The sequence below is a fragment of the Acomys minous genome (genome assembly GCF_964271855.1).
Source record: "Acomys minous genome assembly, chromosome: 10".
Taxonomy (NCBI): Eukaryota; Metazoa; Chordata; class Mammalia; order Rodentia; family Muridae; genus Acomys; species Acomys minous.
Window position 1 is genome coordinate 67662959 of NC_140491.1, and position 251044 is coordinate 67914002.

The 251044-nt window shown below is 50.2% G+C and overlaps 12 protein-coding genes across 32 annotated transcripts in view; 7 read left to right on the forward strand and 5 right to left on the reverse strand.

Annotated features, from left to right (window-relative positions):
* Window positions 1-618: 618 nt before the first annotated feature.
* On the reverse strand, window positions 619-49325 carry ZER1 (zyg-11 related cell cycle regulator). 6 transcript variants are annotated; one of them, XM_084799343.1, is made up of 16 exons: window positions 49239-49325; window positions 18139-18355; window positions 16219-16369; window positions 15700-16136; window positions 15263-15439; window positions 12955-13069; window positions 12700-12846; window positions 12187-12360; window positions 8442-8657; window positions 7249-7290; window positions 7026-7145; window positions 6402-6517; window positions 5375-5578; window positions 4533-4630; window positions 3717-3819; window positions 619-2111 (listed from the first exon to the last, which is right to left on the reverse strand). In XM_084799343.1, exons 2-16 carry the CDS (start codon window positions 18294-18296, stop codon window positions 2054-2056), a joined length of 2316 nt encoding a protein of 771 aa, XP_084655469.1. In that variant the 5' UTR covers window positions 18297-18355; window positions 49239-49325; the 3' UTR covers window positions 619-2053. The 6 variants fall into 6 exon arrangements, with proteins under 6 accessions (XP_084655469.1, XP_084655471.1, XP_084655473.1 ...); XM_084799345.1 differs by lacking the exon at window positions 49239-49325 and adding an exon at window positions 30271-30580 and having other exon boundaries at window positions 12193-12360; XM_084799347.1 differs by lacking the exon at window positions 49239-49325 and adding an exon at window positions 30271-30579 and having other exon boundaries at window positions 5390-5578; window positions 12193-12360.
* Window positions 49326-49367: 42 nt separating this feature from the next.
* Window positions 49368-74110, forward strand: TBC1D13 (TBC1 domain family member 13). Of its 2 annotated transcripts, XM_084799356.1 has the most exons (12): window positions 49368-49509; window positions 50422-50495; window positions 52888-52928; window positions 53373-53434; window positions 53541-53640; window positions 55996-56078; window positions 58069-58228; window positions 62647-62857; window positions 63274-63437; window positions 70613-70773; window positions 70969-71026; window positions 71794-74110. In XM_084799356.1, the coding sequence occupies exons 1-12, from the start codon at window positions 49487-49489 to the stop codon at window positions 71857-71859; spliced, it is 1203 nt and encodes a 400-aa protein (XP_084655482.1). In that variant the 5' UTR covers window positions 49368-49486; the 3' UTR covers window positions 71860-74110. The 2 variants fall into 2 exon arrangements, with proteins under 2 accessions (XP_084655482.1, XP_084655483.1); XM_084799357.1 differs by lacking the exon at window positions 52888-52928 and having other exon boundaries at window positions 49459-49509.
* Window positions 74111-78127: 4017 nt separating this feature from the next.
* On the forward strand, window positions 78128-80461 carry ENDOG (endonuclease G). Its single transcript, XM_084799361.1, has 3 exons — window positions 78128-78758; window positions 79485-79594; window positions 80123-80461. Exons 1-3 carry the CDS (start codon window positions 78267-78269, stop codon window positions 80409-80411), a joined length of 891 nt encoding a protein of 296 aa, XP_084655487.1. The 5' UTR covers window positions 78128-78266; the 3' UTR covers window positions 80412-80461.
* Window positions 80462-80468: 7 nt separating this feature from the next.
* On the reverse strand, window positions 80469-89513 carry SPOUT1 (SPOUT domain containing methyltransferase 1). The gene is made up of 12 exons (XM_084799360.1): window positions 89376-89513; window positions 87846-87891; window positions 87312-87443; window positions 84784-84943; window positions 84033-84122; window positions 83895-83944; window positions 83623-83753; window positions 82356-82428; window positions 82164-82262; window positions 81618-81720; window positions 81351-81498; window positions 80469-80607 (listed from the first exon to the last, which is right to left on the reverse strand). Exons 1-12 carry the CDS (start codon window positions 89409-89411, stop codon window positions 80539-80541), a joined length of 1137 nt encoding a protein of 378 aa, XP_084655486.1. The 5' UTR covers window positions 89412-89513; the 3' UTR covers window positions 80469-80538.
* A 3774-nt stretch (window positions 89514-93287) lies between these two features.
* KYAT1 (kynurenine aminotransferase 1) lies at window positions 93288-126021 on the reverse strand. Of its 3 annotated transcripts, XM_084799353.1 has the most exons (14): window positions 125882-125992; window positions 105107-105292; window positions 102092-102150; window positions 99460-99607; window positions 96699-96848; window positions 96531-96617; window positions 96095-96223; window positions 95531-95651; window positions 95194-95270; window positions 95012-95101; window positions 94725-94911; window positions 94560-94639; window positions 93766-93852; window positions 93288-93685 (listed from the first exon to the last, which is right to left on the reverse strand). In XM_084799353.1, exons 2-14 carry the CDS (start codon window positions 105200-105202, stop codon window positions 93626-93628), a joined length of 1371 nt encoding a protein of 456 aa, XP_084655479.1. In that variant the 5' UTR covers window positions 105203-105292; window positions 125882-125992; the 3' UTR covers window positions 93288-93625. The 3 variants fall into 3 exon arrangements, with proteins under 3 accessions (XP_084655479.1, XP_084655480.1, XP_084655481.1); XM_084799354.1 differs by lacking the exon at window positions 105107-105292 and having other exon boundaries at window positions 125882-126021; XM_084799355.1 differs by lacking the exons at window positions 102092-102150; window positions 105107-105292; window positions 125882-125992 and adding an exon at window positions 100099-100227.
* Window positions 126022-152045: 26024 nt separating this feature from the next.
* Window positions 152046-180236, forward strand: LRRC8A (leucine rich repeat containing 8 VRAC subunit A). Of its 3 annotated transcripts, none has more exons than XM_084799341.1 (4): window positions 152046-152222; window positions 155390-155498; window positions 170551-172712; window positions 178312-180236. In XM_084799341.1, exons 3-4 carry the CDS (start codon window positions 170559-170561, stop codon window positions 178585-178587), a joined length of 2430 nt encoding a protein of 809 aa, XP_084655467.1. In that variant the 5' UTR covers window positions 152046-152222; window positions 155390-155498; window positions 170551-170558; the 3' UTR covers window positions 178588-180236. The 3 variants fall into 3 exon arrangements, with proteins under 3 accessions (XP_084655467.1, XP_084655465.1, XP_084655466.1); XM_084799339.1 differs by lacking the exon at window positions 152046-152222 and adding an exon at window positions 152454-152604; XM_084799340.1 differs by lacking the exon at window positions 152046-152222 and adding an exon at window positions 152461-152604 and having other exon boundaries at window positions 155373-155498.
* Window positions 180237-183073: 2837 nt separating this feature from the next.
* On the forward strand, window positions 183074-195980 carry PHYHD1 (phytanoyl-CoA dioxygenase domain containing 1). Its single transcript, XM_084799778.1, has 11 exons — window positions 183074-183269; window positions 186206-186364; window positions 188845-188920; window positions 189099-189146; window positions 189726-189781; window positions 189871-189933; window positions 190459-190480; window positions 194192-194320; window positions 194410-194526; window positions 195367-195496; window positions 195596-195980. Exons 1-11 carry the CDS (start codon window positions 183237-183239, stop codon window positions 195639-195641), a joined length of 879 nt encoding a protein of 292 aa, XP_084655904.1. The 5' UTR covers window positions 183074-183236; the 3' UTR covers window positions 195642-195980.
* A 9328-nt stretch (window positions 195981-205308) lies between these two features.
* On the forward strand, window positions 205309-211859 carry LOC311606424 (endophilin-B2-like). The gene is made up of 4 exons (XM_084797740.1): window positions 205309-205472; window positions 206064-206192; window positions 211055-211188; window positions 211386-211859. The coding sequence occupies exons 2-4, from the start codon at window positions 206150-206152 to the stop codon at window positions 211500-211502; spliced, it is 294 nt and encodes a 97-aa protein (XP_084653866.1). The 5' UTR covers window positions 205309-205472; window positions 206064-206149; the 3' UTR covers window positions 211503-211859.
* Window positions 211860-212483: 624 nt separating this feature from the next.
* LOC311606974 (cip1-interacting zinc finger protein-like) lies at window positions 212484-229573 on the forward strand. 11 transcript variants are annotated; one of them, XM_084798432.1, is made up of 18 exons: window positions 212485-212733; window positions 213379-213517; window positions 213740-213855; window positions 215236-215307; window positions 216774-216994; window positions 221639-221732; window positions 221846-221942; window positions 222352-222703; window positions 222803-222974; window positions 223264-223385; window positions 223889-224086; window positions 225252-225376; window positions 226781-226868; window positions 227279-227392; window positions 227524-227682; window positions 228627-228696; window positions 228837-228958; window positions 229244-229573. In XM_084798432.1, the coding sequence occupies exons 2-18, from the start codon at window positions 213384-213386 to the stop codon at window positions 229460-229462; spliced, it is 2475 nt and encodes an 824-aa protein (XP_084654558.1). In that variant the 5' UTR covers window positions 212485-212733; window positions 213379-213383; the 3' UTR covers window positions 229463-229573. The 11 variants fall into 11 exon arrangements, with proteins under 11 accessions (XP_084654555.1, XP_084654558.1, XP_084654552.1 ...); XM_084798431.1 differs by having other exon boundaries at window positions 212486-212733; window positions 222352-222712; window positions 222812-222974; XM_084798433.1 differs by having other exon boundaries at window positions 212486-212733; window positions 222815-222974.
* Window positions 229574-230555: 982 nt separating this feature from the next.
* LOC311606977 (bublin coiled-coil protein) lies at window positions 230556-233906 on the reverse strand. Its single transcript, XM_084798438.1, has 2 exons — window positions 233688-233906; window positions 230556-230994 (listed from the first exon to the last, which is right to left on the reverse strand). Exons 1-2 carry the CDS (start codon window positions 233764-233766, stop codon window positions 230822-230824), a joined length of 252 nt encoding a protein of 83 aa, XP_084654564.1. The 5' UTR covers window positions 233767-233906; the 3' UTR covers window positions 230556-230821.
* Window positions 233907-235745: 1839 nt separating this feature from the next.
* Window positions 235746-237784, reverse strand: DOLK (dolichol kinase; the record flags this gene model as incomplete). The annotated part of the gene is made up of 1 exon (XM_084798437.1): window positions 235746-237784. One exon carries the CDS (start codon window positions 237782-237784, stop codon window positions 236174-236176), a length of 1611 nt encoding a protein of 536 aa, XP_084654563.1. The 3' UTR covers window positions 235746-236173.
* Window positions 237785-238155: 371 nt separating this feature from the next.
* The window catches only part of NUP188 (nucleoporin 188), a 54123-nt gene continuing 41234 nt past the window's right edge, over window positions 238156-251044 (forward strand). Inside the window, exons 1-3 of the mRNA XM_084798425.1 lie at window positions 238156-238247; window positions 249845-249899; window positions 250434-250507. Coding sequence (XP_084654551.1) covers window positions 238216-238247; window positions 249845-249899; window positions 250434-250507 — 161 coding nt within the window. The 5' untranslated portion in view covers window positions 238156-238215. The remainder of the gene's footprint in view (window positions 238248-249844; window positions 249900-250433; window positions 250508-251044) is intronic.

A 251044-nucleotide genomic window follows, 5' to 3' on the forward strand; every position in this document is an offset into this window, starting at 1 on the left:
ACTTGACGACGTGGTCACTGTCAATTTAGGGACCTGTAAGAGCAAGGGCTGCCCAGTCACACTAGGACCCAGAGGGAAAGCAGGGCTGCCTGGCAAAGCCCGACCTGGTCACTTCAGCTTTGTTAGCAGCTGCTTAGCTCTGCCCTCCCACCCACCCCTTCATGCCCCTCAGTCCTGCATCTCCCTGTTCCCCTGGCATGGCCCTCTGGCCGAGAAGCTATCCCTGACAGGTTCCACCTATCCAGTGAGCTCAGCCCCGTGGCCCCATGTGGAGGACGTTCAGGCTCTTCCCTCTTCCTCTACAGGGAGCTGTATGACGCTGCCTAGCAGCCATCAGACCTTCTCAGCCACGTCCACCGTGCCCAGGAGTGCGGGTGGCACCTTTCCTATCTTGGCTTCATGGTGAGTTGATGTTTACCATGTGCCTTTCCTGGCAAGCTGTGCCATCCCATGCCAGTCTGGAGGCCAGCCATGACCACGACCCCAGCGTCTAGGCACAGGGATGTGGACAGAATGGCAGACACTCTCCACACTCCAGGATCCTCCTGGGAGCTCCTGGCCCCCTGCACCCCAGACCAGCATCCCCCAATCTCCTCTGCAAGAAAAGAGACACCACTCTTCTGCACTTTGCACAAAAATGTATTTCTGTGACATCCCAAAGTACAGACATTTCCCCAGACCCCAGGTAGTGAAGCGATGGGATGGGAGCTGCTGCCGGAAGGAGGGGCTGAGGTGCCCAAGTGCTGCCCAGCGGGGCACGTGGCTAAGCCCTCTATAACCTGGCCGGGGAGGGTTTCCTCGAAAGGTCAGTTCTGTGACCAGCTGGGGCCCTTCTGCCTGTAGGCAGACGTGCCTGGAAAAATCAAACAAGCCCAGGGGGAAAAGAGGGCAGAGAAAGCCACACCCAAGGGCTGCCTCCAGGGTCAGCTTTGCTCCCCACACCTGCTGGGTGCACAGGTCTCTGAAGAAAGCTGTCTCAATGAGAAGCAACGCTGAGATAGAGGGGGGGTGGGGTGGTGCACGAAACGCCTGGGGAGTTGCCTGTCACTGTGCCTACACAGTACAGCAGCTTCTCAGGGACAGCCTGACTGGGCTGGAGGGACAGTGTCCAAGTGCTGGTCTGGGGATGGCTTCCCGCTGCCACTGTGAGGCTGGAGTTGGGGGTTCCTGCCTTGGAGGGAGCTTTAGTATCTTCTGGGCAGTGGGTGGGCTCAGCTCGGCTGCTGGTGGGAGGGCCTGGGCACTGAGGGGCTGTTGGCAGGGCTACAGAACGAGGGGCAAGACCCTGGTCCTGGAAGCTGCCAGCTGCCAGAGCTGGGGCGGTTTGGGTATGTTTGGCGGAAGGGGCAGTGGAATTGCCCCCGAGTTCTGACCGTCTCTGGGCTGGAGCCTTCAAAAGCCTGGGGCCTGGAGGGAGACTCGAGGCAGCCTCCATAGCAGCATGGCCACAGGATGCAGACCTGACCAGACAGCAGGGGCCAGCGGAGCCCTGCTTCTCCAGGATCCTCTGGACAGGAGCTGCTTGGCCTGAGGCCTGGGAATAGCTTACTCTCTGGCCCCAGATGCTCACAGCCTGGAGCACCGAGGCTTTTGGGAGACCCAAACCTCATCGGCCTTACCTGGGAGCCCGCACAGAGCACTCAGGCAAGGAAGGATCAGGGATGCTGAACAGCCCGGGAAGGCCGGCTCCTCCCACAACAGGCAGAAGCCAGGCCTGTGATCCCTGGGAAGGGACTGGACACTCACAGCATTAGAGGCAAGCCTGGCTGGGGCAGGAGTGAACATGGCGGCAATGAAAGCTTGGAGGCGGACTGAGAGAGGCAAGGAGCTGCAAAGACTCAGGAGAAATCATACACACAAAACTTCACACTTCCTAACCAAAAAAATAAAAAATAAAATAATAATAATATATATATATCTCACTAACATTAAGGAAAAGCATCGGCTGTGCAAAAGTCCTCACTGTCTCTTCATCCTGCGGGAGGCTCCGGAAGGGAGCTGCCCACTGGACTCCAGTGCTTCCTCCCGGCCTGCGGTCCAAGCTGTGTGGCCTCTATCTGGACGTGTCCATGTTCTCCTCTCTAAAGTTACTGCAGTGCTCAATCACCTTGCTGGATAAAATGGGGGAGAGCATCGGAGGGTGGCCAAGGAGAGCCGAGCCTCCTGGGGGCCCACAGCTCCTAACAAGCCTCAAGAGTCCCCTGATGCTGGGCATGCTGGCACACGTCTAAAGGCCCAACACTTGGGAGGCAGAGGCAGGCGGATCACTGTGAGTTCAAGACCAGCCTGGTCTACAAAGAGAGTCCAGGACAGCCAAGGCTACACAGAGAGACCCTGTCTCAAAAAACCAAAACCAAAACAAGAGTCCCCTGACATAGACTCACTGTGTCAGCGGCTGGCACAACACCTGGGAGATAAGGCCTGTGGTTGTGAACACGGCCACTGCCCTCCCAAACCTATGGATGCTCTCTTCAGCATTTTCCCTGCACACCAGCCCATCCTTTCTGCAGGAGTCCACAGGGGGGTCCCAGATGGACTGGAGATCTGCACAGGCAGCTATGCTGGCTCCAGCCCTTAGGGGGTCTCTGAGGAAACTGCCACCCACTGCTGGTGTTGCTGCCTTTGGCCTTGTGCTGCTTGTCTGCTCAACAGGGAGCCTCTGGGTTTGGGGGTTCACTGCACCCTCCATTTGCTAAAAGGCTGTATCAGGGCTTTGTGAGAAGGAAATTCCCAGGACAGTTCATTCCTCGATGGCAGAAGGAAATTCTGGCTCAGGTGTATCTTAGACCTCAGGGTACCAAGAGGGCTCACTGACAATTCCTACCTGATGACTGGAAAGTTCTAGGATCCTTGTTTGACCTGGATAGCCCCAAGCCCACTGTAAAGAGTGCAGGCAAGGCCTGCTCACTTCTAACACTTTCTAGGGGGGACTCCCAAGGGAGACTCAGTTCGATTGAGGACCAGTTTGTTAATTAATACCAAAATAGCATCTTCATGAACGGCAGAGCCAGCTGATGCCTCCAGCCCAGAAGGGCAGATTCTGGTGGTGGGGATGGGGGGAGCTGTCTGAGCCTCAGGCTACACTGTGCTCAGAATTATGACAAAGGACTCTTTTCCCACTGAGAATGGATCCGGAGGAGAGGACGGCCAACCCAACTGATTCTAACATGTGGTGTGTGCACTCTTTTGCACACACTGGAGGGGCAATCAGAGTTGATGCTTAACCCTCAACAGTGAGTCCTAGAGACACAGAAGGAGGACTCTGGCACACCCCAACCTTCACACTGACAGTGTCTGGGTGTGTGTGCGCACCCGCATATGCTAGGTTGCAGCCCATCGAGGGCATTTTCCCTGGTGCCCTCCGCCTGCACACTTGCATCCAGACAGCCTAGCACTGTGTACAGGTGGCCTCACCACATCAAGTCCTTTTTCACTGGACTAACTATGGTGAAAACCAGTGCAGAGTTCTTGCTAGCTCAGCGACGAGGAGGGTTCACAGGGATCAGAAGAAGCAACTGAGCAGGTGAGAGCAGACAAGCTAAGCGACATCTGGGCCGGGCTGTCAGGTCTGTCATCCACGGGTGACCGACACAGCCCACACACTGTCTGTTCCACATTCTACCCTGAGGAACTCTGGAGGACTTCAGCCATTCCCACTGTGCCCCTTGCCCTCCACACCAAGGTACCCAGCCAGGAACGCACTGTTTATCTCTTACCGGGCCATCTCCTTGGTTTCCTGCCGGGCAGTGGCCATCTTGATCAAGTCCGTCAGCAGGGGCATGCCGCCTTCTTTAATCAGCAGAGGGCAGTACTTGTCAGCTACAAGGGAGGAGGAGCAGGTAGCTGAGGGTGGGTGGCCTTCTACCAGCCTGTGCCCCAGACACCCGCCCTGCTTCCAGAATTGCTACAGCTGCTGCCCGGGGGAAGGACACTGCTGGAAGGGCGCAGGGACAGGCCAGTCTGCCCAGTCTCCTGGGTCCACCTGGAGAGGAAAAAAGGTCAAGTCCTTGGGAAAGACACTTCCCTTTGGTGGCCCAAAGTTTCCCCAGAAATCGTGCTTACAATTTCCCTAGAATCTGTGCTGTAGAAAATACCATCCCAGCACAGGCCCAGAGCATGACACCCCTGAGAGGTTTTGTCTCCTGACAAAGGTTCGCAGGAGTTCTGGAACTGCAGTCCCCAGGCAGCAGCTTGCATTTATGATATTGTTAGTAAGACACCCCCAGGTGACTGTAGTGACCACCCAGGCTGGAACCACAGGTGCCCTTCTGCCCTGGCAGTGGCAAAAAGACTTGAAAGTTCACTCACAAGTAGGGTAGGAAGTGTGAGGAAAGACACATGGTGCAGGCTGGGTCGCTTCTGATGGTGCAGGCTAGCCCTCACCCTGGCATCCCACTAATGCCACACTACAGAGGGCTTAGCTGAGGGACAAGGCCAACAGTAACTCTGTGTTCCCTCTTGCGTGCCTGCTCCCTGTGGACACGCTGTGCCCAGCTGAGTGGTTATCTGAGGCAGGGGAGGGAGGCACTCACGGTAGACGGACACCAGGTTGTACAGGGCCCAGGTGGCCCAGTGCTGGCTGACTGGAGAGATGCCCTGAGGAAGGAGGCGCAGAATCGGCTCAAAGGACCTGCAGGGAGAGAGAGCCATTAGCTCCAGGCAGGAGAGGCAGAGTCTTCTCCTTTGAGCCCTCCTCCCTGCAGGGTCCTGAGGGGTCCTGAGGGCAGCATGGGCAAGCCCGTGGATGCCAGGGGTCCTGTGCAGACTCCACCCAGGAGCTCGCTCTGGAGAAGACCATGACCAGTGTAGAGGGAGAGGGGCAGGAAAGCTGGGGGTCTCAGCACCCAAGAGAGCAAACTGTGGTGAGGAAGGGAGAAGCCCTGGGAATAACCTACAGTGACTCTAGGTCAGGCTGGCATTCCAGCGCCCAAACTGAAGGACCAGATCAGCAAAGCCTCAGAGGGGCCCTGAGAGGCAGCTTCCTGTCTTCCAGGGACCTGAGCAAGCCACACATCTTGGCCCAGCCTTTCAGTGACTGCTTCACTTGAAGGGCCAGCTGCATGGGCAGCGTGGCACAAGGGAAGGGACTGACCTGGTGACTGCAGCCCACCCACAGTTCAGTAAGGACCGAGGCCAGCCTGACGGGGGCGGATCACAGGTGACTTGTGTTTTGCTACGTATTTAGTTCTGTATCAAGCATGCATAAAGTACAGGCCTTGGATACACACAGGTGTTAATGAGTGGGAAATGTGCCCGTCACACACTGGATCTTACAGTGAGTGAGAGCAAACGCCTTTGGAGAACAGGACCAGGGTGGAAAGCTCTGGCCACACCATGTTGGAACAAGCAGCTTCTGACTCTCCATGCTGTGTACCTTCCCATCTCTGACCTGTAGTTGATATTCCTTCGGGAGTTGATATCCCAGCTCTGGATGGCCGCCCACATACGCTCCTCCACCTCTGCCCGCTGGGGTTCACAGACACCCCAGGCCTCAGGCCCATCGAACATGATGTGGGATAGGACACCACAGGCATTGTAAGAAACCTCAATGCCGTCAGCCTTGCTTTCCAGCAGGTTGCTACCAGGAGGGAGAAAGAAAAGCCCATCACCCACCTATGGCACAATGTTGACCCCTGACGCCAGCCTTGAGCACCAGGACGGCAGGTCTGTGTCACTGGGCTCAGCTGTGAATTACTTGGGTCTTTTTTGTTTGCTTTTGAGTCAGGATCTCATGTAGTTCAGACAGGCCTGCAACTTGCAATGTAGTCAAGATTCCTGCTCCGCCCCCCAAATGCTAGGATTACAAATTCCTGTCACATCATCCACCCACCTGTTATTCAGAGGCCTTCAAAAAAGGATGTGGCATTACTGCCATCTGAGGCAGGTTGAAAGAATAAAACACACAGGGTCTCGAGAAAGCACCCAGTGGTTACGAGCATACACTGCTCTCTCAGAGGCTGGCGTTAGGTTCCCAGCAGCCAACGTGGCCTGCAGCTGCTTGCACCCTTGGGCTCCAGGAAGGCCCAAAGCCTCTGGGCTGTGTGGGCAGGTGCTCTCATGGGCTCATACCTATCCCTCACCTACACATAGTTTAAAACAAAATCAGCTGAAAGCAAAAATCGTTACAGATAGAAAGCACCATCAGGCCCAGAAACCCAGACTGAGCGCAGTGCGGCCACAGTCCACACAGCTGCTCTGAGCGTGGCGCAGCCACAGTCCACACAGCTGCTCTGAGCGTGGCGCAGCCACAGTCCACACAGCTGCTCTGAGCGTGGCCCAGCCACAGTCCACACAGCTGCTCTGAGCGTGGCGCAGCCACAGTCCACACAGCTGCTCTGAGCGTGGCGCAGCCACAGTCCACACAGCTGCTCTGAGCGCTCTGTCAGCCCTGAAGCACCAACCTGAAGACGCTGATGAACTGGGAGGTCATCAGCTGAGGCCGCAGCTCCTTCACCTCCGCCACGTTCCCCAAGAGCCCGAGCATGTTGCGGTGCAGCTCCTGCTTCTCTGGGAACTCCTGGGGAACGAGAGCCACCAAGGCCTTCGTACTCGGTCACTTGATGTCTGACACTGCTACTCTGCAGGGTTTGGGGCACCTATCTGGGTGGCTCTTCTAGACAAAGGAGAGGGGCAGTAGGCTGACCCTAACTTCCCAGTGCTCCTGTGACTGGAGAAGAGGTAGAGAGCTTACCTTGGGACAAGTGTGGCTCCACTTGCCACAGCTTAGAAGAATCTTTTTGGGGAGCCCCTCAAAAGCTACAGCAAAAAAGCATAGACCTACTTTCTGAGCAGAACTGTATCTAGTGGGCAGTCAGAACAGACTGCTGTGAGCACAGGCTGGGGGTTCCCTGGCAGAAGGGATCTCAGGAGGCCCAGCTGGGTGGCATGCCCAAGGGGAGGTCCCTGACACTTTTCTTAGCAGCAAACACTGTGTGGGTGTCCTGTGTGCCCATGGGAAGCTTGTGTGGGATGGCATCTGTGGGGCAGCAGTCTGTGGGGCGGGTGGCAGCCCGGGCAGTGCCCACCTTCAGGCAGTCGAGAAAGAGCTTCATGCCATTGAAGTTGAGAAACATCTCGCAGTTGTCGGGTGTCTCGTCTGTGATGTTCCACAGGGCGCTCCAGGAGAACTCCATGACCTGGTCACACTGTGGGGGAGGCGCAGCTCAGCTGTGTCCTCCTGAGGACACATGGCCAACCTTGGCACAGAAGCGTCTGGCGTGAGGGCAGAGTGTGTGAGGCCCTACGTACCGTCTTGTCCAGCAGCTTCTTCTGGATCAGCTTCAACATGGTCTGTGGGCAGAGGAGAGAGGCTGCCTGAAGCCAGCCTGGCAGCCAGGCACACAGGGAGCCGCTGACTGTGCGGGTGCTGCAGGCCAGCCACGCCCAACTCTACAGGGACTTTGGGAGGCTGTCTGAAGCTGGTGAGGAACATACCCTTGGTACGTAGCACGGTGCTCCCCTGCTCTGGGCTGCACTTCCCCAGGGATAAAGTAAGGGTGGTAATTATACATCTAATCCCCAAATCTTGCTTTCCTTCCATATTTATCCTGTCCCATGTGTTAGGCTAAGAATTTACTCATACCAGGCCAGAAGGGGTTACTGTTGGAAGGACCAGCCCTGGGTCTTTTGTCACAGGGCATACTGCATGGAACTGAGTGGAAGTAGTTAAAAGACAGAAAAGGCCACACAGTCATAAGCAACAGTCACATTAAGCAATTCTGAAAGCCAGGCACAATGGTACAACCTTTAATCCCAGCACTCAGGAAGCAGACACAGGTGGATCTCTGAGCTCCGGGCCAGCCTGGTCTACAGAGCGAGTTCCAGGACAGCCAGGACTACACAGAGAAACCCTGTCTGTAAAAACAAAACAAAACAAAACAAAACAAAAGCAACTCTGAGGTGGGCATGGTGGTGCACACCTTAAATACCAGCACTCAGGAGGAGGTAGAGGCAGCTGATCTTTCTGAGTCTGAGACCAGCCTGGTCTACACAGCAAGTTCTAGGCTAACAAGGCGGGGCTACACAGAAAGACCTTGTCTCAAACAACAACCAGCTCTTCTGGGGGACTGTAGAGACGGTTCCGTGGTTAGGTTCCAAGGTCAGTTCTCGGCACCCATGTGAGAGCTCATGGCCACCTGTAACAACAGCTCCAGGTGGATCAAACAACTGTGGCCTGCACTGCCACTCGTTGACACATAATTAAAAACAAGAAAGGGGAAGAAAGAAAGTCTTCAAAGTATGAGTGTGAAGCTCAGCGCTGGGGCTTGCCTTGCATTCAGTCCTTAGCCGTCCCCTCCCCCACCACACCTCCAAATAAAGAAAGGACATGAACTTCCTTGCGTCTACCCTAAAGCCTTCTGCCCACTCCTACCCCGCAGCCCAGGTCCTCCTGAAGCCTCACTGACAGAGGACAGGGTGACAAGGGCAGCAAGTTCACATACCACGACGAAGCCCATCTTGCCCACAGCCTCCTTGTGGTCATTGTCCACCTGGCAGACCAGGGCATTGCACAAGTGCACGGCAATCCTCTGGATAGACTCGTCCTGCCGCGTGGGGCTCAGGATGCTCAGCAGCAGCTCATTCACCCGGCGGTACTGGAACTCCAGTTCCTCTGGGATGCTGAAGTTGCAGAGGGTCAGACAGCAGTTCCGCTGCACCTGGGCCAGGTTGGGAGACAAGTGGAGCATGTTCAGGGACAGGTTTGGGACAGGGCTCCAGGCCAGAGGCCACCCAGGGCTGGGAAGGTGCTCTGGAAGAGGAGGCTACCAGGTTTTTTGGATTGTTTGGTTTGAAGGTTTTTGAGTTGGAATGGAGGGTCTCATATAGTCCAGGCTGATTTCAAGGTCACCATATAGGCAGGGCTAGCTTTCCATTTTCATCCTTCCTGCCTCGGCCCCAAGACCTGGAACTGCAAGGATGCACAACCATGCTCAACTAAGGCTTGTCTTGCTTTTCATTTTTATCAAGGTTATAATTATTAAAAAGAAGACTCCATGTAACCACTACTTTTGCCAAGACACTACCCTGCCGACATTCAAAGTCCCTTCATGACCATAAGACCCTGTTACGGGCAGGAGAGGTGGCTCAGAGGTCAAGAGCACCAACTGCTCTTCCAGAGGTCCTGAATTCAATTCCCAGCAACCACATGGATGACTCACAACCATCTATAATGTGATCAGATGCCCTTTTCTGGCCTGCAAGTGTACATGTAGGCAGAGCACTGTATATGTAATAATAAACAAACAGATCTAAAAAAAAAAAAAGACCCTGTTAGCCTTCCCAGCAAGCCACACTCACTGCTCAGGATGCTCACAAGGGCAAAAGCTGTTACATGCAGCTGAAACGCACTCACTCTCATTGCAGAGCAGTGTTCTCTCACGGCACCTCAGTCTATCCACCAAGTCTCCTGCTGATGGACTTTGGCCACTGCCCATGAAGTTACACATGCTCTCCAGCGTCCATAACACAGCGGCACTAAGGTACACATACTTGGGGGGGGGGGGAGTTTCTGGGTTTTGTTTTATTGAGCAGGGCTCATGTAGTGTAGGCTGGCTCCTAACACAGTGGAGGATGACACTAACCTTCTTCTCTTTCCTCCACCAAGCCTGGCTTCCTTGAGGGCTTGCTGGATCAGGAGGTGGCTGCGCTGGTCTGTCCTCCCGTTGGCAGTGCACAGGGGTCTAGCCACACCCTCTCAGCTAATCTTTCCGAGCCCACACATTTATGACGTGTGTGCACTACACTGATCATTTATGGCGTGTGTGCACTACACTGATCATTTATGACGTGTGTGCACTACACTGATCACTTACGTCCTTCTCTTCATTATTAAACATTTATTTTATGATTTTAAACTTACTTTATGTGAATGAGTGTTTGCCTGCATGCATATACACCATGTCTCTCTTTCTCTCTCTCTCTCTCTCTCTCTCTCTCTCTCTCTCTCTCTCTCTCTCTCTCTCTCTCACACACACACACACACACACACACACACCTGGAGGAGGTCAGAAGCTGCTAGATCCCTTGGAACTGGAGTTACAGCCCCTGTGAGGCACACACGGGCGCTGGCAACTAAACCCATGCCCTCTGCAAGGGTAACAAGTGCTTTTTGTTTGGTTGGAGGTTTTTTTGTTTGTTTGTTTTCAAGACAGGGCTTCTCTGTGTAGCCATGGAACTCAATCAGTAGACCAGGCTGGCCCTGAACTTACAGAGATCCACCTGATCCCACCTCCTGGGGTCAGGTGCTGGGATTAAAGGCATGCATACCACTTCCCTGCTTTTAACAAGGGCTTTTAATAACTGAGCCATCTATTTAGCCCTATTTCCTTACTAAATATTGACATTTACCATGCTTTGTTGATCACACTAGAGGGTATGGTCCCTTAGGCAACATCTTATTTTCCCCTTTATCATACAACACCCATGCACACACATATTTTGCAATGCTGGGAACTGAACCCTGAACCTCATGCCATGTACATGCTGGGCCAGTGCTCCATCACTGAGCTACACCCCTGGCCCAAAGTTCATTTTAAAGTTTATTTTCTTTCTAGTTTGAAACAGAGCTTATCTGTGTAGCTCTGGCACTTACTCTATAGACAAGGCCAGTGGAACCCACTCTGTAGATGAGGCTGGCCTCGAACTCAGGGAGTCCTTCTGCCTTAAAGTTTAAAGGTAACCCTCTACAATGTTTGTATGCTATTGCTTGCACAGAAAGCTAGTGTCCTAGCTCCTTGTTTGTTTGTTGTTTTCTGGTTTTTCAAGAAAGGGTTTCTCTGTGTAGCCTTGGCTGTCCTGAACTTGCTTTGTAGACCAGGCTGGCCTTGAATTCAGCGATCCACCTGCCTCTGCCTCCCGTGTGTTGGGACTAAGGGCGTGCGCCACCGCTGCCTAACAACTCCTTTGTTTTCTTGATTTTTATTTCTTCCGTGGCTATGTGGGTGTTTTGCTAGCGTATTATGTCTGTGTATCACATGCATGCAGTGCCCTCAGAGGCCAGAAGATGGTGCTGTATCCCTTGGGACTGGCATTACATATGGGTGTGAGGTGCGGGATTTGAACCTGGGTTCTCTGCAATAGCAGATGGTGCTTTTAATTGCTGAACCATCCACCTCTCCTCGCCCCATTTTCTTTTTGAGACAGGGTTTTATTCTAAAGCCCAGACCTCAAGCCCGCCTCAGCCTCCCCAGGTTAGGATCACAGGTAAGGGCCAGCATGGCTGATTTCCATGTTTTCTTTTTCCCTTTTGCCTGAGACAAGTTTTCTTTTTTCCCTTCTAATATATTTTATTAATTTATTCATATTACATCTCAATTGTTATCCCATCCCTTGTATCCTCCCATTCCTCCCTCCCTCCCATTCTCCCCTTACTCCCCTCCCCTATGACTGTGATTGAGGGGACCTCCTCCCCCTGTATATGCTCATAATATATCAAGTCTCTTCTTGGGAGACAAGTTTTCAAAGGCGAGCTCAAACACACTGATATGCACCATGCCTTTAACGCTAGCACTGACGAGTACTGGCCTTAAAGGACCAGTGTGTGCACATCTTTCATCAGTCCTGGAGGCAGAGACAGGCTGTGAGTCTGAGGCCAGCTTAGTTTATGTAAGAGTGCCAGGAGGGAACTACAGAGTAAGACCCTGTCTCAAAAGAAGAGAAAACAAACAATAAAAGAGGTCAAAGAAGAAAACTGACTCCCCAAAAGTTGTTCTCCGACCCATGTCATAGCATGTGTGTCACACCCAAAACCAAACCAAACAAACAAACAAAATTGCTTGCACATTCACACCTGATAGAGGCAAACATCCACATCACATACAGAGCACCCAGAGCGGCGCCAATGACCATCTACAGAATTGTCATGCGCAGACTAAACGTCAGAACAGGGGTGTCAGTGCAAGGCTACCTTTACATCTCTAACTGTTCTATGGTAAATGTTCTCATTACTTTATAATTAAAAGGAGGGGCTAGAACCCACCCCCAACAGTGATAGGGATAGAGGGGCAGGGGGGGTGGCACATCTGGCGCTCAGAGGGCAGAGATGGGGGGGGGCTATGGGCCTCTACCTGGCAAAGGCAGGTTTCTGTGCAGGGGAAACTGGCAAAGGCCAAAGGCCACTTAAGCCTGGGAGGCATGCGTGTCTGGAGCCTGGGCAAAGCATGCAGGTCGCAGCAGGCAGGGGCTCACCGTCACCTCCTGGTAGGACTCCATGCCATTCAGCACCACCTGGATGACCTGCCGGCGCAGCTTGACGCTCTGCTCCGAGCGGTACTCAGAATTGGTCAGGTAGAAGAGGGCTGCACTGCCGGTCACTTGAATGTTCTTGTCATACTTGTGGCACTTGAGGGCTGTGATGACCAGCTGTGTGAAGACAGGGTGGGGGCTGGGGCTGGAAGTGCGGTCACCACAGCTCCTCTGGGGAAAGACTGGCCCTAGCCCTGCACTCCTGGATAGGTGTGAGGAGAGCGGGCACTCGGGCAGGGCCTGAACAAGTTGGCAGGGAAGCCAGGCCCTGCCAAAGGGGTGGAAGTTTAGAAGTCAAAGCTGCCTATTACCCTGAAATCAAGAGAGGGCGCACAAAAAAAAAAAAAGAAAAGAAAGAAAGAAAGAAAAAGAGAAAAAAAAAAAAAAGGGCGCAGAAGGACACAGAAGAGGGGCAGGGATGTCCGTGACCCTGAGGGCCTTGGGGTCTGAGCTGACCTTCAGGGCCCGCAGAAGCTGGTTGCAGCGTTCAATGCGCGCAATGTCAAACAGCAGGTTGATGGCCCTGGAAGTGATCTCAGGCCGGTGTTCTGTGTAGGCCTCAATGGCGTTGAGCACCTGCTCTTCATTTTTGTCACCACTTACCTAGTGACGGAACACATTCAGGACAACCCAGAAGGGCAGGCAGTGGTGGCTGCACCCAGGCTGGGCAGTGCACTCAGCGGCCACTTCTTCCCACACCCCGCCTCTTACTTTGTAGGCTGGAATGTGTGTGAGGCGACACAAGGAGGTCTCAAAGAGCCCGAGGAACTGCAGTGGCCTCTTCAGAGCCCGGAAAGGCATGATGCTGCTCTTGGAAGGCTCGGTGCTGGGAAGAGAGCATGCTGGAGCTGGCAACCTGGCTGCACCTAGCCTCGCCTCCCCTGTGGACCACATTTCATCCCCCGAGAAACAGGGCTTGTGGCTTTATCCTGGCCCTGCCCGACTCACCGTGTCGCTAGGACCAGCCTTGAACCCTTGATCCTCCTACCCCACCTCCCAAGCTGGGATTACAGGCACAGGCTTCCTTCCGCGCTGGCTTAGGCTGTGCTGGGGGTCAACCCAGGGCTTTGTACACGTTGGCAAACACTCTACAACCTTAGCTGCATTCGCAGCCCTCACAGCTCTGATGGAAGGGCGGAAGGCAGAGTAGAAGAGCATGGGCTAGGAGCTGCTACCCCTGTCTCCCTTGAAAGGTATCACGTGCGGTCCTAACAAGCCAGGATAAGGTCCTCTGCCATCCACATGAACTATGGCTGAGGAGGGGCTGTGGCCAGCTACAGTGGCAGGCCTGGGATTAGCTCTCACCACCAGGCCACAGAGGCACAGATTGGCTACGGTGACACCTGAGGAACCCCTAGGAGCAATACCACTGCCTGCTGCTTCCCACCAGACCACCATGCCTGCTGTTGTTTGTTCCTTGGGCATTCCACCTATGGCCCCCAAGTCTTCGTGCATGTTGACCCCATGCTGCGACGTGATATCTTTATCAAATTCAGAAGGGCTTATGGCAGCCCTGAGCATGCCCTTCTGGGCCAGTACGCAGATAACTTCCTTCTTCCTTCCTTTGTTAATTTATTCAATGTTTATGTATGTGTGCTTGTGTATGCTTGAATGTAAGCACTGTAGTGGAAGTTTTGGTTTCTTTGCAAACTCAGTTAGTACATTTTTGATTTTTTTATGAGACAGGGTTTCTCTGTATAGCCTTGGCTATCCTGGACTCGCTTTGTAGACTAAGGCTGTCTGGAACTCACATCGATCTGCCTGCCTCTGCCTCCTGAGTACTGGGATTAAAGGCGTGCGCTATCATGCCTGACAATGTTTTTGTTTTAATCCAAGTGTGGGATCTTGGTTTGGGCTTGAGTTTGTCAACAGCTTATAACTGTCTCATGGGGGAGAGCGTGGTCTTTGCCAGCTGGTAAGAGCCAAGGCAAGGAGAGGGGCGTGGTCTAGGACTCAGAAGACAAACAAGAGAGCTTGGAAGCACAGCTTGAAGTGGTGGCCTGAGGTCCGTAGTAGAGACCAATGGAGTGCCTCAGAGGCTGCTGTTGGCTGCTGATGGAGATTGGTTTTGCCCCCAAAGAGCCCAATTGACCCTAAACAGCTGGGAGAAGTAAAGGGGTCTGTGCCCCCTCTCCCCACTAACATTCTTTCTCATACCCAGGGTTAGGGGTTGGTGGAAGGGAAGTAAAGGCGTCAATACCCCAAATAAAATAGAGTTTAAAAACAAAGCCAGGAGTGGTGGCACACACCTTTAATCATAGCACTTGGAAGGCAGAGGCAGGTGGACCTGAGTTTGAGGCTAGCCGGGACTACAAAGTGAGTCCAGGACAGCCAAGCCTACCCAGAGAAACCTTGTCTCGAAAAACCAAAATAAGGGGGATGGAGAGATGGCTCAGAGGTTAAGAGCACTGGTTGCCCTTCCAGAGGTCCTGAGTCCAATTCCCAGCACCCACATGGTGACTCACAACATCTATAATGAGATATGCTGCCCCCTTCTGGCTGGCAGGTGTACATGCAGGCAGAGCACTCATATACATAAAATAAATAAATATTAAAAAAAGAAAGAAAAGCCAAAATAAATAAATGATTGATTATTTTAACTTTGTGGGGTTGGGTGTTTTGTGTGTATATATGTTGTACTTTCTGTGCATGCCTAGTGCCTGCAGAAGCCAGAGGAAGATGCTAGGTCTCCTGAACTAGACTTATGGACAGGTTCTGAGTCCTCTTGTGGGTGTTGGGACTCAAGCCCAGGCCCTCTAGAAAACCCCGTGCTTTGAATTGAGGGGCCAGCTCTCTAGCCCCACCCCCTTTTTTAAAACCATGCAGCCCCGGCTGGCCTCGAATTCACAGAGATGGGCATGCGCTGTCCCTGGAGTACTGGGTTAAAGGAGTGCATCCCCACACTGGCCTCGCCGGCTTGCTTCTCATCTCTAGTGCCCAGCACAGGACTTGGCACAGGGCGCTTGGTTCAGGCTCTGTAAACAGCATCCTCCCAGCAGCCACAGAGCTGGGTACTCACCTGGTCTGTCCTGCTTCCTCGTCCATCTTAGAGATGCTGCAGTTCTCTAGGATCATGTGGCCAGAGATGTCCAGGGACATCAGGTTCCCCAGCTTCTGCACCAGGAGGCTGAGCACCTTCCGGGTCAGCTTGAACTTGTAGTAGCTGGAGAGGCGGTCTCGGGAGATGTCCAGGTGGCTGGAGGGCGGGGCCACAGACCGAGATCTTATTCCTTCAGGCCACAGCAGGGGAGGCCCACACCTCTCACAGCTTCCCCAGAGAACTCTGGGGGAAGCCCTGCTTGGGATTAGGGTGCCCTCACTCGCAGGAGTGGGCTCCCTCCCTCTGTTCCACACAAGGCTTTCCCTGCTGTGGCCGATGAACCCAGGACTGACAATGCCTTTCCTCCACCCTCTGCCCTCCCGCCCCTGTGCCGGATGCCTGAGTGGGCAGCTCACCGCAGCTTGTGCAGCTGGACGATGACACGGATGTGGTCATCTGAAAGGTCCATGTTGTAGAGCACAAGGGACATCAGACTGTCCTTCCACTGTGTTAGGAAGGTGGCATCACTTGTCTGGATGCCCGAGAGGTCCAAGGCAGCCAATGAGTTGAGTGGCCGAAGCAGTGACTCCACGGGGACACCGTCGATCATGCGGCCCAGGTTGAGGAAGCGTAGGCGGCTGAAGCCCTCGAAAGTGAAGTCCTTGACCAGCACCTGGCAGGTAGGGTTGACGAGGCACTCGTCCTCACAGCCCCCCGGGTTGTCCTCCTCATAGAAGATGTTGGCACAGCCGAAGAGGCTCAAGGACACCAGACTGTGACTGAAGCTCCGCAGTGTCTGCAGGCTCTTGGCGGACAGCTTCTCGCAGTTGGTCAGGTAGAGCTCCACCAGGTCCTGGAACAGCAGAGCAGCCTCAGCTCCTCTGCCCGCCCTGTGCCACCCCAGGTCTGGCTTCTGGGCATGGGCGGGGTCTCACCTGCTTGCGGATGGCTTCCAGGTCCTGGTCCTGCACCAGGTCCTCACGGAGGTGGATCCTAGTGAGGCGAGTGCTGCGGGGGTCTGAGAAGAGGCTGAAGAAAGTCTCATGTGGCTCAAAGGTGCAGGCCGCACTGACCAGCTCCACGTATCTGTGAGGGAGGCAAGCCTGGCTCAGGGAGTGCCTAGGAGCCTGGGCTGCCTTCTGAACCCACGTCACGTGCCTGAGGACTCATGAGATCACTGAAGCAACGGCCACCTCTGCTTCTCTCTTAACTACATCTGCTTAGATTCTGACTACATTAGATGTCTGGGGGACAGGAGTCAAAAGGTGATGCTCAGGGTGACCACCTGTGGTACATGGACCTCTTAGGAACAGGAAGTTCCAAGCACTTCCTTTCAGCAGCCTAAACATGCCCCTGCCACACACAACACGCGTGCTCCTCTTCACAGGCACAACACATCACGCCAGGCCCGCACCGCCCTGCCACAGCCACACCACAGTCCAGACTCATCTTTTCTTAGTAGCCTTCTGGCACCTTAGGGCAGGCAAATTAGGTAGAAGGCTTTGAGCTTCCAGCCGGGTGCTGGGGCAGAGGTGGAGCTGTCAGGGAACCCTACCTAGCTAAGGGTCCTGGGCTGTCCTGGAGAGACAGTCTAGCCATTAAGAGTGCTTGTTCTTGCAGAGGACTGCTATGCAGTTCCTAGCACCTACATGGTGGCTCTTAAAAAGAAAAAAAGCCAGCTGGGTGTGTGTGTGGGGGGGGTGCATGCCTGTAACCTCAGCATCCAGGAGGCAGAGGCAGGCAGATCTTTGTGAGTTTGAGGCCAGCCTTGTCTACGTTGTGAGTTTTAGGACAGCCAAGGCCACACAGAGAGAGCCTGTCTTGAAAAAAAGAAACAAAAACTAAAGAAAAGAAAAGAATCTGGCAAAAAAAAAAAAAAAAAAGAAAAAGAAAAAAAAAGAAAAAGAAAAAGAAAAGAACCTGGCATGGTATTGGACATCTTGAATGCCAGCATTTGGCACAGCTAGGCGGATTTCTGAGTTTAAGGATAGCCTGGCTGCCTGGTCTATAAAGTGAGTTCCAGGCCAGCCAAGGCTATATAGTAAGACCCTGTTTGTTTAAAAAAACAAAAATTAAACCAACCAGCCAAAAATCCAAAACAACACCAAAAAGGAAGGACAGGAAATGTCTGGAAGCTCTCATTCCTATGGAGCCAGCTCATGGCGAGGCTGCTCCCTCCGGGGAACGTTCCCTTGGTGAGGTGCTCTCAGCTCTGGTGCCAGTGTCCAACCCCGTGCCTGGCCCACATCAAATGCTGAGAATAGCATCAGAAGCTCAGTCCTTCATTCCCATGTGGCTGTGCAACTCTCTGATGCAATATGGCTTCTTGCTGGGAGAGCTGGTATACAGCTAAGCGTCCAGAGAGCATACCCACACTGTGCTGTAGGCACCCAAGGCAAGGGGCCCACCAGGAGGCTGCAGAGAGACCACTGAGGAGCCAGGCTCTGATCACAGGCCTGCTGGTCTGGTCTTGGCACACATGTAAACACGTGTGTACGTAGTGCAGATGTGTAGACAGAGGTGTGTGTGAGCCACACACAGGGTGACCCATAATGCCCCAATTTACACGCAGGATTTTATACTAACTCATCCCTAAACACACGCATGCTGCTTCACACCCAAGTTCTGTGGTGCATAACCCTACATGTATATACACACACATTCCTTCATGTGTGCACAACACACCCATGCCATCTCTCTACGGTAACACACACCACACCATTATTATCCCTAACGGTCACACTCACAGCCATGGCCCCCTTGTGGTGATTTGAACACACCATCTTAATCGCCACCTCACGTTTTACTCCTACATTTGCCCCCAACCCCCCAGCCCTGGGGAGTCCCTTGCTCACTCGTTGACTAGCTGGTCACAGACTTCACTGGGCAGGAAGATGTCTGGATGCAGCCGCAGGGTCTCCTTGTCCAGCAGGTAGCCCAGGGTGCCATCAAGATTCCGGAGGCAGAAGTCAGTACAGAGGGCCGTCAGGGACTCAGGTGTGTCGCATGCCATGCTGGGAGAAGGCAGCTATGAATTCCCAGCAATCACAATACCATGGGCAGGGCCACAGCCTGGGCAGGAGAAAAGAAGCCAAATGAGCTGCAGATAAGAGTACATGTCTAGGGGCTGGAGAGGTGGCTCAGAGGCTAAGAGCACTGGCTGCTCTTCCAGAGGTCCTGAGTTCAATTCCCAGCAACCGCATGGTGGCTCACAGCCATCTGTAATATGATCTAGTGCCCTCTTCTGGCCTGCTGGCTCACATGTGGGCAGAGCACTGTATAAATAAATAAATCTTAAAAAAAGAAGAAAGAGTGCACATCAGTTGGGCATGGTGGCACACACCTTTAATCCCAGGGCTCCCAGAGAGAAACCCTGTCTCGAAAAAACAAAACAAAAAAAGCACACATCTACTTTTTTGAGTGTGGAAAGAGAAGCCCCATCTGTCCATCACATTTAAATTAGCATCTTTTTTTCTCTGTGTAGCCCTGGCTGTCCTAGACTCAATTTGTAGACCAGGATGTCCTAGAACTCACATCATCCTCCTGCCTCTGCCCTGCCCCCCAGTGCTGGGATTAAAGGCGCGCACCACCATGCTGGGCTCAAATTAGCATCTTGTTTTTGTTTTTCAAGACAGGGTTTCTCCATGTAGCCTTGGCTGTCCTAGAACTGGCTTTGTAGACCAGCCTGCCCTCCACTCGCAGTGATCAGCCTGCCTCTGCCTCTCCAGTGCTGGGATTAAAGGCGTGCACCACCACGCCTGTCCTCAAATTAGTATTTCTCCCTGAGACAGGGTTTCTCTGTGTAGCCTTGGCTGTTCTAGACTGACTTTGTAGACCAGGCTGGCCTCAAACTCACAGAGATCCGCCTGCCTCTGCCTCCCGAGTGCTGGGTATAGGAGTGTGTCACCACACCCGGCTTCAAATTAGTATTTTGAAAGGCTGTGCGAACCTGTAATCCCAGTACTTTGGAGATAGAAGCAGGAGGGTCAGGGGTCCCAGACCAGCTGAGTGAGTCCCTGACTCAAATAAAAAGTTGAATATTATCCAGTCACAAAAGTACTCATAGAACACTGGGCCATGCTAACTGAAGAAACCAATTATGAGGGCTGGCTGTGGTGGCACACGCCGATAATCCCAGCACTCAGGAGACAGAGGCAGGCGGATCTATGTGAATTAAAACCCAGCCTGGTCTACATATTGAGCCTAGGACAGTCAGGGTTGTTACACAGAGAAATCCTGTTTCAAAAAACCTTTAAAAGAAAGAAAGAATGAATGAATGAATGAAAGAAATCAATTATGAAGGTTACAACATAGTCCATGGAATGTGCGGCCACAAAAGGCAAATCTACACAGACAGAAGGAAACTAGTGTCAGAGGAAGCCGGGTGGCTGCTCCTGAAGATGGGGTTTCCTTTGGGAGTGATGACAGTCATGGGTGCATACGGGGTGCACACTAAAACCACAGAACTGGATACTTTAAATGTCTGGAATGCATGGTCTGTGAATTATGCTCAAATTGTTACTTTATAAGTAAAGTCTTTTTTTTTTAAAGATTTATTTATTATGGGTAGAGGGTTGTACCTGCATGTACCCCTGCATACCAGAAGAGGGCGCCAGATCTCATTATAGATGGTTGAGAGCCACCCTGTGGTTGCTGGGAATTGAACTCTGGAAGAGGAGCCAGTGAGTACTCTTACCCTCTGAGCCATCTCTCCAGCCCCTCATCTACTGTTCTTGCAGGGGCCCAGGGCTCAATTTCCAGCACCTACATGGTAGCTCACAATTGACCAGAATTCTAGTTCTGGGGGCATGCAGTACCCACAGAGCTCAAAAAAGAAATCAAGTGTCCTAAAACTGGAGTTAGATTGTTGTGAGCCTCCATGTGGGCGCTGGAAACCAAACCCAGGGCCTCTGCAAGAGCAGCAAGTGTTCTTACGACTGAGCCAGCTTCCCTGCCACTCCCCCAAGATTTCTTAACATGCCTCAAAAATGCCAACCATAAGGGAGAAAAGGTTAAACTGGTATGCACTGGAGTGAAGAAATGTCTGTTAATGCCAAATCACTGCAGGCCCAAAGGAAAGGGTGCACCTTGCCGGAACAGTAGGCAACGGTTTCACAAAAAGACACCAGCAGCCTGGCCTGGCCATGCACCTGCAACCCCAGCTCTTGGAGGAGGCTAAGGAGCAGGATCGCGAAACCCAGTTCAAGCTTAGGCAGCATAATGGAGACTCTGGGGAGGTAGAGGAGGAAGGAGGAGGAAGAGGAGGAGCCACAGACTACAAATGCATATCTGGTCATCCCTCTGAGTGGACACACAGGTGTCTTCACTGTCAACATTCACATGTATACTACAATTCAATAAAGAGATTAAAAATGGTTGGCACCAGCCAGGCATGGTGGTACATGCCCTTGGGCCCATAGATTATAAAGATATAGACAATATTTATAGACCAGTAAGGAGAGAAGCATCGCACGCATCAGTGCCAAGGTGGGCAGACGGTCCCCAGGCACCTCCTGAAGGACGACGCCTCCGAAGGGCACTCATCATGTTCCCTTGGTATCAGGGAAGTGCACACCAACCCACAATGAGATGCCACTTCCCACTGCAGCCAGCTCAACTGCAAACAGCACGCACTGGTGAAGACACGGAGCTGCAGGGGGAGTGTAGTGCTGTGAACTGGGAGGTAACTGGAGACAGCGGATGCTGAGCAGGAATGTACCTTCAAGGTTTGGCATGAATATACCCAGTAGAGATGCACATGTAAACGTGCAAACAGGGCCAGTGAGATGGCTTGTGGGCAAAGGTGCTGCCACGCAAGCCTGAGGACCTGGGTTCAAGCCCTAGAAGCCACAGTGGAAGACAACAGACTCCCAGAAGTTGCCCTCTGACTTCCACACAGGGACTATGGCAGGTGCACACCCACATTCTCACACACATACCTAATAGTAATAAATTTAAAACGCTCAAAGCAGTATTCTGTGTGATAGCCCCTAAGAGAAGAGAACCTTGACTGCTTGCTCACTGACATTGCAATGGATAATTAAAGCATATTTTGCTTAATTACCACACTGCAATGAGAATACAGTCAACAACTTGAATGACCCTCACAGTGTGACAAGGAGTCAGAACCAGGAGGACAGCTTGTTTGCTTTAGCTGCATTCCTTTCCGCTAAAACAGAAGGAAGTCTTATTGGGATGGGACTGTCTCCTTGACAGGGGTGTGTGTGTGTGTGTGTGTGTGTGTGTGTGTCCCTGAAAGGATGGTTCTGAGTGTGGATGGGCTGTGGATCTTTCCTCTGACTGGACTCACAGGTGACTTCACTGTCAACATTCACATATATAGTAAAATTCAATAAAGAGGTTAAAATGCTTGACACCAGCCAGGCATGGTAACGCACACCTATAATCCCAGAACTTGGGGAGAGAGAGGCAGCTGGAGCACTGTGAGTTCAAGGCAAGCCTGGTCTAACAAAGGGAGTCTAGGACAGCCATGGCTATATAGAGAAACCCTGTTTTGAAAAACCAAAAACCAACAAAAACAAGATTGAAAGCCAGGCATGGTGGTGCACACCTTTAACCCCAGCACTTGGAAGGCAGACAGAGGCAGGCAGATCTCTGGGAATTCCAGGCCAGCTTGGTCTACAAAGAGAGTTCTAGGACAGCCAGGGCTGTATCGAAAAACCAAAAAGTAAAAAAAGAAAAGAAAAAAGAAAAGGATTGACGTCAACCAAAGGGATCCACCCTTGAAAAAGACCTGGGTGCATTCCAGTGAAACGTTAGTTAATATGCATCAACACTGGCTACAGAAACTGCAGACTGAGCCTTCATATTCTACTTCCGTGACCAAGGAACAGTCCCTGGGGCTGGAGAGACGGCGCAGAGGTTTAGAGTGTGTACTCGCTTCACTGTGTAGGTGTGCAGGCTCTGTGCAAGCACTACACTATGAATATAAACAATGGGAATTTTGGTACCCATCCCAGCCTTCAAATCAATGTGGACACTAAATGTCAGGAAAGTTCTAGTGTTCTGGAGATGAAGTGCAGTGGGAGAGACCATGCTCACCATGTATAAGACTTTGGGCTCAATCCCCAACATCTCTCCCTAAAGTACAGGTTCTGTGGTCAGACGATCTCTATTCTGACTCCATTCCATAATTCGCTGGTAAACAATGTCACCTGTAAGATCACAGGGTCCTCATCTGGAAAAGTGAGGACGATGATTCTCCTGCCAGAGCTGGAGGAGCTATGGAGACAGTGCTGGGAAAATGCTCCCACAGCACACAACGGCCACGTCTGACAGATAAGGACACTAAAGCTCAGAGGCTCCAGGCCACTCTGAACAAACTGGTCTCTGGCTCCATCACACCGTCCTTAGAGCGGTGGTTCTCACCCTGTGGGTACTGACACCTTCGGGAGTCAAATGACCCTTTCACAGAGATCACTTAAGACCATCAGAAAACACAGACATTAGCCGGGTGGTAGTGGCACAGCTTTAATCCCAGCACTCAGGAGGCAGAGGCAGGTGGATCCCTGTGAGTTCGAGGCCAGCCTGGTCTACAATGCGAATCCAGGACAGCCAAAGCTACACAGAGAAATTCTATCTCAAAAAAAACAAAAACAAACAAACAAACCAAAAATCAAGACAAAGTGTCTCAGTGTAGCCTTGGCTGTCCTGGAGCTCACTCTGTCACTCTGTAGACCAAGTTGGCTTTGAACTCACAGAGATCCACCAGAGTGCTAGGATTAAAGGCATGTGCAACCATTGCCCAGCAGTGAAAATAATTTTAAGGTTGGGGTCAGCACACCATGAAGAACTGTATGAAAGGGCTGCAGCATTAGGAAGGTTAGAACCAGCTGGGTATGGTAGCACACACCCTAAATCTCAGTAGAAGCAGGCAGAGCTCTGTGAGTCCAGCCTGGTCTACAAAGCTAGTTCCAGGACAGCCAGGGACACACAAAGAAACCCTGTCTCAAAAAACCAAACCGAACAAATAACCAAACCCACCCCGCAAAAAACATAGTTAATTTTTTTCTTAGATTTATATGTGTGTGTGTGTGTGTGTGTGTGTGTGTTTTGCCTGCATGTATGTTCATGTACCACATGCATGTGGCTGGTGCCCTTGAAGGTCAGAAGAGGGCACTGGGTTCCCTGGACCTGGAGTTGTGGATGTTTGTGAACCACCGTGTGGGTGCCAGGACTCAAGCAAGTGTGCTCTTCCCTACTGAGCCATCTCTGAGGCCCTGTTGTTTTGATTTTCTTTATTCTTTAAGCAGCTATTATGAGTCTCACTGCCACCTTCTACCACGCTGCCCTCACTTCTCTGTCAAGCGGGATCTGGCCTCCCTAGGCCCAGGCCTCCCACAAGGCCTATGTCTCAGCTGTCCCAGCGCCAATGTAGCAGTCTCTGGGGATGGCACAAACGGTGGTGTTGCCTGGGCTTTGGCATGACCTTCCTCACGACCTCAGCCTTCTGTGTGCTAGGACCAGAAGAAGCAGCACAGCGAGGCCAGTCCTGCTGGTGACCAGCTTTCTGGCCTCCACAGATCCATTTAACCTACTTCCTATACGGCATGGCAAGAGCCCCAGGCCTAGTCACCTGCAGCCCCATGCTTGGTTCCTTCTCTGTCTACTAGGACTGACCAAATTCAACCAGTGAGTGTCCTGCCTCTACAGAGCACTGAGTTCTCTCCCTGAGGCCATCCTACCATCCAGTGTCCAGGGAGGCATCCCTGCCCTTAGGATGCTCAGCCGAGCACCTCCACAGCCCTAATCCAGGTGCAAGTTCCTGCCTCCTATTTTCTTGATAAACGGAGGACAGCTGCCAGGCTGTTTTGTTTTTGTTTTTCAACAGTGTTTCTCTACGTAGCCCTGGCTGTCCTCAAACTCAAGAGCTCTGCCTGTCTCTCGCATGCTGAAATTAAAGGAGTGCGCCATCATTACCCACCAACCTACTGTTTCTGCAGTGCGTTCCTGTAACTATGGACCTAGCCATGGGTTATGAGGACACAGGTCCTATATTGAGCAAGCCAGACAAGGTCCTACCTCTATGAAACATTCTGCCATTAGGAGACAACCAGCCACCTAAAACAAAACACAAAAACCAAAACCCAGATGCAGTTACATCAGGGACAGGGAAGAGCCATGTCACTCTGAGCTGGAGTGTCAGGGAAGGCTTGACACTCTAGCTAGGACTCCAGAGATAAGCCCTAGCTGGCTCAGAAGACAGGAGGAAGGAAAATACCGCAATGATGGAAAGGATCGGGTGCAGAGGCTATGGCTCCACCAGCCCAAAGCCATGGCCTCTGTGTAATGGGCACGGGTGGTACTGAATAGTAAGCACAGGGCTTGGGGGAGGGACAGTTTAACAAATGCCCACAGCAGGAGCCACAAAGGTCCTGCACTACGTGAGTCTCATGAGGCTGAGCATGAGTTCACTGTCCCCAGAACACTGCTGAATCCCTAGGGCCACAGCAGAACCCTGTGACTGGCTGAGACAGAGCCCCAGTTAGCCTCCCTGCCCTAGCTGGGCTGCACACATGGAAGGCACACAATATCAGCTACCAAGTCACCAAAGACCTCCAGAGGACACACTGGTGAATGATGCCACCTGTGGCCACCTCCTGGAGGAGCTGACCCTGCCGCTGGGGTGGGAGGAAGTGTCTCCTGGGTGAGCCTAGACCGCCCACAGCGCTCTACCACTCACCCCCCTTGGAGCCCTAGGGTGCTCCACTCTCTAGGCAGGTTCCCACCGGCTGGAATTCTGGCAGCTGGGGACAGTTTGGACTCTGATATTGATAGACAAGCGGAGGGTAAGAACCCCGATCTCTTTTCTTGCAGGCTCTTTAGGGAATGCAGGGGGAAGGGCAGTGGAGAGAAGAGCAAGAAAAACAACAGCAGCCCAGGCAGCCGCCCCCGCAGCACCACCTCCATGCTGGGTGCTCCCAGACGGATACGCAGCTCCTTCCAGAATTTATTTCCTACAGTTTCTTATTTAACCAGCCAAACATCACAGCCCAGTACTCTGTACCGAGAGAGAGCTATTCATTTGCATAACAATTTGTCTATAGCCCTCCCCCCAGCTGCCAGCTCCAGAGGACAGACTGGCGGCCTGCACCCACGCCCACATCCTTCGTGCCTACTAGTGCCTGGCATTTAGGCAGAACAAAGGTTTGCTGTTGCCAGGATTACCTCACGATGGGACTCTGAGGTAGAGACCGCTGGTCATTTGCTGATGAAGACCCTGAGGCCCACAGCTGACACTAACGGAGCCTGTGATAGCAACACTGACTTCGGGTAAGGGTGTAAATCTAAACTGCTCACTAGTCAAACTATTCCACCCATCCGTCCAACCAGCTAAAGGAAGAGTCGGCCGAATGTGGTGGCACACACCTTTAATCCCAGCACTTAGGAGGCAGAGGTGGGTCCTTGTGAGTTCAAGGCCAGCCTGGTCTACAGAGAAAGTTCCAGGACATCCAGGGCTGTTACACAGAGGAAACCCTGTCTCAAACAACCAGACCAAACTAACAACAACAAAAGAAAAAATATATAAAAATCAAAGAGTGTCACCAATATTCAGAGGGAGCAAGGGACCCCAGCAACATCCTGACCTCTAAGGGACAGAGTCTGGGAGCCAGCGGAGCAGTGCCCACCCTGTGAAATGGTAACCCATGAGCTCGGGGAACCCAGACAAATGCCCTCTTTACAGGGGTTGAATGTCTTCCTGGAGGGAATGGGTCCTGGGCTGGAGATTAGGGGTGGAAAGGTGCTGTGGAGATTGTCCAGACAAGTGCCAGGGGACTCTCGGGGACAGAGGGCAGGTCATTATGCTGGGAAGACACAGCACGAGGGAGGGACGCACGTGCCCACTGGGCTGCTGTATCCCTCTTGATAAAGACACAATGAACAGACACTGGGGATAGGAGGAGCACTGGGGCAGGCTGAGAATCACACTACGTGGGTTCTGTCTGTGCCGTCAAACTTGCTAATGTCCATACTGCTGAGCACTAGCTATGCACCAGCTCCCTTCATCCTCACAGAAGGCAGAGTTCTATCTACAGCCTGCAGGCGTGGCGGCTGCGGCTGTGTGCCAAGCCCTCTGCACAGTCTCTGTGGCTACAGATATGTGCTCTCCACTCAACAGGTCAGGACCTAGGGCTTCAAGCTTTCCAGGTATGATCTCAGTGGCGCCACGCCTTAGGCAACCTTCACTTTCCCTTCTGTGCTGTCACTACCTCCTTTCAACTCCACGCATCCTTGAGTACTGACAGCAGATGGTCTGGCTTTGTGGCCCTAATTCTATGGGTACCATGGCCCAGGGCTAGAAGCTTCCTAAAAGCAGGGACCTTACACGAGCCACGGGACCTCCTGTACAATAAGCGGATGACAGGCTAGCTGGGATGCTCCTCTCTGTCTCTCCATCTTTGGAATTACAAGTGCACAACACTGTACCACTTTTATATGTGGGTGCTGGGGATTGAACTCAGGTCCTCAAGGCAAACATTTTTACTGTCTGACCCATATCTCTAGCTTTTTGCTTACTTCCAAAGCCAGAAAACCAGCTCCAGTTAATGAACCGGGTTGGTTTTGTTTGTTTGTTTTAAGATTAATTTATTAAATATACAGTGCTCTGCCTGCGTGTACACCTGCATGCCAGAAGAAGGCACCAGATCTCATCATAGATCGTCATAAGCCACCATGTGGCTGCTGGGAATTGTACCCGGGACCTCTAGAAGAGCAGCCAGCGCTCTTAACATCTAAGGCCTCTCTCCAGCCCCAATGAACCAGGTTTGATGTTGGTCCCCAAACAGCTTGAGTCCACAGGAGTCTCTGAACTCACATTTCTAGAGTCAAGAACAGCTGAAGCACCAGATGTAGTTGTGCACGCCTTTAATCCCAGTACTCGGGGAGCAGAGGCAGGAGGATCACTGTGAGTTCGAGGCCAGCGCCTGGTCTACTAAGTGACTCCAGGACAGCCAAGGCTACACAGAGAGACCCTGTCTCAAAAACAAAACAAAACAAAAACAAAAATAAATAAATAAATAAATAAATAAAATAAAAAGCAAATAAACAAACAAAAGACCAGCTAAAGCACTGAGGCTGAACAAGGAACACTGAAGGCAGAGGCCAGTGAGATGGCCCCAGAGCCAATGGTACAGCTGTCAAGGCTGAAAACCTGAGTTTGAGGCCCAGGCCTCTCATGGTGAAAAGAGAGAACCGACTCCCATAAGTTGTCCTCTGACCTCCATGCATGTGCTGTGGCAACTTCAATAAGTAAATATTAAAAACAAACAAATACCAGGAGGCAAAGAGCAGTCCTGTGCTAGGTGGGCCCTAGATGCGCCTGCAGAAACAACTGGCACCAGCTACAACTGGAAGTGCTCTCACCATTGCAGAGCACTAGTGAAGGCCTGACTCTTCTCCATCCTGTAGCTCATGTCATCCCCCCACACTCTCCAGAGTCAGCAGGGGCAAGCGGACACCATCGAGGTCCAGAGAGAACCGTGTATACAATAAGCAGGCAGCAGAGCTGTGCCACACCCTGGCTCCGCAGAGAGGGGTTCTGGTCATAGGGGCTTCCTCTGTCATGTAGGCTCCTGTCTTCTAACTATTCTAATTTTACACGTTTATATTTACTTTATTTCCATGGAGCACGGGATGGACACCAGTGGCTTATGCATGCTAAGCCAAGCATCCTATCCCTAAGCCACATCCCCTGCTCCCTGCCCTTGCATTTTCAAGTCCTCTGGCCCTGCTCAGCCTATGACCCAGGCCTGATGACACAGTCAGGCTCAAAAGGTGAGGGGAAAGATCTGTGGTTGTTCCCCTCGAAGGCTGCATATTTTCAGCCTGTGTCAGGTACCTGGATCCATACAGCCTCTGCCCGAAATCTGACCACACTTGTTGCCACAACACTGCCCTTCCCGATCTGACTGCAAGTCAGCAGACATCACCAGCACTGTGCTTACAGGTCTTTTTTTTTCTTCCCAAGACAGGGTTTCTCTGTGTAGCCTTGGCTGTCTTGGACTCACTTTGTAGACCAGGCTGGCCTCAAACCCACAGAGATCCACCTGCCTCTGCCTCCCTAGTGCTGGGATTAAAGGCGTGCGCCACCATGCCGGGCATGTTGTTATGTTATGTGACTGAATGGGGAATATAAGAGGTCCCCATTGGGCTGGGCATGGTGGCACACACATATAATCCTAGCACTCAGGGGGCAGTGGCAGGTGAATCTCCGAGCTCAAGACCAGCCTGGTGTACCCAGTGAGTATGAAGGGAGCCTTGTCTACACGACACTGATACAAAACAAACAAACAAATGAAGGTAAAGACCACCAACTGGAGTTAGTGGTTCATGCTTGATATCCCAGCACTTGGGATGTTGAGGAGGGCTGCTGTGAGTTCTAGGTCAGCCTGGGCTACAAGCATGTTGTCAGCCTAGCTACAGAATGAGACCTTGGCTAAGAAAACATAACAAAACAAAACAAAACCAAGGCCAATTTCCCAGACACCCTGGAGGACAGGCCATTACTTTTACTAGTGAAGAGTGTCATAGAATTCTACGTAGCCTTCTTCCGTATTTCCACAAATCCCACGAGCCGGAGGAGTCAGACACAGCTCCTGATACCACCAGCTGATGCTAGAAAGAAAAGCTGGGGGTGGCCAGGTCCTCACTGTCACGAACCCCAGCACCCTGCCACACACGCACTGTAACTTAGCAGTCCTAGTCTACAGACAGAAACACTGAGGCAGAAGGTCGATTGCTCGGTTGCTCACATTCTGACAAGGAGGAAACAGTAGTGTGACTTGCCTTGCCTGTGGTGCTGCTTTAAGATTTCTGTCATTGATGGTCAGTACAGACAGAAAAGGGTACTTAGAACGCAAGGCCAAAGCACAATGGTCATTTGTCACCCAGACGATTTTGCATCTTTCTCTACCATTTCAACAATTACAAACCAGTCCCGCGTCATGAGACCACCCCTAACATGCTCCCTGTTGTTCCCAACTGGCTTCCTTGCCGCCCACTGTGCCTCCTCCACTCTGACCCTAGCGGGGTGCCGTAGGCCTTCGCACCTGCTGCTGGACGCTGCGCCCCCGGAAGCCTGTAGCATCTTTCTACTTCACCCATGTCTGCTCAGATAGCAAATGATTAGAGACCTTTCCGACCACCTTCTACACAAAGGTCCTAGTTCTGTCGCTCTGCCTTACCTTTCTCCGTGACACCTAGTACTATCTAACATGTGGCACATTTATCTGCTGAATAAAGCAAAGCACAGCGCCCCTTCTCATCTGACAGGCACCTCTTGGTCTAAGCGTGATCCCTTTCAATGCTATCTCCCATGCTCACTCAAACTTGAAGCCTCAAGAGCAGCATTTTGCCAGAAACATCACTGAGCCAGCTTTTCGCAGGCATTAGGCATCCGCCCCCCCCCATCTCCTCCTGACAAACACATACCTTAATATTCTCTCACAAGGCGCAAGCAAACAGGGGAACTTTTGACTCTGGTTAAAGAGCAGCCAAATCAAGTTCCACCCAGAGCTAGCCAGACCGGTCAGTTACACTTTCACTTCACCTATGGGCGCCCTTCGTCTAAAGCTTGCAAGCCCACCGGTCCTCGCTCGACCCCGTTGCACCCTCTTGCACCCTGTCATCCCATTTTGGGAGCCAATCCTGAAGCTTACGCTTTTAAGTAGCAAGGCTTGGAGGTTGGGAGGGGCACCTAAACTCATCCAACAGGTAGGAGGGGCAGAGGCCGGCCTTCTAAGCCCTACGTTTATGCCCCATTTTGCAGGGGTAAGCGTCGTTCTCCTGGAGGAGACAGCTCAGTTTTCAAGGCAGGTTTCTCACACCTGGGCGGCAGGCGACGAACGCCATCCCACCGCTGGCCGAGGTGGATGGACCAAGGGGTCTCAGCGTCAATGCTTGGGCCCTGAAGCAGGGGGTTAGAGGAGGATGCAAGTACGTCTCTGGCCTCGGCATTTAGGACATACCCTGGGAGGGGGCGGCCCTCGGCGGGCAGACGGGATGCTTCGCAGGCTTACAAGCCGAGGCTGCGGCCCCCGGGTAATTCGCGGCCAGAGCGCCGCAGGAGGTCGGATCCGGTCCGAGTCTCGGTCGGTTGGGCGGGGAAAATGCTGCGGACGGAGCCTCGGACGGAGGCCGTTCCCTTGCCCTCGGGCGGCCGGCTGAGCTCTGGGCCGCCGGCTGCTGGCTCCGGGCCCAGCCCCTCCCCCCCGATCCTGCTCCGACGGCTAGGAGAGCCTGTGGCTGCCGGTGTGCTGTCAACAAAGCGTCACTTCCGGGCCGCCCCTTAGCAACAGAGGAGGGGTTCTCCCCTCGCGTCCCGCCGCGAACGCGGGCGGCGGCGGCCGAAGGTTCCGGCCCCCGCGCTGCTCCTGCCGGTGCTGAGGCCGGAGTCCCCAGGTTATCCGTCCGGCGAGGGGCTGGCCCACAGTAACAGGTTCAGAGCAGGATTGACTCCACCTTAGCTAGTTGGCGCTGACTCATCCGCTGCCCAATCTAACGTCTTTTGGCTGTCTCTACGCTGCCACCACATTGCCCCTCGGTGCACCTCCTCCTCTCCGTCATGAGAAGGGCCTCTCCCCCGACGCTGTCAAATAGCAACTGGAGGTTGTCCTTGGCCCCAGCATTTTCTCCTAATCACCAAAGAGCTCTCTAACAGTTGTTTCTCTTTTCCTCCAATGGTGCCCTACCTCAGCCCTTCATCGTCTTATCTTCCAAAAAAATTTTTTTTATTATTATTTTGGGCTGAAGAAATGGCTCAGCGGCCAGGCACGGTGGCGCACGCCTTTAATCCCAGCACTCCTGAGGCACAGGCAGAGGCACAGGCAGGCGGATCTCTGTGAATTCAAGGCCAGCCTGGTCTACAAAGCTCCAGGACAGCCACGGCTACATAGAGAAACCCTGTATCGAAAAAACAACAAAACAAACAAACAAACAAACGAAATGGCTCACTGGTTAAGACCACTGGCTACTCTTCCAGAAGCCTGGTTCAATTCCCAGCATCCACATGGCAGCTCATAACTGACTGTTAACTCCAGTTCAATGGGATCTGATGCCCTCATATCAATGCACATAAAATTAAATAAATTTAAAAATTATCTTTAATTATGTGTGAGTGGAAGTACATGCATGTGACTGAAGCTGCCTGCAGAGACCAAGAAGCATCAGATCCCCTGAAGCTTAAATTACAGGTGGTTCACTGGGCACGGTGGTGCACACCTTTAATCCCAGCACTCTGGAGGCAGAGGCAGGTGGATCGCTGTGAGTTTGAGGCCAGCCTGGTCTACAAAGTGAGTCCAAGACAGCCAAGGCTATTGCATAGAGAAACCCTATCTCAAAAAACCAAAGAAGAAAAAAGGGGGGCAGGTTTATTTGGGACTGGGGCTCCTGTTCGAGCTCACCAGCCTCGGGATGAGATCGGTGGATGGTGCACCCAGACTACGGCTGCGAAGTCTTTTTAAGGATTGTCAGTGAAGGAAGATGACGGGTCTGCCACTGCCACACACTGGACTTGTGACCAGATATGGCCATCTGGGGTGGGGCACAGGTGGGGTAGGTGTCTTGCCTGTCTGGCACTTTCTAGTGACAGCTACCAGGAATGTGAGAAATGCAGAACTGGCCCTCAGAGCCTTTCCCAGGGGCATAGTTGGACACACACACACACACACACACACACACAGAGAGAGAGAGAGAGAGAGAGAGAGAGAGAGGGAGAGAATGAATGAATATGTAGATTAGTATTTTTTTTAAAAAACAAATAAGTCATAATATATATATAAAAAAAAAAAAACCCTGTTGTATTCCAATGGATATATAGGTTGAAGCCCTATCAGCCCCAATTTGCAAAGCCACCTCCAAGACTGGACAGCAGATATGACTGCTAGTTGGAGGCCACCCTGGTCTACAAAGCCAAGGCTACACATGGAAACCTTGTCTTGAAAAACAAATGAAAATTGACATTGGAGTTGGTTACAGTCCAAAGTAGCTTATAAGAAAGACAGATGTCTTTCACCTGCTCAACCAAAGAGCAAAGAGCCATTGTTAACAGACCTGTGCCCCTTGCACATTCCATACATATGTAGTTGCAGAACTGTGTATTACTTATGAGAATTTATATGTTCCCAGAACAAAAGGACCGAACACCAATGGAATGGAGATGGCCTTGACAAGACTCATCTGCTGGGATGCTGAGATGCTGAGGCACGTTTACTCCAGCGTGTACTTGATCTAGCCTCTGACTACTTCAGTTGCTGTTTCATCAAAACTTGCTTCCGGGGCTGGAAAGGTGGCTCAGTGGTTAAGAGCACTGGCTGCTCTTCCAGAGGTCCTGAGTTCAATTCCCAGCAACCACATGGTGGCTCACAGCCATCTATAATGTGATCTGGCGCCTTCTTCTGGTGTGCAAGTATACATGCAAGGAGAGCACTGTGTACACAATAAATAAATACATCTTTAAAAAAAAAGCTTCCTTCTAGGACAACTTCAGAGCAGGTAGCTCAAACTGTCCAGCATCACAGCCTGTTCCAAACAGTATTTTATTTAAGCCTGCATTTTCATGGCATTTAGAGACTGGACAGCAGATGTTACTGCTTTCTTAACCATTTTACCCTGTTTTATTTGGGCCCCCCAAAAGATGCCTTTGCCCCCAAACAACAAAAAGCTAAATTAAGAGAGCAACATCCTATTTCCTTAAGGAAGGAGAGGTAGGTTTTGTTCTTTCTATTGGGTGATAGATGCTTATCATTAATAAGGGTTGGTTATACCTTTAATCCCAGCACTTGGGAGGCAGATAGATCTCTTTGAGGCCAGCCTATTCTACAGAACAAGTAAAGGACAGCCAGAGCTACATAGAAAAACTGTGTCTCAAAAAAAAGGGGGGGAGGGGTGTGGTGGTTATAAGATATTAAAATGATCCTGATCAGAGGTTAAAACAAGGTATAAAGCTTAGATTCAGGAATTTGTTTCTCTCTCTTTTTTTTCCTCTATCCTTCTTTCTTGCTTAAGGAAAGGGAAAGGAGTTGAGAAGAAAAGGGGAGAAAGAGAGGATAACAAGAAAAACAGCACTTGGGAGGCAGAGGCAGGCGGATCACTGTGAGTTCAAGGCCAACCTGGTCTACAAAGTCAGTCCAGGGCAGTCAAGGCTATACAGAGAAAGAAATCCTGTTTTGAAAAACAGGAGAGAAGAGAGAGAGAGAGAGAGAGAGAGAGAGAGAGAGAGAGAGAGAGAGAGAGAGAGAGAGAGAGAGGAAAACAGAGGGAAAAAAGAAAAGGGGGAAATGCAGATAGGAAAAAAGGTAGAGTATTGAATCTATTTTTTTTTAATTTATGTATTATATATACAGTACTCTGCCTGCATGTACACCTGCAGGCCAGAAGAGAGAGACAGATAACATTATAGGTGGTTGTGAGCCACCATGTGGTTGCTGGGAATTGAACTCAGGACCTCTGGAAGAGTAGCCAGTGCTCTTAACGTCTGAGCCATCTCTCCAGCCCATTGAATCTACTCTTAAACTAAAGAACAGTTTAGCCAGGCGGTGGTGGCACACACCTTTAATCCCAGCACGTGGAAGGCAGAAGCAGACAGGTCTCTGTGAGTTCCAGGACAGCCTGGTCTACAGAGTGAGTTCCAGGACAGCCTGGTCTACAGAGTGAGTTCCAGGACAGCAAGGCTACACAGAGAAACCTTGTCTTGAAACCAAACCAAACCACCACCAACAACAACAAAAGCGAACCGGGCAGTGGTGGTTCACACCTTTAATGCTAGCACTTGGGAGGCAGAGGCAGGCAAACTCTACGAGTTTGAGGCCAGCCTGGTCTACAAAGTGAGCTCAGGACAGCCAGGGCTACACAGAGAGACCTTGTTTTGAAAAACAAAAACAAAAACCCAACATTTATAAGTCGATAATCTAACATTGGTATAGGTTTTGTATATTGATACAAAAGTAGGTTATTTTTGCTTACATTGGTATATATTATATATATTGATATAAATGTAAAGTTTTGATATACATAATACATATATGTTTCAACACTTGTATAAGGTATTGGACCTATGCAAATTATTTAAAAATACAAAATTAGTTCCAGTCCATTTATTTATTTATTTATTTATTTTTTATTTTTTATTTTTTATTTATTGTATATGAGTGCTTTATCTGCAGAAGAGGGCATCAGGTCACATTATAGATGGTTGTGAGCCACCATGTGGTTGCTGGGAACTGAACTCAGGACCTCTGGAAGAGCAGGCGGTGCTCTTAACCACTGAGCCATCTCTCCAGCCCCCTATTGTTTTTTTTTTAAGACAGGGTTTATCTATGTCACCCTGGCTGTCCGGGACTCACTCTGTATACCAGGCTGGCCTCCAATTTACAGTGATCCACATGCCGCTGCCTCCCAGTGCTGGGATTAAAGGCAAGTGGTAACACGCCTGGCCACTCCTTTTTATTTTGTTTGTTTTGTTTTTCTTTCTTTCTTTGTTGTTGTTGTTGTTGTTTTTGAGACAGGGTTTCTCTGTGTAGCCTTGGCTGTCCTGGACTTGCTTTCTAGACCAGGCTGGCCTCAAATTCACAGCAATCTGCCTGCCTCTGCCTTCCAAGTGCTGGGATTAAAGGCGTGTGCCACCATGCCCAGCTCTGTTTTTTTATTTTTCAAGACAGGGTTTCTCTGTATCATCCTGGCTGTCCTAGACTCACTTTGTAGACCAGGTTGGCCTTGAACTCACAGAGAATTCCCAAATGGGCAAGAGGAAGTCCAATTATGAGCCTGCCCTGTCCTGGGAAGGCTCACTGTTGCCATGGGCCTGAGGCATTGAGCTTATGCCCCTGTCAACAATACCCACTCACTCAGGTCTCCAGCTCCCCAGGATAGCCCAAAAGGAAAAAGAAGCAATTAAACATTTTACTCTGTGCATGTATGTGCGTGCGTGCGTGTGTGTGTGTGTGTGTGTGTGTGTGTGTGTGTGTGTGTGTGTGCGCGTGCGCGCTCGTGCATATGCCACAGTTCACTTGTGGAGATCAGAGGACAACTTTCAGGAGTGAATTCTGTTCTTCCATAGATCCATAGATAGAATCCAGGTTATAAGGTTTGTGTGGCAAATGCTTTACCTACCCAGCCACCTCAGCAGATCCCCAAAGAGAAAAAAGTTCATGTACAGCAGCACTGAAAAGAAGGAAACATAGGGGCTGGAGCGATGGCTTAGTGGGTAAGAGCACTGGCTGCAACTTCCAGAGGTCCTGAGTTAAAGTCCCAGAACCCACATGGCAGCTAACCACTGTCTGTAACTCCTGTTCCAAGGGACCTGACACCCGCACACAGACATACATGCAGTCAAAACACTAGTGTACATACATAAAAAATAACAAAACATTTGGTGGGCATGGTGGTGCATGCCTCTAATCCTAGCACTCAGGGAGGCAGAGGCAGGTGGATCTCTGTAAGTTTGAGGCCAGCCTGGTCTATAAAGTGAGCCCAGGACAGTCAAGGCTACACAGAGAACCCCCGTTTTGTGTAAAAAAAAAAAAAAAAAGAAAAGAAAAGAAAAGAAAGAAAGAAGAAAGAAAAGAAAAGAAAAAAGAAAAAAATGAATGAAACATTTAAGAACAAATTTAAGGGCCAGAGAGATGGCCTAACAGCTAAAAACACCTGTTCTTACTGGGGGCCAGGGCTGGTTCAGGTCCATCACCCACATGGCAGTTCACAACCATCACTCTAGTTCCAAGGGACCCAGTGCTCTTTTCTGACTTCCTTGGGCATCAGGCATAAATGTGGTGCACATACATATATGAAGGAAAACACTCACACAAACAAACAAAATAAATATAAATAAATATAAAAGTATCCAAACATACAGAACAAAGAAAGAATATTAAAAGCTGCAAGAGAAAAAGGCCAAGTCATATATAAAGGCAAACCTATCAGAATTATACCTGACTTTTCAACAGAGACTATGAAAGCCAGCAGGGCCTGGGCTGATGCCATGCCGACACTAAGAGACCACAGATGCCAACCCAGACTACTATACCCAGCAAAGCTTTCAATCACCATAGATGGAGAAAACAAGATATCCCATGACAAAACCAAGTTCAAACAGTACCTGGCCACAAATTCAGCTCTACAGAAAATACTAGAAGGAAAACTCCAACCCAAGGAGTGTAATTTTACACAAGAAAACAAAAAAAGGAAACAAATAATCCCACATCCACAAAAACAAAAGAAACACACACACGCACACACTACCAATATCAAAATAATAGGAACCATTAATCACTGGTCATTAATATCACTCAACATCAATGGCCTCAACTCCCCAATGAAGAGACACAGGCTAACAGAATGGATGCAAAAACAGGACCCATCAATCTGCTGCATACAAGAAACACACCTCAGCAATAAAGATAAACATTACCTTAGAGTATAGGGCTGGAAAAAGGTTTCCCAAGCAAAGGGACCCAAGAAACAAGCTTCAGTAGCCATTTTAGTATCTAATAAAATAGACTTTTAACCAAAACTAATCAATAGAGATGGGAAAGACACTTCATACTCATCAAAACAAACAAACAAAACCAACAAGAAGATGTTTTAATTCTGAACATCTATGCCCCAAATTCAGGAGCACCCACATTCATAAAAGAAACATTACTGGGGCTGGAGAGATGGCTCAGAGGTTAGGAGCAATTGCTGTTCTTCCAAAGGTCCTGGGTTCAGTTCCCAGCACCCACATGGCAGCTCACAACTGTCTGTAACTCCAGTTCCAGGGGATCTGACACCTTCACACAGACATACATGCAGGCAGACCATCAACGTATAAAATAAAGATAAATAAACATTAAAAAAAGAAACATTATTAAATCTATAATGAGAGCTGGTGTCTTCTTCCGGTGGGCAGGTGTACATAATAAATAAATATTTTTTAAAAAGCTTAAATTGCACATCGAATCCCACATGTTAATAGTAGGAGACTTCAACGTCCCACTCTCACCAATAGATAAATCATCACAGCGGAAACTTTTCACCCAAACATGAAAGAATTCACCTTCTCAGCACTTCACGGAACCTTCTCCAAAATTGACCATATACTTGGCCACAAAGCAAACCTCAACAAATACAAAAAGATCAAAATAATTTCTTTTTTTTTTCAAAATAATTTCTTGCATCTTGTCAGACCACCATGGATTAAAGCTGGAACTCAATAATAGCAGAAATAACAGAAAGCCTACAAACTCATGGAAAGTGAACAACTCCCTACTCAGTGATATCTGGGTATGGAATGAAATAAAAAAAGAAGTTAAAAACTTCCTAGAATTCAGTGAATCCGAAGGCACAACATACCTAAACTTGTGAGACACAATGACAGCAGTGCTAAGAGGAAGTGCTAAGAGGTGCCTTTATAAGGAAATTGGAAAGCCAGGTGTGGTGGTGCACGCCTTTAATCCCAGCACTCGGGAGGCAGAGGCAGGCAGATCTCCGTGAGTTCAAGCCCAGCCTGGTCTACAGAGTGAGTCCAAGGCTACACAGAGAAACCCTGTCTTGAAACAAACAAACAAAACAAAACAAAATAAGGAAATCTGGAGAGATCCCATACTACCAACTTAACAACACACCTGAAAGCTCTAGAACAAAAAGAAAAAGACTCACTAAAGAGGAGTAGATGGCTGGAAATCATCAAACTCAGGGCTGAAATCAATAAAACGGGAACAAAGAGAACAATTCAAAGAACCCACAAAATCAAGAGCTTTTTTTTTTTTAATCAACAGGATAGACAAATCCTTATCCAAACTAACCAAAATGCAAAGGGAGAGTAATCAAATCAACAATATCAGAAATGAAAACGGAGAAATAACAACACACAGTGAGGAAATTCAAATAATTATTAGGTCGTACTTCAAAGGCTTTTATGACACAAAATTTGAAAACCTAAATGAAATGGACAATTTTCTTGATAGATACTAACTACCAAAAGTAAATCAAGATCAGGCAAACAAATTAAATAGTCCTATATCTCCTAAGGTAATTGAGACAGTCATCAAAAGTCTTCCAACCAAAAAAAGCCCAGGGCCTGGTGGATTTAGTGCAGAATTCTACCAGACCTTCAAAGAAGAGCTAATACCAATTCTCTTTAAACTATTCCACAAAATAGAAACAGAAGGAACATTACCAAACTCATTCTATGAGGCCAGTCACCTAATACCTAAACCACAGAAAAACTCTACAAAGAAAGAGAATGTCAGATCAATTTCTCTTATGATCACTGATGCAAAAATACTAAACAAACAAACAAACAAAAACAACTTGCAAACCAAATCCAAGATCACATCAAAGCTATCATTCACCATGACCAAGTAGGCATCATCCCCAGCATGCAGGGGTGGTTCAACATATGGAAATCCATCAATGTAATCCATCATATAAGTAAACTGAAAGGAAAAAGCCATACGATCATTTCCTTAAATACCAAAAAAGCATTTGACAAAATCTAATACCCATTCATGTTGAAAGTCTTGGAGAGAGCAGGGATACAAGGCACATACCTCAACATAATAAAGGCAACATACAGCAAGCCTATAGCCAACATCAAACTAAAGAGAGAGAGAAGTAAATCAATTATGCTGAAATCAGGGTCAAGACAAGGCTGTCTACTCTCTCCATAGCTCTTCAATATAGTACTTGAAGTTCCAGCTAGAGCAATAAGACAACTAAAAGAGACCAAGGGGATAAAAATAGGAAAGGAAGAAGTCAAGCTATTACTATTTGCGGATGGCATAATAGTACACATAAGTGACCCTAAAAAATCTACCAAGGAACTTCAGCAGCTGATAAACACCCTCAGCAAAGTGGCTGAATACAAAATCAACTCAAAGAAATCAGTAGTCCTGCTGTACACAAATGACAAATGGGCTGAGAAAGAAATTAGGGAAACTACACCCTTTACAATAGCCATAAATGATATGAAGTATCTTGGTGTAACTCTAACAAAGCAAGTAAAAGACTATATATATATATATATATATATATATATATATATATATATATATATATATATATATATATATAAACTTCGAGTCTCTAAAGAAGGAAATTGAAGAAAATATCAAAAGATGGAAAGATCTCCCATGTTCATGGATTGGGAGAATCAACATAGTAAAAATGGCCATCTTACCAAAGGCAATTTATAGATTCAATGCAATTCCCATAAAAATTCCAAGCCAATTTTTTGGGGGGGGGGTTGAGACAGGATTTGTCTGTGCAGCCTTGGCTGTCTTGGACTGGCTTTGTAGACCAGACTGGCCTCAAACTCACAGCAATCAGCCTGCCTCTGCCTTCCAAGTGCTGGGATTAAAGGTGTGCACCACCATGCCCTGCCCAAGACAATTCTTTACAGACCTTGAAAGATCAGTTCTCAACTTCATATGGAACAGAAAAAAACCCAGATTAGCTAAAACAATCCTGTACAATAAAAGATCTTCTGGAGGAATCTTCATCCCGGATCTCAAGCTGTACTATAGAGCGACAGTAACAAAAACAGCATAGTACTGGCATGGAAATAGGCTGGTTGATCAGTGGAATCAAAGACCCAGAAATAAACCCACACATCCATGGGCATTTGAATTTTGATAAAGAAGCCAAGTTCATACAATGGAAAAAGGATAGCATCTTCAACAAATAGTGCTGGTCTAACTGGATGGCTACATGTAGAAAAATGCAAATAGATCCATATTTATCACTGTGCAAAAAACTAAAGTCCAAGTCGATTAAAGACCTCAACTTAAAACTGAACACCCTAAATCTGTTAAGAAGAAAAAGTGGGGAAGAGTCTTGAACTCATTGGCACAGAAGACAACTTCCTGAGCAGAACATCAACAGCTCAGGCTCTAAGATCAACAATTAATAAATGGGACCTCATGAAACTGAAAAGTTTCTGTAAGGCAAAGGAAACTGTCATCAGAACAAAACAACAGTTTACAGACTGGAAGAAGATCTTCACCAACCCTACATCGGACAAAGGGATAATATCCAAAATATATAAAGAACTCAAGAAATTAAACACCACCAAGCTAAATATACCAATTAAAAAATGGGGCTCAGACTCTATTGTATATATGTGTAATAATACAAATGTATATGTACAAAATAAAATAATTATAAAAAACAAAACAAAAGAACATAAACACAATAAATGTAATAAACATAATAAATAAATATTTTAAACAAGTAAAAAACAATGGGGCTCAGAATTAAACAGAGAATTCTCAACAGAGGAATACTGAATGGCTGAGAAACACTTAAATAAATGCTCAACATCAGGGAAATGCAAATCAAAACGCTCTGAGTTTCCATCTTACACCCATCAGAATGGCTAAGATAAAAAAACTCAAGTGACAGCACATGCTGGCAAGGATGTGGAGAAAGGAGAACACTCCTCCATTGCTGGTGGTGGGAGTGCAAACTTGTACAACCACTTTGGAAATCAATCTGGTGCTATCTCAGGAAATTGGGAATAGTGCTACCTCAAGACCCAGCCATACCACTCCTGGGCATATACCCTAAAGATGCTCCACCACACAACAAGGACACTTGCTCAACTATGTTCATAGCAGCTTTATTCATAATAGCCAGAATCGGGAAACAACCTAGATGTCCCTCAACTGAAGAATGGATAAAGAAACTATGGTACATTTATACAATGGAGTATTATTCAGCTATCAAAACCCAAGAAATCTTGAAATTTGCAGGCAAATGGATGGAATCCTAGAGAGGTAACCCAGACCCAGAAAGACACCGTGGCATATATTCACTCATAAGCGGATGTTAGTCACTTAATTCAGGTTAACCACATTACAATACAGAGACTGATGTGCCAACCAAGGTCCGTGTAGGATGTGAACCTAGACCCTCTGCTCAGATGTAGTAGACAGGCAGCACAGTCTCCTTGTGGGTCCCACAATATGGGGAGTAGGGACTACTTCTGACATGGACTCCTAATGTTGATCACTTCCCCCCTGGCAGGGTGGCCTTGCCAGACCACAGAGGAAGCAGTCACAGGAAGTAGATGGTCACATGTTAGGAGAGGAGGGATCCCTTTTCTGAGGGGGAAGATGTTAGGAGAGGGAGGAAGAGGGGATGAGGAAGGAGTTGGGACCAGGAGGTGACAAGGGAGGGGGCTGCCATCGGGATGTAAAGAGTTCAAAGTGCAGAACCAGCAGGTAACTTGTATTGCTGATCCCACTACATGGGAACAGCCCTGAGACTGGCTGAGACACGAATGTCTACGCACAGACAAGGCTTTGTGTTGGTCACAGAATCCCTGAGAATTATTATTAGAAACCGTTCTTCATATGGCATGAATGAAGGTTTGCAGATGTCTTACTTCTGCTCATACAAAGAGCAGAGAACCAGCCCTAATTGTTCTGTGCATCCCGCACACCTCATACAATTATAATTTTAGAACTGTATAATGCTTGTGAGAAATTATGTTTTTAGAACAAAAGAACCGGACACTGATGGTGGATCAGACCTGACAGGATTCATTCCTCTCAGCATGCTGGATGCCGCTGACATCCTGCATCCTTCATGGCCAACCCCAGGCGTTTCGGCTGCTGTTCCTCATCAGAGCAGGACAGCTTCCAGGACAACTTCGTAGAAAGCTTCTGATCCCAATTGGTCCAGCATTTCAGACTGTCCTACACAGGATTCCTACTAAGCCTGGAATTTCTCAACATTTAGAAACTGGGCCACAAATGCTACCCCTGGCTTGTTTAACCATTTCCCCCAATTTTATCTGGGCCCTTTCAAAGGTATTATTTGCCCCAAATCAGCCTGAAGAAACCTTAAGAGAACAATGCCCCATTTCCCCTAAGGGGGTTGGGTAGGTTTCTGTTTGCTGTTTTGGGTTACAGATGCTTTCTTTCTTTCTTTCTTTCTTTCTTTCTTTCTTTCTTTCTTTCTTTCTTTCGTTTTTCAAGACAGGGTTTCTCTTTATAGCCTTGGCTGTCCTGGACTCACTCTGTAGACCAGGGTGGCCTCGAACTCACAGAGATCCACCTGCCTCTGCCTCCCACGTGCTGGGATTAAAGGCGTGTGCCACTACCGCTCTGCTTTATTATTGGTCTTATACAGACAGAAAACTAGGTTGGACTCAGGGATGTCTCCCTTTTCCTTTATCATTCTTTTGTAGATAAGGATATAGGAGCTGAAAAGAAAGAAAGGGAGATATAGAAATATAAAGGGATTATAGAACAAAAAAAAAGTACATTATTGAATCTACTCCTCAACTTAAGGCCTTAATTGTTTCTCACAAATGATGTTATTTTTAATTCATTGGTATAGAATTTTGTATATTGATGCAAAATAAGTTTAACTTTGATACATTAGTATAGAATTCAAATTTAATATTTTTTTCACACGCGTTATATATATTCAGCCGGGAGTGGTGGCGCACACCTTTAATCCCAGCACTCGGGAGGCAGAGGCAGGTGGATCACTGTGAGTTCCAGGCCAGCCTAGTCTACAAAGCGAATCCAGGACTGCCAAGGCTACACAGAGAGACCTCGTCTCGAAAAAGAAGAAAGACAGAAAACAAAAACAAATATATATTCATACTCTAATATGAGGTATTGTACCCATCCAACTCAATTATAATACAAAGTTTACTTATAATACCTTGAGAGTGTATTACAGGCTGTTTAGGATAACTAACTAATACAAGCTAATTGTTAGTTGATCAAATCATGGCTATGTCAATTTTAGTCTATTTTTTATCACAAGAATATATATCCTAGGTCTAACAAATAGATATTAGTCTACAGATATATAAGATAAAATAGATAAGGTCTTCAAAAGCCTCAGAGACCCACAGAATATGGCGTTTAAAGCTGTTTTTATTATTCTAAAGATTCTTTGACAACAAGACAGACTAACTCCTGGCAACACCCAGCCTGCCTCAGAGAAGATGCTGAGCATTGAAGAACCTCCTTATGGAGATGGCTTCAAAAATGGCAAACAAGCCCCTGGGCAAAAGGTCCTCATTTCTACCACAGACAGAATTCTGCCTAAAAGTGGGCAAGCTTGGATGCAGGCAGAGTCGATGGCCAAACTCTGGCAAGACAGGGTAAGCAAGTCCTCAATACTCAATAGTTCCTGCCTCACAAATATATCTGCCAGATCTATTGAGCCAGAAGGCTGAAGATGATGCTCCAGTGTTATAGAGAATTTTAGGTGACTGTTCAGGGAGTAAACTGTCTCTGTCATTTTTTCATTTTGGAAGCTGCTAACCTGCACTTCCGGTTCACTCAGGTAATTAAGCTTTATTCCTTCTCAAGTATTTGATGGGGTTGAAGACCAGATAGCTTAATCTTACAATTAAGCTTAGTTGTTTAGGGGTTAAGATGTTTTTAGATCTAGATAGATTTTCTTAAGTTAATAGAGATGAGATATGATAGATACTGATTTTCATTCAGAATTTTAGACTCAATGAGATAGGAAAGATGTTTTCTTCAAATTTGCCAAATACAAATAGCCAAATCACTATGAATGTAACATTTATATAATTACTGATATTTCGTGGTTCTTTCTGCTGTATGTAGTTTATTTTATTCCTGTGTAATAATATAAATGTATATGTTAAAAGAAATATAATAAAAAATTAGCATACAAAAATTAGCCAAAGAAGTGGAAAAAAACCATATATGCTGAAAACTAAAAAATGTTGTCAAATGAAATTAAATACAGGGGACTGGAGAGATGGCTCAGAGGTTAAGAGCACTGACTACTCTTCCAGAGGTCCTGAGTTCAATTCCCAGCAACCACATGGTGGCTCACAACCATCTGTAATGTGATCTGATGTCCTCTTCTGGCCTGCAGGTGTACATGCAGGTAGAGCATTGTACACATAATAAATAAATCTTTAAAAAAGAAAGAAAGAAAAAATACAAATAAATGGAAAGACACCCCATGTCCTCAGGCTGGAACATTTAGTACTGTTAAGATGACAAAGTACAAACTTTTTGAACTCCAAATAGCAGTTTTAAAAGATAGCAAAACCCTAAGCCAGGAGTGGTGACACACGCCTTTAATCCCAGCACTCAGGAAGCAGAGGCAGGTGGGTCTCTGGGTTTGAGGCCAGCCTGATCTATGACCTAGTTCCAGGATAGCTGAGGCTGCACAGAGAAGCCCTGTTTCAACAAACAAACAAATGAATATCATATGGAATATCAAGGTTCACAGAAAAAACAAACTTCGAAGATGAACAAAGTTGGTAAAAGTCAAAACCACATGAGAGCAGGGCAATCAGGCCAGACGGTTCAGCGGTTATGGGCACTGGCTGCTCTTGCAAACGACCTGGGTTCAACTCCCAGCACCCACGTTGCAGCTCACAATGGTCTGTAACTCCAGTTCCAAAGGATCAGATGCTGTCTTCTGGTCTCTTTAGGCACCGTACATGTGTGTCACACAGACACAAATGTAGGCAAAGTACCCATACATATGATAAACGAAACCTCACCGTGAGATGATACTCTTCACCTTTGAGAGTGAGCGTGATTTCTTCTTCCCACAGAAGTGGTGGTAAGTGTGGAGTGGACTCAGCTACTGCGAGCAGACATGCAGGATGGCACAACGGTGCTGAGAAGCCACGTCTCTCATCACACAGAATTAACGCATAATCCCACCGTTCTGCTCCGGAAAGCAGGGACAAATAACTGTCTGGGGCTGTTCATTGCAAAAGCCAGGAGGTAGGAGTGGCTGTCCTTCCTGGTGTGGTTGTGTCTGCTAGACAGGCTTCTGGCAGCCTCCGCTGCCTCCTGTACTGTCAGCAGCCACGGTCTTCTAACGCTTACCTCAGTCCACCAATATCCACGCAGTGGCACGTCATCACTCAGCCACAAAATAATGCAATTCTTTTGCATGCTGTAACAAGTGTGAGCTTTCAGTCACGACACTAAGCAACATAGCCAGTAACAGACAGAAGGTCTCAGGATGACCCCATTGAACAACGGAGGAAGATGAATACAGCTTTTGGAGGCGGCAAGATGGCTCAGTGATTAAGACCACATGTTTCTCTTCCAGAGGACCTCGGTTCCGTTCCCAGCACCCACGTCAGGCAGCTCACAGCCACTTCAGCTCCAGGGCTCCCGTGCCTGTGTTCTCCTAGGGGAACTGCACCCATGCGCACATCCCACACGCAGACACGCACACCTAATTAAAGTAATAATAAAAAAACAACTTAAAAGGAGGGCTGGAGAGATGGCTCAGCAGTTAAGAGCTCTGGCTGCCTTAAATGAGAACCAGGGTCTGGTTTCCAGCACCTACACGGTGGCTCATAACCATCTGTAATTCCAGCTCCAAGAGACCTGAAAACCCTCTTCTGGTTTCACCAGGCACTGGGTACGCACATGGTGTACAGACACATACATGGAGGCAGACCGTCATATATGTAAACAAATAATAAGATTAAATAAAAATAATAAAAGTTGTATGTTTGGGCACCAAATGACAAAAGATGGCTGTTTGTGGTTGGAGTAGGTATGGTCCCCCCCCCCCCCCACGGACTCGTGTGCGAGTGCTTGGCCCAGGGAGAAAAGGCACTATTATAAGGCGTGGCCTTGTTGGAGGAAGAGTGTCACTGTGGGGGCGGGCTTTGTGGTTTTATATGCCCAGCGGGTCTCAGTCTCCTGCTGCCTGCGGATCCAGACGTAGAACTCTCAGCTCTTTCTCCCGCACTGTGTCTGCCTGCGTGCTGCCATGCTTCTCGCCATGATAACAGACTAAATGTCTGAAGTGTGAGCCAGCCTCAATTAAATGTTTTATTTATAAGAGTTGCCATGGTCATGTTGTCTCTTCATAGCAATAAAAACCCTAAGACAGTGGTCTTTTCTTTTTTTCTCTCTCTCTCCTTTTTTTTTTTTTCCTCCCCCAAGACAGGGGTTCTCTGTGTAGCCTTGGCTGTCCTGGACTCGCTTTGTAGACCAGGCTGGCCTCGAACTCACAGCGATCCGCCTGCCACTGCCTCCGGAGTGCTGGGATTAAAGGCATGTGCCACCACGGCCTGGCAAGACAGTGATCTTATGATAGTTCATTTTGATTATCTAATGGATTAGCGTAAGAAACTCCAGGGGCCCAGGCTGTGGTGGTGCACATCTTAAATCCCAGCACTCAGGAGGCAGAGGCAGGTGGATCTCTGTGAGTTCGAGGCCAGCCTGGTCTACAAAGGGAGTCCAGGACAGCCAAGGGCTACACAGAGAGACCCCAAGGCGGGTATAGCAAGGTGGTTCAGTGGCTACGAGCACTTGTTGCTCTAGCAGGGGATTCCATCTTGGTTCCCACCACTGATGCTGGGCAGCTCATAACCACCTATAACTACAGTTCTAGGGGATCCCAACCAGCTGGCCACACACACACACACACACACACACACACACACACACACACACAAAGTAAAAATAAATCTTAAAAAACCCAAAGCAACTCACAGGTGTTTCTAAGGCACACCTCTGGGTGCCTCTGTGAAGATGTTTCTAGAATTGTTAACTGACAAGGGGAAGACTCACCCTGACTTTGGGCAGCAGCATCCTATGGGCTGGAGTCTCAGAGCGAAAGGGGAAACAGCATTACCTGAGCCCCATCATCCCCCTACGTCCTAGTCGGCCATGACGTGAGCTCCTTGCTCTGAGCTCCCTGCCAGGATGGACAGAGCCTCTGCACCCCTGGGCTGAACTCAACCTTCCCTAAGTTGTCTATGAGGGAGAGACCTGACTGCAGAGCTGGAGAGCTGGCTGAGGAAGGACACCTGCTCTGAGGATAGCCTGTGTTCAAGTCCCCGGCACCCATGTTAAAAAAAAACAACCCAGGCATGGCTGCATGTGCCTGCCACTCTAGCGATGTAGAGACAGGGTGGGTGATGGAGCAGGGTCCTGGTTAAGGGCGACAGCTGCCTTGAGGCAATAAGACCCACAGTGACTGTGGCGGTTTGAGTGAGAATTATCTCCCAAAGGCTCACGTATTTGAAGACTTGGTTTCCAGTCCATGATGCTCTTTGGGGAGGCTTAGAAGGCGTGGCACTGCTCCTGGAAGGAAGTCCTTAGAGGCAGGTACTGAGAGTTTAAAGATTCAAGCCAGCCGGGTGTGGTGGCGCACGCTTTTAATCCCAGCACTCGGGAGGCAGAGGCAGGTGGATCACTGTGAGTTCAAGGCTAGCCTGGTCTACAAAGCGAGTCCAGGACAGCCAAGGCTACACAGAGAAACTGTGTCTCGAAAAACCAAAATAAATAAATAAATAAATAAATAAATAAATAAAATAAAGATTCAAGCCATTCCTAGTTTGCGCCTTCTCTCTCTTTTTGTAGGTTTATTTATTTTATCGTTTTATGCGTTTGAGTGCGTGTATGCATACTATGTGTATGCCTGGTACCCTCCAAGATGGTGCCAGGAGAGGGCTTCAGATCCCCGGGAAATGGAGCTACAGACGGTTACAAGCTGCCATGTGGGAGCCAGGAACTGAATTCAGGTTTTGTGCAAGAGCAGCAACAAGTGCTCTTAACCACTGAGCCATCGCTCCAGCCTTGCTATCGCTTTTTGTACTTCTGAGCTCTCAGCCTGCTATTCTTGCTGCCAGTGCCTGCCGGCCACCATGCCTGCCCGCTGTGGTGGACTATTCTCTCCCTCTCTCTCTCTCTCTCTCTCTCTCTCTCTCTCTCTGTTTTTCAAGACAGGGTCTCTCTGTGTAGCCTTGGCTGTGCTGGACTCACTTTGTAGACCAGGCTGGCCTGGAACTCACAGAGATCCACCTGCCTCTGCCTCCCGAGTACTGGGATTAAAGGCATGCGCGATCATGATCAGTTCAATTACTTTTTTAAATTAAAAAATATTGTGTGGTGTTACACAGAGAAACCCAGTCTCAGAAAGCAAAACAAAACATGCAAACATTATGTGAGGGGCCGGAGAGATAACTCGGCAGGTAAGAGCTCTGGCTGTTCTTACAAAGGGCCTAGTCCAAGTCCCAGAACCAGGATGATGGCTCTCAACTATCTACAGCTCTGGTTCCTGTGGCTCCAACACTCTCTTCTGACCTCCAGACAGGTAAAGGATACACGGAGACACTGGCAGGCAAAGTATCCATACACATAATTTTGTCTTTTAAAAAATATGTGCAAGCACGGGTGGTGGTGGTGGGGTGCTGACCTAAAGGTCAGTCGTCTTCCTTGATGGCTGTTCACTTTATTCACTGAGGCTAGTCTGGAGAGCCAGTTTGCCACCTCTACTTTGCCCATCCCCTGCCTCTCTCCTTAGCTCTTTCATGAGTTCTGTGTATCCAAACTCCATTGCTCACGCTGGCCCGGCAAGCGCTTTATTCCCTGAGGCATCGACACTGTACTCACTTGGAGCAGGAGATGACCTTGAACTTGTGATCTTCACCTCCCACATGCTAGGATTACTGGCATGCACCACCAAATCCAACTACAAGTGGTCCTGGACAAGCACTTTACCAACTGAGCTCCTGTTTTTCTTTTTCTATCGCTTTGAAATTGCAAACTCACAGAAATTCTACTGGCTTGGGGTGGGGTGGAGTGGGGTGGGGTGGCGGTGAGACAGGGTTTCTCTGGCTGTCCTGTAACTCGCTCTGTAGACAAGGCTGGCCTCGAACCCAGGCAACTAAGAGAGCTGCCTGCCTCTGCCTCTCCGAGTTCTGAGATTAAAGGCCTACGCACCTCCGCCCGACTTGCCAGACGTTCTACTATTTATGAATTCCCAAAGTCGAGGACAAACACCTAGCTGTACTCCGGTTCCTCCAAGCCCTACTTACTGAGCAACACGGACTCGATATTAAACGAGACCTCGCTCGGGGACTGAGTTCAAGCAAACAACGGCGCCGCAGTTAATGACCGGGAGCGAGAGAAAAACTGACAAGTGTATTGCGTATTACAGAAACTGGGGGCGGGAGACTCACAGCCAGCGGGGTCACGGGCCGTCCTGACGCTCAGCTCAGGGCTTTGCCTGGCCTTAAGGAAGCCCCGCGTCACGTGATCCCTGGGCGGAACCAGCGCGGCGGGGCTCCCGCGGAACCCGCAGGCTCGCTGCCTCGCTTCCCGCCGGAAGCTTTTGCTCAGCGCACCGTGTCCCCGGAGGGAGGGAGGGGGGGCGCGGTGGCGGCAGCTGGGGCTGCAAAAGCAGCTCGGGGGTCCGGAAGTCAACACCATGTCGAGTCTGCACAAGAGCCGGTAAGGAGACCCGAGGGCTGGACTGCACCCAGACTGCCCCCGCAGGCCGCGCCTGCTGTAGCCAGAGCTGCTCAGCGCATGTGCGGCCAAGAATAGCCCCCATTCCCCGGCGGCGGGCCCCCGGCTCCCACTTTCCAGTTTCATTGCCCGTGTGCTGTGTGGCAGAGGGGGAGGAGCAGCTCTCTTACCTTGGTGTTCCCTCTCTCTCTCTCTCTCTCTCTCTCTCTCTCTCTCTCTCTGTCCCTCTCCTCCGCCCCCCTCCCGTTTCCCTGGGGGTCTCCCTTGTCCAGCCCCCTATTGCCTTCCCCGCTCCTGGCTCCAGGATCCTCTCCTCCGCCCCCCAAATGTCCCTGCTCCTGTGCTCCTTGCTCAGGGGAAACATTAGAGAACTCGGATTCTCCCGTCTGGCTTCTTATCCTCCATCTCACACCTCCCCCCCCCCCCCAAACCAGGCAACATTGTGGTCACTCCTGGAGTAATTTTCTAGTCTTTTGTCCTTGCCTGAGGGCAGGCCCGAGAAGTCTGCGCCCCCTCCCCCCTCTAGCCCAGAGCTGCGGGAGTGGTGAGGGAGAGTGTATAGGTCCGTTGTCCGTGGATCAAATTTCTGCGAAGCTTGGTTGTGAGAATTCAGCTAGTGTGTGCTGTGGGCTGGACTTGGCCGTCGCAAGTGCCCAGGAAATGCCAGTTCACCAAACGCTGGAAGGTGCTTGATGCTAAGTTCTCATTTCAAACCCCTTTGACTGGAAGGACAGCCCTCGTTGCCCTTCGGCATTGCAGATTTTAGAGGAAGAAGCTTGCGTTGCCCACTTCCCCAAGCTGGTGGTTGGAGACTGTTGGGGGTAAGGGATCCGTGGGCTGCAAGAGTAGTCATTAAGCCTGTTACCTCTGTGGTTTCCTTTCCTGCCTTTGAAGGATTGCAGATTTCCAGGATGTCCTGAAGGAGCCCTCCATTGTGTTGGGAAAGCTTCGAGAACTCAGTTTTAGTGGTAAGACACAATTTCACTCAGGGTTTCCCTGGAAACCTGCCAGTTTGCATCGAGCTGCCTGGATGTCACCCTTAGGCGCTTAGAAAGGGAGCCACGTGAGTCCCCAGAGTCCCTCGGGTGGCCTGAAGATCGAAATGGTGGTAACTTTTTGAGCCTAGGTGAGGCCTTTTGTCACTTTCAGCTAGTTTCCCCTGTTAAGGAAGTGACAGGGTGGTTCCCAGTTTTTCCACCTGGCTTTGGATCAGAGCTGAGAGTGTGACCTCTGGTTAATAATGTTAAAACCTAAGCCTTAGAACACCGACTTTAAGGAATTGAACATCGGCCATGTTTGACTTTGCCCTTCCTCATGGTTAAAGTTCCAGCCTAGAGCCGGCTGGGTTTTTATCCTGACTGTGACGACATCCCAGGGTGTTCACATAGGTCGTTGTTGCAGTGTTCTGTCCGGTGGCTGTGCAGGGCACACTAAGTTGCCTGGGTCATGAGGTGGGGCAGGTGCCAGGGAAACTTCCTCAGAGCGGTTCTGCAAACCCTGGCAGCGTTGCAGACGTTGGCCTGCTCATTCTGCAGTGGGGGAAGGCCCCAGAGGGTGGGCTGTCTGTGGTGATGGTGCTGAGCTCATGCACACTACGCCCATGTCTTCATCCTTGGTTGCTCTGCGTCTACAGAGAAGTTTCTTTATCTGCAAATGAGGGTGACAGATCTAACCTTCCATACTTACTGGAGCTAAAATGGGAATTAGTGAACTAATAGCTCCCCCCACCCCACCCCGACAGGGTTTCTCTGTGTAACCTTGGCTGTTCTGGAGTCGCTTTGTAGACCAGGCTGGCCTTGAACTCACAGAGATCCGCCTGCCTCTGCCTGTGCCTCACAAGTGCTGGGATTAAAGGTGTGCCCCCACCACCTGGCTTTGGCACAGAGCTCTTAACCTGGCAGTTGGGTTTGAATTTCACAAATGTGGAATGGGGTTTGTATTCTGTGTCCTGGGCCGGCCATAGGGGCATAACAACAAAAAAGTATACTCTTGTTTGTCTGAGGCCTGCCCATTTGTAGGAGTTACACACACTAAGTTCATACTCACATGTTTATATAATTCCAGTTTTGATGGGTGTTTGCAGAAGCCGTTGTGTATAAGCAGAGACACTGATGCCTGGCATCAGGATAAAGGTTCACACCTGTAGTCCTGGAACAGGAGGCAGAGGCAGGTGAATCTCTGTGAGTTTCAGCACAGCCAGGACTATCTAGTGAGACCTTATCTCAAAAAAATAAAATAAAAATTAGAGAGCAGCCAGGCAGTGGTGACGCATGCCTGTAATCCCAGCACCTGGGAGGCAGAGGCAGACGAATTGCTGTGAGTTCAAGGCCAGCCTGGTCTACAAAGTGACTCCAGGACAGCCAAGGCTACACAGAGAAACCCTGTCTCGAAAAACCAAAAATAAATAAATAAATAAGAATTAGAGAGCAGGGCATTGTTGGGGGTTGGTCTGATGTATTTTCATGCTAATTAATAAAAAGCCTTCACACCTGGGCAGGGCAAATGAGTTAGGTGTGGCTAAGGTTCCCTGGCTCAGAGGGACAGAATCTTGGGAGGAAAAAGAATGCTGCTATGGGTTAGGTGGAGGAAAAGCACATGACTGGCATGGATGGAGGATTTGGCCCAGATGAAGAACGTTAGCAAGTATTTGGGACTATGGCTGGGAGGTAGCGTGATAGAAATATTAGAAGCAGATGCCATGGGATTGGGACAGGGATCCCACACCTGCCCCGCTATGGGAAGAGTTTAAAGGATTAATGTCTGCCCTGCCCCAGGTTAACTAAGGCTATTTTAAAATACAACAGGTGTCTGTGTCTTGATTGATTGCTAGTGGGTTATACTGTCATAATAATAATTATAAGCCAGATAATAAATATTGTTAGGCCCTATTGGTAATTTAACAACAACAGGGCATATAGTTCAGTGCTCGCCTACCGTGAATAGAGCCTCACACCTCAGCACCCCATAAACACCTGTATTCCTGTCACTGAGGAGATTTGAGCAAGAGGATCAGAAGTTCCTCCCTGGTTCCATAGTGAATTTGAGGCCAGCCTGGGCTCTATGAAACTCTGTGCGCTCCCCCTGAAGGAAGAGCCTGACTTTGAGTAGAGTTGGTAGTTGACAGTGGCCCCTTTGAAGAAATACCAACGATGAGAAGGTTCCAGACTTGTGAGGCTCTGGGCTGGGGGGTCAGGGCTGTAGACAGAAAGTATGAGCATCCAGCTTAGACACTCCTTTGGCGGAGAATGGTTCCTGAGGTGCTTCTTGCCCGCTCCACTCCCTGCCGAATGGCTCCAAGGTGCAGGGCTGGGGGATTCTGGAACTCTGGCTTGGCGTGACCTTTGCCTGCTGTGTCCACAGGCATCCCCTTTGAGGGCGGACTGCGGTGCCTCTGCTGGAAGGTGGGTGTGCCTGGGGTGGGGCTTCTTGGTTCTGAGTCCTGGGGGTCTTGCGTGGGCCTCCTCCTGGCCCTTCCTCTCTGCTCCTTTCCTGGCTTGTCTGAGGAAGTCTTCCTGGAAGCTGTGGGGGTTTCTGTTCTCTTGGCTTCCCCTCCAGGGTTCCTTTGGGGATGGAACAGTAAATGCCAGGAAAGATTTCACTTCCTGGTGCATGTTCGCAGTGGAAGTGATGCTGACTAGACCAAAGCAGAGGCCAAGGCTGAGGCCCCTGGCTGAGGTGATGGCAGCCTCTGCTCCTGGTTCCCAGCCCCTCACCACCAAGTTCTCCCCTCACTTAGAGCAGTGTGAGGAAAGCGGAGGAAGGGCTGAGCTGGGCGTGGAGGAGGGAGGCCACTGTTCAGCATGGGGCAGGGATGTCACCAGAGCTGTGTGGTATTGTCTGTGTAGATCCTCTTGAACTACCTCCCTTTGGAGAGAGCCTCGTGGACTTCCATCCTGGCCAAGCAGAGGTGAGACCTGCAAGCATGGGGCGTCCCGAGGGCTTTGACCTCATGGGGAGCCTGTTGCCTCCTGTGGGTCTCTGGACTCATCCTTCTCCGCCCTGCTCTCCTGCAGGGGGCTCTATTCTCAGTTCCTGAGGGAGATGATTATCCAGCCCGGCATTGCCAAGGCCAACATGGGCGTATCCAGGGAGGACGTGACCTTTGAGGACCATGTAAGTAGGGTTGTTGTGGGCTGCGAGTGCACATGGGACAGGGAGAGGCTTGGACCAGCAAGGGCCCCTGGCCTGCATTGCTGTCAGTGCTCCCTTCTGTGGTCGCTTGCCTGTCTCCTGCTTATTCCAGGCACACAGCAACCACAGGAGCCTTAGGCTACTGTTCTGAGGGTCTCTGGAACCCTCACCAGGGCATTTACTTATTTATGGGTTTTTTTTTTTTTTGGTTTTTCGAGACAGGGTCTCTGTGTAGCCCTGGCTGTCCTGGACTCGCTTTGTAGACCAGGCCAGCCTTGAACTCACAGTTATCCACCTGCCTCTGCCTCCCTAGTGCTGGGATTAAAAGCGTGCGCCACCATGACTAGCTTATTTATGTAGTTTTTTAGTTGGTTGGTTTTTATGAAAGGGTTTCTCTGTGTAGCCATGGCTGTCTTGAAACTTGCTCTGTAGCCCAGGCTGGCCTTGAACTCAAAGAAGTCTGCCTGCCTCTGCCTCTGGAGTGCTGGGATTAAAGGCACACACCACCATTGCCCAGCTCAGATTTTTGTTTTGTTTTTTTGTTTGTTTGTTTGTTTGTTTTTTTGAGACAAGGTCTCTCTGTGTAGCCTTGGCTGTCCTAGGTCACTTTGTAGACCAGGCTGGCCTCAAACTCACAGTGATCCTCCTGCTTCTGCCTCCCGAGTGCTGGGATTACAGGTGTGCACCACCACTTCCGGCTTGCTTTTTTTTTTAAATTAATAAATAAATAAAATTTTTTATGTGCATTGGCATTTTGCCTGCATGTATGTCTATGTGAGGGCATCAGATCCACTAGAGCTGTAGTTACAGACAGTTGTGAGGTGCCATGTGGGTGCTGGGAATTGAACCCAGGTCCTCTGGAAGACCTGTCGGTGCTCTCAACTGCTGAGCCATCTCTCCAGCCCTCTCTTTTAATAAAATAAAGCTAATAAAAGATGAATTAAACTTTTTAGCTTCATTTGTTTTATATGTATAAGCATTTTGCTTACATGTATGTACGTGTTCTGTGTGCATGCTTGGCCAGAAGAGGGTATCAGATCCCCTGGAACTGGAGGCACCGATGCCTGTGAGCCGCTGTGTGATGCTGGGAACTGAGGTCCTTTTTAAGAGTAGTTCATGCAGGGCTGGAGAGATGGCTCAGAGGTTAAAAGCACTGGCTGTTCTTCCAGAGGTCCTGAGTTCAATTCCCAGCAACCACATGGTGGCTCACAACCATCTATAATGGTGATCTAGTGCCCTCCTCTGGTGTGCGGGTGTGCAGGCAGAGCACTGTATACCTAATAAAAAATAAAATAAAAAATAAAAAGTAATTCATGCTCCACGCTGGAACTCACGTCATATCCAAAGGTGACCCTGATTTCAAAGCAAGTCCAGGATAGCCAAGGCTAACACAGAGAGACCCTGTCTCTAAAAACCAAAACCCAAAACCAAACAAACCAAACTTAAGACAGGGTTTCTCTGTGTAGCCCTGGCTTTCCTGGACTCACTTTGTAGACCAGGCTGGCCTCGAACTCAAAGACACCCACCTGTCTCTGCCTCCGAGTGCTGGGATTAAAGGCGTGCGCCACTACACTCGGCCCTGAACTTAGGTCTTTATGCTTGTGCACCCTGTTGTATGCCCAAAATGGAGTTTTTTTGTTTGGTTTTTGAGCAGGGTCTTGCTAGGTAGCCCAGGCTTCCTTCAGACTGGCAGCCTTCCTGCTTCCAGCCTCCGAAGGGCCGGGATTCCCCCTGACTAAATGCTCCGTTTGTTGCCTCTTACGATGTTGGCGACTGAGCAGGGGACCTCAGATGTGGGAGGCAATCATTCTGCCACTGAACGCCATTCCTTGCTCATCCTGGGCCCTCGGGGAAGGGGCTGGATTGTATAGTTGTAGAAGGAGCTGGGCAGAAGGAAGGATGAAGTGCCCATCCGAGGCCTGGAGAAAGTCCTGTTTCCTCTTCCTCCACCCAGCTGCTGGCTCCGTGGATGCTTCACGGGAGGTGGAGCTGGGCTGGCCTCAAACCCATCCTCCCAGATTGGTGTCGAGCACTCAAAGCTAGAAAGGGTAGGTGAGATGGTGTTCATCCACTCATCACCCTTTCAACACACTGGGCAGCCATTACCTCACGCACACTTGTGGCTGGGGCACTGCCGAGAACGCTGTCTGCCATATAGCATGTGCTGCAAGGCCCACTGCTGCTGTGTGGTGTGGAGGCGTCTCCTCAGTACCTGGAGGCAGGGGCAAGCTGTGAGCCTGTCTAGACCAGAGCCAGGTCTATGGGCATTCGGTGTGAGGCTGCTGAGCTGCAGCCCTGGCTGGTTCTTGCACTCAGCAGCTGCTTCTCTCTTGACAGCCCCTCAACCCAAACCCTGACAGCAGGTGGAACACGTATTTTAAGGACAACGAGGTGCTACTGCAGATTGACAAAGATGTCCGGTAAGAGGCTCACCGCTGGGGCCCTGTGCGGGGTTTGTACTGTGGCGGAGTGCCAAAGAGCACTGCAGCCTATTTGTCTGCTTTCGGCTGCAGCGTCACCAGTTGGCTGTTTGACCCTGTGCAGGTGGCCGAGGCCCTCTGGGGATGACTTACCTGGGCAGCAGGGGTACGATGAGTCAGGCTAAGGGCATGTGCAGCATGGGCCTTCACAGGTGACTGGGAGTGTTGTGCTGGCGTTAGCAGACTACAGAGGCCTTTGAGATAACCAGTTGCCTTTGAAGAAACGCCCTGGAAGCAGTTTCCCCCTCCACTTGGAGCAGCGTGCCTGTCTTCTCTGGCACCCGCTCCTTGTTTAGACAGGAAAGTCATGCAGAGTGACTCAGTGGCATTTCCAAGGAATTGCTCACAGGCCCAATTCTGCGTACAGCAGCAGCAGGCCAGCTGCACCCATGTGCGGAGGGCTGGAGTTTACCTGAGGAGTCAGACTCAACCTGGCAACACGCATGGAAGTGCAAAGGTCACAAGTGCCGTGAGGGAAGAAAAGCTGGTGCTCTGAGAGATAGGTGCCTCATTTTAGAGGCGGTGACTCAGCAGATGGAAGCCAGAGGAGGATGGGAGGCACGGGGCTGTGTGGAAGAGCTTCCTAGCCCAAGGAGCTGAGGCAGAGTGCCCAGAGGCTTGGGATAAAGTCTACAGAAAGATCCTCCCCTCAGTCCCCTGAGTGCTCCTCATCCTGTGGTAGTTTTGAAGAGCGGTTAGGGGCTCAGGTTCTGTCTCTCACTGGTGATGGCACTGGCTTGTTAGTGTTTTCAGAGGGCCAGTGTACAGTGTCTACGTATACCTGAAGCGATGGCCTGTCGTGCTCCAGAACCATCCCCACCCATGCCCCAACGAGCTTGCTGTTCCTTGCTGTGTCAGCAGATGGTGATCTGTGTCACCAAACCATGGCAAATGACCATGGTTAATCCTTGTGCAGATACGTGCATCTACATGTAAATAGATATGTGCATGCATGTACAGTGTTTTTGCTGGGGATGGATCTCAGGACTTGACATACTTAAAGTACATGCTACGCAAGTGCTCTACCCCTGAGCTTATTCCTAGCTCCTGGACAAGTGCTTTTGTCATGGAAAGCTGTTTGTGGTCTATGAGAATTAGGCTGTATGACCATAAAAACACTTACAATATTTATGCATGTGTTCCTCTTCACAAACACATATGAAATGAGCATGTATATGTAATTTCTACTGCCTTTCAAAAAACTGTGTCTTGGGGCTAGAGAGATGGCTGGGTGCTTAGGAGCACTGACTGCTCTTCCAGAGGTCATGAGTTCAATTTCCAGCAACCACATGGTGGCTCACAACCATCTATAATGTGATCTGATGCCCTCCTCTGGCCTGCAGATGTACATGCAGGCAGAGCACTGTATACATAATAATAAATAAGTAAATCCTTTTAAAAAACTGTCTTTTGGGATTATATATATATATATATTTATTTTAAAGATTTATTTATTATGTATATAATATCTGCCTGAACACTTGTAGGCCAGAAGAGGGCATCAGATCACATTATAGATGGGTGTCAGCCACCATGTGATTGCTGGGAATTGAACTCAGGATCTCTGGAAGAGGTCTGAGCCATCTCTCCAGCTCAATATTTTATTTTTTTGAGACAAAATCACACACTAATCAAGGCTGGTCTAGAGCTCACTTTGTAGCTGAAGCTGGCCTTGAACTCAGGGCAGTCCTCTTGCCTTAGGCCTCCCCAGTACTTGATGGCAGGGGTGAGCCACCATACCCAGCTGAGATGTTACAGACAAGCAAACAGTGGAAGGGGTAGCTCAGTGGCAGAGGACTTGTCTGGCATGGACCTAGGGTAGACACCAGTACTGTGAAGTGAATAAATAAAACCAGCCCCTTCTTAGCATGCTTGGGGCTGCTGGCTGGAACCTGCACCCTGAGAGACAGCGTTCCTTCCATTCCAACAGGAGGCTGTGCCCAGACATCTCCTTCTTCCAGAGGGCCACCGAGTACCCTTGTCTCCTCATCCTGGACCCACAGAACGAGTTTGAGACCCTCCGTAAGAGGGTGGAGCAGACAACCCTGAAATCTCAGACTGTGGCCCGGAACCGGAGCGGGGTCACAAATGTAAGTGCCAGTTGGGGACCTGGGATTTTTGTTGTTGTTGTTTTTAAGATTTACTTTATTTGAGTGTTTGCCTGCATGTGTGTGTGTATGTGTGCACCGTGTATATGTCTGGTGCCTGTGGAGGTCAAAAAGCACTGGATCCCTAGAGCTGGAGTCATGGATGATTATGGGAGCTGGGACTCGAACTCTGGACTTCTACAAGAACAAGTGTTCTGAACGCTGAGCCATCTCTTCAGCTTCCTGAGGTCTGGTCTTGTCTCCTCTGCCTCCTCCTCTTCTTCTCCTCCTCCTTCCTTTCTCTCTCCCTTTCTTTCTTTCTTTCTTTCTTTCTTTCTTTCTTGGTTTTTTGAGACAGGGTTTCTCTGTGTAGCCTTGACTGTCCTGGACTCACTCTGTAGACCAGGCTGGCCTTGAACTCATAGACTGGGTTCATGGCCATGTGCCACCATGCCCGGCTTGTCTTTTCTTTCTTTCTTTTTCTTTTTTTATGTTCATTGATGTTTTACCTGATTGTGTGTCTGTGTGGGGGTATCAAATCATGGAGTTATAGACAGGTGTGAGCTGCAATGTGGGTGCTAGGATTTGAACCCGGATCCTCTGGAAGAGCAGTCAGTGCTCTTAACTGCTGAGCCATCTTTCCAGCCCTTTCTTTTTTTAAAAAAGTAGATTTATTTACTTATTCATATGAGCGCTGTATTTGCATGTATGCCTGCATGACAGATGAGAGCATCATTTCTCATTATAGATGGCTGGGCGCAACTATGTGGTTGTTTGGAGTTGAACTCGGGACCTCTGGAAGAGCGGCCAGTGCTTTTAACCACTTCAGCGCCCCCCTCCCCACCCTGAGGCTTTTCTTTTTTTTTTTTTTTTTTTGGTTTTTCAAAACAGGCTTTCTCTGTGTAGTCTTGGATGTCCTGGACTCACTTTGTAGACCAGGCTGGCCTTAAACTCATAGCGATCCGCCTGCCTCTGCCTCCCGAGTGCTAGGATTAAAGGCATGCACCACCATGCCTGGCTTGAGGCTTTTCTTTTTTTGTTTTTTCAAGACAGGGTTCCTCTTTGTAGCCTTAGCTGCCCTGGACTTACTTTGTAGACCAGGCTGGCCTCGAACTCACAGTGATCCACCTGCCTTTGCCTCCCAAGTGCTGGGATTACAGGCGTGCGCCACCACGCCCGGCTTGAGGCTTTTCTTAACAGCCTGCCCCTTCATGTCTTTTCTGGCCCACTGGCAACAGGGCATTAGGTGCTTTCTGAAGGTTGGTGTCAGGCCTTTTTGATGTCACTCCAGCAATGTGTCGCACTGTCTCAGGCTCAGGCTGCACTGCTAGAGGTGAGATGGAGATGGTTCTGCGTGAGTCCCAGTGTGATGGGAGCAGCAGTGCAGCAGCTCCATCCAGGTCTGGGTACCACAGGCTCCTGCTGACTCTACGGCACGATGGGAAGGTGGAAGAAAAATGGTACTCCAGGTTTTGTGCCAAAGTCCTCAGATAGGAGAGAGTGCCAAATGTTCAAGCCGTGTGGCACAGCCAGAGATTCTGCTACAGAAGACGGGAGCCCTTTTACCTGAGTCCCCAATAGCCACTGGGCCTCCTCTTCCCACAGGCCATCCAGCAGAAGTCCCTGTAACCCACTGCACATATCATGAAGCCACTGCCATGTGTGTTGTATATGTGCCACCATGTTCTTCCTGAACACCCTGGAGGAAGTTGCCAGCTGTTCTCAGTCCCAGGCTGGTGACTGGTTTTGGATTTGTATTGATTGTTGATACTTACATAGTTTCTTCTATCTTTCTTTTTCTCTTTTTCTTTCTTTTTTTTTTTTTTAAGAAGAAAAACTTTGAACCAATAAATAAATACATTTAGAAGCCTGGGCTATGGTGGGGCATTCATTTAGTCCCAGCATTTGGGAATCAGGCAGATGGATCTGTGAGTTCAAAGGTAGCTGGCTTTGTCTCCTCCTCCTCCTCCTCCTCCTCCTCTTCTTCCTCTTCTTCCTCCTCTTCCTCCTCCTGCTCTTACTTATTTATGTATTTATTGGTTTTTCGAGAGTTCAAGAGTGGCCAGGGCTACCCAGAGAAACCCTGTCTTAAAAAAACAAAAAACCGCTTTATTATTGCACAAGGATTGAAATGGATGGGAAAGTATAGATGTAGCAGGCAGGCAGTGCCCTGATTAGCATCCTGTGCCCACTCTGATGGCCACGGTTGTGTTGAAGGTGCCATCACTCTATGCAGAACAGCACCCTGACCACCTTGCCCACAGCACAGCCCATGACAGAGCCGGTCTTCACATGGTGGGAGCAGCTGGGCTGGGAAGCCCGCAGGGACCGTGAGCCACTACCATGGTCGCACAGCTCTCTGTCTCACACCAAAAGCTTAAATTATCATTTGTATTGTGTTAAACAAAATGCGGCCCCAATGACGAGAAGCAGTGAGATAGCAGAGGGAGGTGCTGGAAGGTACCAGAGGAGTTCATAGTGGGGAGGTCAGAAGGGGCCTTTGTCCAGAGCGCTGGCGGGCCCTTGGAGTACTCTGAGCAGGGCAGCAACTTTTGGTCCAGGTCACCTCACACTTGAGAAGGATATCAAACAGATGGCTGCATTTGTCTAGGTCAGAGTAGGGGCAGATCTGGGACACGCGGAAGTGAGCCTGTGCTGTGTCAGCCTTGAGGGTTGTTAAGCGCCAGGATCTGGCAGACCCTGCCACTTGCGCTTTGGGACCTGTAGTAGTGACTCATTCCCACAAGTCACTGGCTTTCGTCAGTGGGGGGCCCTGCTGTGAAGCCTCCCGAGCAGGGAGTGGAGGGCTGCACAGATGTCTTTTCCCTGAGTTGCTGACTAGTCAAGATTCTGATGGGGCAGCAGGAACAATGCAGTCATCCTGCTCCCGCGTGCCTACCACAGGGTCAGGGTCCACCAGAGTTGGGCCGAGCCCAGGCTCGGTGAAGGAGCCATGGCTCAATTTTTGTGTATCTGTCTTGCATGGATGCTGGTTGCTTGGATGAAGGCCCAGCCTTACTGATCTTTTCACTGTAGTGTTGCTCATGAGGATCAGGCTCTACCCATTTTACCGTAGACCTATCCTGACTGTCCAGGTTCCAGCAAGGCCTCATCCCTAAGACTGGACCTGTGGTAGGGTGGTTAAGTTCTGGCAGGCTTCTGTGTGACTTAGGGCGAAGGATATAAGCTGATCTGTGTGCGCTTTTCCCTCCACACCATGGCCATGGTTACTTCTTGGGAACTGCAGGAGGAAATGCGGTCGTGGAAAGAGATTCCTAGAAAGCTGGAGGCTCTGGGCCTTCCTGGAGACAGCCTGTTCCAGCGGCTTGGCTTACATGGCTGGGCTAGCCAGGCCAAGTTCAAGTCTGCATGAGCCTCAGTTTCCGCATCTTGAAATGTTCAAAGGTGGTGGTGTGGCTCAAAGCCTGTAATCTGAGGCAGGAGGATCAGCTCAGGGCCAGCCTCAGCTATCAATGAGTTTGAAGTCCAGCCAGGGTTGTGTGGGGCTCTGTTGACGAGAGAAGAGTGTAGGATTGTTTGGAGGAGTGTGGTCTCCTGATGTGCATGTGTTTCCACCTGTGTGACGTATGCAGCCAGCCCGGACTCCCTGTTCTCCTAAGATAGCCTCATGCAGCCTCTGCCAGGGCTTCACCTGCACGTCCCCCAGCTCTGCAGCTGCTGCTGGAGCAGGCCAAGGGCAGAGCCGAGGCACCAAAGTCTTCCTGAGATCAGCCAAGCCTTTATTTTCAACTGATGTTGAAAAAAAGCAAAAAACCCACATCTTAAATATATAGCTAGGTTTATTTTTCTTATGGGTACACCAGACAAGATTAAGATTTCTCACTGTGCAGGAAGTTCTTTCTTTCCCTTTCCCCATTATTTCCTTATCTCAGAAGTAACCTCTGTCCCATCCCGTCCCACCCCCCCGTCTCTGCCCCCTCCCCCAAGGACAGGTGTCTCTGTGTGGCCCTTGCTGTCATAGAACTCACTCTGTAGACCAGGTTGGCCTCAAACTCAGACAGCTCCCTGTCCCTGCTTACCAAATGCTGGGATTACAGGACTGTGCCACCTCCACCTGGTGTAACCTATGTTTTGTTGTTGGTTGGTTGGTTGGTTGGTTTGGTTTGATTTGGTTGTAAGACAGGGTCTCACTATATAGCCTTGGCTGGCCTCAAACTCACAGAGATCTGCCTGCCTCTGCCTCTTAAGTACAGGGACAGACGAGTTGTGTGCCATCATTCCTGTTGTGACCTCTGTTTTTAGCCTAGTTGTCACTTGAAATGTCTTCCTACTCATCAGCCTGCCTCTTCCTTGGGCCTGCTGTGTTCTTCCTGCACTGTCCTGCCCATACGCTAGGTCCTTAAGTGAAGCTGGGCTCCACGGGAACGTTTGTGCTGCTAACAGGCTCTCCTCTTCCCCAGATGAGCTCCCCGCACAAGCACAACACACCGCCAGCGCTGAATGAGTATGAGGTCCTGCCCAACGGCTGTGAAGCCCACTGGGAGGTGGTGGAGCGCATCCTGTTCATCTATGCCAAGCTCAACCCTGGCATCGCCTATGTGCAGGGCATGAATGAGATCGTAGGCCCCCTCTACTACACTTTTGCCACTGATCCCAACAGCGAGTGGAAAGGTGAGTAGGCTCTTAGCTGCCCGACTCTCCCATTGCTGGCTCCCTAGAGAAAGAGAATGGGCCTAGCCAGGCTGATGGGCCACGCGTCAGAGCAGGTGCCGGCTGGATTGAATCTGAGGCCCTGTCCATTCCAGCTCTGCCTTCTAGAGTACTGTGCTCACTGATCTGGCGATGCTTGTAGCTTCCGGTAGAATAGAGATCACCATTTGCAGAGGGCTTAACAGAGGGCTGAGTGGACCATGTGCCTAGTAGACATGCTGATGGCGGTAGGGGTGGATGGTGGCCAAGGTCCAGCCTCCAGAGGCAGTTTGGTGACACTCAGGAGTGGGGCACAAGACGCATGGGCGAGAGGTGAGGTGGGACTCAAGAGCGCTTCACTTTCCTGTGTTTCCCCACACTCCCCATGTCTGCCCCAGAGCACGCTGAAGCAGACACCTTTTTCTGCTTCACCAACCTCATGGCTGAGATCCGGGACAACTTCATCAAGAGCCTAGATGACTCCCAGTGCGGCATCACCTACAAGATGGAAAAGGTGTACTCCACCTTGAAGGATAAGGATGTAGAACTCTACCTGAAACTGGTGAGGACCTGACGCATGCGCAGGACACACTGACAGAGCTCACAGGCAGAACACACTGACAGAGCTCACAGGCAGAACACACTCACAGAGCTCACAGGCAGGACACACTGACAGAGCTCACAGGCGGAACACACTGACAGAGCTCACAGGCAGGACACACTGACAGAGCTCACAGGCAGGACACACTGACAGAGCTCACAGGCAGGACACACTGACAGAGCTCACAGGCGGGACACACTGACAGAGCTCACAGGCAGAACACACTGACAGAGCTCACAGGCGGAACACACTGACAGAGCTCACAGGCGGAACACACTGACAGAGCTCACAGGCAGGACACACTGACAGAGCTCACAGGCAGGACACACTGACAGAGCTCACAGGCAGGACACACTGACAGAGCTCACAGGCAGGACACACTGACAGAGCTCACAGGTGGGACACACTGACAGAGCTCACAGGCAGAACACACTGACAGAGCTCACAGGCAGGACACACTGACTGACAGAGCTCACAGGCAGGACACACTGACAGAGCTCACAGGCAGGACACATTGATAGAGCTCGCAGGCAGGACACACTGACAGAGCTCACAGGCAGGACACACTGACAGAGCTCACAGGCAGGACACACTGACAGAGCTCACAGGCAGGACGCATTGATAGAGCTCACAGGCAGGATGCACTGACAGAGCTCACAGGCAGGACACATTGACAGAGCTCACAGGCAGGACACACTGACAGAGCTCACAGGCAGGACACATTGACAGAGCTCACAGGCAGGACACACTGACTGACAGAGCTCACAGGCAGGACACACTGACAGAGCTCACAGGCAGGACACACTGACAGAGCTCACAGGCAGGACACACTGACAGAGCTCACAGGCAGGACACACTGACAGAGCTCACCGGCAGGACACACTGACAGAGCTCACAGGCAGGACACACTGACAGAGCTCACAGGCAGGACACACTGACAGAGCTCACAGGCAGGACACACTGACAGAGCTCACAGGCAGGACACACTGACAGAGCTCACAGGCAGGACACACTGACTGACAGAGCTCACAGGCAGGACACACTGACTGACAGAGCTCACAGGCAGGACACACTGACAGAGCTCACAGGCGGGACACACTGACAGAGCTCACAGGCAGGACACACTGACAGAGCTCACAGGCGGGACACACTGACAGAGCTCACAGGCGGGACACACTGACAGAGCTCACAGGCAGAACACACTGACAGAGCTCACAGGCAGGACACATTGATAGAGCTCACAGGCAGGATGCACTGACAGAGCTCACAGGCAGGACACACTGACAGAGCTCACAGGCAGGACACACTGACAGAGCTCACAGGCAGGACACATTGACAGAGCTCACAGGCAGGACACACTGACTGACAGAGCTCACAGGCAGGACACACTGACAGAGCTCACAGGCAGGACACACTGACAGAGCTCACAGGCAGGACACACTGACAGAGCTCACAGGCAGGACACACTGACAGAGCTCACAGGCAGGACACACTGACAGAGCTCACAGGCAGGACACATTGACAGAGCTCACAGGCAGGACACACTGACTGACAGAGCTCACAGGCAGGACACACTGACAGAGCTCACAGGCAGGACACACTGACAGAGCTCACAGGCAGGACACACTGACAGAGCTCACAGGCAGGACACACTGACAGAGCTCACAGGCAGGACACATTGATAGAGCTCACAGGCAGGACACACTGACAGAGCTCACAGGCAGGACACATTGATAGAGCTCACAGGCAGGACACACTGACAGAGCTCACAGGCAGGACACACTGACAGAGCTCACAGGCAGGACACACTGACAGAGCTCACAGGCAGGACACACTGACAGAGCTCACAGGCAGGACACACTGACAGAGCTCACAGGCAGGACACATTGACAGAGCTCACAGGCAGGACACACTGACTGACAGAGCTCACAGGCAGGACACACTGACAGAGCTCACAGGCAGGACACACTGACAGAGCTCACAGGCAGGACACACTGACAGAGCTCACAGGCAGGACACACTGACAGAGCTCACAGGCAGGACACACTGACAGAGCTCACCGGCAGGACACACTGACAGAGCTCACAGGCAGGACACATTGATAGAGCTCACAGGCAGGACACACTGACAGAGCTCACAGGCAGGACACACTGACAGAGCTCACAGGCAGGACACACTGACAGAGCTCACAGGCAGGACACACTGACTGACAGAGCTCACAGGCAGGACACACTGACTGACAGAGCTCACAGGCAGGACACACTGACAGAGCTCACAGGCGGGACACACTGACAGAGCTCACAGGCAGGACACACTGACAGAGCTCACAGGCGGGACACACTGACAGAGCTCACAGGCGGGACACACTGACAGAGCTCACAGGCGGGACACACTGACAGAGCTCACAGGCAGGACACATTGATAGAGCTCACAGGCAGGACACACTGACAGAGCTCACAGGCAGGACACACTGACAGAGCTCACAGGCAGGACACACTGACTGACAGAGCTCACAGGCAGGACACACTGACTGACAGAGCTCACAGGCAGGACACACTGACAGAGCTCACAGGCGGGACACACTGACAGAGCTCACAGGCAGGACACACTGACAGAGCTCACAGGCGGGACACACTGACAGAGCTCACAGGCAGGACACATTGATAGAGCTCACAGGCAGGACACACTGACAGAGCTCACAGGCAGGACACACTGACAGAGCTCACAGGCAGGACACACTGACTGACAGAGCTCACAGGCAGGACACACTGACTGACAGAGCTCACAGGCAGGACACACTGACAGAGCTCACAGGCGGGACACACTGACAGAGCTCACAGGCAGGACACACTGACAGAGCTCACAGGCGGGACACACTGACAGAGCTCACAGGCGGGACACACTGACAGAGCTCACAGGCAGGACACACTGACAGAGCTCACAGGCGGGACACACTGACAGAGCTCACAGGCGGGACACATTGACAGAGCTCACAGGCAGGACACACTGACTGACAGAGCTCACAGGCAGGACACACTGACAGAGCTCACAGGCAGGACACACTGACAGAGCTCACAGGCAGGATGCACTGACAGAGCTCACAGGCAGGACACACTGACAGAGCTCACAGGCAGGACACACTGACAGAGCTCACAGGCAGGACACACTGACAGAGCTCACAGGCAGGACACATTGACAGAGCTCACAGGCAGGACACACTGACTGACAGAGCTCACAGGCAGGACACACTGACAGAGCTCACAGGCAGGACACACTGACAGAGCTCACAGGCAGGACACACTGACAGAGCTCACAGGCAGGACACACTGACAGAGCTCACAGGCAGGACACACTGACAGAGCTCACAGGCAGGACACATTGACAGAGCTCACAGGCAGGACACACTGACTGACAGAGCTCACAGGCAGGACACACTGACAGAGCTCACAGGCAGGACACACTGACAGAGCTCACAGGCAGGACACACTGACAGAGCTCACAGGCAGGACACACTGACAGAGCTCACAGGCAGGACACACTGACAGAGCTCACAGGCAGGACACATTGATAGAGCTCACAGGCAGGACACACTGACAGAGCTCACAGGCAGGACACACTGACAGAGCTCACAGGCAGGACACACTGACAGAGCTCACAGGCAGGACACACTGACTGACAGAGCTCACAGGCAGGACACACTGACTGACAGAGCTCACAGGCAGGACACACTGACAGAACTCACAGGCGGGACACACTGACAGAGCTCACAGGCAGGACACACTGACAGAGCTCACAGGCGGGACACACTGACAGAGCTCACAGGCGGGACACACTGACAGAGCTCACAGGCAGGACACACTGACAGAGCTCACAGGCAGGACACATTGATAGAGCTCACAGGCAGGATGCACTGACAGAGCTCACAGGCAGGACGCACTGACAGAGCTCACAGGCAGGACACATTGACAGAGCTCACAGGCAGGACACACTGACTGACAGAGCTCACAGGCAGGACACACTGACAGAGCTCACAGGCAGGACACACTGACAGAGCTCACAGGCAGGACACACTGACAGAGCTCACAGGCAGGACACACTGACAGAGCTCACAGGCAGGACACACTGACAGAGCTCACAGGCAGGACACACTGACAGAGCTCACAGGCAGGACACACTGACAGAGCTCACAGGCAGGACACACTGACAGAGCTCACAGGCAGGACACACTGACAGAGCTCACAGGCAGAACACACTGACAGAGCTCACAGGCAGGACACACTGACAGAGCTCACAGGCAGGACACACTGACAGAGCTCACAGGCAGGACACATTGACAGAGCTCACAGGCAGGACACACTGACTGACAGAGCTCACAGGCAGGACACACTGACAGAGCTCACAGGCAGGACACATTGATAGAGCTCACAGGCAGGACACACTGACAGAGCTCACAGGCAGGACACACTGACAGAGCTCACAGGCAGGACACACTGACAGAGCTCACAGGCAGGACACATTGATAGAGCTCACAGGCAGGATGCACTGACAGAGCTCACAGGCAGGACACACTAACAGAGCTCACAGGCAGGACACACTGACAGAGCTCACAGGCAGGACACATTGACAGAGCTCACAGGCAGGACACACTGACTGACAGAGCTCACAGGCAGGACACACTGACAGAGCTCACAGGCTGGACACACTGACAGAGCTCACAGGCAGGACACACTGACAGAGCTCACCGGCAGGACACACTGACAGAGCTCACCGGCAGGACACACTGACAGAGCTCACAGGCAGGACACATTGATAGAGCTCACAGGCAGGACACACTGACAGAGCTCACAGGCAGGACACACTGACAGAGCTCACAGGCAGGACACACTGACTGACAGAGCTCACAGGCAGGACACACTGACTGACAGAGCTCACAGGCAGGACACACTGACAGAGCTCACAGGCGGGACACACTGACAGAGCTCACAGGCAGGACACACTGACAGAGCTCACAGGCGGGACACACTGACAGAGCTCACAGGCGGGACACACTGACAGAGCTCACAGGCAGGACACACTGACAGAGCTCACAGGCAGGACACACTGACAGAGCTCACAGGCAGGACACACTGACAGAGCTCACAGGCAGGACACACTGACAGAGCTCACCGGCAGGACACACTGACAGAGCTCACAGGCAGGACACACTGACAGCACACAGGCAGGATGCATCACAGCACTCAGGCAGGACACACTGACAGCATACAGACAGGACGCACTGACAGCACACAGGCAGGACTCACAGGCTAGTTCTACCTTTAACATGTGAGGCTGAAAGTGGCTGCAGTTGAGCAGTATTGGGCAGGCTGAACATGATGGTGCATGCTTTAATCCTAACCAGCCAGATACTCCTAGGGAGACCTTGTCTCAAAAAAACAAAAAAAGGCCTGGAGAGATGGCTCAGCAGTTAAGAGGACGAGCTGTTCTTCCAGAGGTCCTGAGTTAAATTCTTATCAACTGCATGGTGGTTCACAACCATCTACAATGGGATCTGATGCCCTCTTGTGGCATGCACAGAACACTAAAAAAAAAAATCCGTATTTTCCGGCATATAAAATGACTTTTTAACCCTGAAAAATCTGTGCCAAAGTCAGGGGTCGTCTTATATGCCGGGTATTTACCTACAGCTTGCTTCCCCTTGCTTCATATGTCTGGCGCATATAGTGGGGGTGCTGTGGCCGATTCCCACTCTGTGCAGGGAGTATTAAGCAGGGAGGAGTGCACACATCTTCCTGTATCTCGAGGAGGAGAACGTGAGCTTGGATTGGCTATCACCAGAACCCACCCATTCGACTCATTGGGTTGAGTGCAGCACGCCTTAAAGGGGCAGTGTAGGCTAGTACTGGCTGTCTGCGGGCATTTAATAAAGCACCTGACTGTCTGTGCCCTGCCTGCAAATAGTCACATGGCGGAGTCTGCTACACAGGGTGTGCGTTGAAAGAAGGGTAGTCTTATACTGCAAGTATATTCCAAACTATATTTTAACTGTAAAAATTGGGGGCCGTCTTATATGCCCAATAGTCTTACACACTAGAGACAGGCTTTGTTTTTGTTTTTTTTTTTTGTTTAGTGGATCATTCGCCAGGCGTGGTGGTGCACACCTTTAATCCTAGTATTTGGGAGGCAGAGGCGGGCGGATTGCTGTGAGTTCGAGGCCAGCCTGGTCTACAAAGCGAGTCCAGAACAGCCAGGGCTAACAGAAACCTTGTCTCAAAAAAAGCAGAAACAAAACAAAACAATTAAAATGGGCCATGGTGGCATTAATCCCAGTACTCACGAGGCAGAGGCAGGCGGATATCTGAGTTCAAGGCTAGCCTGGTCTACAGAGTGAGTTCTAGGACAGCCAAGGTTACACAGAGAAACCTTGTCTTGAAAATCAAGAAGAAAAAAAAAATGGAAAAAGGAAAAAGAATGGTGATAGTAAGATGGCTGCGCAGTTAAGGGCCAACGCTGAGCCCTGGGCTTTAGTAGGAGACCCGCCTGCCTCCGCCTCCCGAGTGCGAGGACTGAAGGTTTGTGCCACCATTCCTGCCTGAAGCTTATGGTTTTTTCCTTTTTGTTTTTGAGACACAGTTTCTCTGTGTTGCCCTGGTTGCCCTGGATTCCCTCTATAGACCAGGCTGGCCTCAAACTCAGAGATCTGCCTGTCCTCTGCCTCCCAAGTGCTGGGATTACAGGCGTGCGCCACCACGCCTGGCTTTGAAGCTTATGTTTTTAAACATAGATGGGTTTCTGGTTTTCACTGTGTGGTGCATGCTTTCTTTAACACCCTCTGTGGCTCACCAAAGTGCCCCGCCCTTGGGGATTTGTGCCTTACGGGGTTGTTTTCACGGGCTCTGTAAGCTGAGCACAGGTACTGTGCCTGCGGCTGGTCCACAGATCCAGGAGGAGGAAGTGGATGAGTTGAGCCATCATTTCCAAATCTAAAGGGCTGATGTAAAATTCAGGGTTCCCAGTGTGTCTTAAAGAAATGAAAAGGCCCCAGGCTGTGTGCGGCCCTTTGAGGCTCCTGAACAGGGCTTGCTCTAGACTGCACCGCGTTGATGCCGCTGACCCCCCCCCCCCCACTGTCTCCCCAGCAAGAGCAGAATATCAAGCCTCAGTTCTTCGCCTTCCGGTGGCTGACGCTGCTGCTGTCCCAGGAGTTCCTCCTGCCTGATGTCATCCGGATCTGGGACTCCCTCTTTGCTGATGACAACCGCTTTGACTTCCTCCTCCTGGTCTGCTGTGCCATGCTTATGTGAGTGGGGCTGCCATCTGTCCAGTCCTTAGGCGAGCTGGGGGAAGGGTGCCCAGGCCTGAAAGGTGAGCAGGGCCTAGAGAAGCCTGTGACACTTTGACCCCGAGCGGACTGGCCAAAGGAGAAGGGTAAGCAGCGGGCTGCAGGGCTGCTCCTGGCGCCCAGCCCAGCGCCGCGCCCCTTGTTTCCCTACAGATTGATCCGGGAGCAGTTGCTGGAGGGGGATTTCACCGTCAACATGCGGCTTCTACAGGTAACAGTCTCTGGAGGGGAGGCCAGCCTCAGGCACCGGGTGGCTGCTCTCCACCCCACCCTGCACTGGCAGACGCTGGCAGCTGGGGCCGGCTGGCAACAGCAGCATGTATTGTGGGTTCACAGTCCAGACTCCTGGAGCACATCTGGCTTGGATCTGAGTTGAATCCGGTCTTCACAGACCTTGATTAGTATATATGTCCTCGGCCCTCCAGGACTCTGGGCCGTAAGATCAAGGCAGTAGATGTTGCTGACTTTTCTCAGGCCAGGGAGGTGTGTGTCAGGTGGGTCTGTTCAGCTCTGCTTGCCATATGTGACTTGAGCCAGTGACATTGTCTCTAGGCCTCATTGTCCTCACCCACACCTGGCATGGTTGGTTTTCAGTATCCTCACTAGCTAGGTCGGTAAGATGGCTGTGACCGCAGCACCCCTTCTTGGGGGACTGGAAGACTAAGGGCCACACTGTTTGAGCTAGCACCATGCTCCTCATGGGTGTGGCTCCAGGTTCCATGTCACAGGATGAGAGGGCTGAGACCTTTGGTACCCTGGTTCTAATACAGGCTAGGAGCCCCTTTGGACCTTGGGAGGCGTGACCATAGTGGCACCCAGGGCTTGGGGTGGGGTAGATACTCTGGGTGTCTGATGCCCCATGGGCGCTGCCCCTGGTGCCATACCATGGTGACCAGTCTCTGTGGGAAGGTGTGGGTGTGGCAAGCAGGGCAAAGCAGGGCTGCTCCAAAAGCACATTGTGGTTTTCCCGGTGTCCAGGATTACCCCATTACAGACGTCTGCCAGATCCTACAGAAAGCCAAGGAGCTCCAAGACTCGAAGTAACCTGACAGTGAGCCCGGGTTTGGAAGAACGGCCACCTGCGCTCCACACCCTGGTTTTTGGGACACAAGGGAGCCAGTGAGAAAGCCAGCCTGAGGGCAAGCGGCAGTCTTGGCCAGCTCCAGGTCTTCCCCACCTGGTCCCCTCAGTCCAGGCGGCTCCTGGAGCACATGGGCTGTGCTGCTCCCCAGTGCTTGGCCCGCCACCCTCCCTGCACTGCAGCCCTGCCAAGTAGGGCTGGAGCTCCTGAACCGGTTTCCTGGGGGCGTGGGAGGCCGGCAAGGGTCCTGCCATGCCTCTGCCCGGTAGCTCCTCATCCTTTGTGCTTTCATCTCCCCTGGGTCCTGGTCAGGGGAGGTAATTGGCTAATGGGCCAGAAACCACTTCTGAGTGTCGGTGCTCAAGCTGCTTGAGGAAGTGACCCCAGAAGATCTGAGTGACTGCCAGTCCTAGGCCCACCTTTTTTCTCTCCGGCCAGGTGTGTGTGCTCATGGCTGGTGGGAGAGTGTCTGCGTGTGTGTGTGTGTGTGTGTGTGTGTGTGTGTGTGTGTGTGTGTGTGTGTGTGTGTGTGTTTTCACACATGCCCTGGAAGTGGACTGAGGGTCTGTTGGAGTCCCTCTAAGGCCTGCCTCCCTTCTCTGTCTCTACCTCTGCCTGTCTCTTCCTTGGCCAGAGGTGTGTGCGGCTCCTCTTTCCATTTCTCCTTACCCTTCTCTTGGAGCACACCACCCCGAACCTCGTCCCCCTTTCCTTCCCTCTGCTCCCTAAAGCCAGCAGGCAGAATGAGGAGTGTGGCGTAGTAAGAGCCCGGAGGCCTACCTTGGCTTGGACATCTGCTCTCCTCCAAGCCCGAGGCTTCCAGGTCCCCCCGTCAGAGAGGGCTCTGACCCGCTCTGCTCGCAGAGACCAAGTGCTGCTGACAATGGTGGCCTCTGAAGCTTTGAGCCTCTTGCCCATTGTCTGCCCGAGAATGGAGAAAGGAGGGAGGGGGAGAGGCTCCCTGAAGACTCACTCATCTCAGAGATCAAGACATCCGGTTGTGATGCGCCTGTGAGTTGGATTCCATGCATTTCCATAGAGCTGTCATCACTCTGGCTGCCGTGTTCCCACCCTGGGTGTGCAGGGGCAAGAGAACAGAGGATGCCTCTCTGGGTCCAGGATTGGATAAACTCAAAGGCCTAGAGCCTCTCAGTGCAGGAGGGCCACATCTGCCCTCTACTCCTGGGAGCTGCAGAGGCGCTGGCCTTCCTGGCCATGTGCTCGGCTGTTTCCTGGCTTTGGGGCTGCGTTCCCTGAGTCCCTGTTCAGCAAGTAGACTTGTCCCTTCCCACCTTTCATGTGGAGGTCAGGTGGTTTGGGTCCCAAAGGCAGGATGACAGCAAGGTTCTCACTCTACTCAGACTAGCCAGCGGGAGCAAGGCTGCAGCAGCTGCCACCTGAAGCCTTCCTAAGACCACTGGGCGCCCTCCCAGGCTGTTGCAGCAAGCTTGGGTTAGGTGCTGCTGGGACACTACTTGCCTTTTTGCTACCTTCTCCCCCAAACACACAATATTTGGGAGATTTTTTTTGTTACTATTTATTGAGATATGGGCTAGCTATTTATTGCAGATTGGCTAGTGGCATGGGACTGTGGGTAGGTGGGAGTGGCTGGGAGGGTGGAGCAGCTGGAGGTATGGAGCAGCTGGAGGTATGGATTGTCTTGTTTCCTGAGGTCAACATCCCGCCCCTGACCTGCCTGAAGGCCAGCTCTCCACAGTCTAGTGTGAGTGAGTATAAGGGAGGCCAGAGCTGGTGCCTTTGACATACTCAAAGACACAGACCACATGCACTCCCACCGCCCTGGTCACCCCTGAACCTAGGACTTACTAGCTGGTGGTTCAGCCCCAGCACTGACTCCTTCTTGCCTGGGACCCCTGATACACTCCATCTTGCCTGTTCTCCCTTCCCCCCCTCCCCTCCCTTCCTGGGACCATGCTACTGGAATCACTGCATCTGATCTGTTTCTATGGGAGACCTGCATCCGGTGCCCATTACTTACTTGGTCCTTGAGATGAAGGCCAAGGACACGGGACTTTGTCTTGGGTAGGGTGGCTCCCCTGGTGGATGCTGCCTGAGAGAAGGATCTGCCCTGGTTGATTCTTAAGGGGGAACCAGAGCTGATGTACCTGCAGCTCACTTGGGAGTGGCCCCAGGAGCTCAGCAGGCTAGCGCTGTTGACAGCTTTCGTTAATAAACCGTGTGTTCTTTACCGTGTACTGGTACTGTGCTGGCTGGGCCTGAGACTTGGAGGGGGAGACACCCGTGGGAGCAAGGACAGAGCCCAAGTCGCTTAAACTGATCTAAGAGAAAGGCCAGGAAATGCTTGCAGGAGGCTCCTCCAAATCACCCTGCCCCAGTCAGCAGGAGACAGGCTTAAGAAGCAGGGGCGAGCCTGCACACAGCACGTTATTGATCCTTTTACATTGTGTTTGTGTGCAGCCTGTGGGTGACGGAGCCCTGCTCGATTCAGTTCTCTCCAGTCCTGTGGGCCCACAACTCAAAGTCCTCAGGATTGGTGGTGAGCGCCTCTACCCACCTGCTGCTGGCATCGCACTGTTTAGGTTATTTTCTACCTAGTTTTAGAGACAAGAGCTTTGCTATGTAGTCCAGGCTAGCCCCAAACTCTTTGTTCATCCTGTTTTTGCCTCTGAGGCCAAGGCCTCTGCCTCGAGTGTTGGGATTAGTGGTGTGTACCCCCATACCGGGCTAAAAATCATGAGTATTTCTATATGCTAACTGTAAAGTCTGGAAATAATAAAATGCCACTTGCAATACTTAGAAGAAATGAAAGTACTTAGGAGTTTTGTGCTGGTCATAGAGCCCAGGCCCTCACACATTGAGCACGCCCTGGGTCACTGAGCAGAACCACAGTCCTAAGAATACTGGACATTGTAAAGGCTTGGAAGACAGTGACAGATGCAAAGAAAGGAAGATGCTCTGTGTTTCCAGGTTGGAAGGACCATTAAGTGTCACAGACTTAATATAGAGTGAATGTAGTCCCTATCAAAATGCCAGTGTGGGAGTTTGAGACCAGCCCGGTCTACAAAGCCAGTCTAGGACAGCCAAGATAACAGAGAAACCCTGTCTCGAAAAAACAAAACCAGTGTGGCCAAGTGTGGTGGCACACACCTGTGATCCCAGCACCCCGTGAAGAGGATCCTGGCAAATATGAGAGCAGTCTGGTCTGTAGTGAGTTCCAGTCTTTCTGGGACTACATAGTGAGTAGGGACTGAAATAAAATTACCCTTTCATGGAGGTGTAGCTCAGTGGCAAAGTATTTGCTTAACCTGCCTGAGATTGTGGGTTAGGTTCCTAACACACATGCACACACAATTCCGATGTTATTTTTCACAGAAAAAGGAAAAAATGTTAGGGAACCATAAAACATCCCAGGTACCCAACATAATTGTGACCTAAAAGGACAAAGCTAGAGGCCACCATAGTAGCTTGTGCTAATCAAAACAGCTTGACGCTGAGAGAAACACGTGACACCAACCACAGGGCAGACAGCCCAAGACAGGCATAGTTCGTGTGCTTGATTTTAAATTTTTGTTGTGTTTGGTTTGGTTTTGAGACAGTGTTTCTCCGTGAAACCCAGGAATTCACTCTGTTCCCTACTTATTGTTCATCAGGGTATAGTTTTTAAATGGGTTTTAAGATTTATTTATTTATTTATTATATATACAGTGTTTTGCCTGCATGGACACCTGCATGGCAGAAGAGGGCACCAGATCTCATTACAGATGTTTATGAGCCAGGATGGTATTGAACTCAGGACCTTCAGAAGAGCACGCAGTGCTCTTAACCTCAGCCATCTCTCCAGGCCCCAGGAATTCACTCTGAAGACCAGGCTGGCCTCGAACTCACAGAGATCCACCTGCTTCTGCCTCCCAAGTGCTGGGATTAAAAGCGTGCTCCACCACCCAGCAAAAGATTTATTTTAAAAACTTAAGTGCCTGTGTAATAATATAAGTGTACATGCCAAAACATGAAATCTTCAGAAAAAACATGAATGTCACACACACACACACACACACACACACACACAGATATGTCATATGTATACATGTTTAAATATATCCTTAACAACAAAAAAAACAAGCGCCAAACAACAACAAAAAGCTGGGCAGTGGTGGCACACATCTTTAATCCTAGCACTCAGGTGGCAGAGGCAGGCGGATCTCTGTGAGTTCGAGGACAGCCAGGGCTACACAGAGAAATCCTGTCTCAGGAAAAAACAAAACAACCCCACAACAAACAAACAAACAGTGTGTATGAGTGCTTACCTGCCTGTTCTATATGTGACTGGTGCCCATGGAGGCCTGAGGAAGGCACCAGATCCAGTGGGACTGGACTTGACAGTTGTGAACTGCTTTGTGGATACTGGGAACTGAACCTAGGTCTGCATAACAGCCAGTGCCCTTAACCGCTGAGCCATCTCTCCAGCCCCTGCAGCCAGTTGGTGTTTGACAAAGGAACCAACACACGCGGGAGAAATGAGATCTCTACACCTTGTAGAGAAATCAACTCACACTGAATTGCAGGCATAGTCAGGGCCCCGGGACTGTGACTATCAGAAGAGAGGCTTAATTCTAAAGATTTTTTGTTGTTTGTTTGTTTGTTTAGGTTTTTCGAGACAGGGTTTCTCTATGTATCCTTGGCTGTCCTGGACTCGCTTTGTAGACCAGGCTGGCCTCAAACTCAGACCGATTCACCTGCCTCTACCTCCTGAGTGCTGGGATTAAAGGTGTGCACCACCACCACCTGCTGTTTTGTTTTTTTTAAGAGATAGTTTCCCTGTGTAGCTCTGAACTCACTCTGTAGACCAGGCTGGCCTCAAAGCCAGAGTGCCTCTGTTGAATGCTGCGACTATAGGTGTGCACCACCACTACCTTGTGACCTTGACATTTCAATCTTCTGCCTCTCCACTTCGGCTCACACTGTCACACTGGATGTATGTAGTGCTGCAGATCAGCCCAGGGCTTTGTGAACACTAGGCAAGCACTTGGTTGGCTGAACTGAATCCCTCACCCTAGACTGCAGGGGGTCCCCCGGAACTGAAGTTACAGGGCATTGTGAGCTGCCTGTAACTGAACTTGGGTTCTCTGCCAGAGCAGTATGTCCTCTTTAAGTAACAAAGTTATGTGCTGGAGAGATGGCTCAGAGGTTAAGAGCACTGACTGTTCTTCCAGAGGTCCTCAGTTCGATTCCCAGCAACCACATGGTGGCTCACAACCATCTACAATGTGATCTGGTGCCGCCTTCTGGCATACAGATGTACATGCAGGCAGAGCACTGTATGCATAAATATTTTTAAAAAATTGTTGCCTGTAAAGGTGTTTTGCCTGTGGGCATGTGTGTCTGTGGAATATGTATATATACACATACATACATTCACACACACACACACACACACACACACACACACACACACACATTTGGGGTGTGTGGGAGGCCAGAAGAGGCCATTAGATTCTTGGAAGTTACAGATGATTGTCAGCTACCATGTAGGTTCTGGGAACTGAATCTAGGTCCATTGTAAAAGCAACTGGTGCTCTAAACTGCTGAACCATATCTCCAACCCACAACTTTGTCGGGTTTTTTTTTTCTTTATTATTATTTTTTTTGGGGGGGCAGTTGGGCATGGTGGTTGGTGTACACCTGTAATCCCAGCAGTCAGAGAGGCAGAGGCAGATCTCTGTGAGTTCAAGGCCAGCCTGGGCTACAAAGCCAGTCCAGGACATCCACGGCTACACAGAGAAGCCCTCTCTCTCGAAAAAGATCAGGCAATGGTGGCACACACCTTTAATCCCAAGCACTCAGAAGGCAGAAGTGGGTGAATCTCTGTAAATTCAAGGCCAACCTGGTTTACAGAGCAAGTCCTAGGACAGCCAAACTCTGTCTCGAAGAACCAAAAAGCAAACACAAATAGTTTAACTATAACACTTTCATATGTGTATTTTTATGATTTCCTTCCATTACCCTGTTTTGTTTTTCTTTTTTCTATAACCTTACTCGAAAGCTTTGGTTTCAGGCGGCTGTCAGCAGCTACAGCCTGCACCTGCGTCCTTCTGCCAGTCAATTAGAGGAATCCTTGGCTCGTTTGGTGGCCCGATGTTGGGTGCACTGGAGGGGCCTGACAGATCTGGGGTTAAGTCCTGTTCAAGTAACTAGATTCCCCAGGGCAGAGGCGGAGTCAGACATGACAGCAACCAATGGCAAGCGGGTACGGCGGCTCTACGCCCCAGGCCGCGTCTTAAGAGGGCACCCGAAGGGCACAAGGACACGCACCTAGGGTGCTGGGGGAACCCTAGCTTTTGGCAATAGCCGGTACCGTGCTCCAGGCCGCGCTCAGCGTACCCCGTAGGCCATGCGCGCGCTGCAGATCGGGCTGACCCTGGCGCTGGGCGCGGGGCTGGGCGCGGCGGCAGAGCAGTGGCGGCGACGGGCGGGGAGTGCGCCCGGGCTGCTGGGCCGAGTGCCGGTGTTGCCCGTGGTCGCCGCAGAGCTGCCCGCGCTGCCGGGGGGACCGGCGGGCGGCACTGGGGAGCTGGCCAAGTACGGGCTGCCCGGTGTGGCGCAGCTCCGCAGCCGCGAGTCCTACGTGCTCAGCTACGACCCGCGCACGCGCGGTGCGCTCTGGGTATTGGAGCAGCTGCGGCCGGACCGGCTCCACGGCGACGGCGACCGCCGGGCCTGCGACTTCCACGAGGACGATTCTGTGCACGCGTACCACCGCGCCACCAATGAGGACTACCGCGGCAGCGGCTTTGACCGCGGCCACCTGGCCGCCGCCGCCAACCACCGCTGGAGCCAGAAGGCCATGGATGACACCTTCTACCTGAGCAACGTGGCGCCGCAGGTAGCCGCGGGCCCCGGCCACCTGTCTGCAGCGCCTAGGTCTGGCTTTACAGGTGCACGGTGGCGGGAGGGAGGAACCGTTCGATCGGACAGGTTTGAACTTATTCGGAGTCCTGGGCGCATACCTCTCTTCAGCCTCCTGTGGGAAGCAGCGCACCCACCTCCCTCTGCCTGACGTAACGCCAGCCAATAAGCTACTCACCCAGGAGGTGGCCTACTTACTGTCTACCCAGCTGGCACGAAGTTGGGCTGTTGGTGCCAATCACGTTGTCACCCTGGATACGTTAGCTGCACCTGCTCCCAGCAGGGTGTTGATATGGAAACAGGGTTTTTCTGTGTAGCTATAGCTGTCCTGAACTGGCTCTGTAGGCCAGGCTGGCCTCGAACTCGGACATCTGCCTGCTTCTGCCTCCTGAGTGCTGGTATTAAAGGTGAGTGCCACCACTACCCGACCCCATTCCCTCTTTTTAGAGCTTGTCCTGAGGTCTGGGAGGCTCAGGGGATCTTGGGGTCTCTGAATGACTAATGCTCCCTCCTCCTTTGAGGTGGGGAAAGCAGAGATTTAGAGCGCCTAAAAATGGGGCGTGGCTAGCACTGGTCAGCCCTACAACAAGGAATGACCCACTCTGAGCCTTTTTCCTTCACGTGCTTGGCCATCTTACGTCCTGGGGCATTCCTAATGGCGGAAGGTGCCAGGTGAGGTCCTGAGCCTTGCTTCTCCCCCCAGGTGCCACACCTCAATCGGACTGCCTGGAACAACCTGGAAAAGTACAGCCGCAGCTTGACTCGCACTTACCAAAATGTCTACGTCTGCACAGGGCCTCTTTTCCTGCCCAGGTGAGCCTGTGGCCTGTGGCTGCCGGGGCCCCAACTCCTGTGCTCCGACCACTGTAGCCCACAGGTGCTAGGCCCCGAATCTGCCTCACCACCCCTCTGACCCATGTTGCTCAGCTTCAAGCATTGCTTCCCCAACCTCAATTGGGCCAGAGGACTGAGATGAGCCCCTGGGGACAGCGTCAGAGCCGCCGGCGGATCAGCTACTCGGCTGCTGAGCACCAGGCCCTGGGCTGGGGTTTCCACTGCCATGGCCCTGGCACCGGCGCTTGTCTGGGGCACTGCCAGTGGGGACAGGTGGTAGGCACATGTGTGCATGGCTGAATGTCAGTGTCTAGAGGACTCATTCCTCTAGCAGCATTTATTGCCAGCCATTCGGCAGAAAAGCAGGGTGAGTGTCCTTCCATAGTTCCCAGACCCAAGGAGGCAACCAGGCGGAGCACACAAACTGCTTGGTGGAAGTGAGGTCAGGGAGGGCTTCCGGGAAGAGGTGGCCTTGTATCTGACTGGGCCTCCTGTCCACGCCCACAGGACGGAGGCTGACGGCAAGGCCTATGTGAAGTACCAGGTGATTGGGAAGAACTGCGTGGCAGTGCCCACTCACTTCTTCAAGGTGCTGATCCTGGAGGCCACCAGTGGGCAGATCGAGCTGCGGTCCTACGTGATGCCCAATGCCTTTGTGGACCAGACTCTCCCTCTGGAGCGCTTCCTGGTGCCCATCGAGAGCATCGAGCGGGCCTCGGGGTTGCTCTTCGTGCCCAATATTCTGGCTCGAACTGGAAACGTCAAGGCCATCACTGATGGCAGCAAGTGCCAGTAAAGGATTGAAGACGCTGGGGCAGGCTCATATTAAAGCTGGTGATTTCCAGAGATGTCTTGACCATCTCTACTCCTCGTGAGCCTCCCTTTCCTGCTGCTTCCTCTAAATCCTGGACCCATAAACGCTCTCAGGTGGTCCGTGAACCAGCCTGGGTGAGACAAGGCTGCAGAGCAGCCAGGGAGATGAGCATGGCTTCCTGGAAGAGAAGAAGTTGGCTGGGACCCTGGTACCCAGGCTGCTGTCCCAGCTTCTGTCTTCACAGCCCCATGCAGGGCCGACCTCAAGAACCAGGAAGGATAAGATGGCAGGCAGTAATTAGTGACATGGGCAGGGCCTCAGAGACAGGTAGACTGGGGACCTGCATAGGCACCACCCATCCCTGAGGCTGATGGAGCAACAGAGCTCCCCCAGAGTACCCATGGGGACGGCATCTCATGCTAGCCTCAGGGACTGATGTACCCATCAGATGCCCGGGCCTTGTGGGGTACTCCCCCGCCCCCAGTATGGAAATGTTGGAGACACCTGGAGGGACCTAGGATCCTGAATAGGAACAGGCAGGTCACCTGAGCCCCTCAACCTAAGACCCAAGGACTACAAGTTGCCCAGGACTACAACCCTATGGCTGGTGTATCCAGCCAGTCCCTGCCACTATGCTGTGGTAAAGATCTTCAGACAAGCTATATAGGCTGGGGCTAAAGAGATGGCTCTGTGGTTAAGAGCACTGGCTACTCTTCCCAGAGGTCCTGGGTTCAATTCCCAGCAACCACATGGTGGTTCCAAACTGTCTATACCTGCAGTCTCATGGGATCTGATGCCCTCTTCTGATGTGCAGATGTATATGCAGACAAAACACCCATAGATAAAAAATACAGAAGTAAATCTTTAGAATAGGGACCTAGGGTGGGTTACAAAAACTGGGTGCCTGTAGCTGTGGCTCACCTCAGTGCGGATGGTACGGCTGCCTTGGCTGGGGCACGTGTTGACATAAAAGTCGAAGAGGACACTGGGTTCAGCCACTTCAAGGTTGGGGTCAGCATCCACTGCAGCTTCTAGCCCTTGGAGACCCCCAAACACCACAAGCGCATGCCTGGTACCCAGGGGAAGGGAGTCACTGACTTTAAGGTTCCATTGGAGGCGGTCCCCAGAGCATCAGGTACCCAGTCCCCTGCAGAGCAGGGCCCAGTTCCTGCCCTACACAGCACTCACCTGAAGCTTGGCAGCTGGGCAGAGGCCACACTGGAGCCACGTTCTGATGTCCCAATGGTCAGATCGTACCCATCCTGGAAGGGAGCCTCAGCAAACACAGCACCTGGGGGTGGGGCGGGCTCAGTGGGGTCCTGCTTTTGGCTGTTATGTCCAGCATGGTGCAGGGTCATGTGGGGTGAGAGGTCACGTAAAGGAGACATCTACTGCTCTTGGCAAGTTGAGCTTGGCCGGGGAGCATGCAGGGTGGGCAGGAAGGAGCTCCCAGGTCCCAGACAATGTTCAGTAGCCATGATACTTGTCCTGAGAGGACAAGGTCTCAACTCTTAGGTATCCAAAGCTGGTCTCAGATTGACAGTGAGGTTGCTGTGCTGGCCTCTGTAGTGATGCATGGGAGCCAAGCCCATCCTGTTCTTAGCATTCACATAGATGTCGGGGAGACCAGGCTACCAGAGATGAGACCAAGGACTAGAGAAGGGAGCCTGCTTTGACTTGTGGTTCTTACAAGACAGACAGATGGACATTCGGGGGAGGAACGTCTGTTCTTACTGAGGCAGGAGGCCAGTCGGACGGTGTAGCCCCAGTAGAGGCCAGCTTTGGTGCGAGGGTCCTGTGACGACACGACTGTTCCCTTGTACGTCTTGCATTCTGGGGAATAAACCAGGTTAAGAAGACCACAGAGACAGGGAGGCGAGGAGGCTCCGAGCGAGGCCACCGGAAGGGCAGGAAGCGTCCAGATACCTGGGAGCTGCTGCTGGCTCAGCCGCACAGTCACCCGAAGTCCCGGTTCCAGTTTCTTGTCAATCTTCACCTCCTGCAGAGAAGCTGGAGAGAGTGAGTGCCACACCTCCAACGGGCCCGTGTTCCCAGATCCCATGGAGAACGCCGGTACCCGCTCAACCCACCACCCCGTTCCTGGCACCAGGTGGGACCTGCAAAGCAGGACCGTTCATGCAGTGCAGTGATCACAGGGCACAGGTCAGAAACGGGAGCTCTGTGGAGAGTCAGTGCCTACGCAGAGATGAAGCCCTGGCTTCCTGCATGCGGCAGGGGTCTGAGGCGGGCAGCTAACTGCCGTGAGCCTCGCTGTCCTCATCTGTTGAATGGCAGACTATATACGAGCTACTCTTGGGTCTGGTGAGGGTCACCAGGTAAAGGCACTTGCCACCAAGCCCCATGACCTGAGTTCAATCCACGCACAGTGGGAGGAGAAACTGACACCTGCCAAGGTGTCCTTTGACCTCACACTCATCCCTTGGCATGTGTACACTTACCCACCCATCCCCCCCCCCCCCCCCCGCATTCCTTTCTGATTTTGTGTAGCCCAGGCTGTCCTGGACTCAATTTGTAGACCAGGCTGGCCTTGAACTCACAGCGATCTGCCTGCCTCTGAGTGCTAGGATTAAAGGTGTGTGCCCCCACTGCCCAAAACCTACACATTTACACACACACACACACACACACACACACACACACACACACTCAAAATGTCACCTAACTTCACATCCAGCAAAGCTGAGAACACACTTCAATGACAGCATGATTAAATCTCAGTAGCAAAAATTAAATAATAAACAAACACACCACTACTGACAAAAGAGTCAGTGAGTTTGGCTCTGCTTTCATCTCCTATTTTTACTTTATGTGTGTGGGTATTTTGCCTGCACACATTGGTTGTGCATCGTGTTCGTGCTGGGACACATACAGGCCACAAGAGAGCACCAGATACCCTGGAGCTGGAGTTAGCGCGGGGTTAGACCTGCCCTACGGGTTCTGGGCACTTAACGGGTCCTTCGCGAGGGCAGCCAGTGCCCCCAGCCTCTAGCCACCTCTCCAGCCCCTCTGCGTTCATCTCTTGAGCCCTGTGAGCACTTCTCATGTCCAGTTAGTATTAAGTGGTGTTTCCCAGCAGGCCTAGCGTCTAGGTCTCCCCATTCGTATGACCTTCCTGTCTTTCATAGCTAGCCAGTGTCCTCAAGGAGTAGCACAGCCACCTTCTTGTCCCTACCTTCTTCATGCCACAGTTGACCAGAGAGCCATGGCCTGCCTTGGTGGGCCGGTCCACCACGACGCCTTCTCGGAACTCAGACTCCTCGTCCTGCCGCATGTGGTGAGGACTATCCAAGGGGTTGAGGATCCCTGAGCAGGGGGGAGGAGGGTGATGTCAGGCCCGAGGCCTCCACTCCCAGGCCTGCCTCCCCCTCCAGGACGAGTGGGTCTGGATGACCTCTCAGTGCTGAGAATGAGCCCTGAGCAACAGGCCAGGCGCAGCAGCCATACCTGCAAACTGCAGATCCTGGTGTTTGGGGAAGAACGCCTTTCTCAGGTACCTGGGGAAGAACACAGCTGTCAGGACCTGCCTGGGGAGGGCGCCTTCCAGCCACATCCAAGGTGAGGCCACCCGCATGTCACACTCACTGTGGGCACTCCAGGTACTGCAGGATGCGGGCCAGCTGCACGCACGCCTGCCCCTTCTTGCCAACTCCTTTGAATTCCCCTTCCACAGTCCTGGAAAGACAGACAGGGCTCCCGGTTCCAGTGCTGGGCTGGCGAGATGGTTTATCCCACTAAGGGCTCCTGCTCGCAGTCCTGAAAACTTTAAGTTCCATGTGTAGAAACCCCACGAAGAAAGAGAACTGACCTGCCTCCTGTAAGCTGTCTGTTTTCTTTTGTTTGTTTTTCGAGACAAGGTTTCTCAGTGTAGCCCTGGCTGTCCTGGAACGTGCTCTGTAGACCAGGCTGGCCTCGAACTCACAATGATCAGCTTGCCTCTGCCTTGTGAGTGCTGGGATTAAAGGTGTGCGCCACCACTGCCTGGCCTAAGTTCTCTTTCGGTTCTCTACAACCATGCCGGTGTGTATACAAACACCATAAATAAATGCTAACCAAAACCAAAACCAGATCTAAGTATGGAGTGGCTCATAGCTTCAGAGGTACAAAATGCCCAAACCCTGCCTACGCTGAGGTAACTTTTAGCACCAAAGGAGAAAAAGAGGCACTGCAGCTGCCTGAGCTCCTCCCACCCGCCTGAGAGTCCTCTGTATGCATGCACAACCCTACAAAAAATAAGGGTTAGGCAGGGCACTTTGAAAGAGCCAGGCAGGGGACAAGGAGCAGGACAAAGACACTGCCAACCCTGGTGGCCCGCCCCTCTCCCCAGGGCTCTCACTTGGTATCTTGGCCTTCCTCATCGAATACCACGATCTCATCCACACAGAAGATGGCGCAGGCTCTGGCGATCTGGCCAGCCAGGTAGGTGCGAAGCTCAGGTGACTGTGCGTTGTCCAGGATGGAGCCTGGCAGGGCCACGCTCACGGTATAAGGCCGTCCTAGCAGGGGCAGGGGGTGTCCCTTAGTCAGCCTGACAGGTGGTGCATGTCCCTTGCATGTTTCTATGGCTCAGAGTAAAAGAGCTGTCTGACTGGGAGGAATTTTTAGATTAGCAAGCGAGGGCCAGCTCCCTTCTCTTGGCCTGAGCCTCTTCAGGAAATGGACTAACGCCATCGAGGCTTCTCAGAGGAAGACAACCCAGAGAGCAGGCCAGGTGGTGGTTGGCAGCCTTGGCCTGCACCCATATCCTGGCTCAGCTCTAAGATACCTCAGTTTACCTACTGTGAAATGTGGATGAGAACAGCTAAAATCTAGCTGTTCTTCCACAGGTCCTGAGATCAATTCCAGCACCCACATGGTGGCTCACAACCATCTATAGCTAGAGTTGCGTGGTATCTGAGGCCTTCTTCTGTTTTTCAGATGTACATGCAGACAATGCATCCATATATGTAAAATATAGAAATAAATATTTTATTTTTCTTTTTGGTTTTCCTGAGACAAGGTTTCTTCTCCGGGTAGCCTTGGCTGTCCTGGACTCATTCCTGGAGTCTAGGTTGGCCTTGAACTCACAGGGATCCACCTGCCTCTGCCTCCCAAGTGCTGGGATTACAGATGTACACCACCACCGCCCGGCCATAAATAAATCTTAAAGAGAAAAACCAGTGTAAATATAATAGGCATTTGATATTATAAAAGCTCCAGGAAGCATCAAGTCTACCATCTCCCTGTAGGTTCCACACCTGTGGATTTAATCAAGGCAGCTTAGAGACAGATATTTAAATGTACTTATGCACGCACATACACAAGTGTAAATTGCCGTGTGGTGGCTCGGGTTTTGTTTTCTTGTGAGATGGGGGGGTCTTACTGTAGGCCTCAGGCTACTCTCAAACCTATGACCTTCCTGCATCCGCCTCCCGAGTGAGAGAACTACAGACGTAAGGCACCATGCTGAACTCATTTGAAAATATTTAGAAAACAAACGAACAAAAGAAACAAAACTCCCTTTACCTGTGTTGACCATGCGGGAGTCGTGGCCTTGTTATTAGCACAGTAACAAGTGCTCACGTGGCATTGCACTGTATTAGATGTTACGGGGGTCTACACGTGGCTTTTAGTGTGGGGGGGGGATGTGTATGTGAAACTTCACCAACTAAAGGACATGAACGTCCACAGACCATGGAAGGCCGACAAGTAGCAGGGCCCTAGGGCCATCACTCGTGCCGCTCACAAGACTACGGTGTCCACCCAGCAGCGTCGTGCATGTGCTCTGCCTGTAGCCGCACAGGTGCGGGGACAGCGAGGTAAGAGATCGGTTGCCTGCTTGTAGAGGGCCTGCCACATCCTCTCCCTCCTGCGGTTTCTTTATCAGAAGAAGGTGACCCTTGGACAACATTACCAGGGTCCCTGGCTGGATGCTTCAAGTGCCTCCGTGGGCAGCACACTCCCAGTGGCTACTGGGCTCTACAAGGGTACAATGACATCACTCGCACCCATCTGCCAATGAAAAGAAGATACTTCTGTTTTGTTTAAGACAGGGCGTCACTACTTGGCCTGGACTACCCGTGAACTCTCTGTCCTCCTCCTTCCTCAGCCTCCTGGGTGCTGAGATGACAGCTGTGTGTGGCAGCACGGGGTAAATGTGCTGCCACAGAACACTCAGGCCGTGACGTGAGGCCAGGAATGCCAGGCCCAGAAGCACATGACCAGGACTCAGTGCTGTCGCCCCGTACATACGCAGCTCTCATATGACCAGGACTCACTCTCCCACTGGTCACAATGTTAGAACAAGCCACAGTCACAGCCTGCTCAGTTTTTCTTCATCGTTTTCTGTACCATTTCCAGCATGTATTTGACATAATGGGAAAATAAGGACTTTTTTTTCCATTATGAAAGTAAGTGGGCAGCGGGTGTGGTGGCGCACGCCTTTAATCCCAGCACTTGGGAGGCAGAGGCAGGGGGATCACTGTGAATTTGAGGCCAGCCTGGTTTACACAGTGAGTCCAGGACAGAGAAGGCTACAGAGAGAAACCCTGTCTCGAAAAACCAAAAAAAAAAAAAAAAAAAAAAAAAGTAAGTGAAAACAAAACTGGAGCACTCTGAAAGTGCTCAAAGAGGTCTGGGCTGAGGGTAGCTTGGTGAGAGAATGTTTGCCTACTGTGTGTACAGCCCTGGGTTTCATCTTTAGCCCCTCACTGGAAAGCAAGAAACAAAAAGGGAGAGAGAAACAGAGACAGAGACAGAGAGGGAGGGAGGGGGAAAAAGGCAGAAAAAGGGAGGCAGAGAAATCAAAGAAAAAGAGGAGTGCGGCAAGTTAGCTGGGAGGGTCTGCTGCAGGCCACGACTGTGTCCTCCCTGGGTGCTGCTTACCTAGGTCGCTCCTCTGGGCAGTGGCCTCCTCCTCTTCCTTCCGCTGGTGCTTAGCCTGTTCCTCCTGGGCACGCTGCCGCTCCAGTTTTTTCATTGTCTTGAGGTCCTTCCACTTCTTTTTCTCCTCTTTCTCTGGAAAAGAATTGATGGAGGGGGCTGGAGAGATGGCTCAGTGGTTCTGTCTGCTCTCTTCCAGAGGTCGTGAGTTCAATTCCCGGCAACCACATGATGGCTCACAAACCATCTGTAATGAGATCTGGCGCCCTCTGGCGTTCAGGCAGTCAGGCAGAACACTATATAAAAAAAAATAAATCTTTAAAACTAAAAAAAAAAAAAAAAAAAAAAAGGATTGATGGAGGGAGAGGGCCTTGGCATAGTGAGGAGAGTACCTTCTCATTGGGCCAGCCTGGGCTCAGGATGGGCTGTTAAGGCAGCTCCACTGAGGCTGGGAGAGGGTTTGGCGGAGCGTTAGGTGGTCTGTGGGGAAGGGAGGGTTCAGGACTCTTTCCCAGCCCAGCACCAGCTCTTACTTACTCTGCTGTTTCCATTTTCGCCATTCAACCCTTTGGCCATGTTCACCCTGGAAGAGTAGGAAGAAGACTCAGAGGCTTAACGGCCACACCTAGGAGGAGAGCATCGCTGCTGGGCTGCTGCGCCAGAAGACTCTCCCAAAGCAGGCAGGGAGAAAGTGCACGGGGACTTTCTGTGTCCAAAGCCTGATAATCAGGTCGGCACCACGAGCAACTGGGAAGTTAGGGAGTGAATTCTCAAGGGGCAAAAGGAGAAACCGAGGCAAGAAGAGGACAGGTCTATCCACAAAGTCGCCCTAGGAGTCAAAAATCAAGCCAGTGTAAGACTGAGACCTTAGAGAGATCTCTAGTCTATTCCCAGAGTTCCCCACTAAGAGACGGAGCCCGTTGTCGATGCAAACGCACAGTAATTTATTGAGTCGCCGCGTCGAGTTCTGTCCAGCTCTTTTGAGCTGCAGGCCCGGAGAAGCAGAGGCATGGGCCTTTTATAGGTTTTAGACAAAGAAATGAGTTTTACAGTATGTGGTTGGTTGGCATTTGGGCAGAAAAGCTGTAAGTGCTATAGACATAAGCAGGGAGTTACAAGCCTTGGCGTTTCGTGGTTGGGTAATGGGAGGGACAAGTTGACCTACGGAGAAGATTGGCTGAATCAGTGGCAGGGGGCGTTAGGGACTTACTTAGTTGGGAGGGGTAAGTACATTCCTGGGAAAGTGGAAATTTTTTTTTCTTTCTGGCTTTTTTTTCCCTTTATTAATTTATTCTTGTTATATCTCAATGGTTATCCCATCCCTTGTATCCTCCCATTCTTCCCTCCCTCCCATTTTCCTCTTATTCCCCTCCCCTATGACTGTTCCTGAGGGGGATTACCTCCCTCTGTATATGCTCATAGGGTATCAAGTCTCTTCTTGGTAACCTGCTGTCCTTCCTCTGAGTGCCACCAAAAGTGGAAATTTTAAACACAAGTTGTAACACAAACTTGCTGTTCTTGAGTTAAACTGGACTCTCAGCACAGGCGGGCTGTCCTTGGGACAAAGTGGATTCTTTAAGCAGGTAAGATTTACAGCCGGGCGTCGTGGCGCACGCCTTTAATCCCAGCACTCGGGAGGCAGAGGCAGGCGGATCACCGTGAGTTTGAGGCCAGCCTGGTCTACAAAGCGAGTCCAAGACAGCCAAGGCTACACAGAGAAACCCTGTCTCGAAAAACCAAAAAAAAGAAAAAAGAAAAAAAAAAGATTTACAGACTTTGGCCTTAATGGGGGTCCTAAGGGGAGGACTGGGTAGGGCAGCCTTTACATTTCCCCAGACTTTGGCCTTAATGCTTACTGGGGGTCCTTAAGGAGGCTGGTTCCTTCACCAGGAGAGGGTTCAGGAGCGTGCGCACCATCGCCCTGAGGGATGCAGCTCCGGCCAAGCTAACCTCGCGAGCTGAAGCCTCGGGCGAGCAGCGAGGAGGGAGCAGAAGACCCGGGCTGACACCACGATGACCCACCGGACCTCCCCAGCCTAGCCCGGAATCCCACCTGCCGTCACCTACCGGGCCACACGGACGCTTCTTCGGTCGTTCCGCCATGTTTCCCGGGACACCACGCGCCTGCCAATCAGCCTTGCCTCTTCCGGCCACACCTCCCCGGAGTTGGCCAATCGGAAGCCCAGCCGTACGTGAGGGCGTGGCCTAGGAGCCAGGCTGCAGTGGAGCACTGAAAACTCCAGGTGCGGATGCTCAGGCTACAGTGATGGTACTCTGTCTCCAGGACAACGAGTTAGCTACAGGTGCTGTCCGGAACCCTGTAAGGCCCTTCCGATGGGTACCCTGGCTTCCATGTAAGGAGACCCCGCTGGAATTAACTTTAGGAGTAGTTTAATCCAGTGCTTCAATTAGTTTATTTGCACTTTTTTAAAAAAACTTTTTTTTTTTTTTACATAATCAATGTTCTGTCTACAAGTATGCCTGTACACCAGAAGAGGGCAGCAGATCTCTTTATAGATGGTCCTGAGCCACCATCTATAAATTGAACTCAGGACCTCTGGAAAAGCCTTTACACTGAGCCATCTAAGGGCCTGAAACAAGCTAAATTAAGCACTCTACGAGTGAGCTACATTCCCAACCCTGCTCAATTTAGTTGTTTGTGTGTGGCTCTCTAAATTTAATATATATACTATGTAGCTTGGGCTGACCTCAAACTCAAGACTGTTGTCCATCTACCTCCTGAGTGCTATGATTACTTTTTGGCAGTTCTGAGGATCAAATCCAAGGTCTCCAGCATGCAAGCCCTCTACCATCCACCAACATTCTCTGCCCACTTTAAAGTAATTTCACGTTTAAGACAAAAATGGGAAGGAAGGACTGAAGTGCTCACTGTAGCAGAATTTTAGCAGAGCCATTGTATCTGGCATGAATTCCAGAGTGACGCCACCTAGGCTTTGAAGTGACTTTTGCAAACAGTCAGTGATTTTTTTTTCAATTTTTTTTTTAAATATCCGTCAGGTGTTTTGCTTGTACGTCTGTCTGTGTGTGTGTGTGAGGCTGTCAAATCCTCAGGGAATGGAGTTACAGGTGGTTGTGAGCTGCCATGTGGGTGCTGGGAATTGAAGCTGGATCCTTTGGAAGAGCAGCTGGTGCTCTTAACCTCTGAGCCGTCTTTCCAGCCCTAATTTTGTTTTTTTGAGACAGGTTTTTTTTTTTTCTTTTTTGGTTTTTCGAGACAGGGTTTCTATGTGTAGCCTTGGCTGTCCTGGACTCACTTTGTAGACCAGGCTGGCCTCGAACTCACAGCGCTGCCTCTGCCTCCTGAGTGCTGGGATTAAAGGCGTGCGCCACCACTCCGGGCCCCTTGTTGTTTTTGAAACAGGACCTTAATATATAGCTCAGACTATCCTGAAACTTACTATGGTAGACCAGGAAGGCCTGAAACGCACAGAGCTCTACCTGCCTCTGCTGAGATGAAGGGCGTGTGCCACCACACCCCCTTGTATTACTGCTACACAGTAATCACTGTCACTTTGTCACAGTTGAGGAACAATACCGGCCCGTTATCAACCAAACCCAGTCACATCAGGGTTCTCTCTTTCCAGTTATACTGTCTCTTTGTTTTGCTTGCTTTGCTTTTGTTTGTTGAGTTAGTATCAGTCCTCTTGCCTCATCCTCCCAAGTGCTGAAATCACAGGCCTGCTGCCACACCATGCTCTCGGGGTTTTGTTTGCACATATGTCTCTGCACCGTAGTCTTGCCTGGTGCCTGAGGGGCCACTGGATCCCCCTGGGACTGAGGTAACAGTAGATTGTTACAGCCACTAGGTGTGTGCTGGGATTTGAACCCAGGTCCTCTGGAAGAACAGCGAGTTTGCTTAACCATAGAATCCCAAGTTTCTTTGAGGTGGGGGTGGTGAGGAGGCACGGACTCAGAGGCTCACACAGCCTTGACTCAGGATCCTCCTGCCTCAGCCTCGTGAGGACTGGGATAACAAATATGCACCATAAACTGGGTTTAGCAATTCATGCATTTAATTCCAGCACTCCAGAGGCAGGAGGAGCTCCTTGAGTTCAAGGCCAGCCTGGTCTATACAGTGAGTTCCAGAGCTACATAGAGAAACCCTGTCTCAAAACAAAACCAAGTGTGCACCATGCAGCCAGCTTCACCGTCGCATTTCTACTGTGATTAAACTCATGCTGAGGCTCATGGCTGCTGCCTAGGCTGAAAGCCACCAAGATGCTCTGTCTCCAGCACACTCCCAGCTGGGGTTAAAGGCATATGTGGGATATCCGCTCATAACATCAGTGCTGGGCTCTCAGTGGTGGCACATGCCTTTAATCCCAGCACTTGGGAGGCAGAGGCAGGCAGATCACTGTGAGTTTGAGGCCATCTTGGTCTAAAAAGTGAGGCCAAAGCAGCCAAGGTTACACAGAGAAACCCTGTCTGAAAAACAAACAAAACAACAGCAACAACAAAAAAGGCGTGTGCCACCACTCCCAGCCAAAGCCTAATGTTTTATGAATTTTGTACCAGGGGAAACATTTCTAAAAGTTCTCATACCTTATGTCCCCATGGTTTCTCTAGGTTCAAGAAAAGACATGAGTGAAACTCTCAAGTGTTGTTGTTAATATACCAGTATGATCTAATAGTGTGTATTATTAGGCCTATAATTATTATTTTTTTAAAAAAATATTTTATTTAGTTTTAATCTATGTGTGTCGGTGTGAAAGTGTCAGATCTTGGAGTTACAGGCAGTTGTGAGCTGCCATGTGGGTGCTGGGAAATTGAACCCGGGTCCTTTGGAAGAGCAGGCAGTGCTCTTAACCATGGAGCCATCTGTCCAGCCCCCTATAATTATTATTACGACAGTATTTTCTAACCCGCTAGCAATCAATCAAGACACAGACACCTGCTGTATTTTAAAACAGCCTTAGTTAACCTGGGGCAGGGCAGATATTAATCCCCTAAACTACTTCCCATAGTGGGGCAGGTGTACCTGTCCCAATCCCATGCCATATGGTTCTAATAATTTCTATCAAGTTACCTCCCATCCATAATCCCATATACTTGCTAATGTTCTTCATCTGGGCCAAATCCTCCATTCACGATGGCCATGTGCTTCTCCTCCATCTAACCCGTGGCCGCCTTCTTCTCCTCTCTTCTCCTCTGGTCTCTCTTCTTCCCAAGATTCTCTCTGTCTCTCCAAGCCCGGAAACCTTAGCCACGCCTATCCCATTCGCCCTGCCCAGGTGTGAAGGCCTCTTATTAATTAGCATCAAATTACATCAGACCAACCCGCAACACCCAAGTTTGCTCCGCGTATGAACCTGGCTCCTCGCATGGCCTCCTGTAGGCATTTGGGGGCTACAGTGGCTTTAATGGGACACATAACTAGGGATCAAATCCCACTTCTAAGGCAGGTGTGGAGCATGCTGTAATTTCAGTACTCCGGAAGCCGAGGCAGGAAGAGCACAAATTTGAGGCAGTGTGGTCTACACATTGAGTTTCAGGCCTGTCTAAAACCTGCGCAAATCAAACCTCACTTTACATGGCCACTGTGCAGCAGGACAGGCAGGTGCACTCCAGCCAGGATGGCTACCCCAGGGCCGCCCTTCCCACACTTCCTTCCCATGTTGGAGCTGCTACATGGGAGTAAGGACCAGTGGGGCCGATGGCAGATGCCTCCTACTGCTGTGCACATACCAGGCTGTTCTTGAACCCCTGTGCCTTCAAGACGAACATCCTAACCCAGCCTGGAGCTTGCATCTTCTGAGGATGAGGAACATAGCAGACAGCTCAGGTCTGAATCTGAGTTGCCATGCTATGCCAAGCCTGCGACTTCAGATGACTCCCAAGTTTCCAGGCCTCCCTCCCCGCTTAAGTAAGGTGTAGGGTCTGAGGTTCTCTGGGCTCTCTTCTAACTATTGCAAGCCCTGTGCAGCAGAGGGCAAAGGAAGAGAGCGGTGGCCTTGAGGGTTCCAATAACTTAAAACTTTATTAGGAACAGAGCAGTCAAACCAGAAGCAACATTCTGAGGTCACACGAGAAGGGGAGAAACCTTTGAGCCTCAACTCGGCTGAGGCAGGGAGGGCTGGGGCAGGCCTTCAGGCCTGAAACCCAAGGCCACCAACGTGTAGAATGTGGCTCAGACAGCCGTGCAGACACTGCGGGAAAAGTTTGTCCAAACCCCCAAATAAACGGCCTCTTTCCTGCAAGCACGCCCAGTCATCCAGCTGGCCATCCGACAACCATCCCTGTGATGAGGAGCAGCTGAGGCCTCCATGTGTGAGGCAGGGCTGAAGGTAGCCTCACGGCTAGGCCTCTCCTTTCCACTTCTGCAGTCTCCTATCCATGGCCTGGAGCGTGGCCTCATCCTGCAAGACACCCATTGAGCCTTCTTTTGTTCTGCCCGGTGGCTAGCCAGGCCCCTCCAAGTTCCCCAGCCTTCTCTCACCTTCACAAAACAGAATCGGACGTAGTGGTCAAAGCCGTTCTTATGGGGTTGACTGAGGAAGATGGAGACGGGGACGGCCGCCAGGCCCTGGGGAGGAGGAAGCCCATGACTGCATTGCCTTGAGACTCAAGACATGCGCTCAGGGGACAGAGAGTAAGGGCTCGAGGCGTCTCCGGCATCTGTGATGGTCAGGAGGGAAGTCCCAGAGCATCCTACTAGGTCAGGAGGGAAGTCCCAGAGCATCCTACTAGGTCAGGAGGGAAGTCCCAGAGCATCCTACTAGGTCAGGAGGGAAGTCCCAGAGCATCCTACTAGGTCAGGAGGGAAGAAGTCCCAGAGCATCCTACCAGGTTTCTCCTCCCAGGGTGCAGAGAGCGCTAGAATAGGGGAGGGATGTGCCACATGCCAGGGCAGAGCTGGGGAAGAACAAAGTTTGGACCTGGGGGTGGGGGTTGAGAGCAAAGGGGCTAGAGTCTCGCTGTACAGGAGAGAGGAAGGGCAGGGACCCCTGGAGCCAGCATGGTTTCTTAGTGCAAGTGAGACAGATGCTCCGCAGTCAGCCTCGTCCCAGGGGCCGCGGAGAAGGTTTGGCTGCTGGCCCTTGACACCCGTGAACAGTACGCAGCCTGTGCAGCTATGTCTATTGGCCCTGGCAAGAGGCCCAGCCTATTGTTTTTGGCTTTGTTTTTGTTTTTGTTTTCAGAGCTGAGGACTGAACCCAGGGCCTTGCGCTTGCTAGGCAAGTGCTCTACCACTGAGCTAAGACCCACCCCCCACCCCGCAACCCCGCCTACCTTGTTTTTGATCATCCACTTGACAAAGCGACTATCATAGGGCTCCCCCACAGCTCCAGGAAGGTCTGGCATCTTGCTCTCTGAGGTAACAGAAGAGGTCATGCTGAGTCCCAGTCAACTTTGACACCTCCCCAAATCCTGAGTGACATGGCCAGTCCCACTCACTGAAGTCTGAGATGTCTGCAATGAGGAAGTAGCTGCCTTGGGGGATTAAAGGCTTGAGGCCCACTGACTGTAGGCTGCGGATCATGTGGTCTCGGTTTAACTGCATTGCCCGGGGAAACTGCAAAAAGTAGCTGCTGGGTTGTCCAAAGTGTTGCTGTTCCCGCTCAAAGCACTGGGCCACTGCAGCCTGGACAGGGCAGACAGACAGATGGACAAACAGGTCTTTCTTTGAGTGCCTCCTTCTCTGTGGCCTTCCCCCGACCATGGGGTTTCCCCGCCCTTCTCACCTGGGCCTGGGTGGGGCAGTGGAAGATAGAGTTCTGGTGTACAGTCCGCAGGTGCTTCATGATGCTATCTGGGCCCACGACCCAGCCCACCTGGAGCAGGACACAGTCAGTGGGGTCCCGGGGCCAGAGGAGCCCTTGCTCAGTCCTCCCACTGCTGCCACCTGCCAAGTAGCCGCACTTACCTTCCAGCCCGTAGCACTGAAGCTTTTGCCTGCGCTGCCGATGGTCAGGGTCCGTTCCCACATGCCGGGGAGGCAGGCTGCGGGAGGCCAAGAAGAGCAAATGCTAAAATAGGCGAGGTAGAGGGAGGGGACCCAGTGCCAAGGACTGGTGCCCGCTGAGCTGCTGGCTGGACCCAGGACCCATTCCACTTCCTGCTCCTGACAGGAAGCAGGTGCTACTGCACTCCTCAGACCTTAGGGAAGGAAACTGGGTCCTGATCACCAAGTCTAGGCTGCTCCCAGCTTGGACTCAAGCCCTGCTCAAGTGTTCAGGGGAAGCTGCGCAGGCCCCGCTCACCGATGCTGACGTGCTGGTGCCCATCGTAGACCAGCCACTGGTAGACCTCGTCAGAGATGCACAGGACATCGTGCTGCTGGCACAGCTCAGCCACCAGCTCCAGCTCCAGCCTGGAGAACACCTGTGGGAGCCAAGGTCACGTGTGCACCAGGGACTGTCCCCAAGTGCAGAGCCTGCTCAGAGTACAAGAGGAGGCCTTAGGGCTTCTCTGGACCATCTCTTTGCAATATTGGTCAGCATGGCTTCCAGCTCTGTAATTCTGACCCTGTGAGACTGGCTGTGTCTGGATCCCACTGTACAGAGATCCCACTGTTCCAAAGCTCCCAGGAAGCGGTGAGGCCCTTGGCCCATGTGCCTAAGCCTTCACAACTCTGGGAGGGTTGGCCCTCAGAGTTGAAGGCATACAGCCCTCCCACTTCCCACAGGGAAACAGGCCTGAGAGAGAGAGAGAGAGAGAGAGAGAGAGAGAGAGAGAGAGAGAGACAGAGAGAGAGAGAGACAGAGAATGCTCCAGATGAGAAGAGAGCTCAGCCTGCAGAGGTCTGTGAATGGACCCCCAAGTACCTTTCCCAAGGGGTTGTTGGGTGTGTTGAGGACCAGGGCCTTGGTGCGAGGTGTGAACTTGCTGGCCAGTTCTGTGGGGTCCAGTTGCCAGTCACTGCTGGATTCCAGCTGCCCCTTTGGACCAGGTCTCTGCAAGAGGAGGTGTGTGTGTGTGTGTGGGGGGGTGCAGCAGTGTTTACCTTCCTGACAGCAACTCATCTCCTTATGCGTCTCTTTCCATCTCCTCTGCCCCAGTCTCCTCTCATCTCAGGACGCTACCCTCCCAGTTCAGAGGACTGTTCCTTGTCCCGTGTCACAAGATCTAGCCCAGCTCACACCTCTGGTCTCTCAACCCATCCATAGCACCGAGCATCCCTTTACTGGCCTTGGCCTACCCATGACCACCCAATATCTCTTACCAGCCTCGGCCCACCCATAACCAGCCAGCATCCCTTACCTGCCGCAGGGACACAGACACAGGGCGACCTCCAGCCATCAGAGTCATGGGTTCATAACAATCAAAAGCAGGTTCTATGATGATGACCTGGGTCAAAGGTCAGATAGCTAGGGTCAGCACTCCCCTGAGCTCCGGCTCATCCCACCCTGGTCAGGCTTTACCTCTCACCTCGTCTCCTTCATCCACCAGGGCCTGAAAGGCTGTGAACAAGGCCCCATAGGCACCCACTGTCACCAGCACATTCTTGAGTGGGTCCAACTCCTGCCCCAGCAGCTTGCCAAAGAAACTTGCCAGGATCTTTGACAGTGGTGGGTGACCCTGCCAGGAGAGCAAGGTCAGGCACCCAGGGTCAGCCTAGACTCCTCCAGCTTGGCTGACTCCAGGACATCTAGCATTTTCTAGCAAAGTCAGCTTTCTTGGGCTGAACTGTCCCATCTTCCAGCAGCCTTGGCCATGGGGTCTGACCCGGAGCTGGGGTGTCAGGAGAACCTGACACAGATCGGGCAGCAGAAACCTCACACGTCCCCCTGTGCTTAAAGTTTGTGCTGATCTGACATCCCCCCCAAGCCCTGGAACCAAGAATTATTTGTTGGGGTGCACTACAAAATAGAATCTCCGAGAAATTGTCTTGTTCAAGGTCACAGAATGAGGTCCAAGAATAGCATTTTTCTTTTTTCTTTTCTTTTTTTTTTTCATGACAGGTTTCTCTGTATAACAATCCTGGCTATCCTGGCCTCGAACTCACAGAGATCCGCCTGCCTCTGCCTCCCAAGTGCTGGGATCAAAGGCGTGCGCCAACTCCCTGTTGGACTAATAAAGTAAGCCATTACTCGGGGCAGGGCTGGAGGAAGGTAGGTGTGGCAAAAGTTGGCAGGCTTTTGGGGCAGAAGTTCTTGAGAGGATCTTGGGAAGGGGAAAAGAGAGGAAGAGGAGAAGGAAGGAAGCTGCCATGGGTTAAGTGCAGGAGAAGCACGTGGCTGGTGTGGATGGAGGATCTGGCCCAGATGAAGAACATTAGCGAGTATTTGGGACTGTGAATGGGAGGAAGCTCAGTAGAAATTATCAGAAGCAGATGGCATGGGATTGGGGTAGGGAGATAGGGAAGGTAGTTTAGGGGATTAATATCTGCCCTGCCCCAGGTGAACCAAGGGTATTTTAAAATGCAACAGGTGTCTGTATTTTCATTGATTGATAGTGGGTTAGAAAATACCACCTAGGGCTGGAGAGATGGCTCAGCAGTTAAGAGCTGCTCTTTCGGAGTTCCTGGGTTCAATTCCCATCACCCACATAAGACAGCTCACAACCACCTGTAACTCCAGCTCCAGGGCCACCTGCCACCTCTTGCCTTCCAGGGCACCTGTACTAATGTGAACATACCCATATAGAGGCACACACATAATTAAAAATAACAAACGTATATATTAAAAAGAAAACACCAAAGAAATACACGCTTTTAAAGATAAGCTAGCAATGTCCATAACAGATGTGGGAGGCAGCCCACTAATGTGGGTGGGTAATTAAAACATGGCCCATCCAGGTGATGGAAGAGAACTAAGTAGTCATTAAAAAGTATGACAAAGCCAGGACCAGGATGTCTGCTGAGAGATAATGTCTTCTCTACACGACAGGGAAGCCACACCATGGGGGTTCAACAATATGGCTATCTAAACAAAACCTGCACAGTGACAAAACCAAAACCAGGTGGCTTGACAGTACGGATGTGGAAAATCTCACAAGGCCCCGCCCCAAGATGAATGAAGAGCCAATCACTGGCTGCTGAGAGGGGGAGACTCAGTCTTCTCCACCCTGATAGGTTATCTAATCTCAAGTGGTTAGTCCTAACCACTGTGCATACAAGCAGCACTAAATGGACCCAGCAGGGTCTATACACTTATTTATTTTATTTTATTCTATCTGCATTGGTATGAGGGTGACAGGACCCCTGGAACTGGAGTTACAGACAGTTGTGAGCTGCCATGTGGGTGCTGGGAACTGAACCCTGGTCCTTTGGAAGAACAGACAGTGCTCTTAACCACTGAGCCAGCTCTCCAGCCCCTATTTATACATAATCTAACTATAATGATTAAAGAAGAAGAAGAGATCATGAATTTGAGAGGGAGTGCTGGGGCACAGGAGTTGAAAGAGGCAGAGGGAGGAGGGGGAAACGATGTCAATACAGCACTGAGGTATGAAATTCTAAAGAAGTGAGGAGCTGCATTGTAGCTCAGTGGGAGAGTAAGTGCTTGGCATCCCTAGGGCCCTGGGCTGGGGGATTTAAAATGATAAAAAGGACTGAGGCTGTGACTGGAAGGAAGTCCAGGATACTTTCTATCGTGACATAATCAAGTTACATTACATTCCATACAGGATGAGTCTGTTCAGGCTAAAGAATAGTAAGCATTGCAAAGAATGTTGGGAAATTCCCTCCAGGGAATGAGACTGTAAAGTTTAGGAAGTGCCGCTCAGCTGGGCAAGGTGGCACACACCTTTGGTCCCAGCACTTAGGAGGCAGAGACAGGTGGATCTCTGTGAGTTTGAGGCCAGCCTGGTCTACAGTGTGAGCCCCAGGACAACTACACAGATAAACCCTGTCTCGAAAGACCAACAAAATAAAAAAGCACTGTTCTAGTCTGGTGTTGGCATCTGCTGTGTGGCCCTCACAGAGCAGCGGGGATTTAGTCTGATGCACATCTTTCCGGGGTTGGCTGAGACACCATCTCCTCCTGGAAGCTTCCTTCCCAATACCACGTGCCACTTCCTACTTCCTCACAGTCTGGGTCAGGTGCTTTGGTCATGAAGGTACCAGACCTGCCTTCTGCACTGGGATCTGAGGTGCTGAACCCAACCCTTTGGGCTCTGCTCCATCAGCCCTGACCCTCGGGTGTCAGTGTCTGTTCCCCAGGACCATGGGGAGAGGCAGGAGACTCACAAATGCCATGGTGTACTGGTTAAGCATGAAGTCCCCGCTGGTGGCCTGCTGAAAAGCTTGCACAGCGAAGTCTGGAGGGGAGAAGTCGGGGAAGCCCTGGCCCAAGTTCACGACGTCATACTCTTTGGCCAGTCTGGTAATCTCCACCCTGGCAACAAATCGAAAGTCAGCCCCAGGGAGGTCACCTGTTTTCTCCCAGGGATACATCTGCCTGTGTGTAGGGCAGGGTAAGCATGCATGAGGCCACTCCAGAAAGATAACACACCCCTGCCCCAACATGTCCCACATTTTAAGGTGTCCGGGCCCTACACTAATTATATGGCTCATCCCAGGAGACTTCAAACTTTGACCGTGACCCGTGGTAAGAAACATCTATAGGGCTGGAGAGATGGCTCAGAGGTTAAGAGCACTGATTGCTCTCCCAGAGGTCCTGAGTTCAATTCCCAGCAACCACATGGTGGCTCACAGCCATCTATAATGTGACCTAATGCCCTCTTCTGGCCTGCAGTTGTACATGCAGGCAAGGTGCTGTATACATAGTAATAAATAAATTAAAAAAAAAAAAAGAAACATCTATATCCAAAACTAGTTGGCAAGCAGGAGACCGGGTGTCACACCCAATAGCCTGTCCTCTCTTACCCTTAGTCTTGCTGTCATTCCTTCCCTATTGGCACTAGAGGGCAAGCCAGGCAAGGTTCCACCCCAAGCCATGGCCCCTGGCTGCCCTTATACTTTAGAGACACACCTGCTGAATGGGGTGTGGTGATGCATCACTTGGTGATGCCAAAAGTATTGCCTAACCTATTATGACTGTCCCCAGCACAGTGTGAAACACTCCATCACCTCCCGGTGGCCTGGGCCACTGTGAGGGCACAGAGCTGAGTGCTAGGCTATCCCCTCATATCTTGGTGGGTCCTGTGCATTGCGTGGTGAATTAAACAACTCCAGGAGGAGGTTGTGGGAATCAGGGTGTGTGTGTGTGTGTGTGTGTGTGTGTGTGTGTGTGTGTGTGTTTATATGTGGGTGCTGGTGTGCAAGGGAAAGTCAGAGGATAACCTCGGGTGTCCTTTCTCTTCACGCCCCTTCCGTCTTTTGGTTTAAGGCACGGTGTCTCATGGGTCTGGAATTCCGACAAGTAAACTAGACTAGCTGGATGCAGTGCGTCCAGGGATCCAGCTGACTCTAGGAATTACATGTGAGTGCTTCCACAACTAGCCACTCCAAACTCCGGCCCTCACGCTTGGGAGGCCACCATGTTTCTAAGTATGCCATCCTTCCAGGCCCCAGACTAATAGGCAAATAGTTGCAAGCACAGACAACGGCATGTGTCTGGGACTGGCTCTGTGTGGTGAACAGTGCTGTGGGTCTAAGCTCTGATAGTGTGGGCATGGCAGGGCCATGGACAGAGCACATCAGGCGCACTGCAGAGGGGATCTAACGGGTGTCTATGGGAGAAACAGCTACAGCACTGCTTGATGCATGTCTCCCACAAGTGTGTGTGTGTGTGTGTGTGTGTGTGTGTGTGTGTGTGTGTGTGTGAGAATCAGCTATGTCACTACTTAGTGTGTGTCCCCCACAGATGAGAGGACAGTGGCTCTGTGACTCTTCTGTGGCCTTACAAAGGAGGACTTCACTTTAACTACAGCTGTGTACCTGCCCAGCCACTTCTAGCATGACTGCAGAGGACAGGCAGACTTGGCGGGGGCCCCCAGGCATGGCTCCCTAGTTCCCAGCCACAGGGCATCTGAGGAACTTTGTAAAATACAAATGCTGCTCATAGGGAAGCCTGAAAGAAAGGTGGTGGCACAGGCCTTTAATCCCAGCACTCCAGAGGCAGAAGCAGTCGGATCTCTGAGTTCTAGGCCAGCCTGGTCAACAGAGTGAGTTTAAGGCCGGCCAGAGCTATACAGAGAAACCTTGTCTGGAAACAGCAACAACAACAACAACAAAAAGGTGCTGCCATTTTTTCTAAACCTAAAAACTGAAATCACTACCCCCGCCCCAGATGATGTCTCTCTGCAACCCAGGCTGGCCCAGAACTCACTATGAAGCCCAGGCTGGCATCAAACTCACCACCCTCCTGCCTCTTTTTTCTTTTCTTTCTTTTTGTCTGTTTGTTTTTCAAGACACAATTTCTCTGTGTAACCTTGCCTGTCCTGGAACTCGCTCTGTTGACCAGGCTGGCCTGGAATTCACAGAGATCCACCCCTCCAAGTGCTGTGATTAAAGGCCCGTGCCACCACACCTGGTGGGAAGACCCACTTTTAATGTAGGTCATTTGAGGCGGGACGATCCACCTTTAATCTGGGTCACTGTTTTTAGTGGCGGTCCCCAGATATGTGGAAGCCATAAGTATGGAGTGGAGGATCGGTTATCATCCGTGGGAGCCATCGCCTGCTGCTTGATCTATTGCTAGTCCATAAGGTCCTTCGAGGATGTAAAACCACCTCCATTTTGTACCAGTGTCTCCTGCCCAGCCAAGTGGGGGACACTGAGATTTGAGGTTAGCCCACTACTACCTTGTGTCCTCTGCTGTGGCTGTCACTACCCATCCTGGGTACACTGAGTCACATGTCAGGGATGGTTAGCCCATGGGAAAAGGGACACCCAGCCCCCCAGCCAGTTAGCTCACCAGGGGTTGTGATCGATCCCATCCAGCCTTCGAGCCGGCAGCTGTTTGGCCATGGTGAGCTGGTTACAGAGAAGGGAAGTCCAATGTGAGAATCTTCCTGGAGTGGTGTGTGGGCAACCCCAGGCAGTGGCTTTAACATCACAGCCCCACCCTCTGCTTTCCTGAAATGGAAATCCAGGCTCGGGGAGCCAGGCTGGCTGGTGCCTGCTCTCCAAGCCTACTCTTGCTGACTTCCTGCGGCGCCCCATCACCAGTCCAACCTCTACCACCCACTTGAGGGAGAGGCTGTGAGGGCGGAGTCCAGCAGTCCTGACCCTGGGTGTCCTGAGCCCTGATGGCCAGGTTACAGATGACCCCAAAAGGCCTGAGAAATAGGAGTGTGAGGATGGCAGAATAACGGTGCCGGAAACAACGGTCACTAGCGTGGGCGAAGGGCTTCCTAGGCTTGTCCATACACTTGGGATAATCTGTCTGGGTTCCTTTTACAGATGAGAGCTTGGAGGGCCGTAGAGGTAATGTATTCAAGGTCACGCAACAAACCAACTAAGGCTCAGGACCGCTGACTTCAGGCCCAGGAGGGGGCATTGCTAGACTCCCATGCTTGGAGGCCACCTACCGTGGCCAGTAAAAAATCATGACTGTGGGTCAAGATCTGCTAAGTCATAGCAGCCAGCAGAGGTCATATGCACCCAGCACGTGAGGACACAAGGCACACAGAGGCTGAGAGGAGAGACTGCTAAGCATCCTGTCACAGTGCCTGTGGCGACAACCTTGGCACCAGGCCCTGCCCCTACAGAAACTTCGAGTCATTCATGTGTGATGTGTGAGGCTTCTCAGCAGTCTCACATTCCTAGGGATGGGAACAGTTGGGGCCTGGCACACAGCATCTTTGCCAGCTCTGTGCCCTGCCCTTCTACTGAATCCTGGATGGTGTCATAAGTTATGCCTCACAGTGTAGACCACAGAGTTCATAAGAGGAGGTGCTGAGACTGCCTCACTATAACCACAATGTCAGGGCTGATTTTCTTTGGTATGTTGGTTAGCAGATATTTTAGTTTTTCTTCTTTATAATTACTGTTTTTCTATTTATCTGTTTATTTTAATGCATTGGTGTGTGGGTAGTGGATCCTCTGGAACTGGAGTTATAGACAGTTGTGAGCTGCTGTGTAGTTGCTGGGAATTGAACCCAGGTCCTCTGGAAGAGCAGCCAGTGCTCTTAACCACTGAGCCATCTCTCCAGGTCCTATATTTGATTTGTCTTATTTTTATTTTTATTTTTTTCAAGATAGGGTTTCTTTGTGTATCCCTAGCTGTCCTGGAACTAGCTAGGTAGAAAGGCTGGCCTCGAACTCACAGAGATCCACCTGCCTCTGCTTCCTGAGTGCTGGGATTAAAGGCGTGTGCCAGCAGCACCACCACTGGCTACAAGTATTTTTTCTTAAATACGCTAGGGCTGGGGCTGTAGCTCCCTGGGTAGAGTGCTTGCCTCCTGTGAGGCCTGGGTTCAATGCCCAGCGCTGCATAACCAGGCATGATGGCATATTACCAGTCACCTCAGCATTTAAAAGGGAGAGGCAGGAGGAGCACAAAGGCACGCACAGCTACGCAGTGAGCTCGAGGCCAGCCTTGCCACATGCCACCATATCTTTAAAAAAAATAATACAGAAAGAAAGGTCCCCTGATATGTATATCTATGCATGCACAAGAGTAGGGATGAAGCCATGAAAAAGGAGCCGTCCAGGTGCTCCCAGGGCCTCTTTCTTGTTTTCCTTTTCTTCTTCTCAGTTTTTGTTTGGCTTTCTGTTTGGTAATGTGTACAGACATCGCATTACTTGATTTGTTGGATTTTAGACTCTCTAAAATTGTAGTTTATTTATGTGGAGGGTACAGATGTTACAGCATGCGTGTGCAGGTAGAGGACAACTTGCAGGAGTTGATTTTTTTTTGTTTGTTTTTGTTTTTTGAGACAGGGTTTCTCTGTGTAGCCTTGGCTGTCCTGGACTCACTTTGTAGACCAGGCTGGCCTCGAACTCACAGCTATCCGCCTGCCTCTGCCTCCCAAGTGCTGGGATTAAAGGCGTGCGCCACCACCACTGGCCAGGAGTTGATTCTTACTTAGCTCCCACATGTGAGGCCCAGGCATCCTGTCATCAGTGTTGGTGGCAGGCACTTTCAGCTGATGGGCCATCTCCCAGGCCTGATTGCTTTATTTCTGGCTCTTTTTTGGTTTCTGATAGCTTCTGACAAGTGCGTGCTTTACACTTCACCTTTTCTGTCTCAACTACGGCCTCCCTGGCATGTCCCCAGTTCATCCACACAGCAGCAGAACCGCTCCCTGATGACGTCAGCGTGACGTCATGGCATGGAATAATTACTCAACTGGAGATGTAGCAGAAACAGACAGCCGAGGGTGGAGGTAGGGTTGGGGCTGGGGGGGGGGGCGGGAGGGGGGAGGGAGGGAATATGAAGGAGATCAATGACTGAGTGACTGAACGAATGAGGTCTGACAGTGGCAGTGTTGGCGACAGAGGCTGGCAAAAGGGACGTTAGGTTGGGGTGGGGAGGGTGCAGGGCACAAGGGCACAAGCTCACAGACGAACAGAAACGAGTGGAGTGGGACAGGTTTGAGGAAAGAGAGAGATCATTGGAATTCCACAAATTTGGGGTACTCAAGTGGGTGGCCTTCGCAAATGGCAGCCAGTATGTGGATAAATCGGGGGACAGTGTTGTTCTTGAGCTGTGCATAACATGGCCAGCCAACCAAGCTGTGCTGCGCATCCACTGCCTACTACAAGCGAGGCTGGGCACTAGGATAATGCGCAGGCAGCAGCCGACACACACAAGTAGCCATGCAGAGCTACGGTCCAGGTGAGACAAGCAGGAGCAAGGGAGGTGCCGAGACAGCCGTAGTCTGGAAAGGCTTCTGGAAGAGCAGGCTCATGCACAGCTTTAGAGACAGGATCAAGCCAGATCCCAGGACCGTGAACGTGGTAGAGTGCTATGCAGGACACTTACAGACTGGTGCAAACACCGGGTGAGTGAGGCTCCAGCCTTCCTTCCCCAGAGTGGCCACACCAGGTGCACTGAGATGGATGCTGTACTCCTGAACATGTCTCCCAGGTCCACAGGCACTGGAGACTTCCCCTCCAGGGGTAGAGAAGGGCAGACAGCCTAGGCCAGAAAAGGGCTCCAAGCCGGGGACTGGAGTGTCACAGTAAATTGTATTGGTTTGGCCTAGGATGGCTAGTAACTGACACAGGGAGACTGAAACGTACTTTAAAGCTGCCAGCACTACGCTGGACAGAATCTAAACTGATACAAATCTACTTATAAACTAACATGAACTACTCTAAACCTCATAACATACATACATACATACATACATACATACATACATATATATATCCCAAGCACTTGCCACTATGATCCTGTCCTTCCCTGTCAACTGTAAACCTGTCTTTTCTCCCTCTTAACTGTCAAACTTGGCTCTACCCCCTCTCCAGGAAGTCCCATCTTCCACTTCCTGTCCTTCTGGCCACTTGATTGGCTAAACAGCACTTTTTTTTTTTTGAGACAAGGTTTCTCTGTGTAGCCTTGGCTGTCCTAGACTTTCTTTGTAGACCAGGCTGGCCTGGAACTCACAGCGATCTCCCTGCCTCTGTCTCCAGAGTGCTGAGATTAAAGGCATGCACCACCACGCCCTGCTGGCTAAACAGCACTTTATTGACAGCGGTTACATCCACTCAAGACATTCCTCCACAATTCCCCTTTTTAGTCTAATCATCATCATCATCATCATATCATCATCATCATCATCATCATCATCATCATCATCATCATCATCATCATCTTTTACCCAGACATTATATCATTACACCAATATACAATATACACACACAGAACCACAAAACAATCATTATATTCATGTTATATTCATAATGTTTTGCTGTCTTCAACCTCATCAGAGACTTGAGAAGGAATAAAATTAATTAGCTGAGTAAATAGGAAGTGCAGGTTAGCAGCTTCCAAAATGAAAAAAAAAAAAAAAAAGACAGGGACAGTTTGCTACGTTAATAGTCACCCAAAACTCTCTATAACATTGGCACCATCATCTTCAGCCTTCTGGCCCAATATATCTGACAGGCATATTTGTGAAGTAGGGACTATTAAGGACTTGCCCACCCTGTCTTGGCAGAGTTTGGCCATCAACTCTACCTGCATCCAAGCTTGCCCATTTCAGGCAGAATTCTGTCTGTGGCAGAAAACAAGGAATTTTTGCCCAGGGGTGGGTTTGCCACATCTGAAGCCATCTCCTTAAGGAGGTTCCTCGATGCTTATTACCTTCTTTGGGGGCAGGCTGGGTGTTGCCAGGAGTCAACCTGTCTCATTTTTTCAAAGAATCCTCAAAACAATAAAAAAAATTCTTCAAGTGCCATATTCTGTAGGTCTCTGAGGTTTTTGAAGACCTTATCTGAATATTTTACCTTATCTATCTATTGAACCTACAATGAATATTCTTGTGATAAAATTGAATGGTACAATGAATTAAAAATAAACTTATTTTACAACAATATATAATATTCTATGCCAATGAATCAAAAATAACCTTGTGAGTAACAATTAAGGCCTTAAGTTGAAGAGTAGATTCAATAATCGACCTTTTGTTCTATTATTCCTATATATTTCTATATTCTCAGAGAAAAATCTGTGAGTCCAACCTCGTTCTCTCTCTGAATAAAACAGATAATAACACAACCAATTCTCAAGGAAAATAAACATCCATAGCCCAAAACCTTACCCAACCCCCCCTAAAGGGAAATGGGATGGCATTCTCTTTTTAAGGCTTCTTCAGGCTGATTTGGGACAAATAATATCTATACAGGAACCCAAATAAAACTAGGAAAATGGTTAAACAAGCTAGAGATAGCATTTCTGGTCCAGTCTCTAAAAGTTGAGAAATTCAGGCTTAATAAAAGTCCTGTGTGGGACAGTCTGAAATGTTGGACCAATTGGAATCAGGAGTTTTCTTCTAAGCTATCCTGGTAGATATTCTGTTCTGATGACAAACAGCAACCGAAGCACTTGTGGATGGAACACAAAGAATGCTGGATGTCAGCATCTCAGCATGCTGGAGGATGAATCCTGTTGGGTCTGATCCAGCATCAGTGTCTGATACATTGGTTCTGAAAATATATAATTTCTCACAAGCATTATACAGTTCTAAAACTATAAATGCATGAGGTGTGCAGAAGTCAAACTTCACCGGGCATGGTGGCACAGGCCTTTAGTCCCAGCACTTGGGAGGCAGAGGTAGGTGGATCGTTGTGAGTTTGAGGTCAGCCTGGTCTACAAAGTGAGTCCAGGACAACAAATGCTACACAGAGAAACCCTGTCTTGAAAAACGAAGAAGAAGAAGAAGAAGAAGAAGAAGAAGAAGAAGAAGAAGAAGAAGAAGAAGAAGTCGTCAAACCTCATCAGACATTGGAGAACTCACACTAGAGAGAAGCCCTTCATATGTAAGTAGTGTGGGAAAACCTTTAGCCCCAAATCAAGCCGTACTGAGCATGAGAAAATTCATATTGGTAAGAAGCCCTTTATTTTATTTTATTTTTTAAAGATTTATTTATTTATTATTATGTACACAGTATTCTGTCTGTGTGTACTCCTGTAGGCCAGAAGAGGGCATCAGATCACATTACAGATGGTTGTGAGCCACCATGTGGTTGCTGGGAATTGAACTCAGGACCTTTGGAAGAGCAGGCGGCACTCTTAACCACTGAGCCATCTCTCCAGCCCCGAGAAACACTTTAAACGTAGTGAATGTTGAACAGCTTTTAGCCAGAAAAAGTACCTCATAAAGCATGAAAACATTCACTCTGGAGAGAAACCCTATGAGTGCAATGAATGTGGGAAAGCCTTCTCTCAGCAAACGTCACTTATTGTGCATGTGAGGATTCATTCAGGTGACAAATACAATCTGTCGGAGAAAGCCTTCTCTCAGAGCTCATTCCTCACCGTGCATGTGAGGAGCCACACAGGTGAGAGACCCTGTGGCTGTAACGAATGTGGGAAGGCCTTTCCTCCCTTCTCAACCCTGACCCTGCACTTGAGAATACACACAGGAAAAAGCCTTATCAGTGTAGTGAGTGTGGAAAGGCTTTCAGCCAGAAGTCTCATCACATTCGACACCAGAAAACCCACATTCACTAAACACTCTGTGAGTGCCTTCAATATGGACAAGTGTTCATTAAGGGTTCCCAGGTCATGGTACATCATGTGGCCATTCTGAGGCTAAGCACCATAAGTCAGCCAAATAGTTAATGTAAAATGTCACGAGCACCGGAGAATTCATACTGAAGGGAAGGAAGTTTATAAGATTAGAAGCCTGCACATAACCGAAAAGAAAACCAACACTGAAACTTGAACACAGCTATCTACAATATGAGAATGGAAAACAGGCCTGTTACTGCTATTAGTGTGGATCTGGAGGACTTCACCAGTCTAAAAAAGTAAGCTGGGTTAGAAGAAACAAAAATAAGTTGTATGATCATACAGTAATATGCAATGTGATCTCAAGAGTACAGAATTTTGGGGCTGGAGAGATGGCTCAGTGGTTAGGATCACCACCTGCTCTCCCAGAGGTCGTGAGTTCAATTCCCATCAACCACATGGTGGCTCACAGCCATCTATAATGTAATCTGATGCCCTCTTCTGCAGATAAAGTACTCACATAAATAAATAAATAAACTAAAAATAAGAAAATGTTAAAAAAAAAAAAAAGAGTACAGAATGTCTAGAACGAGGATTATGCATTTAACAGGACTTGGAATGTGAAAAGCATTGCTTCAGCTGAACACCAAGACTATGTTTGGAGGAAACTTACACAACACAAACTATAAACAACAGTAAAAGTAAAATATATGGATACTGAAAGCAGAAATACACAAACGCTGGATGTTACACAGGCTGACTTTGGGAGTGGGAAAACGTTGCTTGTAACAGTTGGAAATACTGGCTGGGCGGTGGTGGCACACATCTTTAATCCCTGTTCTTGGAAGGCAGAGGCAGGAGGATCAATGTGAGTTCGAGGCCAGCCTGGTCTACAAAACGAGTCCAGGACAGCCAAGGCTACACAGAGAAACCCTGTCTCAAAAAAAAAATTGGAAATACTTAGAAGTTCTCATGAGCATTCATGCTCAGGAGCTTAGGTAGGAGGAAATTTACCATGAATCAGAGTAGCCAAATATAGGAAATGAATTTCCTGGTAGGAGTGGAATGAGACATTTTTAGGTGGACTATTGTGCAGACACCTGGCAGACGCAGCAAATGAGGTGTGTGTGTAACTGGAAGGATTCTGGAAGTCATGTGGGTGAAACTCAAGTTGCAGAATGATGCACACACTACAAGGACTTTCTGTCAAGTTAAATTTCCCTTCTTGGAACCCAGCTTATGATGGTATAAACACACATGTGCGTAAATGTCTGACAGGCATCAGAATGATGCAGACCAACACCTGAGTCACAGTGGGAAGGGAAGAGTGGGTGTGGGAGGGGTGGGGATGCTTCAACTTCTTATATAAGGATTCATTCTCTTAAAGACTGCAAGTGGGTATATGATTAACTCCCAATCAAATGCTAAGCTTTTATAGAAGATATTTCTAAGACTTTAACAATGAGTGGATAGACTTGGCACTCTATGTAATAAGATTATCTATTTTATTAACGTTTAAATGGTAGCATAAAAGAAGAAAACTGCCTTAATGATTACTGTGTTGCTGGGTGGTGGTGGCGCACACCTTTAATCCCAGCACTTGGGAGGCAGAGACAGGTGGAGGTCTGTAATTTTGAGGCTAGCCTGGTCTACAAAGTGAGTCCAGGACAGCAAGGACTATAAAATAAACCCTGTCTCAAAAAACAAAACAAAAATTTACTGTGTTAATTAATGTAGGAAAAATAAACTTTATTTCAACATATTGATGCCCAATGAATTTAATGTATCCACACCCTTGAAAACCATATGTTATCATAGTTTGGCAGAGAGAATAAGCTCCTGAAGAGATAACCCAAACCTAGAACCCACCACGGGCAGGCAGGAGACAAATGGAGCAGACTTAGCAAAGCCGAGCTGACTGCCTCTAATTGATCCTGTCACACCTGCTGGGGAAACAAGCAAAGCTCTGGAAAGGTAAAATTTCTGTTTTTATGTTATAAAGGGATAAAACTGGATTTAAATTTTCACAGAGAGATACAAATAGTTTTAAAGTTGATAGGTTTTTTAAAAAATAGGCATATAGCTGGGTGTGGTGGCACACACCTTTAACCGCAGCACTCGGGAGGCAGAGGTAGGTGGATCTCTGTGAGTTCAAGAGAGTCCAGACTAACCAAGACTACACAGAGAAACCCTGCCTCGGAAAAAAAAAAGCAAAAAAGAATAGGCATATAAAGATGAAAGACAATAATGCAGAGTTTTTGGAGTTTGTTAAATGAGAGAGAGAGAAAGAGAGAGAGAGAGAGATCATGTTACTGATTGTGACTACTATTTTTACTTTAGTAATCATTCTTGCTTTCTAAACTTCTTCAAAGGAAAAGGCTTTAGAGAAAAAAATTACAAAAATGTATAGATTGGACTGAGGAAAATGCTAGGCTATCAGAGACAAAGCAAAATGAAAAATTATGAAATTTGGAAACAAATTCTAGAAGAGAAGTTAGAAAGGCTTATAACTAAGAATAATGATACGGAGACAGAACCAGAAGAAAAAGGGCCAGAACATGCAGTACCACTTTGTAACAAGACTACAGGGTGGTCTATATCTGTTAAAAAAAATAAAAAACCTAAAATGATTTCCCCAACTTTGATAAGGTAACTACCAGGAGATGAGGAAAATCCACAAGGTTATCAGGTTTTTTATTGGCAACCTGTAGATGCACAAGATTTAAATGGGTTTAAGGAGGCAATAAACAGTTATGCCTTACACTCACCATATGTAAAGCAGATACTTAATAATTGGGCCACACAGAACTGCATAATTCCAAAAGACTGGAGAGATTTGACGACTGCCATCTTAGAGCCAGGTCCCCAGTTACAATGGCTGGCATGGTGGAAAGATGAGGCCTCACTTATGGAGCAGCGCAATAGGACTAGAGGCATCGATATTGTCAAGGACCAGTTACTAGGTGAAGGCCCATATTCTGAATTAAGAGTACAGATTATCCTTGATGATGCTGTCTTAGAACAATGCCAAACAATGGCCACAAGCGCTTGGGACAAGGTTGAACAACAGGGACAAATGGAATCATTTACAAAAACAACCCAAGGTTCAAATGAATCTTTTAATGACTTTTTACAGAGAACAACTAAAGCTCCAAATAGAATGATAGCAGACCCAAATGCTAGGGAAATTCTACTTTCAGCTCTAGATTTTCAAAATTCTAATGCTGGATGCAGAAAGGCTATTAGACCCCTGAGGGCAAGATTGGCACCTCTTCATGGATGGATTAAAACTTCTGAAGACATAAAAATAAGTGCTCATGATTCAGTTATAGTTGCACAAACAACTACAGGAGACATCAAAACACAAAACACCCGCTGCTGTGGCTGTGAAAATTCAGCTCATTCCCTAAAGGATGGTGAACAAACTGTTCCTAAAGATAAATTATTCCATAATGGTCACAACTCAGGGAAAAGATTTCCTATGAAATGTAAAAGAAGTGGAAGGAATGGTCCTGTGGTTCATGAGTGTAGGTCATTCAAAGATAGCCAAGGCAATTCCTTAATTTCAGAAAACTGTCAAAGGGGCTATGTTCAAGGCCTGGCAAAAAACAATGTGAGCCATTTGTTTCCTGTTCACCAAGAAAGGATTATTCTTAAGGACAAGAAAATTCAAGGTCCAATAAGACAAATAGGGTTACTGAAGATTTAGAAAACTCATTTAATAGAGATAAAGATGCTCCTAGAGATAAAATAAAAAGTGCCAAAGATGGAAAAAACAAACAAACAAAAACACAAAAAAACCCAAAACTCTACTATAAATGATAAAGAGGCCAAAATTACAGTTAGATGGCATTGAGATCAAGGAGTTTACTGGATACTGAAGCAGATGTAACAATAATTTCCTAAGATTCCTGGCATTCAGTTGGGCTACTTCAAAAGGTATCTATACAGTTCCTAGAGATTGGAACATTGTCTCAAATAAAGCAAAATGTCAGATGGCTTAAATGTACAGGGCCAGAAGGTCAAATAGGAAAATCAAAGTCATACATGGCTGATATAGCCATAAACTTATGAGGAAGAGATCTGTTATAACAATGAAAAACCCAGATTAGCATCCTTCCAACTTCAGAGCCAAGCCAGGAAACAGGCAATACTCCTGACAAAAAAATTAAGATTATGAAAAAGGGTTATCAAAGACAGTTACAGTCTGTCCAGGCTGTCCATAAACAAGATACAGAAGGGGCCGACTGTTCTACTTTATATTGGGGAACTACTGTGGATAAAGCACCTACAGCCTTACCGCTAAAGTGGTTGATTGACCAACATATTTGGATTTAACAATGGTCTAAAGGAAAGTTACAGGCACCAGAACAGCCAGTTCAAGAACACCTGGAGGCTCAACACATCGAGAAGTCCAACAGCCCTTGGAATGCTCCTGTATTTCTCATCAAAAAGACATCTGGAAGCTGGCCATGGTGGTACACACCTTTAATCCCAGCAGAGGCAGGTAGATTGCTGTGAATTTGAGGCCAGCCTAGTTTACAAAGGGAGTCTAGCACAGCCAAGACGACACAGAGAACCCTTTCTTGAAAAATGGAAAATAAATAAAATAAAATTGAAAATCAACCAATTAAAAAAAATGCCTGACATGGTGACACACACCTTTGATCCCAGCACTTAGGAGGCAGAGGCAGGCAGATTGCTATGAGTTTGAGGCCAGCCTGGTCTACACTGTGAGTCCAGGACAGCCAAGGTTAAACAGAGAAAGAAATCTGGCAATTAATAAAAGTATTCAGCCAGTGGGAACTTTACCGTCTGGAATCCCATTGCTTTCCTTGTTACCTAAGGAATGGCCTATTATAGTGATTGATCTAAAGGATTGTTTTTTCATGATTCCTTTACATGAACATGATAGAGAGAGGTTTTCTGTCTCCGTACCTACTTTTAATAGAAGCTGCACAGTAAAGAGATATCATTGGGATATTTTTTAAAAGATTTATTTATTTATTATTATATATACAGTGCTCTGCCTGTGTGTGCACCTGCAGGCCAGAAGAGGGAATCAGATCGCATTATAGATGGTTGTGGGCCATGATGTGGTTGCTGGGACTTGAACTCAGAACCTCCAGAAGGCAGGCAGTGCTCTTAACCTCTGAGCCATCTCTCCAGCCCCCTTGGAATGTTTTACCACAAGGAATGTTAAACAGTCCTACTTTGTGTCAATATTTTGTACAACAGTCATTGGAGATAATTTGTAAGAAATTTCCTCAACCCATAATTTACCATTATATGGATGATCTCTTATTGGCTGATTCAGATGCAAGTATATTAGAAAAGATTTTTGATGAAATAAATAGAACTTTGTCTTGTTGGGGACTGCAGATTGCTCCCCGCCCCCCAAAAAATTAAATAAAAAGAGGAGATTCTGTTAATTATCTAGAATACAAAATAGGCCAATGGGAAATTAGACCACAGAAAGTAACCATATTTTCTGGCATATAAGACAACTTTTTAGCCCTGAAAAATCTGTACCAAAGTTGGGGGTCATCTTATATGCTGGGTACTTGCCTGCAGCTTGCTTTCCCTTACTTCCTATGTCTGGTGCATACAGCGGGGGTAGGGGGTGCTGTGGCCAGTTCCTCACTCTGAGGCAGCGAGGAGCAAGCTGCACACATCTTCCTCTACTTCGAGGAGGAGAACGTGAGCATGGATTGGCTCTCCACCAGAACCTGCCCATTTGTCCAGTTGAGTGTGGAGCGAGCATTAAAGGGGGCAGTGTAGGCTGGCACTGTCTGTCTGCTGGCATTTAATAAAGTGCCTGGCTGTCTGTCCCCTGCCTGCAAATAGACACATGTCCAAATCCACTGCATAGGTGTGCGTTAGATGAAGGGTAGTCTTTTGTTTTGTTTTGTTTTGTTTTGTTTTGTTTGTTTTTCAAGACAGGGTTCCTCCATGTTATCTTGGTTGTCCTGGACTCACTTTGTAGACCAGGCTGGCCTCCAGAGTGCTGAGATTAAAGGTGTGCACCATGCCCGGCAAAGGGGGTAGTCTTATACAGTGAGTATATTCCAAACTATTTTAACTGGACAAGTTGTGGGTCATCTTATATACTGGAAAATATGGTACAAATCAGTAGAGACCAATTAAGGACTTTTAATGACTTTCAAAAATTACTGGGAGAGGGCTGGAGAGATGCCTCAGAGGTTAAGAACACTGACTGCTCTTCCAGAGGTCCTGAGTTCAATTCCCAGTAACCACATGGTGGCTCACAACCATCTATAATGTGATCTAATTCCCTGTTCTGGCCTGCAGGTGTGCCTATAGGCAAAGCACTATATACATAATAATAAAATCTTTTTTAAAAAATTACTGGGAGATATTAACTGCTTGTGGCCTACAATTGGTTTGACTACCCAAGAGCTAAGTAATTTATTTCAAAATTTACAAGGTGATAAGGTGCTCAAGAAAATTATCAGCTGAAGCTGAAAAGGAATTGGCTCTGGTAGAAAGGAAATTACAACATTTATATATAGACCGCTTTGATCCAAAGGCCTATATGTTGGTTATCTTGCCTTCTACTCATTCTCCCATAGGAATTCTTATGCAGAGGGAAGATTGTATCTTAGAATGGATATTTTTACTACACAAACAAACTAAAAAATTTAAATCTTACATAAAAAAGTGTTGGCTCAGTTTATTAACAATTAAACTTTATTATACAACCCAACTAGCATATACAAGAAGGAAAAAAAGGTTAAAGGGACAGAAGATTAAAACCTCCTGGAATCCGTTCGGCAGGACGGGTCCTTAGGTGTCTCAGTCCCACGAGCTGGTCCGGTCTTTTTCTCTCTCTCCGCGCCTCCTCCTTCTCTCCTTCTACCTCTTGTTTTTCTCTCCCCTACCTTCCCAGTCATATGCAAAGGGAGGTCCCTTCTCCCTTCGAGGGTCAATTAGGAAAACAATAGCCACGGTGGAGTTCCTAGGTAGGCTTCCTGAATTCCAAGCCCAGGAAGGCTCCAAACAGTCTCTCACAAGGTATTCATGGTGTGCCCCAAGGGTAAAGCCCGCCAAGACTGCTTCCACCTGAGACAAAGCTTAATCTTTCCTACAAAAAAGGTTTCTAGCCAGGCGTGGTGGTTTATGGAGGAATGCTGAGTGAATGTATCAACCATCAATACAGCGCTGTTTAGCCAATCAGCTGGGCAGAATGACAGGAAGTGGAAGGCGGGACTTCCTGGAGGGGAGGAGAAAGTTGGACGGTTGGGGAAGGGAGAGGAGTTTGATGGGTGGAGGAGGACGGTGGGGATTTGACAAGGACTGGCCCAGGGGTCATAGTGGCAAGTGCCTGGAATATATGTGTGTCATAAGGTTTAGGGTAGTTTGTTTAGTTTACGAGTAGATTAGAATCAGTTTAGACTCTGCCCGGTGAAGTGCTGGCAGCTTTAAAGTATGTTTCAGTCTCCCTGTGTCAGTTGTTTGCTTTGTAGGCCAAACGGTTATGAATAACTGTAACAGTGGCACAGGCCTTCAATCCCAGCACTCCGGAGGCAGAGGCAGGTGGATCGCTGTGAGTTTGAGGCCAACTTGGTCTACAGAGGGAGTCCAGGACAGCCAAGGCTACACAGAGAAACCTTGTCTCGAAGGGGGAAAAAAGGTTTCTGAATTGATCGTAAAGGGAAAAATGAGACTTTGCCAATTAGGTGGAATAGATGGAGCTGAGATTGTGGTACCTTTTACTAATGCTGGGATTGCCTCCTGACGGACAGACAATGAATACTGGCAGAGAGCGTGCAGGCATTTTTTTTTTTTTAGGAGAGATTAACAACAGATACCCAAAGGCCAGTATCTTCAATTCATAGAAAGAACATTTGGATTCTTCTTCATATAGTAAAGAAGATTCCAATTTCTAATGCTCCTACATTTTACACTGATGCCAATAAATCAAAAAGGGCAAGTTACAAGTCAGAAAATAGAAGTAAGGCTGTTGAGAGTCCTTATGATTCAGTTCAAATATCAGAATTATAAGCAATTCTGCTGGTATTACCAGTTTCAAGAATCTCTTAATATATTAACTATCAATATGCTGAAAGAGTTGTTTTGCATATAGAAACTGCTGATCTAACTCAGGATGATAACAATTTAACTTCACTATTTATTTAATTACAACAGGTGATCAGAAATAGAAGCCATCCATCATAATAACACATATAATATCTCATACGGGTCTACCAGGCCCTCTAGCACAAGGTAATGATGAACTTGATCAACTATTGATAGAATGTGTGTTAGAAACTTCAGGGTTTCATTAAAAACATCAGGTTAATAGCAAAGGGGTTTTTTGTTTTTGTTTTTGTTTTTTTTAAGATTTTGTTAGTTAGCTGACAGTGCTCTGGCCTGCACACCAGAAGAGGGCACCAGATCTCATGGATGGTCTTGGCCAACATATGGTTGCTGGGAATTGAACTCATGACCTTCAGAAGAGCAGTCAGTGCTCTTAACCTCTGAGCCATCTCTCCAGCCCCCAACAGCAAAGGTTTAAAGAAGGAAATTTCTACCACTTGGCAACAAGCCAAGGAGACTGTGAGAAACTATCCTACTTGCTGTTTATCTGACCAAACCCCATGAACTGCAGGAAGTAAGTAACCCTAAGGCAGTCAGAGAAATGAAATTTGGCAAATGGATGTATTTCATTTTACAGAGTTTGGTAAACTGAGGTATGTGCACCATACTACAGACACATAGTCAGGATTTCAGTGGGCAACGGCTTTGAGTTCTAAAAAGTCTCATTCTGTTATTATGCACTTATTGGATGTTATGGCAATTATGGGCATACCTAAACAAATTAAGACTTGACAATGTTCCATCATATGTCTCTAATAAAATGAAGCTTTTGTTTACGTCTTATGACATAGAACATGTTACAGGTATACCACATAATCCTACAGGACAGGCAGTCATTGAAAGATCCAATTGTACTTTAAAAGAAATGCTTGTCAAGCAAAGAGGAGTATCAAAGACCCCAGAGACCGATTACATAATGCCTTATTGACTTTAAATTTCTTTTTTTTTTTTCCGTGACAGGCTTTCTCTGTGTAGCCTTGGCTGTCCTGGACTCACTTTGTAGACCAGGCTGGCCTGGAACTCACAGCGATCCGCCTGCCTCTGCTTCCCGAGTGCTGGGATTAAAGGCGTGGTGGCTCCTGCCAGTAATCCCAACACAGCGGAGATGGAGAGAGGCAAATCTCCCTGAGTTCTAAACCAGCCTGGTCTACACAGTAAGTCAGGGCCTGACCCCCTGTGATAAAATAAGCTACTTACAAAGACAGTGTAGGGTTCAAAACAACAAATTTTTCCTTTAAATTAATATGTAAGTTCCTTTTTCTTAATAATGGATTATATATCCTTACTGATCTAAAAGATGGATATACATGAATTTTAGGTTTATGTAAGAAGAAACAATGTCACACTGCTCCAAAAAGGCCAGCCAATCTCTTTGTAAGTGGGGTTTCCACGGGAGAACTGGTGCCAAAGGATAAGTTGGCCTAAGAGATATGTTCTATTGGTCAATGTAAGGACCCAAGGTTGGCGGGGAGATAAACATGCAAGCTGCATGCCTCCTACATGGAAAAGCTTTTTATGTTTGCTGACTGAGTTGAGTTGTCATTGCTCTGGCAGCCGGCTTATCCCCCAAAACTGTGAGGCATTTTCACAAGGGACAAGTGGCGGTCATCCCTAATGCAAAGAGACACAGAGGATTGTATACCGGTGGCAAGTACACCTCAGCCTCGTTAGGTCCCAGAAACGCAAAGGCTACAATTCATGTGCTTAAAAGGTGAAAGTGTCCATCCCCTATGGAGAGAAGAGGTGAGACAAAACCACCAACAACACATGTGAAAACCCTAGTACAAGATGCCTATGGCATGCATACACTCTAAAACTCAATGGGAGTTTATATAAAGTTTTTATTTATTTATTTATTTATTTGGTTTTTCAAGACAGGGTTTCTCTATGTAGCCCTGGCTGTCCTACACTTACTTTGTAGACCAGGCTGGCCTCGAACTCACAGTGATCCACCTGCCTCTGCCTCCTGAGCGCTGGGATTAAAGGCATGCGGTGGCACGTCCAGCTTTATACAATATTTATTTAAAGCTTAATGCCTTTTCTTTTGCTCAGGTCAACCAACCTGTCTCCAAAACCAGGAAGCTTTCTCTTGGAAAACATGTAGCAGCCTGTCTTATCCATCAGGTGCCACAGAGCCTAGAGAAGGACGTTTAGAACTACACAATCTTGTTTTGATTTCAATTAGATAATGATTGTGCATTCTTTAGTAATGGTAATATTATACTTACTCTTTGAAATAGGTCAAAATGAAAGAGACCTAGATAAAAGAGAGACTGCTAACTTAAGTCAGTCTATACTTATGTGGATTCAAACTACAGAGCAAACAAGAAGCTTATATTGTTACGCCCCACCACTGGCTGAGACATGAATGCCTATGCGTAGCCACTGCTTCTTGTTGGTCACAGAATCCCTGTGACTTATTATTACATGCCGTTCTTCATATGGCATGAATTTACAAATGTCTTTCTTCTGCTCATACAAACAGCAGAGAACCAGCCTTAGTTGATCTGTGCATCCTGCTCACCTCATACATTTATAATTTAAGGATTGTATAGTGCTTGTGAGGAATTAATGTTTTCAGAACAAAAGAATCTGACACTGATGGTGGATCAGACCTGACGGGATTCATTCTCCAGAGTGCTGAGATGCTGACATCCTGCATCCTTCATGTTCCATCGCCAAGTGCTTCACTTGCTGTTCCTCATCAGAACAGGACAGCTTCAAAGAAAACTGTTGATCCCAATTGGTCCAGCATTTCAGACTGTCCCACACAGGACTTCTATTAAGCTTGGAATTTCTCATCATGTAGAGACTGGACCACAAATGCCATTCCTAGCTTGTTTAACCATTTTCCCCAATTTTATTTGGGCCCCTACAAAGGTATTACTCTTCCCAAATCTGCCAGAAGAAGCCTCAAAAAGAGGATGCCCCATTTCTCTTAAGGGGGGTGGGTTGGGTAGGGTTTTGGTTGTTTTCTTGGGCTAGGAATGTTTATTTGTCATTGGGAGTTGGTTATAAATTATTATTGGTCTTATTTAGAGAGAACATGATGTTGGCCTCAGGGGTGTCTCTCTTTTCCTTTATCTTTTTTCCTTAGGTGTGGAGATAGAGGTTGAAAAGAAAGAAAGGGGAATATAGAGACGATAGGATAAAGTAGATGATTGAATCTACTCCTCAACTTAAGGCCTTAATTGTTACTCACAAATAAGCTTATTCATTGACATAGAATTTTGTATATGGATGCAAAATAAGTTTAATTTTGATACACTAGTATAGAAATCAACTTTAAGATTATTCTTTGAGTCAGGTGTGGTGGCGCACGCCTTTAATCACAGCACTTGGGAGGCAGAGGCAGGTGGATCGCTGTGAGTTCAAGGCCAGCCTGGTCTACAAAGTGAGTCCAGGAGAGCCAGGGCTACACAGAGAAACCCTGTCACACACAAAAAAGAAGAAGACTGCTATTCACACACACACACACACACACACACACACACACACACACACACATTCTAATATGAGGTATTGTACCATACAATTCAATTATAATACAAGCTTTACTTCCAATACTTTGAAAGTGCTATTGCAGGGCTGGGCGTGGTGGCGCACGCCTTTAATCCCAGCACTCGGGAGGCAGAGGCAGGCGGATCACTGTGAGTTCGAGGCCAGCCTGGTCTACAAAGTGAGTCCAGGACAGCCAAGATTATACAGAGAAACCCTGTCTCGAAAAACCAAAAAAAAAAAAAAAAAAAAAAAAAAAAAAAAAGAAAGAAAGAAAGAAAGAAAGTGCTACTGCAGACTGTTTAGGATAATTAAGTAATACAAGTTAATTGTTAATTGATCAACTCATTCTCATGTCAATTACTAGTCTACTTTTATCACAAGAATATACATCTTAGGTTTAACAGATAGATATGATTCTATAGATAGGTAAGGTAAAATAGTTAGATGAGGTCTTCAAAAACCTCAGAGACCTACAGAATATGGCATTTAAAGATGTTTTTATTATTTTAAGGATTCTTTGACAATAAGACAGGTTAGCTCCTGGCAACATCCAGCCTGCATCAAAGAAGATGAGGAGCATTGAAGAACCTTCTTATGGAGATGGCTTCAAATCTGGCAAACCAGACACTAGGCAAAAATGTCCTCACTTATGTCACAGACAGAATTCTGCCTAAAATGGGCAAGCTTGGATGCAGGCAGAGTTGCCGGCCAAACTCTGCCAAGACAGGGTAGGCAATTCCTCAATAGTTCCTGCCTCACAAATATCTGTCAGGTATACTGGGCTAGAAGGCTGAAGATGATCCTCCAATATTATAGAGAGTTTTGGGCGACTATTAACGCAGCAAACTGTCCCTGTCATTTTTTTTCAATTTGGAAGCTGCTAACCTGCACTTTCTGTTCACTCAAATAATTAATTTTATTCCTCCTCCAGTCTGATGGGGTTGAAGACCAGATAGTTTAGTTTTACAATAAAGCTCAGTTCCTTAGGGGTTAAGATGTTTTTAGGTTGATAGATATGAGATATTATAGAAATTGATTTACATTCTGAATTTTAGACCAAGATAAGAAAGATTTTTTTAAAAAAAGAAAGATGTTTTCTTCAAAGTTGCCAAATACGAGTAGCCAAAACACTATGAATGTAACATTTACATAATTCCTAGTTGTTTTCATAGTTCTTCTTGCTGCATATAGTTTATCGTATGTATGTGTAATAATATAAGTGTATATGTAAAGGGGGGCCTTTTATTAGACTAAAAGGGGGAATTGTGTAGGAATGCCTTGAGTGGATGTAGCAGTTGTCAAGAAGGAGCCGTTTGGCCAATCAGTTGGGCAGAAGGACAGGAAGTGGGAGGCGGGACTTCCGGGGAGGAGAAGGGGAACATGAGGAGGATGCTGGAGCAGGTGGCTGGACAAAAGGACTGGTGGAATAGAAGCCACCCCAGGAAGTCACCAGATTGGCAAGTTATTGGTTTATATGTGGGTTTTAAGGGCATTAGGATTAGAGTAGCTCAGATTCTGCCCAGCATAGTACTTGCAACTTAAAAATAAACTATCATCTCTCTGTGTCATTGGAGAACTAGATGGTTAAAGAAAACTACTGCCTTAATAATTTACTGTATTAATTAATATAAGAAGAATAGAACTAGCTGGTTAAAGAAAACTACTGCCTTAATAATTTACTGTTAATTAATATAAGAAGAATACATCTTATTTCAACAGATGGTGTTGCCTGCTCGGCCATCTTGGCATCCCCAGAATCATAAGCATTTTGATGCAACCCATACATAGTACAAGGTACATGGTAAGACTTTGTCTAAAAAATAAAAAAAAAAAGTAAGGGCTGGGCTTGCAGCTCAGCAGCAGTGCTCTTGATTGGCAAGTCTCCAAGCAGCAACACAGGAGTAAATAAATCTTCTCTGGGCCTCACTAGCTTGAGAACAGCTTTCCCACTGGTGTCAGGCAGTGTGCACTCATGAGGTTTCTCACATTGTATGTGGAAGTTTCCCCAACAAGGCCAGCTACAGTGCTCCCGTTCCCTGCAAGGGGAACACACACACACACACACACACACACACACACACACACACCTATTACAAGACCTCCCCCACCTTGCAAAGTCTCTTGTTCAGTGATGAATCCAGGCCTGCTCTTTTTTTTTTTTAAGATTTTATTTATTATTATGTATACAGTGCTCTGCCTGCATGTACACCTGCACTCCAGAAGAGGGCACCAGATCACATTATAGATGGTTGTGAGCCACCATGTGGGTGCTGGGAATTGAACTCAGGGCCTTTGGAAGAACAGACAGTGCTCTTAACCTCTGAGTCATCTCTCCAGCCCCAGGTCTGCTCTTTTAAAACAACATCTTAGTCCCATGCAAGTGTGACTTCCCATGTCCAGGTCCCTTGCTTACGTGAGTCTCTGCTGGCTAACTCTCCTAACAATCCACTTTGTGAGATGCTACATGGGTCACCGGGTTTTATCATGTAGTAACAGCATGCTTTGCTGCCCAGCCCTGAACAAACACAGTGATTAATCAGAACCTGACACAGGAGGAAGGGGAATGACACAACTGGTTGCCACTCATATACAACCTGTCATTGCCAAACTTGTCACTCCTCAAGATCTGTGGGGAAGCAACTAACTACAAAGTTCATGTTATGCAGCTATTAATGACTAACTTTATATGGTCACTGACATTTGACCAGTGTTATTATTTACCTAAGCCTGATCACAATGGTGCAGTGAGGACTGCTTATTATGAATAAATGGTTATGCTGAAGAAGGCTTAAAGAGATGCTACTGACTTATAAACACTGCCTTTTCTGGGTTGGGTTTAGGAACTTATATAGATTTGCATATACTTTGGTTTGTGAGTGTGTGTGTGTGTGTGTGTGTGTGTATGTGTGTGTGTGTGTGTGTGTGTGTGTGTGTGCAGAGTGTGCAGAGTGAGTTCCAGGACAGCCAGGGCTACATAGAGAAACCCTGTCTCAAAAAAACAAAAAGCAAAAAACAGTGAGGCTTGGTCTTAGGTGAAAAGACCCCAGCTCCACTGCTGCGCTAGCTATGGGACATAGGTGGCCAGGGCACGGCCTGTGGGCTCAGTTTATCCATCTGTAGGGTGAGAGAGAATCAGCATAACAAATGTAAGAGTTTGGACTGGGTCCCCAGCACCACACAGAAACTGATCGTCTAGTCCAGGTCATGCTGTGCCCCTTGTATACACTCGGCAATTTGCAGCTCACAAGAAACTAACCAATTACCACGGAAACCCACACCCATGTTCCACAAAAGCTTATGTCACAGGGCTAGGGAAATGGCTAAGAGTGGTTAGCCAGCAGTGGTTAAGAGCTGTACTGCTGCCAGGCGGTGGTGACACATGCCTTTAATCCCAGCACTCAGGAGGCAGAGGCAGGCAGATTGCTGTGAGTTCGAGGCCAGCCTGGTCTACAAAGCAAGTCTAGGACAGCCAAGGCTACACAGTGAAACCCTGTCTTAGGGGAAAAAAAAAAGAGCCGTATTGCTTTTGCAGAGGACTTAAATTTGATTCCCAGCACCCATACCAGGGAGCTCACAACTGCCTGTAACTCCTGCCTTCAGAAAGATTTCATTTCTCTGGCCTCCACAGGTATCTGTACTCATGTGCGCACGTGTGCGCACACGCACACACACACACAACTATTACAAGACCTCCACCACCTTGCAAAGTCTCTTGTTCAGTGATGAATCCAGCCCTGCTCTTTTCAACAGTAAAAAAGAGGTCCCTTAGTGTAAATATCTCCAAGAGAAAAGACAGCCTAACAGCTAAGCAACACTGGAGGGAGACCCAGGCCCCATGAGCTTGGAATGGGTGAGGCTCTGACTGAGGGTTCCCAGCCCTCAGGAACGGGTGACAGCCCCAAGTGTGACAAGGAGCAGGTAGCTTGTTCCTTGTGCCCTTTATAAGGATGCAGATCCACAATTGAAATCTCACTGCCAGGCAGTTTTGAAGGACGGGGAGGTAGGGAGCCCAGCAGGGACCTGAGAGACCAGGTAGAGCAGCTAACCCAGCTCAGCACAGGAAGTCCCTGCCCTGAGCCGCACCTCAAGCTCTCTCCCACCCCACTCCCTGAGGGGTTAAGGAGGTAGGGCTCTTTCAGGAGCTGCCTGTGTCCTCGGGGAGTCCGTGGGGCCCAGTGTCTGCTGGGACAGGACTAATGGACCCCTGTCCCACTAAGCTGAAGTGATTTGGACTGTTAACCACAGAGGCAGCATCAGGACGTTAATAGCTACACATCTCTGTTCCTTGGCAATTCGAGAACTCAGCTGGGCGGAAAAACAGCCAGGAAGACAAGAGCCTCTTGCAACATCTTTATTTGCGTCACCAGGTCCACTGCTCTGGGGACAGACTGCAAAGTCCCTGCAGGTGCTGTAGTCTTCTGTGGCCCCTATTTGGTTAGCAGTCAGGAGGCAGGTCTGAGGTAACTGAGGGAGGTTACTGAGGTAGAGTGGAGACCAAGGAGAGGTAGAGGTGCAAGGAACCAGCCTGGAGGTCTCCAGTGGGCACAAGCTCTCATGATACACATTTAATCAGCCACTTAGGGCCTTCAGGGAAGGCTGGGCTGGCATTCTATACACTTCCATGTCACAGCTGAAAGAGCACACTCTGGGAGAATTCCCCTCTGACCCCACCCATGGTCCTATGCAAAAGTTTTCAACATGGAAGCTGACTGTTGAGTCTCATAGAATCATGGGATGGGAACCCTACATGTCCTGTTCGCTGGGAGATTCTCAGCTGCTAGCAGTTCAACTGCACAGTGGGTCCAAGAAATTAATGCTGATGCTCCCAGGAAGCAGGGGGACAGATGTAGTGGCCTCAAAGCGTCCTGTGGGTGGGAGAGCAGTGAGAGGCCTGTGGGAATCCTTTTCCAAACTCTGTGCCTCACCCATCGGTAAATAAAACTGATGTGTATCAAAAGGTGAACGCGTGGAGTTAGGTCTACCAACTCCAGGTTGGTAAAGGACAGTGAGCCTTGGGCGTCATCTTGGGCTGTCACTGTTCCGGGCTGTCCACTCTCTCCCTAAGCTAGTCTTACTGGTCCACCCGGTGTTTCCCTACAGTTCATACGGAATTTCTGTGCTACGCCTGGTGTGGAACATGAGTTTTGCACATCTGACCAAAGCAGACTAAAACTCCCTGTACTCAACTTTCCAGCTTCTTTCCATACTGCGTGGGAAACCCTAACTAAATCCTCTAACTGCCCCCACCGCCTCGCCCCTCTTTTTTTTAATTAAAAGGAAGCAACAAGACCTTTAGAAGGAGACTCGAATTTACGCATTGGCTCAGCAGATTTTTTTTTTTTTAAATCCTTTTCGATTGAAGAATCAACCCGTGCACCCAGAAGTTAAATCCCTCGCCTTGTCAGGTACTGGGAACCTCCACTTCCTTGGCCAGTCAACCACTTGATGTGTGCAAGTTAGCAGAAAGCGGGAGCGAACGTGAACACTGAACGCAGGAGGGCTGAAGGCGCCTCTTTCTGTCCCGTTACGGTTTTTTGTTTGTTTGTTTGTTTGACCTAAGTTATTCTGGAAGTAGTCCCACAGTACTTTAACCCAATTGCCATGATTACTGTCAGCCGGGAACGACAGAATCCGGAAGAACCCACGGAGACTATTGGCGCCAGCTCTGCGGGGAATTCTCCGTTAGCGCAGTCTTCATCTTCTTGGCCAGGACTACCTTGGGAGAGTTGGCTGTGGTGCAGAGAGAGCTAGCCTGACTGGTCCCAAGGCTGAGTGCAGAGATGCCAAAACCTTGCGCGCAAGTTTTTCCTCAGTGCACGGCTCCTTCTTTCAGCGAAGCTACACATCACACAAACAGCAGACATGCACCGAGAGCTACAGCATTCAGAAACCTATGGAGGACCTGCCGGCTTCAACACACGATCCCAGGGAAACCGCGCACCGTAACCAGGTACTGACCTGCTTCAGGGAACGATTGCGCCGCTTCCTCAAAGAGCCGGCGACCCCAGTTCTTGTCCCAAGGTTATACACACCTCTGTTCCTTTAAAGGGGCCGAGCCCTAGATGGGCTACTTCCGCCCAGAAGCAACATGGCGCCAAGAGCGCTGTCAGAAGCCGTGCAAAGCCCCTTGGTCCCCTTAAAAACATGGCAACCTCTAGTGGGCCCCGTTTGCGCCCGGTGACATCACTTCCGGGGCGGAGACCTATGACGTGGCACAGTAACAAAAAACAAAACGAGGCGCCAAGACGTTTGGCGCGGTTAGTTACGGGAAGCCTGATCGGGAGCTAGGGCTTCCCTTCCTGGCTGCCGGGGACAGCGGACCCAGATGAGTGAGTCCGGCAAGGAAAGGGACGCGCGCGCTGTCACCTCCCTGAACCCAATCTCGTGCGCCCGCCCTCCGCGCGCGCCTTCCACCCAACTTTCCGCCGTGCTGCCTAGGCCGACTTGCCGCGCTGGTCCTCGCAGATCCGCGCCCCTCCGCTCCCGCGCCCCCTTCCCAGAGGTTCCACCTAGGCGGTCCCTGGACAGCTCCCCGATGCGCTCGGCCTCTGGCTTCCCGGTGCGGACCTCCTTCCTTGGACCCCTCCCTCTACCCGATCTGCTGGACTGTTCCCTGCCGTGGGGCGTGGGAGAACTGGTCTTTGGGATCAGGCTGGGGTACCCCGAAAGACCGATTCTTGATGTGAAATTCGAGTTGGTTCTGCCCCTGTCCCGAGAAACGTTTGCGAGCCCTCTCCTCCCCAGTGGTTTTTGCTGAGGACACCTGTTAGAAAGCAGTTTCCTTACCCCTCGGTGGCCTTTGAAGAGAGCGGGCAATTCCCGGAAGCTCCCACTCTCTTCATGGCTAAATCCTGTCAGTACTTTGGCCTTCTCTGTGTCTGGGCCACACTCCCAACTCCAGCCTGTTTTTGCTGCCCTGCCAAGTCTACAGTGGCATCTACACTTGGCTTTGGGCGACGTGCAGAGTAGAGTGCCCCCTATGCGGCCCATGCTCCCTAGGGACTTGCTCACCGTGGAGAGTGTGCCCTTGGTTGTAAATGGAAGTCTTGGTCCACCCCTGTTACTTCTCCTGTGTCACTTCCCTCCTCCAGGGCTAGCATTCTCTGGATGCCACCTCTGCCTCCTGCCTGGATCACTTTTGCCACTGTTCTCACCCCAGGGACACTTAATCATGGGCACTTACTCCTCTAGAAGCCTCCACTGGCCCCTCTGATCTGGGTCCCTGGATCCCCAGAAAGGTCTGGCTTTGAGACAGCAAAGGTTATCCTGGGGACTCCCCATTACAGCCGAGGTCGACAGGGCAAGCGTCATGTCCATGTAACTTTGCCCTGTGCAGGCCAAACACCACTCCCCTGAGCACCGGGTGGATGCTGGTACCTCAGAGTCCCACATGTACCCGCTGATGGCAGCCCTTGCTGCTTTCTAGGGTCGCAGCATCCACGGAGTTGAGGAAGATGTCAGGACCCTGGACAGGAGGCCAGGGTCAGCCTCAGCCTGCAGGGCTGCCAACTTGCAACTAAAGAGCAGAGTCACCTAGGGGTAAGACTTGTTCCACCTTACTCAAGAGGAGCAAAGGCCAGAACCCCCACCTTCACTGTCCCTTGGGTCCTGACTGCACTGACAGTGCAGCAGGCTGCGGAGTGGCCTCTTCTGGCTGTACTCTTTCAGTCGAGGGTTGTTACTTGGAAACTGTTTGGTTTTCCTCCTCTCAGATCCTATCAGTGCCTGATGCTGACACACAGGTAAGCAGTCTCTCGTCATGCTTGTCAGAAAATTCTGGCAACGTGTTTTTTGTTGTTGTTGTTCCTTTCCATTTGGGAGACAGGTTCTCCCTGTGAAGCTCAGGCTGCTCTGCATCCAGCTTCCCACCCAGACAGGCGCATGCGCTGACTGCCGCTGGCTTCTTGGGCTGCAGGACTTCCCAGAGCTTTGGATGGATGCACCAGTGTGAGAAAAAGCTGACAAGGCAAGAAGCCTCATAGCACGGGATCATGTGCACACATCAGGTCCATGGTCCTTTGGGAGGGAGACCCATGTCAGGATAACAGTTTAAGGTTTTGTTTTGTTTTGTTTTGTTTTTAATGTGTAGTCCAGGCTGGCCTCGAACTTGTGATCCTCCTGCCTCTGCCTCCTTCAGCAAATCCTACTGGTGTGCACAACCACAACCGGCAACAATCTAAGTTTTTAGTGTCTCTTCAGACATGGGCTAGAGTCATAGTTGCCACATGCTCAGGTACCAACACTGGACTTCTCTGAAATTCAGATTATTCATCTTTTGTTTTTCCAGAAAGAATTTTTTTAGGTTGTCATTTCTATTTATTTACTTATTGGGCTGGTCCCACCATGCAGCCCTGGCTGACCCTGAACTCACAGAGATCCACTTGGCTTTAGTGTAGAGGAATTAAAAAAAAAAAGATTTATTTTATGCATATGAGTACGCTGTCTTCATGCACACCAGAAGAGGGCATCACTCCCAGGATAGAGGAATTTTAATCCAGAAACATGGCCGCTGTGGCAAGGGATCACATCAGAAGAACAATGTGATCTGGCAGGAATGCACACATGCCACACACTTTTAATCCCTCTGGTTAGAATACAAACACACCCTTAGGACACATCTTTATGTAATCCCAAACAATGATGTTAGTTTGAAGAAGGAAGCATTGATGTCTTCTTAAAAGTGATGTCCAGGGGTTGAGGATTTAGTCAGTGGTAGGGCGCTTGCAGAAGGCCCTGAGTTTAGTCCTCAGCTCTGAAAAAAAAAAAAAGTGATGTCTAATTGAGAAGCAAAGTGATGAATCAGAGAAATATTTGACAGGACAGAATATCAACTCTCATGGGGAGAGGGAAGAGATACGACTTAGTTGGGCATGGTGGCACACACCTTCAATCCCAGCACTCACAGAGGCAGGTGGATCTCTGAGTTCGAGGCCAACCTGGTCTACAAGAGAGACCCTGTCTCAAAAAACTAAAAAGAGAGAGAGAGAGAGAAAGAATGTAAGAGAGCAGGGCAGAGGGAGACAGGGAGGAGGCAGTTTTACCAGGACAGCTATATAGACATAGTTTGGCAGGGAGAGAGAGAACAAGCTAGACACGGGTGAAGACAGAATGAACCAGAATGGGAAGGAGCCAGAAGATTAGAACAGGTTGCTAGAGTTAGTGTAAGGCCAAGCAGAGCAGTTTAGTCAGAGGCCGAGGGAAGGAAGCCACTTTCAATCAGTCAGCTTGGAGAGGAGTTTTGAGCCAGGGAGCTGAGTTGAGCCAGCCAGCCAGAGTTCAGAAAGAACTAGAAAGGATGAGCTTATTCAGCAGTAATCTCAGAGACTGAGAGATTCTAGGCCTAGGTTAACTGACAGAGGCAGTAGGCCTCCAAGAGAACAATGAAATCAGGTGAGTAAAAGTTACTTCAACACTTCAGCCTCCCAACACTGGGATTAAAGGCTTATGTCATCACCACCCAGCAGTATTTCCTTATCTTTTTAGAGGTTAAGCTTAGCACCTTACTCCCTGGAGGATGTTTAAGAACACATTCCTGTGTGGTAGGCACTTAGAGTCCTTGTCCAGGCTCCAAACCCAAAGCTGACCTTTCTAGAGACTGCCACATAATCTGCAAAACAAACCTGTACGATTCCAGGAGGCCTGAGCTCAGCCATCATAACAGTAACATTGTTAGCTAAGCAGTGTGAGATTCCAGGCGGCTTGGCTCTGCCATCACAACAATAGCGTTGTTAAAGGCCAGGCAGTGGTGGCACATGCCTTTAACCCCAGTACTCGGGAGGCAGAGGCAGGCAGATCACTGTGAGTCCCAAGCCAGCCTGGTCTACAAAGTGAGCCCAGGACAGCTAAGGCTACAGAGAAACCCTGTCTCGAAAAACAAAAACCAAAACAAACAAAACGCATTGTTAAGCAAGTTAAGAATTACAGACCGAAGTTAAAATTTTTCCCCTAGCCTCCTTCTCCTCCCTGCCCTCGGGATTTACTGCCCCCATCTCACCCTACTTGGAATTTACTACCTCAGACCCCCATTCACCTAAAAGGTCACCTAGTGTCAGCCTATCACTTGTTAACTAACCATTGTCGCTAAGTTCTCCTTCTGTATATGGTATATTAATGCCCAACTGTTGCAGAACGGGGTCCTCCATCGTCTCGGAGCTCCATGGACCCCAGCGTGTCAGCTCAATAAAATTCCTTTGCTTTTGCACAGACTCTGGACTCTGGCTCTCAATCGGGCTTCCAGGAATAGACTCTGAATCCAGTGATCCGAGCCTAGCAAACCCAAGGCCTCATGTTGGCAGTGGCCTTTGTCCCTGTTAATAAATGTGCAGGAAGGTTCAGAGTAAGCAATGTGTTGTAACCAACACCTCAGGAAAGGTGAGGCTGTGGATTTGAGCATATTTACTGCAGTCCTGGGACTAGGGCCTTTGTTCCTTTCTGAGCCTTCCCACCTCCACCTCTCTCCTCAGTTCCCCACAATAGCAGGCAGGAGACTCTGCAGCCAACCTTTGTACACATTGTTATTTTGGGGATTTTTATTCTCTGTTTCATTTTGGGTTTTTTGTTTGTTTGTTTGTTTTTGGTTTTTGAGACAGGGCTTTACTGTGTAGCCCTAGCTGTCCCGGAATTCACTCTATAGACCAGGCTTGAACTCACACAGATCCATCCGCCTCTGCCTCCTGAGTGCTGGGATTAAAGGCATGCGCCACCACCACCCAGTGGCTTTTACTTTAATACACAAGGAAATGCATGTTTGTTATTGGCTTCATACTGTTTAGAATCCTGATATTAAAGTAAATCCCATGAGTGGAGTGGGGGGGGGGGGTAACCCTCTGCTGTGGGATGCTATCCTCCAGGCACGACTTGGAGTGACGTTCTTAAAATCAGAGCAGCTGTGAGCACCCACAGGGGTCCCTCACAAAACTGAATCTACATTGGGGGGTGGTGGTAGAAGTGTGAGGCGGTGATTGGCCCATCACCTGGGAGTCCAGCCACTCTCTCCTTCCCCACCCACTCCATGTAGTCTGCCCCAGCTGTATGTGATCTCAGTAGACGCAGCATTTTACAGGATGTGGAAAGTTAACTGCAGGGACACTCCCCAGCTTTCACAGCCGGCAGCCGGCCTGTGGTGAAGAGATGGGTCATTGCTGTGTGGGGTGGCCAGTGCCTATAATCCCAGCACTCAGAGAGGCAGAGGCAGGAGGATCTCTGTGAGTTCAAGGCCAGCCAGGTCTACAAAGTAAGTCCAGGACAGCCAGGGCTACGCAGGGAAACGCTGTCACAAAACCAACACAAAACCAAAGTCTCTCTAGAAGAGTCACACATTACTTTCCTCATCTACTCCCTCTCTCTGCCCGTGCCTGCTTCACAAACACCTGGAGCCACCCGCTGCTGCCACCACCCTACACCCAGAGTGGGCCCACCCCAGCCCTCTGGGCTTTGTGGAGAGTAGCCAGCTGAGAGGGAAGTGGGAGATGCCTGGTTTGTGGCACTGTCATACTCTTGTTCATTACAAGGTGTCGCGAGCAGAGAGTTTACACTCAGAATCCGGAACAAAAGAGTCAGGCCAAGAGCAAGTGGTACGATTTAGCAAGAGAGGTTTATTAGCAATACAAAGGCAACTACAACAAAAGGCAGCGGCTAAGGCTCCAAGGCCAAGCCACCAATACCATTTCATTACACTCTTAAGACTATCTTAATTCTAATAGGAGTAGCATTTAGCATCTTATAATATCAATGTTCTGGGAACTTATGCCATTAGGGTATACGACCTGATATCGCGAAGATCTGTCGAACAGGTTCGCTGCTGCGACTTGAATCGGTTCTCGGGTTGTTTTCTGACAGCATGTCTGTCTGCTCTGTCCTGGGAGAGCGCCCGTCGGCTGGTAGCATTTTAGGTAATCATGGTGACAGCGAGAGAGAGAGCGAGCGAGAGAGCGAAGAGAAGAGAGCTGGCTGCTTCTTCTCAGGGTTTTTATACTTACTTTAACCTTACCCTCTCTAATTCACACATCTAGCTTTCTGCGGCACTCTTATCACCAACTTGCAGTCCTGGCTGCTCCTAGGTCAGAACTTACTACTAAGGTTTTATCTATCACTCACACATCTGGTCAGACGTCAGCTTTTTGGGCTGTCAGCTATTTTCTACGCTGGGCTTTGAAACAAGCCCTGACATGTAGCTGCTTCCTGCACTGGGCTTTGAAACAAGCCCTGACATGTTTATTACACAAGGTCAGCAGGTCCGCCCTCCCTGTGGGAATTTCCTGTTGATCTTGAGGAACTGTTCCTGGGCAGAGGAAGCTGGAGCCTGTCGTGCTGGGTGGGGAGGAAGAGGAAGCAGTGGTGAAGGGAATTCCACCTCTGTGTGGGGACTGTATACAGGGCTACCATGTGCTGCCCTGAGGCACAGCCTGGTGGTTGCTACAGGGACAGAAACCAGTTAGGTGACAAGTGGGTGATTCCATGTGTCTAAGTGTGACCGTCCTTGATTTTTTTTTGTTTTGTTTTTTGTTTTTGTTTTGGTCTTTTGAGACGGGGTTTCTCTGTGTAGACTTGGCTGTCCTGGACTCACTTTGTAGACCAGGCTGGCCTTGAACTCACAGTGATCCCCCTGCCTCCACCGCCCCCACCCCAGTGCTGGGATTAAAGGTGTGTGCCCCCATGCCTGGCTTGTTTGGGGGGTTTTGTTTGTTTGTTTGTTTGTTTTTGTTTTTAATGTGCATTGGTGTTTTACTTGTCATGGACCAAAGTAACTTCATTTTGTTTACCATTTTCATTTCTGTATTTGGGCGACCTACTCTTGAACTCTGGATCTAGAAAAAACCACAAAGATACACTTGGCACAAAGATATAGAACTGCCAATTAGATGGAAAATAAGAAAGTACTAAAAGATCAGATGCTGCCCTGGACTTCTCAAGCGTTACTCCTTAGAAGTTAATCATTAGTGGGTTGATACCAGACTGGTACTGGAAATAATCAGTAGGATGCTTGCCAAACTAGAACCCCACTTACCTGCTTTCTCGCTCACTACAATCTATACAAAGTTCTCTTCTGCCTTGCGTAGTGGTGCACGCCTTCAATCCCAGCACCCGGGAGGCAGAGGCAGGCAGATCTCTGTGAGTTCGAGGCCAGCCTGGTCTACAAAGTGAGTCTAGGACAGCCAAGGCTACACAGAGGAACCCTGTCTTGAAAAAAAAAAGAAAAAAGTTCTTGTGCTCGGGACTCACACCTGATCCGCTGCATCAATGATAGTGTGGGTCCAGCTTAAGCTGAATAATCAATAAACAAGACCGTTGTGTGTTTGCATCCGAATCGGCTCCTAGTGTTGATTGGGGTTTCATTTAAGCCCGGCACAGCACTGCATTTGTGTCTTTGAGGGTGTTGGATCCCCTGGAACTGGAGTTACAGACAGCTGTGAGCTGCCGTGTGGATGCTGGGAATTGAACACAGGTCCTCTGGAAGAGCAGCTATGCTCTTAACCACTGAGCCAGCTCTCCAGCCCTTGGTCCCTCTTCTTCTTCTTCTTCTTCTTCTTCTTCTTCTTCTTCTTCTTCTTCTTCTTCTTCTTCTTCTCCTCCTCCTCCTCCTCCTCCTTCTCCTTCTCCTTCTCCTTCTTCTTTTCTTTTTTCTCTTTTATAAGCTTGGTTCGTGGTCCCTGTTCTTTTGGAATGTTTCTGCTTTGAGTTTTGAAACTGAGGAGGCAATAATGCAGATGTCTCCTCCCCCAAACGGTGCATACCTAATCTGGCAGTGTTAGGAGAACTCACAGGCTCTACTAACCCATGGCTGACAATGGTGGAGTCCAGAGAGATGTCCCTCCCCTGTACCTTCCTGTCTCTGCAAGTAGGTGGGGCTGCTTATAGGGCTGTACTGTGCTCCCTGGACCTGATCCACTGTCAGTGCCTGAGTGTTCCAGCATGAAGTAAAGATGCACAGATGCTTCTCCCTCTGAGCCTCAAGGTGAGTGTATGAACTGGGTACACTGTACTGACTGGCCTTAAGAAGCAGGCTAACAAGACAGGCGTGGTGGCACACACCTTTAATCACAGCAGAGGCAGGTGGATTGCTGTGAGTTTGAGGCCAACCTGGTCTACAAAGTGAGTCCAAGACAGCCAAGGCTACACAGAGAAACCCTGTCTTGAAAAACCAAAAAAAAAAAAAAAAAAAAAAAAAGAAGAAGAAGAAAGAAGAAGAAGAAGGCTAACTTCTGAAATACACTACAAATATGACTCGACGACTAAAGGCAAAGGAAGCAGTGACATCTCAAAAGGACAGCTCATTCCAACACAGAGTGGCACTTGGGATTGTGAGATTGTTGGAGAGAGAAAAAAAAAGAAGAAATGGTGAGTGCCAGGGCCAGGGACACAAGGCCAGAGGTCTCCTCCGACCAGAGGGTATCTAACTGAATAGATAAAGGGGTTACATTGGTGCTACACAGTGGGACAGACCTGTCATCCCAGCTCCTCAGGAGGCTGGGGCAGGGGTATCACAGCTTCAAACCCAGCCTAGGTGACAGTGAGTGAGGCTGTCTCAAAAACTAAAAGCAGGGTTTGGGATAGAGCTTAGTGTCAGTGTTTGCTCGGCAAGCCCAAGGCTCCAGGCTAAAGGAAAACAAGGGCTCTGAGGTGCCTCTGGAGATCTGGGCACTGTAGTGTGAGATCTTTAACTCACCCGAGGGCAAAGCCAACCTCAGCCTCAGCGTCTCCTCTCTGGCCTGGGATGTGCATCTGTCCTACACCATACGCATTAGTTCTCCCGTGTGCACCTCTCAGGCCAGTGTCACCTTCGTAAAACAGATACAGTCCTTCTGATGGTACCAGCTAAAGATGGAGTCAGGAATAGCCACCAGGCCTTGGGGACACAGAAACTCGTGTCTGTACCTGGCCAGGCCTCAGCTCACGTGACAGATCAAATCCCACAGGGTGAAGGTACAGGAATCAGCGCATCATGTGACCAGAGTGCCCAGAAACAACTTAGGAGAAGAGTTGTGATCCAGCAAGTGGGGGAGGCACTGCTTGGCTGTGGTGGAGGAGGAGGAAGAGGAGGAAAAGGAGGAGAAGAAGGAGGAGGAGGAGGAGGAGGAGGAGGAGAAGGCCGTTCACACCCTGGCTAGTCAAGAAGCCCTGAGCTGGCTCTGACTTTAAGGTCAGCCTGGTCTACATGGTGAGTTCTAGGACAGCCAGGGCTATGTAGAGAGTCTCAAAATACAAAACAAAACATAAAAAACATTGAGCTGGGCTGGAGAGAAATGGCTCAGCAGGTAAGTGCCCTTGCTGCTCTTGAAGGGAGGCCAGGTTTGCTTCCCAGCACCCAAGTTCTGAGACAGCCAAGGCTACACAGAGAAACCTTGTGTGTTTGGGGAAGGACACAAGCAAAAAAACCAAAACCAAACCAAAAGAACAAGCAAATAATAAGTAAATCAATTTTCGGGCTGGGCGTGGTGGTACATCTATTTAAAGCCAGCACTACCTTATTTTCTTTCTTCAAAGTATACAGTTTTCAAATCCCATGGTGCTTCACCTTCCAACTGTGACCATAACCCTGACTACAGCCAGAGCCATCCAGTCTGAAGCACTGTTGTCCTGAGCTTCCCTCTGCTGAACAGAATTAGTCTAAACTTCTAATCTAGCCTCAGGCCAACCCAATTGTCAGGACATGGGCAGAATGTTAACAAATCCTTTGTCAAAACATAAACCAAGGTGGCCTCTAGTGCGCCTCCCAATAAGTGGCCGGCTGTTAGGGTTTTCTTGTGTGTGTGTGTGTGTGTGTGTATGTGTGTGTTTGAGACAGGGTCTCTATGTGTTAGTCTTGGCTCTCCTGGACTTGCTTTGTACACCAGGTTGGCCTTGAACTCACATCGATCCACCTGCCTCTGCCTTCCAAGTGCTGGGATTAAAGGCATGTGCCACCACGCCCAGCGGTGTTAGTTATTTTTATAAAACTATGTTTATTAGTTTCTCTCTTAACCCTGCTATCACACAAATAATTGGGGTGTTTTATGTTTGTTTAATAATAAGCCTCACAACACAGTCTTGAGCAGTTTAAGTCTGTTCTTAACCCTGTAAGCTAGTTTGGTTTCCTTCCCTGTGAACATCCCAGTGACATTTGCACTTTGTAGCTTTCCTGTCCCAGCTTTCTCCCTTCGTGCTCTCCTACCTCTGGTCTGTCGGTCGGAAGAGAAGTAGAAGCTTTGAGAACCCTAAGGTAGCTTTTTTGTTTGTTTGTTTTTTGTTTCTAGTCTAAGCCTACAGCTGTGTTTCTAGAAGCATTCTGCATGCCCACCAGCTTGCACACTAGGTGGCACTCATGCCTTCCTAAGGCTTCCTTGAGCCTCCAGCTTCAAACTGGTCCACACTCCTCCCTTAGGCCAGTTCCAAAGGCCCAAGGAGCACGCGGGGCAGTTAATCACGGCAACAATCCTGCATACAGTCCCGTTTGTTTTTGTGTTGTTGTGATTGAAATACCAAACAGAAACAATCTAGGGGAGGAAAAGGTTATTGTGGGTCAAGATTTCAGTCCTTGCTACCAGGAAAAGCCTAGTGGCGTAGTAGGAACTCTGAGGCAAAGACAGTTCACACGGTGACAGATGAGGAAGCAGAAGAGGTGTGTGTGTGTGTGTGTGTGTGTGTGCGCTCACATGGGACACATGGGTGGGGGGATAGTGGGGGATGGACACAACCAGAACCCAAAATTAGAAAATAGTTTGCAAAGGTCCATCCCTAGGGTTTGCTTTCCATATGCTAGGACCCACCTCTTACACTTTCATAACAGCCAGTCATGGTGGCACATGGCTTTAATCCTAGCACTTGGAAGACAGAGGCTGTGACCGAAGGCTCTCCGTGAGTTTCAGGAAGCCTATATAGAGAGACCCTGACTCAAACAAACTACACAGCCCAAACTTCCCAAATGACCCATCCAGCTGCGGCCTGAGTCTGTGGGGGACATTTCAGACTCCAACAGTGACAGGAGCAGGAACGCTGGCTTCATCATATGCCCTCTGCTGTGTCAGGATGGTTATACCAGGACATGCTATCATGCCGAGCCCTGCCAGTGTGCACAGAGACTGGAAGGAGGGAATGAGAGGACAGACCACGCAGGATGCCAGCGCAGAGCCAGAGAGAACTAAACCACAAAGTCAAAGACCTACAAGGTGGGAATGGGCCAGTCTCACATTGTATGGATAGGAAACTAAGGCCTAGAGAGGACTTGAATTCCTGTCAGCTAGCACAGCATCTGTTAGCAAATTAGAAATGGGCTCCTCCCACCTAAAGCCCAACTGTCTCAAAAAAGAAAAAAGAAAAAAGAAAGAAACCAAAAGAGTAATGCAAAGGCTGGAGAGATGGCTCAGCAGTTAAGAGCACTGGCTGCTTTTCCAGAGGACCTGGGTTCAATTCCCAGCACCCATGTGGTGGCTCATTGCCATCTGTAGCTCCAGTTCCAGGGGATCTGACACCCTTTTCTGACCTACACAGGTGACTGGGCATACAGACATAAACTCAGGCAAAATACACACACACACACACACACACACACACACACACACACACACACACACCAAACCATGGCACATCTGGGAACTGGAACGCAAAGAGTCATTAAAAGGAGTGAGGGGCTGCTGTGTGGCTCAGTGGTGGAGCAAGTACTTGACATGCCTGAAGCCCTGGACTGAATCCCTAGCACTGAGAGTAGAATACCCAGGCCACGCTGTTTAGTAATCAAGTCACACGTTACGTACAGTATGAATGGGTTTAGGGTGCATAATGGTACATGTTGCAGTGAATGGTGGCAAACTCGGTTTAGGCAATGCTTCTGCTAGGCAAGGGTTTTTGTTTTTTGTCTTTTGTTTGATTGGTTTTTATTTATTTTTAATTTATTTATTATCATGTATACAGTGCTCTGCCTGCATGTACACCCGCAGGCCAGAAGAGGGCATCAGATCACATTATAGATGGCCCTGAGCCCCAATGTGGTTGCTGGGAATTGAACTCAGGACCTCTGGAGGAGCAGACAGTGCTCTTAACCACTGAGCCATCTCTCCAGCCCTAGTTGGGTTTCTTTGAGACAGGGTTTCTCTGTGTATACTTGGCTGTCCTGGCCTTGCTTTGTAGATCGGGATGCCTTTGCCTCATGAGTGTTGGGACCGAAGGCATGTGCCACCATGCCCGGTTTCTGTTAGGCAATGTTTAAGAACCGCTCTTCCAATCCATGGTTGCCAACTTCCTACTCTTGTGTTCCTTACCAGACAACTAGGCTCAGAGTCTAAGGCAGCCTGAGTCAGGGTTCAGCAGAGGCGTCACCTCCTCCATGCAGCTTCCAAAAGTTACCTCTATCCCTGGCTTTCCCCACCCACCAGCTGCCCTTGTAATGACATGGGGACTTTTTATTATTATGAAAGCTTGGCCTTATCTTAGGCTTGTCCCAACTAACTCCTATAACTTAAATTAGCCTGTTTATACTAATCCATGCTCTGCCACATGGTTCATCACCGTTTCTCACTACCCACACCTGTTTCCTCCTCCTCTGCCTAGAAGTCCTGCCTTCCTCTCTAGCTTTGCTATGGGCCATTTAGCTTTTAAACCAATCAGAAGGCAACAGACATGAATGTTTACAAAACCCTACACCAGGTGATGCCTCATAAAAATACCAACACTGGCTGGATGGTGGTGGCCCAAGCCTTTAATCCCAGCACTTGGGAGGCAGAGGCAGGCGGATCGATATGAGTTCAAGGCCAGTCTGGTCTACAAAGTGAGTCCAGGACAGCCAAGGCTACACAGAGAAACCCTGTCTCGAAAAACCAACCAACCAAACAAACAAACCAATACCACAGTCCAGCCTGTACTCAACTCTCTGCCATTGCCAATCAGCATTTGAATAATACAATCTTACACAGTGCATAAGGACATTATCCCAACATATCCTCCTTTTAGTCCAATAAAAGGCTTTTCTCTAACATCAACAAATTATATACAATAAGAACAATTATGAAAACTTTCAGATAAGAATTACACTGGGCTTGGTGGTGCATGCCTTTTATCCCAGCACTCTGGAGGCAGAGGCAGGTGGATCTCTGTGAGTTCAAGGCCAACCTGGTCTACAAAGAGAGTACAGGACAGCCAAGGCTGGACAGAGAAACCCTGTCTTGAAAAACAACAAACAAACAAACAAAACCAAGAATTACATTCGCAGTGCCTTGTCCATTTGCATTTGGCGACCTTGGAGAAAGTACTCTATCATCCAATCTTGGTGAGTCCAAAGTTCTGTACCTAATTTACTTTCTATCATACCTGCATTGCCAACCTCAAAATGTCTTTTTAGACCTTAAAACTTTTTTAAAAAATTCTAAACAACTTAAACTTATATGTGAGACTATAACTATCTAGTATTCAACCCCATCACAGACCTGAGAAGGATAAACATCGCCTGAGTAAACAGGAAGTGCAGAGCAAGCAGCTTCCGGGACTATAGAAATGACAGAGACTGCTGGCTGCCTGGACAGTCACCCAAGATTCCTCAGCAACCCTGGGGCATCCATCTTCGGCCTACAGGCCCAGAATGTCTGACAGACTTTTCTGTGAAGCAGGAATTATACATAAGTAGCTTACCGTGTTTTGTTGAAGTTCAGCAGTACTTCCATCGTGGCCTGCTTGTCTGCGGTTTGGACAGCATGTGGTCATCAGTTAGGCAAGGGCAGGGTTTTTGCCCAGCAGCTAGCTTGGTCACATCTGAAGCAAACTGCATATGGAGGTTCTTTGATGCCCAGCATCTTTGAAATATAATGGGGTGCTGCCAGGTGCAGAGATGTCTCACTGTCATGAAACATCTTGGGCTGGAGAGATGGCTCAGTGGTTAAGAGCAGTGGCTGCTCTTCCAGAGGTCCTGAGTTCAATTCCCAGCACCCACATGGCAGCACGCAACTGTCTGAAACTCTAGTTCCAAAGGATCTGACAGACATACATGCAGGCAAAACACCAATGCAAATAAAATAAATTTATTTTTAAAAATCTTAACTACCATATTCTGTAGATCTCTGAAATGTTTGAAGATCATCTATCTATCTAAAATATATCTGAATAGGCCGAGGTTGCTTGTTTCCAGCTACCTACTGTCTCCTTAACTTTGAAAACATATACAGGAGGCTAAACATAGCTTATTTTTGTAATTAACTAAACTAGTAACTAAAAAGACTATAAGTTTGACTGACTACTAACTTGCATTTATTAATTATTCTAATTTGCAATAGTTTTCAAAAGGACTAGAACTTCACATTACATTTTAAATGACTTTGCATTTGTACAATACCTAAAGCAAGAGTTTATATATATATATATATTATGCTGTAAGCAAAAATAAATTTAAATTTATACAAATATTCAAAAATACATACCAATGTAAAATATTCCATGTCACGACCCCTCCAGTGGAGTCTGTGTGACAAATGCTGCTGCACAACCCAAGGTGACAACCCCTGCCCAGGGAGAGCCTCCTGGAACGGGCCTGATGCTCCTGCCAGGAGTAACTCATTGCAGCCTTGTTTTTTCTCATTGTGTTGGCATAGGCTGTCTCTATTCTTTTTTTTTTTTTTTTCCGGAGCTGAGGACTGAACCCAGGGCCTTGCGCTTGCTAGGCAAGCACTCTACCACTGAGCTAAATCCTCAAGCCCGACTGTCTCTATTCTTTCTCCTAACCTTACTCCCATACCAGGACCCTTCAAACACGATGACATTTCTATGAAACACCCTAATGTGGGACTGCAGCCAGGGACCGTTCAAGCCTGGAGTTCACTGCCAAGCTCTGCTGGTCTTCTCCACTTATTAAAAGAAACATGGCTAACAATTATTCATTAGTTAATAATTTATATTATGACTTACAAAGAAATAAAGTGTTTCAGAAAGCTCCAGATAGAAGCGCTCAGACATTAGAAAGGAGAACTAAGAAAAAACTGTCTTGGCACAGAGAGGTGTTGGGCATAAGTTCCCTTGACCCTTGACATCGACCCTTGACAAAGAGGGCACATGCATACTGATACCAAGCCAATAACTTAAGGACGATGACGTCTTTACTGTGTATTCTGTACCCTGTATTGTTTCATTTCAAGTTGACAACACTATTACTTTGCATTCTGTACTTTGTACTGTTGTGTGCCTGATTGCTTCACTGACTCCCTTGAATCTACTCTATGGAAAAGGTAACCACAACACACTCCCTGCTTCAAGAAATGCGTATAAAAATCTAGACTGCTTGCCTGCAAAATACACTCAGATTCAAACTACCTCTGGGTTTGTCTCTGTCACCTCAACGAATCCTTCTGCACCGTGCCTTCGAGAACTCCCGTTCCCAAGGACCTATACCCGACTGAGACTGTCTGTGGCAAATCAAGATTAGCAGTAGCTTTCTAGTCTAAAAGGAGATACAAATAATCCACCTTTCTTTGTCCTTTCACCCCTATATCCCCAGTTTTCCTTTCATCTCTTTTCACCCCAACACTAGACAGGAGAGAAAGAAGGATAGAGAGAAGAAAGAGGAAGAAAAGGATCCTTGAACCTAACCTCCTAACTTTGTTTCTTGGCTATGACCAATAACAACCTCTCTAAATGACAACAAACATTCATAACGCACCGAATAGCCAAAACCCGCCTACCTCACTTTCAGGATTCAGGGCATTGTATTCTTTTATTTTATTTTATTTTATTTTATTTTATTTCATTTTATTTATTTATTTATTTATTTATTTGGTTTTTCAATACAGGGTTTCTCTGTGTAGCCTTGGCTCTGCCTCCCAAGTGCTGGGATTAAAGGCCTGTGCTACCTCAGTCCGAATCAAAATACTTTTTTGGCAACAGAAAAGCATTATCTTTCAAATTGAAATGAAAAAAAAAAACATTTTTTAAAGCTTGAAACTAAATGTACCTTAGTATGTGGATAAATATACCTATATTCCCCTTTCTCTTTATATAAATTTAAGATTGATGAGTGGTGGGTCTCCTCTTCCCTCAGGAGCCATTGGCCACCAGTCCAGGAGGGCAGGGTAAGGTGAGGCAGGCGGGGGCGGGGCTCGGAAGGCGGGAGCATGAAGGACCAATGGACTTCCGGGAACAGCTGCAGGGAGATGGATGAACTTTATTTCGGGGTGAGGGGAATATATAGGAAAAGGGAAGCAGCCAGGAGGGTCTCTGATAAGTGCGTACAGTGTATTTCACTTGCATTGAACAACATGGCCCTGCCACCCCTTCAGGGGCACATTGCGTAGTTATCATATGGGTGGGGGTTGGGCAGGGAGCATTCTGCAGGAAGCTGTGCCAGAGGCTACTTCTACTGTAACCGGGCGTCTAGCTCAGGGACATCCTCCAAATGAGGACAGGCAGAGAGTAGGAAGGGCTGCTGGGGGAGGCTCAGAGAGAGCTGTCTGGGCATGGAGGCTGCAACCTTCCGCAGAAGGGCCCTCCAACAACGAGCATTTATCGTTATACCATTAAAGCCGCTACTATTTATTATCAAGCAAAAACCATTTGCAAGTTTTTTTTTTTTTTTTCACTTTCTTATTAGCACTGACTTCATTGTGTAGACCAGGCTGGTCTAGAATTCACGGCGATCTCCTGTCTCTGTCTCCCGAGTGCCGGGATTAAAGGCGTGAGCTACCATGCCGTGCTCAATACTGGACCTCGGTTCCAAGTCACTGTAACTCTTTAATTTACAAAACAACAAATTTGAACTGTAGTGAAACTCTGAGTTTACTTAAAACCTTAAAACATTTCCTGTTTTAGTAATACCCAACAACAAAAATATCCTATACAGTTAACAACGTAACGTGTTGGCTCTGCCCTTTTGAAGCATCCATGGTCCGCAAGTGTCTGCGTCTGTGTCCCCGACTGTGCGTCCTGCCAGCTCTCTTTCTACATCACAGTATCCAGACCATCCTTTTCTCTCTGTAGTCACCACTGACAGCGTAGCTGGAACGTGTCTCCGCGTTGGAGAGTCATTCCCTGGTGTCACCTGTACTGCTTTTTTCCTTCAGTGTTTTTCTCAGGAGCATTTTTTATTTTATGGTTTATTTCTGAGACTGAAGGGATGTTAATCTGTGTCCTCCATTGCTGCAACAAATCATGATTCCAAAAATTCATGGCTCTAGTAGCGACACAGGACTTTAATTTTCCTACTCGACCTTCCGGCCCTTACACTTAAGCCACCTCACGCTTTGTTCTACCTGGATGAAGTTCCAACCCCTAGGAACTGACGATCCATCTCCTGAAGAGGTCAATCTGGAGGCCGAGCTTTTGGAGAAGTTGTTGTTACATGTACTTCTGTGCCTACCAAACCTTCAATTTCAATAACATTTGTAAACGTTTCTAGTTTTGGGCTCTGCTTATCTATAACAGTTTGCCAAAATACTTGATTTTTGGTCTTTTCTGAGTTTTCTGTTTTATCTACTGAAGCCGTTCTGACTCTGATATCTGAGCTTTTTTTTTTTTTTTAAACATTTATTTTATGTATATGGCTGCTCTATCTGCATGTGCACCTGCACACCAGCAGAGGGCATCAGAGCAGTTGGGAGCCACCATGTGGTTGCTGGGAATTGAACTCAGGACCTCTGGAAGAGCAGGCGGAAGCTCTTAACCACTGAGCCATCTCTCCAGCCCCCTCTCTGTATAGCCTTAACTGTCCTAGACTCACAGAGATCTGCCTGCCTCTGCCTCCCCAGGTGTTGGCATTAAAGGCGTGGCATTAAAGGTCCCATTAAAGGTGGAAAGGAAAGTTTTTAATGTTCCTCCAACACTTGTGTGGTATAATGATACAATTTAGACGGTCTGAGTTGAGGACTCTGCTCCTGTGGGTGTGGAGAAATTAATCAGTAGGGAGCCTGACCCAATGGCATCCCAGAGGCCTGGAGGCAAGGAACTAGAAACGAGTTGGTGCAAGCTGGTCAAATGTGTCGTCACATGGTTTGTCAAGGGACAGGGCAGAACCCTGGGGTGGCACGATTTCACCTGGTACCAGGATTTTCGGTGTGCTAGAAAGAGGGAAAGAAAACTATGCTGGCAAGAGAAAAAAAAATCTAGCCCACGGAAGGTGTCTGTATTAAGGTCAGCAAAAACAGCCTGCCGTTGCTGCTTGCTCCAGCCAGGAAGGGAAAAACCTACCAATCAATCAGTCAGTTGGTTTTGTTTACTCCCAAGTGTGGGATCTAGGAATGCCTTAGTTTGTCCACAGCTGATAACTGCCTCTTGCGGCTCGGAGAGGGAAGTGGTCTTTGCCAGCTGGAGACAGTTTAACTCTGAAGACTCTAGAGAGAGGGAGGGCTTCAAGGAAACTGACAGAGGAGGACAAAGGCTGCCTGTTTGTCCTGCTGTATTTGCATTTTGCTGTTGCTGGACAGCTAGCTATTCTGGTGACTGAGATTGGTATTTTCCCAACGATCCTGACAACCCTAACTAGCCAGAACTAGGTCTCAAAAGGGCTATGCCCCGTTTCCCTTCTAACCTTCTCTCTCTCCTACCAAGGGCTGGGGCATTGGAAGGGAGGTAGGAGCTTAAGAAACCCCAAATAAAATAGAGCTTAAAATATAGCACCTACAACCCCCTCCTTTCCACCCAGGACGTTAACCTTTGCCACGTATCCATGCTGGGCAGTTTTTCTCACATTTCTTCTTGCTCATGGCTGTCAGCCCATGCCTTTACTTGGCCTTGACATCCTCACATCCACCCCTACCCTCCAGGACCTGTTAGGTCCCTGGGTCTGGGACATCTCTACCCACCACGGATTGGTCACGGTTTGCTTGAAGGACCCCTCCTCTTTCGCTTTACCAGCCTGGCTTCCTGTCGTCTCTAGCCCATCATCGCTCGTGTTCTACCTCAGGGCCTTTGATGCCCAGGGATTAACCCTGACACACCCCCATTCCTGTCGTGTGCGAGCCCTCGGAGCCCATCCTTTAGTCCTGGACCCCGGCTCATCAACAAGGCAGTTGTTCCAATACACTCCGTGCTTGCTAACTCCTATAGCCTCTCCTGTAACACGGCCCCAGGACCTTCCACTGGGGCCTGGACATAAGTGACACTTTCTTCATGCTTCCTTTACACCTTTACACCTTGACTCTTCCCCTCCTAGGGATTTCGTTCTTTCTTTTTTGTTTTTGTTGTGTTTGTTTGTTTGTTGCTGTTGTTTGTTTTTGAGACAGGGTCTCTCTGTGTAGCCTTGACTGTCCTGGACTCGCTTTGTAGACCAGGCTGGCCTTGAACTCACAGCAATTCACCTGCCTCTGCCTCCCGAGTGCTGGGATTAAAGGCTTGTGCCACCATGTCCGGCAAACTCCTAGAGATTTCTTAACTCCGCTGCCTCAGCCACAGCTGGATCAAAGCTGCCACTGGCACCAGTGCTTCAACAGAGAGATCCATAGCTGGATCAAGGCTGCCGCCTCCACAGTGGAGAGATCCCAGAGCTGTGGCTGCCAAATTGCCTCAGTCAGGAGAGGGCCGAAGGGGTGACACTGAGCCTGACACCACCACCACCACCTACCTATCGTGAGGCAAAAGCCCTGGCGCCCTGCTTCAAGCCTCGGCCTGAAGCAGCAATGGTAGTCTGCCCCAAAGCCATGGAGGTCCATTCCCAAGCTGTGGTGGCCTACTGCTTCTCCCAAGGCTGTTATCCACTGCCCACTCCCAGCCCTGTGACATGCTACCTCCCCCAAGCTGTGGGGAGCCCCCTTCCCACCCCCACCTTCCTCTCACTGCACCACCACCCGCAAGAGCTATGAACTTGGGCCACTAAATGTCAATCCTCCTCCCTGCCTCAGGGCAGTCAGCCTCTCCTTCCCTCTGGGCCTGTGGAGACAAAATGGTGGCTCCTGTCAGCGCTTCAGCAGGAGCTGTCCATGGTGGGCTTTCCTGCCTCAGCTGACTACTTTGAAAACCAGAATCCTTTCCTGCCTCAGAAAGCCTGCTGTGGCCGCCATGGGAGCTGTCCAAGATGACGACAAACTTTCCTGCTTCTGCCCTACTGCCTTCACAGTGGACTCTGTAAAGTTGGGACACACTGTAAACTTTATTACCAGTCAAGGCAGAAAGTGGCCAGACCTCTGCCTGAGAAAGCTCCAGAAGCCCAGCCTCCCCACCTCCCCAACCTCTGTAACTGCCATCTCCAGCCCCTCAGTAGGACTTATCCCAGAGTATGCTAATTTGTGATAAGAAGTCTGGACAAAACCCCACCAATCTCTGAGTGTCCCCCAGCTGCCCAGGAAAGCTCTGCCCCCTAAGAAACCCTTTATAAGGGCTGTGTCTGCCCAGATCTCTGCTGTCTCCTCCAGGGAGCAGAGGCAGCCACTCCTGGGTTTGTCCCTTCAATAAATCTCTTTTAAGAGATTTACTGCCAGCTGTGACTCTCCCATCACAATGTCATCGGAAGAAGAAGAGAAGAAAGAAGAAACGAGGAAGGAGTGGAACTCAGGCTCCAGGCCTCCTCGGTCCCCTGGGAGCCTCAACGTCTCTGTTGAGGAGGCACCCTCTCAGAGCTGTGAGGTTCCTGGGATCCCGTGCCTCAGGGCACCCTTGGGACACTGTCTTACCTCACGCTGGGATACCTTCCCACCCTTGGAGTCGTGGACACCCTCCTCGATTGACCTCCGCCCTAGTCTCTGACTCCAGGGTGTGGATGAGCTCTGATTTTACAGTCCTTCCCTTTCCTTTCTCCTTCAAGGCCACTTCACAACTCTTGGCCCTTTGGGTGGCAAGTATCCCCTTCCAAAGCCCAGCTGTGCTCTCCCACAGCTGTATATCTAGGGGCTCAACTTAGCCAAGGCTCTAGGACCCTCACCGCCAGCCAGGTGCAGGCCCCGGAAGACCTTCTGCCCCCCAACTCCAGCAGATCAAATTCTTTCCTTTTTGGGCCTGGTGGGGTTCGTTAGACATTGGATACCCAACTTTGCTATCCCAGCTAAGCCACTGTCCTAGACAGCCAAGGAGACCCTCACACAGGCCTCTCACCCAACCAGCTATACTTTGCTGCCATTTTTCCTACTCTGGGACGCTCTCTTAACAGCCCCAGCTGTGGCCTTTCTGGACTTTACTCAGTTTTAAGACCTCTTTACCAATGAGAGGCTTGGTGTAGCAACAGAGTCCTGGCCCAGCCCACTGGGGCCTCCCACCAAGCCCTGCCTTTTTTGTCTAAACAATTAGAGCCCATTGTGTGCAGGCAGCAGCCATGTCTGTGGGCCTTGGTGGCAGCCACTGAACTCACTGGAGAGACCCCCAAGATCACCCTACTCCAGCGGATTACTGTATCTCCACCTGCCACCTCTCTGATCTCCTGAGCCACTCCTCCCTCTCCTTGGACCCTCACGGATCCAGACCTTTCATCTGTTATCCCTGGAAAACTCCCAGGTCCCTATGGTCTCTCCTCGCTCAGGGATCACTGGCCACTGACCCAGGAGGGTAAGGAAAGGAGGATCAGCAAGCAGGGTTTGGACGGCCCATGAGAACGACAGAATGACTTCTGGGAACAGCTTCAGTGAGACAGCTCAGCTTTATTCAGGACCCATGAGGAGACGACATAGGACAGGAACAGCAGCTGGGGCATCACCTATTAGGTGCTAGCAGTGTGGTTTATTTGCGTTTGGCAGCACTGTCCTATCCTGTGGATGGGAGCACAATGCCTAATTATTCTATGGGTGGCAGAGGGAGGGTATTTGCAGGGAGCCGTGTCAAAGGTCATCCTTCAGATAAGGTCAGGCATCCATGCCCAGAGACATCTTTCAAACAAGGTCAGGCAGATTGTAAGAGGCCCTGCTGGGGGAAGGGAGTCCTCCATTTTGTGTGGAGCTCAGAGAGCTGTCTGGACATGGTAGACTGCAGTCTTAAACAGCAGGCTTCTCCGACACCTTGGCTCCTAGCGCTGCTCGAAACCCAGCAACCTTTCTTCCTGTTCCGTCTCCTCCAATACCCTTCCTGCCTAGAGGCTGTGGAGGCCCTACATTCACCCGACCACCCTCTCACGAAACCACAACTCACCCTGTTCATGGATGGAACAGCAGGAACCAGCCAGGAGGCATATGCAGCGGTCATCTCAGCTGAAATGATTGGGGCAAACTGTCTCCCAATGGGAACCTCTTCACAAAAGGCTGAAGTAATTGCTCTAACCAGGACATTCCACATTGCCAAAGGACAACACTGATTCAAAGCATGCCTTTCTCATAGCTCAGACCCACTCTGTCCTGTGGAAGGAAAGGGGTTTCCTCCCCAGCAAGGGCACGCCTCTTGTCAATGGTCCCCTTAGAGTCAGGATCTTGGAGGCTCTTGGACTCCCGGCAGAGGTGGCCACAATTCACTGCTGGGGAGACTAAACCTCCCCAGATCCAGTGGTTCTGGGAAAAGCCAGGGACTGACTCAGTAGCCTGGGATTTGGTTCCAGACCTACAGGACACATCTTCCTGACATCTTCTTAGAAACTTCAGCTGGAGGAAACAAAAACAATTACTCCTTGACAAAGGGGCCACACAGGCAAAAGATGGCTGGTTTCCCCGGAATAACCGGCTTATTCTTCCTCAAAAACAGGCACTTTCAGGGGCTGGAGAGATGGCTCAGATGTTAAGAGCAATGACTGTTCCTCCAGAAGTCCTGAGTTCAATTCCCAGCAACCACATGGTGGCTCACAACCATCTATTATGAGATCTGGTGCCCTCTTCTGGCCTGCAGGTGTACATGCAGTCAGGGCACTGTATACATAATAAATAAATCTTAAAAAAAAAAAAAAACAACCAAAAACCAAACAACCCAAAAACTAAACAACAGGCACCCCCCAACATCCATCACAGCCCCAAGGCCCTAGAGACCCTTTTTGATCCCACCGACCTCTGAGTCCATATTTTACAAGCTCATGCTTCCTGCCAAACATGTGCCAAGGCCAACCCACAGGGGGCTCTCCAGATACATCAGCCCTTGTACCATCTCCAAGGGCACGAACCCCAACTAGGTGAAGACTGACTGACTTCACACACATACCCACAAAAAACTCCACTCTCTCCTAAGCCTTGCTGACACCTTCACAGGGTGGATTGAGGTGTTCCCCACCTCCAGGAAAACAACAGGCTGGTGGCCCAGCTGCTCCTTGCTCAGTTTGGTATGCCATGGGCCATCCAAACAAACAACCGTCCATGGACTCTGCTGCCGTCCATGGACGGCAGATCAATCTATCAAAGTGGCCCCACCCCACCCCCTCTACCCAGCTGTCTGTGTCATACCTCAGTGGCATGTCACAAGAGCTTTAGTAGTGCACTGCCAGGGCTGTCAGGGCCCTTCCTTCCCACCCTAGGCTGTTATGCCTCCTCAGTGGGGCAGCGAAAACCTTTCCTGTCTCAGCCTCCTGCTGTCTTAGGAGCTGCCCAGGGTGGCAGCCTCCTCTTCTCCAGTTTCTGTCTGCTACTCATGCTGCAGGGAAGGACTTCCCTGTTATTGACTGTCTTTGTCAACTTTGTAAACCCTTAAGGCAGAAAAGCGGCCAGGCCCCTGCCTGAGGAGCTCCAGCAGCCCGGGGCCGGCCCCAGACGTCTCATAACAGCAATTCAAGCCTCTGTAATCCACAAAGGTCATCTCCAGCCTCTCAGTAGGGCCCATCCAAGATCATGCCAATTTGAGGCGAAAAATCTGGACAAAATCCCACCAATCCCTGAGTAGGAAAGCCCACCAATCGCTGAGCTTCCCACAAAAACCTACCAATCCCCGAACAGGAAGGCCCACCAATCCCTGAGCTCCTTAAGCTCAGGATTTGAAATTTCACCAATCCTCATTTTGGAAAGCTCTGCCCTAGAAAGCTCTGCCCCTAAGAAATGCTATGTAAGGGCTGTTTGCCCAGTTCCCTGCTCCCTTCTCCTGGATTTGTCCCTCCAAAAAATCTTTGAAGAGGTTTACTACCAGCCGGGTGCAGTGGCTCAGGGCTATAATCCCAGCACTTGGGGAGGCAGAGGCATGTGGGTGACAGACAGAGAGAGAGAGAGAGAGAGAGAGAGAGAGAGAGAGAGAGAGAGAGAGATATTTACTGATTGGTGTGAGTCTCTCATCAGAGGACGCAAAGAAGAAAAACTGGAGTGTGGCTGAGGCTCCAAAGCTCCAGAGCTCAGCTGGGGATACCCTCTTCTGGGAACTGCGAAGCCTCTCTTGAGGGGGTATCCTCTCAGAGTTGTGTGGTTTCTGGACTACTGTGCCTCAGGATGCCCTTCCACAGTCCCACCTCAGAGCTGTGTGCTTCCTGGGCTTCTGAGTCCTAGGATTCCCTTCCCTCTGGTCCAGCCTTCACTTCCAAGGTCGCCCAGCAAGGGCAGTCAGAACAGTGGCTGGTGCTCCCCGCTGAAGCACAACACTACATTAGTGTCCTGGATCCTGGGAATGACTGGTGGGCTCCGGGGTAACAGGCAAGGCCTATCTGTCGACGGGAACTGTCTACATGCCCACGTGAACAAATAGAAATCTGGCAAGCCTACATCCAGACCACGCCCTCTGCCCTCCGGAACCTGGCAAACCTCATCAAAACCACACAGCAACAGGAGGAATGCCTCCAATTACACCTGTGAGGCTCCTCCCAATCTCAGGCGAACAAAACAAAACAAAACAAAACCTTTCTCCAGGCTGGGCCTCATGCAGGAGGGAGCAACCCTACTTAACCTCACTAAAGCCTTCAACCTTAGCAACTGCTTTCTCTGTGCTGTTCTAGGTTGCCCCCTTCTGATCAGAGTGCCCTTGCCTGCCCAGTCTGTTCATGAGGCCAAAGGCTGACCCACAACCAAGGACTACTGCTATACAAGAGGTACTCTTCTATGGTGTGTGTGTGGGGGGGCGAGGGTGGCTCTCTCTGGGCACTCAATCCCTTTCTACTATTCAGGACCTCCTCTCTTTGCAACTTCTAACATAACTTTGTTATCTTCCTGCCACCCCCCCACCCCCTACCCCCCACCCTGGAGGGGGCGGGGTTCTTTATGGGAAGGCTGAAGTGGCCTCTCCCTTCTTTCCTGCTGCCTCCTCCCAGCCCCAGGCACCCTTTCCCCTGATACACCAGGTTATCTCAACTGCAGCACTCACAGGTGCTGGTGGCCTCAACTACAGTGCTCCGCCTCAGCGTAGGCGCCCTGGGATACTTGGCGGTTAGGATCAAGGGGGTGTCCGACAGTCTCCAATGGCCGTTGATAACTCGGCAATGTCACTTGGCCTCTTCCCAGCATCAGATCACGTCGGTTGCCCAGTGGGTCATGCAGAACTGGAGAGCTTTGGATCTCCTCGCTGCAGACAAGGAGGCACCAGCATGTTCTCGGGGGAAGAGTGCTGCTACTATTATCATCGGACCCGGCCTGGGGAAAGCTAATATCCAGTCAGTCCTCAAATTGTGTGAAGAACTCTGCCAATACAAGCAGGGCACATGCCAGTTCCACTCTTTCTGACAGCCTTCACTCTTGCCAAGGCTAGCCCTGTTAATAGGGCTGGTGGTCATATATATATATATACATATATTTCTTCTCCTCCTCCCCCTCCTCCTCCTCCTCCTCCTCCTCTTCTTCTTCTTCTTCTTCTTCCACCTTGCCTCATCCGCTTCCTGCAGGGATGCATCTACGTGGTTTCCAGAGTGGCCCCTCACCAAATGCTCCTACACCCCTACATCTCTGTCCCCACAACCCCGCCTACTCCCGATAGCTCCTCGCGTTCGAAGTCCCCGGACTCAGCTGGAGGTCGGAATGTTAGGGTGGAGGTTTCCTGACAAAGAATCCCGCCTCCTCTCCTCCAGTCAGAAGCCCCAGAAAGGGACACTGAAGCCCAGGAACGCGACAAAGAGATTCCCATCAGAAGCCCGCACTTACAAAAGCCCGCGGAAAACACTGGGCAAAACCACTGGACAAAGCGGACACTTAGTTCCACATTCCAAAGTGTGGACTCAGGCCCCCTCCCAGGCACACTCAGGCAAAACTCCAATACCTAATCAAGCTGGTCAACTCCTCCCTCCCCTTCGCTACAAAAGTCCCCTAACCCAGTCCAGCCTCGCGACTCCATGGGAACGACCAGTCCCTAAACAAACCTGCCTTTCATTTATTTATTTTTTTAATTCGGCTGAACTGAATTTATTGCAGCGGCAGCGGCGGAGAAGCCACTCAGTTAACTCGGAATTACACTGCTTTTCCAGTACAACGGTCGCAAGCGGCATGTGTGTGCAAAAGGAGTGAGCGCGCGTCGGTCAGCAGCAGGACAGTTATATTTGCGGGCACCTGCATCTCTTGATAGCTTATTCAGCTAATGAGCAGCACTAAAGCCATGAGGACTCTGAGTCAACGGCCGGACGACGGAGGTGAGCGGCTACTTAAGTCATTTAGGGTCGCTACGCCGCTCTTCCCGTAGTAACTCACTGCTAGGTTGCAGGCACTCTTGTGCCTTTAAGGGGGCCGAAGTCCGTTCCGTTACTTCCGCCCCGAAGTGACTTGGCGCAGGCGCGTGGGAGGGAGTCGGGCGAAGCGGCGGGACGCTTTTCACCCCTCCCTTTACAGACATGGCGACGGCCTGGCCGCCGCGGTTGCGCCCGACCGTGACGTCACTTCCGGGGCGGAGGAGGCAGAGTGGTGCAGTGAGGGACAAACAAAAGGAGGCGCCCGGCGGAGCGCGGCGTCCGGTGGCGGGACGGCGTGGCTGAGGGCTGGGGCTGCCTGCCGGGCGCCTGCGAGCGGCGAACCCAGGTGAGTGGGTCGGGTGGGGGAGGAGACACGCGCTGTCACCTCACGGAATACACTCGGACGCACGCCCCGCCCCGCCCCCGCAAGTTCGGGGAGCCTCACGCTGCCCCCGGGGGGGCGCCGGCCGCTCTGGCACTGTGTTCCGCTCCGCCCTGCGTCCCGCGGGCGTCCACTCCGAACCCCACCCGGGCACCCCGGGCCCCGCGCGCGCCTCTCACCCGAGTTTCCGCCGCGCTCCTTAGGCCGCGCTTGCCGCGCTGGTCCCCGCAGATCCGCGCCCCTCCGCTCACGCGCCCCCTTCCCAGAGGTTCCACCTAGGCGTTCTCGGGACAGCTCCTCCCCCCGCCCCCCCCTCCAAGTTCTCCCATTTCTCGGTCATGGGCTTCCCGGCGGCGGCGGTCTCTTTCTTTGCCCCCCCTTCCTGATCTGCTGGACTGTTCCCTGCCGTGGGGGCGGGAGCACAGGCTTTTGGGGACCTCAGGCTGGAGTTCCCCCGGACGACCGGTTCTTGATGTGAAAGCTCAGTCGGTCCTGCCCCTGTCTTCTGTATCTATTGGGCAGGAGTGGCAGATCTGGGAAGGTGTTGGTGACCTGGGGGTCAGCAAAGACGCCCCCGCCCCAGGGTGGAGGAACAGCTCAGAGAGCTGCGCGGGTGGCGGGAGATGTTTGTTTTGTTTTGTTTTTTTGAGACAAGGTCTCGCTATGTAGGCTTGCTGTCCTGGAGCGCTCTCTATGAGAACCAGGCTGGCTGGCCTCCACCTCACAGAAACTCGCCTGCCTCTGCCTTCTGCGCGCTGGGTAAAGACGTCGTGGCCCACAGTGGTCTGCTTGAACCTTGGGTTCTCCCCCCCCCCCCAGACGGGGTTTCTCTGTGTAGCCTTGGCTGTCCTGGACTGGCTTTGTAAACCAGGCTGGCCTCGAACTCATGTTCTTGAACCTGCCTTGGAATCCTCCCCTCTAGTCTGGAGTGAACCAGGATGGGCCAATTCTTCTTGAAGCAATTGCTGTCCTTTGTTGTTGTTGTTGTTGTTGTTTGTTTTTTGCGCAGGACCCATGAATTGAGTGAGGGATAAGTGTTAGCCTCGTCCTGATGGGAACTAGGCTGAGGTAGTGGTAGGTTCTAGAACAACTTTAAGGATGAGGTGCCGAAGGGGGAGAGGGTGTGTGAGGATGGCGCTCAATTTTGGAGGCAGAAATGAGTAGCCAGAGGCTCCAAGGTGCTTTTCTACCTTGCAAGTGTGTCAGTTATGCCTTTCACCCTGCTACCTGTGTTCTGCCCTCTGGAGCAGAAACACTGGCTGAGAGACAGACATTGCAGGAAGAAGGGTAGGTTGAGTATTGGGGGTAGGAGAGTGGGGGTGCTCAGGGGTGGTGCCAGTGGGCTGGGCCATTCACAGCCCTGTTTCCTTCATGAAGGTCACGCTCTCCTCTGGTTGTCGGGAGCACACAAGGACAGTTGAGTAGTGCTGGGGCATAACTTCCCGGAGCCTGTGTCGTGAGTCTGATGCTCCACTTTGTTTTGAGCACAGTGTCTAAGAGCAGAGACGGGGGAGGCCTTTGACAACACCCCCACCCGCAGAGGTCACCACACCCAAGGCACACCTGCTAGCATGAAGTTTCCTTGCAAATCTGAGTGGCCTTTGTGGAGGGTGTGGGCTCCTAAGGAGCATCCCAATGGGGCAGAACCCCAGCTTGCTGCCTAGAAAAGCTGGAGCCAGCCTCTTCCCAGCTCTCTCTCCTGAGACTGTAGATGATTCCAGGTTTTTAACCTAAAGACACTGAGGTCCAGATTTATTGGCAAAGGCCTCCTGAGAACTAGGGAGAACTGTGGTCCTGATACAGTGGGAGGAGGTTGCCAGGGCCACGCTGTCCAGGATACATGTACTCAGGAAGGGACTACAAGAAGCCTAAGGACTAAGTGAGTCCAGAGTCCTACTTCAGTGGTGGCTGTGAAGTGGGCAAGTGCCTCTAGCATCAGCAATGTCCTAGGCCGGCCTCAGAGGGTGGGGCAGTGGTGGCCTGCATGGCCTCTGCATCTTCCTGGCCCTGGGTGCTTAACTGCACGGTCACATACAGCCACTGGGTGCCTGTCTTGTCTTCCTGTGGCTTGGAAGACTGAGATCGGCCTCCATCCTTTAGCAGAGCCTGTACCCCCCCCCCCCAAGTGTGACAACTGCTCCCCAATCCCTCCTAGACCCATCCTGATCCTTTTCCCTGGTTAACTTCTGCATAGCTGGGCTACACTTCGTCTTGGGCTGCTTTTGCCTTCTTCCAAGTCTGCAGTGGCGCCCACACTTCTCTCTCACACAGCCACCTTGTCTCTGGTAAGCAGTGCAGAGTGTGGTGTCCATGGGTATTGGAGTGCTTTCTCGCTGTGGAGACTGCGTCTTTATGGAAATTCTTGTCTGGCCTGGCTCATCTCTCTGGCCACTTCCCACCTCCAGGACAAGTTGTTACCAAAGAGTAGCTCCAACATCTTGCCCACCTGCTGGATCATTCTACTCCTCACATCCCAGGCTCCCCAGACACCTGCTCTTCTAGGACCTGTACTGACCCCTTTGGTCTGGGGCTACCGCTGGGCCTCCAGATTGAAAAAGCTGCCTTGGGGACTGTTTGGAGAACCAGTGTCTGTGGGGCAAGGCGCCCTGTTCTTGGTAGCTCCTGTTGCCTGAGAGCCCCACATAGGCCCTGGCTCTGTCTCCAGGATCTGTAAAAACACTGCCAACAATCCAGGTATCTCTGGGAAGCACAGATGTGCCTATTGACGGTAGCTCTCCTTTCCTCACAGGGCGGCAGCAGCGTCCATGGAGCAGAAGGAATGCCAGGACCCTGTGCATCCGGACAGGGACCAGCCTCAGCACCAACAGGCAGCACAAAGATAGCAGAGCCACCTCAGGGTAAGGCCCTCTCCAGACTGTCGCACAGCCTCTCCTCAGCAGATAGCACCATCGTATTGCCATTTTCACAGTCCTCTGGCCTGCGTGGATCTAGGGCATCTGAGTGGTGCCTGCTCACTCTGCTTTGGTGGGTTGGTTTTGTTTCAGTAGTGAGGACTGAGCCCAGGTCTGACATGTGTTAGTTAGGCAAGCGCTCTGTCTTTAAGTTACTTCCCTAAACTCAACATGTATCTGAGGTTGGCCTCGAACTCCTCATCTTCTTGCCTCTACCTCCCACTCCTGGGATTACAGGCACATTCCACCATTCTAGGGTGATGCTGGGCCTCTTGCATTCCTTCAGGAAAGGCTGGGGCAACTAAGGCAAGAACAAAGGACCAGACCCAGACAGAGCTACAGGAGCCGAGTTCAAATCCACAAGCTCACCTTCCTTCCCGGGTGGTTTAGCATGTTGCTTCAGTTTCTACATGGGTCAACACTGCCCAGAGACCACTGCTCAAGCGTGGGCAAATGATCCTGCAATCCTTCACAGTGTGTTCTGCAGATTGCACAGCAGTGTTATCACACACCAGCTCTAGGCAGAGAATACTTGGGGAGACACACTGTCCTAAATGCCTTCTCCGCAGAGGTTCTCACAACGGTTCTAAAGGAGGGAGATGTGACAGCTGTCATCACCTGTTTGGGAGGGTTGTTGAGGATGGCATCTTCATGTTAACAATGTCAGTGAGCTCCTTTCACTTTTTTTTTCCATTTGTGTTTTGTTTCTGTTGTATTTGAGACAGGGTCTCTTTATGTAGCCCTGGCTACCCTGGAACTTGCTGTGTAGACCAGGCTGGCCTCAAGCTCAGATTTCTGCTTCCTCATTTTATTTTCTTGAGACTGGTCTCATCATGTAGTTAGGCTGGCCTCAGGCTTGTGAGCCTCCTGCCTCAGCCTCCCCGAGCTGAGATTACAGGGCTGCACCCCACTTCTGCTCTAGTCCTCGCACTTTAAAGACCTGGAGCCCAAGGCTCTCAGTACTGAGTGGCCACAGTCCCTCAGCAAGCACGTGGCTGCGGCCTCGGTCCCTCAGCAAGCACGTGGCTGCGGCCTCGGTCCCTCAGCAAGCACGTGGCTGCGGCCTCAGTCCCTCAGCAAGCACGTGGCTGCGGCCTCCATCCCTCAGCAAGCACGTGGCTGCGGCCTCGGTCCCTCAGCAAGCACGTGGCTGCTGAGAGTCTGACTAGATCTAACCGCCTGGTCAGGTCCAGCTGGTGGACCTCCCAGGTGCAGAGGAGGGTGGAGGAGGAGCTCAGCTGGGCAGGTCTGCCTAGAGCATACCCAGCCCTGGTTCCCCAGCACCCGCAGAAACCACACTTGGTGGTGCAGATCTGTAATCCCAGCTCTTGGGAGGCAGGAGACTATCAAGTCTGAGCTACAGGAGACCTTGCCTCAAGAAGCAAAGAAAAGCAAAGATGCACAGAGTATAAAGGAACGTGTCTGTTGTGTCTTGACCACACAAGTGTGAGGGCTGCTCATGCTCGTCACACGCAGGACCGTGCTGCTTTCAAGGCTCGGATGAGTCCCACCACAGCCGCAGAATTATTCACCTTCTCTAACCAAAGGGGTTTATGTGCAGAGGACCACGTCTTGGAAAATGTCTCAAGGCAGCATTTCTTGCTCTCCCCACCAGCAAGATCTGGTGGGAGGGAGGTGATCAGAGGCTCTGTGCAACAGCCCCGGGATCAAAGCCCGGGCTCAAGGAGTAGTTATCTTGAGGGCAGGGGTGGCTGCTGCCCTTTCAATGTCTGCAGCCCAGGCTGCCTTCAAACTTCTTCTTTTTTTCCTTTTCTTTTTTCAGTTATAGTTATTTATTAAGTGTATGGGTGGTGAATGTTTTGCCCACATGTATATCTGTGTGCCATGCATGTGCCTGGTACCCTTGAAAGTCAGAAGACAGCTTCAGATTCCCTTGAACTGGAGTCAGAGATGACTGAGCTGCCGTTTGTGTATTGGGAATTGAACCTGCACCTTCTGAAAGAGCATAAGGGACCTGACTCCTGAGCCCTCTCCAGCCCTGCTGGCTTTAAATTCTTATTCCTATTCTCCCCCGCCCCTCTCTCTCTCCCTCCCTCTCCTTCTTCCCCCTCTCCCTCCCTCCCAAGGTTGCTCTATGTATGTAACAGCTCTGCCTGTCCTGAACTTGCTTTGTAGACCAGGCTGGCCTCCAGCTTACAGAGACCTGCCTGCCTGCCTGTGCTGGGATTAAAAGGCGGGCGCCACCACTGTCTTCAAATTTTCCATCCACTTACCTCAGAGGCCTCTGGAGGGCTGGAAATATAGGTGTGCTCCATCATATTGTTTAGATTTTAATGTCAGAGAAGGTAAAATCCTGACCCTGTCATCAGAGCCTGGGATAAATGGGAGAGCCCCCCCCAACCCACACACACACACACATCTCTTCTCTCTGCAACTAGGATAGAACTTAACCTGTAGCGCTGTAAGGATACATAGTGAGGGCTAACATAGCTTTAGCCCATGGTCACACAAGACGGGTCACTTTGGGGCTGCCTGCTTTTTAGCTTTCTTGTTTCTAGGAAGGGCTGCCAGTGTCTAGAGCTCTTATCCAAGACAGACTCAGACAGGCTGCTGAGCCTGGCAGACAGAAGGCACATTCCTGCTGCGGCACCCCTGGGGCCCTGCTCTGGCCCTGCAGGGCCTTTCTGGCTGTGTGGGGCATTGACATCAGAGAGGAAGATGGAAGAAACACTTGGTGTGCGGTGCTGTTCACACTCTCTTGTTTATGGGAACAAGTCAGCAGGGACTGCCCTGCCCTGTGGGAGCTTCCTGTTGGTTGTTGAGGAACTCTGTCCCTGGGGAGAGGAGGCCTGGGCTGAGGCCTGGCTGGCTGGCTAGTAGAGAACAGGAAGCAGTGGGAAGTGCCCATGTGAGATGGGAATTCCTTCTCTGCTGAGAAATAACACGTGGAGCCCGCTGTGCTGGCCTCAGGTTTGGCCTGCCAACTCCAGCCTCTGCTGTCTGCGCTGGGGCCAGGTGCGGCTCGGAGAGTGCGACATTGGAGTGGAATTGGACGGCTGTGCATGCCTGAGTGTCCGCTACAGACACATGAGTCCTGAGTTAGCCCTGGCTGTGTACGCTCTCCGTACCTACCGCTCAGTCTCTCCTGGTCGCAGTGAGCACCCTTCACACATAAATCCCAGTGCTCGGAAGATGAGGGGAGGCTTCCCAGTGGCCTGACTCTACAGGTCCACTGTTGGGCACTTCATAGCAGCTTTTTTTTTTTTAATACTTTATTTAATTTTGAATTTATGTGCTTTGGTGTAGGGGTATCAGATCTCGGAGTTACAGACAGTTGTGAGCTGCCATATGTGGGTGCTGGGAATTGAACCCAGGTCCTTTGGAAGAGCAGGCAGTTCTCTTAACCACTGAGCCATCTCTCCAGCCCCCAGCTTTTTTTTTTTTTAAGTGGGATCTCATGTAGCCCAGGCTGGCCTTGAATTCCCACTCCTGCTTCTACCTCCCAAGTGCTGGGATTGCAGGTTGCGCCTCCATGCCCAGCATCAGCGCCCCCATGCCCAGCATCAGCGCCCCCATTTCCAGCTTCAACAGGGTTTTATAGCGAGGCATGTCAGGCCAGGCAGCTGGAGTCTGTGAAGTGGGGTCTGGCAGGGTCTGAGTTCTTCGTGGAGCTCCGAGTGCCTACTCCACCCTGTGGCTCTCTCTGGTCCTCTCACGCTTCACTCCACTTCCTCCTCTGCTCTCCCTTGCCGTTCCCTGCTTCCCAGGGAGACTTGAGTTAGCCCTGCGTAGCTTATGGCTCGGCTTCTTCTTGCCCTCCTTCCCAACACCCTTAGTGCTAAGAAGCCGTCAGGTCACTGCACTCACTTCCACCCCAGCCTTGTGGGTGGTGTCCTTCTAGCATTGGACAGACAGAGACCAAGGCTTACAGTGGAAGTCACTTGCATGAAGAGTAAGTGGCAGCACAGCACCAGGACTGAAACTGACGTGTGTGGCTTGGTGACACATGCTCGTCTCCTCCACACTGCTGGTTCTTCTCTATCTGTACTTGGACGGTGCTTTCAGAGGTTTATAATGTGCTGCTCACTGAGCCCAGTCCCAGATCTGGGGTCAGTCCTGCAGGGCTGGGCCCAAGAATCTGCATGTGGCAGAAGCTCCCTATGTGGTCAACTTGATGGTCTGCAGACCATATTGGGGACACTGACCAGAAGGCCACTCTTAGCTCCAGCCCTGTGTCCACCTTTGGTGAATAAAGCCAGAGGGAGTGCGGGGAGCTCACTCCAGAACCAGGTTGGAAATTTATGTTTTCATGTCTGTGTGTGTGTGTGTGTGTGTGTGTGTGTGTGTGTGTGTCTGTCTGTCTGTCTGTCTGTCTGTCTGTCTGTCTGATGGGCTTTCCCTCCTCTTGTGGAAGGCTCACAGAAGTGAGGGTCTGTGCCCCGCCGCAGACATCCTGGCTCTCTTGGTTATCTCAGCTATACCTTCTGCCTGCAGTAAGTTCTCTCTGTCTCTTGGGGGCTTGAAATCTCAATTTTTAATTGCTTGCTGTGTTACAACCTCATACTTGGTGTGGCATCCCTATGCAGTAGAAGTAGCTGTAAAATTCCATGGTTTCACATGCCACCCTACCTCAAAGGTACATCTGCCAAACCAGCTCCCTCTCTGTCAGTCAGCACGACAGAGAGTTGCCTAGCATCTTGGGCAGCATGGCAAATCCTGGGCTTGTGGGCTCTCCTGGCTCTCCCAGCTGCCTCCTTGGGTTCTGACAGCTTGCCTAAAGCTGGGTCCCCTTCCCTGCTTGGGCCAGGCCACCGCCTAGTTCTCCTGGACCCACAGCAGATGTCTCTGTAGCCTGTCCAGGTACTTACACCTACATTTTTTTTTTCTTTTTGGTTTTTTGAGACAGGGTTTCTCTGTGTAGCCTTGGCTGCCCTGGACTTTCTTTGTAGACAGGGCTGGAACTCACAGAGATCCACCTGTCTCTGCCTCCCAAGTGCTGGGATTAAAGGCAGTGCCACCACTGCCCGGCTTACATCCATGTTTTTTTTTTGTTTGTTTGTTTTAAGATTTATTGATTTATTTTTATGCATAAAGTGCTCTACCTCCATGTACACCTGCAGGCCAGAAGAGGGCATCAGATCACATTACAGATAGTTATGAGTCACATGTTGTTGCTGGGAATTAAACTCAGGACCTCTGGAAGAGCAGACAGTGCCCTTAACCTCTGAGCCATCTCTCCAGCCCCACATCCACATTTCTTAACTAGTCTCAGAAGACAGAGCAGGTATTCATAGCAGACCATGACCAGTCTTCAAGGCTCCTTTGTCCCTAGGGACACAGACCCAAAACTGGGGAAGTTTCCTCAACACTGAAATACCAGGGGCTCCTGAGTGACGCTTACAAATGCCTCGTTGCTCTTCATGTCTCAGCTGAAGGAGGCTCTTCCTAAGAAGTATCCCTTTTTTTTTTTTTTCCCCTAAGACAGGATCTCTCTGTGTAGCCTTGACTGTCCTGGACTCACTTTGTAGACCAGGCTGGCCTTGAACTCACAGTGATCCGCCTGGCTCTGCCTCCGGAATGCTGGGGTTAAAGGCGTGCGCCACCACCGCCCTACCCTAAGAAGTATCTTAAAAGGCCTGTGGATCCAGCTAGGCCCAGGAGACCTGTTGTCTTAGGAACTGCTTGGCACAGTGGCAAGTCAGATCTGGGTCCATCTTCCCACTAGGTCTTAAAACATTAAGTCACTTCACCTCTCTGGACCTCAAACTTCACATAATAAAGGGACTTGTTAGCCCTTCTGTTCTGAGAGCAGCAGTAATAGTGACATGTACCTGTTGTCCAGGCAGCCTGGGCCACATCTCCAACAACCCTCAGGAATAACTGTAGTAAACCTTTTACTGCATAGGAATGATTCAAAAGCTTTTCGAAGAGCACTTCATTCCGTCCCCACTGCAACATTCGCTCCAAGGAAACAGGCATGGCAGCTCGTTTTACAGATGAGGTGGAATCCTGTTTCTTGTCACTCACTGGTGAGGTTGGGAGCCACCACAGGGTTTGCCTGGCTGTTGGAAGCTGGGGTGCAAGCTGGGCGCAGAGCAAGGGCAAATGGTAGGTCTAAGCTTCAGCGGTCGAGCTGTATACTGGATTCCAGTGGCCAGTGGGGGTAGTCCAGGAGGTGGCCCTTGCCTGTCACCCTTTACCAGAATGCAGCCACACCCTGCAGGTTTACAGAGGAAGGACCTGTTTGGGAAGCCCTGCCCTAAAGCGAGAGCAGTTCAGATACCTCTAACCCTCCTGCTCCTGCTTGCCATCTCCCCTAGGCTGTTTCCCAGGAAGTGAGGGAGTGCCCTCCTGTGCAGGGTAAGTCCCCAGCCCACAGTCTCTGACTCATTCCAGCCGGCTGTGGGGTCTGGCCAGGATGGGGGCTGGGTACCACACGAGGGTGAGCCCTCCTTTCACCTCCTGGCCTGGTACACGAGGAAGCATACCCCCTGGGGCAGATTCATAGGCTGAGCCCATGGGACACAGCCAGCCATGCAGTGTCCCACAGGGCCTCTGAGGACCAGCCCTTCTCCTTTGCTGGGAGCCTTTCAGAGGGACAGCCTTCTCCTGCCCGCTGGGAAGTTTTCTCTTAGGCTCTGTTTGTGCTTCAACAAAAGGCTCTTTGTGCTCGGCGTGCTCGGCATGCTTGCCAGCTCCTGAGGCCTGTTGCCCAGGTGGAGGAGCTCCTGGATCTCTGCAAGGTCTGCGCGTGCCTGGGGGGTCTTTCTCCAGATGGAAGGGGCAGCATATAATTTCTCTAATTGTGTGTGTGTGTGTGTGTGTGTGTGTGTGTGTGTGTGTGTGTGTGTGTGTGAAGAAGCATCATCCATACTAGGGCTTTCTCAGCAACATAGACCCTCTTGAGGAAAAAGAAGAGGTGTGTGAGGGGAAGAGGAAGAGGGTGGGAAAGGGAGGGCCTGAAGATGGGACACCATGCCTGAGGGCTGGCTTGGCAGGTCTTTCCTGGGCCCTGCAAGCAGACTGAAACAATGGACCTGTGGGACGGTCTTCTGGGATGGCAAGCTGGGATGTGGCCATGCCTCCTCACCTGTGCTAGGTTTCAGACAGGTGCAGCAGCTCTCATCCTCCATTTTCACAGTGACACTCTGGACGGCTATGGTCCCACCTTACAGCTGAGATTGCGTGGCTGGTGGTGGCTGAGGTCAAGGGTGGTGGTGGCTGCAGTCCCTCCTTACAGTAGTCAGCACCTCTACCTCAGGAAGGTTCATCTTGCAAAACAGAAACTTTGTCCCTGTTAGACATCCCCACTCCCTGGGAGACTCACTCCTGTTTGAATTTGACCTCTTGGTACTGTTGATTGTGTCACCCTGCAGCGACAGCCCTGTCCTGACTGGCTGCCTTTGGGGATCATACCCCTTGTCCTTGTCAGCAGCTTCGTGTTTAGTCTGGTGTCTCTGAGACATCATCTGGGCCCATGTATGCGCTTCGTGAAGAGGGAGCACTCCCGCGTCAGAGTTGCAACACAGGTGATAGGGTGAATTATGTGCTTGGGGCTACACGATTATTTCGTGCTGGAGATGAATTTGAACTCACTTGTCTCGTATTCTTCTCTTGCCGTCTGTCTGCCTGCCACCCAGGGGAGAGCAGCGGCCCTCTGGGTTGCTTATTTGACCCTTCTGCTCCTCTGTGTGGCTTGTATGGAATACATTTCTGTGTCTCTGGGGATTGGGCAGGGTTTGGCATGGATGGGGCTGCCCCGAGTTCAGCTCTGTGTCCTTGGACAGAGAGTGTACCACCTGGAAAGAGTGGTGTGGTCACAACTGGTAACCTGTGTAGCCACTGCTGCCTGCTGGGCCTCGACAGGTGTGGCGGGTGGGGAGAAGACCAGCCTCTGGGGTGGGCAGGCCTTTTGTATAGTGAGCTAGCTTAGGCCAATAGGAAAGTGTCAGGGCTGCATCAGAGCCCTTCCACCATGTGGGTCCCAGACAGATGGGCAGAGCAGACACTCATATCTGCGGATGTCAGACATGACAGTGTTACCTCTGCAGCCCAAGGGAAAACAATGGGGCTTAGAAGCCATCAGCCTCAAGTGTCACATGATTAGAGTCTATCCCTTGGAACCCCAACAGTAAGTTTAAGTGAGTTAAAGACCTGAAGTAAGGGGCTGGGGAGATGGCTCAGCAGTTAAGAACGCTGGCTGTCCTTGCAGAAGACCTGACTTTAATTCCCAGCACCACATTGTGGCTTACAACCGTCTGTAATGGGATCTGATTCCCTCTTATGTGCTTGAGGGCAGAGCACTGATACACATAAAATATATGAGTAGAGCTGGGCGTGGTGGCGCACGCCTTTAACCCCAGCACTCAAGAGGCAGAGGCAGGCAGATTGCTGTGAGTTCGAGGCCAGCCTGGTCTACAAAGCGAGTCCAGGACAGCCAAGGCTACACAGAGAAACCCTGTCTTGAGAAATCAACATGAGTAAAGAAATATTAAAAACAAAAAAAGTCCTGAAGCAGAGGCTTGGAAATGCCTGGCTGGGAACTAACGCAGTGGCAGGGCCCTTACCTAGCACATGTGAGGTCCTAGGTTCAATTCCCAGTGCTAGAGAGAGACGGTCTTAACATGCCTGCCAACAAAGCTCTGTGGGCCACACTCCCACGATCAGCGCAGGGCTGGGCGTCATGGTGGACCACATGTATGAGAACCTCTTTGAACAAGTGCTCACCATCTTCCTCCCAAACTCCCCCAGCCCAGTGGACAAAAATGTCATCTCTCAAAATCTTTCAAGAAATAAAAGATGAAGCAACAGGAAAGAGGGCAGTAGGGCCAGCAGGCGCTCAGCAGGCAGAGGTGCTTGATGCCAAGGCTCAGCTGACTTCAGAACCTAAATCTGCATGGAAGAGGAGAGTGCAGACTCCTGCAGGTGCCCTGACCGTCGCACATATCCCCTCCCTTACTTAGGTGGCTGGAACAAGTGCTCACAGTAGGAAGAGATCCATCTGGGGTGAGAGAGCAACAGCAGCCGCTGCCCTGTTGTTGCCAGTTCTACAGTTAGCGTGCTCTGAGTCTGCCCTTGTGCAAGGGTTTGAACAAATCCACTTTTATTAGCTGGGTAGTATTCCATCCTCTGATCATTTCACAACCATGTGACCCGGCACCCTGCCACAGGCATGTGTTTTCCTGATTCCTCCTCCTGGGGCCATCTCTGTCCTGGAGTCTGTCTCAGCTCAAGTCTGCTGGAGAAACCCTTACTCCACCTTCCCACATCCCAAACTCTGCACAGGGGCCTGGGATAAACCCACAGTGGTTTGTGCTGTATGGAATTCCCAGCTTCTTCTCCTTCCCCCGGCATCTCCTGCCTACTTCTGAGCATTTTGAGAGATCTCCCACCACACTGCCAGCCTCCAGTCCCTGGGACAGAGTCTCCAGAGGACATTAATTCATCTTTGCTAGGAGAGCAAATAGGGCTGGGGATGTGACTCTGTTGGTAGACTGCTTGCCTGACATGCTGAGGCCCTGGGTGTGGTCCCCAGGACCGTGTAAGTTGAGTGCAGTGGTACCTGCCTGTTATCCAGCACTGGGTAGGCAGAGGCAGGAGGATCAGGGGTTGAAGGGCACTCTCCACAACAACAAGTTTGAGGCCAACTTGGACTATGCGAGACCCTTTCTGAAAAAGAAGATAAAAGGAAACGCTGTAGCCCGCCAGGCACAGCCTGCTTCTGACTTTGCTCAGCCCTATTTCACACCCTTTCATCTGTGTTCCCCAAATCAGAGACTTGACCTGACCCATTTCCCGGTCGCCTTCTAAACCTCCATCGCAGAGCGACAGAGGACACCTGATCCCCATCCCTGGGTGCTGCTTTCCGTTTTCTTTTTAAGGCTGTATTATTTTGCGTCTTGTGCTCTATTGTTTTGGTGCTGAGAATGGAATCCTGGGCTTGGCCAAGCGCCATTGAGCGACAACCATGGGCCTCACACAGTTTTTAAATCAAAAGGAAAACGCAGGTCAGTTGGAGGCCTGGGCTTCTGTTTTAGGTCTCTGCCTCCTTTCCTCCTGTGGAGAGCCTCCCCTGGCGGGTGCAGAGTCAGGTCTTAGCACTGTGTAGCACATCCTTCAGAGTTCTGGACTGCCTTTTCCCAATCCCCGTTTCTCTGCCCCTCGGACCACCTTATGTGTGCTGGATCCCATCTGTCTCTCTGCCTGGGGTCCTGGGGTCTTTCCTCCTGTGCCATTTCCTCCCCGACCGTGCCCACTGTGCCATCTTCTCCCCGACCGTGCCACACGCTTTCCTTTCAGTAGCAAGTGTTGGAAGGCTTACTTGCAGTGGTATGGGGTCCAGACATGTCTATTTTATTCACCTCCTCCTCACTCCATCTCCAGGTTTGGGCCAGAACCTGGCACTATGTCAGGAAAGATGGTCAGAAAGGTGAAACCACCTGTTGAAGCTCACTCTCCCAGCCTGGCCCAGTCTGTTGCTCCTCTTCAGAGCTCAGGGCCTTGGTCGCACTATGTTTTCATGAGGGTCTCACTGTGTTAGGAAACTGAGGTAGCATCTCTCCCCTAAGTGCTCAGGACAAGGAGTGTCTGTGGTGATGACAGTGGCCCAGGGCCCAAGCCCTGGTGAGTGATCTGGGATAGGGTGCAAAGGAGGGGGCGAAAGATTGGGCTCTATCACTTGCCTTCCAGGCCCTTGACCCATATTTACACCACGTGGGCACAGTCCCTGCAGTGTCTGCTCCCTTCCAGACAGAGAAGTTAGGAAGCTTGCAGGTCACGTCCTCAGGAGAGTCCTATCCCCACGTGCCCATCCCATCCCTCTGCTGCTCTCCCTTCACTCCCAGGGGCATCGAGGAGAGCTGGTAGGCAGGGCTGCTCACTGGAATGTCCCTGAGGGTGTGGATTGTCTGGGCTGCACTGTGCAGAGCTGTGCCATCTGCTCTTGAGCCTGTGTGTCTGTGTGGGAAATGGGCACATGGGCAGTATTGAGCCTTAAGGAAGAAGCAGAGTATGTGCTGCATGCCTACAATCGCAACACTTAGGAAACTGAAGCAGGAGGATTGCTGAGTTGACCTGAGTCTCTACTATAGTGAAACCATGCCTCAAAAAAAGGAATCCGTTTTTAAGAAAAATGGAAGCTGGAGAGATGGCCTAGTGGTTAAGGCTCTTACTCCTTTCCCAGAGGATCAGAATTTGGCTCCCATGTCAGGTGACTTTCAACTAGCTGTAACTCCAGTGTCCTGGCTTACACACACACACACACACACACACACACACACACACACACACACACAGCAGCAGCAGCAGCAGTGGTTTAAATAAGAGTGGCCTTCTACATATGCCTGGTGGTGGCGCAAGCCTTTAATCCCAGCACTCAGGAGGCAGAAGCAGGTGGATCTCTAGGCCAGCCTGGTCTACAGAGTAAGTCCAGGACAGCCAAGGCTACACAGAGACACCCTGTCTTGAAAAACAAACAAACCAAAACCCCCAAAAGATTGGCCCCTATAGGCTCATATATTTGAATGCTTAATCACTGGAGAGTGGCACTATTTGAAAGGATTAGAAGGATTAAGAGATGTGGCTTTACACACACACACACACACACACACTTGCACACATGATAGTAAATTTTTTCTAAAAAGTCACTCTAACATAGGTTTCAGCACGATGAACCTTGAGGGCATCCAGTAAGCAAAGAATAGTGTGATGAGCACAGAACAGTGCTGTGTGAGCCCCAGAGAGACTTAGAACCCTCTGGATCGTGGAGATGGAGAGACAGTGACTAATGGTCAGAGTTCCTGTTGTGTAAGATGAAAAGGCTGTGCAAGCAGATGGTCGGGGACAGCTGGGCCACAGCTCTGCTGCTTCACAGTATTGGCCAGACACAGGTGTGGGACAATGGCTGTGAACGTCTATGGTAGTTGAATCTCATCACACCTCAAAGCCAGCTTAGAAAAACCATGGGCACCACAGTGGATTCTGGGCTGGGCCCCATTCCCAGCCTCTTTATGGAGCGCTGCTCCCAGTGTGGGTGCTTACTCATCTTGCTCTTTGGGCTCCTGGAGGGTTCTGCACCTCACCACTCCTATAGCTCCAGTCTCTCCCCGCTGCAGGAAGTGGGAGGGGTCACCCGTGCTGGCCCTACCCAAGCCACATCCACCTGAAACTGCGGCTCACCACACCCAGGTCCACACCCAGCCCTGCCCTCTCCCGCCTGTCTCTTTATTCCCTGTGTGTGCTATGGACTGCTGTGCTAAAGAGGCATCTAGCCTTGCCCAAGCTGGAGGTGGAGGAGGATAGCTGATCCTGTTAGCTCAGGCTGCAGGAGTAATGTGGCTGCCTGGAGGAAGCAGGCCTTTATACAGGTCATCCTCACCAGGCCGAGGCCTCCTCTGGGCTCTAGCTCTACCCCTCTCAGCTCTGGCCTGAGGTGGGGGACACATTGGATGTGTTCATTATCCCCACGGGGCCTAGCTAAGGACTGACTAGAATCCAGAATGTGCTTTGAGCTGGGGGAGGGCCAAGTAGGTGAGCATGAACGGATCTGCGAGCCTCCTTCCTAAGCAGCTAGCTGGCCTCACCTCAGCCTGGGCTGCCTCTCCTCAGCTTAGGGTCTGACCGCTACTTTGCTGGCAGCACAGCTGAGTGTGCCTTTCGTAAGGAGGATGGATATTTCCCATGAGACATTAAAAGAAGTACCAGGGAATGAAAGTCACAGCCAGAAGCTGCCCCTGCCAGTCTCCTGGATGAGTAGGACAGGATGCCTCACTCCCTCAGGACCTCAGTTTTTACCCCTAGCCTTCTCCACTCCTCAGCTGCTCTGAATGAGGCCCTGGAGCCAGGAAGATGCCCTGTGTGGTCCCTGCTGGAGGTGAGCTGTGTGATTCAGCCAGCCCTCCTCACCGCACCCCTGTGCCCCTCTCTCCCAGGAGTGTGGGTGGTGTACAGAGCCAGCTGGTCATTAGAGGGCTGGGGCCTTCCTGTGGGATAGGTGCTCATCCTGGCCCCAGAGTCCCAGCCTCACCAGGAGAACTGTCTCGGTGCCTGCTGGCCCTGGGGTGACCTAAACAGTGGGAACCCAGGAGTGCAGACACCTGGTGGGTCTCTTCAACACCGTGTGAACCAGGCGCCTCCTGTGCATGGGACCCCAGGCAGAAGGAGGGCGAACTCCATCTGTCAGTGAAGCCCGAGCTCAGCGGGGAGGGCTGGCCTGTCTCCCCTCCTTGGATCTCTGCTTTCTTGGGATGGGCTGAAGAGGACAGGGCAGGGAACCCACCAGAGCCAGGGTGGGGAGCCTGCCCCATGTTCCAGCTCTGGCCTCCTCTACCGAGTGCCAGTGCCTCCAGCCTCACAGCCTCCTCAGGTGTCCTCGGGAGATCGGCATCTGTGGGGAGGGTTACCATGAAGGACATTGGTTTGAACATGCAGTGGCCCAGCCCTGTCCCCAGGCTGTCCCACTCCTCTTCCAAGAGAACAGACCTACCTGACACAGCATTTAATTGAGATTGGTGTGAAATCTTGATTCGGATCAAGAACATGTACTATTAAGTAGAGGCACAATTTCACTTTTTAAAAAGGGTGGTGTTCTAGCTCTTGAATAGCAGGCAGGAAGTCTTGGGTTTGGATCTGTTGTTGGCTTGTTGTTTGAGACAGGGTTTCTCTGGGTAGCCTTGCCTGCTGTGGATTCACTTTGTAGACCAGGCTGTTGGGTTTGGTTCTTATTAGCAACTCATAAACTGGGTGTGGTGGCTTAGGGAGTAGACAGGACCAGGAGTTCAAAGTCATCATTGGCTATATGCTGACTGAGACTGAGGCCAGCCTAAGGCTATATAAAATATAAGACTGTCTCAGATGAAACCAAACCAGAAGTCCAGAGAGTCACCAGTCAGTGAAAACAGAGTGAGCAGCCCCCACCCCAAGTGTTTCCAGGCATAGACATTCCCTTTACCTCGGTCCCTACAGTTTTGTAGAGCAGCGTAAGCACAGCCTCCTCAGCAGCCTCCCCTTACACCCGTGAGTGTGGCACAGGCTGGACCTCCCTAAAGCAGCTTCTGGTCCAGCATCTCTCAAACTGGGGTCACAGAAGCCACCGTCAGGCACCCAGACAGAGCTCTGGAGAGGCTTGCCTTCACTTGTTTACAGCTCCTTGCCCCACACCACACTCTGCACAGGAAGTTACACATAGCCTCCCTCCTGCCTCCCACAGTCCTGTCTACACCCACTGTGTATAAACGTGCAGATGTGTTTTAGTTTCTTTTGTTTTTGAGACATGGTCCTCACAGTTTGTGTCATAAGAATGAGTTCTGGGGAGCTGGAGAGATAGATCAGTTAAAAATGCTGCCTGCTTTCCCGAGGCCCTGGGTTCAATTCCCAGCGCCCACCTGGCGGCTCACAGCTGTCTGTGACTGCAGTTCCATGGGAATCGGATGCCTGCTCTGGGCTCTGGCATTCACTGGTGCACAGACACACACACAGGCAAAACACATATGTATAAAATAAAATAATTTAAAAATGGCTTTGGCCAGGTATGATTGCGTACGCCTTTAATCCCAGCACTTGGGAGGCAGAGCTGTAGACAGATCATTGTGAGTTCAAGACCAGCCTGGTCTACATAGCGAGTTTGAGGATAGCCAGGACTACATAGACTCTGTCTCCAAAAAAAGGAAAGGAGTCCTTGGTCCTCACTGCAGAGTCCTCCAGGCCACTGGTGCAGCTCATGGCGAAGTGCTGGGCTGTGGTTTGAGGAGATTCATAGTGGTGTGTTTTATTTATTTATTTATTTTGGTTTTTTTTTGTTTGTTTTGTTTTTGTTTTTGACAGGGTTTCTCTGTGTAGCCTTGGCTGTCCTGGAACTCACTCTATAGACCAGGCTGGCCTCGAACTCACAGAGCCACCTGTCTCTGCCTCCCGGTGCTGGAATTAAAGGTGTGTGCCACCACCACCTGACTTATAGTGGTGGAATTTTATATTCTTCCCTCATCCCTGGGGTCCACAATTGAGCCTGCCTTGTGGTAAATCTTGTATGGGTCCCTTTCAGGTTAAACCATGATCCCGGTGACAGAGCTCCGCTACTTTGCGGACACACAGCCAGCATACCGGATCCTGAAGCCATGGTGGGATGTGTTCACCGACTACATCTCCATTGTTATGCTGATGATTGCTGTCTTTGGGGGGACCCTGCAAGTCACCCAGGACAAGATGATCTGCCTGCCTTGTAAGTGGGTCACTAAAGACACCTGCAACGACTCCTTCCGAGGCTGGGCCTCCAGCCCAGAGCCCACTTACCCCAACTCCACAGTCCTACCGACTCCTGACACAGGCCCCACAGGGATCAAGTATGACCTAGACCGCCACCAGTACAACTACGTGGACGCTGTGTGTTACGAGAACCGCCTGCATTGGTTTGCCAAGTACTTCCCGTACCTCGTGCTCCTGCACACCCTCATCTTCCTGGCCTGCAGCAACTTCTGGTTCAAGTTCCCACGCACCAGTTCAAAGCTGGAACACTTTGTGTCTATCCTGCTCAAGTGCTTCGATTCGCCGTGGACGACAAGGGCCCTGTCAGAGACAGTGGTGGAGGAGAGTGACCCCAAGCCAGCCTTCAGCAAGATGAACGGCTCCATGGACAAGAAGTCATCTACAGTCAGCGAGGATGTGGAGGCCACTGTGCCCATGCTGCAGCGGACTAAGTCACGGATTGAGCAGGGCATCGTGGACCGATCGGAGACAGGCGTGCTGGACAAGAAGGAAGGGGAGCAGGCGAAGGCCCTGTTTGAGAAGGTGAAGAAGTTCCGGACCCACGTGGAGGAGGGGGATATCGTGTACCGTCTCTACATGCGGCAGACCATCATCAAGGTGATCAAGTTCGTCCTCATCATCTGCTACACGGTCTACTACGTGCACAACATCAAGTTTGACGTGGACTGCACTGTGGACATCGAGAGCCTGACAGGCTACCGCACCTACCGCTGTGCCCACCCTCTGGCCACTCTCTTCAAGATCTTGGCATCCTTCTACATCAGCTTGGTCATCTTCTATGGCCTCATCTGCATGTACACGCTGTGGTGGATGCTGCGGCGCTCCCTCAAGAAGTACTCGTTTGAGTCGATCCGGGAGGAGAGCAGCTACAGTGACATCCCGGACGTCAAGAATGACTTCGCCTTCATGCTGCACCTCATCGACCAGTATGACCCGCTCTACTCGAAGCGCTTCGCCGTCTTCCTGTCTGAGGTGAGCGAGAACAAACTGCGGCAGCTGAACCTCAACAACGAGTGGACGCTGGACAAGCTGCGCCAGCGGCTCACCAAAAACGCCCAGGACAAGCTGGAGCTGCACCTGTTCATGCTCAGCGGCATCCCCGACACCGTGTTTGACCTGGTGGAGTTAGAGGTCCTAAAGCTGGAACTGATTCCTGACGTGACCATCCCGCCCAGCATCGCCCAGCTCACAGGCCTCAAGGAGCTGTGGCTGTACCACACCGCAGCCAAGATCGAGGCTCCCGCCCTGGCCTTCCTGCGAGAGAACCTGCGGGCACTACATATCAAGTTCACCGACATCAAGGAGATCCCCCTGTGGATCTACAGCCTGAAGACGCTGGAGGAGCTGCACCTGACAGGCAACCTGAGTGCCGAGAACAACCGCTACATCGTCATCGACGGGCTTCGGGAGCTCAAGCGCCTCAAGGTGCTGCGGCTCAAAAGCAACCTGAGCAAGCTGCCGCAGGTCGTCACGGATGTGGGCGTGCACCTGCAGAAGCTGTCCATCAACAACGAGGGCACCAAGCTCATTGTCCTCAACAGCCTCAAGAAGATGGTGAATCTGACGGAGCTGGAGCTGATCCGCTGTGACCTGGAGCGCATCCCTCACTCCATCTTCAGCCTGCACAACCTGCAGGAGATTGACCTGAAGGACAACAACCTCAAGACCATCGAGGAGATCATCAGCTTCCAGCACCTGCACCGCCTCACCTGCCTTAAGCTGTGGTACAACCACATCGCCTACATCCCCATCCAGATCGGCAACCTCACCAACCTCGAGCGCCTCTACCTGAACCGCAACAAGATCGAGAAGATTCCCACCCAGCTCTTCTACTGCCGCAAGCTGCGCTACCTGGACCTCAGCCACAACAACCTGACCTTCCTCCCCGCTGACATCGGCCTCCTGCAGAACCTCCAGAACCTGGCTGTCACGGCCAACAGGGTGAGTGGCCTGCCACGGCGTGGCCTCCTGTGGTGCTCAGAGGACTGGTGTCTCAGGCCACCTGATGTTTCTGGGGTTGAGGTCCTCGCTTCTTTCTAGAAACACAGAGAGGGTTCAGGAGTCAGACTCCCAGGCCTCATTGCAGATTTGGGGGTCTGTCTTTGTCACAGAAGCTCTGAGTTCTGCCATGACAGGTGGTGTGACCAGGCCCTTGCCTCAGGAATGTGCGTAACCTAGGAGTCCCAACACCAGGGTACTCTTGAAGTGAGGTGGTGGGGGCAGGTCCCAACCCAGTGTTTGTGGTACCTATTTCCCACACTTTGTCTCCCTACAATACTTTGAGCCAAGGGGCCCGGCCTGTGTCTCCTCGGCAAGAGAAGCTCTGTGGGTGGTTTTGCCGGCTGAGGTGAAGCCAGTGGTCTCTGTAGCTCCAGCATAGCTCATGTCCCTTTCTTGTCTGCAGCAGAGGGGTGAAAAACAAGCTTGGGCTGAGGTGGGGTAACTTGTCCTGCCAGCTTTTCTGGAGAGGAAATTGGGGACAGCACTGTAGGAAGCAATGCCCTTGAAACTGTAGGTGGCCCTTGTATACCAGCCCTTGTGTGACAGGAAAGCCCCTAGCAAGAGGTAACGGCTGAGGGCAGGGCACTTCTGTGGCTTGTGGTCTGACCTCCCAGGAGAAACCAGGCCGTAGCTACAGGATGTTGGGTGGGAGGTTCCCCTGTCCTCATGACCTGCAGGTACCATTCTGTAAAAGATGGGGAGCCTGAGGTTAGGGGTCAGGAGACAGAGAGCAAGAGGGACAATTCAGCCCCACCTCTGTGCCTTCAGTACAGTGGTCCTTAAAGTAAGCGTGGCTGGCTCTTGAGTGGGGATTGTGGTGGCTTTGAGCAGGTGTGACACTCAGTCTCCTGCTGCCAGCAGCTCTGTCCTACCAGCCTCACTCAGATGTGGATCTAGCTCGGGACTCATCTCTACATGTCACAGATTGGTGGCGGCACAGGTGCTTTCTTCCTTAGTCCCTGGGCACCTGCAGTGCAGGCCAGCCTGGATCTTCCATGTCAGAGGGATTGGGACAATCTTTATTGGGCATGGCTCATGTACACTGAGAATTTTCAAGGATGATGGTCCAACTCTGGTTGTTTTCACTATAGTACGACCCTCTGAGAGGAAGCATTGGAGGTCCATAAAGAAAAAGCACTGCGTAGGCCAAGCCCTTCTTTAATGTGAGGAGGGGGTGCTAAGTGGCTCCCTGTGGCATAGTGCTGGACTCGAGAGTCAGGAGGGACTTTCCACCCACACTGAAGGGCCTGCTGTGCCCCAGGTGTCGGGCTGGGCCAGCTTCCAGCCTTGTTCTGTCCTGTCCCTCACCCCCAGGTTTGCACACCAGGCTTGCCTGTTAGCTTCATGCCTATTGACTGAGGTCACCCCTTAGGAAAGGAGCTGGCGGAGGCATGTTGTCCTGAGCTAGAGGAAGGAGACCCTCCGACACTCTATTTTAGCACATTGCTTAGTCACATCCTGTCCCTACCCCCAGCAGTACCCTGAGGCCTTTTATAGGGAAAAAATGTGCTTGGACCAATTATAAGCAGGCAGGGTCCTCCTGGATCTGCCCTCCAGTAGGGGGCAGTGATGTGGGAGGCTTGACTTGGACAAGGCTGCTGGGAACAGAAATGAAAATGAGTCTGTGAGAGCCTTTGGAGGTAGAGCCGAGCCATAGGTCACCCATTGAGGAGGACGTGTGGGGTTCTCAGGTCTTTTAAACACTGAACCAGGACTGAGAGGATGAGCAGGTCAGAGGGAAGATCAAGTGTGCAGCCTGTGTCGGGCTCTCGGTGAGGTGTCCGGAAGCTCTCAGAGTCCTCTTTACTGTGCTCCTGGGTGAAGAGGGGTCTTGGGCCCAGGAGAAAGGAACGGGGCTCTGTCTTCAATCGGACGTGAAAAGTAGTCGGGTTGGAGCACATGGCTGTCATGCACAGGGAGTCAGTGAAAGGACGTGTGTGGGTCTAGCTTGTGACCGGCCAGCGGCAAGGCTGGGTTATGTGAGCTCAGAGATAGCACTGGTCCAGGTGGATGGTCAGGAAGGTTGAGGAGCTGGGGGAGAGGGAGCAGCCCAGAGGCTCCTGGGAGGTCATCTTTAGTGAAGACCTAGTGGACCTGAGGCTGTTCCTGTGCTAATCAGGGGGCCGCTGAGGTCTCTGAAGAGGCGAGAGAGGTGGAATTCAGAGTGATGGGAAACAGCTCTTAAGCCTTCACTGGACTAGGGACACTTGGTCTAAAGGATAAGAGTGGCCATGGCAGGGAGCCAAGCTACCTAATGTGCCTGCACTTTTCTCTCAGGCCTAGGGAGGGTGGCAGAGTAATAGTGGTGGGGTTCTGGGGACGGGACTCTGAAGGAGGGACCTCTGGAGGCATGGACTGGCGCTGAGTTAGTGGACCCGACTCCACCACTCACTGGACAGAAGCATTCTACTGCCCTGGCTTGTATCATTAGAGGAGGTCATAGAGCATGGGGCGCGGGCAGGGAGGCAGTGTGGGTATTCTGGGAAGGCTCTGGTCCCTGGTCCCGCAGGGCTCACTTCCTATCTACCCTTGACTTTCATATCCCTGAACTTTAGACTCTGTAGCCACCTTGCTCCATCTCTGACCCCTGGCCACAGCAGGGGGTCAGACATCTCCTTGAAGAAAGCAGTATGTGGGGCTGGAGAGATGGCTCAGAGGTGAAGAGCTCTGTCTGCTCTTCCAGAGGTCCTGAGTTCAATTCCCAGCAACCACATGGTGGCTCACAACCATGTATAACGAGATCTGATTCCCTCTTCTAGTGTGTAGGCACACATGCAGGCAAAATACTGTATAAGTAAATAAATAAATCTTTTTTAAGAAAGAAAGAAAGAAAGAAAGAAAGAAAGAAAGAAAACAGTGTGGGAGCTGGGTGTGGTAGTGTGCACCTTTAATCCCAGCACTCAGGAGGCAGAGGCAGGTGGATCGCTGTGAGTTCGAGGCCAGCCTGATTTACAGAGCGAGTCTAGGACAACCAAAGATACACAGAGAAACCCTGTCTCGAAAACAAATGAACAAACAAACAGAAAAGAAAGCAGTGTGGCCTCATATTCTGAGGCTATGGCCACACTCATTTCCCTGCTGAAAACTTAGGTTGCTCATTGGGAACCAGAACCTGTGAGGTTAAAGCGCAGCGCTGAAAAAGGATCCTAAGTTCCAGATGCTGCAGATGAGAAGAACGCCTCGACCGAGCTTTGTGTTTCACAAGTGGGGAGACTAGGGAGCACTGTGGCTCATTCCTGTAACCCCAGCACTGGAAAGCCTGCAACATGAGGGCTGCCACAAGTTTGAGTCCAGCCTGGGCTGCATCCTGTCTCAACAAAACAAGCAAACAAAAAACACAAGGCAAAAATGGGGAAACTGAGGCCCAGGAGGACAAGAAGCTTCCCTCCTGCTCTGGAACGCAGAATGAGGATATGGTTCCTGTGTGAGTGGCTGCAGGATGCAAAGCTTGCGTCCTCTCAGGCATGGCCATGCAACCTTAGGTGTGTGTGTGGGGGTGTCACTTCTCCTTAGCAGGAAAATAGGGACAGTGGTCGAGTCCCTGAGGGTAGGCAGTGTGTAGGGATGTGGTCGAGTCCCTGAGGGTAGGCAGTGTGTAGGGATATGGTCGAGTCCCTGAGGGTAGGCAGTGTGTAGCCCTACCCAGTCCCTGCTTGGCAGGAAGGCCCGCTCCCCACCTGCCCGTTCCTCCTGAAGGTGGCACTTTTCAGACAGGTGAGCTAAGGACCCTTGTCTCGAGCCGATTGCCCAGAGAAGGGCAGGGAAGAGGCTGGTAGCCCTGGGCCCTTCCTGCATCCCAGAACACCTCAAACAGTCACCAGAGCATCACTGTTGGACCAGTTTCAAATCTTGGCACCAGCTCTCACCTGTCTTCAGGTTTCTATTGTCCCAACTGTGATGTGGGAAACATTCACAGAGCATTTACTGTTGGTTTTGAACACTGAGTGAGATAACAGTATCTGTGCTGAGGGATACAGACTGAACATTTAAGAGTTGTTTGCTGCTCTTCCACAGGACCTGAGTTCAGTTCCCAGCGCCCTGTGCAGCTCTCCTCAGGCACTCACACACACAGTTAGGGCTGGAGAGCTGCCTTTCCAGTTGCCAGTGCTTCCTGTCCCCACTGAGGACTTGGGCTCATTTCCCAGCTGTCTAACACCCTTGGCCTTTGTGGGCGCTGGGCATTATTGTGGTACACAGACACACGTACAGACAAGCTCTCATACACATAAAAATAAATCTTCAGGGGCTGGAGAGGTGGCCTAGTGGTTAAGAGCACCGACTGCTTTCCCAGAGGACCCAGGTTCAATTTCCAGCACCCACATGGTAGCTCACTACTGTCTAAAGCAGTGGTCCCATGAGATTAGGTGCCCTCTTCTGGCGTGTAGACATATATACAGACAAACCATATAAATAAAGTAAATAAATAAATCTTTAAAAAGCGTAAAAGGGGCTGGAGAGATGGCTCAGCAGTTAGGAACACTGGCTGTTCTTCCAGAGGTCCTGAGTTCAGTTCCCAGCATGCACATGGCAGCTCACAACTGTCTGTTATTCCAGCTCCAGGGGATCTGATGTCCTCACACTAAAACATATAAATAAAAAAGTTAAATAAATTAACAAGGAATAAATTACTTTAAAAAAATACCAAGGCTACATAGTAAGACCCTATCTCAAAAACATAAAATAAAATAATAAAAATAAATTTAAGCCAGACATGATGGCACATACCATAGTCCCAGCATTGAGGAGGCAGAGACATGCAGATCTCTGTGAATCCAAGAGTCTACGTAGCATGTTCCAGGACAGTCAGGGCTACACAGTGAAATCCTATCTCAAACAGGGACTGGAGAGACCGGCTTAGTGGTTGTGAGCACTTGTGGCGGCTGATGCCATCTTCTGGCCTCCAGTAGGCATGCACATGGGTGCACATACATACATGCAGGCAAGGACCCAGACACATAAAAACACATAAGTCTTTAAAAAACAAAACAAAACAAAAAAACCCAAAAAACCCAAGCAGTATCTGTGCTAAGTGAGCCTGCCTTGTGGTAAGCTGCACCCAGATATTGTTTGTTTTTCCTGTGTGGTCAAATTAGGATTGTCCCGAGTGTCCAGTCCTGGGCCCCCTGCACCTTGCTAACCTTGTGACCTGACAGATGAGGATGGCATGTCCCGGAAGGAGAAGCCTCTAGCTGGGAACTCTCCTCAGTTCCCAGAACTTGCTGCCTTACATTCAGAAGCTACTCTTAAGCTAGGCAGGACGAAACGCCTGCCCCTGGGATGTGGAGCTGCCGGCTTGGCTTGCCCCTTAGGGCAGGGACTGGGTAGACCCACCCTGCACTTAGAGCCCACAGCCCGTTCTGGGTGTCGTAGGACTCCGGCCGGCAGATCTGTTCCTGCAGGGGGAACTACAGGGTAGTTATTGGCCAGATTTGGGCCACACTAAGGTCCATCAGGCTTCAGAGAGAGTGAAGCGTGTGGGAAGGTTCAAAGGCTCTGTCCAGGCATACACCTTACCCCAGCCCTTTGCTCCCTCCTGCAGATCGAGGCGCTCCCCCCAGAGCTCTTCCAGTGTCGGAAGCTGCGGGCCCTGCACCTGGGCAACAATGTACTACAGTCGCTGCCCTCGAGAGTGGGTGAGCTGACCAACCTGACCCAGATCGAGCTGCGGGGCAACCGGCTGGAGTGCCTGCCCGTGGAGCTGGGCGAGTGCCCACTGCTGAAGCGCAGTGGCCTGGTGGTGGAAGAGGACTTGTTCAGCACGCTGCCACCCGAGGTGAAGGAACGGCTCTGGAGAGCTGACAAGGAGCAGGCCTGAGCAAAGCCTGGAGGAGCAGCAAGGACCCTCAGCACGCCCTCAAGCCAAGTGGGCAGCCCAGCTCTCCCATGACTGCTGGACAGCCAGCTGGGTTCAGCCAGGCAGAGCCCAGGCCAGGCGTGAGCTGGGCCGGGGCAGAAGACAGGGGCTGAGGGCTGGTCCCTTTTCTCCGTCTGGGACTCATACACCCGGGGCAGACACTTGCTAGAGACTGGAGTCTTTGAATAGTCTCAGTGCAGTATTTGGACAATCAGAGTGTCCACCCCAGAGGCCATCTCTGCCTCAGAGGCCCAGGGACAGTTACGTAGACCTGGCACTTTCCCACTAGCGTCTTCACCCTACAGAGAGCTTAGCATTCCCGTGGCTTGGCTTTGGGAAGTGTTTAAGCAACCTGGCAGTGTTCGCCTTTTACTTTTTGGGTGATGCTGACAGAATCAAGTGCCCACCCAGACTTGGGCAGGGTTGGGTAAGGTGAGCCAGCCGCAGGACGGTTGCCTTATTGGCGCTGTGCTAGGCTCTGGCAGCAGAGCTTGTGGGAGACCAGGCCTTCTGGTGGAGAGGCCAGGCCTGGGGCTTGCCCCATCAGATTTTGAAGCAAAATTGTTTTAGTTGGTTTTTTTTTTTTTTTTTAAATCAGGTTTTGTTTTTTCCTTTGAAAACGATGGTTTGGGTATTTAAAAAAAAAAAAAGAAAGAAAGAAAAACTAAAAAAAAAAAAAAAAGAAAGAAAAGAAAAAAAAAGACACTAAGGCCAGTGAGTTAAAGTCTCAGGGTGGGTGGTGTTTCCCCTTGAGCAAAGCAGCAAAACAGTGAAGGACACTTCCTGTCCCTGGGGTGTGGGCCAGAATGTCTTCCCAATCTTTCCTCACCATCCTGGATCAGTCGGCTTTTATTTTTATTCGCTTTGGGGTTTTTTGTTTTGTTTTGTTTTGTTTGTTTTTTGGGGGTGGTTTATTATTTTTTTCTCCTCCATGGGTCTTGGCAGGCGCCCTTTTCATGGCTGTCAGCCAAAAGGAAGGCTCTGGAGCTGCCAAGAAGGGAGGAGACTTGAGCTGGCTAGTCCCCAGATGAACGGTGCTCCATCCCCGTCTCCCCCACAACGCCCCTCTGCGCACAGTGTTAAGGAGCCCAGAGCAGCTGCTTCCCCCGGACTCTGTTCCCACATCTTGTGTTGTGGGTTTGCTCAGTGCCACCACTCGCCTCTGCTGCTTACCTTGGCTCTGTCACCATCTGGTCCTCCACGAACAGCAGACATTTAGAGGCAGGTTTGGGTATGGAGAGGTCGCCCCTGGGAGGGCAGGCTCCCCAGTTTTTGTTCCAGGACAGTTTTTGTACTGGGCACCTGGTTTGCACACAGTACAGCTAGCACTTAGTGGTGGAAAGCCACTCGGCTTTAGCTCAATCACTAGGGTCCCACTTTAGAAGGGTCCTTGCCTTAGATCAATCACATGGACACTAAGGCACGTTTTAGCGTCTCTTGTCTTAACTAGTATGTCTGTCTCCATCCATTTGTGTTTTCCCGCGTCGTGTCATTGGATGTAACTCTTGAAATACTGCACACTAGCCTCTGACAACCATGAAGCAATCCGTTACACATGGGTCTGACTTGTAGACTCAGTTCAGATATCAAATAAATCTATAACACACCTGCCTTTGGAGGTCTCCATGCCATAGAACATGTAAAGTTTGTCCCTTTACTTCTCTGAGGTGGTTTGGTCCTGAGGGACAATTTCGTTGAGGGACTATTTCTTGGGCACCTACAGATTAGCTCTGCTCACCTCTTGGTCATGTGAAACTTAGAGCACCTTCAAGGCAGTTTCTGGATGCTATGAGCCAAACAGCACCTGTATGCTCTGGACCTGGTCCCTGACCAGGGCTCTTGTGGCCAGCAGGTTTTCTGTTGTCCCAAGGCCTGTTGATTGGGTCCTCACGTGCTTTGGATGGTTAGGGCTGGAAGAGCATCTGGAGTGGGAGCCAGGAGCAAGAGGTCCTTGTTCCAGCCCGGTGGTCTCCTGCATGAAGCTAAGCCCATTGCTTCCCTCTTGTTGCCTCCGTATCCCCAGCTGTGCCTTGGGCTGTTCCACCCTGCTTTCAGAAGATGCTCCGGCTTCCAGCACCCAAGTCTCCATGGTTCTGCAAAGGTAAGGCTGGCAGCTACGACAGGGAGACCTCCCTGGCCCCCGGCCCCTTTTGGGGTCAAGGGCAGAGGCTCTGAGAGGTAGAACTGTCTTCGGATCTTAGCTCTGATGAGACTCTAGTGTTTCTCTCCTATGGCCCCCGAATAGTAATAATGGCACTACAGGCTTATTTAAAGTGGTTGTGTAGTGTCTACTGTGCATCGTCGCTGTAGTACCTAAGAACTGTGGATTTCAGGAAGGACAGAGGAGACTGCAGAGAAGTTCAGGATCTGACCACTGGAGCCAGTGAGAAATGCATGCCACTTTTGACCATCACAGGAGTTGGGAGCTTCAGGGTTAGCCTGTCTCCAGGAAGGGCAGTGCCCCTTTCATGGGGGTAGACCCACCCATAAGCTCTAAGCCCGGTGCAGCGGAGTCTTTCCTGTAATCTCAGGCCTGGAAGTTGAGTGAGGAAGACTGCAGAAGGCCGGAGCCAGTGTGGCTACATGGTTTCCCAGCCAGCCCTTCAGAGTAGGCAGAGAGGACCGTTTGATGCTTTGTCAAAGTAAATGGAACTAAGTTTTCAATGGATAGATTCGGGGTTTGCAGGCCCATACTGTAGCACCCCACCTTCCTTCTAGACTATGTGCCCACAGGCGTGCTTACATCAGGGAAGTGTTTAGGTGAGGTAGAAGCTGAAGTGTGACCTGAGAGAGGAGGCCTGAGCTGCTCCGGCAGTTTTTCTCTTTCCTTGAACTGACTAGAGCCCTTCCCTTGCCCTACAGGCACCGACCCCTCAGACCTGAGTCAAAACTCCCTTTACATCTCTCTGTCCTTGTAGGGGTCCTGTCTGCTCTGCTCTGGTCCCTTCCCGACCCACAGCCCCTATCCTGCCCTGGGGTAGGAGTGGGGGTTGGGAGAGACTTAGAGGCCTGTGCCTCAGACCTGGAGAAGTCGATCTGGAACTGGTTAGCATCTGAGAAAAAGTGACTTGGACGCTCCACCCACCCTGCCCTTAGGCCAGCTGAATGAACACTGTAGAGGCTCCTTGTCCTCCCTGTCCAGCCCTCTCCACTCTACCGAAAACCACACTGTTGGCCTAACCCCTGCTTACAAAAGCAACTTTGAGAACTTGGTGAAACTGAAAAATTAGTTTTAAAAACTAAACCCACCCACCCACCCACCCACCGTACACCCTCACCGCCACCCTGCTAGGGGTGTGTGAGCCAGTTGAGAGGCCCTTCCCAGGTAGTCCCAGGCCCCCAGGCCAAGCTCCTCCCCTGCGGCGGCTGTCTCTTGCTGTTCACTGGGCCCCTGTTATCACCAGCTGCAGAAAAAGGGTTGGATCTGACCTCGACCACGTGTCTGGCTGGTCAGCCCCTGCCCCCACTTGGGTGAAATCCCCAGGCCATTGCTGACTCAGCAGTAGGAGCCCTCTCTGCTCTGTTTTCCTGGAACTTGGTTGGGTGTCTGGTTTTGCTCAGCTGTTGCATCAGAAAGGACAAGTTCTACATGGCCTGCCTTGTGACTCTGCCTGGTTCTGTCTCCAGGCCTTTCCCAGCCTGACCCGCGAGAATTTCCATCAGCCACAGGGGCCAGTGGGCACAGCCCTCACTAAGCAGTAGCTCCCAGTGTTATGGCCCAGAAAACACTTGATCTAAAGCCAAGGCTCCTGACAGCAGAGCAGTGTCCCCTCGCTTCCTCCCGAGACACTCTGTCCCTTGGCTGTTCAAAGCACCACTTCTGGGAAGGCCAGTGGACATCTTTTCAGAGCCCAATGTCCCCATTAGCTGCAGGGCCAGCAGGTGGTCCCTGCTACCCTGCTGTGCACTCCAGCCATCCTGGGTCTAAGTCTACAGAGCTGGAAACATCTCTGCCTCCTTTCATGCTGAGGCTCTGGGCCTCTGCTCCCCTCGACCCCCGCCCCCATGTGCCCTCCCTCAGCATCTCTCCAAAGGCTTTCTCCCAGCATCTGCAGGGGTGCAGATCAAAGCTGGAGGAGCAAACAGTTAGTTATCCTCCTAGGAGCCCTTTGGCTTTCATAGCACAAAGCCACCCAGGGCCCAGGCCCTGCAGTCCCACTCTGCAGGGAAAATTTAGCTCCCTGTAACTCCCGGGACTTTCTAGCCTTTACCTTCCTCCCGCTAGTGGAGACTTTAAATAGCACACTTCCTATTACTGCCCAGGAGTGGATTCTAGAGAGAAATCTGAGGGTTCAAAGGATCATAGACTGACCACGTAGGGAAGTAGGGGAAAGCCAATCCTGGATTAGCTGGAGGCTGGGCTAGGGCAGACACTGGGCCCCGTCCAAGCTCAGAAATGAGGAAGAAGGAACTAGGGGAGGGGCTTGGCCCACGAGGGGAGGGGCTTGGCCCACGCTGGGAGGCACAGGGCGGACAGGTTTGAATCTTTTCCGGGTCGGGAAGGGTTAGATCCTCTGCGCCTCGGTCAATGGTCTCTCCCCCTCCTGAACTTCCTCCTATCCAGCTCTGGAATCAGCAGCCCACGACAGCAGTGGCCTGCAGCACACCCCATGGCCTGCCTGAGTCCCTCACAACTCAAGAAGGTAGGGGCCTGTGGCCGGGAGGGTCAGCTGAGGGGTGCAGATCTCCAGAGACCCTTGAACTACCCCTGCCGTGTCATAAAGGAGAGTAGGTTCCCTGGGCAGAAACCCTAATGTCTGTGTACATAGCCAGGTCACAGACACCCCCGGGGCGGGTCTGGTGGGGACTCGGGGATAGACAAGCTAGAATTCAGATCTGTCAATCCAGCCAGCCGCAGGGGCCTGTTGGTGAAGGCAGAAAAACGGGATGGGGACAGGCCAGTAGTTAGGTCAGTCCCATTATGAAAGCCTAGGGTTGGACTGCACACACTTTAAAGTAACCACCCATAATTTCATATGCCAAGACTGTTAACCCTCCTGGAGCTGTGGTTATAGTTCACTAATTGAGTGTTTGCTGGAGTCTCTGAGATTGATATCTCATGTACACACACACACACACACACACACACACACACACATTCACATAGACACAGGGTACACACCACAGACACACATTCAGACACCCACTCACACATACACATCACACACACACATACATACACACTCATACCCTTGAGCACACATGCATGAGCGCAGACCTACTCTTTCCTGACAGCTGCCACTATTCAGTTCCTTTTTTGTTTTTTTGTTTTTTCAGGCACGGTTTCTCTGTGTGGCCTTGGCTGTCCTGGACTCTACATGTAGACCAGGCTGGCCTCGAACTCATAGAGATCCGCCTGCCTCTGCCTCCTGAGTGCTGGGATTAAAGGTGTGTGTGCCACCAAGCCTGGCTCCTATCTTAGTTTTTTCCTGTATGAGTTTTGCTGAGATTTTATTTGGTCTTCCTGATTCTGAAGGTGGAGTTGGGGCCTCCCATATGTTAATTCAAAGTGCTGCTTTGTTGTTTGTTTTGTTTTTGTTTTTTTTAAGAACAGGTCTTCCTATGTACTCCTGTCTGGCCTGGAACTCACTCAGTGTGTAGACCAGGCTGCCCTCCAACTCACAGACATCCATCTGCCACTGCTTCCTACACGCTGGGGTTAGAGGGCTGGGCTGCTGGGCCTGGCCATCCTTACACCTTCACTCTCTGACCCCTCGTTGTTTTGTTTTGTCTTTGGTGCTAGGGACGAAGCCAGGGCCTTGTACGTGTTAGGCAAGCGGCACGTGCTCCTGCTCACCTTCTCTCTCTCCGCAGCCTCAGAGCCAGCCATCTGTGCTCACCCCCCACTGACCCCCTGCCTCCCTCCTGTCTGTTCCTCCAGCCCTCCCCTCACCTGTGCCTCACTCCTACCTGATTTCTCACGCCCTTCCAGTGACCAGAGGCTTTGCACATCTATTCTGTCTGCAGTGGTCTTCCCTACCTCTTTGCTTTCCAATATCCTGTGCTTTCCTTTTTGATTTTTTTTTTTGGGTTTTCCTTGGGTATTTCGACATAGGGTTTCTCTGTGTAGCCCTGGCTGTCCTGGACTCACTTAGTAGACCAGACTGGCCTGGAACTCACAGATCTTCCAGCCTTTGCCTCCCCGAGTGCTGGGATTACAGGCGTTCCTACACTTTCCTTTAAACCTACTTTCTCGAAGCTGCCCTTTGACCCCTTAACTCATTAGATTCTCAGCCTTTAATTCTCAAAGCCTGCCCCGCTCTCCCTGTACTCAACATAGTGTAGGATGGTATGTTTGCCTGATGACTGGTGGTTCGTGGGGTCTCCTTCACTGGCCTGTAACTTGTGTGAGGGTGGCTTGTTCATAACCACGCCTATCCGCTAAAACTGTCTCACACACTTAAGGCTTAGTCAACATTGGACTAGCCAGGCACGGTGGTCCACACCTGCAATGCCAGCCTTCAGGAGGGTCTTGAGTTTGAGGTGTCCCTGGGCTCCGCAAAGAGAACCTGTCTTCAAGCAAACAGCAAGGAATAAGGGAGCTAGAGATGTGGCTCAGTGGGTGCTAGGGCACCCAGGCTTAGTGGCGCGCACCTTTAACTCCAGCACTCAGGAGGCAGAGGCAAGCGGATCTTTTGTAAGTTCAAGGCCAGCCTGGTCTACAAATTGAGTCCAGGACAGCCAAGGTTACACAGAGAAACTCTGCCTTAGAAAACAAAACCAAACAAGAGTGCTAGTGCAAGCACTGAGGACCAGAGTTTGACTCTCAGTGCCCACTTAAAAAGCTGCACACCTGGCGCTAGGGAGATGGCTCAGAGGTTAAGAGCACTGTCTGCTCTTCTAGAGGTCCTGAGTTAATTCCCAGCAACCACATGGTGGCTCACAGCCATCTAGAGTGAGATCTGGTGCCCTCTTCTGGCATGCAGGGGAGTAGGCAGGTAAAAACACTGTATACATAATAAACAAATCTTTTAAAAAAGAAGGGCCCCTGTCTCAGGAATAAATGGAGAATGGGTAGGGGAGGACACCTAATGGTCTTCTTCTGGTGTCCCTGCACATGCTTAAATATGCACACCTGAAAGTTCACACCCATGTTCTATGCTCACACTGACACATTTACACATAAGCAAGCCAAATAAAATAAAATAAAATAAAGGCTGTGCCTTTAATCCCAGCACTGGGGAGGCAGAGGCAGGCAGTTCGCTGTGAGTTTGAGGCCAGCCTGGTCTACAAAGGGTGTCCAAGGTCCAAGGGTACACAGTGAAACCCTGTCTCGAAAAACCACAAAATAAATAAATTAATTAAATTAAAAGAAAAGAAAAGAAGAAGAAGAAAAGGTTGCGTTTTCATATGTCCCAAACCCATTGGAGGCCAAGGGCAGAGACAGCTGCCCCTCCCCCTCTCTCAGAGCTAACAGCCAATACTGACTGCTCCTCACCAAGCAGCAGGCACCCACGTCCAGGCTGGGGGACAGAACTGTGAGCAGGGCAGTTGATGTTGGTTCAGGTTTGTGGTCAAACATGGCTCATAAGGAAGGGATGAGGGCAGAGGGAACCCTGAGGCTTGGTCCTGCGTGCAGTTCCAGGAGGATGGGTTTCTGCTGTTGGATGGATTCCTGACAGCAGACGAGTGTGTGGCCATGCAGCAGAGGATTGGTGTGGTCGTGGCTGAGATGGACGTCCCTCTGCACTGCCGTACGGAGTTTTCCACCAAGGAAGATGAGCAGCTTCGAACTCAGGTAGGTACCCGGGGCAGTGAGGGTGGGCATTTGACCGTAATGGCCACAGGTGTCCATAAGGGACCAGACCTCAGCCATCTGCATGCCGGGTGCCCAGCTAAGGAGCTGTGTATCACTCCTTACTGTGAATTTGTAAGGCACTGTGTAGTGCTCTTTAAAAAAGCAAACAAAACAAAAAAACCCCAACTCTACTTTATTTGGGGTGTTTAGGCTTCAACCTCCCTTCTAACCTCCCAACCTTATGTAGGAGAGAGATGTTTAGTGGGGAAATGGAGCCCCTTTACTTCTCCCAGCTGGTTAGGGTCGAAGGGTCTTTGGAGCTATACCAATCTCTATGAACAGCAGACACAGCCAGCAGTCTCCTCCAAGCCGCTGCCCCTAGAAGCATTTTTCTCTATCTGTCTGCTCCAAACCACTACTCTGGTGGTCTCTTCAAACTGCTATATGCCACATGCCACACCACGTGCCACACCACACGCCACATCACATGCCATGCCACATGCTGACACCACATGCCACGCCACATGCCACACCACAGGCCATGCCACATGCCACATGCCACACCACACGCCACACCACAGGCCACACCACATGCCATACCACATGCTGACACCATATGCCACACCACATGCTGGCACCACACGCCACACCACATGCCACACCTCACGCCACACCACGCTCTCTCTGGGCTCTCATTTATATCCTCAGAGCCCTAGACCACACCCCTCTCCATATTGCATGAGGAAGGCCTCACAAGCTTAACATCTGAAGACAAGATAAAGCTCAAACTGAAACCCCACACTGGGATTTTGGGGTTTTTTTGTTTTGTTTTGTTTTTTTCCGAGACAGGGTTTCTCTGTGTAACAGTTCTAGCTGTCCTGGACTCACTTTGTAAACCAGGCTGGCCTCGAACTCACAGTGATCCGCCTGCCTCTGCCTCCCAAGTGCTGGGATTACAGCTATGAGCCACCAATGCACAGCCTTCAACCCACAGTTTTAATGGCTAGAACCAGGACTTGAACCCAGCTCTCTGACGTCAGGTGGTGCTGGCCACTGGCCTGCTGTGGTCCCTCAGGTCCCCTCCCTGGTCACAAAGAAGCTTCTGTGAGCAGCCTGCTGTGATTTGATAGGCCACTCTTGGGTGAGTCCTCTCCTGGCCATTCTCTCAGCCAGTTCCTTTAACTTTTCTTAGTCTGAATTTCTGTGTGATCCGGTCAACAGGACCTCACTTGCACTGATGTCAAGGAGCTTCTGCCATCTGGTGGCCGTAAACAGAATTACAGCAGCCAGAATGCCTTTCCTGGGAGAAGGGAGGATGGAGTCTTCAGGAAACACAGTTTTTTCCAAATAGCAGGATACACACACCTTAAGGAGTGAGGGGGCTGAACCTCGGCCCTCTTCCCCAATTAGTAGATAGCAGAGGTAGGAAGCATGAAAGAAGAAAGGTGAGGATGCAGACATGGCTCATTGGTTGAGAGCACTAGCTGCTCCAGAGGACCAGGGTTCAATCCCAGAGCCCAGTTCCCACATGGCAGTTCACGGCTGTGTGTGAGAGAGTATTGGGCACAAATACAGATATACAGATACACCTGCGGGCAAACTACCAATGCACATAAAATTAAAATTCAAAGAGGCCAGGCATGGTGGCGCATGCATTTAGTCCCAGAACTTGGGAGGCAGGCAGATCTCTGTGAGTTCGAGGCCAGCCCGGTCTACAAAGTGAGTTCCAGGACAGAAAAAGCAAAACACAAAAAGAAGAGGAGAAGGAGGAGGATGAAAAGGTATTGTGAGGGCTGGAGAGATGACTCTGGTTAAGAGCACCGTCTGCTCTTCCAGAGGTCCTGCATTCAATTCCCAGCAACCACATGGTGGCTCACAGCCATCTATAATGTGATCTGATTCCCTCTTCTGCAGATAAAGCACTCATATACAATAAATAAATAAATCTTTTTCAAAAAGGAAAAAAAAGGTATTGTGGTTTCTGGATACTTGTTGCAGGATATTTCATCCTGTTGTGAACTCCAAGATTGTGAACGGTAAAAACCTGTTTCTTATTTGGTGTGGCTCAGCCCTAACATACACCTTTAATTTGAGAACTTTCTGTTCAGCCAGGCACGGTGGCACATGCCTATAATCTCAGCACTTGGAAAGGCAGAGGCAGGTGGATCTCTGTGAGTTCAAGGCCAGCCTGGTCTACAAAGTGAGTCCAGGACAGCCAAGGCTACACAGAGAAACCCTGTTTGAAAAACCAAATAAAGATAGAAAGAAAGAAGACCAAAAAAACTGAAAGAAAAAAAAAAGATATGCCCAGGAAATCTCAATTTGCAGCTTTAGACACTTGGAGTTCTAGTCCACTGTCTGGGAAGGCCCTGGGAGGCGTCCCTAGGCCTGTGGGGGCGGGCAGCTCCTGACTCCACTCTTGTCAGGCCCAGCTCTGTCCCTCAGCCACTCTCTAGTCTCTTTTATGTTACCCTCTCCAGGGCAACACAGACTACTTCTTGAGCAGCGGTGACAAGGTTCGGTTCTTCTTTGAGAAAGGCGTTTTTGACAAGAAAGGTTTGGAGTGGGGGCTCTGGAGACACTGAGGGTTGGGGTGCGGGGGGGACTGGATCAGGGTGGCTACCTCCTGGGGCTGGTTGGCGGCTGAGACCAGGTACCTGGAGGAAGCTGGAATCTAGATCTTCTGCGTTTGTCTGTTTTTGTTTGTTTGTTTGTTTGTTTGTTTGTATCACAGGACAATTCTTGGTCCCACCAGAGAAATCTATCAACAAAATTGGCCATGGTGAGCGCGGGGTCTGGGAGTGCGGAAAAGAAAGTAGGGCAGCCGGGATGGGAAGAGTTTAGGAGAGTTAAGACCAGAGCCCACCATAAGATGGTAGTTGGTCCTTTTTCCTCTGTGAGGTGTGGGGAGTCAGGGATGGAGTGAGGGTTCCAGATGGCCAGAAGGTCATGGTCACGGGCAGGCTGGAGGCATAGCTCTGTTAATAGGGTGCTTGCCGGTACACCTGAAGCCCAGGGTTGAATCACTAGCACTGTACAAGCCAGGCATGGTGGTGTGTGCCAATAATGGCAGCACTGAGGAGGTGGAGGAGGAGGCTGGAGATTCAGTCTCATCCTCTGGTACCTGGTAAGTCCAGGCCATCCTGGGATACAGGAGACCCTGCTGCTGAAGCAAAAAAAAAAAAAAAGGATTAAGCCCCCCCTGGGGGCGGGGAGTATAGTCAAGGGCTCTGTGGCTCTTTACTTAATCATAAACAAGCATAAAGTTTAAAGTACGTGAGAATTCCACAATGAGGTCTGAGTCCCTGGGAGGGATCCACAGAAGCCGAGGCTAGCCCATGAACCCATTTCCCACCCATAGCTCTGCATGCCCATGACCCAGTCTTCAGGAGCATCACACACTCTCCCAAGATGCAGGTGAGTTGGGGGGCTGGAGCTGAAGGTGGGGAGATGTGCAGAGCAGATACAAACGTACAGGCTGGTGCTGTGGTGTCATCGTCTTCCAGGCTTTGGTGAGAAGTTTGGGCCTCCGGATGCCGGTGGTGGTACAGAGCATGTATATCTTTAAGGTGAGACTTCGTACAAAGCAGCATCCAGCAGACCAGGAGCGGCTGGGGCTATGCTTAGGTTGCTGGGAAGACATGTAAGGCTGGCTGGCCTCTGCCTGAGGTGCTCGGCGCTACACAGATGCTCAGCTAAAACCTGATAGGAGGAGGGAAAGGTTGTTCCTTGTCCTATTGAATGCTCTGCTCTCAGCTCTCAAGGGCTACCTTCTCCGAGAAACTCTAAATCCCCTGGGGAAAGGGCCTCACATCTGATTGTGGGGTGTAAGGGTTCAACTGCAGGCCTGTCACAGCCTGTCCTAGTCACCACTGGCTTCTGTTTTGTGGTCTTTGTAGGGCCAGTACATGAGGTAATACAGACCTCAAACTCCTGTTGGGTGGGGTGATTTCTCTTTGCAGCCTTCATAGATCGAGCACACAGTAGGTACTCAGTAGGTGGGTGCCAGTGCAGGGTTGTAGGACCTATAAGACTCAGATCAAGCCCCTGTCAGCTCTCCTCCCCCCTCACCTGGTCCTTACCCTCTCTTGCAGCAACCTCACTTTGGCGGCGAAGGTGAGCTGAGACTGAGCTGCTGTGGCGGCCGGCAAAGGTCTGGGGGCTGGGGCTGGGACATCAGTGGCCATCGGGTGTTTGAAGGGAGGCAAAATGCTTTCCTCAGGGTCTGTGGAATGTGCAAGAACTTGGGCCAGGGAGGAACAGCCACCGTCCACCCCTGCCAATAGACTGGGGAAGGGTCCCTAGAACCCCACAGTATAGTGGTCCCAGTTCCAACAGGAAACTGAACTGGTTGAAATCAGAGCCCTTGGTCTTTCTCTCTGAGATCTTTTTGTTTCTATTTGAGATGAGTCTCTCTGTGTAGCCTTTTGTAGATCAGGCTGGCCTTGAACTCACAGAGCTCCACTGGCCTCTGCCACCCAGGTGCTGGGATTAAAGGCGTGCATCATTATGCCTAAGAAGTCGATCTTTCTTTCTTTCTTTCTTTCTTTCTTTCTTTCTTTCTTTCTTTCTTCCTTCCTTCCTTCCTTCCTTCCTTTAACTTATTATTAATTTTTACTTTATGTGCATCGGTGTTTTGCCTGCATGTGTGTCTGTGAGAGGGTGTCAGATCCCCTGGAACTGGAGTTGCAGACAGTTTATGATCTGCCATGTCGGTGCTGGGAATTGAACCTGGGTCCTCTGGAAGAGCAGCCAGTTCTCTTAACCACTGAGACATCGCTCTAGCCCATCCCTGTTGTTTTTAATAAAATCTCAATTATTTGATTTTACCAATAAAGACTTTGGAGCGTGATGCTAGCTGTTCACTTCCTGTCAATAGGTTGCTCACTGCTTACGCCCCCACCCCAGCCTCTTGCCCTATGGATGACTTTATTTAATCCTGTTTACAATAGTCAAGCCTAAAGCACTTGGTTTAAAGGTGTTTGCTAAGGCTGAACTACTCCACACCAAAAAGCAGGTTTTTCCAGTAAACAACACGATCTCTGGAGTGACAGTGTGATCAAATATCATGCAACACCCCCCCCCTTTTTTTGTCCTAATAAAAAGGAAAGATTTGAACTCTAACACAGCAAAACTATTTACAACAATGAAGCTATTTCTGCCAAGCTTTCCACAGTGGCCAGTTGGTTGGTTTGGTAGTCTTAGGATTAAGTGCTTTTGAGTTCAATATTCTGTAAAATGTTTGTGTCCGTCTCCTATGAACTCAGCAATTTGAATGTCCTGAGCACTTTGTAGTCCAAAGCTGGTCTTTGGGTGGTGGTTGTCAGCTTAATGGCAGTCCTGGCTGGGTAGAACACAGCAGTTGGCCCAAAGGTTCCACTGTTTACACAGAACCTGGTGGCAGAGGAGGCATGGGGCAGTTTCTCTGAGTAGCTAGCATTACAATAATCCAAGTGGATTCTTCCTCGCAGGGCCTCATCTTCTTGGAGACCTCAAAGGTTATTGTTAGGAATGGTCAGGGTTTATTGTAAAAAAAAAACTTAAACATTTTGAATGCCATATTCAGCAGATCTCTGAAAGGTTTGAGGACCGCAATCTATTAAGTCCTTCTGAGGTACACAAACTTGGTTCTTAGTTACCTGCCTCAGATGTAAACCTGAAAACACAGGAAGCTAGATAAAGCTTATTTCTAGAATTAGTTAGTACTCTGATTACTAGTGTCAAGACAGGAAGTTTATGGGGCTGGAGAGATGGCTCAGCGGTTAAGAGCACCATCTGCTCTTCCAGAGGTCCTGAGTTCAATTCCCAGCAACCACATGGTGGTTCATAACTATTATGAGATCTGGTGCCCTCTTCTGGTGTGCAAGTGTACATGCAGGCAGAACACTGTATATGTAATAAATAAATCTTTTTTAAAAAGACAGGAAGTTTATATATGCATAATAATCTTAGAGATTTTGAGATATTTATACCTTAAGGAAAGTCTTAGAGAGTCAAATGAATACCAAAGGATTCTGAGGTCAGTAGCAATAGAATAGTCCCTTATTTTTTGTTTTCCTCTGTTCCATACCAGGTGGTTCTTTTGATATGAGACAGAGATTTTTGGATTTTCCTTTAATAAGCATGCATAGATTAGAGAAGGAGAGAGCCACGCTCCAACTCCAAAGCCAGCTTTAGCTTTTTTTTTTTTTGAGACAGGGTCTCTCTGTGTAGCCTTGACAGTCCTGGACTCACTTTGTAGACCAGGCTGGCCTCGAACTCACAGAGATCCGCCTGCCTCTGCCTCCCAAGTGCTGGGATTAAAGGCCTGCGCCACCACGCCCAGCTAGAATAGTCATTCTTATGGGGTTGTCCTGGTTTAATTTGGTTCTCCTTTTCCCATGATTTTTTTTAGTATTAGGAGTAAGCTTTCAAGTTTTTCAAATGTGTACGTTCTATCATTCTTGCTGATTTATTCTGAATTTGTTCCCTGGCAAATTTTAATGTTCTAGTCTTAACTAAATGTGATACCAATTTCTCTACTATTTCATTATTTCAGACTTTTTGTCTGCCTTGCCTCTTGAGCTGCGTAACATTTGATGTCTTTGCTAAGGCTTGCTAGGTTCTGCCGTTTCCACTCATTCCTCCCTTGATGAGATCTTTGCCACTATCTGCCAGTCAGTGGTTTTCCACTTGACGACCACACATCCATGCCACTGCACTCGCACCATCGACTGGACAAGTCAGAGATTTCCCTTTGCTTTCCTAGGTGTTTGTCTTATGCCCAACAGTGCTGCGCTGACTCTGTGGTTCCTCCTCGTGTCAGCTGCTCCATCCCCTGCTATCGGCTGCTGCTGTCCGTTAATGTTGGTTCCATCCGTGGTTGATGAACCTTCAGTAAACCATGTGTTAGCCAAATGTCGTGACCATTCTGTGGGTCCCCACAGTTCAATAGGTGTCTCTTTTGGAGAGGGGTGAACAGTTTAGGTAACAGAGCTATTTCCTCAGTGTAGGAAGGCACAGACCCCTTTGCTCCCACAGCCTGGTCAGGAAGGACTCCAGATGGGTACCAGTTCCTTCCTTGGCTAAGCCTGCAAAGGACTCTGCCTTTGACTGGATTCAATCCATCATGGTAAGGGATGCCCTTGACCATAGGTGGTAGGCAATGACTGAGTATGAGGTTTTTCCACGCCTCGTAAAATGTCTGCATTTGTTTCTCAAAGAGAAAATATTTACTCTCTGTATGTGGAGAGCAATAAAAGCCAACAGGCAAATGTTGGCGGACTCCTTCTTGCTTTGTGAAGAGTCCTAGGTTGCCAATTCACCAGTAAATATGTTATCCATAATTAGATATGGTCTGGTTCAGTGTTGGTCTTCCCAGCTGTCTCTCCTGAATGAGGCAGGTTTTTTGTTTGTTTGTTTGTTTGTTTGTTTGTCTTTTGAGACAGGGTTTCTCTGTGTAGCCTTGGCTGTCCTGGACTCGCTCTGTAGACCAGGCTGGCCTCGAACTCACAGCGATCCGCCTGCCTCTGCCTCCCGAGTGCTGGGATTAAAGGCGTGCGCCACCATGCCCGGCGAACGAGGCAGTTTTAAGAGGTCATCTTACAGAAGCCTCCCTCAGGCCTTTGAGGCAGCTTGTAGTTAGAGCCACTCTGCAGTTGAGGAGATGGAAACTTTGGCGAGTGGTTTGCCCAGAGACTGTAAGGCCATGCAGTAGTGAGACTCGAACTGGTGATGGACAGGCTGGCCCCAGGAGAATTGTCAATGAGAAGCCGGCCAAGGTGAGGTGAGGTGAGGTGAGGCCTGGCCAAGGGCCTTGCCCCTCACTCCCAGGCGGGTCTCCTACAGTCTCCCCTCACCAGGATGCTACCTTCCTGTACACGGAGCCCCTGGGCCGTGTGCTGGGCGTGTGGATTGCAGTGGAGGATGCCATGCTGGAGAACGGCTGCCTCTGGTTCATCCCTGGCTCCCACACCAGTAAGGACTCCCCGTGGACCCTGCCCGACCTACCCCCAGGGAGAGGGACACATGAAAAGAGAGGCTGGAGGCTCCATGTCGGCCCACAGGTGGGGTGTCAAGGAGGATGATCAGAGCTCCTGCGGGCTCCGAGCCTGGCACCAGCTTCCTTGGGTCAGAGCCAGCCTGGGATAACAACCTCTTTGTGCCTTTGCCAGTGAGGAGAGGTAGGTGGGGTACAGAGCAAGGGGGAGGCAAGTAGTCGTGCTGGGGGGGGGCGGGGTCTGTGTTTGCCCCACCCCTGACAGCCAAAAGGCTCCCCCGTGGTGCCTGTGATGCCTGCCATCCGAGGGCTGTGAAATCACAGACTGGGAGATGGTAAGTGCTGGTGTGGCCTTGGATGTCAGCAAGCAGGTACGCTTCCAGGCTTAAGGCCAGGCTGAAGCTAAGTGGGCCATTTCATTGGTTGACTGTCCGACCGAGCCCAATTTCCCGAGTGGAAAGCAATGGATGCAGGATATTTACAGGGGATGTGTGAGGCATACAAGCACTCCGTGTGTGTTGGCAGGTAGTGCTTGCTTTTCCTTAGGGAAAGGGAATTCTGAATTCCACCTTAATGTCACTGGGTCCCAGTTGAGTTATTCCCCTGCCTAGGGGAGGGAAGCCCCCCCCTTTCTTTAGACATGTTTCTTTGTGTAACCCCCTGGCTGTCCTGGAACTCACTGTGTGTCAAACTCGGAGAGATCCATCTGCTTCTGCCTCCGACTGCTAGGACTAAAGGCGTGCGCCCCCATGCCCGGCCTGGGGAAGCCCTTCATAAGGCTTCCCAAGGCGGGTCACGGTGGAGGAGACTTGATGCCAGGATGCCCTCTGGCTAACATCACGGGCTGGGATCCTGGAGCAGGAGTGAGAGCCTGAGCTTCTGAGACTAGGAACAGAGAGAGTGGGGCACACGTCTCCCCTCGATGTAGGAGGGCTGTGTTCCCTACGTCGGGAAGAGGAAGAGAAGAGGGAGACTGCTATGGGATTGGTAGTGAGTTGCTGGTAACTGCGTGGTGTCTTCCAAGGGGGTCTGGTCCTGATCCACGGAGAAGTGGTGCATAAGAGCGAGCAGAACCTTTCCGACCACTCACGCCAGGCCTATACTTTCCACCTCATGGAGGCCGCAGACGGCACCGTCTGGAGCCCAGGGAATTGGTAGGTAGCAGGGTTGGCATGTGCCCAGAGAACCTCCTGAAAAGACCCTCCAGGGTAGGCACAGTGATCCCTCACGGCCACCTCTTGCTCTCTCTGCAGGCTCCAGCCCACAGCTGAGCTGCCCTTCCCACCACTCTACAGCTAAGCACCCAGCTGGTACCCCGAGAGTGTAGCTGTCAATCCCACAGCCTCTGGCTGCTGCAACCCAAGGGCAACTTCCTGGATGGCGCTTTTCTTTCTGATGTCTGTGACTTTGGTCCCGCAGACAGGGTTCAGCAGTCACGAAGCAGAAGTGACAGGGCACCAGCCCAGGCTGGGTGACAGGCTTCCTTCAAAGTTTTTGTCTCTTTGTCACCTTTCTGTCCCAACCCAGCTTCCTGAAGTGGCCTCTCAGCAGTGAAAGGAGTACGTATGGTTAAGTCTCACTTTTCTCTTGGATGGATGTTACTGTGTAAGGCACTAAATAAAAGCAACTTAAAACATCTTTTATGTGTATGGGTATTTCATCTGTACGTATGTCTGCACCACCTGCATACAGGGCCTGTGAACCCGAACTGGAGCTGCAGATGGCTGTGGGCTGCCGGGTGCCTGCTGGGAATCGAACCCCTGTCAGCAAGTGCAGCCAGGTCTCTTAACTGCTGAGTCATCTCTTTGGCCCACAAAAGGATGTCTCCATCCATCTTTTTCTCTCTTTAGCAGCCCTGCAGAAAGCCATGAAGGGCGTCCCACCCTGCTTGGTTACACATAACAGTAAGCAACATTTAGTGGGCATGCGCTGTGCACGGGCTTTACCTCAGAGGCCTTATAAGGAGGGAGGTAGGTGTTCTCTGAGTTTATAGGTCCGGGACTGGAGACCAGGAAAGGGCAAGTGAGCTGCAGAAGTCACACACAGCTTCCTCAGCTCTCTGGTCCCCTCCAGGCCTGAGGTCTAAGCTTCAGCCCCTTTGTTCTCTGCTGGGAAACGAACAACCCTGGGGTTAGGAATCTGGCCCTGCATCTCTCAGAGTCTTGTCACACCTGTGTAACAAGTCAGAAGCCAATGAGGCCCTGCCGGGCACTGTTGATAGGCTGTGCTTAGCAGCCCCTTCCAGAATTCCTACATCCCAATCCTGCTTAGTGGAGGAGTGGCGAGATACTCAGGGCTGAGGGGAGCTAGCTAAGTGCACTCACAGATGTACTGAACTGGTCTTGTTTTTGTTTTTAAGCAAAAAGCAATTTTGAGCTCAGCTGTAGGATATTTGCACCAAGCCCTGGGCTCCATCCCATGTCGCACGCCAACATATGCATGCACACCTTCTGTGTGTGTGTGTGTGTGTGTGTGTGTGCGCGCGCGCGCGCGCATGCGTGCGTGCAGCATTGGCTGTCCTACAACTTCCTCTATGGACCAGGCTGGCTTCGAACTCACAGAGATAGCCTGCTTCTGCCTTTCTAGTGCTGGGATTAGAGGCGTGCACCCCCACCACACAGTCTTTAGTGGAGTGGGCAATTGGCATCAGCAGGCCGGCACGGTCGCATGATGACTGCTGGCTGCACTCCCCTCTCTCCTTTATTGCTGGTACTGAGGGTTCAGGACTTGACACACACTGGCAAATGCTCAGTCATGGAGCTACCTGCACCTCCGCTTCTTTTTTTCTATTTTGGACAGGGTTTTGCTCCGATGGCCTAGAGGTTGCAATGTAGCCCAGAACTACAATGGTCTCGAACTAACAGATCTAACCTGCCTCTGCCTCCAAAGTGCTGTTAGTAAAGGTGTGAGCTGCCATGTCTGCCTTGTCTTTTTTTTTTTTTTTTTTTAAGAGTATTTTGCCTGGATGTATCCTGTGCACCACATGTGTGCCAGGCATCCAGAAGAGGGCACCAATCAATCCCCCTGGAGTTGGAGTTCTAAGAGGTTGTTAGCTGCCATGAGGGTTCTGAGAAACTGTCTTAGCAGTCAAGCCATCTCCAGCCCTAACATGGGGTGAGTGCTTGTGTTCACTGAGCTGTTCTGGTGACATTAAAAAAAATTTTTTTTTGAGTATAGTGTCTTAGCGCATGCCTTTGATCCCAGAGGGGAAGGCAGACAAGAGGGAATCTCTGTGAGTTGAAGGCCAGCCCCTCAGCAGCTCCCAGACCAGCGGAGCTATGTGAGATCCTATTTCAAAAATAAGTAAATAAACAAGGCGTGGTGGCGCACACCTTTAAACCTAGCACTCGGGAGGCAGAGGCAGGTGGATCTCTGTGAGGCTGAGGCCAGCCTGGTCTCCAAAGTGAGTCCAGGACAGCCAAAGCTGCACAGAGAAACCCTGTCTAGAAAAACCAAAAAATAAAAAGTAAAAATAAATAAGTCATTGTGCCTTTAATCCCAGCACTCAGGAGGCAGAGGCAAACAGATCTCTGTGAGTCTGAGGCCAGCCTGGTCTACAAAGTCCAGGACAGCCAGGGCTACACAGAGAGACCATGTCTTGAAACACCACACACACACACATTTGATAACATTTCATGTAACCCCAACTGACCCTGAACTCAGTATGTAGCTGAAGATAACCCTAAACTGAGTTCCTCCAGCTGCTCCCAAATGTCACAGTTAAAAACTCACCTCCCCTCCTTCCTACTTTTCCACTTTTGAGAGAGAGGCCCAGCACAATTCTATAATCCTCATTCATTGAGTCAGATCTGGACCTGGGCAGCCACGTTTTGTTTTGTTTTGTTTTGTTTTTGTGTTTTTGGTTTTTGGTTTTTCGAGACAGGGTTTCTCTGTGTAACCTTGGCTGTCCTGGATTCACTTTGTACACCAGGCTGGCCTCGAACTCACAGTGATCCGCCTGCCTCTGCCTCCTGAGTGCTGGGATTAAAGGCATGCGCCACCACGCCCGGCTGGCAGCCACGTTTACAGTCTAGATCTAGTCCTGTACCAAATGCAAAGTCTAGCAGAATGTTTTGCAAAGCCAGCCAGGGTAAAGCTGGTGCCCTTTCTCCAACATGGGGCCACCTCCTTTGACACAGAGAGGAACAGCCCCGAGCTTGGAGGGAAAGGGCTTGGCCTTGAGTCCCAGGAAGCGCTCTTAAGCTCCATTCCTGGCTTCTGGCCTTGTTCTTGCCTCCCCTGGCCGTGCTGGGGGAGGCCTTGGGAACTCAGCGATGGCAACTGTTGATTTGTTTAGTCAGTGTCTACCAAGTTCTTGCTCTGTGCAAACCCTGGGAGACATGGAGGCTCAGCCAGGGAACTAGACAGCCTGCACCCACACCCTCGGTGGAACTGCTACAAAATTTCCAGAAACTCCCCAGCCTCTGTGGATCTGGACTGTGTACCAGAAGAGATGAATACTGGTCCGGACAGGTCTGGACTGTAAGGACTGTTGGGTTCATCCTTTTAGCTACGATTACCTCTCCTCTGGGTGGCAGAGGCAGGGCGGGGCCAGCTTCCTTCAGCTTTTCTAGGCACGCAAGCTGACCTACGGCTCTCTTCCATTCTTCCTAGTCCAAGTACGCGGCACTGTATGCATTCAGCTCTTTCCCTCTGAGTCAGGCCAGGAGAGGAGAGGTTATGCCTGCCTCCAAATCCAACCTATCTTCCTCCTGTCTTGCCAGCCCTTCTGCTGTGACAAGATTACTCTTGGGTAATAGTGACACTTTCCCTTACTGGCCCGTCCATCATAGGTGGGTCACTGGCTGAATACTTAAAAAGAATCATTGTGTGCATGTGTGTGTGTGTGTGTGTGTGTGTGTGTGTGTGTGTATGTGTGTGTGCGAGACACATCTGTGGAGGCCTGCATGAGCCAGTATGCACATGTGGATGTTAAAAGACAACTGGTGCTATTCCTCTCTTTTCATCTTTTTTTTTTAAGATTTATTTATTTATTACTATATACACTGTGTTCTGCCTGCATGTACACCTGATGGCCAGAAGAGGGCGCCATATCACATTACAGATGGTTGTGAGCCACCATGTGGTTGCTGGGAATTGAACTCAGGACCTTTGGAAGAGCAGGCAGCGCTCTTTACCACTGAGCTATCTCTCCAGCCCCCTCTTTTCATCTTTATGTTCTAGGTTCTAGGGATTGATCTTGGGTCCTCAGCCTTGTGTTCCAAGAACCCACTGAGCCATCTCACTGGCCCCTGGTTGAATACTTTGCACACTTCACCCAACTCCTCTTAAAAGGAACCTTCCAGTATCCAGGGGGTCAGGCTGCCATTATATGGCCAAGGAATCTGTGCAGATTTGTTGGCTCTGTTTTTTTTTTTTTAAACAAATAGACTTTATTATACAATCTAACAATTTTATGTAAGAAGGCAAGAGGATTAAAGGGAAACAAGAATGAACCTTCCAATATCTGTTCCACGGGACGGATCCCCAGGTGTCTCTGGCCTGCACGCTGGTCTGGCCTGCACGTTGGTCTGGCTTGAAAGCTGGTGTCTCCCCAAATCCACATGCGATCCTGCTCCAAAAGATGCAGCCTTCTCCTCTCTCCTCCGCCTGTGTCTCTCTTGGGCATGTAACAAATACATAACCCAATCCTTTTATATTTGTTAACCTTGGAGAAAGTATTTTACTATTTCATCAAAGAGCATCTTTTTTTATTGTCTAAAGTTTTTTAAAAGTCTCTTTATTAGAAATTGTAATTATCAATCTATAAAGGTGTTTTTAATGTTTAAACTAAAGCTTTTAGTAACACTGTGGCTATCTAGTTTTTAATCCCCTCAGAGACCCAAGAAGGAAATTCTATCTAATGGAAAAGAAGTGCTGGCAGGCAACTTCCATGTGTGGATAGGACCAGAGAGAGCTGACTGCTTGGACAGTCACCGGATTCTCTCCATCGTTGGGGCGATAAGTCTTTAGCTTTATCGGTCCAAAACGTCTAACAAACTGTTTTGTGAAGCAGGAGTTTCGACGGTCAGGTCCACCTAGTCTCAGCAAAGCTGGACAGCCAACTTCTCAATATCACTGTTGATCATAGTGGACAGTCAGCCTGTCATCAGTAGTAGAGATAAGAGCAGTTCCTCAGCCCAGTGACCAATCTGTCACCCTCGTCTCTTGATGTCTTCATCTTTAATGATGTATACGGAGATGTGTCTAGGAGCGGATGTCTCTGTCAGGAAAGCCCTCTATCATTAAATGTGGTATTTTGTGGATCTCTGAAGAGTTTGAAGGCCAACTCTGTATCTATTTTTATAGTTATCTATTTTTTTGAAGACATATACAAGAAACTAAACAAACCTGTTTTATGACCAAGTAAATTAGTATTTAGTAAGCTTTCTAGGTAACTAAATGGAACTTTTATCTTTTATCTTTTTGAACAGGTTATTAATAGTTTTTATAAGACATTAGCTTTTTGAATGAGTGGCACATGAATGATACATTAAATAAACATTGATTTTAAGTTTTTACTAACATACAATATATAATAGTTTATCAACATATAACATGTAATATATAAGGAAAAACATGAATAACAATATACAATTTTAGTCTTTATCAATGTGAAGCAAAAGTTGAATAAAATAGTCTTAAATTTTCATCACTAAAATACTCCTAAATTTTTATTAGTCTACAATACCAATGTAAGATTTTTGAAGCTAGTAGATTCAATAATCTACCTTTTATTTTATAAAACTATATCTCCCTTCCTTTCCCCCTTTTCCTTAATATTAAATGGGATAGAAAGATAAAAGAGAAAGAAAAATAGAAGAAAGAAATCCCTAAATGAAACTTTTATTTATAGCTAACCACCTTAGGCAAAAATGAGCATTGGTAACCCACCAGAAACACCCACTCCACCTACTGGGAATGGGGGCGTCATGTTCTAAAAATTACTTTATGCTATTTAGGAGAAAAACATTTTTTTAAAAGATTTATTTATTTATTGTATATGAGTGCTTTATCTGCAGAAGAGGGCACCAGATCACATTATAGATGGTTGTGAACCACCATGTGGTTGCTGGGAATTGAACTTAGGACCTCTAGAAGAGCAGGCGGTGCTCTTAACCACTGAGCCATCTCTCCAGCCCCGAGAAAAACATTTTTTGAGTACCCTAGAAAAATAATATTTTGGCCAAGCGCAGGAAAAGCTAGCTATATCTGTTTTTATCCAGTCTCTTTGGAGTCGATCCTTTTGGCTAGCCCTTTTATTGTTAATATGCATGCAATTTCTGGAGGAAGCAGTAGCGTCAGAAGCAGAGGTTCAGTCTTCATCATTGTCCTGTTTTTTTTGCTCTGAAAGTAAGCAAACTTTTGAAATCATTAGTATAGTTATGTTAGTACATATATAATTTTTCAAGGAAACAACAGTGGAGGCACCTTGCTCGTGGTGTCAGAGGCATGCTTTTGGGGTTAAATCACCCAGGCTTCCTGCTTTGTCTTCATTGTCCTGTTTTTTTGCAAATAATACAGGGCTCAGCCTGCATGTACAACAGGCCAGAAGAAGGCACTAGTTCTCCAACTGTATGAAAAAATGTCAGGTTGTAAGAACAAGGTAGCTCCTAAGATTCACTTGCTATATGGTCAGATCTAATTTTTATAAGTTTTCTTGATAACCATATTTTTTCACTCCCTGTGGAAACATATGCATACCTGTGACCCTATCTCAAAACTATTGCAGGTTTCAATTTCATACTCGACAAATCTTTGTAGAGTATTGGTTGTCCTCAGTTTTTTCTATCACCCAATGTCTCTCTGCAGCTGATGTCCCTTCGTCATTCACATTAAGAAAATTTAGAGTCAACAAAGCATTATTTAATCGGTCCCCCGGGGGGGGGGGTGTCTTTACCCTTCCCTTTTGCTTAATAAGCATTTCTTTTAAGGTGCGATTAGCTCTTTCCACAACTGCTTGTCCTGCGGGTTGTGAGGTATACCAGTAACATGTTTTATATTATAATACATAAAGAAGTTTTTCATCTTAAGGGACACATATGCAGGAGCATTGTCAGTCTTAATTTGTGCAGGTATTCCCATAATCGCCATTATTTCCAGTAAATGAGTAATCACACAGTCAGCCCTTTTAGAACTTAAGGCAGCTGCCCATTGAAAACCTGAATATGTATCAATGGTGTAAGGCGCGGCCACACCCGATAATGGCGGCGACCGTTACCACTTGGCAGCAACCGTTAACGCTCCCACGCAAGCACAGACATAGCCCTCTCAATGCACCCCTCCTGAACAGGGGTATGCAAATGAAGCACTCCAACACAGCCCTCTCAACTGCGGGCATGCTAATGAGGCATGCTAATGAGGCATCCAAATGTAACCAATGAGACTTTGATGCGCCACGTGCAGACAGTATTTAAACGGTGTGCTCGGGCCGGGCATGGTGGCGCACGCCTTTAATCCCAGCACTCAGGAGGCAGAGGCAGGCGGATCGCTGTGAGTTCGAGGCCAGCCTGGTCTACAAAGTGAGTCCAGGACAGTCAAGGCTACACAGAGAAACCTTGTCTCAAAACAAACAAACAAACAAACAAAAACAAAAATAAACGGCGTGCTCACAGGCATTCGGGGTCTTTTGCTTCAGCTTCAAGGGCGCTCCCAATAAAGTGAGATTGAGAAGGATCCTGGTGTCTGCGTCGTTCCTGCCGGCGGGAGGGCGCAACAAATGGTATGATGCACATACCCCATTTTTCCAAATTCTGCAAAATGAAACACATCCATCTGCCAAATTTCATTCCTTTTGGTACCTCTAGGGTTAGTTCCAACAGGTAATTATTTCTCTGGCTTGCTGCTAAGTGATAGGGAATCTTTTCTTCAACCCCTTACCATTGACATGATGTTTTTCATGAAAATTTGAGGCTTTGAATATATTACCTATCAGTAATATGTCTATCTCTTCATTTCCTTGTGCCAATGGAGCTGGTAAACCTGTATGGGATCAAATATGAGTAATATACAAGGAATAGTTTCTGCTTCTGATAACTTGTTGCAGTTCTATAAATAATATAGCTAATTCTGAGTTATCAGGAGTAAATTCAGCAGTTTCTATATGCAAAACAACTCTTTCAGTACTTTGAGTGTCAGTAATTATATTAAGAGATTCAGGAAAATATAACAGTACCATAATGATTGCATACAGTTCTGATTTTTGAACTGATGTAAATGGGCTTTTAATCACCTTAGTCATTTTATCAGACTTATAATCAGCCATACCCGATTTATTTGCATCAGTGAAGAAGGTGGGTGCCCCTGAGATTGGTGACCTCTTTACAATACTTGGAAGGATCCAATTAGTTCTTTTAATATACTGTATATGCTTGCTTTTAGGGTATCTATTGTTACTGTCTCCTAAACAGTTACTACAAGCTTTTTGCCAATCTTCATTAATTACCCATAAGGACATAATTTCAGAATCAGTAAGAGGCACTACAATTCCCGCCAGATCCATCCCTGACAGTTGGCACAACAATATTCTTCCCTTTGTAATCAATTCAGAAAATTTCTCTATATACGTTTTCTTTCTTTCTTTCTTTCTTTCTTTTTTATTTTGTCTATTAGGGAGGAATATCCATTCTATGATTCTGTGTTCCCTTTGCATAAGAAGCCTAGTAGGAGAATGTTTTGAGGAGAATGTAGGTCCAGGTTGTTTGAGGGCCCAGGTTCCATTCCCAGTGTTTCAAAAAAGAGACCTGTTAAACCCATACTGGCCAGATAGTCTGTGAGGTGGGGTTTTTTGTTGTTGTTGTTGTTGATTTTTTTTCAGGGGGGGCACTTTTATTTATTTTTGTGAAACTGAGGCCCCGAGGAGATGACACGTAGAGTGTCTTCCCCAGTAGGAAAGTGGAGGCAATAGCAGAGGACCTCAGGGACGGAGAGGCCCGAGCTGCACAGGGAGCTGAGGGAGGAGGCTTTAGAGCAGGAGAGGCCTGCTGCATAATTGATGGCTGCTGAGAGGCCCTGTGTTGGCTCCTTGCTCAGCCTCTGCCTGAGTCATCACGGGCAGTGGCTGGCTCTGCAAGGCCTCAGTGGCTGCATCTGTGTAACGGGAAGGTTGGCCCTGCCTGCTTTGGGCATGGCAAACACCGAGTGCCCCAGGCTGCGCGGCGGAGCCTTGTTCCTGACCTTGCACCTGTGGTGCCTTCCACCTCTCGCCGCTGGATGATGATGATGACCTTGGGCAAGCCTGGTCACCTGGCTGGGAAGAGCTGCTTGGAGATATCTGGGCTTTTCTAGATTAGATGGCCAGGGCTTGGACCTGTTCCTCATTGTTCCTAGGTGACCCTCATGGCTCCAGGCAGCTCTGCTGAGGGCCTCACGTGACCTCCCAGGTCCTGGGTACACCCAGCAGCTGGCTCTGCTGGGCTGGCAATGCTCTCTGTTGGCCACCTTCCCTCCTTAGACACACTGCCCAGCAGCTCCCAGCAGCAGCACTGGTGAGGTGTTCACGCCGGCCACAGGCTCCCTTGCCAGCCCCGCATGTCCAGCCACATCTTTCTCTTCCCCGTGCAGACTGTGGGAACCATTCTTACTATCTGTTTTCAGGGGAAACTGAGGCCCAGAGGGCCAAGAAGCCCTGTCCCAATGTCACACACTCCACAGGGTAGAGCTAAGATATGACTAGGGCTTCTTTAATTCTAGAACCCAGATTCCTGCTGTCCTGGCCTCTTCCCAGCATCCCCAGCTGTCCATGGAGGCCCATGACAACTCTGAGCCTTGCTGTGGGCCCATCTGTTCCCTCAGGACTTGCTACCAAGTCCTCTGGGTCCTGGTGGCCACCTCCTCAGGGGAGGTGTGTGCATGCTTTTGTGGGAAGAGTGGCCAGGGATGTTTCAGGCTTCTGGCAGCCTTGACCCCTTCACCCTAGAAAAAGAGTAGGTTATGCACAGGCCACCCTCTGAAGGTTTCTGACCCCGTGACCTGCACTTCCTCCTCAGTTCACAGAGGAGAAGTTCGGCCAAGCCGAGAAGACTGAGCTCGATGCCCACTTTGAGAACCTGCTGGCACGGGCAGACAGCACCAAGAACTGGACGGAGCGGATTCTGAGGCAGACTGAGGTGCTGCTGCAGCCCAACCCCAGTGAGTGGGTGTGGGGCAGAGGCAGGTGGGCACCTGTCAGGCTCAGGGCTCCTGAGAATGCCCTCTGAGAGGAGGGAAGGCCAGGCAGGCTGCCGAGGGAAGTGGAAATCCTGAACCGAAGTACCTGTGGGGAAAGAGCCTCACAAACTACAGATGCTGGCCTGGGCTCTGGCCAGAGATGGGAAAGGGCTTGCCCAAGTCTTACAGAGCTAGCCCACTGCAAGAGAGGCCCCGGAAGTGAAGGCAAGCTGCACGTAACCTGTAAACCAGCTGTGTCTGTAAAGTGTCCAGAGGGGCCTGGAGACCAAGGCCGGGCAGTGTGTGTTACACACTGTACCTCGTGTTTAAGTAGGGAGACCCAGGAGGCTGACTGTGGTACTGTGCGACTGCAAGCAGACGGTTTACATCGCTGAGCCTTAGTGGCCTCTGTAGTCTCACAGAGTGCACGTGGGTGTGAGGGGTGGGCCCTGAAAGCCTTCAGTATGGATGCTAGGGGTGGCGGGGCTGGCCGGGGTGTGCACTGTCGCCTGTGGCTGTCACCTTTGGCTTAGACCGGAGAGCTCTGTGGTTTTGGCTGCTGTCGCCCTACAGGTGCTCGAGTGGAGGAGTTCCTGTATGAGAAGCTGGACAGAAAGGTGCCCTCGAGAGTCACCAATGGGGAGCTGCTGGCCCAGTACATGGCAGAGGCGGCCAGCGAGCTGGGGCCCACCACCCCCTATGGTGAGCTGACCACAGAGCCAGGGCCAGAGTGAGGGCACTGTCTCTAGCTCCTTAAGCTCCCCCTCCCTCCCCCCTCCCCTCTCTTTTTTTATTTTGCACTGGGTTTTGCTGCTTAAGGCTCACAGACCTCCACCTGGCTGTGACCTCTGAATGCTGGGACTGAGCGTGAGGGCCACCGGCCAACTCCCTGCTGTTTAACAATTATCCAGATAACCTGAGTTAGTTCATTCTAAATGTAAGATCTTCCAAGGGCGTAGAAGATAATAAGAATAAATCCTACTTTAACTAGTTGAGTTGTTTGTGTTAGGTGTGATGTGTGTGTGTGTGTGTGTGTGTGTGTACAGGTACGTAGGTGTATGTGCACAAGTGTGGTGTGTGTGGAGTGATGTGCCTGTGCGTGCCTGGTGTGTGTGTGTGTGTGCAGGTGCAGGTGGTACGTGTGGAGTGTGTGCACGGTGTGTGCATGTGTGTGTGTGTGGGGGTGGGTGTAGTATGTATGGTGTGGTATGTGTGTACGTCACATATCTGGCCTGTATGTCTGTGTTGTTTCTGGGGTGCTGGAGTTGGAACCTGGGGCCCTGTGGATACTGGCCAGGCACTTTGCCACTGGGCTGAATTTGACCCCTGTGTGTGTGTGCTTGTTGGTGCACATATATGCGTGTGGAGGCCCGAGGTCCAATCTTACACATCTTTCCTCAGTTACTCTGCTTTAGGTGACAAGGCCTCTCGCCAGGACTGGGTGCTGGCTCGCTGACTAGGCTTGGCTGGCTGGCCGGCAGGCCTCTGGATCTTCCTGGTCCCTACTTCCGGAACACTGAGATTCCAACCACGTCGCCACACCTGCTATTTAGATGTATTTTGGGAACTGAACTCAGGGTGCATAATGCATAATGCACTTTACTGACTGAGCCATCTCCCCAGGTCTGTAGGATCTTCTGTACCCTACAGCCCGACTTTAAAAAAAAAACAAAAAACAAAACATATTCCTTTTTCTGTGTGTATTGCACCAGCTGTGTGCCTGGTACCCATGGGGGCCAGGAGCAGGTGTCGGTTCCCCAGAGCCAGAATTATAGGCCATGTGAACTTCCCAACACGAGTGCTGGAAAGCTGCACCTGGACCCTCTAGAAGAGCATCCAGTGATCGTAACTATGGAGCCGTCTCTCCAACTCCGTCCACTTGCTGTTATCTTGCAGACAGTCCCTGCTGCACACCCAGGGCCTCCTCAGTCTCCTCCTCCTCCAGGTCTGAATTGTACTCAAATATACCTTGTATGCCGCAAAATACACCTGATTTGTATGCACGCCGGTGAGTTTAGAGTTGTACAAACATCTCCACCGCATCCAAAAGTCTCCCAGCTCAGACTACCAGTAACATGCTCTTCTGGTCTGTCTTCCATTGCTCTGGCTCCATAGTTAACCCTTTGAGAAACTTCGAGGCTGCGGCTCAGTCAGTTGATAAAGTGCTGCCTAGCTTGCCTGGGCCTGTGGCCTGATCCCTGCATCAGTAAACCTGGTGGCAAAGAGAGAAAGTGCCAAATTGCTTTAGCCAAGTGGCTTTGTGGCTTTATACCCTACCAGCAGCACACTGATTGTCAACTGGCTGGATTTTAAAGCTCTAGACGTTTTCATGGTCTGGAGCAGTGGCTCTCAAGTGTCCTAACACTGCCACCCTGTACTGCAGCTCCTCATGTGCTGACCCCCAACCATAAAATTGCTTTCGTTGCTTCTTCATAACTGATTTTGCTACTGGTATAAATTGTAATGTAAGTATCTGTGTTTTCTGGTGGTCTTAGGTGACCCTGTAAAAGGGTTGTTCCATGTCCCCAGCATGTGACCTGTGGGTTGGTCCGCGTTCTCCTGGCAGCATCTTGCGTTATGTCTTACTGGGTAAAGGTTGTTTAGGAAAGTCGGCTGCCAATGGTTGTTCTTGCTGACTGTGACTCACCACGGTTAGTGAGGAAAATGTGGGACTTTCCAGCTGTGTTCTGTGCTGCATTTTTTCCTGCAGTTCATCAGGGTTTGGTGTGTAGGTTCATATGTTTGTCTTCCTGACGGAGTGGTGTGTGTGTGTGTGTGTGTGTGTGTGTGTGTGTATGTATGCATGTATGTGTAGGCCAGAAGTCAACTTTGGATGTTTTCCTCCACTGCTTTCTCACTTAATGTATCGGTCATTTGTTGGTAGCCAGTGTGCATCAGAGATCACCTATGCCCACTGCCCTCTGCAATAAAAGCTCTAGATGTGTGTCCTTGCACTGAGGTTTGTGTAAGTGCTGGGCATCTTATTCTAGTCCCCATGCTTGTGTGGCCGTCACCTTGAGAGGCCCCCCCAGGTCTGGACGGACTGTGTTGTTCCTGTAAAGTACCACAGCAGCCGGCAGTGCGCTCAGCCTGTATTCTCACACTTGCGAGGCTGAATATGGAAACAGTCTAACTCCAGAAGCTTGAAGTCAGGCTGGCCGCTCTGTCCCAAACACTAAAAGTAAAATGCTATTTATTGTCTTTAGTTAAAGCTTTTGCCTGAGCTGAGCTGGGGCATGGTGGCACACGCCTGTAATCCCAGCTCAGAGAGGCAGAGGCAGGTGGACTTCTGTGAGTTTGGGACCAGCCTGATCTACAGAGTGAGTCCAGGACAGACAGGACTTCAACGAGTAACCCTGTCTCAACAAAACAACAAAAACCAGCTTTTTGCTTGAAAGTCCATTTTTTCTAATAATTGTGTTGCCATTATCTTTCCAATGCCAGCATTGCATAGTATCTTTTTCTGTTCTTTTCTTTTCAACCTGTATATACCATTAATTAACAAGAATGGCTCTAATCAGTGGCATTCAGTATAGACAATATTTAGAGGATTTTTTCCAAATTTTTTATTTGTATTTTATGTGTATTGATGTTTTGCCTGCATGTATGTCTGTGTGAGGGTGTTGGATCCCCTGGTACAGGAGTTACAGAAAATTAGAACCTGCCATGTAGTTCCTGTACATTGAACCCAGGTCCTCTGGAAGAACAGATAGTGTTCTTCACTGTTGAGCCATCTCTTCAGCCTCATATTTAGAGTTTTAAAAAATACCTGTTCTGATAGTCATTGCTTTTTCTTTTTTTTTTTCTTTTTTTTGTTTTGTTTTGTTTTGTTTTGTTTTTTGAGACAGGGTTTCTCTGTGTAGCCTTGGCTGTCCTGGACTCGCTTTGTAGACCAGGCTGGCCTCGAACTCACAGCGATCCGCCTGCCTCCGCCTTCATTGCTTTTTCATTAGAGTGCTTAGTCCGTTTACCTTTAATGTAATTGTTGATGTGTTGGATTTACAAGTTTTTTATTTTTCTTGTTTGTGTTTTGTTTTGTTTTTGGAGACAGTGTCTCACTAATTTGCCCAGAATGACCTCTAACTCTGGCTCTTCCAGTCTCAGCTTTGCAGTTGAGGAGATATTAGAGGCCTGCCACCATTCTTTTTTTTTTTTTTTTAAGATTTTATTTATCTATTATATATGAACATTTTATCTGCAGAAGAGGGCATCAGCTCACACACTATAGATGGCTGTGAGCCACCATGTGGTTGCTGGGAATTGAACCCAGGACCTCCGGAGGAGCAGGCAGTGCTCTAAACCACTGAGCCATCTCTCCAGTCCCCTTCCCACCATTTGTATGGTGGCTGTCCCTAGGTGGCTGAAGGCGCTGTCCCTAGGTCAGTACATGTTGGTGGTTAGCCAATATTGGTCAGAGGTTGCTCTTAAATATCTTTGTCCAGTAAGTTTGTGTGTGTGTGTGAGTTGGGAAACTCGTCCAAAGGTTGAGCAGTTTACAAATCTAGCTAGCCTTTGCCTCATGGGTGCAAGGCTTCCGATTCATCCAGGGGTAGGAAGTGGCTGGTGTGTTCTCCACCCTGCCAAAGACATACTACAGGCGTGCTTGCTGGGAGGACTCGAGATGCCTTAGACTTTTCTGTATGTTTTCTGTTTGTTTGTTTGTTTGTTTTTCGAGAGAGGGTTTCTCTGTGTAGTCCTGACTGTCCTGGAACTCGCTTTGTAGACCAGGCTGGCCTTGAACTCACAGAGATCCACCTGCCTCTGCCTCCCGAGTGCTTGTTAAATTCAGGCAGGGGTGGAGTTCTCCCCACCAGGCATGTCTCCAGCTGCAGGCTGGCTGCTGTTGGCCTGTGCTGGTGACTTGCCAGTGAGATTGCTGCCATTGTCAGTAGTGTTTCCTAGGATGGATCCTGTGTTTGCTTCATTCAAGTCAGCCCCGCCGCAGCGGCCATGTCACCCGAGTGGAGAGGCACAGATGAGGCAGGGAGAGCACCTGCCCAGGCTAACACCACTTCATCGCCCTTACCCAGCCCAGTTGTTATTTAGAAAATGTCTCTCCATTTGTCCTTGTGCCTTTGGTCAACTTCCAGAGTCTGGACAGCTGTGTTCAATTAGTGTGACTTTTGGGGGGTGCTCGTCAGATTCCCTTTTCTCATTCTGGAACTCCCCAATCTTTTGTTTGTTCCCGAGACACTAGGCCAAACCCCTGCCTGCCAGGCAAGACCACACCCCAGCAGGCCCTGTCCATGGTTTTTGTTGTTGTTTGTTGAGACAGGGTTTCTCTGTGTAGCCCTGGCTGTCCTGGACTCGCTCTGTAGACCAGGCTGGCCTTGAACTCACAGAGATCCACCTGCCTCTGCCTCCCGAGTGCTGGGATTAAAGGCATGTGCCTCCATGCCCGGCTCCCTGTCCGTGTTTTAAGGCTGCTGTGCTTCGTGTTAATGTGCAGCACATCTGCCTGTCCCAGGTTGGCAGCTCTGTAGGCTGCCATGCTTGCCTGGCAGCCCTTCTGGAGGGGATGGCGCGAGCCCCGCCCTTTGATCACCCTACAACTCTCTTCCTAGGGAAGACACTCATCAAGGTGTCAGAAGCTGAAAAGCGCCTGGGAGCGGCAGAACGGGACTTCATTCACACCGCCTCCCTCAGCTTCCTCACACCCTTGCGCAATTTCCTGGAAGGGGACTGGAAAACGATTTCGGTGAGGAGTCTGGGACCACTCACTCCTCTGAACTCTGTGCCTAGGTTGTCATCCCAGGCAGGGAACCCGGACCTCCCCAGAGGTGGCTCCTGTAGGCTGAGTGACCAAGAGTGGCTGTCCACTTCCGGGTCTCAGTTTCCCAGGGGTCTGTGGCCAGGTCTGGGCCGGCGTCACCGTCTCTCTCATCCACCCTGCAGAAGGAGAGGCGACTGCTGCAGAACCATCGGCTTGACCTGGATGCCTGCAAAGCCCGGCTGAAGAAAGCCAAGGCAGCAGAAGCCAAAGCCACGGTAAGTGCCCTGCCCCCTCCTTAGCTCCCAGGCTCTGTTGGGGAGTCCATGGACGGGACCCGCAGGGACCTGGTGTTTAGCATGCTCTTTCTCCTTGGCTGGGGCTAAAAGGTGCTAACTGGTGAGGTCATGGCCTCTGTTCCCACCTGAGGGAACCCTGGTGGCTCCAGGGCAGACATTTGTGAGGTGGAATCCGTGCATGCCTTTCCTGCCTCTGTGGATGCTCAGCCTGGCCCTGCCTGGGCATGGCTTCCTGACTAACTCTCCACCTGCTGCTTGAACATGGGGTACAAGGTGCCCTGTGCTTGGGCTCCCCTAGGCTGCAGGCTGTGGAGAGCTCTAGCGCTGGCCAGCCCCTTACCTCAGGCAGGGACGGTGTGAGGAGCAGGCCCTGGGCCATCCTGCTCCTCCTTCCCCACAGCCCGCGGAGGCCTGCTCAACCAGGACACGGCAGGCCAAGCTGACCTGACAGGGCTAGGCCAGCGTGCCAGCTGCTCTAGGTGTGCGGGACCTAAGGGCCACCTCAGATCCTGAGGAGGAAACTCCTGGGCCCAGGGCGTGGTAGGGAAACTCCTCTGTGCTTCTTAGCCTCTCAGCTGAGGAAAGGTAGCCAGACCAGGCAAACCGGCTGGACTCTCCGCTGCTTGTAACTCTTGCCACCTTCATTGTGTTCCCCCTAGAGCGTGGTCAGTCCAGGACAGCCAAGGCTACACAGAGAGACTCTGTCTCGAAAAACCAAAAACCAAAAAACCAACCAACCAACCAAACAAACAAACAAAAAGATTACAAAAGAGAAAATGAATGCACAACACAATTGCGAGCATGCCAGCTCCCTCATGTCCCAGCCCCAAGCTGGGTCGGGATCAGTGGTGGCCTTGGGGAGGTCAGCTGGGATAAGATCCTTCTTGAAGCCTCCCCTTCATTTCCGCCTCCCTTTCCCCGCCCCCTCCTCGCCATGTGCCTGACAGTCTTGGGAGCTCAGAATCGCCCTTTCCAGAGCCTGCTCCGTGCGGCATCTCGTAGCACCGTGACAGCCGCAGCCCACGCGGCGTGACCCGCGCGCCAGGCAGGTTCCAGCAGCTGCGACGGCCGCGGTGAATCCTCCGGACCTCCAGGGGGCGCTCTGCGCGGGACTGGGCAGCCGCTGGGCCTTCCGAGTGTCCAGCCCACAGCCGGGGTCCGAGGAGCCCGCGAACCCGAGGCACCAAGTTCGCGCGTGGCATTCACGTCTTCGGCTTTCGTGGATTGCTGAGAGGTGAGGGGGAGCCAGCGAGGTGCCCTCCCGGGGAGGGTGGACTGCAGCGGTAGCTGCTACCTGCGTAGACGTTGTTGGCTTTGTGGACAGGCGAGGCCACAAGGACCAGATGCGTGGCGTTGGAGTCATCTGTAGGGGAGGGAGGTGGAGGAGTGAGGGGCAACGGAGGATTGTGTGTGGGTGTGTTTTGTAGTGGAGGGAAGCTTTTCCCGTGCCGGGTTCACGGATTTAAGTGGAAGGCTGGGTGTGGGCGCCGATGGGAAGTTAGTGACACAGTTCAGGGAGAGGGTAGCGGAATCCAAAACTGGGAGGTGTGCGCTTGGGAGGGGCTGGAACCGGGAAGTGATAAGAAGAAAGATAGGCAGAAGGTGGGGGTGGGCTGAGAGTGGGAAGGCGTACCTGTTAGAAAGGGTGGCCCGCCGGAGGTGAAGAGACCGGAGGGGAAACAGGGATTTGAAAGCAAGAGCGCTGTTTGCCTGTATCCTGTTCCTGGCAGCTGACTGGAAGAACCGGGAGCCCCGGAGTACAAAGGTGGCATGCTCTTGGCAGGGCTGGCATTGCCTATCAGTGCAGGATGCTGGGGTGGTTGGTTTGGGAGGGGAGAGGAGCTGGTGACCCTGACCGTACCCACTTTCCTTCCCTCAGCCACCATGTTCAACCAGCAGCTCCAGCAGCAGCAGCTGCAGCTCCAGCAGCTCCAGCAGCAGCAGCAGCAGTTACTGCAGCTTCAACAGCTGCTCCAACAGCCCCCACCACAGGCGTCCTTGCCCATGCCTGTCAGCCGGTGAGTTTCCCACTTGGGAGAGTGGAGGCTGTGGTGTGACATTTACACTCATGTTTTGGAGCCCGTCTCCCAGGGCATCCTCGTTTGAATATTAAATGTCATCCGTTTCCACCTGGGAGGGGATCCTCCATCTTGCCATTGAGAGGGAGAGAATGGAGATGAGAGGTCTCCAGGTGGATGGCTTTCCCAGCAACCCTCTGACACCCCGATCCCATCACACAGGGCCCTCCCTCAGCAGTCATCCCCGCAGCAGCTTCTGAACCTCCAGGGCCTCCACTCGACCTCCCTGCTCAATGGCTCCATGCTGCAAAGAGCTTTGCTACTGCAGCAGTTGCAAGGTATGGCGATTCCCAGCAGCCCCCAGTCTCCTCCTACCCCACTCAGTCTTACCAAAGCACACGGTGGCCCCGAGAGCATCCTTACAAATCCGTCCACAGGCTACTCTGCTGGCCATTCCCGACTCTGCTGACAGCCGTAAGGGGAGGCACACCATTACCATTACCCCCTCTACACATGAAAACAATGGCAACCCGAGGCCCAGAAGAGGGATTCCGTGCCCATAAGTCACAGCACAGGCAGAGGCTGGCCGTCACTTGGCTGCCCTTCAAGCTGACTTTCAAATGATGCACGGATAACTGGGGAGAGAGAAATCCCATAGCAGGTCACATAGGTACACATATACGCCACCTTTTCTCTTGCCACTTAAAAGTTATGCTTATCCTAGTGACGATAACGTGTCAAAATAGAAAAACAACAACAAACCAAAGGAGCTAGAGAGATGGCTCAGTGGTTAAGAATGCTTGCTGCTCTTCCAGAGGGCCCAAATTAGGGTCCAACACTCACGTGGGGCAACTCATGACGCCTGTAACTCCAGCTCCAGGGGACCTGTCACTCTCCAATACAGGACATAGCCATACCTGTACATATACACAGAAATTAAAATGTAAAATAAGTCCTAAAAAATGAGGTCATTGAAAACAAACAAAAACCCCAGTGGTAGGCAAACATTCACACATTTCTGGGTGAAAGTCATAGCCAATATTTTGGTATATTTCTTTCGTTTTTTTTCTAGGAAGAAGCTTAGGCAGTTTGGTACAATTATTATAATTAATACAAAAAGAAGGGTCTGTGCCTTGTTTTTATTTTGTATTTTGCAGTGCTAGAAATTTTGTTTGTTTCTTTGTTTGAGACAGGGTCTTACTTTGTAGCCCTGGCTGGCTTAAACTCAGGCTGTAGACCAGGCTGACTTCAAACTCAGCGATCTGCCTGCCTCTGCCTCCCTAGTGTTGAGATTAAAGGCGTGCACCATTATATTTGGCCTTGCTTTGAGACAAGGTCTCACTTGGTACCCCAGACTATCTGAGACTTAGTATGTAAGCCAGGGTGCTCTTGAACCCCGTCTTCCTACCTCACCCTCTAAGGACTGGTATTATAGGCGTGAGCTGCCACAGCCAGCCAGTGTTCTGGTTCAATCCAGGTTATTTGTGATAGCTTTTAATTTTTCACTGGAGGAGTGTGCCCATATGGAAACCTCAATTATCTGTTTCTTTTTCTCTCCCCCTTTTTCTTTTTCTCTTTTCCATCCTAAACACCAGTGGGATGGACATAACATCCGAGGCTCTTTTCTCACATTAGATTCCCAACATAGAATGACTGTGTCGGGGGACGGATATTTGATTGATGGCTTTTGATAAGTATTGCCAAATTACTTTCCTAAGGACTGGACCAGTTTGCAATGCCACCAGCCATGTATGACAGTGCCAGCCTCACCATGCCTACGGCAGCATTGGGTATTCTATGCTTTTTTAAAAATATATATACCTATGTAAATGTGTGTGTACATGTAATTTACTAACTTGGTTTGCAAAGGCTAAAGCGGTGTCTCGGATGTCTTAATTCACATTTCCATGTGCTCAGTGCAGCTAAAATCTCTTTGCACTTACCTATTTGCATTTGCGTTCATTTTGTGACATGTGTCCATGTTCTCGGTCCATTTCTGTTTGAGGGCATTCGTCTTCTGTCTTACTGCTTGGGGCCCCGGACTGTGTCTGTGCTTCTGCTGTACCTGTCTGTCATTCACTAATGCATGCCTTTGAGTCCTCATGTGCCCGATGAGGGGAGGGGGAGCTGGTTTGCTCAGAGTGCAAGAGGCAGTGCTGCAGAGTCTGGGTTTGAACTCGGCTCTCAGCACAACTGACCTATGCCTTTAAGCTCAGGCTGCACCCCCCTCCCCCACATTGCCCTGGAATCTGGGCATGGGTGCCAATTCGTTTATGCTCTCAGCCTTCCCTGGGTAAAAAGAGCTGAGTCGGAGGCGATGTAGCAGGAAATAAGATGGCTGGTTCTACGATAGAGGTCTCTAGTGACATGGACATCAGGGAAGGCCTCCTGGAGGGGACATAGGAAAGACTTAAAGGGAGGCCTGGAGGATGCTGGGAAGTGGTGGAGCATCACAGCTTCCACAGAGGGCACAGCAGGTACAAAAGCCCAGAAACAGGGTGATTGAAGGACTGCTCAGGAACGTGTTCCTACAGCACCGTGTAAGGCCTGTGAGGAGGTGGGCGGGGCCAGGCCTTGCTTTAAAAGGACCAGGGAACTATAGCAGGCTTTTGGCAGGGATGAGGCCAGAATGTAGCTTTAGTTCCAGTGAGGGACGAAGTGTTTGCAGGAGAGGGAAGGCCTGGTTGGAAAGGCACGTGGGTGGTAGAGCTGCTGGGACCTGGTGATGTCCTGGTGTGGACAGTAGTTTAAGGAGGAGTGACAGAGCTAGCAGGTGTCCCACAGAGATCCTGGGCGAGCACTTTCTCTGTTTTGTGTCTATATTTGGTCAGCTATAGAAGTAGCCATGTTTTCCTGGTACCTGGCAGCCTGGAGGGCTGATGCAGTGAAAAGAGTGCCTAGCTCAGCGCCATGGCCTTCCCTCTCCTTGATAAAGAGAAGCTGGTGGGGGGATGCTGACCTGTCACTTGCTGGTTCTCCTGTGGCCCTGTGCTGGTTCTCTCACACACCTAAGGGCCTTAGAGCATGTCTGAGGGCTAACTAAGGCAGCTCACACACCCAGATGGAGCAGAAAACCTGCCCTGAGTCTTTTCTCACTAGTGCCCACAGTGGGCCTCATCTTGGCTTTACCGTCCCTTTGCTGCCCTGGGTAAGAAAGTCGCCTTGGAAATTATCTTTGATGTTCCCATGATATTTGGGGGGCTGAACCCCTAGTATAATAATCTTGACCCCTCTTCTCACCTGTCCTTCCCCACAGGCAACCTCCGCGCTTACAACATGACAGCCCCAAGCCTGGCAGCTCCCAGCCTTACACCACCCCAGATGGTCACCCCAAATCTACAACAGTTCTTCCCCCAGGCCACTCGCCAGTCCCTGCTGGGCCCCCCTCCTGGTGGGGTCCCCATGAACCCTTCTCAGGTCAACCACTCAGGGAGGAAACAGGCCAGAAACCCCTCTTCCATCACCCCCAGTCACAAGGTGAGTAACACTTTGAGTGGAGTGGTGGTCAGAGTGGGTCAAGGGTTACCCTGGCGTCCGCCCAGCTCTATGCGCTCTGGCTTGCCTTGGCCTTCGGGCAGGTCATGCTCCCTCAGCGTCTAGCATCTCCCGAACTTGAGATGCCTCCATGCTCTTGATGTGGCTTTAGCCGTAGCATAATACTATTACTATTATCTATGTACTATTTTCTCTCTTTAACAAGTTTTTTTTATTACTTGATTATTATCACGTGTGCCAAGATGGACACGTGGAGGTCAGAGAACAGCTTGTATGGGCCGGTTTTCTCCTTCCACCCTATGGGTCCTAGGAACAGAACTCGGGTTTTTAGTTTTGGCACCAAACGCCTTTACCTGCTGAACCATCTCTCTTTCCCTTAGTGATATTTCTTTACATCAGCAATGTCTAGTAGAAGTAAAACGAGTCATGTATCTGATTTAAAATTTTTTAAAAAAGATTTATTTATTATTTATACAGCATTCTGCCTGCATGTACTCCTACAGGCCAGAAGGGAACACCAGATCTCATTATAGATGGTTGTGAGCCACCATGTGGTTGCTGGGAATTGAACTCAGGACCTTTGGAAGAGCAGTTGGTGCTCTTAACCTCTGAGCCATCTCTCCAGCCCTGATTTTAAAATTTTGATAATCAAAAAGATAAAAAGGTTAAACTACTCTGGACGTGGTGGTGCACACCTTTAATCCCAGCACTTAGGAAGCAGAGGCAGGCGGATCGCAATGAGTTCAAGGCCAGCCTGGTCTACAAAGGGAGTCCAGGACAGCCAAGGCTACACAGAGAAACCTTGTCTCGAAAAACCAAAAAAAAAAAAAAAAAAAAAAAAAAAAAAAAAAAAAAAGAGAGAGAGAGAGAGAGAGACCAAAAAGGTCAAACTATAATGACTAGCACCCATAACCCCAACCCTTGAGAGGCTTTGGTTGGTAGATTGTTGTAGTACATTCCAGATCATTCTGAGCTATGTAGAAAGACCTTCAGATTTCAAAAATAAAATTAAAAGGAGCACATAAAGTTAGTTTTACTGCCAGGTGTAGTAATGTACACCTATAACCGAGCCCTCTGGAGATGGCACAAGAGGGTCACAGGGTCAAGGTCATCCTCAGCTACGTAGTGCATTCCAGTCAAACAAAAAATGAATACAATGAAATAAACTTACTCTTGGGCAAGGTAGCACATACCTTGTCTTTGACAGGGTTTCTCTGTGTGTAGCCTTGCCTGTCCTGGACTCACTTTGTTGACCAGGCTGGCCTGGTGGCGCACACCTTTAATCCCAGCACTCAGGGAGGCAGAGGCAGGATGATTGCTGTGAGTTTGAGACCAGCCTGGTCTACAGAGCGAGTCCAGAATAGCCAGGGCTACACAGAGAAAGCCTATCTGGAACAACTAAAAGAAAGAAAGAAACAGAGAGAGAGAGAGAGAGAGAGAGGGAGGTAGGGAGGGAGAGAGAGAGAGAACTGTTTTATCCCCTTTTCTTGCTGACTGATTGACTAATGATTGTTTTTTAAAAGACAAGCCCTTATTTCCCAATCTTTTTTTTAAAGATAGGAAAGTAGGTTTTATTTATTTATTTATTTATTTATTTATTTATTATGTATACCGTGTTCTGCCTGCATGTACATCTGCATGTCAGAAGAGGGCATCAGATCACATTACAGATGGTTGTGAGCCACCATGTGGTTGCTGGGAATTGAACTCAGGACCTCTGGAAGAACAGGCAGTGCTCTTACGCACTGAGCCATCTCTCCAGCCCCTATTTCCCAATCTTTAAGCACATCTGTACCCCCTATGCAGCCCATCCCGGTCTCAAATTTCTTGGCTGAATTTATCCTCCTGCCTCAGCTTCCCAAGTCCCTCAGATTACCAGTATATTTCACCATGCCCCATTTTGTTTAAAAAAAACAAAACAAAACCCACTACATCTTCAGTATCCAATGTGTCACTTAAGCTTCCATCTTAATGGAGACTCCATGTTTCAAGGGTTTGCCTGTGGCTGATGGTCCTTATGTGGGACAGGCAGCTTTGAATGTTACCTTTAAGGCAGGAGGTGTGGCTTCGTGGTAGAGTGTAGGCCTGGGGTACTGGAGGCTCTGGGTTCTACAGACAATAAGGAGGCATTACATCACCACCTAAAGGTTTCAAAAGCCAGACGGTGGTTGCGCACACCTTTAATCCCAGCACTCGGGAGGCAGAGGCAGGCGGATCACTGGGAGTTCAACGCCAGCCTGGTCTACAAAGTGAGTCCAGGACAGCTAAGACTACACAGAGAAACCGTGTCTCGAAAAACAAAAACAAAAACAAACAAACAAAAAAGAAACCCTGTCTTGAAAACACAAACAAACAAATAAAATAAATAAATAAATAAATAAATGTTTCAAAAATGTGCCATCCTAGCTGTGCGGTGGTGGCACCTGCCTTTAATCCCAGCACTTGGGAGGCAAAGGCAGGAGTATCTCTGTGAGTTTGAGGCCAGCCTGGTCTACAGAGAGAGTTCCAGTACAGCTAGAGCTGTTACACAGAGAAACCCTGTCTCAAAACAAACAAACAAACAAAAAGTGCCATCCTCATCCTCAGACACACACACACACACACACACACACACACACACACACACACACACACTGGCACACCATAGTCTTGGCTTGCCTGTGCTGTCTTATATATAGGAAAACTACAGCTGACCGACTGGAGTGGTGAGTTAGGCACAGAGCCCGGAACTCTGACTCCCTGTGTCTTCCCAGGCAACAGCTGGGTGTTCGTAAAGGGTCTAGAGTGCTGACTGGGGTACAGATGTGTCTCCCACCAGGACTAGGGGCCATAACAGGAGATAGGGTGGTACCTGGGGGCTTCCCAAGCTGCCCAGGAAGTGGCTAGAACCCTGTATCTACTGTAGGCTGCTGCTCAGCAGTGCAATTGTGGCATCCAGCCTGGCCCTTCTGTGGGTCTCGGGTGTGTATGTGGAAGAGATATTAATGCAATAACATGAAAAGCTGTTTATTGAGACAGGGTTTTTTTGTTTGTTTGTTTGTTTTTTGAGACAGGGTTTCTCTGTGTAGCCTTGGCTGTCCTGGACTCACTTTGTAGACCAGGCTGGCCTCGAACTCACAGCGATCTGCCTGCCTCTGCCTCCCGAGTGCTGGGATGCCTAGCTGAAAGCAATTTATTAAGACTGGAAATGAGTGAGACCCTCTCTCAAAGCCAGCAGCAATACCCAGGAAATGCCACTAAAAGAGTCTAGACCTAGCCTGTGGTTAGGAGCTTCCTGCAAGAGGCTTTGAGGCTCTAGCTGAAGGCTGGAGGTGGGAGGAGGCTGGAGGTGGGAGGAGGCTGGAGGCGGGAGGAGGCTGGAGGCAGGAGGAGGCTGGAGGCGGGAGGAGGCTGGAGGCAGGAGGAGGCTGGAGGCAGGAGGAGGCTGGAGGCGGGAGGAGGCTGGGGGCGGGAGGAGGCTGGAGGCAGGAGGAGGCTGGAGGCGGGAGGAGGCTGGGGGCGGGAGGAGGCTGGAGGCAGGAGGAGGCTGGGGGCTTGGCCAGAGAAAGGCCAGCAAGGATGCGCTGAGACAGGTAAAGGTAGGAGGAAGGCTGGGTTCAGAGGCAGGAGAGAGGCAGAGGGCCAGGGTATGAAAGTGGGAGGAGTGGACAGCGCCTGGCTCGGCCTTAGGAGAGCTCCAGGACTAGGAGGCCCTGGGAGGGTTAAACCAAAGGCTTTCTCTGGCTGCTTAACGGAACGGGGTGGGACGCCTAGGATGACCAATGGAGCCAAGAGAGTTTGTTGTATCTCCCTAGCCAAGATCCAAATAGCTGTCAAGAATCTAGCCGGACACCTCAGACAGTGACTCTTGAGGTGTTAAATGTCGTTTGCCCTCCATGCCATCAGCCAGGCCCCTTTAGTCTCGTGAGATGCAAACCTTGTCTTCTGAGACAAGGGTTCTCTATGTAGCCCTGGCTGTCCTGGAACTCACTGTGTAGATCAGGCTGGTCTTGAACTCATGGAGATCTGCCTGCCTCTCCCTCCCAAGTGCTGGGATGAAAGACGTGCATCCCCCCTGCCTGGTAGTGACAATCTTTTATGAGCAGGAGGGTGTTTGCAAGTGACATGGAGGTTAAAAATGGTTTCTGTGTGACCCCATCCCCACCCCCCAAAAATGGTTTCTGCTCTGCCTGTTCTTCCAGAGGTCATGAGTTCAATTCTCCAACCACATGGTGGCTCCATCTATACAGCACTCACATACATTAAATTTAAAAAATCAATCTTTTTTTTTTTTTTTTTGGTTTTTTGAGACAGGGTTTCTCTGTGTAGCCTTAGCTGTCCTGGACTTGCTTTGTAGACCAGGCTGGCCTCGAACTCACAGAGATCCACTTGCCTCCCGAGTGCTGGAATTACCACACCTCAGATAAGTAAATCTTTTAAAAAAAAAAAAATTGGTTTCTGAAGCCAGGTTATGGATGCTCACATCTGTAGTCTCAGTACTCAGGGGGCAGAGACAGGCAGATCTCTGAGTTCAAGGCTAGCCTGGTCTATAGAGTAAGTTCCAAGACAGCCAGGGCTACACAGAGAAACCCTGTCTTGAACATTGCGCACCCCACCCCCAAAAATATGGTTTCTAAAAAGAAGCAGGATTCTTCTTCCCAGACGGTGCCTCTGGAAGACAGGGAAGACCCCACAGAGGAGTCTGAGGAAGCTGCAGAGCTCCAGATGGACACATATGAAGGTGAGACAAGGGCTGTTGTCCTGCACAAGCCACCCCAGGGCAGGGGAAGTCTTGGTGGCGAGGGAGCCAGGGCCATCCCCTGGAGCTGAATTTCCTCACCTGCGCCATTGCAGACCCAGATTCAGTAGTCTGCCCGGATGGCACGGCGAGCGACCCCTCAGAGCCTGAGCCCTTTGAGGCCTTGGAACCACCTTCCAAGATGTCGAAGAGGTGAGTGATGTTGGCCATGTGTTGGGGCTCAGAGACCTGGAATTCACGTCTGTAAAGTTAGGCCTCGGCCTCACTTGAGGGAGGGTCAGATTCACTTCTGAGTCTACCTGGGGGTGAGCATGTGGAGGCCGGGCTGGGCAGCTAGGAGGAAGGGGTCCTTGCAGAGCACACAGATGGTGGCAGGTTTATAAGACGAATTCGAAACACATTGCAAGGTGGAGGTGGAGAGTTAATGCCCCTGAGTTTCTTTAGGTGAGACAGGCCGGGGCAGCTTCAGAGCTCCCCAGATCCACATTGTAAGTAGAGCTGGGACTGGGAACTGCGTCATAGGCCTCAGAAGATAGAGATTTGATCTTCTTTAATCTGCTTTTGTTTTTGTTTTTGTTTTTACCTGGGACTCAGTATGTAGACCAGGCTGGCCTCAAACTCTCAAGAGCTCTGCCTGCCTCTTCCTCCTTAGGGCTAGGATCGAAGGCGTAGAACACCTCAACTGGCTATTTGAATATGTTTGGATCTTTTCTAGCTCAGAAGAGTCCACAGAGAAAGGCCCTACAGGGCAGCCACAAGCCAAGGTCCAGCCTCAGATCCAGATGACCGCCCCAAAACAGACACAGACCCCAGATCAGCTGCCTGAGCCACCAGGCACCCTGGTGCTGCCCCGTCTCCAGCCACAGGTTCTGCAGAGCCAGGTGCAGCCAAAGCTGCAGAAGCAGGCACAGACACAGACGTCTCCAGAGCACTTAGCACCAGAGCAGAGTCAGGTACAGCCACGAGAGACAGACCCACAGCAGCAAGCTCAGGCACGGAGCCAGCCTCAGCCCCCATGGCAGGTACAACCGCAGAAACAGGCCCAGACACAGACACATCCGCAGGTGTCCGAGCAAGCACAGCCCCAGGAGCAGACATCAGAGAAGACCCAGGAGGAGCCTCAGACGTGGCCACAGGAGTCAGTACCCCCACCAGCACAAGTGTCAGCTCTGGCCTGTGCCATGGAACCACAGCCATCGTCTAACGCTGCAGAAGCTGGTAGAGGTGGGAGAGGGAGAGGGAGGGAGGGAAGGGGAGGAGAAGGAGGGGGAAGGGAGAGCAAGAGCACGCAAGCTTGCACTCTCTGAGAGATCCAACACTGTCGAACCCTTCATTCTCCAGTCCAGCACTGTCTAGTCTCGCATGGGGCTTGGGCCTGGAGTCCAGATCTGAAACCATCCCCATCTTGACCTCAGGGTCATGGCTGTGGACAGAGAAGGCAGCTCTTGGGTCTAGATCTTTCTGGACCCCAAATGGTAGACACTCCGGGAAAGAAACATATGTGTCATTTCAGTCCCAGAGGAGGCCTTGCCAGAACCAGGAAGTGCTCAGGACTGTGAAGACTTGAGCCAGGAGGCAGCAGCTGGTGGCCTGGATGTGGGAGAATGTGAAAAAAGAGCAAAAGAGATGCTTGGGGTGTGTACAAGTCTTGTAGGATTCAGGTCCCAACTCTATAACAAAACTTTAAGGCAACCTCTGTTCCTTGGGTCTCAGTTTCCGCATCCATCACGTGAGTGGTGGCATGGGTTAGACTTTAGAATTAAGCAGAGCTAGGTCGGGAGGGGTGGTGCACCTCTTCAATCCAGCCCTGTGGAGGCAGAGGCAAGCTGATCTCAGCGAGTTTCAGGCTAGCCTGGTCTACATAGTGAGATATATATTTGATCTAGGTTCAAACCCTGGCTACCATACTCTCTGTGTAGTTTTGGGAAATCACATAAGAACGTACCTTTAATCCCAGGACTCGGGAGGCAGAGGCAGGTGGATCACTGTGAGTTCGAGGCCAGCCTGGTCTACAAAGTGAGTCCAGGACAGCCAAGGCTACACAGAGAAACCCTGTCTTGAAACCACCCCCCCCAGAAAAGAAGCATATCCTAACCATACCCAGATGGTATGAACTCTTGTCTTTGCATCCACTGTAGATGTGGGGGGCTGGGAGCTCCCTGAAAGTCACCATCCTGCAGAGCAGCAACAGCCGGGCTTTCAACACCACACCTGTCACATCTGGACCTCGCCCTGGGGACGCTACCTCTACTGCCTCTGCCCTTGCCAGCACAACCTCCAAGCAGACCCTCCAGTTCTTCTGTTACATCTGCAAGGCCAGCTGCAGCAGCCAGCAGGTACCCAGGGCTGGCAGAGTAGGAGGCCTGGCCCTTCCGGGCTTGCCTTTCCTACACTGCCAAGTGGCTGGACATCTGCTTAGACGTATTTCCTGACCACCTGGTCGAGCAGGGTTTTCTTTTTAGGGTCAAGCAAAACCTGGTTCAAATCGGCTGTGAGCCATCATGGTCTCCAGAAGTAAATTCCACTCTTGGCTCTTTTCCTCTTGTGTTCAGTGAGGACAGCCAAGAACTTACCTCACCACGCGTCTTAGGACTCAGCAGCTGACATTGAAGGTCTGGGCCCAGGTCTGGCTCAAGCGAGTGCAGCACTAATAGCAATAGTAGTTTTAGCTGGGCTAATTCCAGTCACTTGGGAGGCTGAGGCAGGAGGCTCGTGAGGTTAAGGGCAACCTGGTTGACTTAGTGAGAGCCTTTCTCAAAATAAAAAGAAGAAAAGTGCAGCTGTGAGAAGCAGAGTAAACAAATGAATAGTGGTCTTGGCTGGGACTGTCCGTTGCTCCCAGCTGCAGGGGGTTGAAACTGGAAGATCACGTGAGTACGTGAATTTCAGATCAACCTGGGCAAAATAGCAAGAACTCAGTATCTATCTTTAAATTAAAAACTAACACTTGAAAAAAAAAGATTGTTTATTTTCATTTTATGTGTATAAGTATTTGGCCCATATGTCCACATGGGTCCACTGCACACAGCCAGAAGAAGGCATCGGGTCCCCTACAACCATGGAGTTACACACGGTTTTGAGCCACCATATAGGTACTGAGAATCGAACTCGGGACCTCTGGAAGAGCAGCCAGTGACCTTAACCTCTGAGCCATCTCTCCAGCTCCCCCAGTCTCTTATAATGCTCTTATAATATTACCAGTAGTCAATCCTACCTCTGTGACTGTGGTCCTTGTCCGAGCAGGGCCACGTAGAGCCATGTTCCTTCTCATTGAAGTATTCACAGAAACGGAGGTGTATTCCTCTATGCCTCAGTTTACCATCCGTGCCCTGGCCCACACTAAGCTGTATAAGATAATGCCAGTTGTGGTGGCACACGCTGGTAAGACATGCAGAAGAAACAGAGTCAGGAGGATCAGAGATGAGGGTGGCCATGACGTTTGGCGTGGTCCTCCCCTGGGCTGCAGCTCATGAACTCACTTCTGGCTCATTCATGCCACAGGAGTTCCGGGATCACATGTCAGAGGCTCCGCACCAGCAGCGGCTTGGGGAAATGCAACACTCGAGCCAGACCTGCCTGCTGTCCCTGCTGCCCGTGCCTCGGGACATCCTGGAGAGACAGGCTGAGTAAGTAGAGGCTGGCAGGGGTCTGTGTGGTTCAGGCAGGCCAGGAGTTCAACATTGTCCTGCACGCCATTAACTCTAACCTTGGTCCTCAATTTCTCCTGAGTATAAAATGCCTTGATGAGGCCAGGGGTGGTGGCGCACGCCTTTAATCCCAGCACTTGGGAGGCAGAGGCAGGCGGATCGATGTGAGTTTGAGGCCAGCCTGGTCTACAAAGTAAGTCCAGGACAGCCAAGGCTACACGGAGAAACCCTGTCTTAGGAAGAAAATAAAATGCCTTGATGAGGGGGTGTAGTGACAGTGCCCTAAGGTTCCTCCCAGATAAAAGCAGTGTGACACTCCTGAGGAAGAGAGGAGGGTTATAATACAGAGCCCTGCTCCTCTGGTCTGTGTGCTGGCCCCAACCGTAGAGGCAGAACAGTAAGGATCGGGTCATCTTGTGCCCTGGGGTTAGGCATTCCCTGCTCCCTCCTTCCATCATCCCGGGATGTGATTGGTCTGAAATGGCGACCCTGGACTCTGGAACTAGCACTTGGTATGGGAAGGCTCGGCAGGGAGCTGTAAGAGCTGCCAGGCCGCAGTGGGGTGTCTGTTACAAGCCTGCAGAGCTGGGCAGTGTCACTGGAGAAAGCTGAACTGTATAGATCTGGGCACTGGCAGATACAGGCTGTGTCTCCTGGGGCAGCTGCCGCAGTACTTGCCAGAGCTCCCAGCCTTTTAGGAGAATCAAGCCTCCCAGTTGCAGAGTGTGGACAACAAAGCCAGACATGGTGACACCCACAATCCCAGACCTTTAGGGGGCTGAGATAGACGGATCAAGAGTTTAGGGCCGGGCTGGAAAGATGGCTAAGAGGTTAAGAGCACTGTCTGCTCTTCTAGAGGTCCTGAGTTCAAGTCTCAGTATCTACACGGTGGCTCACAAACATCTATAATGAGATCTGGTGCCCTCTTCTGGTGTGCAGGTACACATGCAGCAGAATACTGTATGTGAAATAAATAAATAAATAAATCTTTAAAAGGAAAGAGAGAGAGTTGGTTAGTTTAGGGCCAGCTCCATGGTGAGATGTCAGAGTGACTTACTCAGAATTAGAGTGACCTGGCTGAAGACAAATGAAACCCTTTCTGGGGTGCAGCCGTCTGAGTCAGTGGTCGGGAGTTCTACTGAGGACGAGGAGCTGGCAGGGACTCTTGGCCGCTCTACTTTTTTGCCTGGCAGACAGGGAGCGCGTGTCTGTCAGCTCTCTTAGCAGAGTCAGGGACCCCCACTCTGTCCCTCATCTTCTTGGTGCTGTGACTGGGGCCCCGACCCCTCGTTGCAGGCGCGTGCTGCTGATCCACACCTAGTTTCCCCTTCTGTAGCTCTCTAGAATAAAGCTTCATGCCCTGCTTGTTTTTACGGTCATCAGAGATCCTCCACCGAAACGCTGGTGCAACACCTGCCAGGTGTACTACGTGGGAGACCTGATCCAACACCGCAGGACACAGGAGCACAAGGTCTGAGAGCCGCCTGCGTGTACCACGTCCAGCCGAGGCGGGGGAGGGAGTCCGGAGTGGGAGTGGGAGGTAGGGTCTATTTTTGTCTCTGTGTGACTGTCACTTGTGTGGCTTCCGGTGAGTCAGTCATGTGCCTCTTTGGGCTTTTCTTTGCCCATCTGTTCAGTGTAGGCACCACCTCACCCTGCTAGTCAGCCCTTGCCTCTTGGGGTGTCTTTGGCGCAGTTCTCTTATCTTTTCTCTGTTGCCACCTGCCAGCCCACGTAGTGAACAGAAGTGATTTTGCATGTCCCAGTGCAGGGGCAGAGCTGAGCTGGGCCTGCAGCTATGAGAGGTGTGGTCCCATTAGGCCACCGGCAAGGTGGCTTGTACCTGGGGATGCACCACATGACCCGCTTTCCTTCCCCCAGAATGCCAAACAGTCCCTGAGGCCCTTCTGCACCATATGCAGCCGTCATTTCAAGACCCCTCGAAAGTTTGTGGAGCATGTGAAGTCTCAGGGACACAAAGACAAGGCCAAGGAGGTAACCCCAGCTGTCTCAGGACAGCGTGAAGCCTTCCCCTCAAGATCACATAGCAGGTCCTACAGCCCTTGGGTGTGTGGTACCTCAGCTGCCCATAGCTGACCTAAGCCCCTCACGCATGCCTTGGCCAGCTAAAGACGCTTGAAAAGGAAGTAGCCAGCCCCGAGGAGGACCACTTCATCACGGTAGATGCCGTTGGCTGCTTCGAGAGTGACCAAGAAGAGGACGACGATGATGACAATGAAGAAGAAGAAGAAGAGATCGAGGCTGAGGAGGAATTCTGCAAGCAGGTGGGCGGGGTGGGCTGTTCATGGCTCCTGGAGCCCACAGGGGCTCTCCTGCTCCTTGAGGGGCCCAGACGCCATGCCAGCATTTGTCTGTCCTAACATGATACAGTTATGGGCTATGTCATGTAACCATGGAAATAAGCACCGAGTGACAGGTGAAATATGCAAGGGCCTTAAAGGCTGGCTGAGATACTGTGAGGGGAAGGGGGAGGGTTGAGGGAACTGTTTAAACAGGCACAGAAAGCATGTACAGCAGACTGTCCACAGTCCACGAAGAGGCTTTGTGTAAGATTTTCATGCAATTTCTAGACAAAGTAAAAGAAATTCAGGTAGATTGGAGGAGGAGGCGGGGCGGGCAGAGGACTGGAAATTATAGCCCAGTGGTAGAGTCCTTCCTTGCCTAGCACATCCAAAGCCCTAGATTCAGTCTTCACTGCCCTGGGAGATGGGGGCGTAGAGGCTCCGGCAGGAAGGAGCTGGAGGCAGGAGGATTGAGAGCTCCAGCTTCTCTGTGCTATCAAATCCCTGTCTTAAGGGAGGGAAAAAGGATGGGCAGATGGCTAGGTGGTGAAAAGCATGTGCTACTCTTCCAGGGGACCTGGGTTCAAGTCCCCACACCCATGTCAGGTCACCTGTCACACCACTAGCCTCCTCGGGTACCCCCCACCTCAAATGGATTGAAAACGCAGCCTAAGAGAGGAACGGGAAAAGGGGGGGGAGGGCTTCTTTTGGCCTGGGGGAAGGAGTTAACTGGAACACACAAGGCACACATCAGAAGGACATTTGGGAGGCAGGATCAGCGTGTGCCAAGGCTGAGACAGCCACCCTCAATGACCTGCAAGCTGAGGGCATGGTCGTGCTCTCGAGACTGTGGGTGGGCTACAGGTCCCTGACTGTGACCAGATGGGGCCTGAAGTACCACCTCTGAGTCCCTGCTCTGTCTCCAGATAAGGTCAAAAGATCCATCTTCCGAGGAACGGAAGGGCTCAGAGACTTACAACCCCAACACGGCATACGGTAAGACCCCAGGCTAAGCCCCCAATCTCAGCTGCAGGACTCCAGCCAGGCAGCCCACCCTCTTCTCCCACCTAGAGCAGGTATGACAACCCACCTGGGGAGGGGCACTTAAGTATGCAGACCCTGGTGTCTGTCCCCAGGTGTGGACTTCCTGGTGCCAGTGATGGGCTATGTCTGCCGCGTCTGTCACAAGTTCTATGACAGCAACTCAGGGTTGCGACTCTCCCACTGCAAGTCCCAGGCCCACTTTGAGAACCTGCAGGTGAGTGGTAGTCTGATTGCCCTGCCCAGGGCCACAGCCTCTGTCCATGCTGATGGGCATGGCCAGCAGCTAGGTGCTATTGTACCAAGCCAGTTCCCAAGCACACTCCCACAGTAGGGAGAGACGCAGGCTCGGCTCTCCATGTGCGTGCCTGCATGTGTTGGGAGGCTCGGGCTATGGTGGGGGTTACTCCAGAGACTATTAACAGTTTTGGCCCAAGTTGAGAAGCAGCTGATAGCCAGGAGTACCCTAGGATAGGCCTAACTTGAAAACTTTTGTATCCAGAAATACAAAGAAGCCAAGAACCCCAGCCCTGCTACCCGGCCCATGAGCCGCAAGTGTGCAATCAATGCTCGCAATGCCTTGACCGCCCTGTTCACCTGTAGCAGTGGCGGTGCCCACCAGCCCAGCCCCCCAGACACAGCGAAAATACAGAGCAAGGTAAAGCCTGGATCCCACAGCCCCCCTCCTCCACTTCGGCGCTCAACTCGCCTCAAAACCTAATAGCGGGAGCTCTGGCCACCCAGGATCTGCTAACGCTCTCTGGGTATCTGTGTGGAAATGTTCATGTGGTTGGTGTTTTCACTCAAAAATACAATAAAACGTAGCCAGGTGTTATGGTGCATGCCTTTAATCCCAGCACTCGGGAGGCAGAGGCAGGCGGATTGCTTTGAGTTCGAGACCAGCCTGGACTACAGAGTGAGTTCCAGGACAGCCAAGGCTACACAGAGAAAAAGCAATAAAAAGTCAGTCGTTTGTGGAGTCCCCACCAGCACTGTGTCAGGGTGAGTGGGGGAGGGGCACCTGGTCTCTCCGGACAGTGTGGCAGAGGACCAGGGAAGCCAAAGTCAAGCTCCCTGAGATACAGGGGCTCTGGGATAGGACTACAAGGCACGTCCCCTCACAGAGCCTCTGTTCCCCTCTTAGTGTATCAGGGCTAGGAAGGACATGGGCGAAAATCCTTAGACCCTAGCAGATGGTCTTGCTCCAACTCCCAAGTTGCAGATGAAAAAAACAGAGGCCTTAGCAGGGTCATGTGACTTGCCAATAGTCACAGACTGGCAAACAGCCGGGACTTAACACTGGATGTGAGTTCTGTGCCCTTGTGTTGGTCTCTAACCCGCTGCATCTCACAAAAGCCAAAGTCAGGCATGGAGTTAGGATTAGGGGTGTCCTCGCAGCTCTTAGTTCACCAAGAGGGCAAGGCCCTCTTAACCCAGAGACAGCTCAGCAGCGACGGGGCCCATCCTTAGCTCTGCTGAAGATAAGGCAGCCTGGCTCAGATAGTGCCAGCTGGGAAGACTGAGGCTACAAGTGGAAGGTACCGAGGTGTACCATCAAATCCTAGCAGCAGTCATCTCAGTAAAAGGCCCTAGTGCCCAGAGAGACAGACTGTATGTCACAGTCACACTGGGAGGCAGCTGAAGAGGACAGCACACCACAGAGGGAGAAAGCCCTGACCTCATCCGTGCCCTCTGCATCAGAAATGAAAGATGGCTAAGAACAGCCCATGGGCCAGGCCAGTCTGTGCCCCATCGGCCTCCAGTGGCTACTGGGGTACTTATTCCCAGCACAAAGAGAAGACAGGGGCAGTGAGTGGTGTGGGAGACCTCTTTAATATGGACGCTCGGCCCTAGGTGGAGAGGAAAGGGACCAGGGGCCGGGAAGGCAGAAGTGGGTGTGTTGTAGGAGGACCACGCCTGGCTCAAGGAGGGCAGTGGGGGAACTGGTCCAGGCTGGTTAGAGCCACAGTGGGATCTGAAGGCCAGTACCTGAGATGGTGTCTAAGCCAATTAGGTTCTACCCAGGCCAGATCATGGCCTAAAGAGGCAAGAGTGGGGCCTGGCTGGGGGCTCCCCGCACCTAGGAGCTGGCATCACTGGGGTCCTCCCCAAGCTGTTGCTGGAATTCCAGGCGCGTCTGCCGGTTGGACTCCAGCAGCTCCTGGAGGCGGGCATGGAGGTGGTCGTTCTTCTCCTCGAGGTGGTCCAGACAAGAGTTGATCTGATCCAACATGGAGTTGATGGCCGCATACTCTGAGAGGAAGGGAAAAGACAGAGGGAAGGTCTTGTGTCTCCTCAGGGCTGACAGACACACCCCAGTGTCCCCAGCTCTCCCCTGAGAGGGCTTCGGGCACATCCCCAATCCTTTTTTGATTCTTAGTGTGAAAAGTGAGTAGGTACCACAAGAGGAGATGTTTCAGAGAAGTCATCCCTAACACCATCTTCTCTGTGGGATTTTAGTGTGGTCCTGGGACAATCTGCCAGCAACCTGGCCGGGTGACCCTGCCACGTGCCAAACTTCCTCTGCATTTCCTTCTGTAGCTACCTAGAAGTCAGAGCCCACAGCGCAGAGCTGGGCAATCAAAGTCTCTGTTCCAGGCATGGCTCCATGCTGGGTCCCCCTGTGGCTCTCTGTGCCGTCACAATAGTCTCCGGCAGCTTCTAGACCGGGCCCTCTCCTCACCTCTCACACCCAGCATCTCAGGCCCTTTGAATATACTGATGGCTCTTCCTGGAATGCATGGCGGGTGGGGGCGGGGTGAGGGTGGGCAGTACTCTTGTCCTTCCCTCTGGGGCGAATACCACTTATACCCTTGCTGTCACCAAGGGGTGCCCTCTCAAGGTGCCACACCGGATCAGGCCCCTGTCCTGACCCTCCAGCCGCCACCTCTCCACCTTCAGGCACTGCTGTGGTCGCCCCAGTGCCCGCGACGAGGACGACGACACACATGAGCACTTAGTGAAGGGATGAATGAGTGAAGGAGGCTCTGACTTTGCAGCCCCTTCCTTTGCTCGGCTGTCTACCATCTAGAATCCGTCCACCACAGCAACCCTTCAAGGACCAGCTCAGAATACCCCCTCCTTGAGGTTTTCCCCGCCCTCCTTCCTCCTCAGCAGCTGGCTTCTGACCTGCCTCTTGGCAAGGCTGTGTCGCTTAGGACCCAAGGTCTGGGTCCATGCCCACTGCAGAACCCAGTTCTGAGCCAACCCATGACTCAAACACTCAGCTGCCAGCTTGGGAACATAGGGAAGTAGCTGGTGGATTTAAGAAAAAGCGCCCCCCCCCCCCCGGGGTGTTTTGGGCAAAGTGTATATTTGCCTACGTTTGGGGGATGGGTTCTATGACCCAGAGAAGGCATCCTTTGACAGAGGACAGAGCCTTGAAGGCTGCTGGCTTTTTTTTTTTTTTTCCGTTTTTCAAGACAGGGTTTCTTTGTGTAGCTTTGACTGTCCTGGACTCACTCTGTAGACCAGGCTGGCCTTGAACTCACACCTGCCTCTGCCTCCCACCCGAGTGCTGGGATTAAAGGTGTGCAGCCCCCACCCCCACCCCAGCAGGCTGCTGGATCTTAAAGTCCATCCCTAGTGGCCCAGATGGGGAAACTGAGGCCTAAGAGGGAAGGAACTAGCACAGCTTCCTATAGCCATTTGATGACTGGGCTAAAACTCAGACCTGGAGGCCAGAGACCTTAGGTTTGAGTCTGAAATCTGCTCTGCCCCAGCAACCCCTCATTAAAATGGGGTGGGGGACTCTGAGGATTACAGACCACTAAGAGCTCAGTTGGGGTCTGGCCACAGCAAGCACTTATTGGATAGATGTTACGATCCATCCTTCCCGTTCCAGGCTACCAGAAGGGCTCAGGCTAGGCTCATCTATGTCCAGGGTACTTCCTAGCCATGGCTCCTGTCCTGGGACACATAGCCTGTCCCCACCATCCCAGTGTCATCAGTGCTATACTCACCACCCCCATCCTCATGATGCTCCCACCATGGTGGCCAGCAGTCACTCACTGCGCGTTATCACTGCTCCCCAACACTGCCCACTGGAAGCCTAGTGACCCACCAGGCTGGAGGGCAGCCTTTACTAAGAGCAGAAACCAGATGAGGAAAATATTCTGAACCTATTGTGTCAGTGGATATCTGTGAGTATATGAAAACCTGCGGAACTGTACAGTGTAAATGGGACTATTACAGCTCAGTAAAGCTCTCATAGCAAAACAAAAGTATACCCCATCCTTACTGCACAGTAAATCCTGCCCCTAGGTAAGCACCAGACTTCACTACATGAAGAACAACCCCCCACAGGCACTGTGCACGTTCAGAAGGAACGCATGCACTAGACTCTTAGAATCGAATCATTTTCCGTCCCGTTTTCCCTTTAATCCCGACACATCTCAATACAGGAGACAGTGTATCCCATATTACAGATGGGAAAACTGAGGTTCCCAAACATGCAAAAGGGAGTCTGTGGGCTGATACTTCCCCTAAGGTCCTTCTGCAGTGCTGTGCGCCCAACACAGTGCTCAGCATGCAGGTCACATCAGCAATGCCAGGTGGCTGGGTTGCTGACTCAGCACAGCGGGGCGCCCACCGGGTCAACACCTGCAGAGCAAGCAGGACCCGCCCCCGCCCTTCAGCGAAGAAAGTGATTGAAGCAAATCCCAAACTGACAAGCTTCTCTGAGGCTGCCTCAGTTTCCCTATACGTAACCAGGGCTGGTTAGCGACAGTTCTACAGTACTGCAGCATCCAGGGATCCGTTTGCTAGTGCTGGCCATTGCCTCCAAGGTGGCTGTGGGGACAACTCTAGAGCCACCCAAGGGCAGGGTGGGACATCTCTTCAGTGCCTCCCACGCCCCCCGCCCCATCCTGGCCCGATTCCATACCCCAGGACCATACCCCTGGCAAAGTAAAGTTCGCCTCAACAACTCCCCACCCCCGGGTCACCTGCTTCTCCGAAGCTGTCATTCTCGCCTTCCACGCCCCCATCCACCGGCATGCCTAGGTCCCCGTTGGGGCCCGACATTGCGGGATCAGGCGGGCGGCGCAGAGGCCACGCAAAGATGGAACTCGGCGACCGCCGCGCGGAAAGCCGGCGCTAGGCGGAAGGTGCAAGCACCTGATGGAACGCCGGCGGAAGGGTGGAACGCGGCAGTGCACCGGGGTCCGCCCAGGGCCCTGCCCCGAGCCCCGCCCCAGGCCTCGGCTCGACCACGCCCTTAGGCAGGGCTCCGCCCCGTCCGCTCTCAGGCTCTGCCTCCCCCCACTTCCGAGCCCCGCCCCCCTCCTGCCCGCTGTGACAGCTGAGCGGGGGCTCATGCCAGACTTTAGCGCTTGGGACTTACATACATGAGAGGCCATCCTGCTGCTTCTGCCCTCCGCATGGTCGGAGTCAGACAGGTGGTTTCCAAAGCCTTCTGTAGCTTCGAGAACTCTCAGGACCTCTTCTCCCTCGTTACCAGGAATGAGCCTTCTTCCCATCTCCCTCTCTGCCTGCCACAACCCCTGCCCTATCTTGGCCAGTCTTGGCCTCCTCACTTCTCTGAGGGTCGTTAGCCCAATTGCAGACCTTAGCCAGTTTATATCTCCCAGTAATTTTTGAAAGTCATTAATTGATCTCTAAGGATCTGTACCTTTTGTGGTCAAATTTTTTGTTTAGTTATTTTATAGCCTAAATAGGTAATTAAATCTCTTTTTTTGTATTTTTTTACAGTAATCTGTAATCCCTAGAACAGCAGAATTTTTTGTTTTCTAAACATTAAAAAAAATTAGGATCAAAATCAGTTAGCAGAATATCATGCATGTAATGGTAAATGATAGACTGAGGAAACTGTCTATGTATTATTTTTTAATGGTTGTTGTACAAAATATTGGCATAGGTTGGGCTATAACATTCTCTGTGGAAGGACCTTTTAATAATATGTCTTCATTGGAGAATTACTGTTCAGAGTAGGTACTGAGAAAGCAAACCTTTCTCTGTCCTTTTCATGTAGAGGTATTGTGAAAAACCAGTCTTTTAAATCAACTGTAATTATATGTCAGGACCTAGGTACCAAGGAAGGCAGAGGAATTCCAGGTTGAAGCAAACCCATGGGTTGAATCACCTTGTTTATGGCCCTTAAATTTGTTATCATTTTCCATCCACCTGATTTTTTTTTTTAACCACAAACACAGGAGAATTCCAGGGACTGGAAGATTCTTTGATGTGTTGAGCCTCCAGCTGCTCTTTCACTAAACAGTGAAGAGCCTGCAATTTTTCTTTTGTCAAGGGCCACTGCTCCTGTCATACAGGTCTGTCTGAAATCCGTTTTAGGGGCAGGGCTGTTGGTATTTCAGCAGTGGCCCATCTTATAAATTTGGATACTCTAAACCTGAGGAGTTCTGAGGTTGGATAGTGGGCATAGCTTGTGGCCGCTCTTGATCACTTACATTAATCTTTTCTCCAGAATCATGTACCATTTTACCTAGTTTTAACATTGTTTATCTTTGTAATCGCAGGAAGATTAATTTGAGTACCCCATTGTTGTAAGAGATCTCTGTCCCACAGATTTATAGGAATGTCAGCCACATAGGGTTTTAGCCTCCCTTTTTGCTTTTGGTGCTATACAATCAAGCCACCGCACACTCTGTTTTATTTGAGATAATTTACCAATTTTTATAATTTTTGTATAAACCTTTTGAAGTGGCCAATTTGGGTTCCAAGACTTTTGACACATGATTGAGACATTGGCTCTGCTGTCCACCAAGCCTTTTATTTTAACACCATTCATTTGTATAATTAATTTAGGTCTCTGATCATTAACTGTTGTTTGTCAGAACACACGTGCCCCTGTGTTTCTAAATGTACTAGTCCTTTTTACTAGAGTGGCTTTGTCCTTAACGTAAGGAAACAGTAAGAGTTGAACAATTTTATCCCTGGCATTAATTTTTATCTCCTTTTTTACACATGTCAATCTTCATCTATGATATCAGGATGTATAATGAAACCATAAGAAGTCAGCCCACTTTTTTTTAAGAACCATTTTTACTGTGCCTGAAGATGAAGGACCAAAAACACTTAAGTTGTAACATTTGACCTGTGGAGATAGGGTAAGTGACATATTTGAAGCCAGATCTAAGGCTGTCCTGCCTTCAGTAGTATGTATTAAATCGCAGGGCTCACTCCCGCCGTGTCCCTCCCAGACTACAAGATGGGGCCCCTTTCAGCACAGTCAATGTCCCTGAACTGGTGTATGCCTTTTAAGCCTTTTTGTATTTTAAGTATCAGCAAAAATAATACCAGGAGAGCTTTGCTTGTTTAAGTCTGAATCAACTGAAAAACCCAATCTGCTTTTCACCCCTTGGTTCTTGGTGTCTGGGTGGCTAGTTGCTGTGGGGAGGGACCACTCGGTCTCCCTGTTGTCCTGTTTCCCCCATCACAACAGCTACTGCGCCTAGGCCATCAGCAGTATCAGTAGGTAGAGTGGCAAAAGCAGGTTGTCTATCTGAGTAGTGTATGCTTCCAGGAGGGACACAGTGCTGATGGACCCCAGGATCCAAGCATAGCTGTAGTTCAGGTCCACTCCACTGTCAAAGATTAAGATCAGAGCCACGGAGATGATCTGCGCAAATATAGATGTCATAGTCCCTTCGAACGTTTTCTTGGTTCCAGGCCAGTGGATCTCCCCCATGGTGCTGCCAAATATGGAGGCCACAGTATCACCCACGCCCACAGCCAGGACCCCAGCGTAGGGCACCAGGGCTCTGGCTCCTCCCAGGCTGTCCTTCTGCGTACAGGGCCTGGGATTCAGCCAAATGGGAAGAGACATGCCCAAAAGCAGGTAGATGTGTGTGAGGATAAGGGGTCCGCTGTCTCGTTCATCCAGGAAGAGGGACAGAAGGCTCCGGAGCGTGTGCCCCAGGGGCTTGATTCGGAAATAGCGCACGTACTCCAGGAAGATGAAGACTGCCAGACATACAGTGGCGGCCACGTAGAGCAGTGGCCGGTCAAAGATGATGCCCGGGATGTAAGTGGCTACCACAATGAAGTGGAAATACTTTCTTGTAATAGTAGGAGCCTTGTGCTTCTTGGACTCGGAAGACGATCGCTTGGCATTCTGGTACAGCACCACCAGGCAGGCCATGGTGGCTAGCAAACACCAGTAGGCTAGGAGGTAGATGCGAGTCTCTGTGTGAAAGAGGAACTGAAGAAGCCAGAGCAGGGGGTTCCTACGAATGAGCCAGTGCAGCCAGGGCAGAACCACACCGAGGCCCAGCACACAGGTCATGAGGTGGAAGAAGATGGATGAGGCCCACGTGCCTGAATCCATGAAGACAAAGAGGGTGCTGAAGAAGACCCCCATGAGCACCATCCCTACCACCACCACCAACAGGAAGAAATCCACTGGGTCCCCCTGGCTTTCGGTCAGAGAGCGCTTGATGAGTTGATTGAGGACGAAGCTAATGCCACCCAACACCAGCAGCGCCTCCCCGGGAGTGAAGCAACGGGGCAGCAGGTACAGCAGGATCATGTTGAGATAAACGAATATCAGCAGGACTTCTAGGACCTCGATCACCTCGCCCACACTGAGCGAGTGCTTCATGATATAAATGATAACGCCTCCGGCCAAACCCGAGATGGCACAAGTATTGGTGGGCACCGGGCGAGTAATGCCCAGGGCCAGCACCGAGGAGAAGAGGGCCACCGCCATGCCGGTGGCTGCAACCACAACGCCGAAGCGCTCGAAGTACGGATTCCCCGCAGTCTGGCAGCGCTCCTTCATGACCAGCCCCAGCAAAGGCATGACCATGGAGGCCGGCAGCAAGCCACTGTTGGCGGACATTCGGAACTGGAAAACGGCATTGCCCTGCTGGAGCAGCCGGTCCCACTTGTACTGGACGTAGAAGGCCTGCACCGCCAGGGCCACGGCGCACCAGGAGTATCGATCCCACACTGCAGCGTGGATGCTCAGCACCACCGCGAACACCACCGCAGCCTCCGCCAGCACTGAGCCGCTCAGCGGAAACCCCGACTCCGCGGCTGGGGGAGGGCACTGTCGGGTCATGTCTCTAAGCCTGGAGCTCTTGGAGGGGGCGTTGGGAGGGGGGGGGAAGCTTGGTGACTTAGGGACGCCTTGGCCTCTGGGCCCTCAACCCGCCAAGCAGAGGGGCAGAAACTTCACCCCAGCCAGCCACCTTCTCCAGTTTCCAAAAGGATGCTCCACCGCGGGCCACTCTGAGGCCTGGGAGCCGGCGGCCCAGTCACCCTCCACCGCTTTCCACCTACGATGTAGCAGACCTTTGCACTCTTCACCTCTCACCCGCTCCAGCGCCGCCACCGCAGACTGCTCTCCTCCCTGGGGAGCGCCATCTTGACAGCCCCATCCCGGCCCCGCCCCGCCGTCACGTGACGGGAAGCCCACGCCCACCCCAGCCCTGGAGGCGCGCGGTCACGTGGGCGCGGCGTGGGGGGCGGGGCTGGGACTGGCGCGCGAAGATGGCGGCTGCCGCCGGTGGGCCGTGTGTGAGGTGCGGAGCGGGGCGCGGCGGCGGCGGCGGCGTGGGGTGGGGGTGGGGGTTGGTCATGAGGCGGCGGGCGGGAGCCGGGCGGGAGTTGGAAACGGGATTCGGCGGCAGTGGAGGAAACGAGCCCGGGGTGGACGGACACCTACCGGGGAGGCGGTTAGGTCTAAACCGTCCCCACTCGGCGGGGCTGAAGACACTTTTGGAGCGGGCTGGCCGCTCTCCCTTCTCTTTCCCTGGTCTCCCTGCCTCCCGTCTGCCCACGCACCCGTGCTTCCCCCCACTCCGCCTCGTGTAGGCACTGCGGGACATTTCGGGGTTGCCTGGAGGACCCCCCCCCCACTTACCCCCCTACCTCACCCATCCTGAGCTGCCCTAGTGTCCCCGCGCTCTGCTCTGCCCCGGGTGTGCATTGCCCACGCCTCGAGATCTTCGCGCGGGCGTCCTTAGTTCCCGCCTTCTTTTATTTTTGGCTGATGCGGGTATTGATTCAATCAGCAGACATGCTTTCATCTTCCAAGCGATTCCCGGGTGCTGTGCCAAGCTTCTGTCACAAGATGAATTATTAGAAAACATACGGTTCTCACTGAAGGAGTGCTCTTCTCTCTCTCTCTCTCTCTCTCTCTCTCTCTCTCTCTTTCTCTCTCTCTCTCTCGTCTCCTTTTTGTTTTTAGAGGCAGCATCTCTTTATCTCTGGCTGGTCTTGAACTCCTTGTTCTCTTGTCTATGCCTCCTTGGTACGGACATAACAGACGTGAATTACGATCCTTGCTTGCCTTTACAGAGAGCGCTTACTAGCGCCAGCCCCTGGGAAAGTGACTTGCAGGCGGTGTCTCATTCATTTCTCACAGCTAGGAGAGAGGCGCCTCCTGGTACACATGACTGGGAAGTGTAGGTCGTACAGAGGTAGTCTGTACGGTAGTCTGTAAGGATTCAGATTGAGGGCTCTAGAGAAAGTACAAAGTGTCTTCACCCCTTCAAACTTAGACACCCCTGTCACCTGGAATTGACGCTGCAGCTTTGTGTGCTCTTGTCCCCTGCTGAATCCTTAATCAACCAAACATGTACTGTAACACGCATTGCCCGTCTCCCCCTAGACTAGCTTCTTCGCCTTCCAGAGGTAAGATTTTCTTTGGAGTTTTCTGTAGCTAAGGTGTGATCCTAGTGAGGGCCGGTTTGGCTTTCTTCCGCCTGCTGTTCCCTGCCAGTCTTTGTAGCTACAGCTATGGACGCATACTTGCGTGGAAACTTTGAAAGAAATGAGTGTTTCAGAAGGAAAGGATTTTTTTTGGCTTGCTAACAGGCTTGGATCTTGCTGAGGGACTTACTGAGCCCACTCTGGAAGGTAGGACTTTAACTGACCCTAAGGTTTTCATCTTATTTTTGAGGTCCGAGGGCTCAAACCCAGGGCCTCAGGAGTGCTAGGCAGGGCGCCTAGCAGTCAGTAGGAGTCTAAGCACTGCCTTGGTCTATGAAGAGAGTGGTTTTAGCCCCGGAAAGCATGCTTCTAGCAGTTGGAAATAGTGGGCCCTGTTTGAAAAGCCGAGGTCATCTTATCATTTTGAGCTCCTGCTTTTTCAAATGGGCATTATCCTTTTCATCTTTGTGTGCAGGTGTGTGTGTGCACGTGTGGAGACTGACGGTGTCTTTCTTGGTCGGTCTCTGTCTTACCAAGGCAGGGTCTCCTGATGAAGCCCCTGGAGCTTGCTGACCCAGTTTGTTTAGTTATGTGTCTTGCCTTGGGCTTCCCTTGTCTCCTCCTAAGCATTGGGATTACTGGTGGGCCGTCGCCCTTGCCTGCCTGTGAAACCTAATGTTCTGTATGTGGCCATAGCTGGTCTGGCACTGTGACCTCCATGCCTCAGTCTTTCTGCTGCTGCAGTTGGACATGTGTGCATAGGAGCCCAATGGTGACACTAGAATAATGCTCTTTTTTGTTGTTTAAGATTTATTTATTTATTATATATAGTGTTGTGCCTGCATGTGTGCCTGCCTGCCAGAGGAGGGCACCAGATCCCATTATAGATGGTTGTGAGCCACCATGTGGTTGCTGGGAATTGAACTCAGGACCTTTGTGTTCTTAACCTCTGAGTCATCTCTCCAGACCTGGAATAATACTCTTTGGTTTTTTTTTTGGGGGGGGTTGGGTTTTCGAGACAGGGTTTCTCTGTGTAGCCTTGGCTGTCCAGGACTCGCTTTGTAGACCACACCGATCCACCTGCCTCTGCCTCCAGAGTGCTGGGGTTAAAGGTGTGTGTCACCACGCCCGGCGAATAATGCTCTTTAAACTAGTCAGAATCTTGTGAAAGTCACTCAAAATTTGGCGGACACTTGGTTTGAATATTGGCATTTTGAGGTCTCTTTGGTTAATGTGTTTGTAGTAGTCTGAGTGAAAAAAGTAAAGCCACTGTTTGAAAAGCTATTGCTGGGCCGGGTGTGTTGGTGCACACATTTACTCTCATCAGAGGCAGGCTGCTCTCGGAGTTCCAGAGCTACACAGTAAAACCCTGTCTCAAAAAACGAAAGCTATTGCTGCTAAGTGTAAGTCCTGGTTTACAAGAGAGCCTGTGCAGCTCCTCTGAAGTCAGGCAGACATAGCTGTGTTTATTTCTATATAGACTATAACTGTTTCTTAAAAGGACTGTTTGTATTAGAAGAACTGAGCTAGCTCAGTGTCCTTTATTTTCTATTCAAAAGTTTTCTTTAAATTTTTTTTCTTAGTTGGGCTTGGTGGCGCACACCTGTAATCCTAGCACTCAGGAGGCAGAGGCAGGTGGATCACTGTGAGTTCAAGGCCAGCCTGGTCCACAAAGCAAGTCCAGGACAGCCAAGGCTACATAGAGAAACCTTGTCTTGAAAAACCAAAACCAAAAAAAATAAATAAGTAAACAAAAATATTATCTTTATGTTGTCTGTGCATTGCTTTTGTGTCGTGCCTGCATCTGGGATTACGGAGGGTTGTAAGTCACCTTGAGGTGTTGGGAACTGAACCTGGGTTCTCTCTAAGAGGAGTCAAGTGCAGCCCCTCCCCCAAAAAGTTTCAACCAGATGTATGTCTCCAAGGAAGGTAATTTTCAGTGTGCAATGTGCTTATATTCATTTAATTTTATTTTTTATTCATTTTTAAATTTTATTTTGTGTGTGTGTGTGTGTGTGTGTGAGAGAGAGAGAGAGAGAGAGAGAGAGAGAGAGCGAGAGAGCGCGAGAGCGTGCGCAAGAATTTATATGTACTAGGTGTGTTAATGGCCACAAAGGCCAGAAGAAAGCATTGATTTTTCTAGAACTGGAGTTAGCAGCAGTTGTGAGCTGCTTGATGTGGTTGCTGGGAACCACACCAAGGTCCTCTTCAATAGCAGCCATCTCTCCCGTTCCTATTTATTTACTTCTTATTGTGTGTTTGTGCCAGGGTGTGTGTGTACAGGTCAGAGGACAGCCCCAAAAGTCTGTACTTTGTTTTGGGGGGGAACGGGGAGAGAGGTTAGTTTTTCAGACAAGAGCTCCCTGTGTAGCATTGGTTGTCCTGGACTCACTCCATAGACCTGGCTGGGCTTGAACTTACTGAAATCATACTGCCTCTGCCTCAAGTGCTGGGATTAAAAGCGTGCGCTACCACTGTCCAGCCTCCCCTTCCATTTTAATGTGGGTTTCAGTGCTGAACTCAGGTCTCCAGGCTTGAGTAGCAGTATTTGTGGCCACTGAGCCATCTGACTGGCCCTCTGTCTCTATGTTATGTCCTAGAACTGTAGACTAATGGTCTATATGTGTTTATTTTTACATTTATATATTTATTTATTGTCTATATGTGGGTGGGTATTTGCTAAGGAGTGTATGTGGAGGTCAGAGAACAACTTGCCAGAATCAGCTTCCTCCTTCAATTCATCACACTTAGTTGTAGGCACCTTTACCTACTGAGTCATCTTGTTAGCCCATCAATGCAGTAAAAAACAAAACAAAGAGTGTGTTTGTGTGTGTGTGTGTGTGTGTGTGTGTGTGTGTGTATGTGTGTGTGTGTGTTTAGGAGGGAACATGAGTGTGGGTCTATGGCAGGTGACCAGAGGACAGTTTTGTGAGTCAGTTCTCATCTACTGTAGGGTCTGGGGGCTTAATTAAACACAGGTTGCAAGGCTTTTGTAGTAAGATCTGCACAACTTGCAAGTCCCAGTCAGTACAGTTTAAAAACCTTACCTTTGCTGGGCATGGTGGTGCACGCCTTTAATCCCAGCACTCGGGAGGCAGAGGCAGGTGGATCACTGTGAGTTTCGAGGCCAGCCTGGTCTACAAAGTGAGTCCAGGACAGCCAAAGCTGCACAGAGAGACCCTGTCCCCAAAACCAAAACCAAACCCTTATCTTTGAAGCTAGATGCTTGCTTCAGTGCCTTGGTTCCTCTCCTATCCACTTAGTTCAGATGTGGTGCGCACTTAGTTCTTGTAGGAGAGAGGCAGAAGCTGTTTCTTTCCTGAGCCTTTCCTGAGGCCATGCAAGTAGCAGCCTCCTCTGTTGCCTCTGCACATCCTCTACTTGCCAGTGGAGGTAGTCCTCTCAGGCAGTTTCTAGTGCGCGGGCGCGCTCTCTCATTGTCAGTATCTTCCCGGCAGTACTTCCTTTTTGCAGATTGTGTAATGTGACAGACTTCCTGGGGAGGTGCAACACATAGACCTCTACTCACCCTAGAAAGGGAGCCATGTAAGACCAAAGTGATGATTGCACAATGTCCAATTCGGTGAATTGATGAGTTTTTATTGGGGATACTTAGCAAGAGTGTGGCTGAAGGATTACTTCCGAGAAGCAAGGATAATGAAAAATCATTCTCAAAGCCAGGTGTAGTGGCACATACCTTTAATTCCCAGCACTGGGGCCAGTGGGGGGAGGAGGGGAGAGGCAGAGGCAGGAGGATCTCTGAGTTCAAGGATAGCTTGGTCTACAAAATGAATTCCAGGGCAGCCAGGGCTACACAGAGAAACTAACCCTGTATCAAACAAACAAAATCAAAACACTAATAAATTAAAACAGCTGCTGTTATAAAGAAAAAAAAAATCCCAGTTGTTCAATTTTACCAATAAAGACGAAGGATCCAGATGCTAGGGTGAAAACCTGTTAGCTCAGGGAGGCAGAGGCAGGCAGATCTCTGTGAGTCTGAAGCCAGCCTGGTCAACAAAGTGAGACCAGGACATCCAGGGCTACACAGAGAAACCCTGTCTCCAAAAGAAAAAAAAGAAAGAAAGAAAGAAAAAAGAAAGCAAGCATCCAGCTGACCTTCCTACTTGGCTCACCCTAGAACAGGACATCCAGGGCTACACAGAGAAACCCTGTCTCCAAAAGAAAAAAAAGAAAGAAAGAAAGAAAAAAGAAAGCAAGCATCCAGCTGACCTTCCTACTTGGCTCACCCTAGAAGGAAAACACCCTTTCTCCTTCTCCAAGCTGTCTTAGATACCCTACAACTGAGTGTCCTTCCTTTCTGGATCTTGTTCCTCTGTCTGTCCTCTGGACTTCCTCTCACTCTCTTGTTCACTTCTTGTCAGTCTGGCTGCTTGTTCCACCTGTTGACCAAGGGCTAACTTTAATCCTGTTGACAGAAAGCTCTTGGATTAGAGGTGTGTGCTACGTCTGAGCCACACTGAGAAAGTATGTTTACAGGAAACAGTTCTAAGATCAAAGACTGAGCCATACCACGGTCAGAAACAGGTTTTTATGGTTCGTCATCTCAGGGTTCACAATGGAATAAAATATCCTGCATCATGGGTGACATCGGAAAGCTGCAGACCTGGAGCTCTCCGCACTTGCAGGGAGTCCCACAGCAGGAACAGGTCTTCTGTGGGCAGTGTGGCTGGTCAGGGTCTCTACTCCCAGCAACTCTTTCCTCACCTTCATACTGTTAACACATACTGCTACTGTATTAAGATAATGGCCACTAAGAACTAGAAGCTTCACTGAAAGCCACGTCTTTGCTAATTTGTAGGATGGATGGTTTTCCTGAGACAGGGTTTCGCAGCCCAGGCTAGCGTGGGAGGTCACTGTGTAACACAGGCGGCTCTTAGGGCCGTTCTGCTTCCATGTCCTGAAGTTACAGAGCCCTAAGCTGGAACCACCACGCCTAGCACAAGAGGGGTTCTTTCTCTTCTGTCCTTTTAAAAAAGACTTCTTTATTTATGTATGTTATGTATGTGAGTACCCTGTCTTCATGTGTGCCAGAAGAGGGCGCCAGACCCCATTACAGATGGGTGTGAGCCACCATGTGGGTGCTGGGAATTGAACTTGGGACCTCTCCTAGAACAATCAGCAGTTCTACCCGCTGGGACATCTCTCCGCCCCTCAAGATGAGTCTTGATTGCCTGGCCCTCAGGCGTTCCTAGTGTACACCCTGCTTCCACCGTGTGTTGTCCTTATGATGCTAGGCCAGTTATTGGCCTCTGAATCTCTCATTTCCTCACAAGATAATGAGGACAATATTAGCGTCTGCTTCATAGAAGCTGCCAGCTGTGAGGTGTATGTAGGCACATTCCACCGCAGGTGTGTGGAAGTGTGAGGACAACCCACAGGAGTTGGTTTGCCATGTGGGCTCCAGGGATCAGACTCAGGTCATCAGGTATAGGGCAACTTCCTTTCCTGCTGAGCCGTCTTGCTTGTCAAAATCTTGCCTTCTCTTCTCCATGGCTGGGATGGAGCACAGTGGTGCTTAGTGTTGTTGAGGTCCTCAGTTAAATCCCTGCTACACTGGGATTCCTTTAGTGAGAGATCACTCAGTGGTTTAGGAGCGCTGGCTCTGCCAGAGTTCCAGGCCAGCCTGGTCTACAAAGCTAGTCCAGGATAGCCAAGGCTATACAGAGAGCCCCTGTCTTGAAAAACCAAAAGGAAAAAAAGAAAAGAATGAAAGAAAAAGAAGAAACAAAGTTTTATTAAATACTCTTTATTTTTGAGACCAGCTCTGGCTCTCAGCCTCTCCTTTCCGAGTGCTGTGATCACGGGTGTGCATGCCCAGCCTCTCCTTTCCGAGTGCTGTGATCACAGGTGTGCATGCCCAGCCTCTCCTTTCCGAGTGCTGTGATCACAGGTGTGCATGCCCAGCCTCTCCTTTCCGAGTGCTGTGATCACAGGTGTGCATGCCCAGCCTCTCCTTTCCGAGTGCTGTGATCACAGGTGTGCATGCCCAGCCTCTCCTTTCCGAGTGCTGTGATCACAGGTGTGCATGCCCAGCCTCTCCTTTCCGAGTGCTGTGATCACAGGTGTGCATGCCCAGCCTCTCCTTTCCGAGTGCTGTGATCACAGGTGTGCATGCCCAGCCTCTCCTTTCCGAGTGCTGTGATCACAGGTGTGCATGCCCAGCCTCTCCTTTCCGAGTGCTGTGATCACAGGTGTGCATGCCCAGCCTAAACATCATTACTGACACCTAACAGTGATCATAATAGAATATGGTTGTTATAACTGAGAATGTTTTGTCCTGACATCTTGGAGTTACAGACAGTTGTGAGCTGCCATGTGGGTGCTGAGAACTGAACCTGGGTCCTTTGGAAGAGCAGGTGTTGCTCTTAACCACTGAACCATCTCTCCAGCTCCCCCCCCTCTTTTCTTTTCCCTTTTTTTGTTTGTGTTGTTTGTTTGTTTGTTTGTTTTTCTAGACAGGGTTTCTCTGTGTAGCCTTGGCTGTCCTGGACTTGCATTGTAGACCAGGCTGGCCTTGAACTCACAGAGATCCACCTGCCTCTTCCTTCCTGGTGCTGTGATTACAGGCGTGCACCATTGCACTTAGCTTCACTGAGATTAAAAAAAAACTACATTTATTTATTTGTTTGTTTATTTAATGTACATGAGTGCACTGTCTTCATGCACACCAGAAGAGGGCATCAGATCCTATTACAGATGGTTGTGAGCCACCATGTGGTTACTGGGAATTGAACTCAGGACCTCTGGAAGAGCAGCCAGTCAGTGCTCTTAACTGCTGAGCCATCTCTCCAGTCCTCATTCAGAATTTTTATTTCAGTCTCCTCCCCTCTTCTCTCTTTGGTAGGGTCTCACTTTGTAGCCTAGGCCAGCCTTGAACTTGAACTTGCCTCAGCTTGCTGAGTGTTGGGATTATAAGTATTTGCTATTGTGCCTAGCATGAAATTTATTTTTTTCCATTTATGTAAATTTTTTTAACAAATTTGTGTGTGTGTGTTTGCCTGAGTATGCAGCCATGTGATGTGCGTGCGGAAGTCAGAAGACCGTGGTGGATCGCCTAAAGCTAGAGTTGCAGGTAGTCGTGAGCTGCGTGGCGTGGGTGCTGATAGCCCAGTGTCGCCCTCTGGAGAGCAGCAAGCACCCTTAGCTGTGGAGCTGCCTCTCCTCGTGTAGACCAGGCTGTCCGTGAGCTTGTTATACAGCTCGGGTTGGGGGCATAGTGCCTTCTGGTCTAGTTTATGTGCTGCTGGGGTGGAACAGAGAACTTGTTCAGCGAGCCCTCTGTCAACTAAGCAACAATCCTCAAAGAAACACCAAATCCACAGCCCCATGCATACTAGACACAGCAGCTGCTGTTTTAAATAAAGCGCTAACTTTTTACATTTACTAATTCAGTCAGATAAGTAAGCCAAAGGATAAATGTGCCTTGACAAAAGGTGTGATAACTTTTAAAATGTCACTACTTTGTGTGTGTGTGTGTGTGTCCTTGCCTCTGTGTTATTATTTGAGGCTGGTTTATTATCAGCATGAAGAGAAGCATTTGTTCCGGTAACAGGATTTAATCTCCTAATTATTTTTGAACTGTGAATGTTATTCTGTTATCAGAAAAATATTATAATGATTCCAGTGTGCTGGCCTGGCAGTTGGTAGCTATGGATTGAATAGAATGGAAGTTTTTTTTCTTAGAAGTATTAACTATTAGCATTAACTTTATTATTTTTAGGTATATGTAAGCCTCTTTGATGGGAAAATCTTGAATGACAGCTTTGCTATACATGGCTCGAACACCTTAGGTTTTAGTCTTTTTTCCTCTCTTTTTACATTACATTTATTTGCTTGTTTACTGCCCACATGAATGGGGCTGTGCATACCACAGTTGAGGTGTGGCGCTCAGAGGGCAGTCCACAGGATTGGTCTCTCCTCCCTCCTGGGTCCCAGGACTTGCACACAGGCTGCCAGGGTTGCTGACAAGCAGCTTTACCCACTGAGCCATCTTGCTGACCCTTGTTGTGTTTCGTCTTAGTGAGGAAAATAGTTCTCAGTGTATTTTGTTTGTTTGTTTGTTTGTTTGTTTGTTTAGAGTTTGTCTGTGGTGTCTGTGCGTATTCACACGGTCTTGTGTGAGGCCCTCGGCTGGCAGGAGCTTCCTTGATTGTGCTCCACTTTATTCACTGAAACAGAATCTGAATTGGATCTGGACACATCAGTATGACATGTCTAGCTAGCTGGCTTGTTTCAGGATTCTTTCTTGTCTCTGCCATTTAAATGCTGGGATTATAGGTATCTGCTACACACGCACACACACACACAAACACATGCACATGGAGCAGGTATTTTATCCATTAAGCCATCTTCCCAGCACAAGTTTTTGTTTTAGATTTTCTTTACATTTGTGTGTGTGTCTGTGTGTCTGTGTGTCTGTGTGTGGGTGCCCGTGCCCGCGCTCGCACTTGTGTGTGCTCTCACTGGCCCTTAGATTTTGTTTTTGAGCCAAGATCTTCTGTTTCCCAATGATGTTAAGTTTGCAACTTGTTGTATAGCTTTAAGTTCTCTGCCTCCCAAGTGCTGGGATTACAGGTGTGATCCACCACACCTGTTTATGTAGTGTTGGGATCAAACCTGAGGCCTTGTGCGTGCCAGGTAAGCGAGCACTCTTAGCTTTTTAAAGATTTATTATTCATACAGTATCTGCCTGCATGTGTGCCTGCATGCCAGAAGAGGGTGCAAGACCTCATTATAGACCACGTGGTTTGGAAGAGCAGCCAGTGCTCTTAACCTCTGAGCCATCTCTCCAGCCCCTCCCCAACTCTTTAAAAACCTTTTTAAGGTATGGTGAGATGGCTCAGAGGTTAAAAGCACTGGCTGCTCTTCCAAAGATATGGTGTTCAGTTCCCACCAACCATAGCGTGGCTCACAACCATCTATAAGATCTGGTGCTCTCTTTTGGCATGCAGGTGTACATAATAAATAAATAAATAGATAAATCTTTTTTTTTTAAACCTTTTAAAATTTTCAGTTATTTAATTTGTTTGTATGTATGAATATGGAGGTAAGAGGAACTTTTATTCTCCTGGCTCAGTTGTTGTCTGGGAGGCTTACTGCCTCCTGCTAACTTGGCCTAGTCCTGGGAGCTGCTAGCCTCCGTACCATCTAACCTAGCCCTCGAATGTCTTCAGCCTCTGAGATTTAGCACTTTATAAGCTCACCCTTTCTTGTTCTTTCTGAACTCAGCTGTTCTGGCTCAAACTCTTCTCCCAGCTGATTAATTTCATCTGGCTTCTCTCTCAGCCTCTGAATTGTTCTGTTTGGCCTCAAACTAACTCAGCAATCTGCTCTAGTCTTCTGACTTCTCATTTTCTATCCCGTTCCGTCTTCACCTGAGTTCTCTGCAACGTATCTCTCTATTACTGCCTTTCTCTCCTTCTGAGAATTGGACGTATCCTAATCTGTCAAATCTTCTCTGGTTCTTTTTTGTTTGTTGTTGTTCGCTTGTTTGTTTTTTCGAGACAGGGTTTCTCTGTGTCGTCTTTGCTGTCCTGGACTGCTTTGTAGACCAAGCTGGCCTCGAACTCACATCGATCCACCTGCCTCTGTCTCTTGATAGACATCACTTCCTACTTCAGCGAACTTTCCCCTCATTTGGGAGTAAAGGCATGTACCACACTGCCTAGACCTAAGCTTTTCTTTACCTGGTACTTGCTCTACACCAGGCTGGCCTTGAACTCAGATCTGTTTGCCTCTGTCTCCTGGATTACAGGCGTGTTTGTATTCCAGCCGAATCACACAGACCTAGAAGGTCTTTGGATGTGATCTCTTGCCAGAGCAGCCGTGTTCTGAATTAACATTCCTCTACAGAGGACAGCTGGTGGAGTTGCTCTTCTTCCACCATATGGCTCCCTGGTACTTTGGAGCCAGTTGCACATTGAGCTTTCTCACCAGCCCATCGTTTTTTTGGTTTTGGAGATGGAGTTCTCATATAGCCCAGCCCTCTATGGGATTGGCTGTCTTTGGTTTTTTGTTTTTGTTTTTTTTACATACTATCTATGTGGCTTAAGTTAATATCTTATACTTTTAGGCCAAGCATAAGGGTTCATGCTTGTAATCCCATCACTTAGAACACTGAAGCAGGAGGATTGCTATAAGTTTGAGACAAGGGTGTACTATGAAATAATTTTAGGCCAGCTTAGGCTACAGTATGAGACCTTGTATCAAAAACCTACTACAGAAAGGAGTGGGGGAACGGGAAGATACGCGTGAAGAGATAACAATTGACATGTAATCTGAAAAATTATAGTAATAAAAAAAAGCCTACTACTAATAAAAATAATTTTAAAAAATTAAAAATTCTATGCTCTTAGATTTTATGCTTATTTTAAATATCAAGTTTCTTTAATTTGTTTCTTTTTTCTTAGAAGAGCAAAATTATGTCTGCTTTCTTACTTTTCAGGAGCAGTAGAGAACTCTGGACAATTCTCCTTGGGAGGTCAGCTCTTAGAGAACTGGTGAGTGGCAGCGCCCCTGGTGTTTTTTTTTTAGTTTTTAAAGCTTTGATTACAAACAAAACCAGAAAAACCCAGAATGGAGACTTGTCTTCTTGTGTAGCTACTGAAATGCTCTACGTCATCCTTTGCTTGTACCATGTTAATCCCTCTTCTCTAGAGACTCTTGTGCTGATGGTGAGGTCACCTGACAGCAAGTGCAGAGAGCTTCTGCTGGGCTGAGAAGGGCTCTCAGGCCTCCTGTCTCAGGGTTCTAAAATGTTTTCAAGTATATGATCAGAGAAGGATAGCCGTTCCTGTTGGCCCTTTAGCGTCTCACCCTGTGAGGAGTGTCCTATGACATTCATATACTGTTCCTTTTGTCATAACTAACACAGCGCTCCACCTATCTTAGCACCTTATATTCCGTCATCTGATATTAACTCTGCTTCTAGAGTGAACCTAAGAGAAGGACATCTTAGGAAATGTGGGTGGACTGTGTGACCCTGAAGCTGAGTTAGGTTACGATGTGTAATTAATTGCCCTGTTCTTTTGCAGACTCAGATTGAGGCAGAACTGAATAAATACTGGCAGCGGTTGTTACAAGGACTTTCTTACTACAAACCTCCCAGGTACGGCTGTTCCGAGTATCTGGTGATGCCAGTTCTCCCAAGGACTCCAGCAGAGATGTGTGGTTTTAAAATTGCTCAGCTAGTAAATAAGCAAGAATGCAGTTTGGATGTCTGTTGAAAGAAAGGGTGATTTCCTCCACAGTAATGCAGTTGTTGTCTGTCATCTCCCCCAGACAGGATTCTCTGTAGTCCTGGCTGTCCTGGAACTCCCTCTGTAGACCAGGCTGGGGTGGGGATTTGTTGACTATTCAACTACTATTTTAAGATTTATTGATTTATTATTTGTACAGTATACTGCCTGCACGTATGCCTGTGCGCCAGATTACTGCTTCTAGTGTTCCAGTTTACCACATTCTGTCCTAAGTGTGATACTTGCATAGTGTTTGCAGTGATAGTTCTTTTTCCAAGCACTTATCATATATTAGTTAGGCAGAAGATCCATACAGTAAGAAAGTCAGCAGGGCTGGAGAGCTTGGTGGTAGAATGCTGTGTGCCCAAGACTCTCAGTTCAATCCAGCACCGCAAGAGAAAAAGTAA

Bases quoted from the DNA above. Each gene is read 5' to 3' on its own strand.
- LOC311606424 (XM_084797740.1), top strand. From the start codon at position 206,150: ATGGCAGAGGCGGCCAGCGAGCTGGGGCCCACCACCCCCTATG. The intron at 206,193-211,054 runs GTGAGCTGACCA...CTCTCTTCCTAG, and splicing joins GGGGCCCACCACCCCCTATG to GGAAGACACTCATCAAGGTG. The intron at 211,189-211,385 runs GTGAGGAGTCTG...TCCACCCTGCAG, and splicing joins GGGACTGGAAAACGATTTCG to AAGGAGAGGCGACTGCTGCA.
- KYAT1 (XM_084799353.1), bottom strand. From the start codon at position 105,202: ATGTTCAGGAGTACAGCATCCATCTCAGTGCACCTGGTGTGGCCACTC. The intron at 94,640-94,724 runs GTGAGTGGGACT...CTGTTACCTCAG, and splicing joins TGCAGACATCTCAGACTTCA to AGAGCAAGATGCCAGACCTT. The intron at 93,686-93,765 runs GTGAGAGAAGGC...GGTGTCTTGCAG, and splicing joins TCCGATTCTGTTTTGTGAAG to GATGAGGCCACGCTCCAGGC.
- LOC311606974 (XM_084798426.1), top strand. From the start codon at position 213,384: ATGTTCAACCAGCAGCTCCAGCAGCAGCAGCTGCAGCTCCAGCAGCTC. The intron at 221,943-222,351 runs GTGAGTGATGTT...CTCAGTATGTAG, and splicing joins CCTTCCAAGATGTCGAAGAG to ACCAGGCTGGCCTCAAACTC. The intron at 224,087-225,251 runs GTACCCAGGGCT...TTCATGCCACAG, and splicing joins CCAGCTGCAGCAGCCAGCAG to GAGTTCCGGGATCACATGTC.
- ZER1 (XM_084799343.1), bottom strand. From the start codon at position 18,296: ATGGCATGCGACACACCTGAGTCCCTGACGGCCCTCTGTACTGACTTC. The intron at 16,137-16,218 runs GTGAGACCCCGC...CTGCTGTTCCAG, and splicing joins TGGAAGCCATCCGCAAGCAG to GACCTGGTGGAGCTCTACCT. The intron at 12,847-12,954 runs GTAAGAGGCGGG...TTCCGTCACTAG, and splicing joins CACACATTCCAGCCTACAAA to GTAAGTGGTGACAAAAATGA.
- LRRC8A (XM_084799341.1), top strand. From the start codon at position 170,559: ATGATCCCGGTGACAGAGCTCCGCTACTTTGCGGACACACAGCCAGCA. The intron at 172,713-178,311 runs GTGAGTGGCCTG...TCCCTCCTGCAG, and splicing joins TGGCTGTCACGGCCAACAGG to ATCGAGGCGCTCCCCCCAGA.
- ENDOG (XM_084799361.1), top strand. From the start codon at position 78,267: ATGCGCGCGCTGCAGATCGGGCTGACCCTGGCGCTGGGCGCGGGGCTG. The intron at 78,759-79,484 runs GTAGCCGCGGGC...TTCTCCCCCCAG, and splicing joins TGAGCAACGTGGCGCCGCAG to GTGCCACACCTCAATCGGAC. The intron at 79,595-80,122 runs GTGAGCCTGTGG...CCACGCCCACAG, and splicing joins GGGCCTCTTTTCCTGCCCAG to GACGGAGGCTGACGGCAAGG.
- LOC311606977 (XM_084798438.1), bottom strand. From the start codon at position 233,766: ATGTCGGGCCCCAACGGGGACCTAGGCATGCCGGTGGATGGGGGCGTG. The intron at 230,995-233,687 runs GTGACCCGGGGG...CCTTCCTCTCAG, and splicing joins TGACAGCTTCGGAGAAGCAG to AGTATGCGGCCATCAACTCC.
- PHYHD1 (XM_084799778.1), top strand. From the start codon at position 183,237: ATGGCCTGCCTGAGTCCCTCACAACTCAAGAAG. The intron at 189,934-190,458 runs GTGAGACTTCGT...CCTCTCTTGCAG, and splicing joins AGAGCATGTATATCTTTAAG to CAACCTCACTTTGGCGGCGA. The intron at 195,497-195,595 runs GTAGGTAGCAGG...CTCTCTCTGCAG, and splicing joins GTCTGGAGCCCAGGGAATTG to GCTCCAGCCCACAGCTGAGC.
- SPOUT1 (XM_084799360.1), bottom strand. From the start codon at position 89,411: ATGGCGGAACGACCGAAGAAGCGTCCGTGTGGCCCG. The intron at 84,123-84,783 runs GTGAGAGCCCTG...CTGTCTTTCCAG, and splicing joins GAGGAAGGCCAAGATACCAA to GACTGTGGAAGGGGAATTCA. The intron at 81,721-82,163 runs GTAAGAACAGAC...CCCCACCCCCAG, and splicing joins CCGACTGGCCTCCTGCCTCA to GTGCTGTGTTTGCTGAGGCT.
- TBC1D13 (XM_084799356.1), top strand. From the start codon at position 49,487: ATGTCGAGTCTGCACAAGAGCCG. The intron at 52,929-53,372 runs GTGGGTGTGCCT...TTGTCTGTGTAG, and splicing joins TGCGGTGCCTCTGCTGGAAG to ATCCTCTTGAACTACCTCCC. The intron at 70,774-70,968 runs GTGAGTGGGGCT...GTTTCCCTACAG, and splicing joins GTCTGCTGTGCCATGCTTAT to ATTGATCCGGGAGCAGTTGC.